At 40.9% G+C, this 288358-nt stretch overlaps 14 protein-coding genes, 4 long non-coding RNA genes and 1 pseudogene across 25 annotated transcripts; 11 read left to right on the top strand and 8 right to left on the bottom strand.

The window, feature by feature from the left end:
• Nucleotides 1–10523: 10523 nt before the first annotated feature.
• On the top strand, nucleotides 10524–17827 carry LOC145438790 (uncharacterized). The gene is made up of 8 exons (XM_080316138.1): nucleotides 10524–10913; nucleotides 10980–11096; nucleotides 13454–13669; nucleotides 14342–14553; nucleotides 15428–15546; nucleotides 15669–15827; nucleotides 16750–17036; nucleotides 17532–17827. The coding sequence occupies exons 2-8, from the start codon at nucleotides 11014–11016 to the stop codon at nucleotides 17740–17742; spliced, it is 1287 nt and encodes a 428-aa protein (XP_080172264.1). The 5' UTR covers nucleotides 10524–10913; nucleotides 10980–11013; the 3' UTR covers nucleotides 17743–17827.
• Nucleotides 17828–26510: 8683 nt separating this feature from the next.
• LOC145439655 (uncharacterized) lies at nucleotides 26511–33884 on the top strand. Its single transcript, XM_080317179.1, has 7 exons — nucleotides 26511–26783; nucleotides 27537–27752; nucleotides 27881–28077; nucleotides 28413–28558; nucleotides 28807–28965; nucleotides 30625–30911; nucleotides 31957–33884. The coding sequence occupies exons 1-7, from the start codon at nucleotides 26701–26703 to the stop codon at nucleotides 32198–32200; spliced, it is 1332 nt and encodes a 443-aa protein (XP_080173305.1). The 5' UTR covers nucleotides 26511–26700; the 3' UTR covers nucleotides 32201–33884.
• A 2029-nt stretch (nucleotides 33885–35913) lies between these two features.
• On the bottom strand, nucleotides 35914–42182 carry LOC145439659 (GDP-fucose protein O-fucosyltransferase 2-like). The gene is made up of 7 exons (XM_080317185.1): nucleotides 41872–42182; nucleotides 40992–41205; nucleotides 40316–40491; nucleotides 39095–39329; nucleotides 37763–37903; nucleotides 36598–36761; nucleotides 35914–36287 (listed from the first exon to the last, which is right to left on the bottom strand). Exons 1-7 carry the CDS (start codon nucleotides 42042–42044, stop codon nucleotides 36107–36109), a joined length of 1284 nt encoding a protein of 427 aa, XP_080173311.1. The 5' UTR covers nucleotides 42045–42182; the 3' UTR covers nucleotides 35914–36106.
• Nucleotides 42183–57013: 14831 nt separating this feature from the next.
• On the top strand, nucleotides 57014–63698 carry LOC145438789 (uncharacterized). The gene is made up of 4 exons (XM_080316137.1): nucleotides 57014–57577; nucleotides 57952–58037; nucleotides 61230–61366; nucleotides 62965–63698. The coding sequence occupies exons 1-4, from the start codon at nucleotides 57121–57123 to the stop codon at nucleotides 63443–63445; spliced, it is 1161 nt and encodes a 386-aa protein (XP_080172263.1). The 5' UTR covers nucleotides 57014–57120; the 3' UTR covers nucleotides 63446–63698.
• Nucleotides 63699–64410: 712 nt separating this feature from the next.
• Nucleotides 64411–73470, bottom strand: LOC145438787 (putative ATP-dependent RNA helicase DDX10). Its single transcript, XM_080316135.1, has 16 exons — nucleotides 73321–73470; nucleotides 72569–72760; nucleotides 72320–72430; nucleotides 72073–72241; nucleotides 71285–71399; nucleotides 70958–71043; nucleotides 70781–70896; nucleotides 70557–70719; nucleotides 69666–69832; nucleotides 69492–69599; nucleotides 67974–68123; nucleotides 67770–67913; nucleotides 67116–67241; nucleotides 66629–66692; nucleotides 65391–65551; nucleotides 64411–64741 (listed from the first exon to the last, which is right to left on the bottom strand). The coding sequence occupies exons 1-16, from the start codon at nucleotides 73468–73470 to the stop codon at nucleotides 64484–64486; spliced, it is 2280 nt and encodes a 759-aa protein (XP_080172261.1). The 3' UTR covers nucleotides 64411–64483.
• A 74-nt stretch (nucleotides 73471–73544) lies between these two features.
• On the bottom strand, nucleotides 73545–75813 carry LOC145438788 (kelch domain-containing protein 4-like). Its single transcript, XM_080316136.1, has one exon. It carries the CDS (start codon nucleotides 75811–75813, stop codon nucleotides 74158–74160), a length of 1656 nt encoding a protein of 551 aa, XP_080172262.1. The 3' UTR covers nucleotides 73545–74157.
• Nucleotides 75814–88784: 12971 nt separating this feature from the next.
• LOC145438783 (ubiquitin carboxyl-terminal hydrolase 16-like) lies at nucleotides 88785–91348 on the bottom strand. Its single transcript, XM_080316130.1, has one exon. The coding sequence runs from the start codon at nucleotides 91346–91348 to the stop codon at nucleotides 89000–89002; it is 2349 nt and encodes a 782-aa protein (XP_080172256.1). The 3' UTR covers nucleotides 88785–88999.
• On the bottom strand, nucleotides 91269–92599 carry LOC145438785 (histone deacetylase complex subunit SAP18-like). The gene has a single exon (XM_080316134.1). The coding sequence runs from the start codon at nucleotides 92440–92442 to the stop codon at nucleotides 91969–91971; it is 474 nt and encodes a 157-aa protein (XP_080172260.1). The 5' UTR covers nucleotides 92443–92599; the 3' UTR covers nucleotides 91269–91968.
• A 94-nt stretch (nucleotides 92600–92693) lies between these two features.
• Nucleotides 92694–93796, top strand: LOC145438786 (uncharacterized). Its single transcript, XR_013915029.1, has 2 exons — nucleotides 92694–92783; nucleotides 92844–93796. It is a non-coding gene; the product is annotated as an uncharacterized LOC145438786 (long non-coding RNA).
• A 1319-nt stretch (nucleotides 93797–95115) lies between these two features.
• Nucleotides 95116–115014, top strand: LOC145438784 (uncharacterized). Its single transcript, XM_080316131.1, has 11 exons — nucleotides 95116–95747; nucleotides 98283–98512; nucleotides 101259–101337; nucleotides 101803–101918; nucleotides 102163–102300; nucleotides 102361–102485; nucleotides 104404–104534; nucleotides 106273–106471; nucleotides 107718–107839; nucleotides 109171–109375; nucleotides 112231–115014. Exons 1-11 carry the CDS (start codon nucleotides 95524–95526, stop codon nucleotides 112681–112683), a joined length of 2022 nt encoding a protein of 673 aa, XP_080172257.1. The 5' UTR covers nucleotides 95116–95523; the 3' UTR covers nucleotides 112684–115014.
• Nucleotides 115015–124554: 9540 nt separating this feature from the next.
• On the bottom strand, nucleotides 124555–270093 carry LOC145439663 (uncharacterized). 2 transcript variants are annotated; one of them, XM_080317192.1, is made up of 2 exons: nucleotides 270081–270093; nucleotides 124555–125864 (listed from the first exon to the last, which is right to left on the bottom strand). In XM_080317192.1, exon 2 carries the CDS (start codon nucleotides 125829–125831, stop codon nucleotides 124893–124895), a length of 939 nt encoding a protein of 312 aa, XP_080173318.1. In that variant the 5' UTR covers nucleotides 125832–125864; nucleotides 270081–270093; the 3' UTR covers nucleotides 124555–124892. The 2 variants fall into 2 exon arrangements, with proteins under 2 accessions (XP_080173318.1, XP_080173317.1); XM_080317191.1 differs by lacking the exon at nucleotides 270081–270093 and adding an exon at nucleotides 127118–127165.
• Nucleotides 127816–137498, top strand: LOC145439650 (cell division cycle 7-related protein kinase-like). Its single transcript, XM_080317171.1, has 12 exons — nucleotides 127816–128051; nucleotides 128315–128428; nucleotides 128647–128736; nucleotides 129015–129159; nucleotides 129594–129687; nucleotides 130018–130160; nucleotides 131099–131370; nucleotides 132328–132670; nucleotides 132974–133053; nucleotides 135289–135438; nucleotides 136311–136409; nucleotides 137202–137498. Exons 1-12 carry the CDS (start codon nucleotides 127883–127885, stop codon nucleotides 137438–137440), a joined length of 1938 nt encoding a protein of 645 aa, XP_080173297.1. The 5' UTR covers nucleotides 127816–127882; the 3' UTR covers nucleotides 137441–137498.
• LOC145439932 (uncharacterized) lies at nucleotides 140511–145584 on the top strand (annotated as a pseudogene).
• Nucleotides 154509–161343, top strand: LOC145438781 (NXPE family member 3-like). Of its 2 annotated transcripts, XM_080316129.1 has the most exons (3): nucleotides 154509–157512; nucleotides 161024–161131; nucleotides 161202–161327. In XM_080316129.1, exons 1-2 carry the CDS (start codon nucleotides 156830–156832, stop codon nucleotides 161082–161084), a joined length of 744 nt encoding a protein of 247 aa, XP_080172255.1. In that variant the 5' UTR covers nucleotides 154509–156829; the 3' UTR covers nucleotides 161085–161131; nucleotides 161202–161327. The 2 variants fall into 2 exon arrangements, with proteins under 2 accessions (XP_080172255.1, XP_080172254.1); XM_080316128.1 differs by having other exon boundaries at nucleotides 161024–161343.
• LOC145438779 (uncharacterized) lies at nucleotides 205185–213492 on the top strand. Of its 5 annotated transcripts, XM_080316123.1 has the most exons (4): nucleotides 205185–205653; nucleotides 206199–206364; nucleotides 208281–208391; nucleotides 208883–213492. In XM_080316123.1, exon 4 carries the CDS (start codon nucleotides 209167–209169, stop codon nucleotides 210454–210456), a length of 1290 nt encoding a protein of 429 aa, XP_080172249.1. In that variant the 5' UTR covers nucleotides 205185–205653; nucleotides 206199–206364; nucleotides 208281–208391; nucleotides 208883–209166; the 3' UTR covers nucleotides 210457–213492. The 5 variants fall into 5 exon arrangements, with proteins under 5 accessions (XP_080172249.1, XP_080172251.1, XP_080172250.1 ...); XM_080316125.1 differs by having other exon boundaries at nucleotides 205185–206338; XM_080316124.1 differs by lacking the exons at nucleotides 205185–205653; nucleotides 206199–206364 and adding an exon at nucleotides 206424–207153.
• LOC145438778 (uncharacterized) lies at nucleotides 226436–227487 on the bottom strand. The gene is made up of 2 exons (XR_013915027.1): nucleotides 226713–227487; nucleotides 226436–226651 (listed from the first exon to the last, which is right to left on the bottom strand). It is a non-coding gene; the product is annotated as an uncharacterized LOC145438778 (long non-coding RNA).
• LOC145439656 (beta-1,4-galactosyltransferase 3-like) lies at nucleotides 247273–257014 on the bottom strand. 2 transcript variants are annotated; one of them, XM_080317180.1, is made up of 5 exons: nucleotides 256471–257014; nucleotides 254730–254894; nucleotides 251314–251490; nucleotides 247620–247770; nucleotides 247273–247471 (listed from the first exon to the last, which is right to left on the bottom strand). In XM_080317180.1, exons 1-5 carry the CDS (start codon nucleotides 256982–256984, stop codon nucleotides 247327–247329), a joined length of 1152 nt encoding a protein of 383 aa, XP_080173306.1. In that variant the 5' UTR covers nucleotides 256985–257014; the 3' UTR covers nucleotides 247273–247326. The 2 variants fall into 2 exon arrangements, with proteins under 2 accessions (XP_080173306.1, XP_080173307.1); XM_080317181.1 differs by lacking the exon at nucleotides 254730–254894.
• LOC145439676 (uncharacterized) lies at nucleotides 254175–256263 on the top strand. Its single transcript, XR_013915315.1, has 3 exons — nucleotides 254175–254655; nucleotides 254716–254765; nucleotides 255538–256263. It is a non-coding gene; the product is annotated as an uncharacterized LOC145439676 (long non-coding RNA).
• Nucleotides 270094–271471: 1378 nt separating the features above from the next.
• Nucleotides 271472–272303, top strand: LOC145438777 (uncharacterized). The gene is made up of 2 exons (XR_013915026.1): nucleotides 271472–271591; nucleotides 272066–272303. It is a non-coding gene; the product is annotated as an uncharacterized LOC145438777 (long non-coding RNA).
• Nucleotides 272304–288358: the final 16055 nt, after the last annotated feature.

The following is a 288358-nucleotide window of genomic DNA, read 5'->3' as shown; positions in this document are numbered from 1 at the left end:
CCGTCAAAGGGATCTATTTAATGCGGATGAAAATCTTAGGGTCGAGGCCAAAAAGTCGAGTACTTAAATCTGGTTTTATAATAAACTGTGGATTAATCAACCCGGGTAGTAAAGGATATCCAGCAAATAGAGATGTAGCTCAATGACTCTGTATTTTCCTGGGGCCCCGATTTTCCTGTTGTCTCCGCTCATGCATTTTCTTACCTCATGTTGCCGGAACACGCGCGACCCATGCTGCATTTAGGCCATAATGTACCCACCGTGAATGATTCGGAATTTCAAGTTATGAATATCAATAACTTCGGTCCTATTGGTTCGTATTGAGTCAAATTTGTTGTGCATCGTTTTTTCATACAACCTAACAATTTCATGGGATATCCAGTAAAATGTGAAAAAAAGTTCTATTTATTGGTATTAGATGAATCCAAAATTCTTCTTCTCTCATCGCAATGCCTCTATAGCAGCGGTTCCCAACCTGTGGTACGCGCAGGTCTTCCAGGTGGTAAGTGAGTAGGTTCTGTTTTTTTCGACCGAAGGGAGTTATTACTTCAGGTGCGGTTGATTTTGAGTTTTTTGAAACCGTCGCCATCGTCGTGGGTAGGGGCAATCCCACCAATGACGGCCTACGGCAGTGGTCGGGAACCTTTATTGTCCGAAGAGCCATATTGGCCCTATTTTTTCCGCTTTACCTGACAAAGAGCCATACATGTCAATCAGCTGTTACGGCACAATTGAAAATTTCTGACGTCATGGTAGCATTAATTCGAACTCACTACACGGGTTTCGTCGTGTGCGCCACATTTTCTCTGTAAAAACTCGTCCTAATCATGCTGGTTGCCTTACTTGAGAAAGCGAAACTTTAGTTACGAGAACGTAGGTTCGTCGTGATGTTTGTTTTAAATGCGAGAACCCATGATCACTTGCGTAGGTGGAGCCAAACATGGTCACTGCAGCAATCTCTATAGGCCTACCCACTCTAAGCCGTTAGCGAAAATTTTGAAACCTTCAATTTGGTATTTTCTATTGATGTTCATGAATGAATATAATTTGAAAATTTTTCTCCCATATTCACGCAATTTGCATTTTATTGTTCGGAAATGAAGAGCGAAACGAGAAGAGAGGCACAGACGGTCCAGACCTCACCATTGATAAGGCAATTAATCGTAAATAGCTTAGAATTTATTATAACTGATATTAACCCAATGTAACTCTCGCACTGATTCCGAAAATCTAAATACTGATCGACTTCTCAATTCTCAAAATATTCGGCGGCCTATTTTATCGCCGGTAGAGCTATACTTGCCAATCAAGAACGCGGATAGCTATGGCGTTGTTTTTAATTCGAGTTTGTAACGTTTGTAACGGCAGTGCATTTCGCGTAGTAGATCAGGAAGACCAGATGTATTTGAAAACTGCGTTGTCATATTGGTGCTATTCTCTTTGATCAATCAACGTATCGCGCAATCCAAGATTTCGAGTCGGGTAGCGGGGCAGGCTACATCGAATTCGCGAGTTGTATTGGTCGCCGGCGCGACTTAAATTTGAGGATTTTGAAAATAGATTGAGCCCCTAAACCGGAAGACGGCTTTTCCGTTACCTCTCAAAGACATGTTTATACTGTCACGGAAATAATTATTTTGGTCGTGATGAAAATTTACTAACAAGTCGCTGCAATATTGATCAATTCAGTACAAAAATAAACATTTGGCAAAGAGCCATATCTTATACCCAAAAGAGCCATATATGGCTCGCGAGCCATAGGTTCCCGACCACTGGCCTACGGGAAGAGATCTAGTCGTAAAGCATTGGGATTCATACCTTACCAAATTCCGTTTTAATATATTTGACCACAAGAACTCCAAATGGGTTCACTAATGAAATCATATACTGCGCCTTAAAATGGGCAGTTTATTTTCTGTTCAGCTCAACACGGTGGAAATATTTTTTGACCGCCTTCGGCGCGCGTAACGTATGTAGGTGGTACGCGAGCACTGCATAAAACCTCGAAGTAGCTAGTACAATTTGATAAAAAGTCATTTTTGAACATCCCTTCTGAACAATTCTCGTTTTGGGTGGGAAATTAACTCAGACCAACACATCAATCAATACCGGTATTAGAGATTGCTTTTATTCCATCTCCGTGTCACCCGTTACTACACGGACCAATTCACACACGCGTGACGTTTGCTGAAGTTTATGAATAGCGAAATATCTCATGCACCGAAGCTGCACGTACCGTTTCGCATTCTCCCGGTGGATGTTTTATGATCGATTGGTTCCGTATATTTTGCTGAAGGGACATTTTGCGGTTACGTTCCTTCCAGCGGCATACCGTAGGATTTTCGGGAACATATAATTGTAATAAGTGAATTACGCTTAGTTATTCAGTTGAACTGATATCATCAAGACTACACAAACACAGTTACAATGACCTGCAGTTAAAATGGTTTTTAAACATATGCGTCAGCAAACCCCGCAATAAGCATGTGCTTTTCATACAGCGAAGGGCATGTTTTCTTTCGAATAGGTTTGGAGAAATGGGCGACAGCAATGATTCGACAATAAAATTTCGGCTCTCTAGACGTTTACATTCACGTAAGAAAAAGATCAACCAAATCCTTATATCCGACCGAGTTATGTTTGAGCTGGATTATTTCTGCTATTATTGACCAGTTTTCTGTGGATTGGGTTCTTGTAGTGAGTTAAACGATCTCTCGTTATTGTTTTTGTTATTGTTATAAACAACAAGGCAAGCAAAGGCAGTGAAGGCAATACATGAGGGCAACATTTTGTCAAAATTAAGTTTTCTAAGGTAAAAAAATATCAAAATTGTGATTTTTAGGTCAACAAAAATCGCCCTAATAATGAGGAATACCCCGCTTTGAATGGTCCTATATTTTATTCACCGAATGAACGGTTTTCGAATTCACGATAGAGCCCACTCAGCACCTAAATTGCATAACGGAAGCCAGGTAATCATTGCCTCACATGCAGAGATAATGGAAAGCTGCGTAAGTACAATTCACTCTGATCCGACCTCGCACTTTTTCCGATACGTAGCCTATACATACCGCTCTGCCCATATTCGATGACTTCGCCAATTCGTGTAGATAAAAATACTTCGATGCAGTGAGGTACAGGGTTAAAAATATTTGAAGTCGCTTCCCTTCGCGTAAACAATGAATAAGCACAGTATCAAAATTCGTTATGGTAATGCTGCGGAGAACTGTCACCACGGACTCCACGGAGTACAAAATAAGGCCGCGGTCTGCCTTATTTTCCATTTATACCGGTGTGTCCGTTTCTCGACATTCTAACGCGCCGCAATATAAACCGCGATATCTTCGTTCTAACCATTGCTGATTATTTTAGTAGATTCCTGTTGCTGATACGATTCCATGTGTGAACGCGAACGTGAACCTATGACATCATGTGACGTCATATTGCTAATTCAACCCTACATTTCAGTGTACAGTACACGATACCTTGCGACGACTCAGGCCATATTACACCACAATGCCGAAGTATATGCTGACTTTTAAAACATCACAAAATATATAGATCGGAGTAACCAAAGATGTTATATGAACTGGAAAAAAAGTAACATTTGAAAAAGGTTCACAGTGCAGAACCTACCAAGGTTCGTTTGTGAACGTGAACCTGTAAATTTCTGAGAGTCACACACAGAACGTGAACGTGAACCTCACTTTCACACCATCCCTATTAACGAGCATAAAAACATGTTGCATAATTTTATACCTGCACGGCAACGTGAGCGTCTTACTTGTTTGTTTGTTTGTTTGTGGTATTAATGGTGTTTGTCGACTATACTATGGGGATTTACACCAGGCAAATTTTCTATATTTTTATTCCGTAGATGCCGACTTGTAGCACGGCCAACTTCTAGGCTTTTTATAAGACACCGCTTACACGAATGAGGTGGCGAGGAGGGGCCTAGATAAACGCAAGCATCTTATGATCACACCGATTCTAGGCAGTTGCTGTTCATTTCTATGTATATAGGTATTGTTGTCCACGTCCAGAAAAGTCCATAGGCGGTGGGTCAGGCGCCTTAACGGACCATAGGCGGATTTTGAGTTGGGCTTCAGAGCTATTTTGAATAATTACGTTGTAGGATTAAAGCTCTGCGGTTATTCCAACAAAATATTTCCATATCGCCAAAATTATTCTACTTCGAGATGTTTGACTGATTCTCGTCAACAGTAAGCGTCAATAAATGCTGTGAGCTTAATTCGAAATGCTAAAAAGATATCGACTATGCTATATGTAGCTATAACTAGTAACCCAGCTCATGAATGTCATATATAGAGCTTGATACAGACATATATTATAGTTATGTTCTGTTGCGCAAGATATTTTCTGAGTTCCGAAGAATTACTCTAATGATATTTTCGGCAGCATCACCGTACCGGGCGGAATGAGTGAATTTACCTTGAGCAGGTAAAATAAATGTCACCTCGGATCTGATGAAATGCTATCAACGACTTACTACAATCCTACGACAAGACATTCTCCCCAGTAATATCGGTATAAATCATGTTAACGAATGGCAACAAGCACATTTTGATTAGGGACTGCCACCGAGACCGATACAATACGTTATTATGCAGACAGCAGAGGCGTGGAAATGAAGGCAAAATAATACGCTTTCCAATACTAAACTCTTTTTGAAAATGACAAATAATATAATAGCGGAAATTGAAAACAAGCAATCCAGATTAGTGCCGATTTCGTCTAGCGGGTTCGAGAATGTAAGGTTAATATCTATCAATCTTACTAAAGATACACATTACACGTATTTGTTCACTGTACTGTAGTGTAAAATTAGGCTTATTCAGCAACAATTTTTTTTTCGGATACCGGGATTCACTGATCAAATAGGTTTTTCAAAAAACACTACACACCAAATTTGGCTCATTTCCTAAAAGTAGAAGCCGACGCAGAGTCAATTAAAATTCAATAGTCATTATGGAAGAAAATTAAAATATTATTTTTCAACTTTTACTGTAAACCTCATAAAATTGTTGAGTTGTCTACGAAAACGATGTAAAGCAAATTTGACGCAATTCCAACCCGCAGAAGCGAAGTTATTTGAGTTTTTCGTTACTAATTCTTGGTTTTCCCACCGTCAATGTCATTTTGCAAATTGAAAACTTTCAAGTGCAATGACTTCGCTTGCACCGGTTGGAATTGAGCAATAAATGTATTGCATCGTTCTTTTAGGCAACTTGAAAATTTTATGGGGTTGACTATAAAATTTGGAATTTTTTATGATAAATTTAAAAAATTTAATTCGCTCTGCGTCGGCTTTTACTGGTTGGAATCGAACAAATTTGGTGTGCAGTGTTTTGTTTAGGAAACCTCACAATTTAATCATTGGATACCCAGGATCCGGGAAAAAGTTGAGCAGCCCTACTGTACAATGTACAGTGTACAGTACTGTACATACATAAATGCACTCATAAGGAATTACGATCTCAGTGGAGACTAACGTAAACGGACAGACTATACGGGGCCATCTGACATCATTGCGTTTTGGAAAACTGCTGTACTTTTTCCCTGGACTATTGTACCAGAATCTTTCAAAGGCTCGCAACATCCCTAGTAGGGGACATCAATGCCCTTTAATGAATCTGGTATACATATGAAAGCCAAACAGGTATAACCCAAGACCAACACAGCAGTAATGAAATGTTCCACGTGTCATATCAGCTTATATGTAGTTCAATTGTCACAATTATTTCAAAAAGACATACTTCTTTGTTTAGTTTGAGCAGAACTTGGTGAACCACGTGATATTTCTACGCGAAAAAGTGGATCACGGCTATAAAGAGGCTGCGAATCACTGGGTATAGTTAGTTTTTCAAAAGCTATGTGCAGGCAGCGTCGAATTCTACGAAAGAAATATCCGCCAAATACATCGCATCGCAGACACGCGCGTGCATGATCTGATCACCAGTCACATCAACCAACATATTTCTAGTTCCATTCTTTCTGGGAGAATGTTTCACTTACTTCCAGGAATCCGTTTCTATGAATGGATCTTGTAAATGTCCGTCTATATCAGTGGTTCCCAACCTTTATCGACTCATCGCCCCCTTTTGAAGCTCCACACCGATCATCGCCCCCCAAATATTGGAAACCGAAAAATAGCACTTCGTCAGCCCCCCCCCCCCAAAAAAAAAACGTAGGTCTTTGGCCCCATAGGGTGATAAACCAAACCCCAGGCCCCCCTCAGCCGGTGGGCTTTTTGTCGCTACGTACCCTATTTCATGTACTGAGTCACCGTATTTCGTCTGAACGCGCGAATCGCGACAAATTTATATAATTCATGTTTGAATCGGTCAATATGGTCGATGTGGTATGTTGGAAAAGGTAGGAACCCTAAATAATAATTACACATCTTCGGGCGGAATCGTTGTTATATTGACTTCTTTACATGATGCTATTTCGAGACCTTCTATATCTGCTATGTCAGAAGATATGGAAATCATCAAAAAGTATCAAACTAAAAGACACACATGATTTCACATTGGTATTTCTTTACTGGAAAATAATTTTTTCCTTGCGGGATGGCATTTGTCCTGTAGGGTTAAGGTCGCCAAGACAGGAACATTCTACGCCAGCCATTGAGGCGCTTATGGACAATTAAACATATATTTATATATATCGAAGTTTTCGGTCAGCACAAGGGCATTCCTTTTCGGCCAAGGTCATCTCACTGCTGATCGTTCTGGCACACTTCTCGGAGTCACATGTTACATGGCCTCTAACTTCATATGTCTTGGTGCGTCGTGGCGCAATATTTGCCGACGCCGAAGTCTCCCATTTCCATAAATCATGCGTATTTTTGTTGGGTGACGGGGACCCCAACATCAAGATACATGAAAATATTAAATCGCGACCAGCGCGAAAAATTTTTCAAAAAGTCGCATGAATTTAAAAAAAAATACTCTATCAATCATGTTAATTCACGAAATAATTTTGGGCTTCCTTCGATTTCGGGCCCCCACCCCCAATTGGGGGGCTTGGAGTGCGTTAGTTACGGTCCCGACTCCAATATAGCCGCTTTAACGAGCCATTATCTCCCCCTTCGTTGTTTTCGCCCCCTATCGCCCCCTTCGTCCGTTTTCGCCCCCCTATCGCCCCCTTCGTTATTTTCGCCCCCCTAGACTGCCAAATCAGCCCCTGGGGTGCGATATCGCCCACGTTGGAAACCACTGGTCTATATCAATGCTAAGAAAACGAATATTATATATGTGTTAACTGCCTTTGAGAGCTTTGGAAAACCGCAAATAGGAGTTCTTTTTCCCATCAGATAAGAGTACATATGTTGAGTTCTACTTGTAACAAACATTTGTAGTTTGTATGTGTGAACAGCACTTTCCCATTAGGATAATCTTCAAGTCTGGAGTCGCAATAAATGCAATCAGAATCAGATTACATTGCCCGCAAACTTGTGCTTATTATACATGAAAGAAAAGCTGCCATATCAAGTGGCATATCTCCCGTTTCTTTAATGATTGGCATTTGCAGTTTCTTTCTATAAATGGCACTTATCAATTTCCGCCAATCGATGCTAAAATAATGGCTATCACTTATTCTATGTCTAAGCCTCGCAAGGCACTTCTGAAAACCTGAAAACTCGCTTAAAAGGGGGTATATCGTGCGCTCTATTCTCGACAGATATTTATAAACGGTTTATGTGAATAGCACTTGCCCATATGACTAACCAATTTCAAAATATTGGGTTCCGTGTTGAAATCCGCCATACCAACATTCGAAGGCAACGTACATTCCACACAAACTTGTGCATATGCAAATAGCCAACATGCATGAAGAGCTGCCACATGTATGTATCATATACGTACGCATCATCAACTGCGAACGGATTAATGCACCATGCCAATTCACATGTCACGTATCTCACGTTGTAGGAATGATAAGCAATTTTATTCATTTACAATTTGTTTCTATGAATAGCCAATGGCGTAGCCAGGGGGTAAAGGCGCTGTCGACTTACATAACGACATTACATTGACCTTATAATTTTATCACCTCACTTTGCAATGTTACATAACGAGCACCAGCTACATCCAGTTCATAGATTACGTTGTAAAATGTAAGGAATCATTCGCTCTTAGGCGCGTTTGATGGCGTTTATTCGACGTGCCAGTACTATTGAGGGCTACCTGCCTACCTCTGTGCGTGTTTCTGGACATCAATCTTTATCGCTATACCTCGTAGGCGATTACATATTTTTCTTGAACCATGCGTGTAGTTGTATAGTAGGCCTATACAGTGGTTCTCAACCGGGGGTATGCGAGGCATTTTCAGGGGGTCCGCGAAGCCTCTAAATTTACAACATAGTTGATAACGTACTTTGTATTTTCAAGTTAGGAAAATCACGTGGCAGTTTCGCTTCATTACTATAGTAAAACTACCTAACTCACATCGACAGAATGGCCGTGTGCGATGAAATATCCTGCGGTATAGACCCATTTCAATTGATATAGTGCCAATAGACTACTGATACAAATATTTTGCTGTTTAGAGATGTTTTGTTGGAAATTGTGGAAAAATGAAAAAGTTAAATTAGTAAGGTCTAATCACGGTGACATCGAAATATTTACAAAAATCCATTCTTTCCTGTGATATACATAATCATTTTTCCATAACTTCAAGATGAGCTGCCTACGTAAAAATGACCCTTGAACAGGCTTGACGGTATACGCTCGTTAAAAAAATTCTTTGTCAATTTTGGTGCCATATTTATTGCGATTGCCATCATACCCAACTGTGTCGTCGGAAGCGTTACACGTTATTATTACATTCGCCACCACCTGTCTTTGTGGAAATGGATTTTCGGCACTCGTTCATATCAAATCGATAGCGCGAATTTTCAAGACACGACCACGTATTTCTAGAAATGCAGTTGCAGAATTCGCTTTGAAATAAGAAAGGTCAACTTAATTTCTATAAATAAATAGTATGATGTTATTTTCAAGAAAAGTCGTTTTGTTGCGGTTTATCACTGGCTTACTGTTATCAGTTGCACAGGACAGATGATGATTGCGCGATAATTGAGCTAAATTTTAACTAAAACTTCGGTGGTCCGCGGGGGTCCGTGACGGTCCAAAAGGGGTCCGCGAAGACAAAAAGGTTGAGAACCACTGGTATAGTAGGTGCACTAAGGACAGTCGCAACACACTATAGCAATTAGTTTGGTTATTGTTTGGCCACTTGTCACATTAACGCACATTGAATGTTGCCCCTAGAAGTATGCAAAGTATGCTGACCGATACAAGATTTAGAAATCTAATACCCGTCAAATAAAACATGATAAATGTATAGCAAATCATTCGAACTCTGCGGTTGCTGACATAAACAGTATCCAAGATGTTCTTTGGAGTTGTTTATGGCGGCACGGCACGGAGTATCTGTATTGCATGTGCATTGCAGAGGAGCTGTTGTGCTGTTTTTGTTGCTGCTGCTGATTATGTTTGTTTGGCGTATTACAACGCAAGTTGTTTTGTTCGCCATATCCAAGTATTCTTTTTAATGCCTATACGGGTAGGGCATCGGAGTGTTACGCCACGAAAAGCAATATACCTTACGGCTGGATTTCGGCTTGATAGTTTTTATACCCTCATGGTCCTTCACAGTTGAGAAGCGGACTGAAATCGCCATTTGGCCATTCTCTAATCAAAATTCGAATCCGCCCTCGAACGCACGCTCATATCATGTTACTGTGGGACGCGGCGAAAAAGAAAATCGGTGTGGGCGATTAATCGTAGGCACCAAAGTTACGCAACGAATGAATTTTGACGTAACAAACAAGAGAAGTCAATTCGAATATATGTGTCGCGCTCAAGTTCGAAGAAGCAAAAAATGAAGTCCTAAATACTTTTCCATGTAATTGTAATATTGTAATATCGCACGTTTCATAATCTTCGTTTGTTTATGATATTCACATTCTTAGCGTGTTTAGAGTAAATAGGTGCACGACTGATTCTGACTGCTGCTCTCCCTCGATATGTAACCAGGGTGCTGTGTCCGTTGAGAATCGCTTCATACGCTAATACAGCGCAACGTTATTTTGTACGTTGGCTTTAATTGCTGTAGGTTGTCGGGGTCGTTCAGGAATTGAGAAATGTCTTGTCACTCATAATTTATATATAGTAGGTCACTCTCCAGTTCGCGGCTTAGAAGCAAAGTATTTTGGTCGTTATATTTAATACTAAGCCTTATTGAGATCTCCTAACACGAAAAACACTTAATTAAAACATTTTCCGCGTACGGTTCAACGACCTATTTCATTCGCGCAGAAATGACGCTGTGCAAAATCAATGGTACAGGAATGCGGAAAACTCTACTTATCGTTAACGCTCGATTTAATGCTGCCTCAAGCAATTACACGAGTTTGAGATCCTTGGTGTATGTGAAAAAAGAAAAAAAAAGACCTTGCTTCGTAATGCGTATATACTTATATATAATGTTTTCTCGTGGTCAATTTCATTTTCATTAAATGCAAGTCGTTCAGGTTTAAATTTCGAAAAACCGGGGGCACCACGTTTATTGAAACGGTAACTGATGCCTTTGAACTGGTCAAAAAAAGTTGCAGATAAGCTGGCGATAGACATGAAGGCATAATATAATAATTACTTTAACGATTATCACTTCAATTCACAAAACTAATACCCGAATGAAAATCGAATTCATATGAGGCGATATTGACAATTTACATTCGCGATTGACTTTTGCCTTTAAGCTCAGATTTTTGTACAGCAGTCGATTTCATCAGATAACCATATTAGTTACCGCGGGCCGTCAGCAAATATTCACCGTGCACGGATCGAATTCAACTGCAGCGATATCCCGAACTTTTGCTGGTAAGAACGAAGAATCCGTAGGGGTAATTTTAAAGACAAAGAAAATTGCAATGGTGTTCCATTTAGGACAATTTTCTGTGTACTGTCGCATACTAATAAAATGGCGAAATTCGGTAACAAGACTCGACTTATCTCGATGATGATTGTAACAGCGTTATTCTTCCTGGCGGAAATCATCACTGGGTAAGCAGAGAAATAGGATACATATCATGCACATATAACGTATATTATGGGTAAGTAATGGACGACTCATCTGCATTTCGAGTTTAACCCTTCTATTTCTTGTGTTGCGATTTTATGACTGAAGATGTCCGTATATCTTCATGAAGATTTAATATATTACTATGTTTTACTCTGCTTTCTACATATAGATATAGCGGTAGAGAGTTTATTCGGTTTTAACTTATTACATAGAGTAGAAGTTTGGCTGGATTAATATATTTATGCCCCGATAATCCTCAATCCATCTCGTTTCTTTCTTTGCGTCTGATCTCCTCGTTTGGGAGTATTTCATCAACAAGCTCTTATAGGTTTCGGATCAATACAAATGGGACGTCTGTATATACTTGCTTTGTACAATGTAGAGTTGGAAATTATAGAAAATGTTCATCATTTCCAAATTACATCGGAATTAGAATTACTACATTCGCCAATCCTTGGAAATTGAATTAAATTCAGAATTAGTAAAATACACTGGTTTTATTCTTGTGAAATCAGAATTCATTGTCATAAGCATGAGAATGGCAAATATCTGTACACGAAGCATGGCTCGTTTCGCACTATACAGCTTTTCTGTAGCATTTTAAAGAAAACCAGGAATTAGATTAGAATTACAGATTACCAGTATTTCGCTCCAATTAGTCTGCTCAGACAATAACAATTATCTAGTTGTCCAAGTCTACTGCAACGTGTATGGCATGCGATCATGGATATCGTTTCGTTTAGTGGACATACCCGTACATATAACAGTCTCAAATTCTTTATATGTGTAGTCATGTTCTCTGTCATGTATATCTTTCGCAGTTCTTTGTAGCATATGCATTTTGATACCCGTATTCAATTTCGCTTTCTCCTATTCGGGTTTAGTCATTATAAGGGCAAATTTTTGTTGCACTAAAATCGTGAGAAAGTTGCACTAAACTTTAACAAAAGTTGCAGTAAAGGTTGCATTTATAATTTTTTAGAATTATTAGGGTGTGAGCTACTCCAAAGGTTCCGTCTCGCGTGGGCGTCCATCATATGGGGCAGGAGCTCAAATTTAAACGAAAGTGAATGAATCAAGCGATCTATAGGTCTAGCACTGTCATGCTTGGCTGGAATTGTTGAACTTATAGGTTGCAAGCCAGGGCTGTAATGACTCGAGTCATGACTCGACTCGAGTCACGATTTCCTGATGGCTCGACTTGACTCGAGTCATTTCTCAAAACACGGAAAAGACTCGACTCGACTCGAGTCAATCTGTATATTGACTCGACTTGGACTCGAGTCATTGCGCATGACTCGAACCAAGTCATATGACTTGAAATTCAGACAACCAAAACCGACATTTTATTGAAATTTCGATGAATAGTAGAACAACCACACTATTGGGATTACGTCCATTGGTACTGGTACTTGAAAATGCGACCAGAAACTGCTAAAAGTGAGAAAAATTAGTAGATTATTAATGCAAACCATTCGATATCACCAAACAAAGTTATAGAAAGTGGAATTAACAAGACTTGACTGGAAACTGATCAGTCAAAACAATGACTTGGACTCGGACTCGAGTCATAATACCATGACTCGGACTCGACCCTCTGCTCGCTGACTTGGACTTGGACTTGGACTTGACTCGGTGGTGAATTGAAAATGACTTGACTTGACTCGAGTCAAAACTATAAAAGTGTGATTGACTTGTGACTCGGAGCCTTGTGACTTGGTTACAACCCTGTTGCAAGCCATTGCGTCATAGATTACATTAAGATGCAGCCGGGGCCTACGATAAAAGTTATCGTAGGCCCCGATGCAGCTAATCAATCACATATAGCTCATTGTTAAGCAAATTAAAAATAGAACTAGAAATAGTTTATATAATGTTTTTTTAAATCACTCCTTTGCATTTTGTACAATACTTGATAAAAGTTGCAGTAAAAAGAAACATTAAAAATAAAAAAAAGCTGCAATATAAAATTTCTTCAAACAGCTCAAAATATCATAGCCTACTGCACAAATTCTGAGTACTTAGGAAGCTCCCGGAAGCTGTAAAAAAGTCGCAAACGTTGCAAAAACTTGCCATATAGTAATTATTGTAATAAGTCGGGCCATTATTATTATTATTATTATACTACAAAACTCGTCATGACAAGTCGTTATCATTGCTCGTGTTTAGGTATCTGCCGACATTCGTGGTCACCGTCATCTGTTTACGGTAATCGGTCAAAGCTTTTACGTAGATTAAGAATTTGAATATCTGTATGCAATTACGTCCTCAACTAATCGGCTCAAATGAAATGGCGAAACTCGTCATGACAATGCGATATATCGTTGCTCGTGTTCAGGTATTTCACCACATCGATGGCGTTGGTAGCGGACAGCTTTCACATGCTCTCGGACGTGCTCAGTATTGTAATCGGGTTTCTAGCCCTTCATTATTCCGAAAAGAAAAGTAAACGGAATACGTACAACTGGGCAAGAGCGGAAGTTCTCGGTGCCATGGCGAACGCCGTGTTCTTATTGGCGCTGGTATTTACCATCGTCGTAGGAGCCATGCAAAGGTAAAGTGAGGCCTGACAACAAAAGCCGAACTAAAACATTTTACATGGTTAATTTGAGTCTATTGATTCATGACGATGCCAAAATAGCTGAAAATAAAATCCGACAAATTGCCCAAAACAACTCTATGGTACATATATATACTATTTATAACTATATGCCTTCTCAAAGCGCTCACGCCTCACTCGCAGTGAACGCCAGAACAGTACGAGGACCTCTGATATATCTGAATTTAGGCTGCGCAACGTGTAGATATGAGTCAGCAAACGTTTTGGTGAAGTTTAATCAACATTTTCCGCGTTTGCGTTGGACCTGGGTTGGCCGTTGGCCTACAATCTGAGCATACGATCTAATTAAAAACGATAGTTGAGTAATACACCTGGTAGGCTATACATCAGTATGCAACGTCTGAACATGTGACTCTATAACCCAATCCCCATCCATAACCGCAACCCACATGCTTAAGCCTTGTGTACTGAAATGTCGCATGCTATTGCTTACATGCCCAGTTGCCCACCCTTCATTGAAGATATACCATGCGGAATGTTATATATTATCCTGCATGTGGAATATAAATCAGTCAAATAACGACATGCTACACTCCAAACCTGCAAACGAGTTTGTCTTTCCATTGCCCCTGTCTTTCGATGAGACATTCGCTTTGCATCTTGCAGAATTATCGTCATCGAGGAGGTTACCCAGCCACTTTTGATTCTCGGAGTCGGCGGGGCAGGATTGGCAATCAATATTTTTGGGTTGATCATATTCGGCGGCCATGCGCACGGGCACAGTCATCATCATGGCCACGATCACAACGATCATGATTCCGATGATTTTCACCCACAGGATAAATTATCAGATGCTGTGGACACGAAAAATCCCGACGGTCAGTATAGCGATTAAGCAGAACTTTATCCATATCATTTAAATAATATTTCCGTGATGACTCTTGGAAGAACAAATCGTATGGTATTCCATTGTCCGTCTATTGCCGCTGCCATTGCCGTTTGGCGGAAAAAGTATATCATTAACGTTTCCACATAGGCCATTTCTATCATATCTATTTCGCAAGTCAATAGGCTTATTTTACCAGAGTACATCCTTTCCAAAATCTCTAAATATCCTTTCTAGTCCTCAATACTCCATAATTACATATATTGATTCCACCCGTATAAAACTTCCATTTAGTTCTTACCAGTCATATATAGGGTTGCATTTACAACAAATGGTTGTTTAAAGCAGTGTGTTAAATAAGGACCTTTTAAAAAAATTGTGCTTTCAAGTTGCAAAATTATTCCATAATTTTGTAAATACTTTCCAAAAACATGTTGTATAAGCCTACGGACAATTACCACCCGATGTAGCCGACGTATACGATATGGAATGGTTGGACTTGGAACCCTCAAAATAATCGGTTCAACAGCCTTAGTACGTAGGTCGTAGATATTTCGTCAAAGGAGCTATATTCACCATATATTTTCAATTGTCAATGTCAATCCACTATGACGCCACAACTAAATATTCGTGACGTCTTGGCTTAAAAAAAGAACAAAATAAAAAAAATTAAAAAACATTTTTTAAATTAGGGCCTTGTTTTAAACATGTTTGTTTTAAATTGATTTTTGTTTTAAATGCAACCCTAGTCATATAAAATCGTATTCGTGTATATATTATACAATTTCTACGCTTCATTCAAACGTTGATGAAGAGGTATCTCACTCTCTCGATAAGCATCCGAAATAATTGTGGTACATTTTCAGCCACTCACAAGCACTCACCATCGCAGATGAACATGCAAGCCGTGTTTCTTCACGTATTGGGAGATGCTCTCGGCTCGGTCGTGGTGATAATCAGCGCATTAGTGATATATTTTGTAGAGGTTTGCATTTAGATCAGATTTAACCTATAAGGTATCATATACGACAGTATTTACAATGCGATCAAGTGCTCTGGTTAGTATCGATTTGCCAGTTTATGTATTATAGAATTTGCTTATTTTAGGATGAGTGGAGATTTTATGTTGACCCTGTCATGAGCTTGGTGATATCAGTTATAATATTGTGCACTACTATACCGCTGCTACGCCGGGCGTCGAAGATTTTACTCCAAGATCCTCCGCCAAATGTGGACATTCCTCAGCTAAAAGAGCAAATATCTCAGGTATGAGTTGCTCTCAGTGTGAGCGGTAGTGTCATTGTACTTGTAAACTGGTAGATAGAATTGGAGAGTTAGGATGAAGGTATTGATCCACCTGCAGGTGAAAAGCTTCATAAATGATCACGTCATCTTACCAATTTTCCGTAATGATCCAAATGAAATTGATACCGGAGTGCCAATCAGGGATGAACATAGATTTGGATTCAGATTTACGATTATGGTGGAACTGGAAATCGATTTTTACTTGGACGCGGAATTATTAGTGATTGCTAACTTTCATGTGATATTGGAATGGATTTCGACACGAAATTTGAAGCGTCTCTCCGAAGATGAAATCCGTTACAGGTTTCATTGTCGGTGGAGTCATTTTTCATCTGACCATGCTACTCTATCATGAGCATTATGTGTTACGGCAAGACTTATCGATAAAATTCAATATCGGACTATAAACATACAATGATACAATACAATTACAATGACTTTATTTTATTCACTTATAGTTTCTAATTTTTCCACGATGCTATGAGTTCTTGTTCGTTGTGGTCTTTTCGTTTGTTTTTTACTACATATTTTTGTTTAAGTAATCTAAAGTTTTGAGTGTAACGACTTCTGTAGTAAGATGCTCACGGTCTGAGTGATGACTCTGTTGTAGCGTCCCGTCTGTACCTTGCTTGTCTGCATATAAAATTTCACCAAATTGCATTTTGCTATATGTTATTGATTTGCAATGTTGATAAATAAAGATTCTCTCTCTCCTTCATATCAATCATTGCTGCCTGTATATCGACAAATTGCACGAACCGCGAAATAAATTCTTGCCCCAGTATGCTTGATCAAACTTCTTAAACTGCAAGAAGCAAGTCCAATAATATGCACTAAGAAACGTTGTTACATTTCATCAAATTGAAGCGTGATCGACTTTCAGGTACCCGGAGTGATCAGCTGTCACGACCTCCACGTTTGGCAACTGTCCGGAAATTGCACTATAGCAACGGTCCACGTCGTTCTATTCCGCGACAGCGATTTCACTGAGATCGCCAAACAGTTCAAGAAGATCTTTCACAAAGTCGACATCCATTCCACCACGATACAGCCGGAGATATCTGTCGCTCTGTCAGAAAATAATTATTCGGCGAATGACGAAAGTCATAGTCTAGTATCTAAAAGTTCCAGACAGGAGCACCGAGACTTCAATACAGTAATGTCTTCCGGGTGAGTAAGCATCAGGAAAACACTCTCCAGTGGGAGCTATTGTAAAGATCGGAGCTAATAATGTTCGGAAACGTCTGTCGTGCGTAACCCTATAGCTACTAGCTAGTATTAACTAACACCCGACGGCCTGGGATAACTTAAGTTAAGTTATCGTAGGTCCCGGGTGATCCTGTTCCCATGACATCACTACCGAGATGTTCAACTATATAACTGAAATAAAGGTGCAGAAAGGAGGTGAGAGGTGCCTTCACCATCCTATCCACCGAAGATATTATGTGGTTCATTATAGTGTCATATCTGTCCACTAGGATCAGATTAGGCAATTATCATTTATAGATATTAAATTTTGTCATTTTGTTTTATTTTTCGTGACGTCGGCGAGCCACTACCGGCACTTCCTCGGTTAAAGGAGTTTTGTGTTACCCATTGGAAATGGTTTAATGGGTTCCCGCATGTGAATGTATTTCAAGTCGATATGATTATGTATTTATTCAGAGCATCTGAAACAAATGAGTCGGATGCCCAATGCCTGCTGCAATGCCTCTCCGAAGACTGCTTCCCGAGAATGTGCTGCGACGGAGTGAAAAATAAGAAGTCCATTTCAGACAACAAGCCAGAACCTTATGCGGAATGCAATGATAATGAAGGTTATTGCGAAACAGAAATGCCGAATTCGGAGCTCAAGAACGTCACAATTCAAACCTGACGAAACGGTTGGACGATGAACGAAACTATACATTAACTTATATTATATTATATAAATTTTCTTATTATGAATGCTATTGAGCAAGCGTGTTCTCGAACTGACGACGACTCCAGGCATTTGTACACAGGCTATACAACAAGATACACAATCAATATTAACGTATCAATTTGATAGTTAGTCCACCTGTAGATAACTCCAGCATTGAGTAGGACTGTTGGTAGTTTTGAGTATGATTAATATCGTTTTACGAAATCAATGAATGCACGAGATGATTCATATTTGGATTAGCTAAAGTTGCATTGCGACATAGTCCTGCCCTCGTACCATGGTGTGTGTCACCGCGATGACAAAAATCCCAATGGAAGGCGGGTCCTGTTCTGACGGTTCCTATTATATTAATATTAGTAGTAGTATATCGTAGAAATTTATTGCCGCTATCCCCCAACGTCTCATGTGCTACGACCTGTAATGCGATCCGTTACAAAAGACCTTGGAAATTATTTGAGCATGCACAAACGATATTAGTTGAAGGAATCTATGAGATCACGGGCTCGGCGACAAGGGCTAATCGTGCAGCAAAACTACGGGATTGTGCGTTGTGAATTGAACATGGCGATTAAGGCAGGATTGTGACGGTTATTGACAGCTATGCGAAAAGCAAAGAGCTGTAATCGCTGTGTAAATTTAACGGCACATAAGCTTGACGCAGTAATTGGTTCATGCAGCGTTTCTGAATACCGCGCCGAGAAGCAAAATTTTGAATTCGCTGAAGCAGGTTTCGCTGTAGCAACAATTGGCATATGGTAACCAATGTCCATTGTCCTACTCGGCATGCCCACCGCTCCATGTTACATTTAGGTCAATATTGCATTTATCCCTATCGAAGAGTTAATATTTTACGTAATGCGGCCTTGTATTCATTGGGATCTGGCCAATATTGGCGCAGTGCACTATGAGTGGATGCACAATTCATATGACATCACATTGTTCTACGCAAGTAGGCACACATGAATGCCGTCTAACCTCACAAGAGATTCGTGCATGCGAGGAGCGCGCACGTACATACCGAACAATAAATCAATAAATTTTGATTTGAAAGCGGGAAGTTGGCCGTAATCATTACGAAGGCTGTTTAAATTGTGTTGCATCACCTCCACGCGAGCTCTGCTTATGTAGATGTAGAATGAATGTTATATTATAGGAATAGATAGAGATAATGTGATATAACAAGGTGGTGTAAACCGAATCCAGCAGGCACCCCATTCACAATGGCCTCACTCCTTCAAGAGGCTGTGAATATCCCGAAACAATACAATGTTTCGCCTGGCATATGCAAGTTTATTTGCTCAGTTTGCCGTGAGTCGCAATAAAAGCCTGTTCCGATTGCCGATGGTGTCACTTTGGATCTGGTACATAACAGACGAGCGTCTGTTTGAAAAATATCAAGAAATATTGTGTTGTGAATCTAGTTGAGTGCATTCACACAAATTATATACAGGCCAGAGCAATAATAGGTGTAGGAGTGTTGTATGTATGGTATGTTTGACAGCTTGACTATGGATCAGTGATGAGTGATATAACGATTGGAACGGGTAGCACATTGTAGTAGGTAGCTGCTTTATCTGTATCAGGCAAGCTGATGGCTTTGAAGGCAGTCAAGCAGCTAAGTGTCACATTAGACATATTGCACAAATTATTTTGCTCGCACTACAACGTGTCTATGGCGTCAATGGATTGGTCGAATTGCGTCCTCTCCAGCTTTTCAGGTTGCGCCACTAAATAGATGCTTGCCACCAGCCGAAGGACGTTCATAGATCGATGTAAAGTTTGGAGCTATTTAATTGCTAGCAGTCCCAAAAGCGTCCTTGGTAATTCTATTAACGCCCAGGGTTCTCACTGTGACTTGGTATTGTGTTATGATAATTTCATGTTAACAAATGCACTTTCTCGTTGTCTCTTCCACACGATGCATAGCAAAATCGCCGAGGCATTGTGAAAAGTCAGTGTTTCACCATCCACAAAATTGGCAAAACACAGATGATACATATTATTATAGTCCTGTAGAATTTGCGCTCAACCTAGAAAAAATTCTTATAAAGACGTATTATATACCGTTGGAAAGATAATTTTATCAGCTTTTCAATGATGGGTTTTGTCATTTTTTTTACCTTGGGGAAAAAAGTTATGACCAAAAACGTTCCAGGGGGTAAAGCACTATTTTGCCTGACATTAAAATACAATTATAAACTAAAACACGACACCTTCGTAACCGAATACAACACCATAACTTGGAATATCACTCTCAGTAAAGCAAACTAACAATCGAACAGCAAAAAAATGAAACATAACTTTATTAAGAGGTATTTATCATAAGTTAAGGGGGCAAAAATTGACCGAGACGGAGATAAAACTGATTTACGAATTTTGAAAAAAAAAATAGCGGCAAAAATTTTAATGATTGATTTAGGCTAATTTATGGTTGCTGACTCCGATTCTGTACTTAATTTCTCGGTCACGTCAGATTTTTCCGTATTAATTTTTCTCATTTTCATAAATTAATCAAATTTCAGCTTTCGATAGTCACATCACGGTAAGCATACAATAGCAACAGATCAAATATTGGTATTGAAATCATCTATCATGAAGCCTGGGTTGTTGTAATACACAATGAGTGAGTTTTTCGGTGAACTTGAATACAGTGGATCTCTATCATCGTCCAATCAGAAGCTCTTTTCGACCCATACATTTACACTGGTGAACAAATACCAAATACCATACTTGAATAGAGGCAGATATGTTTTTAAATGGTATCGAGGCTTTTTGATTGTGTTTTGCAATATTAAACGCCAGTTCTAAAAAGCTTTACATTTTCGGCGGTTTCTGATTTGCCGTAATATTTTTACTACGAACTTGAGCAGTGGTTCTCAACCTTTTTGTATTCGCGGACCCCTTTTGGACCCCCCCGCCCCCCAAGTTTTAGTTCAAATTGAGCTCAAATATCGTACAATCGTCATCTGTCTTGTGCAACTGATAACTGTATGCTAGTGATAAACAGCAACAGAATTACTTTTCTTGAAAATAACAGCATTCTATTTATGTAGAAATTGGGTTGACTTTTATTATTTCAAAGCTAATTATTCAACTGCATTCATTTTTTGAAATACGTGGCCGTGTCTTTAAAATCTGCACCTTCGATTTCATATCAACGAGTGCTGAAAATCCATTTAGACAAAGAAAGACGGTGACGAATGTAATAATAAGGCATTACGGTTCCGACGACACATTTGGGTATGATCGCAACAATGATGACACCAAAATTGACAAACATTTTTTTTTATTGAACATATAACGTCAAGCCTGTTAATTTATATCTAGCAGCTCATCTTGAAGTTATTAGTGAAATGGTTATGTAGGCCTATATCACAGGAGAAAACGGATTTTTGCGAACATTTCAAAGTCTCCGTGATTGACTTTACGTATCAAACCATTTATTTTTTACACAATGCCCAGCAAAACACCTCTATACAGTCGAATATTTGTATCAGTGGGCTATTGGCAATTTAGCAACTAAAATGAGTCCACACAGGATATTCAATCTCAGACAGCCATCCTGTTGATATGAGTTCTACTGTAATGAAGCAAAACTGCCTCGTGATTTTCCTAATTTGAAAAATATAAATTAGCTTATCAACCATTTTGTAAATTCGCTTCGCTTCGTGAACCCCCTGGAAATGCTTCACGGACCTCCAGGGGTCAGGGGTCCGCGGACCCCTGGTTGAGAACCACTGAACTATAGTTTGTAGTGATTGGCGTTGCTACTCAAGTAGCACAAGTAACTCCCTATATTTTCTACTCAATTAACAGTATAAGTAGTAATTTTTAGGACACGTGAAAACTACTTCAAGTGGCAGAAATATCTAAGTATATTTGGTCGGGGGGAGGTGGTCGCATACTTTCGACAGTTAGTCGGAGGTGGCTACATACGAAATCGCAACATGTATCTTCTCGGGCAACGCAAAATGTTTATAATGACACAATGCCCATTGGTAGAACATTCGAAAATATATTCAGTTACCGCGCTTTAGGACTGTTAAGTCTACTACATTCATGAAATCATTTGAAGCCAACATCGTCGCGAAGCGGAGCTTTGTTTGGAATACATTCGTGTTAAAATTAATAATGTGGGCAGATATCTCCATGACATTCCCAGTTGATTTACTAGACACACAAAGCACTAAAACAAAACCCAATGCAATTAATTTCCCGTATTGCCAATCACAAATGGGAATTCGGATTGCGTACATCTGGTTCGAAGCACATGCACAAGCACAATTATTTATACATCACTTATCGACAATTTATGCAACTCTTTTCAAATTTTTTCGCGCTGGTCGCGATTTCATGTTGCCAAATTTTTGATTATTGAGTACCCTTCCCCCACGAAAAAAGCATGGTTTATAGAAAATAAAAAATAGGCATTTTGGCGTCGACCATTACCACGCCGCGATGCTCGAAAACATACGAAGTATTTGCCAATATGGTACTCTGAAAAGTGTGCCAATAGATCGCCTGCGATAAAACCTTAGCCGAAAAGGATTGCCCTTATGTCGACCGGGAACTTCGAAATAAATATAAGCCTATCTAATTTTCCATAGCTGCCTAGATGGCTCGTGTCTAATTATTCTATCGTGGCAATCTGAACCCAACAGGTCAAATAACATTTCTCAGAGAGAAATTATTTGCCAGAGAAGAAATACGAATTTTCGATAAAGCCTCCACAAACGTTTCTTGGATCTCGCATGGTTTCTCAATAAATTACGGCATGGTGTGTGGATGTACTGTAGGTCTTATGGCCATTTTCTTAATTTTTCTGAAAAGTAGTGATCAGCGTTTCACAATTCAGTTTCAAAGCATGACCAATTATAGTGTCTAAAGTAGGGTTTCATTTAAAACAGACGGTGTTTTGAAACACTTTTTTTTAACATATTTTAAACGAAAACCTTATTAAAAAACAAAATTGTATTTTTTTTAAAGTTATAAAATCATGCCATAATTGTGAATTGTGTAAATACTTTCCAAAAACATGTTGTATGAGCACACGGACAATTACCACCAAATTTAGCCGACGTATATCGTTGGGATGGTTGAAACCAATGTTCCCTCTAATTTTTCAAGAGTCTGCGCAAACACGCCAACTCACTGCGCAGGCCCTCGGACAACAGTGCGCAACCACCCTCCAATAGGGTGATAAACCTGACTACTGGGGGGCTTCGCCCCCCAGACCCCCCTAGGCCTCTAGACTTTTTCCGGTACTTATCATCTATATTGGGTGCCCAATTGACAGTACCGTCCCTAAACGCGTGAAGCGCGAAAAAATTATTCAATTAATGATTGCATCGGCCAATATGATCGGGAATTCCCTATATATTGCTATCAATAATGCTCACATAATCAGATTTCCCGGTAGAGCTGATCCAGTGAGGTGTGTTGGAATAGATTGGCCCTCTAAATAATAATAAAACATCTTCGAGCGTACCCGTTGATATAATGACTTCGTTACATGATGCTATTTCCTGACCCCCTATCTGCTATGTCAAAAGATATTGAAATCGCCAAAACGTACTAAAGTAAAAGACGTACACGATTTCAAATTGATATTTCTTAACTGGAAAGTAATGTCCCCTCAATATGGCATTTGTCTTGTTGTGGGACTCGGATCGCCAGGACAGGAACATTCGGCACCAGCCATTTAGGCGACTATGGACATGGACAATTACACAGATATTCGTATCAATTGTATATATCGAAGTTTTTGGTCAGCTCCGGGGCAGTCTTTTTCGCCCAAGGTTTTCTCGCTGCTGATAGTTCTGGCGCACTTCTTGGAGTCGCATGTTACATAGCCTTTAACTTCATATGTCTTGGCGCGTCATGGTGCGGTAATCGCCGACACCCAACTGCCCATTTTTATAAATCATGCGTAATTTTTGTTGGGAAAGGGTACCGAATAATCAGATATCTGACAATAATAAAACGCGCGTAGCGCGAAAAAAAATTCCTGAAAAATTCCAAAAAAATACATCATGATTTATGTTAATTCTCGAAATAATTTTGGACCCCCTTCGAGGTCGGCCCCTCCAATTGGGTGGTTTGGGGTGCGAAAGTTACGGTCCTGAGTAAATCTTACGCAATGTTCATGCCACGCGGAGAAGACTATTCGTTAGTTTCTCGCAGATTAACTTCGAGCTAGCCCATTGTTATTTATACCTTTGTTAAACCATGTTATTTCGCCATTCCCAGAATACAATGCGCTATTGAAATGATATCAGTATCGCTCACGCGTACGAGGCCATACTAAAAAAATATTGTCCGTGAGTCCCACGTGATTGTGAATTCTCATTTCTTCACGGAGCGCAATAGTTACCTTTGCAGGGCGCACTTGTACCTCGGTTCCAGACTTCAGTGATAACAATGGCCCTGGCAATGTTCCATCTTAATTTTCACGAATCTGCGCGCCTGCGTGGTCCGTTGGACAACAGTGCGCAACAACTATAAAAAAAAACATAATTTCTAATTTCTTGTGCGCAGCGTAGATTTTCTGTGCGCAGACACCGTTTCAGCACTGCGCATTTGCGCACGTGCGCAGCTTAGAGGGAACATTGGTTGGAACCCTGAAAAATAGTCGGTTCAACAGTGGTAGTACAGATATTTTGTCAAACGGGCTATATTTACCCTATATTTTCAATGGTCAATTTATATCCATTATGACGTCACAATTTAATATTCATGACGTCATGGCTTAAAAACAAAAAATTAATGAAAAACATGTTTAAAATTAGGGCCTTGTTTTAAGTATGTTTATTTTTAATTGATTTTTGTTTTAAATGCAACCCTAGTCTAAAGAGTGTGTGGTACTATCACTCGAATGACACAGTGAATCTCCAGTACGATAGCCTTTTCTACACTTAACACAAACTGCTGGTTTCTTTTTTGACTAAGCACTATCTAAAAAACAAGCAAGGTAAATGAAACAGACTATAGTAAGTAAACAATAACATAATGAAGTTATAACGGACAACAACAGCTCTACTTGCGCCCCCCCCCATCCCCTGTCTTGCTCACTCTTACTCCCTGAAACAGATATATAATTCTATTTTATTTTCATATATTCATTTTGCATATATATCCTGCTTTATATCCTGCTTTTCTGTTGATAATTCATTACTTTCTTGCACTTTGTTCATATTTTTATATTAATTTTTTCCCTAATTTCAATTTTTACCCCTTGGCACGTTTTTGGTCATAACTTTTTTCCCAAAAGTAAAAAAAGTGACAAAACCTATCATTGAAAAGCTGGTAAAATTATCTTTCCAACAGTATATAATACGTCTTTATAAGATTTTTTTCTAGGTTGAGCCATTTTTAGACCAAATTCTACAGGACTATAGTCACTCGCATCCATTTTCAGCTACGCCCTCAGCCAACTCCCTTACTCTACTAAGTCCAAACGCGGTCTCCAGCCGTACCACGCTCAACATAATTTCTAGACGGCAAATACAGAATATTCTGGAAACCTCAGGTTTCCACACAAGGTATACAAAGCTGAACATAGTAGGTAAAAATGAAGTTATGACGAACAACGACAGCTCAACTGGCCCCCCTCCCCCAACGCCCCCCCTCCCCGTCTTGCTCACTCTTTATCCCTGAAACAGATATATCATTCTACTGTCATTTTCATTGATAGCTTCTGCATCTATATCCTGCTCTTCTGTTGATAATTCATTACTTTCTAGCCTTTTGTTCATGTTTATGTCAATTTTTTCCCTAATTTCAATTTCTACCCCTTCGCACGTTTTTGGTCATAACTTTTTTCCCTCAACGTAAAAAAATGACAAAACCTATCATTGAAAAGCTGATAAAATTACCTTTCCAACGGTATATCATACGTCTTTATAAGAAATAACAGAATGAAGTTATAACGAACAACGACAGCTCTACTGGTGCCCCCCTCCCCCAACGTCCCCCCCACCCCGTCTTGCTCACTCTTTCTCCCCGAAACAGATATATCATTCTACTGTTATTTTCATTTATAGCTTCTGCATCTATATCCTGCTCTTCTGTTGATAATTCATTAGTTTGTAGCCTTTTGTTCATATGTTTATGTCAATTTTTTCCCTAATTTCAATTTCTACCCCTTCGCACGTTTTTGGTCATAACTTTTTTTCCCCAAAGTGAAAAAAATGACAAAACCTATCATTGAAAAGCTGATAAAATTACCTTTCCAACGGTATATCATACGTCTTTATAAGAATTTTTTCTAGGTTGACCCATTTTTAGACCAAATTCTACAGTACTATTACTGGCATTGCTATTTGTCTGCCGCTGTCAGACCCTATTTACTTTGCAAGTTCATACAGTTTGGTGTATCAATGAAGCTATGAGAGGTTTGGTGCCATTTTGCTCTCTAGATACTATTGTATATGCCTGTATATGTGTAATCCAGTTTGATCCAATACGCATGGGACTGGCTGGTACAAAATTTCATAATTCTCACGCACTAATAGCTTTTACTGTTCACCGGAATTCTTTCTGCGTCATCGTATTATTCTGTAATTGTAATTTCCTTGTAATATATTAGATTACACGACAAATGAGTAGTCGATGAATGATTTATAGAGCTTGCGTGTTAGTTTTAAAAGTAGGAAGAGGATTTCATGCTCTAGCAAGATATGGTTTCCGAAAATATCCCGGCATTCTGGCCCTTGATATTGTATCAAATCCGCAGTGGATCTGAAAAGCAAACTAATACCTTATTCTTGAATGCATTTCAGATTTGAGTAATGTAAACCGAAGACGCGTTTGTATGAAGTCAATTCGTTAATATTGGAATCGGGACGCGAGTGCGTCTATTTTGGGTTTTAGGCAACTTTCTAACCTGGTCGGACGTCCAAGTCATCAGTGATGGCGAAGCTTAGCAAAAAGGCACGGTTCATCGCTATGTTGACTGTGACGTTCTTGTTTTTTGTCGCTGAAATCTTAACGGGGTAAGTTCGAAGTTTTCGTTGTGTTTCAAGCTAAACCCTGATCATAGATTCTCGCACATTTGGCTCCAGGCTATCCGACAGCTATTTCGGGAGCTAATCAGCAAAGTTGACTTTTTTTCAAGTCAACCAACTGATAACGTGAAAGAAAAACTGTATTTCGGTGTTGAGCCAAAAAGTTGACGGCGTGCGGAAAATTTACCATTTTTTCAGGATTTTCCTCCGTTATTGCAAGTCTGAAAATTTTTGAAAAAGTGTCCTATTTTTAGATTTCCAAAAGGAACTAAGCCTATCGTATACAAGACATTGTACAAATGTACATACATACAGGACTTTACTTTAAGGTCTAGGCTCAGTGCTCTCAAAACTATACCGCCTCACGTCATTAAAAATGAGTTCGTCCTCATTTAAGGCGATCTTAGCTGACTTACTACTAAAAAAATATTAATAGGATGAATTATTATCCATCATCAAGTCACCCAATGCTTTTTATTCCCATCAGACATAATGCTATTTTACTTTGATAACTCGTTAACTTGTTACGCGAGTGTATTGCTTAATCTGCTGTGCCCGGCGTCGAATATTCACTTGCATGGGTGAAGTAACTCTGATATGTCATTGAACAAAACCTTATCGAATATCTGTAAAACATTTCTTATTTCAAAAATATCCTAAATTCAAGCTACGTTTAGAAAATGGGAATAACTTCAACTAACAAATATCTTTGGAGAACGTTATCGAACAAAACTTTTGCAGATATTTGACCAACTCCATGTCATTGGTCGCGGACAGTTTCCACATGCTTTCAGACGTGCTCAGCATTTTCATCGGTTACCTTGCAGTTCATTATTCCGATAAAAAGAGCGACAGAAATACCTACGACTGGGCAAGGGCGGGAGTGCTCGGGGCCATGGCGAACGCCGTGTTTCTCATGGCCCTGGTATTCACCATCGTTCTGAACGCAATTCAGAGGTAATAAATTACTCTTCGAATGCGGTTTTACTATTGTGAAAGACTTGGGAATTAGTTTGCTACATCTTCGTGTAATGTAAATCCCATGTTGTTCAAAAGAATTTGAATATTTTATGGCTTTCTCACAGGTTAATCATTGTAGAGCCGATTACGAAGCCGTTGGTAATACTCGGGGTCGGTGTTGCTGGATTAGTGGTAAATATTTTTGGACTGTTTCTTTTTGGTGGGCATGCCCACGGTCATGATCATCACGGACACCAACATGGTCATTCGCACGACGAGCATCGGCAGCCAGATGGGAAGATTGCTGATAACAAGGAAAACGGTGAGCTTTAGAATTTAGCGAAACGTCGATAATTATTACCTGAAACCTGTAACATCAACGAATTTCCGAAGTTTTCAAGCATATATATTCTTTTTTCTTATTTTAGTGCTAATTATTGTACAATCGTAGTTCGAACTCCGAATTACGTGTATGGCACCACGGTGGCTATCATTGGATCAACGGAGTTGAGACATAGGCCTACCTCGAAAAATGGACCATACATAGTCTTTTCAATAGGATGGTATCATATATTTAATCGCAGTTTCACTCATACATTCGTTGCGTACTGCAGAAAATGCTTTGTTGCAACGTATTGATTACCTCAATTTCGCCAGGAGAGCATGTGTCTACCTTGAGTCAACACAACACCCGGGCAGATGCTTCTCATCTTAACATGCAAGCCGTGTTTCTTCATGTATTGGGAGACGCGCTCGGTTCTGTAGTTGTGATTATTAGTGCCTTGGTACTATATTTCGTTGAGGTTAGTTCACCTGAAATCGTAACTATAGACAAAATGATATTTTACTAGCCTTAGCGGTATGACTTTATTCTCGTACAGGCACAAGCTGTATGATGTCCTGTCGGTGTGACTCAGGTACTTAATTTCATTATGGCGCCGCATCTTACAATTCAATTCATCGAGATAAACAAGTTGAGAAGCTCAAATAAGGAAGACCTTTGTAACGAATTCTTAACCAAATTCCATCACTTGGTTATCGTAAATTACAGGACGATTGGCGGTATTACGTTGACCCCGTGATGAGTCTCGTAACATCTGGAATAATATCCTGGTGTACAATACCGTTGTTGCGTCGTACTGCAATGATTTTATTGCAAAATCCACCTACGAATGTCGACGTCGAAAAAGTGAGGGAAAGAGTCGCACAAGTAAGTAATGCTTTACGGTCCTACCCCATATATGTAGCCTATTCTAAAAGGCAACATCATTTGAGTGAGTGAGTAGGCAAAAGTACCTGAGTAATTGAAAGCAATAATTCGTTACCTACTATACAGAAGACCAAGATCTTATGATATCAGATGTGATCAAAGTAGTCATCGTTAGTGCTTGAGTAGACGTAAGAGTCACGTCAGAAATTTCTACATAAGTACGAGTATGAAGAAGCGATTTCCAAGTAAGTATAAAGAATGGCATTCTTCTAGGCCAGGGGTCTCAAATACGCGGCCCGCGAGAACCTTTTGTGAGTCCCGAGTCAAAATTTTGTATTTCTAGGTATTGACAATATTTAAGTCCCACATGTCTTTTTTTATATTTGAAGACTTGAAGTTCTCTCTAAAATTGCTACAAAAACCTGAAACTACACATCAAATATGACCCGTAAAAGACTTTGAATACCCCTATTATGGATGCTGCAGCCCACGGCGTCATCAAAAACTAGGAAATTGGCCCACGACCACATTTGAGTTTGATACCCCTTTTCTAGGCCTTGTTTTACCTATAAAACTGATAAGGGACGATTTTTTTAGACGTAAAAACGGAAGATTTTTTGATCTTAAAAATCAAAATTGTCACATTTTTGACTTTCAAAAAGTTAATTCTGACCTTACTGTTAACTAAAGTATGCAAATTAGGTGTTTTTCCACATGATGGTATAATTTTACTACTTATCTTCATTTCCAATTGGAACTGCGGTTCCTTATGAAGTAGTTTGGCCTGAAAAAACTTTTTTGACTCAAAAACTGACAAAGCTTTACACGGAAAAACTTTATCTTAACGAAATCTGGCCGTACGAAGAATTTCCCAGTTACTTCACGTATTATGGTAGAAATAATTGAAAATTTGTTGTAGTGCAACGAAAGATACTTTCCTACATTCTTGGGTAGCTTGCCGAGAATGGATAAAGAACGTTTAACAGCACCAATTGTTGGCTGACGACACTGAAGTTGTGCGTGCATTGCTGGTGACACATCGTGTCGCTTCATTCTGGCAATGGTGTCTACATCACAATTTTCTATCGTTTCATGCGTTTCTTGATGTAAGATCCATGCAATGCCCACGCAGTCTTGCTTCAGTTAGGATATTGCGGTACGTTGAGCATAACACCATGTCAACCTGTTTGTTTCATTTCAATGTTTGTGGTTCACAAGGAGCAGACAATGGACCATCTACAACGGTAGGCCTATAAAGTAGGCTACAAGCTGTAAAATGTCGAATGATAAGTTCATCGACAGTGCAAAATCTACGATACAAACGAAAAGCAGGTTGCAAAGAAATTTTGACTTGGTAAACAATTTTGACATTTTTTACCCAACCCTACAATTTTGACAAAATTTTGACTTTTTTTGACATGTCACAAAAATAATCGCCCTACTGATGAGTTGAAATGGATATATAGCGAACTTGAGAAGTGCAAGCAGGCCAAACCTACTTGAGTGCTCTGAAAAGGTAGACGCAGCATACATCGTTACTGACCACCTCTGTATAATATGTGGCGGAGCATGTAGGGGTTTCTTCGATATGTGGTATGGTAAATATACGAAAACGCTGTTGAGACACATCCATGAATTCCATATCTTGTTATTGTTCAGGTGCCTGGAGTGATAAGTATTCACGACCTTCATGTGTGGCAGCTTTCCGGAGACTGCGCAATAGCCACAGTTCACATCGTGCTACGGCACGACTGCTGCTTCACCGCAGTCGCCCAGGAGCTGAAAAAGATATTCCACGAAGTCGACGTTCATTCGACCACGATACAACCAGAATTTATCGGCGCTTCCGGTGAACAAGTTTCAACATTAACCGCCACGAGTTCTACATATCGACCAAGTCCTGCGCAGGATATCGATCTGAGCTTTTCGCCTTGCTCAGACTTAGGGTAAGAATGCTGATATTCGAAGGATCGTTACTGCACGCCTCATGTATAGATCGATGTTAACGTTAATACCTTTTTGATTTTCCGTCGAACTATAAAAACGACTCCCACGAGTATGACCTCCATTAGCGTTTCACTGAAAGTCCTGTTAGTTCACTGATGTCAAATATTTGTTCATGAATGTTAGCAGCCATCAGCCTCTCAATAGGCATACCTAATGTATTTGTCAAATGCGTTACCATTTAACGATCATGCTCCTGTTCGTAATAGCATGCACGAGTTTCAGAGAGTTACACCAGGCGACCTTAGCCTATTCCACGTATTTGTGAAGTTTACGAGAATGGTATAACCGACTGGTTCGGAACATGTTCTCCCCCACAACTAACCATACTTTTCTCCACGCCTTATACTCCAACCCAATCTGAAAGAAGACTATGGATTAGAAGCAAATGTGATCACGTGCATGGCATATATGTCATATGTAACACTTCGGTTGACACTATGTCCTTGCGACATAAAATCCATTCTTTGGGGTTCAATTCCAGCGAATGAATAACTTCAATTCTCCTTGAACAATAAGTAATCGACATGCTCTAGTTTCCTGGGCACGTTGCATGGGCCTTAGCGCCAACAGGTGTTTGAGAATGCAACTTCCCAAAAAAGAGGATTCAAAGAAATATCTAATTAGGGCATGAGGAGTCTGATTTCCTCTCTATCGCGTGGATGTTAAATCAGTCGCTCAGCCATTGCGTCCAACTGCGCAACAGACCTTTGAAACTTAGGTACTATTGGTTAGGTACTGCCACTGTATTATAAAATGTCGTACAGAACTGATAGTATGTGGCAAGAAAGAAGTTATTGTACACAATTCGATAACTTTTATATACCACCTGACACAGAGTATAATAAAGGCCTAGAATACACATTGGACTATAAAGGTCATCGGTCATCGGTGACGTCGGGCCGCTAATAATTACGCCGTTACATGATCAACAAAACAACTGGGGCAGTTCATTACAGCTGAGTTTCCGCATTCGTTTCCCTTCAGAATTCACGAAGAAACGGACTCCGATACGAAATGTTTGCTTCAATGCCCTTCGCGAGATTGCGTCTCAAAGATGTGCTGCGATGGCGTCAAAAAGAAAAGCATTGCATCAAACAAGCAAAGGAAGTCAGCAAAATCGTACGACAATCCAGGCTACAGTCAGTCTGACAACAACAATCGCGATATTGCCATTTTGGGAGTCAGAGACACCAACCACGAAGAATGCACAGGAGATGAACGGATTTGATGTAGTAATAATATCCTGATCCAATTCCGGATCTGAGATAAACATCCGAATCCATATCCAGTTGGATTTAAATTCTTTGTAATCGCGGAAAATTCAGGATTATACCGAATTCCACCTAAGAATCTAGTTCAGAGGTTTCACAAAAGAATCCTGAATAAGAATCGGACCAAACTTGTCAAATGTGCCTTATCGAGTACGAATGCGCATTCCGTACACACTTGTGTTTTTTGTTGCGGCCCATCTTCGCCATCAACCTGAAAAGCGGAGTTATTGCCGTCGAAAAATTTGGATTTGAATAAAATAGTATTTACGGTGAGCACAACTATAATAAATAAACAAAGAATCGGTCACCGTAAATACTATTTTATTCAAATCCAAATTTTTCGACGGCAATAACTCCGCTTCCACTGGTTGGAATTGAACCAAATTTGGTGAGCATCGTTTCTATAGACAGCCTAACACTTTCATGGGGTGAACAGAAAATTTTCAAATTTTTTATTATTCATTTTTATATAATAAATAGAAACTTTCTTCTACTGTAGCAAAGCGGTTACTGGCTGGAATTGAACCAAATTTTGTGTGTAGGCTTAAATTAGGTAACCTAACAATTTTATCATGTAGCCAGTACGATTTGAGAAAAAATGATCATTTTTGAAGAGCCCTAATGAACATGGATTGCCATTTGCAAGTTTGGGTAGAAATGTGCAGGACAACACGAGCCTCCATTCATTTATTTGCCACTGTATCGCGAGCTCGGAGTATTCTCCCAGCATCGTGCTTACGCGCTGACAATCCAACCAGCACAGTCGCTCCATACATTTCAGAAAGAACCGCGCAATACCGTCGCATTTACCACATATAAGCGGCAAGCTAAATTACTGCAGTATTAACATAGCACAGAAAAGTTTACACCACACACGACTTAATTATAGAGCGTCCCGCTAGGAGTCACAGAGAAACAAGATTGACGACGAGAATGAAATAATCATATCGCGCTTTACGCCACAGCACCAATGGGTTGCGGGCTCGAGACCGACTACGCCCAGCGCAGCAACGCTTAACTTCAACAGCCTCCTGACCAGAGATGGTCAGTAACGAAGTACTTCTACTTTTTGGAAGTACTCAAGTAGTTTTCCACTACTTCTGGTACTTACTCAAGTAGATCTGATTTTCTCCGATTCTACTTCGTAATATTTTGTGATCTACTTACTTACTTTTCGCTATTTTCAGTTTGTCAAGTAGAAGTAGGTAAACCCCCAATACGAGAGATAGCCTGAGGAATTTCGGGGCTGTTTCCACGGAGTACCAACATTTAATATTCATAGAAGTCAAGTAAATCCCAAAAAATTTTGTTGCGCTTCGCGAACAGTAGTTATGGAATGACAAATACGCTTTCACGAAAGTATCAGTGAATATAATTTAGGTACAGGATTGCTTGGTTCCGCTCACACCGCATTGTCGCCCATATCAAATATTACATCGCAGTAAAGATGCCCCACCATACCGTTTGAAACTACCGTTTCGCAACCTAGCAATTTCCTATCATTTCTTAATCTAGCAGTCATGACGTGTCCTGCTAATCTGGATAATCCGGCTATTTTGAACGCTACACTGTTTTAGCAGATCACTTTTGAAGTTTTATGGACAAAAGACCTGAAATATATTTTCCACTTCTTAGAAGTGGTATTTGTATTTCACTTTCAATTCCGAGTATCATATACTTTGAGTTCTAATTACTTTCAGTTCTTTTGTCTGCAGAACATACATGTTGGCGCATAAAAACAAATGCAAGAATGCCTCTATTTTCGGAAAAAAAAACTAAAATAAAAATAACTTTTACGATCCACAATATTTGTTATTAACGTCCACCAATCTCGCAAAGTGTTGAAACCGTATCCGACACAGCTTCTCCATATTGCTCTTCGCCTAAACTTGGGGCGTTATAATATGGTGCGGTGCCATGGCATGATATTCTCTAGAACGGGGTCTTCTAGTAACCAAAGGGTTGGTATCGCATTTTCAAATCAATACTATAATTTGCATCCCATGATGCGAAAGAATGCTTATTCTGTCGAAAATTGATACCGCCTGGGATGCATCTATGCGAATCAAGCTCTCTGCACCTTTCGCATAGCTCAATTTGCAGCTTTTGACAGTCCATGCGAACGAATCGAGACTGTTTTCAAAACTACTTACTTACTTGAGTAGATTTAAAGTCAGTCAATTCTACTTCTACTTCAAGCAGGGCTTTGGAACCGGAGCCGGAGCCCGGAGCCGGAGCCCCGGAGCCGTGCATTTTCACCGGAGCTGGAGCCGGAGCCGGAGCTCTACATAAAATTCAGCCGGAGCCGGAGCTGGAGCTAGTTGTTTGAGGAGTAGCTCCGGCTCCGACCTATTTCATAAGATGCTATATATATGCGACAACCACATCTGCTGATTTATCATAGTTGAACAGCAGGCCTGAATTTTAATGCTGTGCACAGCAATGGCATATAGTAAAGTGCGTTCTACTGCAACTATGATGTTGTCGACAATTGACAAGTATTCAGTATGAAGTCACAAGCCGGCACGGCGGCACCTATAATGTCTTCGTTGCTACATCGGATGTTACTGACGGCTGAGAGACTCTAGATTACTATAGATAACTAACCTATGAGTAGATTAGTAATCTATATAGACCAGGAATGGCCAACCTCTTCGGCTAAAGGGGCAAATGCAATTGACGACCGATTGCGCGGTCCACTAGTCGCGCTAAGCGGGGAAGATTTTCTAAGTTTATAAATAAACTAGGTGAGTATTGCGGGTCTATTGTATACCACCCGCTAGGCTCAGTTTGCAAGGACACGACTATTCGGCGTCTGGACACATCGATATCGAAGGTCTCCGATAATATGCGACAATCATTTCGTGCCTACATTTCACCGTCGACGACTTTTATGCGAGCGCAAACGCGAAAAGACTTTCTCCCGTAATTGCGAATACAGTTGGACTCAATCGGGTAAATTAGGCGTTTTTTTTCATTTTCAGTAGTGGGTAGGCTACCAAGCAAGAAATCGTGTGACAATTAAACACGCGAAGCGTGAAGAAAAATTTCGCTACTATTTTAGTTTATTGTAATATACGACGATTTACTGAAAATGTGACCGGACCCTGGATCTGCCAATGCGTCGGAACTGATATTTTAGTCATCAACATCCCAAGTGTCGCAGCCAGAATTGTAATTTTTGGTTGGCATTGCAAGTTCACAATCTGAGCAATTCATTTTCGATAATATAATAGGAAATTACCTCGCGGGCCACGCAAAACCCTCTCGTGGGCCACATTTGGCCCGCGGGTTGGCCATCCCTGATATAGACAAGACCATTCGATAATTTCAGAGCCGGAGCCGGAGCAGTGGTAATAATGCGGCTCCGGAGCTGGAGCCGGAGCTAATGTATGATAGAAGAGAGCTCCGGAGCCGGAGCTGGAGCAGTTTAAATAAACGGCTGCTCCAAAGCCCTGACTTCAAGTAGTTTTAGGTGACTTATGGAAGCAGTACTTCCACTCGTACTTGAGTAGATTTTTTTGTCGCGACTTCTACTTCTACTAGAGTAGCTTTCTTGACTACTTTGGCCACCTCTGCTCCTGACCAATATTGCGTACAGCACGCCGTCCAGCGAGCGTGCCGTTTTGAGCTAAAAACACACCTGCACAGTGCACACCAATACGCAGTATTTGTGGAAAGGCTATATTTAGCAAATGCAAATAATCTCTGTAGCATATAAAGGCGAAGGCAATGTTTCCGTTTTTTACCAGACAACTGCAATACTAAAATTAGTGTGCGAAGTACTTGAGAATAGAACTACTTTCCCGACGACAATTTCCTACCGTACCTAAAACTGATACGCTGTGTGTATCCTACAACATTCATTGCCAGATTTCGCGATCACTCTCCCAGGATATCTTCCATCGGCTGGGCTGCTCGCAATCGTCCTCCTCGCCCTGGCCACATATCCTGTTGAAGGTCACGTCTCTCTCGAAGCCCATTATTTCTCTCTCCTCTTGAATGCGGAAAGAAAAAGTGGATTCCTTGGTCCCGATGAAATACCTGAACAACAGGCCGGATAAGAATGTCCAAGTTTTGCCAATTCAGTAATTTTGTTCTATTCTACTTTTTAAAAACTTTGTAGCTATAATTCGAATTCCAAATTTGTAAAATCTGAAAATGTTTTAATTGTCTTACGCTAGAGCCAGACTGAGTGGTTTACTGAAGGTCATGAAACATGGCACGCTCCCGTCACAAGAAATTATATACTGGCCCGGTCAGCAAACCACCAATAGATCTGAATCCAGCCCGCCAACAGAATCAAGATTGACATGATGGGCACAGAAAAATCATTATTCTATTCTAAACTTACTTAGCGTGTGAGCATATGATTTGATCGACAATAGCGACTCCTCCTTTCTTCAATTTCTTCTCCATTTCTTCAGACGGTTCGTACATGACTATTTCAGGCACGAGTCTCTTGAGTTCCTTCTTTTCTTCCTCTGTGCCATCCGAGGCTACGAATATTGTCTTTGCCTACATATTTTCAAGCAAATTGTGACCGCTGGTCACCAAAGTCTACCGCTAGAAAGCAAGGTCATGCAAGTAACAAGATACCGACGCTAGCGTTTCAGAGACCGTACTGACATTACAAGTGGCCCAGTTCATTGAGCATACATGGAGAAGCATCTATATCAGTGGTTCCCTACCATTTTCAACTCATCGCCCCCTTATCCGGTTCGACATATATTTATCAGTTCACAAACAACTCCATGTCTGTAATTAGGGCCGACACAAAAAACTACTCTGGAACTTTGAAAAGCTCCGTAATCAAACAACTGTATATAATTGAATAGTATATTCATATTGAAATGAACCCGAATATTTTCGGCTGACACTCGTCAGCGGTAATCGTCAGCAACTAGTAGAGAATTGGAAAGAACATTGTATATCAACAATCGTATCGCAAAACATGACGTCACCAGCATCAAATGTCAAATACGAGATAGTTCAATGCACTATTTTTAGATGAAACACGAACTCTTTCTGTTGACATAACCTTGTCTGGTGTATTTCTAGAAAAGTCGACTCCTAGGCACAAAAATGAAAGTGTGAAGGGCCCATTCCGAGTACGCGAAATCTGTCGTCTCGATAATTTTACCTACAGGTGGGATTACCCAACAAGTGTTTGCCAATTGCAAAATTTATGGCCTTTGATCGGTCAGCATCAATCTTGAGCGGATCAGTCAAGGGTGAGCTTTTCACCGAGCGTGATGCACGTGTTCTAATAAATCTAGGGACATGCTGATTTATGCGTTCCTGCAAGCACTTCGACGCTCTTCCCACGTAGCCACAATCACAGTGACACTAAAATTCGTAAACTATACTGCTCTGTTGAAGTGCAGGACGTCCAGGGTTCATTCCAATATGAACACACTATTCAATTGTATATTGAAGTTCTGTACGTTCAGGAAACTGTACACTGTACAATTGTATATATATATATTATATTGGTTTGTGGCGCATAAATCACCCACCTCGTACTTCACCATCAGTTCTTTGAGTTTCTTTGCAGTCATTTCGATGGTGGGCACCGCATCTTTTCTCGCATACAAGAAGTCTTTCCTTCTCATATGGGCGCCGATATATGGACCTCCCTTTGCCGTACCGGGCTCAATCTAAAATTTATGACAAAATAGATCTTGAGTGGATTGAAAATCAAAATCAGTGAGCTGGTTTTATGATAGAAGATGATAGTCCCTTTTTGCGCTGAGACATGTCGGGGGGAGGGTTGTCACCAAGTCACAAGGCTCCGAGTCACAAGTCCATCTCTTTGACTCGAGTCAAGTCCGAGTCCAAGTCAGCAAGAAGAGCGTCAAGTCCGAGTCATGGTATTATGACTCGAGTCCTAATCCAAGTCATTGTGTTGACTGCTCGGCTTCCAGTTAAAGTCTTGGTGAACCCACTTTTTATAACTATAACTCTGTCTGGCGATATCGAACGGTTCGCATTTACTATATACTAATTTTCCTCACTTTTTGCAGTTTCTGGTCGCATTTTCAAGTACCAGTACCAATGGACGAAATCCCGATAATGTGGTTGCTTTACTATTCTTCGAAGTTGCAATGAAATGTCAGTCTTGGCCATCTGAGTCTCGAGTCGTATGACTTGTTTCGAGTCGAGTCATTTCCGTGTTGTGAGAAAATGACTCGAGTCAAGTCGAGTCATCAGAAAATCGTGACTGGAATCGGACTCAAGTCGAGTCATTACACTGTGTCAGAGTTATGCAGATTTGGTCTGTGCCGAAGTGCTTCCGGTTTTTCAAGATACCCAAGTGCTTGCGGACTGCACAGCATGTTTCACAAGTTACGGCCAACAGAGATTTCGAGGCTTCCACAGTCACAGCAAGAACGCAGTATTGACACTATATTTCGCACTGAAAAAATATTACGTTTCCCGGCATTTGAGCATGCGACACAATGAAAAAAGACAGTAGAGCATACGACACTTAAGCATGTGACTTTATGTCTTCGAAACACACCCTAACGCCAAACCCTAGCCTTGATATCAACCGTTGCACAATCCCTAACTCAAATCCAACCTTAACCTGAACCTAAAAGAGAACCCTAACCCAAATTTCAACCCATGCTAAACTGTCACATGCTGATACGTCCAGTTATGTCCACAGACCAAAATATTTTATTCTTGGTGTGATAGCTTATGTTTTCATTACTCGAAAAGAAATCAACTCTGGACTAAAATCATCGCAATTGATACTCGAACAACATCGCGCCCAGCCGTACATCGCGATTTTCATCAGATGAAGTGATGTGATTTCAAACACGTTGAAAAATTTAGGTGACGGTTACCTTTGGCGTCCGCCAGTCAGTGGGTCTGTGCGTGTTGTCTTTTTCGTCATCGGAATCCAAGTATTTGGAACGGAACCGTGCGGCCTCCTCTTTGAGCTGCGTCGAGAACACCATACTTCTGCGGGAGTCCCAGTAATCCTTTCCGCCAAAGATGTCGTGCATAACAGATTCGCCTCGGTCCAGAAATACAGACTGGGCGGTTGTGTTTTCGCCGCTGAGCGGTTTAATTAATATCCTAAAACAAAAATATATCTATTCATATTCAAATAATTCCAAATATTTTTGACTGACACGTTCGTCAGGGGTAATCGTCAGAAACTAGTAGAGATTTCAAAAGGACTTTGTTTATCCACAATCGCATCACTAAACATGACGTCAGTGATATAAAAAGATTGAATAATCGTGAAGAACAGATGGCTTCAAAGGCTCAACGTACAAATATTAATGCGTGAAAGTGGCAACTAAGAAGCCACCCAGGACACAAGCATCTGCAATCTCTACGAATGGAATGAGATGGCTGATCATTGATCAAACATGAGGTTAACAAGTTTCAGACAGTGTGATTTGGAAATAACTAGGCAGTGCATACAAGACAAACACTAGTTTTTCACTCAGGCCTTGCCCACACTGTCCAGAATTGAACAGCTGAGAGTACCCTAATCTAACCAATGGTATCAAATACAGCCAGAGGAGGTCACGGCAGCTAGGTCGACTACTCAAGTAGAAGTAGATAATGAAAGGCCTCCAAAGTACACAAGAATTTTCAAAAGTGGATTTGGCCAAGGGGCCGCATAATTTTAGCATGTAATCAAAAAAGGGACACTTTCGAACTTGTAAGAATTTTGCGACTAACGCAAAATGGCTATGCTACTACAAATAGGTTAAAATGTTCAAAGAGATAGGCTATGCAGATTCCGCAGCAGACGGGCATTTTGACATGGTTCTTATGAAAATTTTGGTCGTAAAAGTAATGCAAACTCATCCTATCACTACTTTCTACTATTCAAAAATCAAAGTGATAAAAGTAGGTAGTTTTGCATAATAGAAGCAATTTAAAATGTAACCATTCCAGTACAGTAGTGGAGGTGGGCAAAACCTACTTCAATAATCGCAGAAGGTAGAAGCACTTACTGACAAATTCTTAATACATGAATAGCCTACACAGACCCATACGCATCACAAACTTAACGAGAATTTATACAATGAATATATTTCAATTACTTTGCCGAGCCCAGAACTGACACGCATTTGAACTTGTTTGCATAGGTTTCATGATATCCCCAAAACCATCCGCGAATTTTTCCTTTATCGTCAGACTCGTAAACAGGTGGGTCATTGCATTCTTCTTCGCGAACGGTTTCGACGAATTTGTTATCTTTGAAAGCATCGGATGGCCTCTGAATACATAGAAATCAAACAATCTTATTCAACAACAGCAATGGCATTCATAAAATAACGAGACAAAATTTGACGCAAAGATTTGTTTGTAGGTTAGGCCTATACCGAAATCACGATTAGATGTATAGCTCGATCCGTTTTATCATGATGATAATCATTTCAAAATTGAGAGAATATGGTTCATGCCACTGCAAGGCCAGGGATCACTCAAACATCGGAGGTGAAAGTGGTGCAGAAAATTATTTGAGCATTTTGTCTCGGTCCTAGGCCTATATATAAAATGACAGTCAAACTTAACTATCTGCACAATCAGCAGTACGTGCATTATATTTTCGACAACCTGATGAATGGTACTGAATAGAACCGTTTGAGACACCAATACTTGTATCAGTTATGATGGAATGGTATCGTAAGCTTACAATATTCACATCATAGCATTGTCGGAAATACAGTCGCTAACAGTATTCTTCGTCTGTAACACAACATTTGATAACTCTACCTGTAAATACCAGATTTCTTCCACTTTTGGCTCACCGATCTCTTCCACATATTCTTCAAATTCCATAACAGGGATATGATAATTCAAGCTCTCGATATCGAAGAAATGTTGCCAAGCGATTTTGCTTTGCTCGTGTTCTCGTTCTTGCCAATGATAGCGAATACGGCCCCACGGAGGAAGCACTAAAACCCAATCTTGTTCCTCATTTTCCCTTCTGAAAATGATAAATGAAGAAGGCATCAATTATGCTCCAAATTAGGGCATTGCTTCATTTGATCATTTGCTACTATCGTTTACTTTCTTTTTATTTTCCTTTTTTAACCAACATTTTTTACAGCCAGACTGTATCGAGTCAGTAAAGTATACCTGTTTGATGCTGGTGTGGCCAGACTAGTTGACCTTCACGGTCGTATTAATCATTCCTATCTCATACCGAATACTGTGCATGCATATTTTCCGTACAACCAGCATTGCCATCTGTTTTTTATGTATTTTGGTTGGATGCCCCACTGAAATCTCGGTACGTTTTGCCTGATATATCAGGTGAGCAGCGATGATTCTCCAAGTTAAAGTAATTTAATAAAAAATATAACGTAGTTTCAGAACAGGACACCGATTCCATACAGGGTTGGATGAAAATAAAGACTCTCTCTCTCTCAGTGACCACACTTCAAGGATATTAAGACAGATTTTTACCAGAGCACGACCAACGACTCAACTCCCCTTAACAAGTAGCTTAAGGCAGCGACAGGTAACCTAACCCTAACCATGAAGCTAAACGCCTAAACCTAACCATTGGTCAATAAACAACGTCGGGGAGCGACCAAAGAAGTGTCAATTCTGCTACGTCGTAAAACTGGAAGTGCGTTTGATTACCAACCTTAAATTCTTCACGAGATTTGACATTCTAATATAGACATCTCTTCTCAAGTTGAAGCCTTCTCCTGGATTGCAATCATACAGCAAATATCGCCTCTTGGTGCGTGCAGATTCGTCACTTTCAGCAGCCGCACAACAGTAGAAAATGAGGGTGAAGGCGATGCACGCACGCATATTTCAGATGTTACAGATCCCTAGATCCTAGTCGCAGAAATGTATACTGAAATTATGGACACGTATCGCTATTCCTGCTGCATCTTCAAGTCATCGTAGCCCGAAGGCAAGACCGGAAAACGCGCGATCTGTCAGCCAGCAGTGAAATGTACACGCTTCAATAGGTGCGTTTGTAAATAATAAAATCAGCTGCTCTTCTTGCCTTTGAGCATCTGATATGACGAACGGCCGAGCTTTGACTGTGGGGCATGTGACTTAATAACCCCGAAACACCAATTCTAAATCCAAAATTCACCTCAACTTTGATCTTAGGATACACCGAATTCAGCATGAGCGATGAGGATTTTTGTCTAGACTCCGATCCTTGACGTTATGCACTCTTCAGTCTCCATCAACATGTCCTGCGCGTCATAAGCTCCTATGTCTATAACATCAGAGTGTCGTCAGCGTGTTATTAAAAGAAGAACCCAGGCTTTCATGTAGCGTCTAAGGCAGAGTAGCTAACCTTTCCGTCAAAAGGGCCACATGAGATTTACGAACCTTTGCGCGGGTCACATATTGATGACCTTATTTTAGTCGTCCGATAGGAGAGAGAGAGAGAGAGTCTTTATTTTCATCCAACCAAAATACATAACACACAGCAGTGATGGTGGTACAGAAAATATGCATGCATAGTATTCGGTATTAGATAGGAATGATCGATAAGACCGTGTAGGTCATCTAGTCTGATCACGCCAGCACCAAACAAACAGTCTGGCTGTAAAAAATGTTAGTTAACCGAATGGCAACGGCTGCAATTTTCGAAAAATTTTACTTCAATTTTCAAAATCGAAAATCTGTGCCTTAATGGGATTGGAGCCCGGTAAACAAGGTAGCGTTCGATTCAGAATTTCAACGCGGATCCGATTGCGCCACTCAAATCATTTCGAGCTCTGTGTCTGGCCACTTATATCAACTAGAGCAAGCCGTGAAAACGTTGGTTGGAAACAGAAATGCTAAATTGCGGACCTTATGAACCTTAGTATAGGTATTCGACGACCATACAGTCTGGTGTATTGTATATGCTCAGAATTCATCGTTCTAGAGAGCCCTGAGTCGACGGTCTACGTCTACTCGTCTAGCAGGCGCTAATTTCTAATCAACACAATGCCGACCGTTTTAGTCAGCTCGCGGCAGACCGCAGAGAGAGTGAGTCATGGCGCGTCATTCGCGCGCGTATGGTAACTTCGAGGGCTTATAACTCTAACTGTTGTGACCCTATATCAGACATGGGGTAATCGCGATTAGTAATCGTAATCGATTACGACGATTACAGCATTTTGAAGTAATCGTAATCGCAATCGATTACATTCGAAAAAAATCCGAAGTAATCGTAATCGTAATCGACTACTTCCCATATCTAATCGATTTTTTTGTGAGAGAACGATTACTTTTTGTTTGTACAAGGACTATGACATAAACTGAATATTCGTGAACAAGAATGAGATAATATACCACGTTGGCGATAGCACAAACGTCTGTTTTCAAACGCCACTGACTCATTATTACGTCAGAAGTATTAGCTCCGCTCGTCATTGCGTAAGAAGTATCCGCACATAGTAAACAGACATGCGATGGACATTGTAGTGTGATTGTAACACCTCCCGTGGTGTATATCAGGTTATCAATACACTACAGAAGCCGCTACCTCGCAGCAGGATATTGATCACCACTCTGCCTATAGTTTCAAATAGTAACTTATGTGATGTTTGGTTGTGCTTAGTTAAACGGTGTTTACCATTGCTGCTTGGCGAGCAGGAGGCCTACGTACGCACGTGCACCGGACGAAGATTCGGAATTTTGTACTCGTCGAATAAAACATTGCAGTTTCCACAACGAAGCATTACAAATAAACAGCTGCTGATATACATCATAACCGAGCCGTGCTTAGCCGTTTCTCGTAACAGTAGCTCGCTGTATATGTATTAAGTTGAAGGCAGAATTTTTATGTTAACTATATCTTACTCTCATATAACTACTTGAAACGGGCGTCAATTGTTATTTCACAGTTCGTTACTTAGCATTTGGACCTGCCGCCATAACCATCCGCTTATATAGCCTGACATGTTAGCGTGGGTTGTAGCTAGAATCAGCAATTCAGCCAAAACAGCAATTCTTCTGACCAACCGTTGGTCAATTTTCAAAACTGAATTTCGTCAATAATATTGGTAATTGCATTATATTACTATTCATTTATAACCTCTCTGAGCCCCGAGTGTCAGATTTACCTGTAAAGCTGGGACACGTAATTCATATTCATAGCATCTGGTATGTTGTTATAATTACTGTATGTTGTTAATTCGCGACCTCCAGTCCGTTGTATAATCAAAAGATATTGTACGTGCCCAAACGTAGCAGGCCAAGGTATTTCTTTGGTATCACATCCCGTGGAGTTGCGTGTTGGCCGAAACTGCATATGTCTTTTGGTGTGTTGTGGGATCGTGGCGCGGTAATGACCGGCTCCGAAATGCCTGTTCCCATAAAATAGCCTATGTATGTTTTTTCTTGAGGGGAAGAGGTATGCATTTCAAACCCAGCTATCTACCGGAGCAGGGGTCACAAACTGTTTTGAAACAAAAAGCTACTTCTTGTGTAGTGTGTACTGATTATTGCGACGACCGACGGGTTACCACGTACTCCCGTCGTTTATCCGTGTTCAGTTGGACGAGACTTACCGGGGGCCCCCCCTATAAGTATATATCCGTAACTTATGGGGGGCTTCGCTCCCCAGACCCCCCTTTCGCATCTGTTATTATTATCTATCTATCAAGGTTTGGCCAGGTGCTGGATTCGGTCATGTTTATTTTTTCATGTGTGCAAGGATAGACTACATTAAAACCAAGTAATTCTACCGCATGCAGAGACGTGATGATTATCGGGATACGGGACTTTTCTAACAAATGCAGAGATTTGATGATGATTGACACATCTGTACGGAATCCTATTCTTGCTTTACACGGATTTCCATGCTTATTCGTTATTATCCTTGAAAAAAGCGCATAATCCAAATAGAGGAGCCCTTCGACCAGGAGGGGGCCCCCCGGCGACCGCCCACCTCGCCCACCCTAAAAGCCACCACTACTACAGCGACCGCGGGCGACTCATTTGGTCCGCATTGGTGACCCCTGTACTAGAGACATTTGAATCTCAAAGCTCGAAGAACATTTTCAAGAATTAATTAAATTCTCGAAAATACTCTATAATTTATGTTGGTTTACGAAATACTTTTGAGTCTCCTTCGAGCACGCTCCCCACCCTATTAAGGAATTTGGGTTGCGGCAGGTAAAGACCTGGCAATAATGCAAATCGTTGGATGCGATAAATCATCCACTATAAAGTTGGGCAATTGGTATATTATGACGTAATAAGCAAATGACGCATGATGTATGAAGAAAGTTGATATCTCATTAAGCCTTTTCATCGCAATCCTTGTATTGTCTTCCACTATATCATTTAAGACTACAGTCCTAAGCAAAACAAATGTAATCGTGAGTAATCGTGATTACTTTTCCAATGTAATCGTAATCGTAATCGACTACCTCCTGATTTTGCTGTAATCGTAATCGTAATCGTAATCGCGTGATTCCAAAGTAATCATAATCGCAATCGATTACATTCATAAAGTAATCACCCCATGTCTGCCCTATATTAGTCATTTTAGTGTTCGTAGACGGATATTTACAGTCCTTACCATAATGATTTACTGCAAATGCTTATCATTACTACAACGTAAGATATATATCGATGTACGACAGCTCTTTGTATACCCAGACGCACGCTTTTGCGTAGGTATAATCGCTGAGTAATATTGTATGTATTCCGAATTATACTTTACCATTAGCCGTTATTTAGAATCATATAGACCAGTGCTTTTCAACCTGTGTGACGGTTCGCACTTGTGCGAATGAAAAAAATTACAGTGCGAATGACGAAGGTGGTGCGAACAGTGCGAATGAAAATCCGGATCAAGTGCGAATGAAAATCGTGAATAATTGTTAGCTTTTCTGACGTGGAATAATTACAATAAACCTAATAGGAAATTTAAGATCAGTGTAGGCTGACACATTATAGCGACACGCCGCTCATCGTGGCTCTAACAAGCCGTAGTGACTTAATATCAGACATGGGGTAATCGCGATTAGTAATCGTAATCGATTACGACGATTACAGCATTTTCAAGTAATCGTAATCGCAATCGATTACATTCGAAAAAGTTCCGAAGTAATCGTAATCGTAATCGACTACTTCGCGTATTTAATCGATTTCTTTGTGAAAGAACGATTACTTTTTATTTGTACGACGACTGTGACATGAACTGAACATTCGTTAACAAGCAAGAGATATTATACCAGTTATTGAGTCACAAACGTCTGATTTTTAAATGCCATTGCTCATTATTACGTCAGAAGTAGCCTATTAGCTTTGGTCGTCTTTGCGTAAGAAGTATCCACATTCCACACTTATAGTAAATAGATATTCGATTTACATTAGTGTGATTGTAAAACACCCACCGTTCAGTATATCGGGTCATCAATACATTTCAGACGCCACTACCTCGCTGCAGGATAATTAATCACCTCTCTGCCTTATAGTTTAAAATAGCAACTTTTGTATTGATGTTTGGTTATGCTTAGTTAAACGCAATTTGACCGTTGCTGCTTGGCGAGCAGTAGGCCTATGTGCTGGTACGAACGTACACCAGACAAAGGTTTGAAATTTTGTACTCGTCAAATAAAATATTACGGTTTCCACAACGAAGCATTAAAAATCAACAGCTGCTGATATATATCATAACCGCGCCGTTTTTTGCCGTTTCTCGTAATGACAGCTTGCATTACATTATCTGTATTAAGTTGAAGGCAGAATTTTATTTTCACCTTCTCTTATTTTCATATTATTCTACTCAAAACGGGCGTCAATTGCTATTTCACAATTCTTTACTGAAGATTTGGACCTGCCGCCATAGCCATCGGCTTATATACCATGTTAGCGTGGGTTGTAGCTAGAATCAGGATCAAAACAGCAAAATCGTCCTCCACTCCAAACGTTGGTCTTGGGCCCCCAAAGGGTAGTCAATTTTCAACTTGAAGATTTAATTTCGTCAATAACATTGTTAATTGCATTATATTGCATTATTAATCCTCTCTCAGCCCCCGATGGTCAGACTTACCTGAAGAGCAGGGGGCGCGTAATCCATAATTATAACATCTGGTATATTGCAATAATTACTGTAGTGCATGTTGTTAATTCGTGACCTCCGGTCTGTTATATAGTCAAAAGATATTGTAGTGCCCCACACTTAGCAGACTAAAAGAAAAACTTTCGTGAGACGCACACACAAATTGTCATGTCTAATGCTCTGTGGGTGCCTGCGTGGCATTTGCATCGTGGGCTCAGATTGGAAGGACCGGACTGTTAGCCACGCCCACCCAGCGCGGCTATTGACAATGGACACATACCCCAAATTTCGGCCAACGTCTTTCTTTGATAGCACTCTTCGTAGAGTCGCATGTTGGCCGAAACTGCATATGTCTTTTGGTGTGTCGGGGCGCGGTATTGACTGGCACCAAAATGCCTATTACTATGAGTTATGCATCCTTTATTTCTTGAGGGGAGACGTTTGCATTTCGAAATCAAGCTATCTAGAGACATTTAAATGGCAAAGCTCAAAGAGAATTTTCAAGTTAATGAAATCTGTCGAGAATACTCTATAATTTATTTTGGTTCACGAAATACTTTCGAGTCCCCTCCGAGCACGCTCCCCACCCTATCGGGGAATTTGGGGTGCAGCAGTTATGGACCTGGCAGGAGTGCAAATCATTGGGTGCGATAAATCGTCCTTTATAAAATGGGCAATATGTACATTATGACGTAACAAGCAAATGTCGCATCTGTTTTAAAGAAATATGTTATCTCATTAGGCATTTTCAGCGCAATCCATGTATTGTCTTCCAATATAACTACTGAGATGCAAAATAAATGTAATCGTGAGTAATCGTGATTACTTTTCCAATGTAATCGTAATCGTAATCGACTACTTCCTGATTTTGCTGTAATCGTAATCGTAATCGTAATCGCGTGATTCCGAAGTAATCGTAATCGCAATCGATTACATCCATGAAGTAATCACCCCATGTCTGCTTAATATTCCCGTACTCTAATTATTACGTAACCAAAAGCCTGGTTTGAAGCTGGTGTAGTGGCAGTAAAGAGATCTCTATAGTGGCAGACATGCAGTATATCAGCCCGTCTGAGCCTGCGGCAGGCTGAAAAAATGACGTCAAATTGACTTTCTGCTTTCTTTCGCTAAACAATCATCATATTTTCGTAATAACTGGTCGATTTGCGCGAGGCACGAGGATAGTCGTAAATACCATCATTACACACTCACATTTGAATGTTACTGTATCGCAAATTTTTACCGCTTCAAGGGTTATTAAAGTATGGACCGCAAAGAGTATAATTTTGGGTCGACACGGTGCCAGAGCTATCTGTCAATATATATGTAATATTTATTGAATTTATCATGAGAATTTACCGTTATTAAACTGTCATGAATTCTCAAGCTAGATTGAGCTAAAGAGTAGAACACACAGTATCGTGAGTTTATTTGCTCTTCTTATAAACTTGCGAGACACAAGTTGGAGCAACGTATCATCAGGTAGCGAGCTCTAATGTGCCTACTCTCCTTGATCGTTTCGCACCTTATGTTCCAAAGAAATAAAGCAAAAGCCTCAACACAATCATGTGAGTTTTTCATCCTTTCGACAAACTGGAGCCTCGCGAGACCTTTGTGTCAGCTCTCAAATAGGATTTCTTCCAGCAAGCATTTTTCTCTCGCGAAAAATACGCTTTATCTTGGATAGGAGTGCAGAACAGATTTAAAGATCTGCCCATCCAAGCACTAGTAGACGTTTTTGTACAAATACCCAGCAACATTGTTTAGCCGAGAAGGGTTTTAGTGAAATAATTGGAAGCAAAGCGAGCGAGAAAAGTTGACTTTTTATTGAGACTCTTGATAGCGTAGCCACTAGCCAGTTTGTTGCACATCCGAACAAAATGTTGTTAAGTAGGCCTATATTCATCTACTTTTTTGTATAACAATTTTCGATTAGTTTGTGCGAATGAAATTTATTTCACAAAAAAAGTGCGAACGGAGCAAAAAAAGGTTGAAAAGCACTGATATAGACAACAACAATTCACAGACACAATCTATGAAGGTGTATGCCTATTAGAACACGATATATTTCACGTTATGTGACGGGTATTCAGCCATGTGCTTGAGGCTGGTACGGTAGTCTGACGGAATTCGCTTCCCGGTTTTCAAATGAAACCTTGAGCGGTATAGAACTAACTAGTATCGTTGCTTTAGCACAATATAAACAGAAACTGACAATCGCTATTCATAGCAACAAACTACAGCTGGTTATGACGAATAAAACCAACTAAACGACAGTGTATATGGCGGGTACGAGGAACGCGCGTGTCTGCGAAATGATGCTTCGGCGGATATTTTTGTCACGCGGCCTATCACATAGCTTTTGATCAGCTTAGATGTAACTAATATCAGATATGAAGATATGTGTGGACTTGTATGGACACTAGCTATTGACATAATGAAACAACTATGCCCGAAGGCGGCTAGAACGAAACATACAGAACGTTATCTGATTGTGTTCAATGACGCGCGAATAGCCGACACAGCATTTTGCAACATAATTATCCACGGTGTTTGATATACGATTTTGACGTCTTCGATATAATAAATATCAAATAACAAGGTATCAATGAACTTGTACGAACAATATCTATTCACAGAAATGAACAACAACGACCTAGCACAGTGGTTCCCAACCGGGGAGGAATTCCCCCCTTGGGAGGAATTTTGCAATTTTTAGGGAGGAATTCCACTTCAGAATTGGATTTCCTAAATTGTTCATGTCCGAACTGTCATGTAGTCAACCAGTTATATCCGAACGTATGCTCCTTATGTTTTTTTTGTTTGCTGAAAGTATGTTCGAATGCTATTTGAAATCTATTTTTCACATACAAATCCCCCCCCACATTTTTTTTAAATTAGTTCAGATGTGCTGCAGTTCGCAAGATAATTTTGTAGGCCAGCGACGGCCTCTCAAATCAAATATATCCTAAGCGAGCAATGTCGTGCCGTATCTATCACAACAAGGCCTCTAGTGAAAGTATTTATCTTATATTTTCAAGTCAACATTTTCAGACAATGACAAAATATTCCAACGTCATCGATTCAAGGCAAAGAGATCTCTAGCCTTGCTTTATTTTTAGTGAACAGCTACCCGATCGAAAAATGACATGGTAAACTTGGTGCAATGTGGCCGAAACGTAATGGGTGTCCTAAATTTCAATGAGCTCCAGCAGGGAATCTGATCACGTGTATGTTATATATCAAGGCTGTAACCAAATCACGAGGCTCTGAGTCACAAGTCAATCTCACTTTCATAGTTTTTACTCGAGTCAAGTCGAGTCATTTTCAATTCACCACTGAGTCAAGTCCGAGTCCAAGTCACCGAGCAGAGGGTCGAGTCCGAGTCATGGTATTATTTCTCGAGTCCGAGTCCAAGTCACACTCCAGTCAACACTGTTTGGTGATATTGAATGATTTTGGTTTATGATATACTAATTTTTCTCACTTTGAGCAGTTTCTTGTCGCATTGTCAAATGCCAGGATCAATAGACGAAATTCCAATAGGGTGGTCACTTTGCTGTTCTTCGAAATTACAATGAAATGTCGGTCTTGGCCGTCTTATAGTCTCAAATCATATGTCTTGGTTCGAGTCATGAACAATGACTCTAGTCCAAGTCGAGTCAATACCCAGATTGTCTCGAGTCGAGTCGAGACGCTTCCGTATTTTGAGAAAATGACTCGAGTCAAGTCGAGTCATCAGAAAATGGTGACTCGAGTCAGACTCTAGTCTGGTCAACCGTCCTATATGTGAAAGTACCAATATCATTGGCCAAATGCATATGCAAACTTGAGAAAAAAATCGCGGAACCAGTAAATTTATGCATAGTGATTTTTCACAACAGTTATATTAGCGATTGGTGCATGGTAAGCCGAAAACACAAATGGAAGTGTGGGGGTCTGTTGAGTCAAGCCTTCCAGAATTTGTTTGATTGGGACCAAGACCATTGCTTTTGGAGGTCTACAAAGTGTTATTACAGCACTGCTAGAAACAAATACTCGGTACCGCCCGTCTTATTCTCTCAGTCAACAGGTGTTTGCGTGGTAAAAATGACCTTTTTTAATCATCGGGCAGATTTATCCTAAGGGGGGAATTTTGGCTTAAATTTCGGCCAAGGGAGGCACGAGATGAAAAAGGTTGGGAACCACTGACCTAGCACGATTAATATGTAATATATCGTGGTTTCAATTACGGCACCCTTCTCTCGTACCGGCATGTCGAAAAATAGACACGCCGGTGCGAAACGGTTAATATGGGAAAAATTAAACGATGGTAGTAGTCACATTCGATAATGGTAGCAAATGATCAATGAAGCAATGTCTGGGCGAGGTAGGGCAACAGTCTTAGTAGTATAACGACAAGAGGTGATCAAGTAGGTCTTTTTTGAATCTATTATGAGGCAATTCACGGATATGTGGTGGTAATGCATTCCAGATGATAGGTCCCGAGTAGTCGATAGATCTCTAGTTAGGTTGCTATTGGGCGGGGTAAGTAGATATTTCCTTTTGACGAGGATCTCGTGTAATGGGAATCGACATTTTTGCAGGTATGAAAAAGTCATCAAACACACGAGGCAAACTATTGGAAAAATATTTATGAATGACTTTTGATCGAAGTGATATAGTTCGTCAACTCGCAAAATTCAATGCTTACGGTAGTAAGGCGATAATTTGGTACGTAAAGGTACAGATGAGATCAGCCATATCGCACGGTTTGGCAGGGTTCGAATTCTGCACAAAAATGTTGTGCATGCATTTCCCCATACTACACGATTCCATATTGCAGGTGAGAGTGGAAAAAAGAGAAGTAGATGGTTAGTAGTAGGCTATTGATCTGGAAACCAAAGATTGCAGACGGGTCATTATTCCCACACACCGAGCTAGTTTTGATATTGTGGATTCAATATGCTGCTTCCAAGACATTTTGGCATCAATGGTGACGCCAAGCGAACCGAATTAGGTAACGTTGAAAACAAGATTTATATACGCTTTAAAATTGATAGCAATTATGTCATGAAAACTATGTGTACAACTGTGCAGTGTGCAATGTGCATTGTGCATTCATGTCCTGGTCGCGCAGAGCGCAAATTTTCTCAAAGTTAATGAATGAATTCGATCAATTAACATGTTACTTGCATATTGGGGGTCGCCTCTGTATGCCTGGGCTCATTTGGCAAGGGCAGGATTATTCGGCATTTGGACATAGCGATATCGAAGGTTTCGGTGAACATGTCTCTATCATTTTGTGCAAATGTTGTATTGCCGACGATCTCGCTGCGAGCGCACAAGCGAAGTCGCACGTTATCTCCTACTTGCGAATATAGTTAGTCTCAATTCTATACATTACTACACGCATCTATAATTTTCAGGAGGGAATCCAATATTAGATGCAAGAAATCGAGTGACAATAAATCATGCGAAGTGTTAAGAAAAATTTCAAGTCAAATAAATCAGCCACGAAATATTTTACTTAATGGTCATTGGTCATATACCAGTACGACGAACTTACGCGTAAGCTCTACTCTCGCACGCTGCGCATGAGCACACACGTATGTAATAACGTACACATACACTGTAACGTCACTAAATTTTACGTTTAAGCAAGTAGTCGGAAATCTCGGCAGACTGGGGCCGCGGGCCGCATTATAATGTAAGACGGTAAACTGTCCGCGGGCAGGACAAAATCCCGTCGCGGGTCGTATGTCGCCCGCCCCTGTCATATACGAAGATCTGCGATTACTGTGACTGCATGGCTCCTGGTTACGCCAATGCGTCGGAACTGTTGTTTTAGACATCATCAAATGTCGCGGTCAGGCTAATCAAATTTTGGTTGGCCTTTCAATTTTACCTGATGTTAAAACTAATTTCGAGAATTACCTCGCGGGTCACACAAAACCTTCTCGCGGGTCACTTTTGGCCCGTGCGCCGCGAGTTGACTGCCCCCGGTCTAAGGTATTTGGAATTTTTCGTGTTGGAAACGGACTGGCCAGCGATGTTAACGGTTAGGTTTTTTCCTGTCAATTAAAAGTGACCTGAATTGTGTGTCCGTTTCCACCAGCTATCAATATTATCATAGTATACAGGGATACCATGTCATAGTCATAGAGGCCTACTATGTTTGCTTATCCAGTGATATAAAATTTGAGGTGGAGTCAGTCTCCAAAGTAGAGACAGCTCGTCACTTTTTTCCATGCCTATAACAATCGGGCGCAGTCTGTCGTGATATTTTGTGATAGGCCCTTGTAGAGAAGTGGTAACCACTTATTTATCTGTGATGCAGTGCTCAGACTCGAGCCATCACTTTTGACTAAATCTAGCTCGATAGTTGGTTGGATTGACTTTTGCCACCCTGATAGCGACAGGTATCTTGCTCATCATGCATTATTATTATTATTTTCTTTATTCACAGTAAGAAACTGGTCAATACACACATAATCCGGGGAGCAACCTGCACCCAAAGGAAAATGGCGAGATTGGAGTAAATTTTTTTAAATTTCAGTAATGCAGTCAAATTGTTATTCCTATGCAATACATGAAGTCTAAGTCAGATTACAGAATTGCAATAGATGAAGAATTGGCAAGGGTTACAGAGCAGAGGTAGAGATGATTGAAAATGAAGAATTCGAAATTACAGAAATGATGCTGTGATTCACTAGTATAATTTTAGTCCAGCGGTGCATTCAACGCCTTCCAAAGAATATGCACAGTGCCCAATAACGTGATCTTTTGGATCATGTCGAATCGAATGTTACCCGGAATCTGTCGGATATTATTATTAATTTTGAAAATGGGACATTGTGGCGCTTGTCACCTTATCGGTCTGGTGCGCCACGACAGAAATGTAATATTACCTGTCGCAAATCGTGAACCTAAAAATAATTGCTCAAATCAAAACATTGCTGGCCAGGACGAACTCGACGAGAGGCGAGAGAAGTTCTGGTCGTACGAGAAGGTTATATGTGGTGAACGGTTGCCCGACATATGAGCATGCGACACAATGGAAAACGACAGTTCAGCATGGAACACATCAGCATGCGTCACTTCAGCATGTGACTGTAAAACCCAAAAACTTACCCTAACCCGAAACATAGCCTAACCTAACCTAACCTAGCCTAACCTAACCTAAACCCTAACCCTAACCCAACCATAAACCTAACCTAACCTACCCCTAACCCGTAATTTAACCCACATGCTCATGTGTCGCATGCCAAATTGTCGCTTGCCGAAGTGTCGCATGCTGTAATGTCGCATGCTCATATGTCCACGGACCGTGGTGAACTCAACTTTCAAGTTCAAGCAGAAATCAATCAGATATGCTCGGTGCCAATCGTATTTTGGGCATGCGAGGAGGAAGTCATGCATAATAATTATATTTATGGTCATCACGTCGTGGTCGTTTTGATCTAATAGGCGTTCTAAAATATATTATTGTAAATCAGGCCTGGGCAAAATGCGGCCCGTGGGCCACACGTTGCCCGCGAAGCCATTCTGTGCGGCCCGCGAAAGGTTGCTTCGAATTCATTACATTAAACCTGCCATTGGAATGTTGATGCGTGGACTAAAATCATAGGCTGTAACAGGGATATCTATATATTCCTGGGCTGTATCAACTAACCAGCAAATTCGTTTATTTTGAAGCTTGCACATTACTATGCCACGATTACGCTGCCTACGTAATCCAGATTAAAAATAAAAGCAATATGGCAAAGTATAAGTAGCGATTAAATTCACAAGAAATCACTCGTTTACATCAAGTTTAGGTCAAACCTACTTTGTTGCCATTGTCACATTACGCATTATACGGTACCTGTTTCAAATCGTTACGTAGTGAGGCGTTTCCAAATCCCTAATTCGCAAAACATGTCAATTAGTGCTTGCGATTACTATATGGCTTATTATATCTATCACCTATAAAGGATGAACATGGATGCAATAAAGCGAAAGCCGGAAGCTGAAATTCGCAATGACGCAAAGAGAAGAAAGAACTCGAAGAAAGAGTCAGAGCAGACATCGATATAAGCGAGAAGCAAGCATACAAAAACACATACTCCGGCCCACACTGGAAATCCACCACAGTGGCAATGAGTGGCATATAAGAGCGCAAAATGCGAAATATGGAGATTCAAAGACATATGGACAATATCAATCAATACGCAACGGCCGAAGAAATAAACGATCTCAAGGAAACAATAAAAACGAAAGTTAAATCAAAGATCAAAAAACTGTGATGAAAAAACGACATACCGAACCGACGCGCGCGAATAGTAATACCAAATATACATACAGAATCGCAATAAAAATATAGGCTATATACCGACAACAGTCTACCGCTTAAGATAAGATACATACATATCTTACAAGCACTTATGTATTTCTCTTTTCATGCTATGTTACTTTTCGATAATACTGCACTTTGAAATAAAAGCACCAAAGGAAATTCAAACAAGGTTAAGAGCACTAAATATTCGTATACTGGACTTAGGGCTAAACCCGTCCTTTTAGTTTTGCTTGGCATGCCGCCGAGAATCAGGATTTTAATTGCAACAAAAACACTAAACACTCAGTCAAGGGAGGGCGGATTTCAGAAAAACTGCAAGCTTCGCTCGACATCAAGGCTATTTCAGCTGCACATTGCTCGGAATTGAGCGAGCAAGACAATATGCTCTGTACTATCATATACACATCTCAGTGCAGTGGTTCTCGAACTTGGGGGCATTAAAGCATTCGAAGGGAGGCGCGAGGCCGAAGTTATTGTTATAAGTTATTGTTTTCGCGCTCGGCGCGATTCACCGCACAGCTTGTAGCATAGTTATTGCTCTTTGTATTGTTCGACTTCGAGGCGTGCCTAAAAAAGTTTGAGAACCACTGTTTCAGTGCCGTAATATGGGAACGTGGATAGGCGTTTAAATAGAGTTATAATGTATCATGTTTAACATTGTTTCGAATCATTTTATCATCATTTTAATTAACTGCCATTTTCTCATTACCTAACATCAATACATTAACTGACCAGCATGTATTAACAATGTAATTTAGAAATAAAATTAAAAGACGCTGGAGAATATCGCTAAATTTTTTAATTCGGCCCGCCAACCTATTTCCTACATCTCATTTGTCCCGCGAAGGAAAATAATTGCCCACCCCTGCTGCAAATGTAGATATGAATGTAAAGGAAATCGTTTTGTGTCGACATGATTCGTCTCGACCTTCCTTTCAGTTGGAAGATTCGTCTGAGTTGAGAGTGAGGTGGAATCACGATTTTCATTCTAGCGCAGACATAAAACATGTGACATTTATAAGCATATCGATATCATGAATAACTTATGTTGATAGTATCTGCAATAAGACTAATAGGGTACCTCGTGGAAAAGACGCGTGTATATATGGCAGCCGATCTATAGTTACAGTAATTTCATGATATAGCTCAGTGGTCGGCAACCTCTAAAATTAGCATTGACATTTTGATAATAGCATCACCATATAGTTTAATTTTGACAGGATGTAGCAACCTAACGGCCCTACTCTAAAACACGCGCAAGCGGGCTGCAAACTCGGGGATATCTAGATATCCCTGTTCGAACTAACAAAAAAGTACCAGGCCTTTTTCGGTAATAAATTGGATACAGTTCGTATGCCGACCGAAGAAAATATTATGCCGACCCCAATTGAGGTTGCGACCCAAGGGTTGCCGACCACTGATAGCCTACTGTATAAATCTTAATGTGCAAATTTTGGAGTGAGCAACCAATATCGTCCAAGATTCGCATATATATGCCACAAATAATTTTTAATTTGATGACAGGGTGTCCTTTCTAGGATATGAATTCAACAAGACTACTCGGCCCTAACAAACGAGTACGGCTCGCAAAATTCATCCTTGTGATGTTAGGTATTATGTTGTGGCTCTTCAATGACTTTCGAAAATCAGTCAACAATGCGGCGATTGAAGATACCAAGGGTTTGTCATATATGGGGGACGTCGTCAAACACGCCCGTAGGCGGGCCAAATGCATCCATCCCCCAGGGGCCAAACATTACATTGTTTGCAAAAGGATTCCATTAACTAACATTGTCTGCGGTGAAAGGCAGCACCGAAGCGATAAGTTGGACGGCGTGGAGAATGGATATCGAATACCGAATATAGTGCACTTTGTTTGGTTTGGAGAGGTGTTAAATATATCAAGCTTTTTACATTTTCTAGCTCTGAGATCTGCTGCAAACATTCAACGACCTACCTCCATATACTTACATTACAATGCAAAGGAAATCGTAAACAGTGAGTATACTATACACTCCAATGCATATCAGAGTTAGCCTATATCCGTCCATTTTGCTGGTGAACCGATTCTCGTCGTATTTTAGCCGAATTTTAATTACGAGTGTAGTCTACCAAGGGACAGATTTCACTATATACACGATTTGGCAACGATTTTACGGTCCCTATCTGAGAACGTGTATTGCATGACATTACTGTGTGTATTGTAAACTAATTCATTTTCGACGAGGGTGTAAAAATAATCAATAATCATGTCTAACCAATAATTTATGCGTAGCGATAAAGGAATATTTCTGGTGAGTCTATTATCTATATTTTGTTGATCACGGTGAATTTTCACTATCCAGTGGAACAGCAATTCATCTACTTTGCAGGTCCTCTCTTTAAAAGAATACAAGATGAAATTCCTTGCTTGCGACTTAACGAGTACAAAGCACCAGATAACGTATTTGGTTCGAAAGTAATATGCCCTTCAGCCTGTACAGCAGAGGTGTCAAACACACGGCCCGCGGAGCAATTCTGAGTAGATTGAAAAATGTGTGTATTATCCCGCACATTTCTCACGAATATTGAGATTTTTAGTGAGAAATACTTCTATAAAATACTGCCTCAAGACAAGACATGTCGAGTATGTGTATAGGCCATATCATAACTTCCCGACTGCGGTGTTGTGGTTTCCAGTAATCCACACCTAATTCCGAAAAAGCAAGAAAGTACGAATTCATTTCACTGATCAAATACTAATTATTCACAGAAGTGAAAACGCCAATCCGGAGCCCTTATGCCAGTTACATGGAAAATATAATATAAGGTTTACAGAATTGAGGGAAACTGGAATTGCGATATAATGATATGAAGCAAACTAAAACGTTCGCGTTTACAGTTAAAGCTTTTGCATTCCTCACTACGCATGCGCAGGGTTGATGCCAATATACTAGGGATGGTGTGAACCTCTGAAAGGTTCAGGTTCGTGTGATCGCGAACCTTTTTGAAAGGTTCTGTGTGAACACGAACGTGAACCTCATGACGTCACGTGACGTCATATTGCTAATTCGTACCTTATCTGTCAATGAAGTGATAGCCTATATCAAGGGTCGGCAACCTACGGCCCGCGGGCCGGATCCGGCCCGCCAAGCGAAATCGTCCGGCCCGCGACGAAATAATTAGTTATCACAAGAATACGGCCCGCCGTTCCGTAATGAGTTCCAATCTGCAGTGCAGCACTACAGCACTGCTGGGTAAGAGTGCGACATTGTTACGATGTAAGTATCCTACGTCGTATTGGTCTATTGCTACGCCATAAAACTGATGCGAAGGCTGTTGATTAGTAGCCTATCTCGTACTAAAATAGGAGATGGAGAATGTGGCCTATGTAGTGTAGAGTAGACTAGACCAGTGCTTATAAAGCGTGTGTATCGCCCAACCATAGGTATACCATACTTTTTAAGGTGTTGCCACTCTGATAGGGTGCGACATTAAAGGTGCGGTTTCTCTGCTTCAAAAACGCTTGGAACATTTCAGACGCAATGACAAAATCTCACACATTCCGTTTCATATGAGATAACCAGCCTCCGTAGGTTAGTCATCTGCAGTTTAATTCACCAGAAGACATTGTACGCCAAGACATCAAGCCTGATTAGTGTTTTGGACACAATGGGGAAAGCTGATTTTGTCTCACAAACTTGATCACCGACAGTTGACCTACCCCATATATTACTAGAAGCAGAGAATCAATATGGCGATGTCCTGTATATCTGCCATCTGCACATTAAGTCGAGCCGCTATCCTTGCACGAGTGTATGAACTGAGAAACGAAATAGCAACTTTCCTTGAAAATACAAACATCGCCGACTCATGTGCGTACGCATGTGAAAAATAGTTTAAAACAATTGAATTCACGAAGAGCAAGCAAGCTAAGATCACGTATTCTAATGCCCATTTAGAATGTGGTTGATTGTTGCTTCATCTGACTTATTAGAAGTTGAAATTCTTTCACAAAGCATGCTGCGCCAAGTGTCACATTTATGCTGCGTTGTTGAAGTGTAAATACATGTGTTTTGCCCTTTTTGTGATTTGTATGATTGAGATTGCAGCAATGTAGGGTACTAAACCGACGTGAGCGTTAAATATAGTATCAGGAAAAATTCCGGCCCGCCAAAAGGTTGTGCACTCGGAATTTGGCCCGCGACTAGCAAAAGGTTGCCGACCCCTGGCCTATATTAATGTACACGATACCTATAGCGACGACTCGGGCCACATCATGTCACAATGCAGAAGTACATGTTGGCGTCTTCAACGTCACTAAATGTATCAACTGAGGCAATCAAAGGATATAATACTCCTATAAAATCAATATCTTCCGTCGCTTTGCCAACAATGTCGACGAGGACTTACCAGCGAATATAAGCTTACGCCTTAACGGTCTAGGCTAGACCGGACAATGTATTCGGCGTCTGAGTATCGCTACATTGATATTGAGCAGAGTGTAAAACTGGTTTCTATACTTGCTACCGATATTACCCCATTAACAAGTTTTACAGCAAATAGTACATTGAACGCTCTCTCATTCGAAATTTCATGCCGGTGACGTCATATTTTGTGATACGATTGTTGATATACAATGTTCTTTCCAATTCTCTACTAGTTGCTGACGATTACCCCTGACGAGTGTCAGCCGAAAATATTCGGGTTCATTTCAATATGAATATACTATTTAATAGTTTTACAGCAGTAGCCAACCCCTCAATCACAAGGATTTGGTTTTCGTGATGTAGTAAAGATATGAGGTCCAGATTTCCCCGTACTCCTGCTAGCTTTTTTGCATCAGAAAACGATATCAATCTCATTGATTGGTTGAATAAGCATCATTCGCTGACTACGTATTTCGCTCGTGATGTTGTGTTATTGCAGGTCAAACTCACAGCAGAGAGAGACTAAATATTCACAAACGGAAAGCTGAATATTTCGAGCAAACATTAGTAACAAAGCAAGTATAGCCTAAAACTTTTGAGATTGTCAAGGTGCATGCTCGTTTATAGTGTTGATTTTTATTGCTGCCAGCGCCATGCATAGAGTGGCCCGCAGTTGAAATGCAATTAATATGAACCAAAGATGTTATAATGAAGTGAAAATTGTGATATATGAAAAAGGTTCACAGTGCAGAACCTACCAAGGTTCTGTTGTGAACGCGAACCTCTAAATTTCCGAGGTTCACACACAGAACGCGAACGTGAACCTCACGTTCACACCATCCCTACAATATACCACTAAAACAAAGGGAGCATAGAAATATGCCAACTTTTATCATCGTTGGAGCCATTGTTTTATCGGTTTATAACTGTATTCAGCCGCATAATCATTGTACTATTGCCAATTGCACTGTTTGCGAATAAAGGTGCAGCTAGAACAGAACCCCTACCATCCGTAATATATAATGTAATATACTATTGTAGATATAGGCTGGTTAATGAAGCATTCAAATCAAAACAAGAGCATGGAATTAGAGGTATTCTGAGATTAAGGAATTTTGGTGTGGCCCGCAATCGATCTGAAGTGTTGAATCCGGCCTCTGACGTCAGTTGAGTTTGACACCCTAGCTGTGCAGTGTACAGGTTGCCGCCGAACCTAAATTACATGAACCTTTCGTATACAGATAAACGACGACCTTTTCAAATCCGACGTTGCAAGAATACAGATTTTGCAGAAATACGGTGGCGTATACCTGGACCTTGATGTAATAACCCTAAAACCTCTGGAAACGCTCCGAGTACATCCAGTAGCGTTGGGAAGGTAACGAAGTAAACGAACACTGGAGAAACTTCGGACAATGCCATATTCGACCGCGTATTGTTCAGCTGTAGCGCGATTATGAGCATACCCAGTTATAAAATTAACCCTAAATATAGTCAAAGTGGTCATCGTTGGTAGGCTATTCAAGTAGAAGTAGAAGTAGAAGTAATGTCGTAGATATGTATTAAAGTGCAAGTAGTTATATATCTCTGTATGTAAATAGGTAAGTAATCTATAGACATGTAGTTCTGTATAAAAATTGAAAACTATCAATACCACCGCGATCACTGGTCGTTTGATCACCCAGCTGCTTATCCGTGATTTTGACATCTTTCAATCAATCACGGTCACTGGTCAGTAATGAAGTACTTCTAGTTTTCTGAAGTACTCAAGTAGTTTATCGCTACTTGGGTACTTACTCAAGTAGATCTAATTTCCCGCAACTTCTACTACATAATATTTTGTGATCTACCTACTTACTTTTCGCTATTTTCAGTCTGTCAAGTAGAAGTAGTTCAATCCTTCTATCATAAAGATGGCATGAGTAATTCCGGGGCTGTTTTCACGGAGTATCAACATTTAATCTTCTTAAACGTTGAATAAAGCCCATAATTTTCGTCGCGCATAGCGCACCGTAGACTAATATGATTTCACGAACGTATGGGAGAATATAATTTAGGTAGCGGTTTGCGTGGTTTCGCCGCTGTCGCCCATATAAAATATTTCATCACAGTAAATATGGCCCATCACAGCGTTTGAAAGTACCATTTCGCATTCTAGCATTTATCTACCATATCTTGATCTAGCAGCCCATGCCGTGTCCTAACCTAGAAAAGTGGACTCTGACTTTTTCTTAGCTTTACATCTGTTTTAGCAGACCACTGTTGAAACTGTCTGGACAAAAGACATGAAATATATTTTCCGCTTTTTAGAAGTAATATGTATATTTCTATTTCAATTCCCAGTATCATACTTTGAGTTCTAATCAGTTTCAGTTCGTTTTACTAATCGCACAAAGTGTTAACAACATATCCAACACCACTTCCCCGTGTTGCTCTTTGACCAAACTACGGGCCTTAAAATATGGCGGAGGGCGCCATACGATGATATTTTCTAAATCGGCGTGTTCGAGTAAACAGAGGATTTGTATCGCATTCCGATATCAATGCCATCATTTTCATCCTATGATGCGGACGAATGCTTATGCTGTCGAAAATTTAACTCTCCTGGGATGCATCAATATGAATCAAGCTCTGCACCTTTCGCATAGCTCAATTTGCAGCTTTTGACAATCCATACGAACGAATTACGACCGTTTTTACAACTACTTACTTACTTGAGTAGATTTAAAGTCAGGCAATTTCAGTTCTGCATCAAGTAGTTTTAGACCGCTTTTAAAAGGACTACTTCTATTCGTATACTTGCATCGATTTTTGCGTCGCTACTTATACTTCTGCTTGAGTAACTTTCTTGACTACTTTGACCACCTCTGGCAAAATGGAACTACCATTTGCCATAAATATGCGTTCATCGCTTATTTAGATATTTGAATCAACTCAAAACCATTTTAATATGTCATTTATGCAATTTGCTTTTAGATCACGTCCGGACAAGGTTAGCAATGGGATCATCTTGAGCGAACCGAACTCGACATTTTTAGATCTGTGGTTGCACACATACAAGTCGTACGATCCGAATGGTCGTAGAAGCCTGGCATTCTGGGGCCTCAACGTCCCGTACAGGTTATCCCGTCAACGTGAGAAAGAAGGGATCGTGCATGTGGACGAGATACTGATGAATAGGCCCAACCCTTATGAGGACTCCTTAGACGCCACAACGATCGGCCACTACGACCTTAGTCGTAATTACTTCTTACACGTACATCCAAGAGCAGTAGACAACACCGAGATTGACGTAAATATATCGTTTTGGACGGAAGACAAGTTACGAACCTTGGACTCTACCTTCGGACACGCCGCGAGGGTGGCGCTGTTTGGCTCTTCGGATCTTGTGTACAAACGCTTTGAGTTCTTTCGTGAGCCGTTCGCAAAGCAGAAGGTTTCGGAGCTGGGAGTTTAGAGTAGAACAACTCACAGCCATCGAAACATTTTGAGTTTAAAAATCATGTCCTTTACCAGCAGGGCGTGATGACACAGTATGGGAATTATACTGGGAATTTCCATATTCCATACTCGCCTCTCTCGTTCTATACCTGAGTTAAAATTTCCCATACCACGGCAGCATTCTTCCCTGCGGTGTTTGATACATCTCCCATACTTTCACAGTTGCCTAATATCTCAAATACAATTCTACGTTTGACGTGTGGAAATTATCCCGTGTTTACATTCTAATCAGGTTGGAAGGACTTATCCGCCCTAATGCATCAATTCCACCCTTCATGTCGCTGTGTCATATATGTCAGCGATGTAGGTGTCCTAATTATCCAAATACAAACGGGATTCTTTGGGAGTCGCAACGGTGCGAGATGAGCTTTTGCCATACGCAACAAGCGCGTGAACGCACCGCTAGCAGTGATATGATCGACAGAATTACATAAATAAAGCTATTGTCACATTAGAATATCTATACGAGAATACAATATCGCTACATTCCTCAAGTATGTCGCAGTAGCGTATCAAACGTCCATGCATTGGCTAATAGACTGTATAGTGTATACTCACTGCCTACAACACAACAGCCCACCCTAGTGGTATGATATCTTCCGTCAAAGACGACCACGCTTAACAGGGTTACAATGCGTGTGTAGGAAGCCGAGCATTCTTTGGGCGGTGTCACACTACAGTGACTACACTAAAACAGTGGTTTTCGAAGTCAACGTGGTCGCGACCCAATTTTTCTATTCGAAAATAAATCGTTCCGCTACCCACCTCTCAATTTGACAAGCTAAACCTGACACTGACAGCCTATCTAGGCCGCTGGGTATTAACGTAAATGCAGAACTGTCGAAACTTCGCTACTCCAAGTTGTAAACCACCGCACTAAAACCTGCTTATCAACATCACATTATCTGACAAATCCGACAATTACAAACCTCGCATCGTTTATATTCCCGCGCAGAAATCAACAAAAACACGCTACCACAAAACCGGGATCGCGTCACCGCCGCAACAAATACAAAGCCAGTTTCTCGTCGTCTTTCAGCGTGGCGCCGTCATCTTCCACGAGATCGGAAAATGTTTCAGGCTCAGCGTCTTGCTGATTGCTGGAAAACTTCATTCGCTTGGCGTCCATTTCGTGATCGGATTCGTCGGTGTCTTTAATCGAGCTGTCGCGAGATTTGACGTCTTCCTCTTGGTCGCTGTCGTTATCGTTTCCGAGATAAGCGACCACTTCGTCTTCCTCTTGATTAGAGCGCTGTTACAATAGACAGAATTATAGTACAATCACGTAACTGTTCTATAGCCATGGATGTTCGTTTCAAGGCACTCATGAAGATATGGCGCCGTCCGAACAGTAGCCTACGTAAGTCAGCCGATTGTACGGACGAGTGCATCGCGAAATTATGTTGTCACATTAGGTAAATCCGATTGAATTGACAGCTCTCGAAATCACGTTACAGGGGGCACTGCACTCTAAAAATGATGTGGTCTCAAATGGAAGGGCAAAACGAAATAAAAATTTTGTCCGCAGCCGTTTCCTTCAGAACGCTACCGCAATGGAGCTGCAATTTATTGAAATGTCGATAGCAACTACACGCTCCAGCAGTCACGCAGAGATGGAACTTTATATCGTTGTCAGCCGATGTTATGAAGGAAATATGTCGTACACGCCAAGGTGGTTTAGATACCGCGCTCAACGGAAGATGTTCAGTCAGGAGATTTATGTCAAAATCGAGCCTAGTGTATTCTATTTCTTCAGGACATAGGGCGTGCACGACATATTTATATCTACGAGGTAAAAGCGTCACGATCGTAAACTCGAGCGTCGCGGCCTTAGATCTCCCAACTTTCACTTTAGTGCCACAATGAAAAAGGTAAAGAACCAAAGCTGTCACAGTACTTACCCCCTCCTTGACGGCTTGGTTCTTCCGGCGAGCCTCCTTCTCTTTCCAGCGGTTCTCCTGATGCCTTTGCTTGATCTTTGATTTTTCCCTATTTCGATCCACTCGATCTCGCTCTTTCATTTCGGCTTTGGCCTGTTCTATATCGAGTCCGGACCCGCCGTCTGCGGAGAAAGGGGGCATTCACTGCAGAGTTCTCGTCTGGCCGAGAATACTGGCGACAGGATGGTTGACAGTGACACCCCTTGTTTAATCATTTAAATCATGTCCCGCGTTATTTCAAATTCGAATCACCGTGTTACCAGGTTTGCTCTTGGCAAGAGTGTGCCGAAAAAGTTCTAATACCTTTAGGGTTATCATACATCCTCATTTAGGATTTGTACTCCTTTTAAAAGAAATAGAAAATGTCCTTCTTTATAACTTCGACAGCCAGGAGATATTACAGTCATAACTAAAAACGTCATAAACAATGCGAAATATAGATTTCGACGGCCAAGATGACTTACAAAATACGTTAGAGCGAGTCATTCGTAAGTCGATTTGTGAATATGGCCCGAGTCAAAATAACAGTATTTCCAGCATTTTATAACCAATTTTATAAGTTTTGCGAATGGTAAAGTGTCCTCTCTTCCGTATCTAAAAATATGGTAACCCTTAGTACCATAATATAATTCAAGCCTATATATGAAGATGAAGTTATTGTTTGTTGTTTGCGTATGATATATGTTACACCGAAATGTTTAAATAATCAAGCTACACATGATATTAGAAAACACAGTAATCCCAACGTTCAAACGCCGTTTACTAATTAATTCGCAATTGTAAAATTCAGAAATCAATTTACATATTGCTCAAGAAATGCGTTAATGCAATCGCAACAATAGGAAATATCATGTACATCAATTTTGAACACAGCAGACCAAGCGTTTTCAACCAATGAAGAGAATTAAACATGCTTCTACATTTTAATTTGCATTCAAAACATGTAACGCATGTTCCATTCTACCCACTGATCGGTCAATGCGTGTTAGCGTAAAACATCTGCTACCACTCTGTACCGCGATAGGGAAGGCCAGACGAATATATTAAATCGCATATTTCTCAATTCATATCAATTCTTGTGTATACCTAACGCGAACGCCACAATACAAGACAATAATTAGACTACACATGAAACGTAACACAGAGAGAAAAAAACAAACTACTGAAAAGGACATTCTGAATTGACAAATCGACCATACCTTTTGGTTCCACGAGACCTTCCTCGTATTGCTTTGGATCGACGGGAGGCCACGCCTCGGCAAGCTACAAATGAGTAAAAGCAATTCAGCACAAGTACCGCTAAATTGCATCATGCATAGTGCAGGCGGCATGAGTTTAGCGATCTCGCATTACATATCTCAACTCAGACAATTCCTGACAATGTCAATCACTGCACGAACACCATCACAACAAAATACTTGCGGGATGTACAGTGAAGGTTCTCAACCTCTCTTCCATCCATATGAAGCAAACCGCTATCGAATTATTAATTTGCCAGCAACATTTTCTTTGTGGTCGCAAAAAGATTCGTATTTGAACTTTTCAAGCAATTATTGCCGTGTCTTTGTCATAATAGGTGGTGCTCTAACCTTAATACTCAACTTGGAACCGAATCACCCCGACACTCGATTTTGCTAAGTCCTTTATAAAACAGCCAGTTCCACAGAGGCAGAACTCATCACCGACCTGTCCCTCTTCGTCGAACATGATCTTCTGGTTGTAAACGTACTGCTTTTTCAGCAGTTTCTTGATGGCGCGCACTTTCGACACTGGTCCGTCTTTCGTTTCTTTCGTCGTCTTCTTTTCGATCGACTGCAAATCAAAAGCATCGGTGTAGCTTTGTTGAAAAAATATAATGAAAGCGTTGTTAACCGGAGAACAACGGAGAAAGGCTTGGTGCCTAGAACTGGCATTGAAAGCGCCCTGCGGACATACGAGCATGTATGCGACAGTGGAGTATATGGGTTAAAGGTGGGATTGGGGTTCGATTTAGGGGGTTGGGTAGTTTTTGAGTGATAAAGTCACAGGCTAAACTAACGTTATTTACTGTGTCGCATGCTCAGATGTCAGGCGATATTTCGAACCATACTAGAAACGATATTTATATAGAAACAAAGGTGATTAAACACCAGATCAGAACCTGCTAGACCACGCTGAATAAATGACAAAATTCTAGTAAAATTGAACACGTTTCAACAACGGTTAACATTTTAACATCGAATACCTCCGAGTATATAATCCCTTGAGGCAAAAGATCTCGACCATATTCCTATGGCACAGTACATCTGTGCGGACCGCGAAAGATACTTTGTGTCTCCGCCACAACTGCAGCCCACAAACCTGGTCATCTGTGTTCTCCTCTTCTACATTGAACACATCTCTGCTCTTAACGGAGAACATATCGCCGACGTCCGCCGACGTGTCTGTTTCGAACGTCCCGAAATCACCTTTTGCCTCCGTTTCATCGGATTCACTTTGTTTGACCTGTTAAATCACAACGGACTCGCGAATAATTCCGGAAAAGCCGTGTTTCAAGACGCGAACCTTGCTTTTCTTATGCCGGTCCAGGAATCTTATCCTCGGCATCACGGCCAGACCGAGAGAGGCGGAATATTCGGGCAGCGGCAGCGATTGAACGGAAAACACGGACTTGTTCTTCATCAGGAAAACCGATCTCGCGTAAGACACAAAACACTGTGAATAAAACACAGTGCCAATATTTCATCTGAGTATTTCATCAGAGTGAAAAAGTGTGAATAGACGCAGCGTTAGAGCTGGGCAAAATCGAGTACGAGACTGACTCGATTACACGTACTCATTGCAAAGTCATACCGGTAGAAGCGAGCTGGAAAGTCCAAGTGTGTACCTTTTAGTAACCAAAAGGAAGATGATGCCAGTTACAGGCAATCAAAAATAATTTTGCACTTCATTAAACGATCAGTTCATCGCGCAATATATTACTGGTAGGATTGGGCAAAATCGAATACCTGAGTGATTCGATCCTGAATGGAGTGTTAGACTTCGAGTAGAATATCACTAATGATGTCACACTGGGTCTTAACCAAGTCGCTAGGCTCCGAGTCACAAGTCAATCTCACTTTACTAGTCTTGACTCGAGACAAGTCGAGTCATTTCCAGTTCACCACCGAGTCAAGTCCGAGTCCAATTCAGCGAGCAGCGGGTCGAGTCCGAGTCACGGTATTGTGACTCGAGTCCGAGTCCAAGTCAATGTGTTGACTGCTCAGTTTCCAGTCAAAGTCTTGTTAAACCCAATTTTTATAATGCTCATTGTTTAGGGATATCGAATGGTTCGCATTTATAATACTCTAATTTTCCTCACTTTTAGCAGTTTCTGGTCGCATTTTAAAGTACCAGTACCAATATACGTAGTCCCAATAGTGTGGTTACTTTACTGTTCTTTGAAATCACAATGAGAGTTCGGTCTTAGCCGTCTGAGTCTCGAGTCATATGACTCGGTTCGATATGCTCAAGACTCAAGTCTAAGTCGAGTCAATACACAGATTGACTCGAGTTGAGTCATTTCCGTCTTTTGAGAAAATGACTCGAGTCATGACTTGAGTCATTACAACCCTGATGTCACAGTTCACAAGAATATGAATAATGCGGAAAATTCAAATAGTACATGTAAATAATGCTAGTTCTATATCACATTTAAAGACTATGTCTGCTATTTTTTCGGCGATGCCCATTTCATTTCTCTTTTCGAAAATGCTGTGGATTGATCACGACATCACAGATGTGATTTGTACATGTTTCGTAAGCTACGATATGACCAATATAGTCTACACTTTACAGCCTCTCAGATTACTCGACACGAATCATTGTGCCCAGCCTTAATCACCGGTAACTTATTGGCAGACGTCCCTGCATTAGGTAGCTCTGCACCCATTTGAAAATTTGATTTCTGCACGGCGAGACGTCCCGGAAAACGCTAGAGACTCCACGAAAAAATTTAGAAAATCTTCATGCTACAGGTAATGATCATTGATCACCGGCAACGCGAGTTACTAACGAAGTCATGTCCGTAAGTCGACAACTCACCCTTTGAGCACGCTGCTTCAACTCGTGATCGGCGGCGCAGAAAGACTCGAGCCGCGAACTTATATCCGTGATTTTGTCCGTGTTAATCTCGGTTTTCGACACGGGGATCTGAAACGAAAACTTTCCGCTGACAAACCAGTGTCGCGATCCGAACAGGGTGTCATGAAGTCCGACCTTTTTCTCCGACATCTGTTTCAACATCCCTTCCTTCTCCGACTCCATCAGAAACAGCAGAGCGTGGCCCTGCCCGTGATATCTGGCGGTGCGTCCGGCCCTGTGAATGTAAGTCTCGGCGTCTTCCGGGCAATCAACTTGAACCACCCAATCCACTGCGGGGAAATCTAGGATGGAACAGACACTGTTCTAGCGTCTGGTATCCAGTGAGGTCTTGGTACTGACAAAACCAGGGTTAGAGGGAGGTTTTTTTATTTTACATAGAGGTGCATTTGATAATAATAGACGGTTTTTTCGTGGTATGTTGTATTTTGCAGGGATGAAGTTATTGAATAAACTGAACCGGAGATGTGAAGGGACCGTTACGTTATCGAATCGGCACCCCCTTTTTTCCTCTCCAGACAGATATCAGTTTTATGATCGAGTCTTTGGTCCGACCAGGACAGGGATGGAACTCATGACCTACAGATAAAGAAGCTGGACACTTGAATATTACGGTACCTAGTGAAGGAGAAATAACACAAGGTTGAGAACCGGCGTACCGAGCGATGGTATTTAACGCAGTTGAACCTTCCAGGCATTTATTATAATAGAACTAGTGCATAAATTGAATATAAAGGAGAGTTCCGGAGAGATCAAGCGCTTCTCTAGTTATTGTTTTCAGAGAGATCAAGCGCTTTCCGAATACGCATTCCAATCCAATCTGATGAGATATCCCGGCGAGAAAAAGCAAGATTTTTATAAATTTTATCACGTAAAATTCAATTTTGCGTCAATATCAATTTGATTCAGTCATGCCAAACAAACAGCATGGATACCCTAAATCGGAGACATGAACTATTGCGCATTCATTCTACAGGCAGAAACAGCATCTACGAAATTGGCACGTACCCAAGCCCCTCGCCGCGATATCGGTGCAGAACATCAATGCAAACGTCTTCCGGCAAAACTCGTCGTACACGGCCATCCGTCGTATCTGATTCATTTTGCCCTGCAGCATCAGCAACGGAACACCGGGCCGGAGCTTACAAAACGCGGCAAACACATATTGCACCTGAAGACAAGCCAAACATTAAGCTACGCTTCGATTTCCCTATCGCCACAGCGCCGTGTACCTGTTTACATGACGTCAAAAACACCAGAGTTTTGGTCTTTAGATGTGTTTTGATGAAAGAGTATAAAATGTTCAATTTGTCGCCCAGCTTGCAGATAACATAATTTTGGTTGAGGCCTGGAGAAGAGAAAAGTTGAATCGACAGGAATTAGGATCAGGCAATCACCCTTTTACCCACCGGATGGCGTGCTACTTTTAGACTTTTCATGTACAGCAACGTAGGCCGGATCTTTCAAACTCAAACGTGCCAAGTCTTTCACGGATCTGACAAATACAATAACCATGAGAGTACCAACTTGCACTATCTCGCAGATTGTTTTCGTATCATTTATAAGAGCTTTCACAAAAATCGTTGCGACTTGTGAGTCAGTCGAAACATTTGCCGAAGCTATGCTGCCTGGACAAAAGGCTATGAATAATAGAATTATGAATATGCTTATATGCAATAAAACAGGGCCTGCATCTCGGCCTGCATGCATAATGATACCGAAACCTCAAAGCTTACTTGGTTTGCGTGGCAGAGAACAGCAAAGTCTGCTTCTCACGAGGCAAGTTGTTGAGTATCGCATTCAACGTTACTTTAAATCCCATGTCCAATATCCTGTCGGCTTCGTCAAGAACTGTAAGGAAACAAAACTAGATAGGCCTAGGCGATACAGAAAACGTAGACGATCGAACAGGCCGATTGGCATAGATATTCGTCCCACGAGCAGACTAGACTTGTTTACGGTATTCAAGCATCGCCCGAATAGCAATAAAATTCCTATACAGTGCACGTCATGCTAGATTTGCTTGGACCATCTTCAGTGACAGCACAGTCAGCATGGAAGTCGGCTGTCCTTCGATTGGCAAAAGGGTTTATCAAGCATCAGCTTCTATTTAACAATGTGGTAGGCCCGCAATTACATCCGGGCCTACAGTAGGCTACAGTACTTTCATGGTCTCTGTGCACAGAAAATCTAAGTTGCGCACAAAAAATCTGAAGTGATGAGCTTTTTTTAGTCGTTACGCACCGTTTCCCAAGGGTCTGCGCAGTGAGTTGGTGAGTGTGCGCAGACCCATCAAAAATTAGAGGGAACATTGGCTACAATCCATTATGACCTATCCTTACCATTTGACCTGAAAATTTCAAAAATACATCCTTTTCGCGGCCACGAGGAAAATAAATGCCATCGAAATTAAATTTGTTTTCAACTATCTTCGTTTCTCTACCTAGTCGGCTTTAATCATTACCACTGATACCGGTACTTGGTTGGCTGCGACCCACCCTGTGAGCAAATCAGTGAAAATTACCTAGTATTTGCAAGGTGGACGCGTCGAAATCAGCAGTCCGGTCCATATGTTGCAGCAGTCTGCCGGGCGTGCAGATCAGAATGTTTGTTCTCGCCATTCTGGAGGCCTCCCGTTTCACGTCCTTTCCTCCGATCACGAGACCCGCAGAAAAATCGTGGAACTGACCAATCTAGATCAAGCATTTCGCAATCGCCAACGAATTACAAAATATCAGGCGATAACCGGCGGCAGGTTCGAAGTAACACACCTTTTTCAGCACTTCAAACGTTTGATACGCCAGCTCTCTCGTGGGAGAGATAATCATCGCTCCGGGCCCGGAAATCGAGCTCCATTTTTCACGATAAAGACACTCCAACACCTGCGAAAGTCGGACAAAAAGCTCACAACTAGGGTTGGACACAAATATTCTAGTACCAAAACACAAATCAAGTATCTATTTTAATGAAACCATGCTATCCAGAGCAACAGGAGTGACTAATGCCCGAGATTTACGTACTGGGATGAGAAAAGCCAACGTCTTTCCGGAACCCGTCTTCGCCGCCCCCAAGACATCCCTCCCTTGAATGGCCGGGGTGAAAGAGGCCTGCTGTATGGTGGTAGGCTTCGCGTATCCGGCCTGTTCCAGTCCCTTCTTCGTATTTTCCGACAAGGGGTAATCCGCGAAAGAGTCTGCTTTCGCAGCGTCAAACTGAAAACAGCCGTTGAGATCGTCAAGAACAACACGTAAATTTCAAGCGGCTAGTATCTGACCAATTTACTTCAGCCACAGGAAGGTGCGTTATGATTAACATCAAAATTTTTTGTGCCTTAAATTGTCATGAAGTGAGTTTTTATTATCTTACCAACTCAAAGCAGAGGTCCTGACATAAGCTTGGACACTGAGAAAAATAATGAAAAAAAATACTGCCAGCATTTCAATTCCAAAAATACATTCGAAGAGATTCTTAGAGGTACAGAACTTCAATATGCAATTGCATAACATATTCATAACGAAGCATCCGGGTTTGTTTCTACATGAATATAATATTCAATTCACTAAATAGATCTGATAAAAGCTGTCCAGAATAATGCTTCAGCTAAATTATGACATTTGGGCCAACAGTAATTCGATCAAATAAATGCAGGCTATTGACCCCAGTGTAATGTTTCCGGAATCTGCAACACATTGAAATGAAGTGGCATCAAACGAGTGAAGAGAGCGCAGAACGATGACCATAACATAATAAAGAAATACAATAATCACGCCACCTCGCTGTATTGCGATATCACATCGCTAATCTGCTTCTCTCTCGCCACCCACTTGCGCTTCTTGGCGAACACATTTTCCCTTTTCCCCTTTTGCGGCCGGTTCTTCTTTTTGTCCTTCCACCTTTCGAAACTGGCAATTTCGTCTCCCATATCGCACAGTAAGTGCTACAAATTTCTGCCAGAGACTACCCTACTCAAGTCCCAAGCTATAAAGCACCGAAAGATCTAAAATCGGACAAGAAAGGTTAGAAGGGACAGTTGCTTTCAACAGGTCCGGCAGTAAAAAGCAGTATTGCAACATGGCACATACCTTTCACTATAACGGGTGTACTATCTTTTTGAGAAGTGGGTCAATTACCCTTGTGAAACCCTTGACCCCACATAGACATTCTAGCAGTTGCAACGCCAACCATCAGGAATTGATAGGCCTAACAGTGATGATGAGACTTCTCAATAAAATTCTACATTGGACCATGCATGGTATTGGTACCGTGTATAACTACCATAACACTCGTCATCTTCCCAGATAGGCCATGAGTAGGTGCGGGCAAAGGTGCTGACTTTTCATTCAGCTTAGTGACCAGGGGTTCTCAAACTACATTTCATGAACCCTTTAGCGATCCACAACTACTTTTAAGATGCCAATGAAAGGCTGTATCTAATGTCGTTCACTAATGCGGTAACTACAACCGTCTAGTGTCTATAGACTATGCAAGCTCTATGGACCAGCTAAAACAGTGTCTTTGCCTACTGTACTACTGGGGCATGGCCCATAATTTGAAAACCTCTGAGAATGCGATAGATGATATCCTGAATCAAAGCCCACAAAACCCACAATCACGAGTCCGTCTTTTCCTTCTCCATTTTACGTTTCATCTCCTTCTTTTCAAGCTTATAGTTTGCGCGAGCCATATCCTCCGCGGCTTCCCGTATCTTATCGGCGGGCGTGTCTTCGTCCGCTGCGTCGCTCATCAATTCCAACCAGTGTTCCGAAGAGCGCGCCCAATAACAGTCAAAACTTTCATGTAGGACAACATTTGGGTGCTGCTTCGAGTCACACTCTTCATCTTCAGCCCCGCAGGCTTCATCTGCTTTACCCTCTTCGTCCGAAGACGACGAGTCTGACTCTTGCCAGTCTTTGCTTGTGTCGTCAGACTCAAAAACCTGATTCCACGTAGTCGGATTTTTCAAGTTCAAACTCCACAAGTCGTTGAGGGTGACTTGCTTGTCATCCTCCTCGAAAGCGCCCCCGTAGAGATACAGGTAACCCCCTTTCGCGACAATCAACGGATTCATTCTACCGCACGGGACCCACACAAGATTCTTCTCTTTATCTGCGGTTTCGGGAATTTCGCTTTCCTCGCAATCGTTTTCCGGGGCATTTTCTTCATCCCCATTGCCCGCAACAGCATCCACCTTGTCTTTTTTGCCCGGTTTGCCGGTCCTACCCTGTCTCAACTTGAACGGAAACCAACGAAACGAAGATAGATCCAAACAATGCATCGTGTTGTAGAACACGCTATTGATTTCATCATCTTCATCTTCATCGAAAACGCCTCCGAACATAACGGCTCGATTACCTCCAATTGGGGTTATTCCGTACGACGACCTGCTCGACGGTTTCTCGCCACTTTCTTTCACTTTTCCCCACTTCCATTTTATTACGGGGCCTTCTTTAGGTAAAGTTTCCGGCTCCAATAAAAACATATCATCGTGAGCGGTGCCTTTATCTACGTCTTTCTTCAATTTTACTTTCGAGTAACCGCCCAAAATCAGCACGCCGGTACTGGTGGGTAGTAAATGACAGGCTGACCGCGGACTTGGTCCGTTACCATTTGGAGTTAACTTACTCCATTGGTACGCAGTCAAATCGAAACTGTGCAGATCGTTAAAATAAACGAAATTCGTAGAGCTTTCGTGGAATCCGCCAAAAACTAAGAACTGTTTCTTAAATCCGATCATTCGATGACCACTGCGAGCTGACGGGCCTCCAGGAGCGTTGACTTGTTCCCACGTCTTACTCTTAAAACCGAGCACCCATAGATCTTTGTAGTGATAGAACTTACTGTGTGTCGGCGACGCAAATTCCCCACCGAAAACCCACATCTGTCCACCGTCTCTAGCGAGGGTGATAGCCTGATGAGCACACCTTCTCGGAGGTGGGTTCGGTACAAATTGCTGGGTCCACTCGTTTTTCTTGATGGAATACGCGAACAAATCGTTGTAGACATAAGTTTTGTGGCCTGTGTCGTATTCTCCACCAAAGAACAAGAGTTCGTCTTTTTCTGGATGCACGCTGACGGTGAGGTTACAGCGCGGCGATGGTTTAGTGCATTTTTCTTCGTAGAACTCTGTTTTCTTTTTGTCCATCTGCTTGAATTCCGCGATCATCGCTTCGAGGTCTTCCATTCCCTCTTCCTTCTTCGACTTTTTTGCCATTTTCTGTGCGGTCTTTTCGGCGCCTCGGCCTTTTTTGTTTTTCTTCTTAACCATGATCGACGAGGAAGCTATAGGTAGTTATAACAATAACTTGCTGCGCTGAAAAAGAAACGATAAGTCCATACACCACAATCGTTGAACACATCTATAAACTATCTGCCATAATATCATATCAGTTGATAGTAATTTAGACGGTGAGCCTATTACGAAGAGGTTCATTTTTTGAAGTCATAAATGTAGACTATCCCATTACATTGTGAAGCGTCATCTAAATTAAATCTAGAACCATTTTATTGGCTGCATTGACGTATAAAGAAGCCAAAGCCAAGCAATTAAAGTTGAAGCGTGAATTCAGATTATTAATACGCGTCATCCAAGATATATCTAAGACCCAGAAGTTTAGCATTAGCTCGCATCATGCCATAATTATCCAAGATCAAAACTCACTATTATAACACCTAGGATGACGAACACAAAGTATACTGTGACAGGTACGTCTTGTACATCCACGACTACCAGATTAGGAGCAATCATGCCGAAGCTGAGACATTTGAAACCAAACATTGACACTTAACAAAACACAGTAAGAGCAACCTGCACATAGAGTCGTACATTCTACCGAGGTTGGGTGGTCAAACAGAACCTGTCAAGCACCATTTTATGGATTACTTTTCATATAAATTTGAATATGAACTACTGTATATTCCATACAGCTCAGTCGGATGAAATTTATTGACTGCTAGAGATTGACTGGCGATACTGGTTTATCGTTTTCAACTTTTGTACAATGGTTAGCGCATGCTTCACTTTTTAATGTTTGCCAAATAGACTTTACATATGCTATAGCTTTTTTCCTTCTTCATAAAAGAATGTTTATGCGGCAACTCCGAAAACAATTTTAGTCCTTCCGCATGATCGCATTTCACCATCAAGTCTACCAACGCAAGACGAAAATCCGGTGTGCTCTTGGCTCTTTTCGAGAACAGGTAATTAACAAGAACATCGCAAATAGCTTTAAATTGGAATATACAATCTTCGTCCGCTTTATCCACGAGATTAGCGGCGCACCGCAACCACGGCACATATTCCTTATGGTTTTGGACAGGGTTGTCATAGACGCTGAAGATTAGAGGCATTACGTGTGGCCAGCCCCGCCTTTGACACATGTTAGTCAGTTCTTTGAAAACTTGAATGTTAACGGGCATGATGCGTCCCAATAATCCAGCGGCATTTTCCACGAACGGTTCGACCGCGGGTTGCTTACTCATGCACAAAATGTACGTGTAGAAGAATTTTATGGAAAGGTTAGCACTGTGACGGCAACCGGTTTGGAAGACCTTTTTAGCAAGGTCAAGATTATTTGACATGTTCGCCACGAACATGGCTTTCACGAAGCCGGCGGAATCATCTACCTTTTTGTTTTCATGCGCATCGATCCTATTTAGCAGCGCAAACATCAACGATGGTTTAGCTGGAAACTTTGCAGCAGTTACACGTAAGGCTTCGACGAGCACTTCGAGTTCTGTATTTGTAGAGCACTGATTCGCTTCATTGATGTACCTACTCAATAACTCAGCAATGCTGCTGGTATCAAGTTGGCTGGCTTTTTGATAAGGGAAAAAAGCGAATATACAGGTCGCAGACGGATAGTACTCTTCAGAACCACACATTTCCATTAATTTTGATTTCAGGTGACTTTCCTCGAATGCTACAGATGACAGCACTCTGGAAACAGATTTTGAATCTAATTTGTGGCCGTCTTCCAAGAGTCTTTGAAACCAAATCTCAGACTCTGCGATCTTTCCTTTCATTGCAAAACAGCAGATTACCGAAAGCAGCATAGACTTTGACAGTGGCGTGCTCAGTTGTATAATTCCATTGAAAGCCTGTGTTTCTTCAGCATCAAGCGGGCGAATAAGTTTGTTGACTTTAAAACAGGCGTACGCAAGAATTTTTTCCCTATATTCCATTGGAAATTCATGGTTATTGCCGACCAATTTCTGATAAAAGCTGTGAAGTTTTTGTAGGGTATTTAATGAAAACATGTCATCAATTCCTTCCGACATATCTTCTGTTTCACCTTTGGTATCATCCGTGGAAGCAAGTTCAATGTAATCCATGTGTGCTTTGGCCTCCCCACCCCAGACCATTCCCTTAGCTAGCAATTCTGATGTATCCGTGATAAGCTCGACAGACTCTTTCGCTCGTTTTATAACTTGAAAAGACTGCATTTTCGCGGTAACTGTCGGCGGCGCATGGTCCAATGCCTCCAATGGATGTACGGAATTAGTTGTCCAATCTATAGGGACCGCGTCCTTCAAAGCTTCTAGAACGGCGTGTTTGGGAATGATTTTCCTTTTTGGGACATCAATTCCACGTTGGTCGGACCAGGCGCGTAGCTTGGCCCCGTCCGATACAGCGTGCGTACCAGCGTGACATGTCGTAATGCATACCACACTGCCACGAAAGATTAAGGGAGAAACTGACCTCAAACTTCCTATTCCGGCACACATGCCGGCAAGATTCATCGCATGAGCCGCAAATTCTGTCAAAAACAGTTTCCAGTTTCCACATGACTTTCATATGGTAAGGAAACACAGTCACTCGACCATGACGGGTTTTATTTACGCTATCTCAACCACTGAAGGCTTGTTTTTGTGTTGCCTTAGTTATCAATAGTGGAACGGCAATACGGAATTCTTTGTTGGGGTGCTGCCTGCAAGGCACTGCAAAAACTTCAACATCGGATCATCCGTATCATTGCCAAAGCCCCACGGGGGCCTGGATGTGAAACTCATAAATCGCATCTCAAAAGATTTGGTGTTACCGACAAGATAGCGTAGTGGTGAAGCGTCCGGCTCGATTCCCGGCCGGGTCTCACCAAAGACCTGATTATAGTAACACTGGTATCCATGACTTCCCTGCTTGGCGCTCATGCATTACTGGGATAGCATGGAGGGGTGGTGCATGACTTAGAAAGCCGTAAAGGCTATATCTGCACTTCCTTGTCCAATGTCCAGCGGCATATGCACATCATGCACTCATGGTATGCATATGCACAGATCGTGTGCATGCGTATCATCAGTCGGCGTATATGCCGCAAAAAAACATCAAGGACAAAAATAAACTACGTCCTTTCATTTCCTTTCCTTCTAAACTTAGAAGATACGAGGAAGCTAGAAATTGCCAAGTTGATGTATATCAGTTCCATTCAGTGTTGGGATCAAATCACTACCTTCGAGTCACGAGTCATTTCGAGTCATTGCACATTTTGACTCGAGTAGAGTCAAGTCAATCGATTTTCAAAGGTGCAAATTACAAATCGATATGATACAATTCGAGCCTGGGCCAATGGTTGAGGACTATACAAACCAATGATATATATATCATTGATACAAACTATATTCGAATTCAATTTCAATAAAACAAGAGATTTGGTAAAAGTAAAAACAACATAAATTACTTTACTTTACTAGTTTTACGACAACGTTAGCTGTAAGCCTCGATCACTTCGTTTGCGGCCAATTTATTTGTGAGAGAACAATGAAGGCTCTGTAAAACGCACGATTATTAAATCATTGGTCGCTCTCACGGGTTACACTAGCGTTTCGCGAACAATCTGAAACATATGCAAGATACAGTAATTTTTATCGACACCGATTCTACGTGATGACTTGAAATTGACTCGAGTCATCCCAACACTGGTTCCATTGCGGTCAATGTCCCCCAATTTAAATTTCAACGACTACTTCACCTCGGAGACAAAACGCACAAGTATAGCACACGCGCATCGACGAAGAACAACTACCATATGATTAGGACTGCTGAATACAAGAAAACGCACTGCTCTATCAAGTATGCCGGACCCCAATTGTGGAACAGCATCTCGCCGGCTATCCGACAGTCATCGAGCATGTCCACATTCAAGTCGAAATACAAGCAATTTCTTCTAAATGAATACCAGGCAGTCTTTAGGATTACCGGACCACGACCTAACATCGACCTCGCCCTCCGCCACATGCCACCAGGGAAGTAACAGCACTTCGTCAGTCCCCCCCCCCCCCCCCAAAAAAAAAAAAAAAAAAACGTTGGTCTTAGGCCCCCCTATTGGGTGATAAAATGAGCGTCTGGCTTTATGATGTTTACCGTTACTTATCTTCTCGATTGGTGTCCATTGGGCGAGTAGGCTTATCTCGCCTAAACGCGCGAAGCGCGAGAAATTTCTATAATTCATGACTGATCGGTCACGGGAATTGCATATATGTTGCTATCAATTTTTATCCTCTCTCTGCTCACGTAATCTGATTTACCGGTAGAGCTGAGCGAGGCGTGTGTTTGAAAAGGTGAAGGACCCCTTAATAATAATTGAACATCTCCGGGTCAATACCCGTTGGCAGGGACGAAACGGCACTTCGTCAGCCTTCCCACCCCCAAAAAAACTAGAGTCTTGGACTCCCATTGAGTGATAAACCGACCCCCCATCGGTTCTATACCAATACCGAGAAAACCATTACCGAGAATGGACATTACCGAGAATGTCATTACCGATAATGGACATTAGCGAGAATGGACATTACCGAGAATGGTCATTACCGAGAATGGTCATTACCGAGAATGGACATTACCGAGAATGGCCAATGTCAAGAATATAGCTTACTGGGACTGACGTTGCCGCGAAATTTGTACCTGAGCATCGATACCGAATGTGGCAACGCCGTGATGCACTCACACGACCTGTGAATATGCATAACATGCCCGCATTGCATATATTGCATTCTCGGTAATCTCCATTCTCGGTGGTGTCCATTCTCGGTAATGACCATTCTCTGTGGTGTCCATTCTCTGTAATGTCCATTCTCGGTGGTGATCATTCTCGGTAATGGCATTCTCGGTAATGGTTTTCTCGGTATTGACCGGACCCCCCCCCCCCCCATCACGTTGTTCGCCTTTGCCACGAAATTATAGGCGTATCGATTAGTGAGCCAGCGCGAAGCTCGAAAATTTTCGACAATCATATTAAGATCGGGAATTGCATATTCATTGCTATCAATTTCTTGTCCTCTCTGCTCACGTAATCAGATTTATTACCGGTATAGCTGAGTGAGGTGTCTTGAAACTGTAGAGCCCGTAAATAATAATTGAACATCTTCGGGTGGGCGGACCCGTTGGCATGACTGCGTTATGTTATTTCGTGACCTCCTGTCTGTTTATATCAAAAAAATGTAGAATTGCCCAAACCAGAGGTGGTCAAAGTAGTCAAGAAAGCTGCACAAGTAGAAGTAGAAGTAGCGACGAAAAAATCTACTCAAGTATGAGTAGAAGTACTTCTTCCATAAGCAAACCAACACTACTTGAAGTAAAAGTAGAATTTACTGACTTTAAATCTACTCAAGTAAGTAAGTAGTTGTGAAAAAGACCGTGATTCGTTCGCATGGATTGTTAAAAGCTGCAAATTGAGCTATGCGAAAGGTGCAGCCTGCAGAGTTTGATTAATATTGATGCATACCCGGATGTATCCAATTTTCGACAGCATAAGCATTCGTATGCCTTATCGGATAAAAATGATGGTATTGATAAGGAAATGCGATAGGCTACTAATCCTCTGCATACTCGAACAGGCCGTTTTAGAAATTGTCATGATATGGCAACCTCCCCCATTTTATAAGGCCCCTAGTTTAGTCGAAGAGCAATGCAGAAAAGTTGTATCGAATACGGTGTAAACACTTTACGTGATTAGTAAACGTTGGTAAAAAATATGCCGGATCGTAAAAATGCCATATTGTTTAGCTATACACTTGCTTGTATCCTTCAACATGTATGTTCTCCATACAAAAGAACTGATACTAAATTGAACTCAAAGTATGATTCGAAAATGAAATATAAATACTATATAAAAGCGGAAAATGTATTTCATGTCTTTAGTCCAGAAAGTTTCAAAGGTGGTATGCTAAAACACGTCTAAAGTTAACAAAGTCAGAGTCCACTTTTCCATATTAGTACACGCCATGACTGCTAGATTACGATAATTTAAGTAAATGCTAGATTGCGAAACATCAGTTTCACACACGATGGGCCATATGTACCAGTGTTGGGATGACTCGAGTCAAGACTTGACTTGAGTCTGACTCGAGTCACTTTTTCGTATGACTTGACTTGACTCGAGTCACTTTGCTAAAATGACTTGACTTGACTTGACTCGGCGTATCAGAAATGTGGATTGACTCGTGACTCGGAGCAAAATTCTCGAGTCAATTTCAAGTCATCAAGTAATCGGTGTCGATAAAAATCACTGTATCTTGCATATGTTCGGATTGTTCGCGCAACGCTGGTGTAACCCGTGAGAGCGACCAATCATTCAATGATCGTACGTTTTACTGAGCCTCCGTTGTTCTCTCACAAATATATTGATCGCAAACGCAGTGATCGAAGCTTACAGTCTACGCTGTCGTAAACTATAGTATAGTAAAGTATAATTTAACAGCAAAATGCCTATTGCTGTTCTGCGTTCTTAACTTGACCAAACCTCTTGTTTTGTTGAAATTGAATTCGAAAATAGTTTACATAGTCCTCAACCATTGGCGCAGGGTCGAATTGATTTTATGCAAATAAAACTGCCATTTCGTGTGTTTTGCTACCCCCCATACCCCTCCCCGGAAATATCACATCCCATGTACCCCAACAGCGGCTCCACCAACACCACACCCTATCAAAACCACCCAATAGGAGATATCGTCATCCTAGAAATGAGAAAATTATCAGGGTCACCATAAACTAAAATGTACGGTAGGTAATTGGGAACATAAATATTGAAAATATCATAATTACGATGATTGGCAAATTTCTAAAAATGGACAAACCCAGAACATGAAAAATTATTGAGAAATAAATATGACTGAAAATATGAGTTCAATTTCGTCACGCTCCAAATAACACCCTAAAGAATATAAACCCAAGGATCATTTAGATATAAAAAGAATGGTGCAGGCGTATAAGATTTGAGATCTTAAGTTCAGCCATCCAGGATTCAAATAGGCACGCACTATATTTCTTCTTTTCTTATTTTTGGTTATTATGCTTTATCATGCACTTTGAAATAAAATCACTAAAGAAAAAAATTGTATCATATCAATATGCAAAATGGTAATGTATTGCATCTTATCAATTCGTTTCTCTATTTTGGCTGGTAACTATAAACTGAGGCTATGCAATTACTTACGTAGTTTATCAGTTCTACTTGTATGTGAGCGATACAGCGCCTTACTTGCGTGTATATTCAACTCTATATTCATTCATCGGTTCAAAATCAATGACCACTCAATCTGTATTTCAGACAGCTAGCAAAATACAATGACGTGATCACCCCTCATACCTCGAAAAGGCAATTTGACTTGAATTGTGACTTGACTCGTGACTTGACTTGACTTGACTTGACTCGACTTGACTCGAGTCACCTCCAAAAATCGACTGACTTGACTTGACTCGAGTCACCTTCGAAAATCGATTGACTTGACTTGACTCGAGTCAAAATGTGCAATGACTCGAAATGACTCGTGACTCGAAGGTAGTGACTTGATCCCAACACTGATATGTACTGTGATGAACTATGTCATATGGGCGACAATGCGATGGGAAAGGAACCACGCAACCCGCTTCCTAAATTATATTCACCGATACTTTCGTGAAAACATGTTTGTCATTCCATAACTAATGTGCGCGAAGCGCAACGAAAGTTCTGGGATTTATTCGAATTTTATGAAAATTAAATGTTGGTAGGAGAGACCGGGGACAATTGTAACACTTTTCGGATTTTCTAACATTACGTGTTTTACTCATGGAAATTTCGTTTTCAAAGTTTTATATAAAGAAGCCAACAACTCAATAGTTAGTATAGAAACTAAAATGGAACTCAATCAACAATCAATCATGGAAATTTTGGGTCGCGAAAATCGCCGCTCAAATGTTACAATCGATCCGTACCCAGGGGCGATTGTACCACCCATGCGAGGCAATTATAACAGTGTTATTTATAATAAAAACAAACGAATTGAACAACGAAAACGGGAGCACTAATTGTAAGATTGCATTAAACCAAAGAAGGATTAGTTTAAACGCTTCCACGCTACGCCCCGTCGCATTTTGGCATCTGAATACAGTATCACCATTTGTGCCTCCTTCATGAGCTCAAAGTGTACGAGAAGCACATTCATTCCATCATCTCCCTACACATATTCGGCCTCTTCTACCAAGGTGCTGTTGTTCAGCGTGCACAATGAGTTGGGCATTTGGTCACCTGCAAATGTGCGAAGCCGACCTGGCCAAAATATCTTGGTTGAATGGGCCGATGCTAGTGTAGAAAAACGAGGACAGACCATTGTGTGGCGTCAAAGCTTATGGCATTCTTCGGTTCTGTACAAAATTAAAATAAATTGCTCACACCAAATGACAAAATGTAAGTGGGCCATGCTCAAAGTCAGGGGATGATGAGGATTCAGTCATGGGCAAGTTCTTAAGTGAATGTCGACATACCGAAGTCGATCAAAATGAGAAAGGGTAGTAGAATCACGGAAATGACCGAACCTTAAGATTCACATCACTACTCTTAGGCCTCTATGGTCTTTGCGACAAATGATCATGTTAGAATTGGTATGGCAATGTAGTATCTGTTCTGGTATTGAACTTATGACTGTTGCAAGAGTGATCTTCAGTAGATAAATGGGTATACCAAAATATGAACAAAGATATTCAGCATTGAAAAGACATTTTAACGGGGCAAAAGTAACAGCAGGGTTGGAACCAGTGGTGGCCCTACGAACGGGGGGGGGGGGGGGGGGGCTGGGCGAGACTTATCGGGGGGGCCCTATAAGTATCTATCCGATAATTGACACATCTGTGCGGAATCATATTCTTGCTTGGTGCACGGATTTCCATGTGTATTCGTCATTCTCCTTGAAAAAAGCGCAAAATCCGAATAGGGGGGGGGGCTTCGACCAGGGGGGGCGGGCGACCGCCCACCTCGCCCACCCCAAAAGTCACCACTGGTTGTAACCAATAAGTCATAAGGCTTCGAGTCACAAGTCAATATAACTTTTATAGTTTTGACTCGAGTCAAGTCGAGTCATTTTCAAATCACCACCGAGTCAAGTCCGATTCCAAGTCAGCGATCAGAGGGTCGAGTCCGAGCCATGGTATTATGACTCGTCGAGTCCGAGTCTTAATCATTGTGTTAACTGCTCAGTTTCCAGTTAAAGTCTTAATTGTTAAAGCCACTCTTATAACTCTGTTTGGTGATATCGAATGGTTCGCATTTATAATATACTAATTTTCCTCACTTTTAACAGTTTCTGGTCGCATTTTCACGTACCAGTACCAATACACGTAATCCCAATACTGTGGTTACTTTACTATTCTTCGAAATTACAATGAAATGTCGGTCTTGGCCGGCTGAATCTTGAGTCATATGACTTGGTTCGAGTCATGCGCAAAGACTCGAGTCCAAGTCGAGTCAATACACAAATTGACTCCAGTCGAGTCATCATTTCCGTATTTTGAGAAAATGACTCGCGTCAAGTCGAGTCATCAAAAAATCGTGACTCGAGTCTGATTCGAGTCGAGTCATGACTCGAGTCATTACAACCCTGAATTATACCGAGGTTTTGCGTCGTACCTCAACGTAACTCCAGGTATGTTAGGATAGATAACTACCGCATGCGCACTCAAAATATCAAGGCGATATCTCCATCCTACCAGCGGCGAGGTCGATTGTTACATTTGCCTCTAGTTACATTTGTCCCCGGTCTCCCTTACTCCGTGAAAGAGCCCCGAAATTTCTCAGGCTATCCCTCTTATTGGGAGATTAAACTACTTCTACTTGACAAACTCAAAATAGCGAAAAGTAAGTAAGTACATCACAAAATATTGCGAAGTAGAAGTAGAAGTAGCGAAAATCAGATCTACTTGAGTAAGTACCAGAAGTAGAGGAAAACTACTTGAGTACTTTGAAAAAGTAGAAGTACTTCGTTACTGACCACCTCTGGCCCAAACGTACTAAACTAAAAGATCACACGGTCTCAAATTGGTATTTCTTCACTGTCATATAATTTTTCCCTGCGGAGTGGTATTTGTCTTGTCGGCGCCATTCATTTAGGCGCCTATGGACCATTTAATCTATAAGTATTTGTATATATAACGAAGTTTTTGGTCAGCATAAGGGCAGTTCTATTCGGCCAAGGTTTTCACTCTACCGATCGTTTTGGCACACTTCCCGGAGTCGCATGTTGCATGGCCTAAAACTTTACATGTGTTGGACTGTTGGTGCATCGTGGCGCCGTAATGGTCAACGCTGATATGCCTATTTCTATAAATCTTGCGTATTTTTTCTTGGGGGAAGAGTAGGCCTACCCAATAATCAAGATATTGGGCAAATTGAAATCGCGCCTAGCGGGAAAATTATTTGAAAAAGTTGCATAAATTTTCAAAAACTACTCTATGATTTATGCGAATTCACAAATTTTTTTTTTTTGGGGTGCGGCAGTTACGGCCCCGCATGTCACCTCATTTTTTCGCTTACGTATTATATTCTCTGCATTACTTTTCATTCAGTGTGCAATGTGCATGCCGCTTATTTAGTACGCCTAGGCTAAGGTGGGTGTCTGATCTTAAAGGCTACTCCAAGTTGTTTCGACACCTTCCTATCTTTTCATTGTATCGCAGTGTTGTGATGTTTTGAAACGATAAAAATATTAATTAATGTTTGCGAGTGCGCATCTTTTTTTCTATCCTTTATTTGATAACGTTTTTAGAGGAATCAGTTCGTCCTTCAACTGTCCTTATTTGTATTTCGTGTTTCTACTAATTGATTTGTACGATTTTGATTGTTTGATCACTCTTTGATTATATTTTCGCTAGTGTATAAATTCCCCTCGTTACCGTTGTCCCGGTCTCCATACCATCGAGCAACGGACGAGCGAGCACTATTGCGAATCACCACTATCTTGTATTAGCATCTTTGTATTCTCAAAGCAAATCTGAAGTTCTCATTGTGTATTATTCGATTTGAGTTGCTTGATTCGTTTTGAATACAAGATTGATACGCAAGGTTAGCGAGTCCAAGACCAGATTCAGCTGAGCAGACAGGATTCGACGCCTGCTAAATCGGCACTCATTTACATCGGAGTGTCGCGTCGAAACAATTTAATAACCTGATTGGACATCTCACCGGCTATCCGGCAGTCGTCGAGCATGTCCGCATTCAAGTCGAAATACAAGCAATTTCTTCTAAATCAATACTAGTCAGCTTTCATTATGTCGCTTCCTCGCTTGCCTTTTATATCCTCTGCTTTAATTTTCATTCAGTGTGCATGGCTCTTCTCTATTTCGCCTAGGCCAGTGGTTCCCAACGTGGGCGATATCGCCCCCCAGGGGGCGATTTGGCAGCCTAGGGGGGCGAAAATGACGAAGGGGGCGATAGGGGGGCGAAAATGGACAAAGGGGGCGAAAATAGCAAAGAGGCGATGACGCGTTAAAACGGTTAAATTGGAGTAAAGTCGGAGAAAAGACCTTTTTTTTAGTCAACCAACGGAAATTCAATCGCAAAAGTGTAGAATTCGACAGCGAGCCGAAAAGTTGACCTTTTTTTTAGTCAATTAACCTGCCGATGATTACAGATTGTGTAATCGGTTCACAAAATCTGGGGGACGATGATCGGCGTTGAGCTTGAAAAGGGGGTGATGAGTCGAAAAAGGTTGGGAACCACTGGCCTAGGCCAAGGTGGGTGTCTGACTAAGACTACTCCAAGTTGCCGCCCTATTTCTTGTCGCTTTCTTTTTCTATACTATCTTCTTTACTTTCATTCAGTGTGCATGCCTCCTCTTTACATCGCCTAGGCCAAGGTGGGTGTCAGATTCCATAGACTACTCCTTGTCGCTTCGACATCTTCCTGTATTTTCATTGTATCGCATTTTTTGTGGTGTATTGAACTGATAAAATTGCTAATAAACCAATGATGATGATGATGACCTTCCTATCTTTTCATTGTATCGCGGTTTTGTAGTGTTCTGAAAAGATGAAAAAATTAATATACTGATACTGTATATTGGAGATAAAATATACTCTGGTTTCCGTTGGGATGATTACTAGTCTACGGTTTTTCTGTACCGAATTTATTTTTTGACGAACTGCTTACTTTGGATTTTGTAAAGTAGTAGTTTTGGGATGTGTTTATAATTTATATCACTTCATTTTCGGTCAAATTGTCATGGCGAAATAGAACTTGTATCATGGTGACAGAATATATTTCGGAAATTGTCAATTTGTTTTTTGGTTTATTTTTACATATTCAATCTGTTTGTTATTAATGTTCTGGTTTACGATGAAATAAAATCCCTCTCTCTTTCTGTGTCATTTTGCCCTAGTCACAAGACCGCCGCCACCGATCAACTGATGAAATTTTTTTTTTAACCACATGGATGAGTACTCTTCAAGCTTTCTTTTTCACTTCCACCTGAAGTTATTTTGACAGGTGTTGAAAACCACTACTACTTTAGTATAATATTATGCTGTTACTTCGCCTTGATTACGGAAACCACATCTGCCTACAATTTTTTTGTCATTCTGCCTTCACTCAAACTCTGGGGGGCTAAAATAAAGCGAAAATCCTATAGACTATAATCTACTACCCTGTTGAAAACGTCATGAATGCCCACCTTATATTACCACTCATCCTGATTTAGGTGGTATCATATCGATTCGCAGACCAACGTCCCACCGTAGCGAAATAATATGGTAAGCCAATACGTAAGCCTACAATACACTGAACTACACAAGTATCAGTAACATGAAATCTACTTCTGCGACGACATATATATTAATTTTTTGCCTGATCCACTTTACATATCCTCAAGCCTCTCTGATCTACCTCTCTGACTACAAAGAAATGACCATTTACTTGACATATCGATCTTGGTCTATCTGTTGATTGTAGTACAACATCCCTCCACTACAATCAATCAAATTTGATGGATACGGTATACCTTGATAAGACTTGTGTTTTTTCCAGTTTGAAGTAAGCCATGATGCGAAATTACACAAATTTGAAAGATAAATGTTATGTTGATCATAAGGCACACTTTGCATACACCACGCCGTGTTACGAAAATCAAGAACAATCACACATGACCAATAAGCAAAGATAAATACTGAAATTATTTCATCCAAGTGCACCAATCAAAACTACTGATAGGAATTACTGTTGCACACGCTCGTAGAATATTAAATACGCATTGCAATTCAAGGCTTTTTGCAAAGTACTCTTAGCGACGGAAGTGTCGCTGATATGATACCATTGTCCACTGGATTGCTCTTCATCTTCACCAGACTGAGAATTACCAGTCTGAGGTCTGAAATACCTGTTCTCAGGCCGAACGCAAACGTAGGCCGTGTAATGACCGCGCGACATGCTGCCGTAGTGCTCGACAATACCGTACAACCTGTACCATATTTCACCGCTATCGTCTGCAAAGTTCCTCGCTTCGTTAGAGCAGAATGGAGACAAGTCCAGGTTTTCCGGTATCACAACACGTTTGCTCAATTTTCTCAAGTTAGATCCAGATTGCTGGAACCGCTTCAACTGTAAGGTCATTATCAGCGGAGGAGTCTCGATGAGCATTTGCTTGCTCGCGTTGCAATAGACGGTTTTGGATTTCGAACCACCTTGCCGTTTGGTACATTCTTCGCATCCAAACTTGTTACTCCCAGTCAACATTTCTGCCATCGTGAATTTGTGAAGGCACGTTAAAATAGAACACTCGCTTTTATCCGGTTCATATCTTCCCGATAAGGAGCTCGGCAGTTTCTTACAAAATCCCGTGAATCTGACTTCCGGCCGCTTGACGGGGGTTTCAAACAACGTCGGTTTCGTAGCAGAATTGGTGTCGCTGTCCGATTTCTCGTCATTCCCACTAGACGGGGATGTGTCGTTTCCATTTTGAACCTTATTTTCAGTGTCATTCCTTGAACTATCAGGATTAGTAACATCGGATTGAATCGGTTTTCCGCCCAGCAAAAGCTCCGTCTCGATTTTGTCATGTTGTTCTGTCGATTCTTTGTCGAGATTGCCTTCTTTGTCATTGTTACATTCAACACTCTGCAACATGTGAGAGATTATTTCCTTGACAGCGGTTTCAATCTCACTTTCTGACTCTTCCACGGTATCGTTTGATACAATCGATAAATTCTCAATACCACGACACAAGTCCTTGCCATGAGAATCTGTCGTATGTTCCGTGTTTACGTCACCGTTTTTGAAACGAGTCTCTTGATTGGTACGAATCGCACTACCTGTTTGATTGGTACGAATCGCACTACCTGTATGTTCCGAACACGCCATATCACCGCCACCATTCTGAATCGGTGGCTGGTCATCTGGCTTTTGAAGATTGTCATTAGCCGGTTCCTCGGAAACACTACGTTGCTTTTTTCGTTTATTCTTGTTCTTTCTTTCCTGGTTCCTCACTTTCTTCTTAGCATGCTTACTCGCGGACGTAGATTTGAAACTAGTCACTTGTATCTCGGAATCTGTAGACGCGCCGTCGCTACCCGTGTCTTCTCCCTTGATCGAGTTATTATCCTTCTTATTTGATTTGTTTTTCGATGATTTCTTCGAAGACTGCGCGTTAGAGTGATGCAGCGAATGCGTCTCGGCGATGGGAAGAGGAATGTCCAAAAAATCCTCATGAACTTGCGTTATTCGTCCACACTCGTCGCACAGAACTGAACTTACTGTCACGCCGCGAAATAAAACGTCAACCACCGTCGGCGTTTTACAAGCGATTCGCCCGTAGGTTTTCACTTTTTCTTTCAAATCTTCATCAACAGCATCTGCTTTTTTGCCTAGAAGTCCAAATTTAGATAGTATAGCTTGCTTGCGCCTGCGAATCTCTTCCGATTTCATCCCGTCTAGCAAACACTGGAATAGTTCTTGGCTGTCTTGTTGCTGGTAGGTTCTGAACCGCGGCGCGACGGTACAGATTTGATTGAACAACAACTTAGGAGACTCGACACGCGTTCTGCTTCTGTTCGAACTACTCGAAGTGTTCTCGGCCATCGTGATTAAAAAGTTCATCAAGCTAGCCGACAGTTTGGGCAGCGACGGAAGCTGAAATGTAATCGGTTCGATATTTTCGTCCTGGAAAGTGATGCTGGTCATCTTTGCTGATTTGGTGAGTACGTGCAGCAATCCGGACGTGCGGCATAAATTCTGCATCACTGAATTGAAGAAACAGGTGTTTCCCAAATTACTGAGCCCTTTCGGAGGGGAGGTCAACGGATCCATATCCTGAAGAACGTCGCGTTTTATATTTATGACGTCGGATTCATGTTTGTCTTCATTTTCGCTGGACAGGTTTTGTTTCTTGCCTTTTGATGAGTTTCTACCGGCTTTTTTTGTGATATTATCCTGGTTTCTTTGTTTTGGAGTACGTTTTTTGGCCATACCGGTATTACCGAAATGTAACTGTAAAAAGCGTAAGAAGCATTGAGTTAACGAAACCGTCTGCGATGTGGTAGAAATGATGATTGAAATCGATGTTATCATACCATGAGCTGATGCGACGATTAAATCTTAGCAAAAATTTGAAAGTAGAGCCCACAAGCAGTACTTATTCAATACTTACACGATAAAAAACCGTAATCAAAAATTGAGAGAGGCATTCCACAAAAATTCCAAGGCATACGCGAATGAAAATATTTTGCAATTAATTGTATATTCATCTTGAAAGAGACTCGAATATTTTCGGCTGACGATGATCAATGCGATTGTTGATAGACTATACAATCTTCTTTCCAATTCTCTAGTACTTGCTGATGTGTCAGTCGAAAATATTTGGATTCATTTCAATATGAATACACTATTCGATAGCATATCGAAGAAGCCCTTCGAAAATATTTTGATCATCGCAAAAACTTTTTTCAAAAGATTCAATGTATATATCCTGGAGAAATGGCAACCAAAACAATCGACAGATAATCACGTTCAAGATATACACATCTCACAGCAGCATCACAAGAACAACTGACGATTTTTCCATATGCCGTCGATGTAGACAAGAAATTGATACAACCACATTTCCTAGCAAAGCGTTAATGCAAGTTGCAAACCCAAGTACATCAGTAGATGTCAACCATACGGTTATAAATTTTAGCAAAACAGGAGACTTATCTCCATGAATCTCGGCGACCCGCATCCCGCGGCATGGATATGGCAATGTCCATGAAATCTCCGATCTCAAACTTTTGATCCCTCAACGTGACTTGGTCATCCGGTCCTTTGCATCCAGCCATGGTACGTCCGATATCCTTGAAACGATGTCTGCCGCTTCTGTCCATGTAAACAGTGGCGAATTCAAATTTAGTTCCTTTTCTTCTCGCGTCTGGGTTAACTTCTTTCACGAGACTAGTTAGCTCGCGGAGTGTCGCGTCCATCCATGTGTAGATTTGCAATTCGTTGTTCGGCACACCGCCTCGGGCATAGTCGCTCAACTGATTGTGTCGGTTATTCGATGTGAAAACACGCAACAGCAGGGGACAGGTCTTCTCCCGATCGACGGGAGGTTTGGGCGGTTGCTTCTCCTCGGCAGGGGCGTCTTGCGCGACGCTTTTCAGCCTCTCTTCCACAGACGCTTGGGGCATGATGTATTGATTATAGTTCTTGCAATGTTACCAATTGGGATTTAAGGCAAAGCGTTATTCGTCAATCAAGCAGACTCAGACTGAAGAAAACAACACAAGTTTAGAAATCCAGGATAGAAGTACAAAGTGAATCATGAAGCTATATGTAGGCAACATGTACATCGTACAATGATGCGCACTAGAGACTAACATTGAAGAAGGAACAGTGACATCGGGCAATAGGCTGATGAGGTGGATGCCAGTTCAAGAGACAGATATACCCTAACTGGTCGTTTCGGCATCTCCCTATCTGTTCATTACATTGCATTGCGTCTTATCGTATTGCACATTGTGTGCTCCTTGTCCATATGAAAATTGGATAATTGAATAGTATATTCATATTGAAGTTCTGTACCTCAAAGAAGCTGTTGAAAATCGGATAGTATATTCATATTGAGATGAGCCCGAATATTTTCGGCTGACACTCGTCAGGGGTCCGTGGATATACGCAGTTCACGGATGTATCACTCTCTCAGTCTCCCACGTTGTTCTGGTGCTCAGGTATCAAGTCTGGAGTGTTTTCGGGGTGTGTTCAAGTTTGTTAAGTAATCAGGTATCGCGCTGCAGGTGAACCTCCAACGCTTAGGCCAGTGTGGAATCGGTGGCAACGGCACGCACAACGTCACGCGAGCATTTATATCTGATCACGCCGATTAATGAATTATGCTGACGTCACAAAGCGATACTAGAGTCCAAATCCATAATAAGGCGCTTGCGCTTTACAATGAACGCAAGTATAAGCGTGGCATTTGCGCAACAGCGAATATACGGCGTAACCCTAATCCGGCATATACCAGGTTTATTTTAGCTCATTGTGTCGTTTAATAAGTAATTCAGTATTGAACCGGAGTGAAAATTATTTCCGTCACGCGGATGAAATTCTCCAATCACGCGAGAAATTCGTTTGTCACGCACAACATGTTGTCGAAAACAACCACCGATTCCAGTCTGGCGCTTAGGTATCGGAATTCTGAAGTCGACCTTGGACGGACTCGAACCCGCATCCATTGGTATTGAATCCGCAGTTATACCACTGCGCTATCTCGCCCAACAATTATATTGGTGAACAGCAAATAAATTATATAGTAGCCAATTATTCCACTACATCAATATTGATGTCAACTAATTTGAGAACAGCTGCGTAAACTCAACATTATCTGTCCGAAAATTCGCATCTTCGTGACGCACGTCCAAAGTAGCCATGAATTGAATAATTACGACATTGAGGTGTTATTTCTTCAATTAATGGACAAGCGTTCAACTTGATGTATTTGGGAATTGAGATACGAAATCTCGTTCTTCACATTCGCTTCCTTTTCGCTCCTTCATCAAGGATCACAGATCAACTTTCGCCGATCGGGATCTGCGTTCCAAATGTTGGAAGCAACCCCCACCGGTAAAAATCGGCGACAAGTAAACTCAAGACATGATACCTCGTGAACACACCGCAGACACGCCTAAACATATTACCTGCGTGACACCTGCGTGATACCCGATTATTAGACAAACTTGAACACACCCCAAATACACTCCAGACATGATGCCTGAGATACCAAGACAAGATGCAGAGTGAGACCTGCGTGATCTGCGTATATCCACAGGGCCGTAATCGTCAGCAACTAGAACATTGTGTATCAACAAATCAACAATCATATCACAAAATATGATGTCACCATCACCAGCCTGAAATGAGATCTGAAATAGGAAAGCCTGCAATGTATTATTTCAAGATGGTGCACGAACTCTTTTTGTATAGAGTATAGAAAAAGCTTGTGCTGACTGCTGGCCTGCTGCATGACGTATTTTGATAAAGGTCGACTTCCCAAGGCACACCTGTACGGAATAGGTGTCCTGTGCTTACACTACGTTCCATTTTTTCAATTAATTTTCATCAAATTACTTTACTTCAACTTGGAGAATCATCGCAGCTCACCTGATATATCAGGAAAAACGCACAGAGATTTCAGCATAGGCCTGATTGGAATCGCTGGCCTTTTTGCCTGATATATCAGGTGAGCATGAGCAGCGATGATTTTCCAAGGTAAAGTAATTTGATAAAAAATAATTACAAAATAAAGCACAGTGTGAGCACAGGACACCGATTCCATGCACATGACACCGATTCCAAACATGAGCATAGGGAAGGCCACGCAGATGAAAGTGTACATCAGATCAGACAAGCTTTGTGTGCCTTGGAGTCGGCCTTTACCAAAATACATCAGCCCTAGCTTTGTCTACAAAAGGAGTTCTTGTACCATCTTAAAATAGAACATTGAACGCTCTCCTCTTTGAGATCTCATTTCATAGCTGGCGACGTCATATTTTGTGTCTATAAAGTCTATATTCAAAACTTAAAAGCTTATATACAAATCATCGATTTCTAATTTCGTTCAGGGTGCAGCTAGAACGAAAATGGACCCCCAATTATCAATCTGGTACTAACGTAATACAAATTTAGCAATAAATCCGATCCACTTTGCGCCAGACTCGCGAAAAAGCGCTCAATAATGCTCCGTTGGCAAAATGAGCAGCAGATATGCAATATGCATATGGCGCCTCGCTTTTGCTAATGGTCAGGTGGGCACACTACGATATCGACGATATCGCAGGTATCGCCGATAATGCAGATACGGCATGCGGAGATATTGAGATATGGCCAGAAATCAAGTACACTTCGCAGCTATTCGTAATAGAGTTTAATCCGGCAGATTAGTGTGCATATATCGGTTTTAAGATAAGTCTCAGTCCTTATTTTCGTGCACAAGGTGCTTTGGCGATTATTCTCATAGCCATATATATGCATGGCTCACTATTTTGTGTTTTTTGAGTGCATAACATTATCATTATACCTGAATAAGCCGTTTGATACTGTGATGAATAATTTTTTTTCCAGGACGTTTTATCACTGAGCTCTCTCCACCTCAACACTTAGCTGCATATACCTTCACGCATGAGCAGAACTGGACTCGTGCTACTCAGCTCAATGCACCTGGTCGAAAGTTCAGGATAGTTCGTTTATGTAGCTTGGCTGTGCCTTTCGGCATGTCATTTGGAAGTGGTTCTCGCTGTGCTGTTCCTGGATGTCCCTGGTATGGCAGGAAAGCGAAAAGTGTAGGCGTGCAGCGGTCGTTTTTCATCATTCGTCGGCCCGATCTGGCAAAAAATCAGGTTGAAAGAAAACACAGGCAGTCGCTTCATGATTTTATTCTTCGCTTGCGAGGTCATGACGAGGAGGATACCATCAGAATGCAACTCTGGAAAGAAAGGTATGTAAAATATATAGGGAAATTTCTTTTCAGTTTGCATATGTTTATTTATTTATGAAACACTTGTGAATCCTAATCTTAGGATACCCTAACCCACCTCCAACCCTACTATCCCCCAACCCTAATCTTGGGATACCTTCAACCCTAATATCCCCCACCTCCAACCCTAATATCCCCCCACCTCCCTGATTGGAATCGCTGGCCTTTTTGCCTGATATATCAGGTGAGCAGCGACGATTTTCCAACTTGAAGTAATTTAATAAAAAATAATTAAAAAATTAAATATAGTGTGAGCACAGGACACTGATTCCAAACAGGCCTACCTCCATCGCTAATCTTAGGAGACCCTAGCCCACCTCCAACTCTAATATCCCCCAACCGGCCAACCCTAATCTTGTGATACCCCAACTTTGACCCTAACCCACCTCCAACCCCAATATCCCCCCTTCAACCCTTATCCCTCACCTCCAACCCTAACCTTGGGAAACCCTAAACCCAACTTTGACCCTAGCCATCTCCCAACTCTGATATCGGTCTCTATAAAAGCAAAAACAATTTATTTTGACGTTTATAAATTTTGACGTGCTCATGTGAAACATTCATTGGTGATCATGGTGAACATTGTTCGATGTCTACCTATACCTACTATCGAAGAAGTGCCGAAAATTACATGTAGGCTACATGAATAGTTTTATTGTACATATGGATTCGAATATTTCTACACTAAATCAACATCATAATGCAGCAGTAATCGTTGGGATAACAGAAATCAAATGACCTAAAGCGACATGCTCCAGGGTTGGTTCGATTTGTTTGAAATAAGGTCAATTTTGTTTGAAATAAGGTCAGTCTCATGTTTGAAATAAGGTCAGTCGCTGTATTCACTAGGTACCGGTATAAGGTCAGTTGCAGTATACTGCGATTAGGACATGGTGTCTGGGGTGTGTTTGAGCTGTGTTGGCACTCAGACATCGTGTCTGGGGCGTGTTCGACATCATGTCTGGGACTGGGTTACCACTGGGACATTACATCATGCCTCGGATATGTTGGTACGCTGCCACTGACCTTATAGTGAATATAGCGACTCACCTTATTTCAAACATGACTATCCTCAATTTAAACACGAGACTGACGTTATTTCAAACAAAACTGACCTTATTTCAAACAAATCGAACCAACCCTCCTCGCGACATGGGTGTTTTATGTTTTGTAACATAGGCTAGCTCGCAAGCATTTGTGTTTTGTAGATCACGGTCTATACTTAGTTATCTCCCTATGCCCCACCATTATAATATACCTTGTAATGTAACTTGTAAAGTTGGGGGTTGTAACCAAATTATATTGCTCCGAGTCACAAGTCAATCTCACTTTAATCGTTTTGACTCTAGTCGATTCGAGTCATTTTCAACTCACAACCGGGTCAAGTCTGAGTCCAAGTCAGCGACCAGATGGTAGAGTCCGAGTCATGGTATTAGGACTGAGGTCCAAGGCATTGCGTTGCCTGCTCAGTTTTGAGTTCAGTTTTCTTACGTACGCTTTTTATAAGACTGTTTGGTGATGTCCAATATAGGCTACTAATTTTCCTCAATTTCAACAGTTACTGATCGCATTTTCAAGTAGGCCTGCTATTACCAATAAACGAAATACCAATAGTGTAGTTACTTCACTACGGTATTTATCCGAATTAAATGAAATGTCGGTCTTGGCCGTCTAAGTCTCTTGTCATCGACATATTTTGATAAAATGACTCGATTCAAGTCAACAGAAAATCGGGACTCGAGTCATTACTAGGGCTGGGCAAAATCGAGCACTTGAGTGATTCGATTCTGAATCACGTATTACGCTTCGAGTCGAGTATTCGAGTATCACTGGTTATGACGTCACAACAGAACGTACTGTGTCAAGGTTCAAATATGTACCTTTTACGCCAGCACAAGGAGCATAATGCCTGTTATCCGTCACATTAAAAATACTTTGGTATTTTTTCGACCATACCAACTTCATTGCACTTCTTGACAATGTTGTGGTATGATTATGACTTAGGAAATGTGTTATTTCCAGTAACGTTCGTAGCTTTTGTACTATGTCTCGTATTCTGCGACACGGCCAATTAAGTTTTTAATGCTTCCTCCGAGGAAAATAGTATCAAAATTATAATTCTCGTTAGTAAATTAACTCTCATTTGCGAGGAGCGCATAATTTCAGTACTCGAAAAATATGTATTTTACTACTCGACTCGAATCATTAAAATTAATACTCGATTCAGATTCGAGTACTCGAATCATTGTGCCCAGCCCTAGTCATTACGACCCTGATGGACGTGTTTTGGGACGCATGATATCTGCTGGAGTAAATGTGCGTTCGCTCTCCCCTCGAAACAGCCTTTCTTTAGCCCATTAAATCAGTGAGAAATCAATGAATATTTACGTAAATCAGTTAAGTTCATGAACTTGGGCTGGATTTATATAGATACTACTGGTACGGTAATTGTTGTGAAGCGTTTCTTAACATATTTTTCTATTCATTTACTTGCAGTGCAATGATATGCGATTGTCATTTTCACATGAGTGACCTCATCCTCTTACCCGGTCGGCAATTCCCAAAGCTCAGAGTCGGTGCCGTTCCATTTCATAACGTGGAGAAAACCCGCGATATATATTCGGTGATTTTAAATTGTGAACGGCTGAAGATCAAACCGAAGCTATATCACTCCCGTCGTTTTGAAATATGGAAGTCCGTGGACAAGTTGTCTGCTCAAGCAAAGGGTTTGTAGCACGTTTCTTCAATTGTTTTGTGATTATAATGATGTGCCTGCTAGTTGTGGATAATAATACTTCAGAAGGAACAGTCCGGCGAGACTCTACTCCAGTACAAGCAGAATTGGTGGGGAAATTAGGATCTGATTTGTTTAAAAATATATAGGCTACCGGTGGGCGGTGGCGAAGACATGGGGGTTCGGGCAAATCGGGCTGTACGAAAATACCTTTTTTTCGGATTCTAGGGATTCAATGAATGAGTTGTTAGGGTTAGGTTGCCTAAAAAACGCTGTGCTCCAAGTTTAGCTCCATTCCAAGAGAGCCAATTGAAATTTTTGAATTAATTATAAAATATTAAAATAAAATTTTTCAAATTTTACCGTCCCGCTCATAAAATCGTTCTGTTCAGTGGTCTAAAAGGATGATGCATACATTAACAACTTTTACTCAATTCCAACCTGTAAAAGGAATGTTATTGCAGTTGACATTATAAATAAATTTGAAAAAATAGCTTGACCAGGGGCAAAACCCATAATTATTACCATAATTTTCCGAATATAGTGCGCCCCCATGTATAATACGCAGGGTTGTAACCAAGTCACATGGCTCCGAGTCACAAGTCAATCTCAGTTTTATAGTTTTAACTCGAGTCAAGTCGAGTCATTTCAATTCACCACCAAGTCCGAGTCCAAGTCAGCGAGCAGAGGGTCGAGTCCGAGTCATGGAATTATGACTCGAGTCCGAGTCCAAGTCATTGTATAGACTGCTCAGTTTCCAGTTAAAGTCCTGGTAAGCTCACTTTTTATAACTCTGTTTGGTGATATCGGATGTTTCGCATTTATAATATACCAATTTTCCTCACTTTTAGCAGTTTCTGGTTGCATATTCAAGTACCAGTACCAACAGACGAAATCTTAATAGTGTGTTGGCTTCGGAATTACAATGAAATGTCGGTTTTGGCCGTCTGAGTCTCGAGTCAATGACTTGGTTCGAGTCATGCGCAATGACTCGAGTCCAAGTCGAGTCAATACACAGATTGACTCGAGTCGAGTCATTTCCGTATTTTGAAAAAATGACTCGAGTCAAGTCGAGTCATCAAAAAACCGTGACTCGAGTCGGACTCGAGTCGAGTCATGACTCGAGTCATTACAACCCTGATAATACGCACTCTTAAAATGACGTGTATATTTTGGGAAAAAGCCTGTACCCATGTTCTTTGCGATGTCATTGTCGAACAATCGTGACATAATGATCGCTAATCATAATACAATTAACGGCATTGTCTCTAAACGAGTGTAGATAGTAGCCAAAGCCTGTGAGGTCGGCGACGCGATAGCTCAGGCTAGCGACACACGACATCTTGCGGACGTGGCCTATTACAATTACAGATGCGATTGCTCAGGCCAACGGCTATGTCGGGCGCACCAGTCCTGTTGGAGATGCGACTGATTACGCAAGCGAATATATCTTGCGCACATGGCCTCTTGTGTAATGTGTATGCGATTGTTGAGGCCACTCGTTGACGCGATGAATCAACAAGGTTTGCCGCGCACGCTTGTAGCAATCAGCGACCTAATTTCGCTCGCGTACAGACGGCAAACCAACTCGGCAAGATCGCGTGTTTTGCAGACGACTCTCGTTAATTAGAAACACGCTTTTTGTTAATTGGCAACAGGCTTCGCTATTTGGCAGCGCGTTACACTCTATAATACAAATTACGGGGCCCAATGGCTAGAGGTGATGCGCGATTTAAACAAACATGAAGAAAGGTGTGATTTCAAGTTTTTGATCGAGGGATTTTTTTTTATAATACGCACCCCCCTATTTTAGGGCAAAAAATCGGTAAAATTTTGCGCATTATACATGGAAAATTACGTTAATTGTAATCTTGTATAACTTGATTTCTATAGGTAGGAATTGTATCCATAGACAACTGAATAATTTCATGAGGTTTACAGTAGGCTACTATTTAAAAAATAAATAGTAGCTTACCGTAATTTTCCGAATATAGTGTGCCCCCATGTATAATACGCACCCTTAAAATGGTGTGTAAATTATGGGAAAAAGCCCGTAGGCTACCCATGTATAGTACGCAGTACGCACCCTGCATTCGCATTTCGCAGTACATGAATAGTTATTTTTTAGTGTTCGATGTGATTCTGTTCTGTGATGTCACTGTTGAACATTTGAACAATCATGACATAATGATCGCTAATCATTATACACTCAACTGCATTGTCTCCTAAAGATAATAGATAGCAGCCGTCAAAGCCTGCGAGGCCCGCTACCCGATAGTTCAGGCCAGCGACATCTTGCGCACGAGGCCTATTACAGATGCGATTCCTCAGGCCAACAATTATGTCGTGCGCACTAGGCCTGTTGGAGATGCGACTAGTGTTTAGGCCAGCGATTACGTCTTGCGCACATGGCGTGTTGTATATGCAATTGCTCAGGCCTGTGATTGACGCGATAAATTTGCGAGGACTTAATGACTTAATTTTGCTCGCTTACGAACGCAATCCAACTCAGCAGGAGATCGATGGCTGTTGTGCTAAATGGCGATACGCTTCTTGCTGGCAGCTTAGCAGCGCGTAACACTGATAATACGAATTACTGGATACGATGGCTGAATGTGATGCGCGATAAAAACGACCTGAATCTTTATAATCACCATTCATGATAATAGATTTAGCCCCCACATTTAGTCATCAATAACGTGCGCACCAGATTCATCAATATGTAACCTATGTTTCAGGAAACTGGGTATTTTATGAAAAGGAAGACGTGCTGGTTATGGAGCTGAATCAACCTACTGAAATTGTGCCAGAAATACGGTATAACTATTAATATGTACGATACCCAGGGTCAGGGATGTAATGACTCGAGTCATTTTTTAAATGCATACAGTGACTCTACTCCTGTCAATTTGTGTATTGACTCAAGTTCTACTCAAGTCATTGTGCATGACTCAAGACTACGACTTCCGAGACAGACATTCCATTGTAACTTCGAAGAATAGTAAAGTGACCATTTTATTGATGTTTCGTCGGCCAGTCCTGACTTTTATATGGACTCTGCATGGTTATTCTACCAGATCACCAGAATCTGACCATCTATGTCAGTGGTTCTCAAACTTTTTTAGCTTGAAAACTGAAGGATTGGGAGTGGTCTGAAATCTTTTCCACTTCAGTGAGTACTGGAAAGAGAAAAAAAACTAACAAGGTCCCCTATTAGTGCTTTGTTATTGATAACCTCAGAGCTCGGACTAATAACAGATAAATATGTTTGATAAAATTCAGACTAAAGTTTGATGAGCAAGGTTGGATGTGCCATGCGTCTTTCTATGGCTGGGCGGTTCCAGTTGATCAGCTGTGCATCACGAGCTTACGTATCCGGCCGCTGGATGAGTTTCTAAGTGAGTTTTTAGTCGTAAATACGCGTGTCTGCCACCGATGCTTATCAAGCAATATATGCTCGAGCCTTGTAGATGTCGTAAACCTGTGTATATTTAATTCATGGTAAAGTACCTATCGGTGAGTGTTTCAATCGTAAGTCAGCGCAATTGCAATTTGTAACTAGTACCGCACTAAATGTATCGCATATTAGCCTCGTATTCGTATATCCGTTGATGACTACTTTGCGATACCTTCCATTCACAGGGGATTATGAACGGATTAAAATCTGTGAAGGCTTGTCAACGTTACAGCTGGGATGCGTACTTCATCCTATCCCAGAATGGCGCGGGGACAGGGTGGCAACGAAACAAATCTTCAGATCGGCACGGTGTTTCACCATAGGTACGTCGTTCATTCCGTCTGGATTTTGTCTCTTTCAAATAAGTCGTCTTCGATTGAAAGCCGCATATCGCCAGGGATCCGCAATATGCTGCGTTGAATGCGCAAAGTGGGAAGCTCCTCCAGGATCGAATGGCGATCCAACAACAGTTAACGGTACCGCTCAAGCAGTTGCCAAAGCAAGTCAGGTAATAATGAGAAGTATATATCTAATATATGTAATACGGCCATTTCATCCGGCCCGCGAAGCTATTTTGAAAAATGGCTGTTTTATCCAGCACATTTCTTACAAATTATGTTGAGATTTTTTGCATGAAGTATTATAATCAATAGGGCTGTTCAAAAAAAAAACTTTTCCTTCAGATTTCACTGGCTACTTGATAAAATTGTTAGGATGGTGAAAAAAAAAACGCTGCACGCCAACTTTGACTCCATTCCAACCAGTAGAAGCGAAGTTATTGCAGTAGAAAAATTTCTAATTCCATGATTTTTTAATAAATAGAGAAAGAGTTGGTCGCCGTAAATACTATTTTATTCAAATCAAAATTTTTCTACTGCAATAACTTTGCTTCTTGTGGTTGGAATGGAGCCAAATTTGGTGTGCATCATTTCTACTGACAGCCTAACAATTTTATGGGGTCGGCAGAAAAATTATATAAAAATTTTATTTTTTTGATTTTTAATGATAAATTCAAAACTTTGAACTGCACGAATGTTGTTTCTACTGGTGGGAATGGCGCCAAAGTTGGTGTGCAGCGTTTTTTTTTTAACCAACCTTACAATTTTATCAAGTAGCCAGTGAAATCTGAAGGAAAAGTTTTTTTTTTTGCACAACCCTAATAATCAAATAATCCCTCAAGATAGCAAATGTCGAGTATGTTTGTTCAATCGTTCATAGGTCACATTATGACCCTCCGGCAGAGGTTTTGTGGGTACACTCTAGTCGCCATCAGCAAGGAAAAGCCATCATTTACGTACAATTCCGGGAAAGCAAAAATGCGCACTCAATTCCGAGTTTTACGGAAAAATGGACCGAAAAGTATTCACAGAAGTGAAACCGCCATAGTGAGAAACCTGCATTTGCAGGTTACATGGAGGATATAATTGTTACACAAAAATATAATTCAAATATCTGTGGACGCACTCGGAATTTCGCTTATGACTTAACAGAACGGAGAAGCTTGAATCGCGATATAATATTAATGAACCAGCTTCAATATATATCTCTGGTATTCCCCATAACGCTCGCATATGAGGTATATCGTCCTTGAAGCTACTGTTTTTGCAGTTTGTATCACCGCATTTAACCGAGTCCCGTAATCTCAATTTTGCTACTTCCATTGTTTGCTATTAAAGGTGTTGCTAGAGTAGAACCCTGTGATTCGTTATTATGTAATATATTATTGTGTAGGCTTAATAATTGAGTATTCAAGAAAAAATGAAGGATATGGAATTTCAATCGTTTCAATGGTCCGGCCCGCGAGCAATTTGAGTTTGACACCCCTGGCCTATATCGTTGTTGTGGATTCAACGTAGGTTGTTCATTTTACACATTTAGGCCGTTGTTAGCTTTGAAACAATGTGACGAACACGGTCAAGTCATGGCCATTCTATCAATTTGAAAAATGGATCCCGAAAATTTGAAAAATGGTCTTAAGCTATTTGATACCGAATATATGTAGTTTCCAGAATCTAGTGGCTCGATATTATTCATGTTCCTTGTAAAATATTATCGGTAAAACTAGGCCTATAACATTCCGCTAGTGACAAGAATATTGTTTCCTGTTTTTACTGACCATACTCGCAAAATGATCTTCCTGCTCTACGAAGATTTTGGGTGAGCTGTTATCTCACCAAAATCAGATTTCATAGTTTTCATATTACGACATTGACTGCAATCTCAGAGACTTGGTGCTTATATGCAGGCCTACGTAGACATAAAATCTGCTCTCTCTCGTTGCGCCTTGTAACTATCTGAAAATGTGTTCGAAATTGTGGCGTGTTGAACTGGGGAACGATGCAAACAGGGCACACTACGCAATATTTCTCAAAGATTTTGGAAGTTTTAATAATTACTGAAACATGACTATCTACTTTTCTTTCCAGCCGACCTATACTTGTTCTGCAATCGGATGTAGCAAGACTTCTAGGAATGACGACTGCAGTAGAAGTGACAGCGACGGTAGCTCAGATGAAGAGAGCGCTCTAAAAAGAACAGTCCCGAGATATTTTCACCCGTAAGAGTATTAGTATCAGATTTTAATAACTAGATAATTGTGATGCCGGTAATGTGATTCAAATCTAATTTGTGAAATATTTCTAGGTTCTAATTCTTTTTCTAATCTAGTTTCTGATTTTCCTGAACATGCTCCAGGGAAACTGTATAGTGCGAAACGAGCCGAGCTTGGTGAAAAAATACTGTAGCTACAATTCTGATCTTGAAAAAGGCTGGAAATTTTCTATTCGTCCAACTCTGCCTGTGTTGATGCAGCCGTGAATATGTGAATGCATTGGATGGAAAATATGTAGCGTTCGATGGACTATATTGCGACGATTGCCTTGCAGGGTGCTGAAAACTGCTGAAACGGCAGGCCTACCACTTGAGTAAGAACTTCGAGTAGGCGAACCTACTTGAGTACTCTGAAGAAGTAGAAGTGCTGTTTTACTCCATATTTGGTAATGAGCAGGCCCGGGCAAAATCGAGTGCCGGTACCTAGGTGATTCCATTCTGAGGCAAGATTCTGGGTATTAATGATTACGCGTTTGGAAAACCTTGAAAGCAGACATACAGGGTTGTAACCAAGTCACAAGGCTCCGAGTCAATCCCACAAGTCAATCCCACTTTGATAGTTTTGAATCGAGTCATGTCCGAGTCCAAGTCATTGTGTTTATTGCTCAGTTTCCTGTTAAAGTCTTGTTGAATCCACTTTTTGTAACTCTGTTTGGTGATATCGAATGGTTCGCATTTATAATACGCGAATTTCCCTCGCTTTTAACAGTTTCTGGCCGCATTTTCAAGTACCAGTGCCAATGGACGAAATCCAAATAGTGCGGTTACTTTACTGTTCTTCGAAGTTTCAATGAAATGCCGGTCATTGCCATCTGAGTCTCGAGTCATATGACCCGGTTCGAGTCGTGCGCTATTACTCGAGTCCAAGTCGAGTCATCTGAAAATCGCTAGCCGAGTCATGACTCGAGTCATTACGACCCTGCAGACGTATATATGTGCCTTCCATTCGACTACATATGAAATATCGCCAGTGCAACTTCATTTGTCTGCAATTATTATGACATAACGCATTGTGACAAAGCCAAGGGTTGAAGATTTGCCAAAAGATTTGCACAAGTATCGAAACGACAGTTCTTTAGCTGCATGAAATGTTAAGATTGAGTACTTGACAAGGATTGAATTGCACTGTTCAACTCTAATCATTAGGGCAAGTTTTTGTTGCAGTTAAATCCGCGAAAAGTTGCATTTATTTTTTCACAAAAGTTGCACTAAAAGACCACATTTTGCTCGGTTGACTAAAAAATAAAGGTAAACTTCCCGGCTCAGCCCCCGAAATACCCGTAAGAGCGTTTCTTCAGTGCTGATTTACGGTATTTCGGTCGAATTTGGCCGTGTATTTCACCAAAATCAAAAATTCATTCATGAAAAATCGAAAAAGTTGCACAATGTTGCAAAAAGTTGCATGAACAAAAAATGGACAAAAGTTGCAAAATGTTGCACTATAAGATTCCTTCAAACAGCTTAAAACAGCATTCTACGTATCTTACGAGTATTTAGGAAGCTGCCGGAAGCTGTAAAAAAAAGTTCCAAAAGTTGCAAAAACTTGCCCTACTAATCGTTAAAGTCAATCATCGAGTCACTGTGCCGAGACCTGTTGCCCGTGAGCCCCTGAGCCGTGGTTTCGTATAGTAGTGTTTTCTCGAAACTTCAAGAGCCTGAGTCACGTGTGCGGATCTCGTCGTCAGGTTTCCGAGAGACCCCGCCACCAGGTCGCTGTGGTTGTCGCAAATGCGCAGAACGAACTGGCAACCCGGCCTATCGGACCGGATATGCTCGGACCATTTCCAGGAGTTTCACATCATCAGAAAGAGCAATTCCGGCAAGATTTCCAGAAGCGGGCTCCCCAGCAGATTCAAAGTAATGAACGGAGGAGGTATCGATAAGGTGTGTAGCCGATGTTCGGAATTTCAGGAACGGTTGTTCAGATGTTTTAAGTATATTGGATTTGTATATTGTAACGTGTCAACGAAAGGAGTTTGTGTACCATCTAAAAATAGTACCTTGAACGCTCTCTTATGCGAAATTTCACGCTGGTGAAGTCGTATTTTGTTATACGACTGTTTATACACAATTTTCTTTGCCAGTTGTTGACGATTACCCCCGACGAGTGTCGGGTTCATTTCAATATGAATATACTATTCAATTGTACATTGAAGTTCGGTACGGCACCTCCAAGAAGCTCTCCAAATATTTTGTAATAATGAAAGCCATGTGAGATTGATATTAGTCGCACCTAGGCCTATTTTCTCTGTTATGAGCACTTTGTACCAGTGTTGGGATGACTCGAGTCAACTTTTTCTTATAACTTGACTTGATTCACTTTGCTAAAATGAGTTGACTTGACTCGACGTTTCAGAAATGTGAATTGACTCGTGACTCGGAGCTAATTTGATAGGTCAATTTCAAGTCATCGACAAATCGATGCCGACTGAATCTCTGCATCTTGCGTACGTTCGGATTGTGTCACCTATTAGAGCAACCAGTCATTCAATGATTGTGCGTTTTCATTCAGTCTTCATTATTAGACTGCAAACGAAGTCATCAGAGCTTGCAGCTTGCGTTGTAGTAGGCTTATAGTAAAGTAGTCTAGCAGCAATGTTTATCTGATCTGTAGATAGACTACTCGTGCAGTGCTCATGTTAATGTATTTCAAACAGCTAACAAAATGCAAAGACTTTAAATTGTGCCTCAAATTTTGAAAATTCAATTTGTCTGGGATTGACTTGTGACTTGACTTGTGACTTGCCTTGACTTGACTCGAGTAACCTACAAAAATCGAGTGACCTGACTTCACTCGAAGCTAATTGCGCAATGACTCGACTGTAGTAACTTGTTCCCAGCACTGCTTCATAGCCGTAGGAATAGTTGTTTCTATCAGTTTTTATTATGATCCGTTAGTGATGTATTAAATCGAAATTGATTGCTGTCTAAAATCAATCATGTGGAATCTTGTCTTGGAAATTGCTGCTTCTACTTGCGATCAAGTGAAAATTCACGGTGTTTCTCTCACTTCAACTCGAGAATTAACACTGACTGCTAATATAGAATTAACCTAGTGATCAATATGCTATGGATATTCCTGTTCGCACCGTTCCCATTCGGGATATTTCCATGTGCGTTTATTCCGCAGGTATGCTGCGCCTACGGTTGCAATAAAAGGTTTTCGGGGACTATGAAGGAACGTAGCGACAGCGAAGGTAGCTCGGACGAAGAAAGCGAAGAGAAACGAAAGCACCCACGGTCTTTCCACAGGTAACGTTTTATCGGTGTTAATCTCAAAGTTTGCGGTTTTCACAAGCTGAAATTGCAGTCTCAGTTCTGGGGATCGTTCAAGGTCTCGTGGGTAAAGCTGGGCAAAATCAAGCGCCTCACTGATTTGATTCTGAAACGAGTATTGCACTTTCTGTCGAGTATTCGAACAGCACTCATCAGGACGTCACGACAGTATTAAATGATGTGAAAAGTTCAAATATGTGCCTTTTATTCGACCACAAAGAATATAATGCCCATTATATATCACAGACGTTCTCAACCTTTTTGTCTTCGTTGACCCCTTTTGAACCGTCACGGACCCCCGTGGACCCCCAAGTCTTGGTTCAAATTGACCCCTATTATGCAACCATCATCAATATAATCCCCATCATATATCACAGTGGTTCTCAGCCTTTTTGTCTTCGCGGACCCCTTTTGAACCGTCACGGACCCCCGTGGACCCCCAAGTCTTAGTTAAAATTGACCCCTATTATCCTGCAACCATCATCTGTCTTGTGCAAATATTAACTGTAGGATAGAGGCTAGTGATGAAAAACGGCAAAATTGTAGCTGCATTTCTTGAAATTCACGGCCTTGTGTCGAAAAGAATGAGTGCCGAAAATCCGTTTCCGCACTTATAGGTGGCGGCGAATGTAATAATAACTCATAACGATTCCGACGACACCTTTGGCTATGATCGCAACATACATGGACCAATATAACGTTTAGCGTAGTCATTTCTATCTAGCAGCTCGTCTTGAAGTTTTCTGGAATAGCAGTCATGTACATCAAAAGAGAAAATGGATCTGTGCAAACAATTTTTTTCCAAAATCCCAACACAACATTCCTAAACAGCAATATGTTGGTACAAGTAGGCTGTTGGCAATTTGGCACTCAGACGGCCATTCTGTTCATGTGAGTCCTTGAGTTTTGGCAGTTATGAAGCGAAAGTGCTTCGTGATTTCTCCGATTTAAATAAAAATGAAAATCAGGTCGTCGACCATTTTGCAAATTTGGAGGTTTCGCGGACCCCCTGACAATGCTTCACGGACCCCAGGTCGAGAAACGCGTAGCTTGGCAATACTTAGTTTGTATGTCGTTGGGTTTCAGGGCTTCTTCGGTGGGAAATGATATCGTAAGTATAATGGCCGTTGATAAATTACCACTTAAAAGATAAAGACCTGAATAATTTTAGTACTCTATTCAGATTTGTGTACTTGAACCGTTTAGGGTCAATCCTAGTTACTGTTACTATAGCTTGAGCACCGAAGCTGACTGCTTTGACTAGCCTCTGACGATGATTGAGTCGAAATCTTGAATGTTTCGTTCAGATTTCCTGCCGAACCGATGATGAAACGACTTTGGGTTAGGAACATCGGGAGGGGAGGCTGGTATCCCACCGACCGTAGCCGGATCTGTTCGGACCATTTCAAGGAAAGAGATATTTATCGCGGCAGCACATACGTTTCACTGCGGTTATGTGCGGTTCCTGTACGGTTCAAGCGCAAAGCTGTTGTTTCACGGCCCTTGGAAGAGGTTCGCTTTATTTGCGCTTTATTTAGGAGCGGTGGGGAAAGTTCAAATATGTACTTTTTATGTAAGTTTGACATGTCATTAGGCTAATCGGCGGGTTTTTCCCATAAATTTCGCTTCAAGTTTCAAAACTGCAAGAAAAATCTGAGAGAGTGTCAGACTACGTATTTAGGGTGAGAAGCTCTACCATGTATTGATAGTATCGATCGAATTAGTTAAGCAAAAGCGGTCACTCGTGGCTTGTTTGAAAGAAGGCATGTCTGTCGCAGTGAAGAGCACGTACTTATTCGCGCTAGGTAGGCTGCACGCTGTCGACTCTAAGGAATTAACCGAGACATGTACATTTTTACAACAAAGTTATCTTGTCTTCTTTATCTTACTTGATGGTTTCGCATACCACTGAGGTCGTGTTTTATAGTTTTGTTAAGTGAAGCAAACTTTTCTCGGAAATAAGTATCGAAACTATAATTCTTGCCGATAAATCAACTCTTAGTGGTCAGGAGCGTGTAATTTTTGTACTCAAATAAATTGTCACTCACTAACCCGACTTGAATCGTTACGATTACTACTGCATTTGGATTATAATTCTCGAATCATTCTGCACAGCAAGCTGAAATATGTGTCTACCGTAAATGGCGTAACGCCACGGGTCGATCGCTGCTCCGATCTGTAGTTTTATAGTTGCAGTTTTAACATTGACCTTTCATGACCCCCCCTAAAACTCGGCCATGGAACCCAGGTTAGGAAACATTGGTTTATACCAGGCTTACCAACTCGTGTGCCGCATGTAGATCACAAAGATATCTAACGGACAAAAACATGTTATGGAAGCGGTGTCTTGAGCAGGGTTGTAACCAGAGGTGGTCAGTAACGAAGTACTTCTACTTTTTCGAAGTACTCAAGTAGTTTTCCTCTACTTCTGGTACTTACTCAAGTAGATCTGATTTTCGCTACTTCTACTTCTACTTCGTAATATTTTGTGATCTACTTACTTACTTTTCGCTATTTTCAGTTTGTCAAGTAGAAGTAGTTCAATTTTCCAATCAGGAAGATAGCCTGAGGAATTTCGGGGCTGTTTTCACGGAGTATCAACATTTAATTTGCATAAAAGTTTAGTAAAGCCCAGAATTTTCGTCGCGCGCAGTGCGGGATACGGAGTGACCAGTATGATTTTACGAGAGTATCGGTGAATATAATTTAGGTGGTTGGCGTGGTTCCGTTCACACCACATTGTCGCCCTTCGTCAATATCCAATAGTTCATCACAGTATATATGGCTCAGCATAACGCTTGAAACTTATGTTTCGCAATCTAGCATTTATTACTTGTCATATCGTAATCTACCATGTCCATTTCCATGGCGTGTCCAAATCTGGAAAAGTGGACTCTGAATTTATTTTAGTTTTAGAGCTGTTTTAGCATACCACCTTTGAAACTTTCTGGACTAAAAACATGAAATACATGTTCTACTTTTAGAAGTAGTATTTATATTTAGATTTCAATTCCCAGTATCATATACTTTGAGTTATAATTATTATCAGTTCTTTTGTCTGGATAACAGACATGTTGAATTATAAAAGCAAGTGTAGTAATGCCTTTAATTTCTGGAAATAAAGCTACACAATATGGCATTTTTACGGTCCACCATAGTTTTTATTAACGTTCACTAATCTCGCAAAGTGTTTACACCGTATCCTATACAACTTCTCCGTATTGCTCTTCGACTAAACTACGGGCCTTATAATATGGGGAATGGCGCCATACCATGCTATTTTCTAAAACGTGCTGTTCGAGAAAACAGAGGATTAGCATCGCATTTCCATATCAATACTATCATTTTCATCCTATGATGTGGACGAATACTTATGCTATCGAAAATTGGATACCTGTTGGTATGCATCAATATGAATCAAGCTTGTCACCTATCGCAAAGCTCAATTTGCACCTTTTTACAATCCATGTGAACGAATTAGGATCGTTTTCATAACTACTTACTTACTTGAGTACTTTTAAAGTCAGTCAATTCTACTTCTACTTCAAGTAGTTTCAGGTTGCTAATGGAAGAAGTACTTCTACTCGTACTTGAGTATATTTTTTCGTCGGTACTCCTACTTCTACTTGAGTAGATTTCTTGACTACTTTGACCACCTCTGGTTGTAACCAAGTCACAAGTCATTGAAGTCAATCTCACTTTTAGAGTTTTGACTCGAGTCAAGTCGGGTCATTTTCAACTCATCACCAAGTCAAGTCCAAGTCATCGAGCGGAGGTTCGAGTCCGAGTGATGGTAATATGACTCGAGTCCAAGTCATTGTGTTGACTGCTCAGTTTCCAGTAAAAGTCTTCTTAAATCCACTTTTATAACTCTATTTGGTGATATCGAATGGTTCGCATTTAAAATATACTAATTTTCCTCACTTTTAACAGTTTCTGGTCACATTTTAAAGTACCAGTACCAATAGACGAAAACCCAATATGGTGGTTACTTTACTGTTTTTCGAAATTACAATGTATTGTCGGTCTTGGCCGTCTCAGTCTCGAGTCATATCACTTGGTTCGAGTCCAAGTCGAGTCAATACACAGATTGACTCGAGTCGAGTCATTTCTGTATTTTGAGAAAATGACTCAAGTCAAGTCGAGCCATCAGAAAATCGTGACTCGAGTCGAGTCATGACTCGAGTCATTACAACCCTGGTATTGAGTAATGCAGGAGTATCGTAGAACCTTGTCTTTCGATGTTGCTATGTTTTGGCCGGTGGTGTATACCAAGCTGGAAAATTGACCAATTTTGTGTTGGTTACCCTTGGTTTACGCGATTGCGGCATCTGGTGTTGAATGATGATACATTTGCGGTGTTTCAGGATAAGCAAATACCCGGTACGGAAATGGAATCGGTGGAAATCACAGTCTTCAGTTTGCCCTCAGAAAAACCGCAAGAAACCGAATGTTCCCCCCACGACACGTCTGCCGATAACGCGCCAGACGAAGAACGTTCACCTCACCGCACATCTCCCAAAAACACGCAGGATGCAGAATGTTCCGGTGAAATCACTGCCGACCAACGAGAGTACTGCGAAGCCATATCCCGAGACCACACTTACGTGTATCCTGCGTGTACCGAAACATCGCGTAAAAAACACAGCTCGTTGGCGATTCGTTTGCACAGCGTTCGTAAATCTCTCAGGGCCGCGAAGGCGCAGAACGTAGAGCTGAAGCGTACGTGCCGCAGACTGAAGAAGGCCATCAACGAATACTGCAGCGCGGAGAGCGACACGCCAGAGGAATGCGCTGCTAGGCAAATGCTAACAGATTGAGCGATTGATTTTTGTCTGCTACTTGATGCTTGCCGCCGATTTTGCCGCGATGAGACGCTGCGCGTAGCTGAGCACTACTTTTGAAATGACCATTGTGCCGCTAATATTCAGTTGCAATTCAATAACTCTTATCATCAGTGTTGCGGCCAATTAGTGAGAAGCGTGTTGTCAATTAGCGAGATCTGTTTGTGCACAATGTAACGCGCCGCGGTCTCCCGCTGAGATGATCGCGAAAACAGGTCATTGATTGCCGCGCGATCGTCGTTGGCCTGATTTGTCTCGTCTCCATCAAGCTGGTTCCGCTGGCTTGAAAAATCGCATCTGTTATAGGCCCAGTGCGCACTGTATCATCGCTGGCATGCACAATCGCATCTGCATTGGCCCGGCGCGCACGATATCCTCGCTGGCCTACACAATCGCATCTGCAATAAGTCTGCCACGAAAAATATGATCGCTGGCCTAGCTATCGCGTCTCGGCCCAAGCATGCTTTAGCTCCTATCTCTCGTTAGCTTGGAGACAATGCTGATTAGCGATTGTGATTAAAGAGTAACATCGCGAAACTGTATGACATCGAATGTCCGTGAACGTATGCATTGCGTGCGTACATGCGTAACTGATTTCTGCTAATACTTGAACACAACCATCAGAAGATATGTGTTAAGGCTTGAGTTATACAAGATGAGAGAGGTTTGAACCACCTGAAATCGGTGCCATTATAAAACAGATTCCATAACAACTCGGACATGTTGACTTGCGCGCAAGTAGTCGCCGAGGTTACGCAATACGCGTATTAATTGTTCACTAGAGATCAGGGACTCGCTAATTGACAGCACTTGCGGACTCGTTGTCAATCTTGTCATACGCCTGAGCTCATCACTACGTGAAGATTGTATAATCGGCATTTCACGCACAGACATAACCCGAATGAATTGATGCTATATTAGTAAATTCGAAAAAAATAGACCCCCCGTTATTTTTCGGCTGGCTTCGCGCCTGGCTGTGACCACCTCTGAGTACGGCATATTGTGGCGTCATCACAGTAATAATGACTTGTTCAAATAGTTGTTTTTGTGGCCATTAGGAACATGATGTCGGTTGCGATCATTCAAAATAATTCGTGTTACTGAATCAAAGCAATTTCGCACGCAATGCGACCATTGTGAGGGTCGATCACGACAGAATATTCGTAGCCTTGTACGAGATGTTTGCCGATGTCGAGTTACGGTCAACCGAGATTTCCAGGGTCTGACGGTGGGAACTAAGTATCGAAACTGTATTTGTCACTGATAAAATATCACTCTTAGCGTGAGGGTGCATAATATTTGCACCGAGAAAATAAATCAACCCGAATCATTACAATGGCCTAACTAGCCTAGGGTTACCATACGTCCACTTTTAAGAGAATTTATCCACTTTTTTGAAAATAAAGGTTAGAATTCGACTGAGATATAGGAAATCAGTACTAAATTAACGTCCGGGTGGGTATTTCGAGTTGAGCCGGGAAGTTTACCTTTTTTTCTAGTCAACCAACCACAAAGTCTGGAAAAATTTACGATTATTCCGGATTTTACTCCAGTATTGTAGGTCTGAAAATTTTGAAAAACTATCCTCTTCCGATTTCCAGAATATGTTAACCCTAAACTTGCCCAGACGTAATTCTATAGAATTCGAATCGCCATGTAAGCTTAACACATCCACTGCTATATAGCTCAACTCTGGCATCGTGTTGTTGTAATGGAGCTCAGCGTGTCCTCGTTGTCACGTTGTACGCCCTCGAAATGTATGGTTCGGCTTGAAAAAGACGGCTGCGTCGACTGTAACGATATTTACAATACTGATGTCGTCGGCGGCTTGTCTTGTATTGGTCGCGTAATCGAAAAATTCGCCGGAGTATCGATATTTCTTTGCATTTTGTGGCGATGCCACGGGTCGATTCAACGAACCTGCGTAGTTTTGTGCACCTCGTTTTGGATGCCCATTTACGAACAATCGAGGTTTCGAGGCTCTCTTGGTTTGCATTATCGAAACTATATTTTTCGTTGGTAAAACAACCCATTATTGCGAAGATGTATATTTCCGTTACTCGAGATCATGCTTCTGGTCCAAGTCGCTTCAATCATCATGATCATAATAGATGCTCGATTCGTGTTCGAAGAGGCAACTCGTTTATTGCACGTGCTCATGCTAGGTGCTAATTACGGTGAGGAATGCGAAGAGCGCGCATTCGTGCTTGTCATAAACAATCATATTTTTCGGCTTTTTGATGCCCACGATGTTCATTGTTCAAGTTACATTTCCTTAGTACTTCAATAAAAGTTGCACGAGAAAAAGATGTGTCGCAGTGACTGACAACTTTGAGCTTACTAAGCTCAGTTCAATGGCAATTATTCGGCGTCTAGCCTGCGAAAGCCGTTATTTACGGAAGGAAGGCGTATAATTGGGATGAAGTTTGTGTCGCGTCTAGCGAGAAAGTAAAAAGGCCAAGACCAAAGGACTACGTACGTACTGTAACCCAGAGGTGGTCAAATTAGTCAAGAAAGCTGCTTAGTTGAAGTAGAAGTGGAGACGCAAAAACTCTACTTAAGTACGAGTAGAAGTAGTCCTTTTAAAAGCAGCCTAAAACTACTGGAAGTAGAGTTGACTGACTTCAAATTTACTCAAGTAAGCAAGTAGTTGTGAAAACGATCGTAATTCGTTCTCATGAACTGTCAAAAGTTGGAAAGTGAGTTTTGCGAAAGGTGCAGCTGCAGAGCTGGATTCATATTGATGCTTCCCAAGAGGCATACATTTTCTACAGCATAAGCATTCGACCGCGTTATGGGATGAAAATGATAGCATTGATACGGGAAGGCGATACTTATCCTCTGTTTACTCGAACATCCCGATTTAGAAAATATGGTATGGCGCCCTCCCCCATCAAGGCCCGTAGTTTGGTCGAAGTGCAACACGGAGAAGTGGTGTCGGATACGGTGATAACACCTTGCGTGATTTATAAACGTTTATAAAAGATATGTCTGATCGTAAAAATGCCACTTAGTGTATCTTTATTCTCGGAAAGTAGAGGCATTGCTACAAACGGTGTTTTAAAACATGCTTTAAACAAAGGCCTTTACAAAAATTCTGTTTTTTAAGTTGTAAAATTTTGGCATAATTGTGTAAATACTTTCCAAATAACATATTTTATGAGCCTATGGACAATTACCACCCGATTTAGCCGACGTATATCGATATGGGATGGTTGGAACCCTCAAAATAGCCGGCTCAACAGTTATAGTATGGTACAGATATTTCGTCAAAGGAGCTATATTTACCCTATATTTTCAGTTGTCAATGTCAGTCCGTTATGACGTCACCATCAAATATTCACGTCGTCATGGCTCAAAAAACAAAACAAAAACATGTTTTACATGGTTGCCAGTAAACTCGCCCCAAAGTAAATTCGGCCCAGGCAAATTCGGCCCACCGAGAATATTGTATTGAAATGTATTACCAACCGTTAACATGAATTAATTACATAATTATACTATTATTAAGTGATTTGGATGCCAGGGTATGCGTAGATCGCGTAATCACGGGAGATGGCGCGGATATTCACGGGGACCGAATTTACTAACGGCCGAATTCACCGGTCAATTCACTGGTTACTCGGTCAATTCTGCCCTCGGAGAATTTTTTATAAAAATGTATTACCAACTATTAATGTGAATTAATTTCATAATTATATTATTATCAAGTGATTCGGAGAACAGGGTATGCGTATAAATATATATATGTATATATATATGCCGATGTTTACGGGGCCGAATTTACCGACAGCCGAATTCAATCGGTATATTCGGCCCTCGGAGAACATTGTGTGAAATTGTATTACGAACTAATAATGTGTATTATATTACATAATTATATTATTATCAAGTGATTTGGAGGTTAGGGGTTAGGTTTAGGGTTAGGATTAGCGTTAGGGTTAGGATTAGAGTTGGGATTAGGGTTAGGATTAGGGTTAGGTTAGGATTAGGGTTAGGGTTAGGGTTAGGTTAGCTTAGGATTAGGGTTAGGTTAGGATTAGGGTTAGGTTAGGATTAGGGTTAGGGTAAGGGTTCAGGTTAGATAATGGTATTGTAACTGTTATTGTTACTCTGGCCGAATTCACCGACGGCCGAATTTACCTTGGGCCGAATTTACCTTGGGCCGAGTTTACTGGCAATCGTTTTACATTATAGGGCCTTGTTTTAAATGCAACCCCTAATTGCTACACTTGCCTTTATACTTCAACATGTTTGTTCTCCGGACAAAAGAACTGAAACTAATTAGAACTCAAAGTATGATACTAGGATTTGAAAGGGAAATATAAAGACGGCATCTAAAAAGCGAAAAATATATTTCATGTCTTTTGTCCAGAAATTTTCAACAGTGGTCTGCTGAAAAAGGTGTAAAGCTAAGAAAAAGTCATTGTCCACTCTTCCAGTAAGGACACGCCATGGGCTGCTAGATTACAATATGATGGGTTTTAATAATATATTCATGGCAGAAATATAATAAAACCCGAAGCTTTTCGAGCTGACACTCTTCATGCGAAATCGTCAGCAAATGGAGAATTTCAAAAACACGCATCTATAGCAGGGGTGGGCAAACTTTTGAGCTCGCAGGCCGCATTCAACATCTGAATCCATTCGCGGGCCGCACTATATAAAATTGGGATCATAAACCAAAACGCAATGTTGCTGGTATTTGATTATATAGTGAGGACATGGAGATAATATATATGCTTATTTGAAGCAAACCAAACATTGATATGATGATATCGTACACGCGCCAGAAACAATGGCGAGATTTCATAGGCTGGTCGACCTCAATAACCAATTTGTCAAAACTATAGAGATGAAAGTCTGTCGTCCCGACTCTTAGAACAGGATTGAAATTTAAATCTGTGAGCAGTGATCAGTTCATAGATTTAGCCTACTAATTCCGCTTTGGGTTCAGTTCCAAGACGCACAATGCTGACAGCATCATAACCATGTTAGCTTCAAACACGCTTCTACTATAGGGTTGCCATACGTCCGGAATTTCCCGGACATGTCCGGAATTTCACTGTTCAAACTAACGTCCGGGAGGAATTTCTAAAATATGTCAAATGTCCGGAATTTTGAAGACTTGACGTAATATTTTTTGGGAATATTTATGCTGATGCATGATATTTTTCTTCGCGCTGCGCGCGATTTACTGTCGCATTTATTGATTTTAATATGGAGACTACCACCCGCGCAAAAACTGCAATAAAATATAAATAAAAACAACCTTCATGTACTGGAATAAGCCTGATTGTAATCGCAATTATAGGAGAACGGTATATTCCTAGAGATCGTTAAGGCCGTTCAAATGCTTTATTCAAAGATAGTGGTTCCAAACGTGGGGGTCGTTTGCCTTGATTCTGGGGTTTGCGAATATGTTGAACGTAATCAGCTTCCAAAATAGCCCTTGAGTAAGTCTGAACAAAGGTGCTGACTTCTTTTAGTTATAAGCTCGTCGAATTTTGATCTGGGCCACGGAACATTTTCAAATTGGAGATGGAGTCGCGATCATAAAAAGGTTGGAAACCACTGGATGTGGGGTGTTTATAAAGCTCCGTGGTGAGCACCGGCATAAGGCTGCTGAACAATCTTATCGGTAGGACATGAACATGACTTAACGATGTGCAATTACGCTCCCTATATTTTCGAACTCATTATCCTCCACCAGTTTTATCGCTAACTCTGATCCTGTTGGCGGGGAGTAGTAGCCTATCTAATCGTTGGGTTATAATTTTCATCTGAACAAGTCACACACAATGTACAATGCGATAAGACAGAATGCGATGTAATGAACGGATAGGAGGAAGGATATCAAACGACACGCAGTTGCGATCCTTTTTAGACTGACATCCACCTCGGCCTGGAGTGCCCGATCTAACAGATATTTTCGATGTTGATCTTTTAAAGCCACGGCCCCTTTCTAGTTCTTTCCATTCCTTGTGAGTGCTTTCTTTAGTCGGGTCTTTTTCTGGGCTTTTTTATCGCCGTAAGAACGGCGACGGCGGGGAAAGAGGGGCCCAGATGAGCCTCCGACAGGAATCGAACCGGTGCCGCCCGATTCGTGGGCGCTTATCGTTAACACACACAGCAACATACTACTGAACCTTGTGTGAGGTCATAACTCAATTTGAAATCCACCAGGGGGCGCTAAAGAGTGTCCGCAATTTGGGTTGCTGAAATATGGTAACCCTATTCTACTATATGTGTAGATTTCGCGCCCCCTTATCGTCATCATCATCATCATTGGTTTATTAGCAATTTTATCAGTTCAATACACCACAAAAATGCGATACAATGAAAAGAAAGGAAGATGTCGAAGCGACTAGGAGTTGTCTATGGAATCAGACACCCACCTTGGCCTAGGCGATGTAAAGAGGAGGCATGCACACTGAATGAAAGTAAGAAAGATAGTATAGAAACAGGAAGCGACAAGAAATAGGGCGGCGTGTCATGGGAGCGAGATCGATAGGTCAGTCGTGGTCCGGTAATCTTGAGGATGGACTGTATTTATTTAGTAGTAGGGGAGATGTGGTACCGATGGATCACTGGGACCGAAAATACTTCGAAAATTCTCTATGATAATTCCATGATTACACTCCGTGAACTTGTCTACAATTGCATGCTGGCAAAATCTTTCCTCACATACAAAAAAAAATCGTCTTGCGCGAGCTATGGGGTCTCTCACAGATGTTTTTTGTTTTGGGGGGTGTAAAGTAAATTTAGATCGACATATACGTTTTTCTTTGTAACCTTCAACACGAACAAAGCAGCAATCATTTTTATTGTGAAGTCTAGGGCTTGTATCAGGCTATATATTGGCACCTATTATTTTTTCAGTACTTTCCTTGAGTGGAATTTTTTTCGATTCATGTATAAAATTCGTAGGGTGGGGACCGATGATACAATAGCCAAATCAAGCAAAATAATCAAGCAGACTAATCATGAAACAAATGAAACATGCCTACGTACAGACGATCTTTATGTAATAATTGCATATGATGTTTTATCGCTATAACGAGGTATTTGGAAGTCACACTGTCGATTTTCGGGCAATATGTATGTACCCTAAAATTCATAAGTCCGAGCCTAATTCGAAACGTGATTTTATGACAACATTTGAGTTAATATCTATTCTATTTTTTGACGGTTGCGATCAAACATTCTTCTTTGGCTTCCTGTAGCTTAGATTATAATACTGAGCAAGAAAAGTTGTCACATCTGAGTTTTTTAGGGAATATGTGTCATAGGTCCTCGGATCGTGTGCCATTGGACCCACCGGGTGGGGACCGATGACACGTTCCAGCAACAAATTTTGAACGTCCATAAATATTTTTTGAAAAGATGGATATTCATGTATATGTACGCGATAAGTAGAGCTTGTATCAAATTGCTGAGCCAGCAAAAGATCTGCTGTTTTCGGCTGAACATTTTGGGGCCAGCGATCATTTTCCAATTTTTGATCCATCGGTACCACATCTCCCCTAATTGCTTGTATTTCGACTTGAATGTGGACATGCTCGTCGACTGCCGGATGGCCGGCGGGATACTGTTCCACTCATCAGGTCCGGCATATTTGATAGAGCGATGATCTTTTCGGCCGATCATATGATATTTGGACGACGTGGACGCGCGTGTGTTGTACTTGTGCGCGCTTTTTATTCAGAGGTTAAGATGTCATTGAAATATTCGGGGCAACGACCGCAGTGAAACTGATACATAAACTTGGCGATTTCTAGTTTCCGCATATCTTCTATGTTTAGGACGCCGAATCTCTTCAGCAGCGACTTATTGGATGTGGAGCCAGGCCCCTTTGGGGCCCTAGCTATGATTCGGAGTACTTTATGCTGTAGTTTCTGCCGTGGCTTGAGTGCAGTTTTACTGGCAGCCCTTCAACAGAGGATGCCATAATGTAACTTCGATTGGATTAAGGATTTAAAGAGTATCAGAAGAACCCATGCTGGCATGAAGCGCCCAAGGCTGTAGGACAGGCCGCACTTCGGAGATAATTTAGTTTCTTCTAGGGACTGAATATAACTCTTCCAGGACATGTTCGAGTCCAGTAAAACCCCGAGATATTTGGCATTATCTGTGTTGGGAACGGGCTGACCAGCGATATTAACGGTTAGGTTATTTTTTGAATTTACTGTCAGCAATTGGGATTTCGATGCGTTTATGCAAAGGTTGTTCTGGGCAGTCCACTCATGGACTTTAGGCATTTGGTCACCAGTCAGGGCATCCAGCTCTGCCGCGAAGATGCGGAAGAGAGGAGGTGAGTATCATCATCGTCACATCACAAAACGCAACCAGGATGCTATAGCAAACCTAACGGATAGTTTGGTGGCATGGGAGGTTACGACTATTGATCAGAGATTTTTAAATATGAAATTCATACTAAATACAGAGCAATAATTATGAATTGGAAGTAAATCTCGCGAAGCGCGAAAAAAAAATTCAGTTGAGCTCAGCTTCGCGATCCCCTTCAGATGCTTTCATGACCCCGAGGGGCACGCGTCCCCCAGGTTGAGAACCACTTCCTTGGAATTATCATGGTGAAATATACTAAGAAAAAGTTTAATCAAGTCGAATCCCTGCATTAATTCGATTTTTAGTACGCATTTTATCAATATTTTTAATAAGTTTCTTTAAACTCTCGCGGGCCGCACAGAACGGTGTTGCGGGCCGCATGCGGCCCGCGGGCCGTAGTTTGCCCACCCCTGATCTATAGCTACATTGCATACAACCAATTATGACGTCACAAAAACAAACAACATGGAATACAGGTAAATGCAAGATCCCGAATTGGTAGTTTCAAACGCTATGATGGGCCATATATAATGTGATGAAATATTTCATTGGCGACAATGCGATGCGAACGGAACCACACACCTCGCTACCTAAATTATACTCACCAATACGTTCGCGATATCATAATAGTCTACTGTGCGCGAAGCGCGACGAAAATTCCGGGCTTTACTCAACTTTTATGAAAATTAAATGTTGATACTCCGTGAAAACGGGCCAAAATTCCTCAGGCTATCTTTCTGATTGGAGGACTAAACTACTTCTACATGACAAACTGAAAATAGCGAAAAGTAACTATGTATATCACAAAATATTACGAAGTAGAAGTAACAGGAAACTACTTGAGTACTTCAAAAAAGTTGTACTTCGTTACTGACAACATCTGCGGTGACCCAACCTCAAACTTCACCCTAGCGTACGGATCGTGGTTTTTGTGGGTCCGGATCCAATCTTGTTTGATAAAATGGAATCACGACAACGCAACTGCTCCCCGCAACACGTAAAGACGTGCTACCCGCACTTCAGCAAAGCAATGTAATTTACGAATTTAAGTGCCACTGTGATTGTGGCTACGTGGGAAGAACGTCAAAGCGCTTGCAGGAACGCATAAATCAGCATGTCCCTAGATTCATTAGAACACGCTCGATGAAAAGCTCACCCTTAACTCACCCGCTCAAGATTGATGCGGACCAATCAAAGGCCATAAATTCTGCAATTGGCAAACACTTGTTGGATAATCCCGCCTGTGCGAAAAATTATCGAGACGACAGATTTCGCATACTCGGAAAGGGTCGCTCACACTTTCATTTGTGCGCCTTGGAGTCGACTTTTATCAAAATACACCAGCCAAGGCTGTGTCAACAAAAAGAGTTCGTGTATCATCTAAAAATAGTACACTGAACGCTCTCGTATTCGACATTTCGTGCTGGTGACGTCATATTTTGTGTTACGATTGTTGATATACGCTGTTCTTTCGAATTCTCTACTAGTTGCTGACGATTACCCCTGACGAGTGTCAGCCGAAAATATTCGGGTTCATTTTAATATGAATATACTATTCAATTGTATATTGAAGTTCTGTACCTCAAAGAAGCTGTTAAAATGGAATCCCATTCCTCTTTCCCGCCTTACATATTAAAATTCGGTGTCCCAAAAAATCTTGCTCAACTTAAACAATCGACAGTGCCGTTTATTTAGTCTACAAAATTGTTGTGCAGCCTAATACAAAAACAGTAAGTCTGAGTATCTGCAAAGCATTGAAGTAACCAAACGGAAAGTCACATTCATGGTCTATGCCAATGGTTCCCAACCGGTGAGGAATTACCCACTGGTGGGGAAATAGACGCATTTGTTAAACATTATATATACAGGATAGTCCACATATTTACGGTGGCACATACGCGATTACCGTTACCACATAACTGCTCTTTAAAGTATGTGTATCGGAAATGATAAGCTATTGTGTGATATTAAAAAAACTCATTTTTCAACTCTGGATAGCCAAATGATGGCGTCACAAACGCATCCAGCACGACCAGTATGATATGAAATAGCGCTTTCGCTTAATTTTGAGGGTTACCGGTATCGGTTCATATAATACATTGCAGTTATAAGTAGGGTTGGGACTTCGGGATCAAATTTGAAATCCCGGGATCGGGATTTCCCGGGATTTTCGCTGCTAAATCCCGGGATTTCCCGGGATTAGCAAAGTAGTAAAATACACATACAAGCTACACATTAAACATTTATTCCTTGTAATATTGACGCAAAGACATGCTCCCGTGGATACGAACGGAACCCAGCGATCGAAGGCCAATCGGATGATAGCGTTTAAATAGGCCTACATGTGCAGCCTGTTTAGTGTTAAAGTTGAAACGTCCAAAGTGATCGAATAACGTGCATTATTCCGTTTCATCGCTATAAGCTCTTCTTCCACACACTTGCGGATTTTTTGGCTTTGCCCGATGACCAAGTCCCGAACCCATTTGCGGCATCTCGGCAAGTCATAGCCGTCATCCTTTAAGTTACGGTGAATTCACTCACTTTGAGCAATTTGATTAAATGTTAGCCAGTCAACAGCTGGTAACTGGCAAAGAAGTTTATCGAGGCGGGGCTCATGCGATTTATAAAAGGAATCGATCTTCCTCATCTTCATTTTGGCTAATCTTGCTTTGACGTTTAAGATTGAGTCATGTATGATTTAATTACTATCTATCATGTGTACCCTAACCCTGAAGATTTCAAAACGTCTTGACACAAGTTGCATTTGGCTTTTTCTGTAGATTTACGAAACAAAATTTTTGCCACACATCTGATTTTCTCTACGCACTGACATCTTCGAAATTCGCTGTTATTCCGGCCTGTATTTCACCTCCACAGCACCGTGTTTGAACGCTCCGATATACTCAGTTACACTGCTACGATCCGTAGACTACAACGGAAGTGTTTGTGTAGGCCATTGGTAGGCCATAGTTCGCTTTAATATCACATAATTGTGAATTGTTTACGACAATAAGCCGAGTTTGTTACACAGATTCATTACCTTTACTACCAAAATACGAGATATGGCACTACGTAAGCCTTGGTAGATGCTGTTTACAAATCCCGGGATCGGGATTGCTTCAAATCTCGGGATCCTGGGATCGGAATTTCTCTGGGTCCCAACGCTAGTTATAAGCGATAGTCTTGCGTACTGGTGTGGTTGTGTGTCTTGTGTACTCAAACAAGCAAATAGCTGCTCTGTAATGACACAAGTTAAAAGGGAATACGACGATGGTTTTGGGTAGTGAAATGAAGACTCGGAATAAATCTGAAGTGGAGAATGAAGACAACAAGGTTGGGAACCACCTGTCTATACTGAAATCGAGAGTCTTGACCGGATCCGGACCCAGTCCTGTTTTTGAACAACATCACGGAATTCTTTCCAGGTAGTGTTGAAAATCCCGATTCTACGCCATCTCTACCCCGCGACACACGAAACCGCCAATACACACGACCTGCTAAGACCAGCCATTACCAAGTTTTATTATCAAAACATATGAATGACGCAAAACATGTGTAGCCGTTAGCTCAATCACACTATCTCACCCGCACTTTGCTTCAAGGACTTCGCACTTTCGAAGCACATTTACGAAGCTAGATAAATACCAGAGTCGACAAGGCTTAGGTGGAGATCACAGCACGTTACACATCGAGCAATAGCGATTTAAATATCGAAAAACACAGTGTCAAATAAACACGTTCTCAACTCAAAAAAAGAATGCACAATAAGCGTTGCGCCAGGCCGACGGCTTCGTGAAATTGCACCGGCAGAACGAAAACAACCCCTCAGCGAGAAATTAGAATGAAATCGACAAAGGCGAGACCATCTGACAAGAATCGCCGGCCATTTGGCGTGCTGGTTGATAGGCTATTATGCTCGGGTCGTCGGGTACAGCTGTGTTGATCGAATGATGTGTGTGGTATCCCAACTCTGCTAGCGATACGCGTGGGTCACAGTAAGGCGCTGACATGGGTGCTGGAGTCCTTGACTCCGGGACAGAATATCTCCGATTGCGATCCGGATAAACCGGAGTCGGTGAGCAGCTTGAGTTTAGTTGCGGCGTTTTAGCTGTCACGTAGCTCTGGACGTTCGGTATCTCGTTACGTACATGAGATTTCCTCCATAAGCTAAGCTTGCTCATTTGGTTGTTCAAGCTATTTGGATCTGGGATAAATCCGGCCGGGCCTTGTAGCGGGTGCATCATAAGAAATGGCGGTGGGTGGAAAGGAGAATCGGGTGGTATTATTGGTCCAGGATTTTGCATGCCTCTCGGGCCATGGAAGCCGTTGTGCATTGGAGGAGGAGGGTAAAATATCGGTTCTTGTGGCGAGTATTGATCATCACTTCTGCTACCAGTAAATTGGCGACGTCGGTATTGCGCTAACGGTCCGCTATCATTAGGTCCGTTCCACTCGGGTATAGGCATGGGTGGCCCAGGCGGGGCAATATACTCATCAAATCTGAAAACCGACGGCCGCGTATCAGACATAGCATGCTGCATGCGACGTTTATCCTCTCCCACATATCGCTGCTGTGGCGGTGAGGTACGAATAGTAGTTCCGATCGTGACTCCGGGTATCTCCGGTAAATCCGACGGCACGCGTCTAGAGTGAAATGACTCGCGGCATTGGAGCAGGAATTTCCTATCGTACACGAACTTTACAATAGCGGTATTGCCCGGCGAATTTGTGCTAGCGGTGGCCTCGCTGACGTGCGAGGTGGACGAGCTGTCCATGGCGGCGAAGTTCTAATGTTAGTCTAAAATTACCTGGGGATATAAACAGTAATGCGCATTATTATTCAATAATCACAACGTATATTCACGAGATCTGGCATATTGGCTCAACCTTTCGACGCATAACTCCATCAAGTACGCCGGACCACGACTGTGGAACGATCTTTCGATGGCAATGCGACAGTCATGGAGCATGTCGTCCACATTCAGGCCAAAATACAAGCAGATTCAACTGGATCAATACGAGATTACCGGACCACCACTTGATATATCGACCTCGCCATCTGATTGCTCTTTCAGTCAGCATGCATGCCTCCATTTGACATCGTATAGGCCTAGGCTGGCGCCTGATTTTAAAGACCACGCCACGTCGTTTCGACACCTTCCCCTATTTCATTATATCGCAATCTCATGACGTTTTTGACAGGACAAAATCATCAACAATAAACTCTTACTCAACAACTAGGAATCCGATTTACTCGACATCAAGATAGACATCGCAAACTTCGCCTGAGCTTCTGCAGTAGCATATGATGGCTAGACAACAGAGATGGTGAAATCTTCAAACTCCGTCGAATGAACGCAGGGCCGTCGCGCGAAGTCTTAACAATTATCACAAGCAGCAATTGATTATGCGGTTAACCACAGCGCGAGCCTCATTATTGTAAGGCGCGCTTAACATCGCTGTGCTAGAGTGTACAATTGCAAACAAGGTAACTAATACATAATAATTCTAATTTACCTAACGGCAGCACCTTGTAAATCCTTACGAGATTATTGGATCACTATACCACTGGGGAAATTGTGTACATGCAATTAAAGCACGTGGCGTCCATATTCCTGCGGTATGTGTTCAAGCCGACCGAGACAACGTTATGCTACACTAAATACAGCATATGATACAACAGCAAAAGGTTTAGGATGGATAGAAGTAGGCTCGGCCCATTTGGCATAAGCCTAAAACCCGATACCGTATGAAATGGTCACAGTATTCACGGACATATATGGGGGTCAAGTAAAAATTCTTTTACATTGAGTTCTGTATATCGAAATTGATTGCGCGGCGCTCTACGTGGTGTTTTACTGATCTAAGGTAACAATTCGCACTTGGCTTACAACGGTGTAGCAACGCATTTCTTTGTAATATTTTCACAAACACATCGGACTTCGTTGGTCTAACGAAGATAAACATAACCGGAACATACTCTCATATTCGTTATACTACACAACGTAAAAAGAATAGAATGCAGGCTGTTAGAAATTCGGTCAGTCCAGAGTTAGCTTACCAGTACTTCCGGCGGATTCTGGGAAATAGAGATACGAAACTTGGCCTTGACAACCGGGTTTCAAACCGCACTCAACCGTATCAATACAAAAAACTGTTTGTTTATGCTCTGCGTAATCTACTAGTTTCGCGCTGTGTGAGTTCCCGTGTGAGGCGTCTCAGATGACATTAAAATTAAAATAAAATACAGAACAGTCCATTATTTTTTATAGTACGAATCTTTCACTGCCTTCATCACCTTTTGGATAGCACTGCTCAACCAAGCGTTTCATCTACGAGAGGGCAGTGTTCCTTTAAAGATGATTATTTTGTTGGTTTGTTTATGTTGAGTCTCCAACGGCACCAAATTTAAATTTCTGCATTGACCAGCTGGCCCCCGTAGTTGATGTTCTTCACCGACTGAATCTATTCGAAAGCAGTTTTTCTGAAGAATACGATCATCATAGCAAAACAGCACCGTTTCAGTTATGAATATGTAGGTTCCAGTGACATGGTCTCTTGGCACTTGTTCAGTACATTGCCACTATATTGTGGCATATAGCGCCGGCGTTTAGTTGTTTTCAGATTAGTGAGCTATATACTTTAAATAATATGAGTAATCTTAGAGTGTGCCGTGAGAGTAACGTGACTAGGTTTATTATTTTCACTATATTGCGTTGGATAAAATGAAATGTCTTCTTCAACATCAAATTCTTCGTCCTCTATAATTCTGAATGATAATATCATTGACAGTATAATTTTAAATAAATTTTATTTGTACCTATTGATGAGGATGACATCCATTTCTAACCTTGCGGAACAACTCAGCAATTGTGATAACTATGCCAAAAAGATCAGACTATCTTCATGCAATCAGACGAATCAGGACAAACCCACTTCCTTGAAATGCATGGATGTTTTGAAAGTTTTGCGGGCAGCAGATACTTCTCACGACGGTATGGCTTCTACCTATATCTATATCGTAGATGTTATTTAAATAATTATCCAATTAGTCAATTGAGAGTCTCCATTGATGACAGTTTATAAGCCCAGAATACCGTATGAATAACTGGATATGACTTGAGCAATATAGACCCATCGCCCATCTGCTTGCTGTAGCCTATATAGCAACCACAGAAATTGATGCTCCCATTACATCAATTATCCCCACCTGTTGGACAGTATGAATTCTATCATGTTATTATATTCTATTCTCCAGGAACACCAAGCCGCTGTAGGCATGGTCGGATGGCGCTGCGAAACAGAACAAACATAGACGAGTCAAAACACAGCCTTCAAACTTCAGAAACCAAAATCGACAAACTTTACAGAGGTATGTTGTAACAGAAAATTTCTACTAGGAATATCTCGATTGATTTGCGACCTGCAATCTCTGTTTTGATGCCCAATGTTCCTGCAGTCTATAACTTATCTTTTCTCGTTATTTGGTACAAGTTGTGTATATTCACGTCATTCTAAATATCAACGGCTATACCATGAAGGGAAATTCTATAATCCGATTGCAGAATAATGATAAGAGAAATCTTTTAGATGCAAGTAATCCTGGAACTGTGAAAGAGATGCTTGCTCGGGTTCCGGAAATCGAAAAACTCTTCACTGTCAAGCGAAGGATAGGATATGGTTAGTAATCTCTATTTACGAACTACCCGCTATAACTGCTGCCACACAAAACAAGTTTCAATGAATAGCAGAGCCTATTTAAAATTGTTGTTATGTACCTTACCTTGTAGTCCAGTTAGTATGATATTACATCTCACCAAAGCCATTTTAAGCCTTTTGTAATTCATTTTCTCCAAGTAATTTTCTGGATCCTTTGACAGGCAGCTTGTATTAGTACTTTGGTGGATTATATCACCACTACAACGACTATTTCTAAACGATCGAGCTTATTTTTATAGGTACCTTCAGCAGTGTTTTTCTTGCCACCTCCAACCATCTTGATGTCGAGGAGACGAAGAGAAATTACGCATTGAAGCACATCTATTCGTCGTCTACGAGTGCGAAGAGAATTCTCTTTGAAACAAAGTGCTTGCGCGAGATAGGGTTAGTACGAATAGTACCGGTACCATTTTCATTAATGATTTTGTAATGAGCATACAAACGGTTATCAACCTTTGCGTTACGGAATGATTTTTCATGGCATCATCTCCAGGACTGAGAGATATAACAGATTTCGATGCGATTCTGCTACCGAGTCTATGAGTTGCATCTCAATAGAGTTCCAAATTGCAATTATGGTTCAGTTTGCTACCCCAAAAATTAGAGTTTGCAGACTCGGCATTTACCGGGAATGTCTAATTTTATACATCTGGTGACAGCGGTATTTGTTTTGAATTAGTTGCCTCATGAAAGTACGTATTTTTTAATGAAATGACGTTTCTGCTCTATCGTGAAAAGAGTTTTTAATCAAGTAGGCTATTCTAGTTCGTATGTTGAGAATAATAGTCATGAATTATAGAGATGTATTTCATTTTTAGGCGATGCAACAATGTTGTCGGACTTGAACGTATTATCAACAACGGCTCCGAACATGTTCTGGTCATGCCTTATTACAAACACGACCGTTTCCATGTGAGTTTGCCTGTTTAATTTGACTTGGACTGTAGACTTTATGTTGATTAGTTTGCTTTTTCATGAATATGATTTGCCCGTGATTCATAATGCTAGCCTGGCTACTTGCTAACACCAGACTTGGGATGTTGTGCCTACATAGCTGAGGCAATCTTCCTTTAAAATCAGTCGTTGATGAACCAGTTAGTGTACTTGATATAATTATTTTGTTGTTTTTGAATTACGGTAGTAAATTTTCTTTAAGTTCGCCAAAAATGTCCATCTCAAGAGTACTCAAGTTTTAGGTCCTACAGCGGGGCATACTTTCCAACTTCATATCTTGCTCTCTAGGTGTTAATCAAGAACCTTTCATTCAACGAAGTCCGCGAATACATGAAAAATCTTCTGCTGGCGCTGCGGCGCGTCCACAAGTTCAACGTCATACATCGCGACGTAAAGCCCAGCAACTTTCTGTATGACAGCGATACAAAGCGGTAAGCATATTCGGATCGATACCAGTGTGCTTGTTCGATGCCATTCAAATCCTGTCCCCACGTTAAATTCAGATAATAAAAAAAACAGAGTTTTCGCCAAACCCGGGCATTGCACGGCCAAATGCGGGCCGCGACTCGATTCTGAGCGTCTAGCGAAAAGTTCCTTGGAATTTAGGCCATAAATCCATTAATGGTAGTGTGTGGACAAAAACAACTGTATAATGTGATCCGGAAATGCGTTAATTTGAAGCCTAGCTTATTTATGTACCGTGGTTAGGCTACTTGACCTACGCACGTCGTGTAAGTCATCCAGGTGCGAAAGAAAGCCAATATAGCAAATTATGCCGTAACAATTCAAATCTCCTTTGTTGTCAGGTCTGTGATTTAAACTGTTGCGTCTTACGTTTCCAAATACTTACTTACACGGCAATTGAATATTTTGCTGAAGGCGGACATTTCAACAAGATTTGCAGCACTAAACATTTGTTTAGTGAAGTCAGACGTGAACTGGTTTTCTACTTTATGGCCGGTACCGAGCAGGTCTCCGTGTTTAAGGAATATAATTTGAGTCGGCGGTATGAGAAAAATCATGCGGCGAATGCATTTGCTCGGCCGAGCGGACCTGCTAACAAAGCTGACAAAACAGTAATGCTATTTTACCAAACCGCATAGAGCTAGCTAGGCAGCTTAATATTAACACATCTATACAACGTGTGTAAACAATGGAATTCACTGAACAACTTAGAAATAAAACTGCACGATGCAGAACGTAATCTAAACTTTTGTCTCGGTCCGCTAACGTATATTCTGCTTCACATTTAGCCCGCCGGGTAAAATAACTGCCCACCCCTGCTTTTAGCTGTGCACCCGTCGTAAATTTTTCAGTATTTTGACCGATTCAATGCAAAGATCAAAACGCGAAAGAATTTTTTCCGCAGATGCGCTCTGATCGACTTTGGCCTGGCGCAAAACGCTCACTACTACCTGCCCTCGCAAAAGCCGTCAGCCCCCTCGCAGCCAAAGACCGCAACGCGCTCCCCGTCCGCCGGCAACATCGCCGCAAATCCCAAAGGTCTCTCCACGAGATCCGTGCACAACAGAAATTCTCTGATGGTCGCCATGGCGATCACCAAAAAAAACGTCGAGTCAAGAAAGCGTCTGCAAGATTGTGCGTCAGACGCGGAGGCAGATTCGGGAACGCCGGTTAAATGTGAGCGAACGGTCTAGCAATAGTTATTCATTTATTTTAGTCATTTTTTCCTTTATAAGGAGCACACAAAAGTCTTCAAGTTGATAAATTGTGCAGTATCGCAATGAATGTAATCTAGAAATCAATATACAAGTTTAATGTTGCCAGTGACATTGTATGTATTGATTTTGATAATATAATTATTTAATATATTTATTCAATTCAATTTCTTGATAAGGGACACACAAAGTCTTTGAGTTAATAAATTATTCAGCAATCAATGCAATCCTGGAAGCGATATTCAAGTGTAACACTGCCGGCCACCTATTCATCAATTTGTTTAATTTATGTTATTTGTTTTACTTCATAACTTTTTTCTCAAACTCGATTTTGCCCAACCCGACAGCGAGCGTTTGAACGAACACGAGTTTAAAAATTTTGAATATATTATAAAATAATTTTGAATTTTTTTTTGCAAATTCACTGCCGACCCCATGAAATTGTTACGATGTCCAAAAGAACGATGCTTCACAATTTTTGATCGCAATTTCATGGGGTTGAGAGTAAATTTTGAATTCATTCCAAACGGTAATCGCGGATTTCGTACAGTTTGAAAAATTTGAATTTACCCAAAAATGCAAAAAAAAAATTCAAATTTTTCTGCCAACCCCATGAAATTGTTGCGCTGTCTTCAAAAACAATGCAAAACAAATTTGACTCAATTCCAACCCGCAGAAGCGGAGTTATTTGAGTTTTACGACGATTACCCGCCGACCAAGGATAATCCCAGAATTTTCAAAGAAAAACTCAAATAACTCAGCTTCTGCGTCGTTTTAAGGCAACCCAAAGATTTAATCACCTAGCCAGCAAGATTCAGGTAAAAAAGTTTTTTTGAACAGCCCTAGTGTTAGAACAGTCTTCTTCCTTAATATATTACACTGAAATTATTTAACATTTTATTCTTGTGGCCGATTGCAGATCGGAAACTAACCGGGACAGACGCAGGCCTCGTGAGCCCGGAGGGTGCGCGGAACATCAACTACTCCGGGACCCCGCGTCCTCCGACGCAGCCGCGCCGGGGTCTCGGCATTTTACGACCACCTATCTTCAAGACTGGCAGGTCTGTCCAATCTCCTCTCAGCGCCAGCAGTGAGGTCGCTCTGACGTCGCCGTTGGGGGGCGGTTCCACTGGCGGGCACCTGCCCACGAGGACGATGGGCGATGTTTTTCCCGATATCAAGAGGAAGTTGAAGGGGATGACTCTGGCTTCGAACGAAAACGGGAATTTGCGGCAGGGAAAGTGTAGGATTTGTTTGGCGAAGTGAGATACCATTTGGATATTGTTTTGGGACATTTGAGTCTTTGTACGTTTGAGTCGAGTCAAGTCACTCGATTTTTAGAGGTAGTCACAACTCGCAAGTCATATTGAATCATTGCCCTTTTTGACTTGGTTGAAGTGACTCGAGACGATCCAAGTCACTCGGATTATGGAGGTAACTCGAGTCAATCAAGTCGACATAAATTTTCAAAGTGCGAGGCATATGCTTCCTTCAACTACTTGTTTGCAGTAGGCAGTTTGAAGTAACGCTTTCGATGTTTTGTATTACGACTCTTCATGTTCCAGTAAGAAGATGGTTCCCCGAGCTGGTACGTCCGGTTTCCGTGCTCCCGAGGTCTTGATTCAATGCCCTCATCAGACTACAGGTGGGTAAAAATCGATCGTTTGTGCCGAATTTCGGTAACCCAAGTAGCTAGTACAGCGCGTTCTGGTATTGCAATACTAGGGTTAGGCCTACGATACGTCCCCCCTTTTCAAGTAATGTCCTCCTTTCGCTCAAACGTCCACCCTTTTTGTAATTTGTCCTCCTTTTTAGCTTAATATGGCAAAAACCGGCCACGAATTGTGCGAAATGTGGGCTGAATTGACGACACAGTTTATTTCAATTTTTAGTCCACCCAGTAACGTAAGCTGTATAAATACTAGGGATGGTGTGAACGTGAGGTTCACGTTCGCGTTCTGTGTGTGAACCTCGGAAATTTTGAGGTTCGCGTTCACAACAGAACCTTGGTAGGTTCTGCACTGTGAACATTTTTCTTACATTACAATTTTAACTTCATTATAACATCTTTGGTTCACATTTATTGCATTTCAACTGCGAACCACTCTATGCATGGCACTGGCAGCAAAAACAATCAACACTAAACGAGCAATTCGAGCATGCACCTTGACAATCTCAAAAATTTTACTTGCCTTGTTACAAAATTTTGCTCGAAAAATCCAGCTTTCCGTTTGTGAATACACTACATGTAGTCAGCGAATGATGCTCATTCAACCAATCAGTGAGATTGATATCGTTTTATGATGTAAAAATCTAGAAGGCGTACGGCTCAATCTTGACTTCATATGTTTACTGCATCATAATAAGCAAATCCGTGCAATTAGGGTGTTGGCTACTGCTGTATAACTTCTTAATGGGGTAATATCGGTAGCAAGTATAGAAACCTGTTTTGCACTCTGCTCAATATCCGTGTATATTGTCCGGTCTGGCCAAGACCGTTTAGGCGTAAGCTAGTATTCCCTGGCAAGTCCTCATCGAAATTGTTGGCAAAGCGACAGAAGTTATTGAATTTATGGCATTATAATATCATTTGATTGCCTCAGTTGATATATTTAGCGACGTTTAAAACGTCAATACATACTTCGGCATTGTGGCATTATGTGACACGAGTCGTCGCTAGGTATTGTGTACATTACTACAGGCTATCACTTCATTGAAATATAGGGTTGAAATTAGCAATATGGCGTCACATGACGTCACGAGGTTCACGTTCGCGTTCACACAGAACCTTTCAAAAAGGTTCGCGTTCACACGAACCTGAACCTTTCAGAGGTTCACACCATCCCTAATAAATACGCAGTCTGACCCTCTCAGACTGGGTGTTTATGGTGAAACGGTCTACCATGTATTGATAGTATCGATCGAATTAGTTGAGCAAAAGCGGTCACTCATGGTTTGTTTGAAAGAAGGTATCTCTGTCGCAGTGAATAGCACGTACTAATTCGCACTTGGTAAGCTAGACGCTGTCGACCACAAGGAATTGACCAAGACATGTACATTTTTACAACAAGGTTATCTCGTCTTCATGATTATATACATTCTCGGTCGCCCTGCTCTCGTCCAGCTTCATGGCGTAGTTGGTTATGCGTTGAAATTCTGAGTCCAATGATATTATACTAGTTGGTTTCGCATCCCACCAAGGTCGTGTTTTACAGTTTTGAAAAGTGAAGCAAAATTTTTCGGGAATAGGCTACTTGCCAGTGTCAGCCAGTTAATACTGCCCATAAATCACCTCTCATGACGCATAAAACAAAAAACTGGTTTCACCTGTTTTCATAAAATTGCGAGGACAGTATGCCGCACTGAATTTTGACTTTGTCGGGTAAAGAATTCGGTAGATCGGCCATATTACGACGTAGGCCATAACGGTCACTACTATACGCAGGGGGTTAAAAGTTCTGAAAGCAGGCTTATCTTTGCTACATGCTGATGTTATCCTGCTATCTGTTCATTACAGCGCATTGTGTCATGTATATCCCATTGTACATTACGTGAGTGTGTTGGGCAGATGAAAATATAATCTGACGCTTATTGATATTGATACTGTGGTGTGAAGAAATTGTCGAAACTATAATTCTTAGCAACAAGGGCAATATAAATTTGGTATTTAAAAAAGCTGGTTCGCAATGTTTTACTCAAATCATTGCCATCAAGTATCAATACACGATTCTGATTCAAGTGTTCAATTTCTTATGCCCATCCTTAACGTCACCAGTACTCTGCGCAATATTATTCGAACGGCACCGAATCTTGATATGCCAATCCACAGATGTGTTGATTCGCAGCTCAGCAATGTAAGACGCGTCTTCTCCATTTTCAGCTATCGACGTCTGGTCGGTCGGCGTCATGTTTCTCTCGATGCTGTCCGGCCGTTATCCCTTCTTCAAACCCGTGGACGATCTGGAATCCCTCGCGCAGTTGGTGGCGCTATTCGGCACCGACAAGCTGAAACAGGTGGCTCGGACTTGCGGTGAGTGGCAAGCTGTGTGCTGCACGCTTTTCTTCGTATATTTTCGTGACTCCAACACAGTACAGCTACAAAATTTTCAGCCTTTCCACATTAGATTAAAATTAGAATTGCTGAATTCTCAAAGACTTGGAGAGTGATTAGAATTCCAAATTAGGAAGAATTACAGTTCTTATCAAATCAGAGATCAGTCTCGTAAGCATGAGAATGGCAAATGTCCAAATGTTCTACTGTACCTCGTTCAGGAAACTAGAAAAGTAGAGTCTGTTAAAATTAGATCATAGAAACCTTTTCCAAATTTGATTTGAATTGGATTATCGACATTTTTCTTTAAAATCACACTACTCGAATTATCTATATCACTTTTACCATTCCTTGTGTTACGGTGGTAACGGAATGAATTACGGTACCACAACATATCCATGAATTGCCTTATAATAGGTTAAAAAAAGACCTACTTAATGACCTCTTGTCGTTATATTAACACTGTTGTCCTACCTTGCCCAGACATTGCTTCATTGATCATTTGCTACCATGGTTTACTTTTTCTTTTTTATTTTCATTTTTGAAAGTAATATTTTTTACAGCCAAACTGTATAGAGTCAAGTGTACCTGTTTGATCCTGGTGGGATCGGACTAGTTGACCTTCACTGTCGTATCGATCATTCCTATGCGATACCGAATACTGTGTGTGCATAATGCATATGTTCTGTACCACCATCATTGCCGTCTGTATTTTGGTTGGATGAAAACTATTTGTAGTACCATGCCATTACGCATTTCAGTGACGTGCGACGTCGAGTTGCAAGGACGGAAGCATACCTCAGCAAAAATTCATGTCGGCGTTTAGGCTGATAACCTTCTTTGCTCTTTAGGGAAAAAACTATCTGCTCCATACTATTGCACGGGACACGACCTCCGATCTGTCGTCGAACATTTCAGGCTGGAGGCGGTCAAGCAGTCCAGAAATGAAGGTGAATAAACTCTGCGTGTGTCGCGACTTTACCGGTGTTCTGAATGTTAGAGACGGCACGCTTTTTGCCACGGTCTGGGCGATTTTCGTAATTATGTTGGTCACGCTGATATCGCAACAGTATGCATGATTGGAAACTTCAGATATGTACCTTATATGCGATAACAAGGACTATATCGCCAGTTCTATGTCACATTGAAGTATATTTGGTATTTTTCGACCATACCAGATTTGGCTCGATTCAAACCAGTAACAGACAACGCAGAGCCAATTGAAATTTCGGAAATTAATATCAAGAAATAATATAAAAAAATTCTTAATTCCAACCTGTAGAAGCGAAATTATTGCAGCTGAAAGTTTTCAATTTGCAAGAATAGCGTTGACGGTGGTAAAACCCTGAATTATGAATGAAAAACTCAAATAACTTTGCTTCTATGGCTTGGAATTGCGTCAAATTTGTGTCGCATCGACAACTCGACAATTTCACAAGGTTTCACAGTAAAATGTGAAAAAAATCAATAAATTTCAATTGTGTCGTCTTCTGGTGGTAGGAATTCAGCCAAATTTGGCTTGCAGTGTTTTGAAGACAACCTGACAAAAAGTTATTTTTTGCGCTTAATCTTATTGTATGGGGTGGCTGCCATAAATGTTTCATGGGGTGACTGCGCCACCTTGGAACTCGGCGCCTATGCTTATCAGAATTTCATATACCTCAATTCAATAACCAAATTCCATTTTTATTTGTGTTATTGATTTGTACGGGTGACAAATAAAGATACTCTCTCTCGCACAGGTTTTGTAAAACCTGCCGTTGCCACCGCGGCGCAGCGCGACCAATCGGACGTCTCCAACCCGCAGAGCTCAAAGCCAACTCGCAAACCCGCCGTCTCGCAGCTGTACTCGCATAGGTATCCTACTGAGGAGATTCCCGATTCCGCGTATCACCTACTCGGTCGGCTGTTGGACGTTGACCCGCTCACGAGAATCACGGCCAAAGACGCGCTTAACCATCCGTTCTTTGTGGATTTTTAGTGTTTTCGCTTTCTTGTTGTTCCAATTTTTTTCGATTCAATACATTTTTACCTTTTTTCGTGCTTGTTTGATGTGAGGGGCTGCCGCAGGGTTGTAACCAAGTCACAACGTTCTGAGTCGCGAGATCTCAAGGTTTATAGTTTTTACCAGACCTGGGTAAAATGCCGCCCGCATCACGATTGTGAATGGCCCTCGAAACGTAGTCTGGGATTTAGAACATTAAATCTAGTTATGAACGCCAATGTATGAACTACAACAATAGGCTATCAAAACGGAGCAGGAAATGTGTTAAGTCTGCCTGTTCATGTGTGTAGAGTGTGTGCTGTACGTACACAGTACAGTGATTACGCAGCCCACGTAGAGGTCGTATAATCCGGACCCAAAATAATGCAAATATAGCAAAGTATGCCGCGACGGTTTTCAGATAGTTCAAAATTTGTTTTTTGCCAGTGGTACAGTGCGAATTACTCGGTCTATGCTTTAAATTGACATGAGATTCCATAATATGCAGAACAAATCCGCCAGTATTGCAGCATATAATACGTTCATGTTGCCAAATTTATTCCACTCGAAGCTTTTCGACTGGCTCTCATCAGGAGGGAACGCCAGTAAAGGAGGTGAACCTAGTTCGAAATATAGAAGGAATTTTGTCGTTGTGACTTAATACTGACAAGTACAGTACACAGAGTAGTGCGGAGCATGGACCAGAGCCGGATTGGATATCCGGCCGGATATTTTTAATTTTGGCCGGATCAGTACTTTTTCTGATACGGTCGAAGCCGGATCAGTACTTTTTTGATAAGCCAGAATCTTTTTGGATAAGCATGACGTTTGAAACTAAATAACTACCAACAAAACAATTTGCAGGTAACCGCCAAGCCAGTGCGAAAAGAAACTAGCCATTGGACGCTCTCGTATTTGACATTTCATGCTGGTGACGTCATATTTTGTAATACGATTGTTGATACACAATGTTCTTTCCAATTCTCTACTAGTTGCTGACGATTACCCCTGATGAGTGTCAGCCGAAAATATACGGGTTCATTTCAATATGAATATACCATTTAATTATATACAGTTGTTCGATTACGGAGCTCGGCAACTGCTAACTTAAAAAACACAACTTTTTTTAAAGCATTTATTTAAAACACCGTTTGTTTTAAATGCAACCCTAACCACGATAGTGTTTGACCATAGTGTCCTATATGGTGTCGACACAAGCAAATCTCACGGCTCAGTGAAATTGTATCACGTCACAATTTCCGTTTGGCTACAGGCAATTTGACGGTCAATTTTGACCGGCTTGCCGAGCATTAAATTTGGTAAAACTGGTATCAATCGAAAGCTGACTCTGCACTGATTACGAAAATAGACATTTTATTCCGCTCGCGGCCCTGGAACCCCCACAATCAGCCTCGAATTTTTCATTGTTGTGGAGATTGGCATTGAGACGCAACAATGCTGTCTGGCGAAACGAGAGATTGGCATTGGGACGCAACAATGCTGTCTAGCGAAACGAAAGAGTTACTCTCTCGTTACTCTCTCGTTTCGCCAGACAGCATTGTTGCGTCCCAATGCCAATCTCCATAACAATGAAAAATTCGAGGCTGATTGTGGGAGTTCCAAGGCCACGAGCGGAATAAAATTTATATTTTCGTCATCAGTGCAAAGTCAGCTTTCGATTGATACCCGTTTTACCAAATTTGATGCTCGGCAAGCTGGTCAAAAATGTCCGTCAAATTGCCTGTAGCCAAATGGAAATTGTGACGTGATACGACGTGACGTGATTACTGAGCCGTGAGATTTGCTTGTGTCGACACCATATAGCAGGGGTCGGGAACCTTTTCGTCAGTAGAGCCATATTGGACCGATATTTTCCATTTTAACTCCCAAAGAGCCATACATGTCAATCAATTGTTACGTCACAATTGAAAAGTCGTGACGTCAAAGTAGCACTAATTCGAAATTACTATAACATGGGATTCATTGTGTGCGCCATCTCGTCAGATATACGAGATCGCAGGTTCGTCTTGATCAGGGGTGTTCAACCTTTTTGCTATTCACGGTCGCATCTTGATTACTAGCGTACGGCCGCACTCCAGGGTACGGGCGTAATGGCTAACCTGGTCGCCAAATATCAATGTTAAATAGACTATATTGTGAACTGCGCATCGCAGGCAGCCCGTGTGGCTTCTGTGCCATCACAGTTTTGTAGAAGCAGAACGCCCCAGCAAGCTTTTACGGGTCGAAATCGCTAATATTTGGGACATGAAAAGTTACCGGAAATATAGTCGTCTAGTTGCGGCGAGCGCGAAACATTTTTCGTCTTCACGAATGAATTTTGTCTTTACTCCCAAGATCACACAATTTGCCTATTTATTGTTCGAAAATAAAGCGCAAAAAGAGAGATAAAATGAATAGGTGAGGTGGAGTCAGGCCAAGCGTCACCTGTGATACCGTGATACTGTGATACTGTGAATTCATCGTAATTAGCCTCTAATTTATTATTACCGAGATTAATCGAATGTAAATGCCGTACTATAATTCCGAAAATCAAAATATTGATCGACGTTGCGCTATACGCGTACATTTGAACGGCAGTACTACAAAGCTACCAATCAAGAACGTGGGTAGCTCTGGCGTTGTTTGTAATTTGAATTTGTAATTGTGATTGTCACTCCCACGCTTGCATTGTCATACGGGCGTCACCATGTCTGTTATTCTATTAGATCAATCAACGTATCGTGCAATCCAAGATTTCAAAGCGGGTTCATCGAATTAGCAATTGATATTGGGTGTGACAGCAACTTAAATTTGAACATTTTGAAATGGGGGGTCCGAGCCCTTAACCCTGAATACGTCACTGTCTTGGCCTCTCAAGGACATGTTTATGCTGCCACGAGAATAATGATTCTGACTATGATGAAAATTTACGAACAAGTTGCTGCAATCTTGTTTAATTAGGAAAAAAAATCAAAACTTGGTAAAGAGCCATATCTTATACCCAAAAGAGCCAAATATGGCTCGCGAGCCATAGGTTCCCGACCACTGATAGGACACTATGGTTTGACAGTAATCTCGAACTTGGCTTGAACTAATGTAACTTCTCGGCATTAAGTGTATACAATATCCTCATCAGACTTCGACAGAATTGATCGATCTGCATTCCATGCAACCGCATTTCGAGGGAGGCCGGTTCGTCGAAAACTACAGAACTACAGATATCTACACCAATAATTTGCCAGAGCGATACGAAAAAACGCTATTAGGACTTTTGGAACGCACATTTACTATTTGTTAGAGTTATTTATTAATGTATGTGCTTGACCCGTTTTACTGTGCTACAAGTGTAGGGAGGAAGTAAGCCTATGAACACATGTGCATTATACACAGTTTGGGGGCTATTTCTGACGGGTGAATTTTGAGGTCCCGTTTTCCATGAATGCCTTCGTTGAAAAGATTCCCCCTTCGCGATACCTGGACCCTGCGGTATTTGCAGATACCTCAGACGCTGCTCTAACCGATTCCACTGTCAGTTAACGACCGTGAGCCATCCTGGGATCTTCATTAAACTGAAATTCCCCGAAAACCATATTTCTCGGGGTTCCACACGGCTGATCTCCAAGATTGCATCCGAGAGTTGAAATACCAAGTACATTGGTAAGGTTGACAGGTTTCCAGAAAATCATCAACATTGGTCCGGCCTGGTTGTAGTACTTTTTATAATGACATAATCGCAGAGTCTGAAACCAAGCAGCATAGGCTACTTTTCTTAGAAACCCACCCCCCATGCATACATACTCAATGTGTTTATGACTTTGGACGAAAATCGGTGAAAGTGTAACGAGGTTATATGTAAACTTGGCAGAACGGCGATTTCTCAAGTTTTCACCGATTGAACTCAGATGAGTTGTGGCATTTCTACACAGGAGCGCAACTGACTATATTCGTCATAGATCATGTCACCGGAGAACTCACAAGAACAAATCTAGGGCGACCGAGAGAGCTTTCTTCATGGTCATTAAAAGAGGTGGGTTCAAATACTGTCGGGTCTGGATAAGATTTGATCAGATAAAATTTAATTCCTGCTTTGATTATATTTATCGCAGGCAAACTCAAAATGCCCATTGAACTATTTTCTGCTGCCTCTAATCTTACTGATCTGTGCTCGAGATAACCGAACCATGATGTGACATAGGCCTACGTGTTTCGCTTACCGATACGTGCCACTACATTTTAATCGCTTTTCCTTACTATAGAGAGAGAGAGAGAGAGAGAGAGAGAGAGAGAGTCTTTATTTTCATCGAACCAAAATACATAACAAACGGCAGTGATGGTGGTACAGAAAATATGCGTGCACAGTATTCGGTATTAGATAGGAATGATCGATAAGACCGTGAAGGTCATCTAGTCTGATCACACCAGCATCAAACAGGTACACTTGACTCAGAACAGTCTGGCTGTAAAAAAATGTTTAGTTACGAAAGGAAAATAGAAAAAAAATTAAACAATGGTAGCAAATGATCAATGAAGCAATGCCTGGGCGAGGTAGGGCAACAGTGTTAGTGTAACGACAAGAGGTGATCAAGTAGGGCTTTTTTGAATCTATTATAAGGCAATTCACGGATATGTGATGGTAATGCATTCCAGATGATAGGTCCCGAGTAGTCGATAGATCTCTTAGTTAGGTTGCTATTGGGTTGGGGTAAGTAGACGTTTCCTTTAGACGAAGATCTCGTGTAATGGGAATGGACATGTTTAGCAGGTATGAAAAAGTCATCAAACACAGGAGGGAGACTATTGGAAAAATATTTGTGAACAACTTTTGATACTTCGAAGCGATACAGTTCATCAACTCGCAAAATTCGATGCTTACGGTAGTAAGGCGATAAATTGGTACGTAAAGGTACAGATGAGATCAGCCGTATCGCACGGTTTTGCAGGGTTCAAATTCTGCACAAAAATGTTGTACAATGTACATGCATTTCCCCATACTACGATTCCATATTGCAGATGCGAGTGGAAAAGAGAGAAGTAGATGGTTCGTAGTACTGATCTGGAAACCAAAGATTGGAGACGGGTCATTATTCCCACACACCGAGCTAGTTTTGATATTGTGCATTCAATATGCTGCTATATTTCCATCTGTTACATTTTATTTAGTGTTCACTATGCACGCCTCTTATTTACATGTTCTAGGACACCTTTAAATATGATTGCAAATTATATATGGCACCAAATTTGAGAAAGAGCATTTTAATGAACGTATAACGTCTAGCCTAGTCATTTTTATTTATAGCAGTTCATCTTGAAGTTATTCTGGAATAGCGGTTATTAGGGATGGTGTGAACGTGAGGTTCACGTTCGCGTTCTGTGTGTGAACCTCGGAAATTTTGAGGTTCGCGTTCACAACAGAACCTTACTAGAGGTTCTGCATTGTGAACCTTTTTCATATATTGCAATTTTCACTTCATTATAACATCTTTGGTTCAAATTTATTGCATTTCAACTGCGGGCCACTCTATGCATGGCGCTGGCAGCATAAACAATCAACACTTAACGAGCATATGCACCTTGACAATCTCAAAAATTTTACTTGCATTGTTACAAAAGTTTGCTCGAAATATCCAGCTCTTTGCTGTGAGCTTGACCCGCAATCACATAACATCAAGAGCGAAGTACACTGCATGTAGTCAGCGAATGATGCTTATTAAACCAATCAATGAGATTGATATCGTTTTCTGATGTAAAAATCTAGCAGGCGTACGGGGTCAATCTTGATTGAACTGTATCATGAAAACCAAATCCCAAATCCGTGCGATTGGGGTGTTGCCTACTGTTGTATAACTGGATAGTGTGGTAATATCGGTAGCAAGTATAGAAACCCGTTTTACACTCTGCTCAATATCCATGTAGCAGAGATGAGCGGATTTGAAATTTCTATGTCCTAATCCAATCCAAATCCGAGCCTTCAAATCCAAATCCAAAACCTAATTCATAACTTTTTCATATTTAAGTCCATGTCCAATCCTAATCCGATTCCAACTGGAAATTCAGAAAAAATACTAATTTATGCAATGGAGGGATTCGAAAATTTTCTTTCACAGCCAACGATTCACTTGATTCAAGATAACTTAGTAACCATAAGTACATTAATAACTGATCTGAATAAAGTTTGTCGCCATTCGCCACACGACATTTCAATCTCCCAGAAAATAGGTCAATCCAATCCAAATCCTAATCCGTTCTGAAAAAAATGTCTAATCCAAATCCAATCCAAATCCGACAAAATTTCGCAAATCCTGTTTTTTCAAAACCTAATCCTAATCCATGCTCATCTCTGCCATGTAGCAATACTCAGACGCTGAACACATTGTTCGGTCTGGCCGAGACCGTCAAGGCGTAAGCTTGTATTCTCTGACAAGTCCTCGTCGAAATTGCTGATAAAGCGACGGAAGATCTTGATTTTATGGGATTATTATATCATTTGATTGCCTCATTTGATACATTTGGCGACTTTTAAAACGCCAATATGTACTTCAGCACTGTGCCATTATGTGGCCCGAGTCATCGCTAGGTATCGTGCACAGTACATATATTGTACAATACATTATTGTATGCAATTACTTAATTGAAATAAAGGGTTGAAATTAGAAATATGACGTCACGTGACGTCATGAGGTTCACGTTCGCGTTCACACAGAACCTTTCGAAAAGATTCGCGTTCACACGAACCTGAACCATTCAGAGGTTCACACCATCCCTAGCGGTGATGTCTATCACAGGAGAAAATGGCTCAGATGATTATGTTTAAGTGAGTCCTGAAGTTTTAGCAGTTGTGAAGCGAAACTACCTCGTGATTTCTCTAATTAAAAAAATCCAATTTAGGTTATCGGCCATTTCGCAAATTTTGTGGTTTCGAGGACCCCTGGTTGAGAACCACTGATATCTATATATCATAAGCGTTGGTTTAAAAAACATAGCATCTGCGATACAATAACTTGTAATTACTTGTAATCAGCATACACATAATTTCCATTATCATTCATACTGGAATCCAACCATACACAGTAACAAACTGCAGTAAACCGATATGCATACATTCACATCAAGAGTCCATACGCTGGTCGCTGGTATCACGTCTTGAAATCTAAATCACTCGGACGCTGTCATGTGTCTGATGTGTTCGTACATAAACTGTGTGAGAGTGACATCAAATCTGACTTACCCCAAACAGAGCAACATAGACAGCATTATCACATGATGCATTATTGAAATTCTTTACTGTTAGCGTAGTATTACTATTTAATCATTCTGTGTCACTGTCTTTTAGAAAAACTCGGCCGGTCGAAATAGTCATCGCTAAAACTCAGTAGAAGTAGGTCGGTAAAAAAGAAAGTATTCTAGGCCAAGTTTTGACTGAAGAAAACAACTGTCATGTATACAAGTAGAAATGGTCCAAATCCATAACCATTTGAATGAGTAAGTAATGCAAGATGGAAAAACTTGCTTGAGAGCCCTAGAAAAGTTGTTGCTGACCACCACATGCGCGCAAGGCGTACGGCTCTCACTAATTTTCGTTTATATTGATAGTGTAAGTGTAAGTGTAAGCTCTCCAATTTGTGATGTCATGTATTGCTCGCAAATCGCGAAATACCGATACGTCTTTCTCAGACTCCTTCGTCTGTCGACATGCTGCCTGGCTTTGCGTATTCACATTTAGGGGATTACTATGCAGCGAGGTTGCGGTTTCCAAAAAAAGAAAGATATAGTCCCCTTGGCGTAACCGTTGTGCCAGGGCTCGAATTCGAAGATTTCAAAATGAGCAAACGAGAAGATTTGGTGGAGAAGTTTCCACAGCATCGAAAACTCATTGAATCTCTCACCATCGAATAAGGATGTCGAAAAGAATCAGTATCGCAGTGGAATGAAGAATCGACATTAGAGTGCGTGACATGAATGTTTGCGTATTTATAGTGTTTTCTTGTTTCTTCCGAGAATAATAAGCCTGAAGCAGCTCTATCTCGTTGTTTGTGAAAATAAATTAAACGCTCGATGGTGTGATCTTATCTCCTTGTTGCAAGGGGAGTGAACAATCTTAAAATATTGGAAAGCAGTAGCAACATTCCGATCATCAAGGAAAGGTTCGATCTAAAACAGCGAAGAATACTCTCAAGTTAACGTAAGAGATAGCGTAGTTGTTGATACCATAGTTGACAATTTTAGTTCGGACCGGTAAGCTACTGTCGTACTGATTACGAAAGTGTATAGGTTATTTATCGGTAATGCTATATCTGGTAGTCATAATTCAATAAAAACCGGTATTATAAGAAAGCGTATCCTTAACCGATTCCGAATATACAAACACCTGGGGGGACATTACAAAACAATGCGGTAAATCAGAATCTCCGCCAGCGGTAACGAGCTCTCTCGAATGCGATTACCGCATAATGTCGTTATAGTGGAGTTCTAAGATTTCTTCCTCATTCCGATCAGAATTGAAAAATAAAGCTTGGGACCGCATTATCGTCAGTCTGTAAAAATGACAGGCTAAGCTAATTGTTGGGTCGATGACGCAATTGACCGACTCAAAATCTACCAGATCACAAGTGAAATTCTCTATAGTGCCGATCATTTTGCCTCATTCTGTGCAAGCGGAGCCTGGATGTGTGAAGGTTCTTGTCACTGTAGCAGACTTGACAAAATGGATAATTTTTGTTCAATAAATAATGAAATAAATTATCACGAAATGCCAATAATCTAATTCCAATTTAATTTGTGAAATTTCTCCGTGCTATAATTTTAATTCTATTATATTTTCTGGTTTTCCTGAAAATGCTGCTGCAGTATCGTATAGTGCAGGGGTGGGCAATTATTTTTACAGGCGGGCCAAATGAGAAGCAAATAATAATAGGTTGACTAGCCGAGCCGAAATTTTAAACTATATTCCGTGGCGTATTTTATTTCTAAATAGACTACAGTGAATTACGTTGTTAACACAAGCTGCTAAATGGAAGTGTTAAAATTAGGCTATGAGAAAGTGAGGGTCAATTTACAAACACATAGTATTTGTTCATTCAGTGTCATTAATAAAAACAATGCGAAACATGAAAGATTCTTAACTCATTCAAATCGCATTATCCACAGATCCTTTTTTTCTACGGAGACGTCAAATGTATTTGGGATGTTACAAAGCTGGCTTTGGTACCGAGCTGTGTGTAGCTTGGTATTTAGCCATGCTGTTTTGAGAGCTTCGCTTGCAGATACCGTAAAATCCGCTCTCTCGGTCAGCCGATGAGTGTCTGTATATTACACCAATTTTTTCCTATGATGCCGATTCAAAATATATCTCTGAACACGGTGACGTGCTCACCACAAACTAGAATGACGGGTTTCCCTTTGACTAAGTGAACAGGTATTTCGAGCTCCAAATCTTCTTAAAATGTCCATATTCGGCCTCCACCTATATTCAACGTTCTGTTCAACGTTATTATGTGACCGCAACTAACGTGCACTGGTTGACTTGTTTCACGAAATAGGGATTTGGAAACGTATCGCGTAACAATTTGCTACAGTGGTTATATATTCTGAATCTGGATTACTCGAATAGCGGACGTATAAGGGTACGTAATTGCGGCACATAAACAAACAGGCTTCATAGTGAACGAATGTCCAGTTCCTTTCACAAGGCGTATGATTTTAGTCTGCGGATTAACATTCAGAAGTAGGTTTTATGTTCTAAATTCCAGGTAACTTTTCGCGGGCCCCTCGAAATCGCATCGCTGGCAGGACATTGCCCAGGTATGACCCAGAACATTGACCCTCAACATTTCGTATAGCGATTCGACATATTATCTGAGGAAACCGTGACGAATGCAATATAATGACAAAACAATTTTCAAACTTGCACGATCACAGATCCTAGACTACAGTGTGGTTGCTGTTGTCGACGATATCGCAGGACGCATACTATATCTAGAGTGGCATTTAAAACAAACATGTCCAAAACATGGCGCTTGTTTAAAACATGTTTTTTTATTGTTTATTGTGCTTTTTTTGCCGTGATGTCGCGAATCCTTATTTGTGACGTCACAATGGATGAACATTGACAATTGGAAATATAGAGTGAAAATGGCTCCAATGATGAAAAAGGCTTCCAATCCTTTCATAAACGGACCAAAAATATCTTTAACCAGGACTAGACCTTCATGCTGCATTTTTACGGTTGGGGGTCATCATCATCAGAGCACCCATTCCGTACCAATGATCCATATTAGTGTTTCTTAGACGGTGGGGCGGGGGCGGGTCGTGGAAGCATCTGAGGGGGGCGCGTAACCACATGAGAGAAATGGTATTTCTTTAGCTAGGAATGAGCAGAGGTGGTCAAAGTAGTCAATAAATCTACTCAAGTAGAAGTAAAAGTAGCGACGAAAAAATCTACTCAAGTACGAGTAGAAGTACTTCTTCCATAAGCAACCTAAAACTTCTTGAATTAGAAATAGAATTGACTGACTTTGAAAGTACTCAAGTAAGTAAATAGTTGTGAAAACGTTCCTAATTCGTTCACATGGATTGTAAAAAGGTGCAAATTGAGCTATGCGATTGGTGACGAGCTTGATTCATATTGATGCATACCAGCAGGTATCCAATTTTCGATAGCATAAGCATTCGTCCACATAATGGGATGAAAATGATAGTATTGACATGTAAATGCGATACTAATCCTCCGTTTTCTCGAACACCACGTTTTAGAAAATAGCATGGTATGGCGCCATTCCCCATATTATAAGGCCCGTAGTTTAGTCGAAGAGCAATAAGGAGATGTTGTATAGGATACGATGTAAACACTTTGCGCGATTAGTGAACGTTAATAAAAAATATGGTGGACCGTAAAAATGCCATATTGTGTTGCTTTATTTCCAGAAAATAAAGGCATTACTACACTTGCTTTTATACTTCAACATGTATGTTATCCAGACAAAAGAACTGATATTAATTAATACTCAAAGTATATGATACTGGGAATTGAAAGTGAAATGTAAAAACTACTTCTAAAAGCAGAACATGTATTTCATGTTAATAGTCCTGAAAGTTTCAAAGGTGGCATGCTAAAACAGCTCTAAAACTAAAAAAAAAGTCAGAGTCCACTTTTCCACATTTGGACACGCCATGGACGATATGACAAGTAAATGCTAGATTGCGAAACATCAGTTTCAAACGTTATGATGAGCCATATATACTGTGATGAATTATTTCATATGGGCGAAGGGCGACAATGTGGTGTGAACGGAACCACGCCAACCCTCTACCTAAATTATATTCAGCGATACTTTCGTGAAATTATACTTGTCACCCCGTATCCACTGCGCGCGAAGCGCGACGAAAATTCTGGGCTTTGCTAAACTTTTATGAAAATTAAATGTTGATAGTCCGTGAAAACAGCCCTCAAATTCCTCAGGCTATCTTCCTGATTGGAAGATTGAACTACTTCTACTTGACAAACTGGTAATAGCGAGAAGTAAGTAGATCACAAAATATTACGAAGTAGAAGTAGAAGTAGCGAAAATCAGATCTCCTTGAGTAAGTACCAGAAGTAGAGGAAAACTACTTGGGTACTTCGAAAAAGTAGAAGTACTTCGTTACTGACCAGCTCCGGGAATGATTTTAGATTGTCCTGAAGCTTCATAGTTTCAAAAACTGCAGTTCGTTTCACACTTTTTGTAAAACATTGCGTACGCAAATCGGATGGCGAGGATAAGCCTGGATAAACCTCCAACACCTGAAAACGAATTCTGGAGTTCACCTCTGTCGGATTCGTACACGCAACCCCTTGTTGTTGCAGTGATGCAACTTACCACTATAGACTGTACGCTACTGGCCAGTTAGGGTATACTCCAAGGGCGGCGAGCTATATTGCTATATCAGAGGGTGTCGCGAGGTCGAAAAGATTGAGAACCTCTGCGATGGCGGATCGAATGTCCAATTCCGCCGCCCATGCGAGGGTCAATCAGCATCAGTAGACAGAACCACAGCGGTATTCATTATGTTATCAGAGAGTACCATACTTAATGAGGTTATAATGCGTGTTGGAGGCCGACATTGTGGTAACATTGCTCTTAGAAGCTATATCGTTGCTTACTAAAATGAAGCATATGTCAAAATCGATATAACGTGATGTGAACCCAACATAAATATTCATGAACTACTACATTTTTAAAATGCACTAGCCTACTTTAAAACTCCTCTTGGTAGTTTGCGGAAAGGTAGTTACGACAAGCGATAGCAACGCTGAAACGCGACGGCGATCACTGATCTGATATCCTTCGTTTTTACATTATACCGATTAGAATAATTAGGATCGATGTCATTTTCCTTGTTAGCGCATAGCACAACATTGTTGTCTTCAAAAACAACTTGACCAGGGTGGGTGCGTCCGAGTCACAATTTGAGATGTGATCAGATACCTGCCGGTAACTACATTCCGAGGCATGCGATCGATTTGACAAATCATCAGTAGATTATTGTCATGATTCTCGCGAAACTTTCAAAGTATGGATGTTTGGAAATTATTTCTATGCCACACTTGGAAATTTCCATACCATATCATGCCTTGCCATATTCTCATTAATTTATCCTGGCAAAGCGTGAGACACCGAAGACGGTTTTAGCTTTCGTTATGAGAACAGCTTATCTGCCTCGCCCCTCCCTCTAGTGTCATAGCGTTGCGGTATGATTCAATGATACTTCGAGAGATAAATAGAGGGCAGTTATTTTCATCCAATCGAAATACAAAACAAGCAGACGGCAATAATTTTCATTCAATCGAAATACAAAACAAGCAGACGGCAATAATCACACATTACAATACACATTAACAGTATTCGGTATCGAGACCAATGAGGTTGACGTCGGAATCTCAACCTGCTGGATGGTTTATATACGATATTCGCTCCTCGACACCAACCTATTCGTCGCGGCCGAGGCAACACATTCAACAAGAGCTACACATACACAAACGCACATCATTATTTCAGGAAAGCCTTGAACAAAATTGGGCTAAATCAGCATTTCAGAAACAGTATAAAAATATCGGGCTGATGTAAAATTACCGTTGATCTCGAAAAATCGTGCGAAGTTTATTGAAGAGGTTAAAACATAAATTTCCGCCAGAACACAACAACAACGCAACCCTAATCAACCCATCCAACCCACGATCGGTGACTAGAGCTCGCACTTTCGACAAGACCTCGGTCAATTTCAATAACTGGTCATAGTCGTTGTCGCCGATACCCACCAGCTTGACAAACCGTTTCAAGTCGGCAATGAAGACGTCGACCGACTCCAATTCATTAAAGACTCTCATCTTGAATTCGTCATACTGGGTAAAGGCACGTAGCAAAGCCTTTTCGATACTAGATTCATCGCTCTTTTCAGTCTCATTCAATTGGTCGTAAACGGCAAGAAACATTCGGCTTAAGGCAGCCAAATTCTTGAGTTTTAGCAAATCTCTTGCCAGTTGCGCTCGCTTGATCCAGATTGGGATATCACTTGCTCCACCATGCCGTGCAAGCTCATCCGTCACCTCGAAACTGGTCATTATTGATAATGGGCCGTGATAGCTTATGCGAAGCTTATTGCAAAGATTAGGATTAAAACACGCAAGACCGCAACAACAAAGACGGACGACCTCTCTCTATGCAGTCACACGCCATATGCGGACACGTTGCACCGCATATGTCCACCAACCTTAAATTAATCAATCAATCACTCTCACGTGCGTTACTCAGCGGTCGAGCCGTCGAGGTAACGCAGTAAACAAGAGCTACACAAACGCACGGCGCTACATTACGAACGCTTAGAACAGTGGTCGGGAACCTTTTTTGTCCGAAGAGCCATATTGGCCCGATTTTATCCATCTCAACTCCCAAAGAGCCATGCATGCCAATCAACTGTTATGTCTCAATTGAAAATTCATGGTTCATGATAGCACTTATTCGAACTCACTACATGAGATTCCGCGTGTGCGCCATATTTTCTCTGTAAAATCTGGTATTTATCAGTGTTGGGATCAAGTCACTACCTTCGAGTCACGAGACATTTCGAGTCATTGCACATTTTGACTCGAGTCAAATCAAGTCAATCGATTTTCGAAGGTGACTCGAGTGAAGTTGAGTCACGTCAAGTCACGAGTCAAGTCACAATTCAAGTCAAGTTTCATTTTCGAAGTATGAGGCATGATTACGTCATTGTATTTTGCTGACTGTCTGAAATAAAGATTGAGTGATCATTGATTCTGAACCAATGAACAAATATAGAGTTAAATATATACGCAAGAAGGCGCTGTATCGCTCACATATACGTAGGACTGCTAAACTACGTAAGTAATTGCATAGTCTTAGTTTATAGTTACCAGCCAAAATACAAAATAGAAAAACGAATTGATAAGATGCAATACATTACCCACTTACAAATTGACATGATACAATTCGAGCCTGCGCCAATGGTTGATGACTATAAACTATATTCGAATTCAGTTTCAATAAAACAAGAGGTTTGGTTAAGGTAAGAACAGAGAACAGAAATAGACATTTTGCTACTTTACTATACTAGTTTACGACGTAAGCTATAAGCTTCGACCACTTCGTTTGCGGTCAATTAATTTGTGAAGGAACAATAGAGGCACAGTGAAACGCACGATCGTTGGATGATTAGTAGCTCTCACGGGTTACACGAGCGTTTCGCGAGCAATCCGACCATATGTAAGATACAATGATTTTTATCGACACCGATTACTTGATGACCTGAAATTGACTCGTGAATTTTGCTCCGAGTCACGAGTCAATCCACCTTTTTGATGCGCCGGGTCAAGTCAAGTCAAGTCATTTTAGCAAAGTGACTCGAGTCAAGTCAAGTCATACGAAAAAGGTGACTCGAGCCTGACTCGAGTCATCCCAACACTGGTATTTATTGTTCGGAAATAAAGGTCGAAACGAGAGGTATAGAACAGACGGGCCAAGCCTCACCCTTGATAACGGAATTCATAAGTAGCTGTCACACTGATTACGAAAATCTTATACTTAACGACTTCTCAAAGTATTCGGCGGTAACATAACGTTGCGCTACACGCCTACATTTTATCGCCGGTACTACACAGAGCTATACTTACTGATCAAAAACGAGGATAGTTATGACGTTGTTTGTAATTCGAGTTCGTAATTGTCACATTCACAACAGTTCATTTCGCGACGTAGATCAGGAAGACAATGCGATTTGAAATGGGCGGGGCCGTGTCTGCTATGCTCTTTGATTAATCAACGTATCGCACAATTCCAGATTCCGAGTCGGGTACATAGAATTCGCGAGTGATATTGGTCGCCGGCGTGACAGTAACTTAAATTTGATGATTTTCAAAAGAGGGAGTCCGAGCCCCTAAACCAGAAGACGACAATGTCTTTACCTCCCAAAAAAATGTTTATACTGCCACGAGAATAATTATTTTGGTGCTGAATAATTATTTTCGTGCTGAAAATTTACCAACAAGTCGTTGCAATAATGATGAATTCCGTACAAAAATAAATATTTGGCAAATAGCCATATCTTATACCCAAAAGAGCCATAGGTTTCCCACCACCACTGCTATATGTGATTCATCGTGTTGAGCCTCATTTTCTCTGTAAAATCTCGTACTAATCATGCTGGTATAAACTTATTCGAGCATGCGAACTTTGAGGTTACGAGAACGTAGCTTCGTAGTGATACTCCTTTTAAATGCGAGAACCCATGATCACATGCGTAAGTGGAGCCAAACATGGTCACTATCCAGCAGTACATAGTATACTAAATACCCAATGTACGGTGTGTTACATCAGTGACGTGGGTCAGGGGATACAAGTGAGGCAGTTCGTCACTTGTCGCCACGAAAATGGTGAAACCTTCAATTGCTATTGGTATTTTCTATCGATGTTAATGAATGACTGAATTTTGAACATTTTCCTCCCTAAATTAGGCGATTTGCATATTTATCGCCTGAAAATAAAGCCAGAAACGAGAGGGTATGCACAGACGAGCCAAGCTTCGCCGTTGATACTGCAATTCATCGTAAATAGCTTACAATTTATATTACCTGATGTTCATTGAATGTATGATGTAACTGTCGCACTGATTCCGAAAATCTAAATACTGCCCGACTTCTCAATTCTCGAAGTGGTTGGCGGGAACATATAACGTTGCGCCATGCGCCTGCATTTTATCGCCGGTACCACAAAGTTACTGACTAGTTACCACTCAAGAACGTGGATAGATATGGCGTTGTTTGTAATTCGAGTTTGTAATTGTGAATGTCACTTATTTCACGGCAGTTCATTTCGCGCCGTAGATCAGGAAGACTGTGCGTATTAATTTGATAACTTCGTTGTCATATGGGCGTCGGCAAGTCTGCTATTCTCTTTCATCAATCAACGTATCGCGCAATCCACGATTTCCAGTCGGGTACATCGAATTCGCGAGTGATATTGGTCGCAGGCGCGACAGTAACTTAAATTTAGGGCTTTGGAAAAAGGGGGTCCGAGCCCCTAACCCAGAAGACGGCAATTGTCTTTACCTCTATAAAGACATGTTTATACGGTCACGAGAGTAATTATTCTGGTCGTGATGAAAATTTACTAACAAGTTGCTGCGATATTGATCAATTCAGTTAAAAATGAAATATTTGGCAAAGAGCCATGTCTTATGCCAAAAAGAGCCATATATGGCTCGCGAGCCATAGGTTCCCGACCGCTGGCCTAGAAAATAACGGGCTCTGTCGACAGTTCAGGAATAGCATAAAGAGACTATCGTCCTGGTGTAAAATCACCGTTGATATCGAAACACCATGAATACAACAAACAATAACAACAAACCTGCCCCTATAAATCTTTCGCGTGAAATTACAATAGACTAGTTGACGGACGCGATTTCATTGTATTGTGAGGCACAAGTCGTTAGTGATAGAAACAACAAATACCAATTGTCGCACACCCCTTCGCTTCGCTCAAGTCACACCGCTTCTGTCGCTATTTCCTGTCACTCTCCTCACTCGGCATTGTCACCGGTGGGTTGAAAACGATTTCTCCGTCATTTATATTTAAACTTCAGAGAACTATTCCGTGCTGAAAGGATTTCTCTCGCAGGAAGGAAACGTATTCACCAAGAATACTGGTAAGATAGGAGTGAATTAGGAAAGATTAGTCATTAATGGTTGTCAGTTATCACACACCGACTTGCGATTTTCTGTGCGGTTAAACTTGCAATTGCGACATAAGTTGAGGTAGCCTGTAGTTTCGTCCCCGGCCATGAATATTGTTCTTCAAAAAGTCTCGCACTGGTGACCGCTGAACTAATCCGCAAAAGAGCTATACTCGAGAGCAGAGTGACATTGCGAAGAATCGGACTGGCTAAACCCGGGGTGGTTTATTCTTTCTACGGAAAAAAATCGAGGTATGCGGATGGCGTGCTTGATAACGTGAAAAGAGTGTACCCTATATATCTGGGGTCGAAGATATGGATGTACGGTACATTGTACATGTACACCGATAATACCGTGGACCCTGAAATGGCAAACGAACTCAGCTCGTACTACGTTAAATTTCTAAATTTGTGAACATGACGGGTGACACCATTGACAATCGGATGTCATGGCAATTTCTTATCGCCACCGAACCCGCCTAGTATTTTACGGCATTGGACGTCGACTATCGCATGCTCGCGAGAGGACGGGCGGCCACAGAAGAAGAGCTGGAATCCGGCAGGAATTCGAACCATTCCAAGGATTCCATCAACGGTGGGATGTGGAGCGGTTACGGCAATTCCGTTCCAAACACGAAACAACTCATTGCGGACTTTGAGTTTGTTTGTTTTATTGACACATATAATTCGCGCTTTCAACAACTTGGTCATTTGCGCCCGCACAGTAAATTTCATAATGTCTTTTTGTCCGCTTTGAGTTTTTTTCCGGCTCATTCGCTGCCTCCTTTCAAGAGTTCGGCTCTCTCTTCGTCTGAGCTTTTCAATGCGCTGTATTACAGCGGGATCGGCGATGAGACAATGGACATTTATTTGGCGAATTACACTAAAATATGGAGTGGAGACGGAAAAGATCAGAAATATAGTGAAAACGTTCAATGAATATTATCATTTATCTAATGATCCTCATCAATGACAAGAGGATCGATGGCGTGTGCTACGATTGCTAGTTTTGTTCATTATCTTGGAATTGAAGATAGTTTTCTTGTTTGGTAGGGCCGTGCATCGGCGACATGATTATAGGAATACAACTGTAAACCTCATTAGTCATTACGTGATAGTCACAACATAATCTTTCTCGACTTACCAATTCCGAATTTCACGCAGTGAGACGATACAACGAAACGGCGTCCATCCCCTTTGATTATTGTAATTTCAAACAAAAGAGTCAAAGAGAGATTGTTCAACCGTTAATTTTCGGAATGTACATACGACGGTGGAGTTTCACTGACAGGATGATTTCATGACAGAAGCTAGTTTTGAAATTAGGTTTTGTTTTCAGAATAATCGATAAATCCTTTCGCGGATCCGTCATCCACCCTTCTTCATTAATCCATTTCTTTCTCTATTTGCTGTTGACCCACGTAGTGCAGATAAGAAGTCAGCCACCAAACAGAGTGCCAGGACCAGAACTACAGCTGGGTATGGTCGTGTTAGTGTGTCATTACCATAACTCTTTTCGAAACAGTCCAAGCTTTTGGAGCTGTCACAAAACTGACCGAAGCGGTCAGTGTTTAGGTTTAGCCTCACTGCTACAATAATTATCTTATTTCATGCTAACCTGTTCAAGTAATGTCGCAAAGCCAGTGTGCAGCAGGCTTAAGCAGTTCTTCAAGATTATGCAATACTTACTTTTAAATTTTGAGTTTTGTCGAATATACGTAGTATAGTTTTATGATAGCATTATATCGTTTTAATCAGTGACAACGCCTGGGGATTAGCGCACCTTTATTATAGTTGAATATATATATAAATATACATTCCCTGCATCTATTCGTAGCAACAGTATAGTCATCGTAATGTTAGTCGCGGATATAATCTTCAAAATCTGAATGTGGTCGCTATTGACGTTGTTGTTTTGTAATATAGTATGAAATCCGCCGAAAGTTTGAAATTTCTGGCGGAACAGCTGATGATCGTTTTATTATCTCAACATAAAGTTTTCGTCTCGCTGTTTTCAGACATTTTTACCGAGCCTTAGATAAATGCTGTGATGCAGAGCCTGTGACAAATATCGATGCAGGCGGCGCGTGGGGAATAACAATATCAATCTAGAATTAGTTGAATGCAATTTTCCACAGAAGCGTTGATGGCTCATCCGCTAAAACGATGAAAATCATTGAGACATTGCAGCAGAAAACAACTGGTATTAGAGATAGACATGCTTTTAAAATACTAGGATTCTCCATAGCCGTCATTACTGTCTTCACAATACTGTGCTGGGCGGAATCGTTATCTGTATCTCTGCTGACTGCACCGCAAAAACCAGTGCCCAGATTTCGCATGGGTGGGATTCGTAAATCCATTTTTGATTCCAGATGGATTCAATTATTTCCTCATCTCAAAGCCATGGTTAAAGTCGTGACAGATGGGAATCAATTGTCCATCACCAGTGCAGGGAAGTCGTCCATTACATTCCTTAACGCAGGCCAGCTTTCAGTAGGCGGAACCATGAAGGCTGTGATAGTCTCCCGCAACGACGCAGGGCAAAGAAAAACGTACGGTGGTGACTTTTACTACGTCATCCTCCGTCGCCCGGGATCAGACAGCGATGGCGTGACATGTGAAGTAACGGATAATATGAACGGTAGTTATGATGTGTCCTGCATTATGCCGTGGAGTGGCACGGCTTTAGCGGAAGCCGTACTGGTTCATTCGAGTGAATCAATTTATCAGTTAATGAAAAGATATTCATCTGAGAAAGAATTTGGAATTCACCAGAAAACAACGATGCTCAATTCAAAGAACCAGACCGAGACGACGGCTTGTTCCGTCGGGTTTCCTGACAAAAGGCATGAAAAATTAATTAAATTATCTGCAAACTGACACTTCTCGTAGCTATTAGATTGTGCATTACTTGAATTAGTTAGCAATGACAACGTCTGTCGACATTGATAGGCCTACGCGAGACCTGCTCTCGGGTATGGAGCATAGGGCTCTTCAAAAATGACTTTTCTTCTCAAATCGTACTGGCTACTTGATAAAATTGTTAGGTTACCTAATTTAAGCCTACATACAAAATTTGGTTCAATTCCAGCAAGTAACCGCTTTGCTACAGGAGAAGAAAGTTTTTATTTATTATTTAAAAATAAATAATAAAAAATTTGAAAATTTTCTGTTCACCCCATGAAAGTGTTAGGCTGTCTATAGAAACGATCCTCACCAAATTTGGTTCAATTCCAACCAGTGGAAGCGGAGTTATTCCCGTCGAAAAATTTGTATTTGAATAAAATAGTATTTACGGTGAGCACAACTATAATAAATCAACAAAGAATCGGTCACCGTAAATCAGTGGTTCCCAACCTGTGGTACGCGTACCACTAGTGGTACGCGAAGGTCTTCCAGGTGGTACGCGAGTCGATTCTGTCTTTTTCGATCGAAAGGAGTTATTAGTTCAGGTTAAGAACCGCTAAAACAATGGCATTACCGGCGATACAAGTAAACATATTTAAGTGTTCCCTTTGTTTCAGTCCAGGGGTGGCCAACCTGCGGCCGTAAGAGGGAATTTGTGAGGCCGTAGACACGCAATTCAATTATAGTATGTGTTGGCGGCCGTCGACTTGCAACTCGAATTCACGAATTGACTCCCGATTTCTTGAAAGATTTTAATTAATCTTGAAATTTTCTTTGGGCTGCGCGTGATTCAATGCGATTACATTTTTCGATTTTAATATAGTAGCACCGGTCCGTGGACATGAGCATGCGACATTACAGCATGCGACACTTCGGCATGCGACAATTTGGCATGCGACACATGAGCATGTGGGTTAAATTACGGGTTAGGGGTAGGTTAGGTTAGGTTTATGGTTGGGTTAGGGTTAGGGTTTAGGTTAGGTTAGGCTAGGTTAGGTTAGGTTAGGCTATGTTTCTGGTTAGGGTAAGTTTTTGGGTTATACAGTCACATGCTGAAGTGACGCATGCTGATGTGTGCCATGCTGAACTGTCGTTTTCCATTGTGTCGCATGCTCATATGTCGGGCAACCAGTAGCACCCTTTGCAATCAGAGCCCCACAATACAGATGCGAACATCAGTGGAAAATGATGCGACTTACATGGAAATATCAGCTCGGAATCGTGTGCTCGTCACTATACTAAAAATCCTGATGGGAGGTCAAGAAATAACAGCATGCTACAAAGTGACTAATACCAATTGGCCCACCCGAAGATGAATCATAATTTATAACTTGCTTTAAATTTTCGTAAACACCCTTACATCAACTCTATACCAGTGAATCTGATCACACGGGATGAGAAAGGATAAATGTTTGAGGGTAATATGTAAATAAACTACTAATATAAATGACGAAATTCATTGGTGAATATGAATTTTTTCGCGCTTCGCGCGACTATGCGAACTTCCTTCCTTAACATTACCAGTGACCACTCGCGATTTTGGTGCACATAGTAAGCCTATCATTAAATAAATTAGTCCGGAGTTCACCAGAAATGGACATAAACACTTTAACCCGGGTATTTGGCGTCCAGCAGCTCGTTCATTACGACTATGCCCCGGAATGCGGACGTAGGTTACACAGGTAGTCGAAATGCGGCCGTGAATGGCAAAAAGGTTGGCCACCCCTGCTTTAGTCATAATCTGGCGTTAGCCCTGCGTATGCGTTGTGATGAACACAAGATATTTAAATGTCAACGCGGACGTTGTAATTTGGTTTATTACTGTGGATGTGATGGATAATATAATCTTTTTTCAATGTACTCAGAATTGCTATGCGGGCCGGATGAAATCGTCTGGCGGGACGTATAGTTGACATCCCTGGCCTAGTTCAATAGAGTGTGTTAATACACCTCGCATAGGTCAAATTCGTGATTATGACGTCATAAGTGGTGGAAACGCGAGTAACTTTATAGGTGGTACGCGAGCACTGCATAAAACCTCAAAATGGTACGTGGGTGGAATAAGGTTGGGAACCACTGCCGTAAATACTATTTTATTCAAATCCAAATTTTTCGACGGCAATAACTCCGCTTCCACTGGTTGGAATTGAACCAAATTTGGTGAGCATCGTTTCTATAGACAGCCTAACACTTACATGAGGTGAATAGAAAATTTTCAAATTTTTTATTATTTATTTTTATATAATAAACAGAAACTTTCTTCTCCTGTAGCAAAGCGGTTACTGGCTGGAATTGAACCAAATTTGGTGTGTAGGCTTAAATTAGGTAACCTAACAATTTTATCAAGTAGCCAGTACGATTTGAGAAAAAAAGTCATTTTTGAAGAGCCCTAATGGAGCATGCATCTGTAGGTTTTCATTATAGCAGTAACGTGCGGTGAGGTGAGGTACTGACCGTTTTATAGTCACATTTACAAATGATAGCAGACCCAAATAGCCATTAGCGTCTTGTTTCTTATCATATTAGCACTCTTCACACGCCGTCTGCGCCGGAAGGTGCATGTATCATCAATTGAAGCTACAGGTATATGGATGGAAAATACATGACAGAAATATCACCAAGGGAATGTACCTGTGAATTGCTCTATCACAGGTTAGCCTTGGCCAGTCTCTGCCTCACCTGTCTATCACCTCTCATTTCCCTCGATATTTTTGAACAATAAATAAGTAAATTCCGTGATTTTGCATGTTAAAATGTTTCAAAATTAGTCATTCGTGAGCATTGATGGAAACATACATAATTATTGGTGTTATAATGATTGAAAGTGTAACAATTTCTTATAACTAATTCAGACGACAGGTCAGGCACTGCCTCACTTTCCTCCCCTGACCGCACGTCACTATTTCTTCCGAATTTCCAGTCACCCGCTAAGGGCGTGCATTTCTTACGAACTGCTGCCGATTACGATGAACTATAGAGGTTCGTTTCTATGCCCAAATGTCATTCTCATGGCATTACAGTTCACAGCATACCTAAATATATGATTAGAAAAGCAACTTTATGACATGAGATAATGCGCATAATGTAACAGCATGCGATATAAGATATAGAGATATATTGATAGCCCGTGCAAGGCACGGATGTTGCTGGTTATTAGGTTACAGGAATCCATGTTAGGACTTTCCCTATATTTTCTTACAGAGAGTTACAATTATGAGATGCTGGTAGGTCTATCAAATGCTGACTGAACATAACGTGGGTAAAGGCTGCCCTGTGACCACATATTTCAAGAGCATAATAGTTGTCAATTGCGTATTCACTAACATAATTTATGCAATAGGACAGCGTTGACCATTGCAACACAGCAGACATTACCTATAGACTGGAAAATATGTCCTTTGTTCTTTCTGGATCCGCCTCTTGTTACAAATAATGTTCTGTTCCTTTCAGACCGCATGAAATATGTGACTACACGAATCCTATACCCACGGGGAGAAACGTACTTGTCTAATAACGCCTTCGGGCGAATGCCCAAAAACTATACTGTATCAGAAAAAGGTGATTGAGCGTCAACCCCCCGAAACACGTGATGATCGACTGTATTGCAACAAGGATAATTGCTTGAAAGAGATATCTGGATCGGGAAGCAAAATCACAATTCCGCAATCAAAGAAAGTAGAAGCAGCCAGTAGTCTCATCGCTGGTAACTTATCAATCATTAGCCTGGACCCCATGGTTCCATCAGGTTGGTTACAAGGCGGGAAGTGGCATTCATTTAAAACCGATCAAGCGTTTGGCCACAACATCAAGACGTTGAAAACTTGTTTGACCAATAGAAGACTTCATTTTTTTGGCGACTCCACCGCTAGAAATTTATATAAATATTTGATACAAAGTCTCAGAATGAAAGACCGCGGACTTGATAATACAGTGGTTTGGTCCCGGGGACGGGACGCAATTTCTGTAGCTCTGAACATGACAATCCAGTACAAATCGCATGGTCCGCCTCTTAACAATCCCGGACCAGAAGACTCTCATCCATATATGAGTGACTCGCTCGACGCTATTCGTGTGGGAGGCAATGGCACGATTGTCGTCTTTACAATAGGGTACCATTTTCATTATTTCGATCCCGATGTCTACTTGCGGCGATTGGAAACTATAAAGAAGGCAGTAATTTCTCTGGTGACACGTCTACCGGGGGCCATGGTTATCGTCAAGGGTCTTCATTACCATTGGCAAGAGAAATTTCGCAGGTCACCCTGGCTTACGTACAGGTTTCTGGCTATGTTGCGACACGAGTTCCAGGGTGTTCGAGGGGTATTTTACGTGGAGCATTGGGATTATACGCTCCTTCGAAACAATGCCGGCGTACATCCGAATCATGCAATTTTTCTGGGAACGTTTGATATATTGATGACGCATTTATGTTTGCTGTAGCGCATGGTGGGTTCCCAAAATAGGGGTTGCGACCCCAGTGCAATTGCCTATTCTCTGGCGTCGCGGAGACGGAAATTAAATACCAATGACTATTACAAGGTCAATAAAGCGAATGCTATCCGTGGCTCATTTCTGAATATTTTAGTTCATTGTTCAAATTCGAAGAAAATTCGACTTCTGAATGCGATGCAAACCCGGCAATCAAGGTGTCAGATGAGTCGAAGCGTCCTTTTAAAGCGCCACCTACTATGGCGTAAGGTTGGTGCCTGGCCATTATAGTATGGAGTCTAGCCATTATAGTATGAAGTCTAAAGTGTTGGGAGCATAGAAAACAACATGACGGTATTTTTCCTTTCTAAAAAATTACAAGTGACCCATAGTGCTATGCGTTAACACTATATTAATAATAGACATGACACACGCGAACGGCGCGGTCGAATAAGTTACAGATCGTTATATATATTTCGCGTGTCGCAATACTTTGTCGCGTGACTCAATACTTGTCTACTTCGATTGGATATAGATATAGATCGTTACAAAAGAGTTAAATGCGTTGGTTTGGGCGAAGATGCTGACCAGTTCTTAGTGATCAGCACGCCACGGAAGATTTTCAAACCGAAATTTGGGGTCGTGATCATAAAAAGGTTTGGTTTCGCGTGTCGGTACAGATTGTGATCACAAACATCGAGACGGAAATTTTGTGTTGATAGATGACCTCGCATATTTTAGATGGTTTACCTTTAATTATGCATTGATCAATCCATTCATTCAATTATTGCAATTAGGATTTAAAATCTGCAACTTGTAGAGGCGGTCAGTAACGAAATACTTTCACGGAGTACTCAAGTAGATTTTTACTTTCTTGTACTATACTTACTCAGGCAGGCCTAGTTGTGTTGAACAACAACTTTCACCTTTATCTCCATTACAGTAATGTTATTTATCCTTTCCTATTCCTTTTCTATTGGACGCATTTTCGTCATGTCTCTACAATCGCTGCCTCTACTTGAGCAGAAACGCTGATAATTTTGATATCCCCTGGTTACTTGTAACAACTCACAACTCATACGACGGGCTATCATATCATGCTGGTTTGCGCCAATGAATGTATGATTATTTCTTCTTTTGAAATGCTTGTACGAATTAAGACGAGGATTCAGGCAGACCTTGACCCAGCGCGGACCATTTTTGTCATATATGGAACGGGCAATTAACCTGACATTTCTGGCTATATGTGTTTGCATAGGTGTATAGCTGTGTATACGTATGTGTGGATTTGTGGATCGTGTCAGTTGCATGGAGTGTATTACTTGTGTTGCGCATGAAAGAGGTTATGGAAGGTATTATACCGATAACACCTTGGCTGGGTTGATCACCATCTGTAGGGCATGCCCAGCGTTTGACAGTGACTATATGTGCTGCTACGATTCTGTTGGAAACTATATATGTTGAGTGAAGGACAAAATAAGAGTAAATCAATACTTTAAAACGGGGTTCTCAGAACTTTTTTTAGCTGCTTCGAATTATGTGCATGCATGTCGCATAACGGGTAGGCAATTCAAAGACAAGACATAGAAAGAGCTGCGTATCTACACTTTCAAACATCATTTCATTGAGACGAGTAAATCTATTCTTGTTAGTGTTTTGGAAAAGCACACCCGTAAATTATGCCATAAACTATAGTCTGCATATCATTTTATAATGTAAAAGCCAGTGGTTCTTGACCTTCACAAACCCACGGAACACTTACGCCAATCTGCAAGCCTGCGGAGCCCCAAATTAAAAAAACAAACAAACTAAAATTCACCACAATGCTGGTCTAACTACACATCTAATACATTACCGTGGATTGCTGTTGCACTAAATGAACTGTGCATCGACAGAGTGTTGAAAGAACCGAACCGTTAAAACAATTTTACACACAACAAACACATTATAATTAATAATTATACTTATATTGCAAAACGATGTGATTTCTACTGTTCCCTTTCAGATACCAGTTCAGAAAGGCGAGACTTCGCTTTAGAAAGTGTCATCGTATTGTTCGGTCGAAACTAGACAGCGTGATACCAATTGCATAATTAGAAACGAGCTTATAAAGATTGGAAAACTGTCATGCGGTATACCAAATATAGCAGCCCTGGAACATATTAAACAAACATGAATTCACTATTAATCAACGCATTGCGAGTGATTGAATTGAGGCCTGACATGAATAACTACATTACGCCCAGCACCGTTGATTCCAAAAATATATTGAAGTTGAAGAAAGTGAAATTAGCGCAGCCAGTGAGATCATTCACTCATGACAAACCAATGATACGTCTGTGAGTGGTTAACACCTTACACCATGTTTAGAAGGAAATGGATGATACGCCCCTAATGCGACCGTGGATAGGGTACCTGTAATTACATGTGATCGAATCGCCATGACGTGAAACATTCTATTCGATTACAACCATTGATCTATGCCCTCTTAGCGACCATACCATAGTTAATTTCCACATTCTGGTATCGTACATTACTCTACCGGTTCGATGGCGATAACTCAATGTAACAACTATTCTGCTTTACATAGGATAAGATTCTCTTGCATCATAAAGGTATTTGCGGTTTTCTTAATTTATTTAAAACAGCTCCGACGAGTCAACATCAGCTCGACTATGTGTATAGTAAAAAGTGTTTTAATGCTAAGTTCCGAAGGCTAACTGGGTTTGTAAAAATTTGCGCGTCAACTGTAATTCACATCCCCTACAAACCCATTGTTTTTGTCTCGCTTCGTTGGAAAAGGGTGATCCTCCCCAAATTTGTGTAAGGAATACGAGTCGTGTACCCAAACCGACTTTTTCACGATCGGCCACACTTTCGCCGTCAAGAATTGAATGTCTACCATGTATTGATCGCTTCCCTCAAAGTCCGCGATAAGTTGTCTCATGTTTGGAATAGAATTGCCGTGACCACCCCACATCCCGCCATTCATGGGATCCCTGGCATGATTCGGGTGATCCCGCATCACGTGGAATGTCCTACCGGATTTCAGCCATTCTTCTGTGGCCGCCAAACCTCTTGGGAGCATGCGATAGTCGATGTCCAGTATCGTGAAGTACTTGACGGGTTCGGTGGCGATTAGAAATCGCCATGACATCCGATTGTCAATAGGGTCACCCGTCATGTTCACAAATTTAACGTTGTACGAGCAAAGCTCGTTTGCGATTTCAGGGTTCACGGTATTATCAATGTACATCCATATCTTCCACCCTGGATATACAGTGAACACCCTTTTCACGTTGTCAAGAGCGCCATCCACATATCTGGACTTGTTTCCGTAGAAAGAATAAACCAGCGCGGGTCGAACCCACGCACAATTTGCAATGCTACTATGCGTTAGGCTGAATTTCGTCGAAAAGTGCTCTTGTGGATTAGTGCAGCGGTCGAAGTAAAATTCGATACCGCGCCTAATCCAAATTGGAAAATCACACAGACGGAAACCGTACGGGACCTCGTTATCTCCGCAGTAATTCTGATCTTGGTTGGTTTGTCCGATCTTCATAACCAGCGATTTTGCCGGGAAAATACTAGAAATATTTTCTTTCTTCAATATTTGATTCCACTCGAATCGATCGACCAGATCCTGGTAGCGAGAAAGTACTATTTTCGCAAATTTTTTTTCTAGCGCAATACCGGTTTTACCGGAGACAATGCCTACGCATACCCCGCCCGTCTTGATGTCACAATCTTTTTCGGAACTGTGAAGGGTAGCCGAATGATACAGGGACAGGAATTGCCGATTGTTTTTCCGCAAGTGTTCGATTAAAAATTCTTCCCAACTCGACATGAATATCATCTCGCTGTCCACAAGGAATAGTATTTCGTAACTGCTTTCTGTAAATATCTTCAATACATATCTCATTTGTGATATTTCCTCGGGTAGTATTCTTATTTCCCTTCCGTACCACGTACTCAGCGATTTGAGTGTGTAGGTGTTATTGCGCTGCGGGGCAACAAAAATATCCAAGTCCGGAATTTCGTGATATTTTCGTATCACAGACGCGGTGAAGCTGGTATATCCGATTCGATCATTGAGCACGATGGCCAACATGATATTTCCTGAAATGGCCCTCGTTTTCTCCGACTCCGACTCAAGTACACATGCGTTCACGTCGTGAGCGGACGATATCACGCACGACCGTAAAACGGCAAATCTTTGAACGACGAGGAAGATCACAATAAAGAATGAAACTAACATCATCTCCTTCGTCTTTAGGACTTTTATAACGAATTCCATATTGACTGATAATAACCTGCTAACATAAATGGTACAAATTCAGATAAGCCTATACATCTCTTCAAATGTTGAAAGTAAAATGCCGTGTCAGGTACAATTTCTTTGCAATTCAACTTGCATTGAAAGTTCTTACCGTGTTGACAGCACAAAAATGATCTACCACAACCGAAAGACCGAAGCATACACCCGATGCATTCCTACAATCGTTATAATAGACACATTACGGAGAAGCGATTGTGTTTCAAGTAAAGTGTAGCAGTGTAACTCTAGATGCCGGTGGTTCCCAACCTTTTCCCACCCACATACCATTCCGAGGTTTTATGCATTGCTTGCGTACCACCTACATAAGTTACGCGCGCCGAAAGCGGTCAAAAATGTTTCCACCATTAATTACGTCATAGTCACGTATTTGACCAATGCGAGGTGTAATAACAAATTCCATTACACTAGGGATTATCAGCCAGAGTTGATGGGATGCATGGAATCGTTTTTTCACCACCAGTTTCAAGAAGAACAACATACTTAAATAACAACAAACAACAAAAGTCAATTTATTTAATGTGATGGCTACAAGTCAGTTTCGTTTCTTCGACTTGATGGTCATCAAGGACGAAAATCCTTGCTCGCACTCCCACCTAAAAGGGAAATTAGCAGCAGGGGAATAGCGTGGGAAGCTAGCTTAGGGTACGAGGAGGCCATGCTGAGCCAGAAGTTTATTGGAGATCAATCGTTGTGTTTCGTCTTTGCTGGCTGGACATCTTGCATATCTATGAGCTCCTCTTCTCCCCAGTCCCGACATGCAGGTAGGCTGGATCAACAGAGAATGGATCGGTCATGTAGGCACAACATGTCCCACTCGGAAAGTAATGCCTCAAGTCAGCATTGAGCAGTGAGAGACAATCGATGATTTCACGGGAAACTTCATCATTGGGCGTGCTGTCAAGGATTTAAACATTCCGTATTGCTTGCTCTTCACGTTCTTCTCCCAGAATCTACTCGCGTACCACCTGGAAGAATTTCGCGTACCTTGTAGTGGTGCGCGTATCACAGGTTAGCAACCACTGCTATATGCTTTTAACTCAACTACAAAGCGTAATGTCCGAGGCGTAATGTCCGGCACAAATATAAGATATATTAGAATAGTGGTTCTTAACCTTGCCTCCAGCTCCCCCCACGGGGCGCTGGCGATTTTGAAGGGGGCGGAAACGCTCGGGGGGCGATATGGGGGCGCTGGGCTGAGGGGGGCGATATGGGGGGCGCTGGAGAAAAATGGCTTCGCGGTTGATGATGTGGTGGTAGGACATATCCTTAATGAGTATTCAGAGCAAATTAACGCCGAAAACTTCGTTATATATAGCCTACAAAAGACATATAGGTTTAATTGTCCATGGGCGCCTAAATGACTGGCACTGAATGTTCCTGTCTTGGCAATCTGAACCTCAAAAGACGAATTCCATCTGGCAGGGAAAAATTATATGCCAGTAAAGAAATACCAAGTTGAAATCGTAGGCGTCTTTTAGTTTAGTACGAATGGGCGACCGTGATATATAGAACTTGATATCCCTGTTGGGCGATTCTATATTTTTTGATATAGCAGACAGGAGGTCACGAAATAACATCATGCAACGAAGTCATACCAACGGGTCCGCCCGCCCGAATATATTTAATTATTAGTTACGGGCACTACAGTTTCCAAGACACATCACAATGTTCCCATCACGTTTTGACGAGTCTGCGCACACTCAACAATTAACTGTGCAGACCCTTGGACAACAGTGCGTAACGACTAAAAAATGTCATAACTTCGGATTTGTAGTGCGCAACGTATATTTTCTGTGCGCAGAGACCGTGTCAGCACAGCGCACGTGCGCAGCTTAGAGGGAACATTGCACCTCACTCAGCTCTACTGGTAAATCTGGTAACGTGAGCAGAGATGACAAGAAATTGATAGCAATATATATGCAATTCCCGATCTTATTGACCGATTTTATCATGAATTATCGAAAATTTTCGCGCTTCGCCCTGGCTCGCTAAACAGTACAGCTAATTTCGTGGCAAAAGCGAACAACGTGATGGGGGGCGGTCGGTTTATCACCCTACGGGAGCCGAAGACCCAAGTTTTTTCGGGGTGCCTAACGAAGTGCCGTTTCGTTCCTGCCAACGGGAATACGCCCGAAAACGTATAATTAATATTGAGGGGTCCTATCTTTTCAATCACACATCACTCAGCTCTATCGGTAAATCTGTTTACGTGAGCAGAGAGAGGATAAAAATTGATCAATATACATGCAATTCCCGATCATATCGACCAATTCAATCATTAATTATTGAAATTTTTCGCTCTTCGCGCGTCTAGGCGAGAATAGCTGGCTCAGTAAATGTACACCGAATGTAGATGACCAGTATCAGCAAATAGCGGATAGCCGAACGGGGGTCTGGGGGCGAAGCCCCCCGGAAGTTTTTTTTTTATCGCCCGATGGGAGGCCCAACACCAATGTTTTATTTTTAGGGGGGGTGACGAAGTGCTGTTACGGCCCTGGCAAAGAATTAATTGTACCCACGGGCACGCCCGAATATGTTTAATTATTAATCAAGTGTCCTTTATTTTCCAATACAACAGCTCACTCAGCGCCACTGGTAAATCTGATTACGTGGGTTGAGAGGATAAAAAGTTTATAGCGACTTAAATATGTAATAACTACTTATTCATTCATGCATTATAGAAAATTATGGTACCTAGGGCGACCAGGCCACACAAACTTTGCTGACCATCGAAATCACGCTGCGGGGTTCTTGGAACCGAAGCCCTCATAAGTTTGTTTTATCACGCTATAGGTGCGCAAGGCAATCGTTTTTAGGGGGGTTGACGAAGTGCTGTTGCGGCCCTCCCTCTTACTCATTGCCTTTATTACATTCTTTACAATATGAGGTTGGGGGGCGCTGGAGCTCGATAAATTTTGAAAGGGGGCGCTGGAGGAAAAAAGGTTAAGAACCACTGTATTAGAACAACAGGTCCTGCCATTCCTGAATGCGTGGTCATCAGCTAGCCAAAATCATTTCACTTCTGGTCGGGGCGTCTGGACTTTCCTATCATCACGGCGTCTTATGCTAAAGCGAGGTAACGGTGCGTCTCCACTTGGGCTGTAAAGATGTTTGAAATCATGCTTATAGACAGGGCATGGTATGGTATGGTATGGTATGGAAGTATGGTATGGTATGGATCGATATTTTGGTATGGAATATGGAACAATGCAAGTATGGTATGGAATGGAAGATTTTAATCTATGGTATGGAACGACATTTCCATACTTCCATACTTTGGTGTTTTATACATTTTATCGTGATCTGTGCAAGCTTCATGAAGCGTACGTTGTTCGTTGTTTACGGAATACGATCGCTTTTGTTATGTGTTTACGTGAACTATTGAACGCTGTGTAAGAACAAATACACGCTTGTGCAATGGTTTTAGGCGCACTTGGAATGACATGATTTTGTGATGTAATAAAGACAACAGTAATGTTGATCCGATATTCTCTCGAGTCTAGCGACGCGACGTCTCCGATCATAGTCTATCATGTGACGCAATAATTGGTAATGTAGGCTACTCCAAGTACCTCATTCCTTGAGTGACGACAGCTTACAAGCAATCATGATGCAACGAACTAATGCTCAATGTGATTGATAATTACATTTCTTCTGAAACATTGTCCGCACATATATACTATTTACATACCGAGATATCTTATTGGTCATATTTCAAACGATCTCGCATTAGGATTATAGATCAGGGAGTGGGGTAGATATAGTTTGGAATTCTCGCCACGCTAACCCCAACCAAATACTGTACTAATAATCACGCAGATCGCTGCAGTATTGATCGCCTGCAGCTGGGATATTTTATGGTTGCGCCTATATTATAAATTATTTTGCGAGTATTTACTTCAAACTTGCATGTGCCTCATGCCAATGTACCGGAAATGCGATGATATCCATATGGAACAGGGGCGGGCAACTTCTCCAGTCGGCGGGCCGGAAATAGGAAAATTAGGTACTTGGCGGGCCGGATTGCTGAATGGATAAATTATTCGCCCATATATACAAGGAATAAATCGTATTTAATGAATGTATTTTAACGACAGCAATGTCACTTCAAAGCCATTTCTCGCCGATAATGACTAATGTTGATTTGAGAATAGCATTGTCATACAGGCGCCGCCGTGTCTGCTTCTCTCTGATCAACAAACTCACGGTGCAATCCTTAATTAAGATTTCAAAGCGTTTGATAAACCCGGTACCCAAAATTTACCAATAATCAATTCAGCACATCGCAAATGCCGATAATGCAAGTCTTCTCGCTTCGACGAACTTACGCGTAAGAACCACTCTCGCACGCTGCACAATGCGCACATCTATATATTAACATACAGTCACTAAAACGTGACGTTTAGGCAAGTAGGGGGAAATCTCGGCAGACTAGGGCCGCGGGCCACATTATTATGTAAGACGGGAAACTGTCCGCGGGCCGGAAAAAATCTTGTTGCGGGCCGCATCCGGCCCGCGGGCCGTATGTTGCCAGTCCCTTTTATGGACAGTCCTAGATAACAATCTGCTATCTCATTTTGCTCGCGGAAGCTGTAGAGTAGACGTACACGGCACCTCACCACCGTGAACTAAACCTCACCAAAACAGACTCTATTACCAGGAATTAGATTCGCTAGTTTAAGCAATAATGACATCCGAAATATCAATAATATAGGTGCTATAAAAGGTACTGTACTTATGATATTGAAGTATTTGAAAGTATGGAATATGTATCAAGTATGGTATGGAACAATGTTGGTATGGTATGGAAAATTGCAAGTATGGTATGGAGAGAGTAAGGCAAGTATGGAGTATGGAAAATTCTCGTTCCATACCATACCATACCATGCCCTGCTTATAGATGTCGAAGTAGCGCGGAGCAGTTTCTTCAAGTGCTGCTGACCATTTGGGAAGATCCCAGCTCGGTAATCCTATATTACTCCGTGGAACATTCTTCGTCGGCAACTCGAGACAATGGTTTGGCGTTTCGTAATGACGAATCAGTTGATAGCTTGGTAATTATTCAGCTTATCTTGAGAAATGCGGAAAAGTGGCTTACCTCCATTATCACTGAATGAATGAATTCTGCTTCAAAGGTTCTATTTTCCTGTTCATACTTTCTTTCCTTGCAATTATCGCTCAACGACGATTTCCTGGCCAAACTCTGCGGTTATTGCTAGCCTTTACTATACAAATGGAAGAGAAGTATTCCTAATTGTCAGACCAGAAACTACTGTAGCGACCCCGTTACGGCGTATACTCGAAGCAATAACGGGAACGCGGGTGTGTTCGCGGGCTCGGGACCTAGTCTCTTTGCGACTGCCACCTGCTCATAAGACACTTACAATATAGGGCGAGGACTGACAACACCACAAGTCTATGCGGTTATAATAAAACTGTATATTAGTACGTACAAGAAACTCATAACAGCGATGCTCACGGATACATATAACAGAACCCAGACGATCTATAAAACTTCTATACGACGCATACATTTGCATAGTGTACAGCGAACTGTAACGAAACTCAACGACAACCCCACGCACACATACCCACCCATCAGCCTAAACCTATCCTGCAGCAGCTTTGCTATTTACAAGCGAGTACGAACTACCAACGGGGCAACATCACTCCCGAGATGCTCGTGTAGCACCGTCAGTGACTAGGCCGTGCCCCAGCCAACTATCCGCGCAGACATTCCGACCAGTACATCCAACTCAAGCCTGCAAATACAAGGCCAACTATCTATTACTTCACGCCCTAACTGCCTAATACTACCACTACTTACGCTGCTGCTCCCGAATACTAATACTTCACGCTACCAAACACAGAGACATACTCATACTCAACTCACTCGCATCTATCTTCAGCCACGCTCTCTGCTAACTCTCTACTCAACTAATGCAACACGCGGTCTCCAGCCATATCATATAATAGTTTCCATAATCAAGTTGATTGTTGACCACAATGATTAGTTAGTCGCTAATACGCGATATGCCGCATCGATTTGTAATCAAGCTAAATCTCTCCAGCAAAATGGGGAAACGCATGTGCAATTGTGCATTGTGCAATAATTGAAGAGTCGCAATCAAAGACCACAGTTTGCCCAGGCTCTATTACAATCAACTGTGTGCTAACTACTAGGAAGTAATAGACTATACCATGGTCTCGAAATACGGAATGATACAGAATCTGTAATATGGTGATTTATTGATTTCCGATCGGATTCTTGCGTCATCTGAGTACTAAGATTACGTCCGGATACCGGATAAGACGGCTATGAGTTTGGTTAGCCTCAATTTTGTATAAACGTCTTCCATGCGACTAGATCAGGGGTGGGGGCAATTATTATAAATCATCATACATCTTCGCGTGGGCCGATTGTTAATACTTACATTGTTGCATGCTGTTATTCGGCAGTCAATCGGTAAATTATATTTGGGTGTCGACGGCCGCCAACAACACATACTAATTGAATTTTGTGTCGACGGCCGCATAAATTTCCTTCTACGGCCGCAGGTTGGCCAGTGGCCACCCCAGATCCAGATCTATAAAGCAATAATCCTAACCCTAAATCAGAGTTTGTGGCAGTGTTGGGATGACTCGAGTCATGACTTGACTCGAGTCAGACTCGAGTCAACTTTTTCAAATGACTTGACTTGACTCGAGTCACTTTGCAAAAATGACTTGACTTGACTTGACTCGGCGCTTCAAAAATGTGGATTGACTCGTGACTCGGAGCAAAATTTACGAGTCAATTTCAAGTCATCAAGTAAACGGTGTCGACTAAATCAATCTATACTGTGCATGTTCATTTTATTCACGATACGCCATTGTAACTTGTGAGAGCAACCAGTCATTCACTGATTGTACGTTTCGCTGATCCTGCATTGTTACATCACACATACACTGACCGCATACGAAATGATCACAGCTTGCCTTGTCGTAATAGCAGATTAATTTAATAGAAACGTATCGCTGTTTATTGGACGGCTCTGTCCTTACATTGCACGGCGCTCACCTTTACCAACCCTCTTGTATGATTAAATCTAACAAATATATTTTATGTATTTATATCCTCAACGGTGTGTATAGATGGCTGGTGTATTGTACGATATTAATTTCTTTCATCTTCTCGAGGCCTCGTATTCGATCCTCTATTTTTGCTGATAATAACAGAATGTATAGCATGTCGCTCAGAGTTGTCAAACTCAACTGACGTCGCGGATCGAATTCAAATATACAGATCACTCGCGGGCCGCACCAGTCAGATGATTCCTAAATATTACTAACCCTAAACTCAGTATATGCACTTTTTCGCATTCTCGGAATGGGTGTCAATGTCAGCGATTTTCTCCTGACGATAACTACAATCACAACTCCGCTGTCGGGTTGTTATAATGTGGCCTATGAACGTACTCGAAATTTGCTCTCTTGGAGGAATATTTATTGGTGGTATTTCTTACTGCAAATTCGATATATGTGTTGGATAAAATCACGCAATTTTCACCATATACTCAGAATTACTTCGCGGGCCCAATGAAATCATTTGGCGGGTCGTACGTTTGACACCCCTGATGTATAGCTATACAGTTACTTACGTATTTTATTAGCAGTTCTACGTGTGCGTGAGAGATACAACGCATTTTTGCATGTATAGTTAACTTTATATTCGTTATTGGATTCAAGATAAATGACCAATTGATCTCTTTAACATAGCAAGTAAAATATAATGAATTTGAATGATCACTCATACTCCGAAAATTCAATTTGACTCGAATTGTGACTTGACTCGTGACTTGACTTGACTTGACTCGAGTCACCTCCAAAAAACGAGTGACTTGACTTGACTCGAGTCACCTTTGAAAATCGATTGACTTGACTTGACTCGAGTCAAAATGTGCAATGACTCGAGATGACTCGTGACTCGAAGGTAGTGACTTGATCCCAACACTGGTTTGTGGTCCACAATTTGACCGCGGGTCATATCGGAATTGTACGCAATTACAACTACCTGAATGGGCGTAGAGAATAAGGCTAAGAAATAACTAACCTCAAGACAGGCTCTGTGAACAAAAATTGGAAAATTTCCGACGATGGCAGCTGTTAATGAATTATATTAAACTCTGATTCTGACTCTGACCGCGTGTAAGAAGATCTATTCCGAAGCAACACCCTATTGATATGGTATTAAAATATACGTATATATGAATAGAATCTGTACTTGGGAACGAACCACAGAGGCACATGACGAGCATAAAAAAGATTGCGAGGCTTATGTATATAGTCGCATTTGAGACAAGTTTGCATAACAATTGGAACGTCCGAAATCGAAACTGCTGCTATTTTCTGTAGCATTATAACTCTCAATTTCAAAGACCACCTACGCCCCGCAATAGTTGATGTATCTAGTCGTTCCCAGTATCTCAAACTTTCTAGCTAGACCACTATCAGCATCTGAGAGTTATGAACGCCTCGCGACACAAGCCTCACTGATGCATTAATTAATGTTAGGCTTCTACTGTTTTTCAAGCATGCATGGAAGAGATAAGTTACCGCAAACCGGTCTCAGTAGATTACGTCATAGCTCTCTGAGACATGAATTATTCAGTACCTAACATATTGATTCAGCACGATCGGTGTCACTGAAATGCCTGCCATGAAAATCTTTCAATGTGCAATTGTGCAATGCCTACAATCTACATCGTTGATCCTCAGTGTTACTTACTGTCAGCAACCTTCAGCGGTTCAGCATACAAAGCGCCATTTGAACCACCTCTGATCACATAGAACCAAACGAGAGCAGCACGTTCTTTTCCCTCCCTAAATGATGATCACGCAGATTCATTTTACTCATGCCAATACGGCATCACAGAAAATAGCGCAGACATCTTGTCTGTTAATACCGCGGAAACTTTGGTATTATACCAAAACAACATTAGAACTTGCACGATCGCATTTTGGCGGATGTGGTCGACGCAAACAGAAGACTGATGCAATGTCACGAGCAGACATGGGGTGATTACTTTAGGAATGTAATCGATTGCGATTACGATTGCTTCTGAATCACGCGATTGCGATTGCGATTACGATTACTATTACAGGAATATCACGAAGTAGTCGGTTACGATTACGATTACATTGAAAAAGTAATCATGATTGCTCACAATTACATTTATTTTGCTTAGAACTTATCCTTGAAGACACATTGGAGGGCAATATAACGAATGCGATGAGAATGCCAAATGAAAGAATGGTATTCTTTTTAAACTTGATGTCATTTGGTTGTTGCGTCACAATGTACCCATTGCTAAACGCTATGGCTGACGATTTCTCGCACCAAACTATTTGTATTCTAGTCAGCGCCGTAAATGCCGCTCGAAGAGGAGCCCGCCCAAAATCATCTAATTATATATTTCGTAAATCAACATAAATTATAGAGTATTTTTGCGAGATTTATTTTACTTGAATATATTCTTCGAGATTTAATATTGCTAAGTATCTTGATTCCAATATGCATACCACTTCCTCCAAGAAAAAAATATGCAAGATTCATAGAATTAGGCATTTCGGTACCGGCTATTACCGCGCAACAACACCTCACACGACGGTTTCCGTCAACATGATACTCCACGAACTGTGCCGCCACAGAAAGATTTTGGCCGAAACTTTCTATATAGATTTTGCATTGTTCATACCCGCATGGAATGGGCGCGAGGAATAGTCCCGTTTTCCCAATCTTAGCCCCGCAGTACAAATGCCACCCGAAGCATCCACAGAGAAAAATGGTGCGCCCATGAAGAAATGATAACTTATGCGAGCGTCTCATGAAATAAGTTTTTCTTTAGTTTAGTCTGCTACACGTTTGGGCGACTCCAATACCTTTTGACTATTAAGTTGCAGAGAAATGTCCCTAATTATTAACATACAGCAAAGGAAAAATAACAACGGACCCGCCCGAAGACGTTAATTATTAATTGAGTCCCCTAAATATTTGCAGGCACCCCCTTCCTCAGCTCTACCGGTAAATCTGACCAAGTGGGCAGAGACAGAATCGAAAATGGATAGTATTTATTCAATTAGCAGTGTTATTAACGAAATTCAGTCATATATCAGCAGTTTGAATGACCACAGTATGGGAGGGGTACAGAACCAACATTTGGAGGGAAGGGCTGACGGAGTGCTGTTTCGGTCCTGATTCTGGCTACACCCACACTAATCTGGTGTAGATGGCTGCAGTGGCATATCCAAATGCTGAGTAAAGAATTGTGAAATAGCCATGGTGCTCGTTTCAAGTAAAGCGTTTGTCTCAGTTGAACAAAGAACATAGCCTACGCATGCCTGCAATCCACTTAATATAGATATTGCGATCTGCCGTAACAAGTAACGTCAAAGAGCAAGTCGGTTATGATATAGATCTGCACTGTTGATTGTTATGCTTCAATGAGAAATCGTAATGTTTCATTTGACGAGTACAAAATTTCAAATCTTTGTCAGGTGTAGGCCTACAACGTACATAGGCCAACTCCTCGCCAAGCAGCAATGTTCAATCTTCATTTAACTAATTAAGCCTTTACCTATGTCTAACCAAACATCAATACAAGTTAGATTATCATCCTGTTGTGAAGTAGTTGCGTTTGAAGTGTATTGATAACCTGATATACAGTGTTGCCACTCTAGGTTCTTGGAAAACCACAAGATTATGTTGTGAAAAAACACTATAGATTGGCGAAACAAAACACTAGATTAGTAAATTGCAGGAGAAATTTGCCGTTGCCAAGTAATCATGATGACCAAGGGGCCAATCCACGGATAAGAAGTGCTCCACACATGAATTCGATACATGTATGATATACTGCATGATTATTGAACGAATATTAATGAAACGAATTGATGTACTGCATGATTATTTAACGAAGATTAATGAAACGAATTCAACAGAGTAAGAAAAAAATCAAATATTGTCGCTTTCGAATTGTACGGCATCATAAAATTATCTTTCGACTGTACACCATCCATCAAACACAAGTATATTTGGTGTAGGGGAGATGTGGTACCGATGGATCAAAAATTGGAAAATGATCGCTGGCCCCAAAATGTTCAGCCGAAAACAGCAGATCTTTGGCTGGCTCAGCACTTTGATACAAGCTCTACCTATCGCGCACATATACATGAATATCCGTCTTTTCAAAAAATATTTATGGACGTTTAAAATTTGTTGCTCGAACGTGTCATCGGTCCCCACCCGGTGGGTCCAATGGCACACGACCCGGGGACCCATGACACATATACCCTAAAAAACTCAGATGTGACAACTTGTCTTGCTCAGTATTATAATCTAAGCTACAGCAAGCCAAAGAAGAATTTTCGGTCGCAACCGTCAAAAAATAGATTAAATATTGACTCAAATGTTGTCATAAAATCACGTTTCGATTTAGGCTCGGACTTATAAATTTGCGGGTACATACATATTGCCCGAAAATCGACAGTGTGACTTCCAAAGACCTCGTTATAGCGATAAAACATCATATGCAATTATTACATAAAGATTTTCTGTACGTAGTCATGTTTCATTTGTTTCATGATTAGTATGCTTGATTACTTTGCTTGATTTGGCTATTGTATCATCGGTCCCCACCCTATTAATTTTGTACATGAATCGAAAAAAATTCCACTCAAGGAAAGTACTGAAAAAAATAATAGGTTCCATTATATAGCCTGATACAAACCCTAGACTTCACAATAAAAATGATTGCTGGTTTCTTCGTGTTGAAGGTTACAAAGAAAAATGTATATGTCGATCTAAATTTAGTTTACACCCCCCAAAACAAAAAAACATCTGTGAGAGACCCCATAGTTCGCGCACGTCGAATGTTTTTGTATGTGAGGAAAGATGTTGCCAGCATGCAATTATAGACAAGTTCACGGAGTGTAATCATAGAATTATCATAGAGAATTTTCAAAGTATTTTCGGTCCCAGTGATCCATCGGTACCACATCTCCCCTACTCATTTTGCGACTTTGCCGAAGCAGCCCATTCTCCCGGCAAATCTTGGATGAAGAAAAATCATCAAGTTCATCAAATAATATCACGGAGGGAAATTGCACAGCTAGAGGAATGATTGATTTTACTTTTCGTTGTGTTGATAAGGCTGTTAACGGATTCAATACACTCGAGTACGAAGGTATGCTGTCATCGGCAAATGAAAATCTGGCCCGAATCTACAGAGAGAGTTCAACAAGAAACGACAAAGCATCAGAGCGAAATCGCTCTTAACTTTTTCCGAGACTTTCGCCAATAAGTACGGATTCACAGCGCATCCAGTTACGTAATGATTGCTTGTTGAAAACAAACACATCCAGGCACACCAAATTGCCTTATTAGCGATAAATTTAGCGTATAATTCAGTAGTCTAATGTTAGAATATTCATTATTCGCAAAATTGCAGAAAAGCACTAGATTGGCAAAAATTTTCAAAATAAAACACTAAAACACTAGGGCGACCGAAAACACACTAGGAGTGGCACCACTGCTGATATACGGCATGCCGGTCATTCTTACATCACATTACTATATTATACATCGAATTTACTGCTTGTGGATAACTCGTTACGCAATGACAAGCAAATGTAATACTAGTGACGTGTAATGAGCAGTAGCGTTTGAATGTCCTATACGTCTCTGCTATCAATAACATGATAAAATAACGCACTATTCCTTGTTTACGAATGTTCAGTTGTCAGAATCCTTGTGCAAGTGAAAATTAATCGCTCTTTCACAAAGAAATCGATTAGATATGCGAAATAATTACGATTACCTCGGATTTTTTTCGAATGTAATCGATTGCACTTACGATTACTTGAAAACGCTGTAATCGTCGTAATCGATTACTATTACCAATCACGATTACCCCATGTCTATAGTCACGAGTAGGCTAAATCAAAGACGGAAGATATGCAAGTCTTAACATAAGCTTATCACACGTCAGTGTTATGCTGTTCCGCGCATATATTGAAATCCCATTTGTGTTCTGCATACTGGTATATTATTTTTTGGCGAAAGGGTACGGACGACAAAATGGTGTGGAAATCACGTAAGGGTGTCGATGGTGAACAATATCCTGCCACATCTCTCTTCATGAATGCAAAACAATATGCTCACAACCACATCATGCATGCAATTCGTAATGCGAATGTAAAGGATTGCCAATTACGAAGATATCAAAGCAATGCTGCAGTCGTTTTTAGGCCGCTATTACGACACGAAATTCCGTGTACCAATATCACTATTCCTCACTAGCTGATACCGCTTCAACGATGGTAATAGCATTCCATGTAGGAAGAATTAGCTGATATGAATGGGCATTGGGCATATAAACTTGACTTGCAATGGCCCAGTGACACTGTCAAGACCGAGACGATTGGAAAACGACGTGTGGCTTCCCACGAGATCAAGCTTTATGAGGAGATAGCAGTCCAGTAAGTACCGTGACTGACTAACTCCAGTATCGTTGTTGTTAATGTTATTCACGGTGCTTGTCGACTACAATGGTCATTACCGCCAGGCCGATTTTCTTTATTTTAATTCCGTAGTTGCCGACTTGCAGCGCGGCCCACTTCTAGGCTTATACGCGGATGATATGTTAGGGAGCAGCATAGATAAACTTCCAACACTTAGGTAGAAATTCCGTAGTCGACCCCGGTCTGACTCGAGCCTGCAATTCCCATTGATGTTCTAACTGTGGATGTTACCACTATACTCTATTTCGCCCCAATATCGATTCTTTAGTCGCTGAAAAGTGTTGTCAGCTATCGTGCGCAGCTCATAGTTCAAAATAGAATGAAAGTGATGATCACGATAATTTTGTTTGTTTCTTTTGTGGTAACTATGACCCTCGCCCATGATAGAGAGCACCGCGGTGTAAGCCTCTGCTAGTGTAAAGTTTTGAGAACGTGGTTGTTAGACTGTCTGCCCATATTACCTCGATATTGAATTCATGCGGCCCGCGAAAGTTGAAAAGTGGCCCGCGGCCCGTTTTGAGTTAGCGACCTCCGACTTATATCCTCCCAAGAAAATTTATTTTCTCATGCAGCGTGTAGTGACGAAACCGCGCGGATACAACATGCCATCTAGACTACGCGTTTGTGATTGCGAGTTTGTTGTGATGTAGGGATTGCGGACACTGCATGCGATCACATATGAGTCGCACGCAAAACACCCAACAAATTACTGATCTCTCGTTATACGTCACAATCAATTGAAAATGGAATATCGTACATAAGTTGCGCTTAATAATGCTAGTTAGTCGATCTTCCAACAGCATGAAAAAAGCCCGAAAATTTTCGTGAGAAAGAACAATATATAAAAAGCAATATTACGTCTTAAAATTATTATTTATGCGATATACATTCACTTTGCTGCTTTAAACCTACAAGTAGCCGAAGCAGATGCATGAAAAGCCGCGGGTTGTCAACCTCGGTTCTATAGACGTACTCCTGACAGGGAATTGTCATCCCCGACAGACAATAAGCCGGAGTGACGATCCATTGATCTCGGTTTAGATGCGTCACGATTGACTTGGCGTAGTGCAAAGTCCGATTGGCATATTTACAGAGGTGGTCAGTAACGGAGTACCTTTACTTTTTGGAAGTACTCAAGTAGTTTTCCTTTACTTCTGGTACTTGCTCAAGTAGATCTGATTTTCTCTACACTTCTACTTCGTAATATTTTGTGATCTACTAACTTACTTTTCGCTATTTTCAATTTGTCAATTAGAAGTAGTTTAATGACCCAATACGAAAGATAGCCTGAGGAATGTCGAGGCTGTTTTCACGGAGTACCTACGTTAAATATTCAAAACAGTCGGGTGAAGCCCAGAAATTTTGTTGCGCTTCGCGCGCAGTAGTTATGGAGTGATAAATATGTTTTCACAAAAGTATCAGTGAACATAATTTAGGTACCGGATTGCTTGGTTCAGCTCAAACCGCATTGTCGCCCATATCAAATATTTCATCACAGTAAATAGGCCCACCATAACGTTTGAAACTACCGTTTCGCGATCAAGCAATTACCTATAACATCGTAATCTAGCAGTCCATGAAGTGTCTTGCTAATCTGGAAAATTCCGCTTTTTTAACATTACACCTGTTTTAGCATATCACCTTTGAAACTTTATGGACAAAAGACATGAAATATATTTTTCGGTTTTTAGAAGTGGTATTTGTTTATTTGTTTGATCGCGGTATTCATGGTGTTTGTCGACTACAACCATCATTTACATCAGGGCGATGTTCTGCATTTTTGATTCCGTATCTGCCAACTTGTATCACGGCCCACTTCTAGACTTTTTGTAAGGCACCGCTTTCGCGAACGAGGTGGCGAGTAGTAGCCTAGAACAGCCCCCAAGACTTAGGTAAGAATTCTGAAGTCGACCTCGGTCGGACTGGAACCCGCAACCCATTGGTGTTGCAACAGTGGATTATACCACTGCGCTATCTCGCCGCAAATGGTATTTGTTTTTCACTTTCAATTCCGAGTATCATACTTTGAGTTCTAATTACTTTCATTTCTTTTGTCTGCAGAACATACATGTTGAAGCATAAAAGCAAGTGTAGCATAGAAGCATAAATGCCTCTATTTTCCGAAAATAAAGCTACACTATAATTATAAATTTCACGATCCACGATATTTGATATTAACGTACACCAGTCGCGCAAAATGTTGAAACCGTATCCGATGCAACTTCCCCGTATTGCTCTTCGCCTAAACTTGGGGCCTTATAATATGGAGTAGGGCGCCATGCCCTGATGTTCTCTAAAACGCCTTCTTTTAGTAAAAATGGGTTAGTATCGCATTTTCATATCAATACTATAGTCTACATCCCATGATGCGAAAGAATGCTTATTCTGTTGAAAATTGATACCTCCTGGGATAGCCTACATCAATACGAATCAAGCTGTCTGCACCTTCCGCACAGCTCAATTTCCAGCTTTCGACAGTTCGTGCGAACGAATTAAGACTGTTTTCCAAACTATTTACTTACTTGGGTAGATTTAAAGTCAGTCAATTCTACTTCTACTTCAAGTAGTTGTAGGTGGCTTATGGAAGAAGTACTTATAGGCTACTCTTACTTGAGTAGATTTTTTCGTCGCAACCTCTGCATATTTCACATGCAAACCCATAGACGATTTTCGAAATATAGGACGAATGGGAAAGGCTTTTGAATGTTGTGCGTAGTCTTTTGAAATTTTGCACATAAGTATCAATAATAATACCGATCCTGAAATAGACTTATTTCGCAATTCTGTGGTGTTTTTGAAATGATAAGACAATGTTTGCTGAAACTGGAGGAATTGACACTAATTGACAGGAAAATCATCTCTACATCAAATATGCCGTACCTGAGTTGTGGAACACTATCTTGCCGGCTATCCGACAGTCAATCAATCAATCATCAACGGACAGTCGCCGATCATGTCCACATTCAAGTCGAAATGCAAGCAATTTGTACTGGATAAATACTAGTCGCAGCCCTCAAATTTACAGAACCACGACCTGACATATCGATTTTGCCTTCCGTCACATGCCACCTCATTTTGTCGATTGTCCTTTTCTATTATCGTCTACTACTTTTGATTCTCTGTGCATTTCTCCTCTTTAAATCACCTAGGCCCAGGTTGGGTGTCTGATTTCAAAGACTACTCGTGGCTGCTTCGACACCTTACTATCTTTACATTGTATCGCAGTCTCGTGGTGTTTTGAAATGATGAAATTCTTACTTCAACTAATACACTGATATACAGTATACTCCGAAGCAGCGTTGGAAATGTCTCATACATTACATCATTCAATGGCCTCACACCATCCCTCCCTGTAAACGCGTTTCACCTATGATTGCACCACCGATTTCAACAGTTTAAACATGAGGCAAATATCGTGAAATTCGTTAGCAAAGTTTACGAGGAGATTGTATAGCCTTCCTTGCTCACAAATGTTCACAACAGCCCTCTCGTCGGGATACGTCTGAAACCACTACTATGCGACATCCCTTGACACGCGTTTCATTGCATTTGAATCCCGTAGGGAATGGATAATATATACCAGTATTTTAGCGGTAACTGTAGCGGTGGTTTTGTGATCTTTATGGCTTATCATTTTCGGCACTCTTGATATTCGCAGTGCACGTGCCTACATTTTTTTAGTCACGCTGTGACTATCGCCTGCTTCGTTTTGTAGTTGTTTTAGTTCGAGTTTCGCTTATCATATCTTATTGGTTTATCAATATCAGAGTTAAAAGCCGTCTCATTTTCAACTGAATTGCGAGAGAAGTTTATAATAGAGTCACAATCTGTGATTATAAGCAGAGCGAAGTTACCCAGTTCAAAAAGAAAAAGGAACTCAAAAGTGAGTGTTTTGCCGAAGCTAAAATTTGCCCGAAGAATGTCGCAGAATCACGACAGTATGGTCTCTCTCAGACCATTAACACAATTCACCAAATTAGTCCGATTGACATATATATATATATTCATGTAGAAATAATATAGGAAGATCTCGTTACCAAGAAATGAGTCGGCGTTGACGCTAAAGTATAGACATATTCTGGATTCTGTTAATCAGCTTGAAATTTGAACAGAAAAACTGGGATGCAGCGGGCCTAATGCGTTAATAGCATCACACATATTACGCATCTCTTCAAAATTGAATTCGCATCGATCCAACGTGAGACATAATCATATAAAGTAAGGTATACCATACACATTATACGAGTACCCTAAAGCAGAAGTGTGCAACCTTATTGACAAGTGGGCTTGATATAAATGATCGCAGTCAAATCGCGGGATGGATGTACGTACAATGTACATTGGATTTCACGTAGTAGCCAGCTGCCTGTAATCTAATAAGGAAATGTGAACCGTAAGTGAGACTTATCAATGAAAGTGGATATTGGCGCATGGCAATAATTAACAGCAGGTGGTAAACATCGCGCAAAGCAGTAAAATGTTCTAATTGTAAATAATAAATTATGCTAGCACCATTTATGTGCGAATGTTGCATGCGAATGTCGCCTCTTTGTTCAATTGAGGATGCATTGGAATCAGCATAAAAAAGTCTACAAAATGAGACAAAGTTGTTTTGGTCGATATAGTTGACCTTTAAAACGTACCAGAGTATAAGCTAAATATGAAAGCCATTTTACGGGCCACGCACCCTTCAAAAGTGATACTTTCTCGAGGCAGACTGGGACAGCTAGATAATTCTAGTTGTATAATTTCACTGAAATATATGCCCGTAATCTAATTTTCATCTAATTTTTGAAATGTTCCTATGCTCTAATTTTAATTCTAATCTAATTTATTGTTTTCCTGAAAATACTTCTTTGTCTGAGGCATTTTGCAGCGAGTTAACAAGAATACCCCTCTCGGGCAGGGAAATCCGGTGCCAACTGCCAAGTCACCATCGCCCTACGTCCTTACACCGTAGAGTCCTAGTAGTTATTGTGACGGATAAAAGCCTGCTAGCATAGTAGCTTTAATCTGCGAACCATATTCTAGGTCTTAAAACTTTACGTTAGTATAAGGCCGTGCTGACTAACATGGGCGATGCTCATGGTTACCACAAAAAAAGTAATATTTTATTAAGTAGCACAGATACAACAAGAAATATCATGATCCTAAATTTCATTTTATTTTGAACTATGAGCTGCACACGATACCCGACAACGCTTTCCAGCGACTAATGAATCGATATTGGGGCTAGCCAGAAATGTTTTTTTTTTTCTGAAAGACCAAAGTTCCTGAAGATCATGAAGATTGATCTTGTGGGATGTCCTATGCTGTTTTCTAAGCGTCCCGATCTTGACTGTGTCTGGGCCATTGCACGTCAAGGCAATATGCTTATTGATATCAGCTGAGATTCTCCATCGATGGAATGATATTGCCATCGCTGAAGCCGTTTCGGGGGCCCAGACGAATAGCTTATTTTGAAACAACAACAATGTCCGGCTGTGGTGCACTTGCAGCTACCGAATACACATGGAGACAGAATAGGATTGGTCACTACATTCATCTTGAATTATGCAAACATTTTAACATCACCACTCCGACAAAAAATTGGTACGATTACAGCCCAGCACCAGTGACAGAAAACGACCAGGTAAAAATTCTGTGGGATGTACCAGTTATAACTGACCGCGAAATCAGAAGCAACCGCCCGGATATGATCATCAAACTAAAAAAGAAAAGAGAATGCTTGTTCATTGAACTGGCTGTCCCAGCTGATCACAATATACAACAAAAAGAATCAGAAAAGCAGTCCAAATACGCAGACCTCAAAATGGAATGTGAGAAAATGTGGCGATGCAAAATAAACATTGTACCGATAGTCATTGGCGCTACAGGGGTCGTAAGCAAAAAACTCATGAGACATATCCGACAGATTCCGGGTAACGTTCGATTCGACATGATCCGAAAGATCACGTTATTGGGCACTCTGCATATTCTTCGGAAGGCGTTGAATGCACCACTGGACTAAAATTATACTAGTGAATCACAGCATCATTTCTGTAATTTCGATTCTTCATTTTCAATCATCTCTACCTCTGCTCTGTAACCCTTGCCAATTCTTCATCTACTGCAATTCTGTAATCTGACTTCTCCATGTATTGCATAGGAATAACAATTTGACTGCATTACTGAAATTTAAAAAAATTTAATCCAATCTCGCCATTTTCCTTTGGGTGCAGGTTGCTCCCCGGATTATGTGTGTATTGACCAGTTTCTTACTGTGAATAAAGAATATAATAATAATTTGAAACTGAAATCAATTTTAGCATTTCAAAATGCTTTAGTTCGCGTTCTTCCAAAATCACAAACCAGATCACCGGGCGCGATTGCGGTGACCCCTGGTATAGTACAAAACGAGCCAAGCTTGGTGTACAGACGTTAATCATTCACATGGTTATGGGAATGCACTGTGATGTGATACAAGCTCATTTTGCTGTATTTAGTTTTCGTTCACAATTTTATTCAATTTCCAAGATTTTGCTAATTCAGTAATTCTAATTCTAATCTAATTCGGAAAAACTGAAAATTTTCTAGTTGTCCAAGTCTGCCTCGAGGCCGGCGCAAATCTTCTCTATACGGCCCCATAGTCGTTGATATTAATATGCAATTGACAATATCCGTGGAAGCCATATAGTTGGTTTTTGTGAATGCCGCACAGCAAGATATGCAACCTGCGAGCGGGGTACGTACTATTCGACACCGCCACTGCGGTCACAGTCATTCCAGCGACAGGAAGCAACAGCAAAGTTTAGGTCAACTGGAAACATGGCAAGCCGTGAGAACATAGACGGCGCTGAAAGCTTGTCACAAAATGATCTAAGCATGTTGGCCGAAACCTTTGCTCTTAAGAAATGACTGGACCTGAATCGCCCTGTCTCCGCAATCCCGTGCTGCCCATTAGGGCTGCTCTAAATTAACTAAATTTATTTACATTGTGCTGACTATTCGAGAAAATTGCTATAGGTTGGCTAAAAACAAAACGCTGCACACGACATTCGGCTCAATTCCATCGTGCAGAAGCGAAGTTACAGTAGTTAGAATTTTTTAATTTATTGTGAAAAACGGAAAATAAAGTTTAAAATTTTACTGGCAACCAAATGAAATTGTTAGGTTGTCCATAAATAGGATGCACACAAAATTTGACTCAATTCCGCTCGATAGAAGCGAAATTATTGATGTTCAAAATTTCGAATATGAAATAATAGTATTTACGGTGGGTCGTTCTATAATAAATAATTAGAGAATTTTCCACTGTACATACTATTTTGTTCTCCAATAACTTCCCTTCTACTGATTGGAATTTAGTCAAATTTGTGAGGAATCGTGTTTTTAGTAGCCAGCCGAACAATTATATCGAATAGCCAGCAAAATTTTAACAAAAGAGTTATATTAAAAAACTCTACTGTCCAGCCCATACATAGAAACTCGAATTTGGGATTGTGCATATGTATATATGGCTCGTGCTCAAATTGGCGAGTGTCTAACAGTGAGTATCACGATCGCGAGACATTCAAAATATTTCGAGTTAACATATACCGTTGGCAATCATTGAGCAGTTCGACCGAGAATCGAAGATACGTCGCTCCCGCCGTTAGCATAAATAACACAGCTACGCAGCCGGATGGAGCGCTAAAATAACGGGATAATAGGTAAACATTTAATACTAATAAATAACAGTTCAATTATGACGTGGCAATTACCCTACCCTAGAGGTGGAAAAATAGGGCTCGCCGTCATATGCGCTAATTAATAAGCTATTGAAGCAGTTTGAGCGCTTTCAAGTCGCATATGTTTGTCTGCGTGCATTATTTTCAATGTTCAAATTTCCAAAATTCCATATAGATTAGCAGCACACCTGAGGATGTGTCGCGTCACACTGTTGTACTGCAACGTTCCTACAACGAGCTGCTATCGATGTAGTCTCGTTTAGCCTGGCATTTTTTCTGAACAAATTAGTATTCAAGGCATTCTATACTTTATGATTTAAAAATATACACTATACAGCCTTCATATCAATAAAATATTACACACAGCTAGCACTAGGCCTACTTCTAACGTGAATGGTATCATTGACCAATGTCTATCGTCGCCACCGATGTTTGGCAATTATATTTTAAAACAATATACCAAATCATAAGTAAAACGTTTTGTGGCAACGTATTCCTATAAGATGTTGAGGTCTATATGAGGTCTGTGAATGGAAATCTACAGTCACGAAAGTCCACTTTTCCCCTCCGGTTAAGAACAGGAAACAGCCTTTTTCTTGTTACGCACCAAACTTGATTTTAGAACATGAACTGCATTCCTGCCATATACGCTTTATTATATTATTTTATTTAACCAATAAAATTTTCCATATACCCGGAAGGAAATAACTTATGCGTGCAACACTCTGTGTATTCACACAATATATCTATAGGCGGTACGAGAAATCGGAACCTATTTCAGAGTGGCGTTGAGGTTGCGGGTTCGAGTCCGACCGAGGTCGACTACAGAATTCCTACTTAAGTGTTGGAGGTCTATCTAGGCTCGTCCTCGCCGTCATCGCAAGCGGTGTCTCAAAAAGGTGTAGAAGTGGGCCGTAAATACTAGTCGGCAGATACGGAATTAAAATAAAGACAACCGGCCTGGCGTAAATGACCAATGTAGTCGACAAACACCATGAATAACACAAACAAACAAACAAACAAACGAAACCTATTTCAAAATTCGTACTTTGGGTTTCGATCGAATATTTCACCGGACTTGATCAATCTAGAGCAGGGGTCTCAAACTCAAATGTGCTCGCGGCCCATACAATAGGGGTAGGGGTATATTCAATGTATAATTTCCAAGTAGGCCTTAGCTGACGGGTCTTTACAGACTGTCATTCCACAAATATCGTTAAAATGTAATGCAGCCCACTTTTGTACTAGTCACGCTTGGCACGAGAAAAATAACATTTTCTAATATTTGACTAAAATTACTTTTGTGCTGGGCATAATTTGTCAAAATAATGAGTTATGAAAACCATGCGAGCGGATAAATGCATTGTGACATCGCAAAAGCTGTCGCGTTATAATATTGCTGCTAGCGGATATGTGACGTGCCACAAATATAGGTAGAATATTTTAGAATTTGCCAAAGATTGATGTGATGCTAGAGCATTTGAACGGTGTAGCCTAATCCGGTTTTCTATTATAGTCCTGATACGTAGGTTATTGTTCATGTCATTGCCAAAGTCGAATTAAATCAGCGTTAGATTTGCATTCGATTGGAATAAATCAATAACAACAACTTGAAGATAATAATTATTGTATCAAAGTAATAGCAGTGTTTCCCGCGATGGTATGCTTTCAATAACATTTCTCGTACCCCCTGTCCATTTTCAACACAATTTCTGATGGTACCTATAAGGTAAAATCAAAAAGCATACTCGCATAGAACGCGCGTGGCACGAAGAATAATCTTCAGTTGAATAATTATCCCAGAAAATATTCCACTTGTTGCTGGTTTGCAAAATGACAGTTTGATAATTTGTTGCCTCCGTTGTCACGGCGTTTCGAGTCACAAGTCCTTCTGTGGCGAGATAGCGCAGTGGTATAATCCGCGGCTGCAACACCAATGGGTGCGGGTTTGAGTCCGACCGAGGTCGACTTTCGAATTACTATACCTGAGTGTTGGATGTTTACCTATAGGCTCCTCCTCGCCACCACATCCGCGTCAGCGGTGTCTTAAAGGGGCACTGCGCTCTAAAAATGATGTGGTCTCAAATTGAAGGTAAAAACGAACAAAAATTTTTGGCCGCGGCCATTTCCTTCAGATCGCCACCGTAATGGAGCTGCAATTTATTGAAATTTCTACAAGACCAGCTGCCGCGGCTGCTTAACCCATTACATGGCACGATATCTTCACTGTCGCACTTGCTCGACGCGATTAGGCAGTCACGCAGAGAACGAAATTTAGATAATTGTCAGCCCATGTTATGAAGGAAATGTGTCCAAGTTTCGTGACCTGCTGTGACCTGTGCGATGCCGCTAAGTAGGAATGATGCATCTCTATCGCCTATCATAAAGTTACCAAACAATACCTGAGAAAACGTCGTAGTAAAGATGCCATTACACCAAAGGTTCAACTGAAATTTTATGACTGCAAAACATCACAAGACTGCAATGCAATGAATGACAGGAAGATGCCGAAACGACTGCGTAGGAGTAGTCTTAAGATCAGACACCCACCTGGGCATATAGGCGATGTAGAGAGGAGGCATGCACACTGAATGAAATTAAAATATGATAATATAAAGTGGCAAGCGATAAAATCATGGGGCAAGTGAAGGAAGGCGAGATCGATATGTCAGGTCGTGGTCCGGTAAATGGCGAGGGTTGAATTTGATTCCACTCGCATTGAGCGACCATTTCAGGGTAGCGAGAAAGTATTGTTTTCGCAAACTCTTTTTCGAAGGCAATGCCGGTTTCACCGGATACACTGCCTTCGCATACTCCGCCGGTCTTGATGTCACAATCTTTTTCAGAACTGTGAAGATTAGGCGAATGATACAGCGACATGAGTTGACGGTTGTTTTTGGGCAAGTGGGTTGATAAAAACTCTCTCTACCTTGACATGAAAATCACCTCGCTGTCCACAAGTAATAGTATTTCATAGCTACTCTGAGTTGATAACTTCAATACATGGCTCACGCGTGATAATTGATGTGGTAGTATGATTACTTCTCTTCGGTACCACGCACTCAATGATTCGTAGGCGTAGGTGTCACTTCGTTGCTGGAAAACATATATATCCATATCCGGAAATTCGCGATATTGTCTTATCACAGAAGCGGCGAATCTGGTGCATCCGACTCGACCAATGACGGCGGTGACCAACATGATATCACTTCAACCTGCGTTCTGAGTCCTTGACACAATTTCTGAGTATGAAACGCCGCCAATGGATGTCGCACGATACGGCGGAAATACGAAAAAACTTTCGTCAACGAGGAAGATAACAATAAGGAATGAAACTAATATCACTTCCTTCCGCTTTAGGGAATTGATATTGAATTGCATCTTGACCAACATAAAGCTGCGAATATATTAAATATAAATATTACAAATTAAAGTAGTCAGCATGTATATCTATTTAGACATTCGAATCACCATGAATATCAAGACTACAGCAGCAACAATTACCATTAATAATTTGTGAAAACAATTAGAATGGTTCAAAAATAACTTTCTTCGGATCTTTGCGGCTATTAGCTAAATTGCTAGGTTGGCTGGAAAATGTTGCACACCAAATTTGACACAGTTCGGACTATAGTAGAAGTGAAGCTATCTGAGTTCGAAAGTTTTGAATTTATTATGAAATTTTAGTCTTCAAATTTTGCTGTTCACTCCGTCGAATTGTCAAGTCATCTAATAAAATGATACACTGCAAATTTGGATCAATGTTGTTGTTGTTTGTGGTATTCATGCTGTTTGTAGACCACTATGGTCATTTACTCCAGGCCAATTTTCTTCATTCTTATTCCGTATAGCTGCCGACTTGTAGTAAGGCAGATTTCTAGGCACGGGTGAGATAACAACTAGGATCCAAGATTTCAACTGTTAAAAGCGAAGCTTTTGGAGTTGAAAATCTTGGATTTGAACAAATGGTATCTATCGTTGGTAATCGGGTATTCGCAGAATTATTAATGACGCACTCGAATACCTTCCCTAGGCCAGAATTGAGTAAAATTAATTTTAGCATAGTGCTTATAGACAACTTAACAATTGCATGGGTTAGCCCAGGGGTTCTCAGCCTTTGCTTGGCCGTGGCCCATTTTCCGGTTTGAAACTGTTCTGTGGCCAACCTCTTAGCCTATAGAGGAAAAATATTGTCCAATGTGTGGGAATCGCTGGCGCTAATATGCCTATTTCTCTAAAACAAGGGTGTCAAACTCAGCTTGCGTCGCAAGCCAGATTTAATCCGTCTGATCGCTCGCGGGCCGGACCATTCATATGATTCAAGTTCCATACCCATGTTTTTTGCTTGAATACTCAATTATCAAGCCTACACAATAATATGATACATTTATAACAGATCATAGGATTGTACTCTAGCAACACCTTTAGTCGCGATAAATGGAATTAGCAAAATTAAAATGATGCCCGGTTAGGTACGGTTATATACACTGCTAAAGGAGTAGTTTTAAGGACCATATACATTGGTATATTGCTATATGATTGCTTTGTTTTAGTTGTAATCCAGCAATAGTCATGTGCATGCATTATCAGGAATACAAGAAATTTATTAAATCTGGTTCGTTACTATTATATCGCGATTCGGGGCTCTACGGAGACCGAGGAACTCTTAAGTCATAAGCGAAATATGAGTGCGTCCACAAATATTTGAATTATATTTTTGCGTAGCAATCAAATCTCCAAATATCCTGCATATACCGGTCTCTAACTATGGCTTATAACTTCTGTGAATAACTACTTTGTGGTCCATTTTTTCGGAATTCAGTGTAAATGGCGGCTCTTTTATGATGATGGCGACTAGAGTGAAACCACAACACCAATGTCGGATGGCAATATGTTATGTTGCCTATGAACAATAAACATACTCGACATTTGCTGTCTTGAGGGATTATTTGATGATAGCATTTCATACAATAAATCTCCACATTTGTCAGAAATGTGCTGGATACAGCCATTTTTCAGAATCGCTTCGGGGGCCGGACGAAATAACCCGCGGGCCGTATGTTTGACCCCCTGCTTTAAAATATGATGCACATTTTTCTTTCTTACTTATCATATTCACTATAGTCATATTCGCATTCTCACTTACTCTAAGCACTTGAATCGGACCAAGCGCGAGTCTAGTCAACACCGCACACGGAAAAATGACGGTAAATGGGGAGTCCAGCCTTGGCAACCCCATGCTACGCATTCTTGTCCAAGGGACCGCTCAGTAAATTGGTTGGTTTGCGCAGACTCGTGAAGTATTAAAGGGATAGTTGCTAAAAGGTATATGTACTATATACTTTAGTGACTTAGTGAACTACCTCATCATGATATACGGGCCAATATATCTTTCTGCTTCTTTCTGAATCACTGCATGTCTACCACAGAATACACTGTAACTGGATGCATTCCGTCATCGTGACGTATATTTGTAGTGCCAAGACAATATTCCCTATAGAAAAAACCCGAATTGTTAACCGAGAAAGGATGATTTAATGACTTTATCAGTGGTTTTCAACCTTTTTGTCTTCGCGAACCACCTTTGGACAGGTACGGACCCCACAGAGCCCTTCTAAACGTTTTAGTTTTAATTTCACTCAATTATCGTGCAACCTTCATTTGTCCTGTGCAAATATTAACTGTAAGCCGGCGATAAACATCAACAAAATGATTTTTCAATAAAATACATCATACTATTTATGTATAATTTGGGTAGAATTTTATTATTTCAAGAGAATTCTGTAGCTGCATTTTCTGAAATGCGCGGTCATATCTTGAAAATCTGCGTCCTAGATTTGATATGAACGAGTTTCGAAAGTCCATTTCCACAAAGATAGGCCGTGGTGAAATAACACGTAACGCTTCCGGCGACAATTTTGAGTAGTATCGCAACATTTATGGAACCAAAATAGCGAAACAGATTTTATTGAGCATATCAAGTCCAGTCTAATTATTTTTCTCTAGCATAGGGTTGCCCTACGTCCGGAATTTCACTGTTCAAACTGTCTGTTCAAACTACAGACAATGAATCTGAACTCATTTTGAAATCCGCTAGTGGGCGCTATAGAGTGAATGAATTTGAGCCAAAAATATGGTAATCCCAGTTTAGCAGCTCATGTTGAAGTTATTCTGGAACAGCGGTTGTATATCACAGGAGAAAATTAATTTCAGCGAACAAATTCACTCCAAAACCCCGACAAAGCATCGCTAAACAGCAATATGCCTGTATCTGTAGGCTATTGACGATTGGGCCATTAAAATGAGTTTACACAAATAGAATATTTAATATCGGGCGATCACTTTACCAGTGGTAAAGTGAAACTGCCTCGTGATTTCCTTAATTGAAGAATTCAACTTATGTTATCAACCGTTTTCCAAGTTTGAAGGTTTCGCGGTCACCCGTTTAAGAACCATTGCATTATAAGAAATTCCCTAACCGATCACCAAACCAACGCAAACTTTGGTGTTTACCCGGGCAGCCATCGAATTCAATTTTTAGTAATCAATAATGACTAATCTTTGTGCGAATTCGCTTCAATAGATTAGCACTCTTCTTGGTAAATAGCCTACATGTTCCCTTCTGTGAAAGAAACCATTTCAACGTAGCGGAGATTCAAAAGCTAAAATAAATAGAGATGGCGTTGTTTTCAACAGACCATTTACATCGCCAATTGTGAAAAAGATGAAGAGCAGTGACTGCAGTGAAGTTAGGTGTATGTGACGATAAGTACTAGATGGTTGGACAACAATGAAACGGAATCTGAAATATGGACGTTCGAGCGGGTCTTTCGGGTGATGCAATAACGACCATTTTCGACAGTATTTCCTGTAATGATTTTCATATTACCCGTTTTGTCACCTGGCATATAAATTTATTGATTTTTAACAAGTGTCCTTATGTCCGGATCTCAAAATATAGTTACCCTACTGTGCCTCACGTTCCTGGCGAGAGTTATACATGTTTGTCCTTGATGTTTTTGCGGCATATAAACCGACTCATGATACACTACAGACACATAGTCGGTGCCGGTGAATACCATGAGTGCATGATGTGCGTACTGCGTATGCGTATGCCGCTGGACAACAGGGTGTTTTATTGAACGTGTTTTCCAACTCATTTCGACTGAACAACCCGCCATGCTCAAAGCCAACTCGCAAAAACGCCACCTCGCGGCTGTACTCGCATCGCTATACACTAATGCTAATGAGATTCCCGATTCCGCGTGTCGGCTACTCGACCGACTGCTGGCCGTTAACCTGCTCACGTGAATGACCGCTAAAGACGCGCTTGACCATCGGTTCTTTGTGTATTTTCAGTGTTTCGCATTCTTTTTTCAATTTTAGCGATTCAATACTCTTCTGCCTCTGGAATCAACGCGTCTAGTCTGAGTGTTCACTTTTGGATTTTGAGTCAGGTTCAACACAATATGTCGAAATGCTTGAGTGATCTCAAAGACCTCCATTTCATAATATACTCATTTCTCACTCTCAACATGTTTATTCATATTCAAGTATCGGTTCTGATACACCCGATCAAGTCGTATAGAATGTATTGAGTCAAGTCAGCGGAATGACTCGCCCGGAGTCTTCTAGTCGATACACGAAGTTGGTATGCAGCAACATGTTTTGATTTGAACACAAACAGGAGCTCACACGGAAGTTCGAGAGTCATTTCCTAAGCAGGGCATGGTATGGTATGGTATGGAACGAGAATTTTCCATACTCCATACTTGCCTTACTCTCTCCATACCATACTTGCAATTTTCCATACCATGCCATCATTGTTCCATGCCATACTTGATACATATTCCATACTTTCAAATACTTCAATATCATAAGTATAGTACCATTTATAGCACCTATATTATTGATATTTCGGATGTCATAAACTGGCCATGGTGCGAATCTAATTCCTAGTAATAGTTTTACAGTCTGTTTGGGTGAGGTTTAGTTCACAGTGGTGAGGTGCCGTGTACCTCTACTTGACAGCTTTCGCGAGCAAAATGAGATAGTCAGCAGATTTCTAGGACTGTCCGTAAAAGGGACTGGGAACATCCGGCCCGCGGGCAACAATATTTTTTCCGGCCCGCGGACAGTTTCCCGCCTTACATAATAATGTGGCCCGCGGCCCCAGTCTGCCAAGATTCCCCCCTACTGGCCTAAACGTCAAATTTTAGTGACTGTATGTTATTATATAGGTGTGCGCACTGTGCAGCGTGCGAGAGTTGAGCTTACGCGTAAGTTCGTCGAAGCGAGGAGACTTGCATTATCGGCATTTACGATGTGCTGAACCCTAATAAATTGATTCTTGGTAAATTTTGGGTACCGGGATTATCAAACGCTTTGAAATCTTAATTAAGGATTGCACCGTGAGTTATTTGATCAGGGAGAAGCAGACACGGCGTCGCCTGTATGACAATGCTATTCTCAAATCAACATTGTATAGTCATTATCGGCGAGAAATGGCGTTGAAGTGACATTGCTGTCGATAAAATACATTCATTAAATACGATTTATTCCTTGTATACATGGGCGAATAATTTATCCATTCAGCAATCCGGCCCGCCAAGTACCTAATTTTCCTATTTCCGGCCCGCCGACTGGAGAAGTTGCCCGCCCCTGTTCCATAAGGATATCATTTCATTTCCGGTACATTGGCATGAGGCACATGCAAGTTTGAAGTAAATACTCGCAAAATAATTTATAATATAGGCGCAATACTGTAGCGATCTGCGTGTTTGTTATTAGTACAGTATTTGTTGGGGTTAGCGTGGCGAGAATTCCAAACTATATCTACCCTACTCCCTGATATATAATCCTAATGCGAGATCGTTTGAAATATGACCAATAAGATATCTCGGTATGTAAATAGTATAGATGTGCGGACAATGTTTCGGAAGAAATGTAATTATCAATCACATTGAGCATTTAGTTCGTTGCATCATGATTGCTTGTAAGCTGTCGTCACTCAAAGAATGAGGCAGTTGGAGTAGCCTACATTACCAATTATTGCGTCACATGATAGACTATGCTCGGAGACGTCGTGCCCAAAGAATATAGAAGGACAAGAAGTGCGAGGTCATTGTTGCGTCATGCGATTGTTGCGCAGCGGCATCCATTTTGGTCCTCAAAAACCAAAACAAACAACCTGAAGCTATATGCGTGCGGCTGTAGTTTTTGGCGCTGTTAACAGTGATATTTATGGAATTATGCTGGATTGCTTGTATATTTCACGACGAAACCAAGGTCAGTTAATATTCTTTCGTTGTCTACACGTTGTTCTTATTTCAAATATACCCGAACTACCGTACAGCAAGTACTTTGTGCTGCACCAAATTGCGCATCTCGCAATGCTTTGTAACGATTTCCAGCGGATGAAAAGAAGGCGGATATGGAAGATAAATTGCCAGCGGGATTAATACACGCCAACACAGGGTGTTCGACTTTGATTACCTGACCTAACCTATAACCTGTCATATCGACCTCGCCTACCGACATATGCTGCATTAATTTTTGTCGCTTGTTCCTCTTATGTTATCCTTTCTTAGATCCAGTGTGCATGACTCTTATTTACATGCTGTAGGCCAAGGTAGTTGTCTGATTAAAAGATTACTCCAAGTCGTTTCGGCACCCTTCCGTCTTTTCATTATATTCTACCGTAATCTTGTGGTGTAGTGATTCGATAAAAAGTGTGATGATGATATATCCGAATGTTGTGATTATAGGCAAATGCATACAGTTTATTATCGTTTTCAATCAGGGTAGTTGAAACTAAACTCTGATACGACGAAAAGAATGCAGAAGGTGATAGGAAGCTTTTTACCGATAGGATCAGATCGACGGTGGGAAACGGGAAGGACAGACAGTTGGCCTGTGGGTACAAATAGAGCGACGATCGACACCATCAACGAAAACCAGGTTTTCACCTGGAAACCTTGTAGAACCACAGTATAGAGATTTTTAGTCTTCGATCTTTAATAGTTATAACCGATCTTTAGATATGAATACCTGAGAATACCGTTTTATCGAGCGCTGTGTGAACTGGTGGTATTATAGGCTACGTTAATTAGCCGCTGGAATTCAGTACATTTGGTCCTGGATTTGATTGCAAAGATCTTGACATCTGACAAGCTAGCTTTCATGACAGGAACTACATTGTGTTCCTGGATGTAGCTGTCCCAAAGGTGATGAATTCGACTTCGGATTAAATTCGCTCGTTTGGTAGCCTACGTCAACTAAGACAGCCGACTGAACTTCATGCTTCACAAAGTAGACGCGATATAGTATAGCAATAGATGCTACTTGTATACATGGATTTCTAAATATCACGTGTAGGCTATGGTTGTTTCTCATATTTATTGTTCCTTCATCCGTACTGTTGCTGTTGCTTCATAGGCAAATGGCAAACCTACTCAAGTAGAAGTAAAAGTAGCGACGCCTAATTCGACTTAGTAGGCTACACGTAAAAATATAAAGTGCTTTTCGAAGCAGCCCAAAGTAGTTATGAATTGGCAAACATGGACAATTCCATTCGCGATGTATTTTTATAGAATAGTGTTGCTATACTTTTCCACCCCAGTGATGCGACTTCTTTCATAAACTGTGACATGGCCCCGCCCCCGTATTTCAAGGCCTGTAGATGATATGATGCGGAGCGAGGTATAGGATAATGAGATTTACTTGGTTAAGTACTGCAACTAGAGAAAAACTACTCAAGCACTTTGCAAAAGTAGGAAGGGCTTAGCTACCGAGTACCTCTTCATGTAGGGCGTAGGCCTATATAAACAGCCCTACTTTTTGAATTATGTATATTCTCGGCTTAGTGTTCGTTTCAAATACTTAGTAATGTTATAAATTGAACATTAATACTGGGACTTTACGAATAAACTGGTGGAAATCATTCAAAAAGTCAATTTTAGGAGAACCGACGAGAGCGTCTATAGGCAAATCGACGATAGATCGCTGCAGCTTCAGGACCAAAATGGCGGACGCCCTACGTAACAATCAAATGACGACACAATGACCTCGCACTTCTTGTCCTTCTACATTCTTTGGTCGTGCCTAGACTCGAGAGAATATCGGATCAACATTACTGTTGTCATTATTACATCACAAAATCATGTCATTCCAAGTGCTCCTAAAACCGTTGCATAAGCGCGTATTTGTTCCTACAGAGCGTTCAATAGTTCACGTTCACACATAGGAAAATCGATCGTATTCCGTAAACAACGAACAACGTACGCTTCATGAAGCTTGCACAGATCACGATAAAATGTATAAAACACCAAAGTATGGAAGTATGAAAATGTCGTTCCATACCATAGATTAAAATCTTCCATTCCATACCATACTTGCATTGTTCCATATTCCATACCAAAATATCGATCCATACCATTCTTCCATACCATACCATACCATACCATACCATACCATACCATACCATACCATACCATACCATACCATACCATACCATACCATACCATACCATGCCCTGTTCCTAAGCAACATCGTCAGATTGCTTATGATCTGTTGTTCTACGGGCTCAAATTCATTCGAAATGTAAACAACCTCTAAGGAGTCTAAAGGCTGGTCAGTGCGTGTTCAGGTTCACTGTTCAGTGTATTTTACTCAGGAATCGTGTTCATGTGATTTGCCCTGGAGGTCAGTTTTGGAGCCGCAGGTCTCACAAATCTCTATATTGTAGTACTATGAGAGGTTGTAGGTCATATGAATGGAATATATAGACGTTACAACAACGATTAAGCATTGCACTAATCTCGATATTCTTTGATTAGGTCGAAGTCGATGAGTAGGCCAACCGGTATTCTCAAGTGATGTCTGACAAGAAACCATAGCCTCAGAAATGTGAATAATATGAGTGATTTAGAATAATATTCTGTTGGAGGAGGGCGCATTTACCTATACAACAGAATCAATATGTAAAGGAAGGTTATCGATTCTGGTATTAATGTGCTGCGTAAAAAGGAGACTAACTACCCTGCATTGAGTATATCTGGTACGAAGAACTTTACGACAAGCAACAGGACGTTTCGCGTAAAGCAGTGCTTTTCAACCTTTTTGTGCTCCGTACGCAATTTTTTTGTAAAATAAATTTCATTCGCACAAACTAATCGAAAATTGTTATACAAAAAGTAGATGAAAATAGGCCTACTTAACAACATTTTGTTCAGATATGCAACAAATTGACTACTATGTTACTTAAGCTATCAAGTGTCTCGATAAGAAGGCAACATTTTTCGCTCGTTTTGCTTCCAATTATTTCACTAAAACCCTTCTCGGCCAAACAATGTTGTTGGGAATTTGTACAAAAACGTGTACTAGTGCTTGGATGGCCAGGTCTTAAAATCTGTTCTGCACTCCTATCCAAAATACAGCGTATTTTTCGCGAGTGAAAAATGCTTGCTGGCAGAAAACGTATTTGAGAGCTGACACAAAGGTCCCGCAAGGCTCCAATCTGTCGAAAGGATGAAAAACCCACATGATTGTGTTGAGGCTTTTGCTTTATTTCTTTGGAACATAAGGTGCAAAACGATCAAGGAGAGTAGGCACATTAGAGCTCGCTACCTGATGATACGTTGCTCCAACTTCTGTCTCGCAAGTTTATGAGAAGAACAAATAACTCATGATACAGTGTGTTATACTCTTTAGCTCAGTCGAACTTGGGAATTCATGACAGTTTAAAAACGGTAAAGCAGCTTTTAGACTACCACCAAAATCTGAGTTTTTGTGACATCTCACGACCCGAGCCTCACCCATGAAAAAGAATTTATTTTTAACATTACAGTTGTATGTTACGATTTTACGGGCATGTATGACATACAGAACGCACACACCACAATTCTACCCAACACAGCTCTACAAAACATGTCTGACGCACGCGATTTGAAATTAGGGCGAATTAAATTCCTCTGCGGATCGCAGTTGTACTAGTGTCAACTCAGATTGCAAGAACGGGACTATTCCGTGCAGACAACGGAACATATCCAATCCATCTCGAAAGGTTTGGTCATCCAACATCGGTAATTTGTAGACCGAGGTTTTGTCGCCGCTTATGTTTTTGGCACCGCATTTATCAGCGGTTTGTTCGCCGAAACTTGACGTCTTCATGTGCCCCGACGCAGAAGGGGTTGGCCTCGAAATAAATGAGTCTCATAGGCCTGAACTCGCTCGTTGCACACCCCTACACTAGTTCATCCCAACGGTCTTCGACCATGTTTTCCAAAAAAAAAAACAGTCGGACAAATCTTATCATGAATTCTCATGATAAAACCACATTTAATGCGTGTCTCGCTTATTGGCTACGATATGTAGAAACGATCGCAGGACTTTTTGCAATAAATTAAATAAATATTACGTACAAATTAACAGATAGCTCTGCCACCGAGTAGACCCAAAATTATACCCTTTGCGGTCCATACTGTAATAACCCTTGAAGGGGTAAAAATATGCGTTACAGTAACTTGCAAATGTGAGTCTGTAATGATGGTATTTACTAATATCCTGGTGCCTCGCGCAAATCGAACAGTTATTACGAAAATATGATGATTGTTTAGCGAAAGAAAGCAGAAAGTCAATTCGACGTCATTTTTTCAGCCTGTCCGGGGCTCAGACGGGCTGATGTACCATATGTCTGCCACTATATAGATTTTGTAGAGATCTCTATACTGCCACTACACCAGCTTCAAACCAGGCTTTTGGTTACGTAATAATTAGAGTGCGGGAATATTAATTCACTACGGCAGTGGTTCCCAACCGGGGGGGAATTCCCCCCTTGGGGGGAATTTTGATATTCTTAGTGGGGAATCTGGCTTAATTTTTTTAGGGGGAATCTGGCTTTTGCATTGTATCGGAAGATATACACTGGGTTCACAAGGTTTTCAGATTTTTATGGTATAGAACTGTTAAGTAGAAATTAGTTCTTAACAATTGTATGTTTCTTTGGCGTATTTCAAGCTAGGTGTATGTTCAAATGCCTTCCGTATATATTACACCCCCTGATAAAGTGAGACTCAAGAGACGATTTCGTTGGGTCCACGACAGCCTCTCGACCAAATTGCTACTAAGCAGGAAAACGTCAAGCCGACTTCAGCACAAGGCCGCTAGTGAAATTGTTTAACTTTTTAAGCCAACATATGTGCTAACGTGAAAAACATACCGTACCAATTCAACAATTCAACTCAAGTCCATAGCGAGCGGACTTGATTTATTTTTCGTCAGCCGCTACCCAACCGGTGAAAAACAGGTCAAATTTGACTGTACTTTACCAAAGTTTATTGCGGTCCGCATTCGCCATACTTCGGACATATCTGAATATGTCTGGCCATTAGTTGCTCAAGATAGCGTAATGGTGAAGCGTCCGGCTTCTTGATCGGTAGGTCGTGGGTTCGATCCCCGGCCGAGTCAGACCAAAGACCTGATTACAGCAACACTGGTATCCATGACTTCCCTGCTTGGCGCTCATGCACTACTGGGATAGCATGGAGGGGTGGTGCATGACTTAAAAAGCCGTAAAGGCTATATCTGCACTTCCTTGTCCAGCGGCATATGCAAACCATACGCTAATGGTACGTATATGCACAGATCGTATGTATGTGTATCATGAGTCGGTGTATATGCCGGAAAAAAACATCAAGGACAAAAATAAACTACGTCCTTTCCTTTTCTTTCAACAAGTGGTTGCGCGTTGAAAAGCATATTTTTTTAGTCACTGGCAACTTTTTCATAGGGGGGAATTTTAGCTCAAATATCGGCCAGGGGGGGCACGAGACGAAAAAGGTTGGGAACCACTGCACTACGGCTTGTGAGGGCTACGATGAGTGGTGCGTCGAGGCCTCTGCACACTGAGCTCGCGACCCGATAAAACGAGAGAATCGCGCCTGTCTGCGACGAGGCTATGCACACCGGAGTTGCCGGCAACTCGCAACATCACGTCTGCGACAGGGTTGCGCAACTCCGCGACAAAGTTGAAAATTTTGCGTCGCAACTACAAAAGTTACTCTGATCTTAAACTTCCTATTAGGTTCATTTGAATTATTCCACGTCAGAAAAGTTAACAATTAATCACTGTTTTCATTCGCACTCGATCCGGATTTTCATTCGCACTATTCGCACCACCTTCGTCATTCGCACTGCAATTTTTTTCATTGGCACGAGTGCGAACCGTCACACAGGTTGAAAAGCACTGGCGTAAAGTATTCCGTATTGTTAGCTATACTACTACAGATCACCAATTACTAAAATGCTAATTCCGAGTGAATTCAAGACATTTTTGCTAAGTGACTCGAGTCCTCTTAGTTTAGACAGTCCTTACCCACAAATATCGTGAAAATGGAAGAACGACTCATCACGGGGATGAGGAATTGAGCTACCGTTGCGATTTAGAGATACCCAAGTATAACAGAATCCACAGTATTAGATTGATGACCGCAATGAAAATCAACCCGTGAACCAACAAGAAATGTCTCGCGTATAGGCTACCACTGCTGGTGGTACGACTACTATATACTGAGAACCACTGTGCTCGGGAGCTTTGGCGACATGTTATCAAAATCGACATACACACAGATAAAACATACTGGGCATGAAAACTAATGAAAGTCAATTCTACCAAAGATAATTTTACTATTATTTGTTTTAGCCTAGTGCTATCACTTCCAAGCGTATGCGGAGAAAATGAACCGTGGGTACATGCTGATTCTTGTGCTATTTTCCAGATTACATCTCGCAGAAATATTTAGTCTGTGATGCACTCGTTTTCGCTGCAGTAATTGGGAATATTTTTTTTCTTGTTTGTTGTCGCATCACCGGTACGTCCCCGCATGCCCCCGTTGATCGGCAAAGAAGAAAGATTGGGGTGATCTCTCATGACATGAAATTTCTTTCCTGATTTTATCCATTCATCCACGGCGGCTTTGCCTCTGTGATGTAATCGAGAGTGGATATCCCGAACTGCATACATTTTCACAGGCTCGGATGCAATTAGATACCGCCAATATCTTCGATTTATGATGTTGCTACCTGTCATATTGACAAATAAAACATTGTTTTCGCATAGTAGCTCAGTGATGTGTATTGGGACTGTATTATCAATATACATCCAAATCTTCCATCCAGGATAGACACTGAACACACGTTTTGAGTTCTCTACTGCTCCACCCGTGTATCTTGGTTGAGTGCCGTATAGACTGTAGGAGATCGCAGGGCGTACCCACAACCGTTGCTCGTTATTTATTCGCACAAGGGACTGCCCAGGAGCATATAGTTCCTCGGGGTTAGTACAGCGATCAAAATAAAATTCGATTCCATCTCGTACCCATTGAGGAAGTTGGCATACTGGAAATCGATAAGCAACTTCGTTTTCTCCGCAGAATTTTTCATCCTGCCGCACTTGTCCAATTTTCATCACAAGAGATTTTTTCGGATAAAGAGCCAGTGCATCATTTTTTGCCGCTATCCTGTTCCACTCATATTTTTGTAATAAGTCCAAATATCGGGATACGATTGCTTTACCCATTTTCCTTGAGATAGCTATCCCGAGTGTACTGGATAGATTTCCTATACAAAGATCCCCGGTATCAAATGGACAGTCATTCGAATAATCATGCATATGAGCTGAGTGATACAGTGACAGTAAGGGTACATCAAGTTCAATCATTTGCTTGGTGATGAAATCAGCCCAGCCTTGGAGAAACACCATGTCGCTGTCGATTAAGAATAATATCTTGTATTCGGTTTCAAGGAACCTTTCAACGAGGAGTTTCATCAATCCAGTATCTGAATCTGATACGACGATGTTGATGTCTGGTCCATACCATTTCTGTAGCAAATGGTCACTGTGTTGGGCGATGTGGCGTACTATGTACAGATTTTCACTATGTATCTTGTGGTATTTTTTTATTACGGAGCCAGTGAAACTGGAGTATCCTTTTTCCTTCCTTAGTCGAACTCCAAGCATTATTAGATTTTGTGGTTGTCCATCTGAATGCATATTCATGGCTAAAAGTGCCTTTAAGATGCCTTTCCTGTTACAGCAGTAAGTTACAACAAGAGCTGCACATATCAGGCTCAACGTTCGGAATGCTCCCCCTGTTAGCATATCACATTTAGAGGACAACGATGTCTGAAAATGAAAGATTATCGATAGTGATCCAGCGGTCGGTAATGACTATAATACTACGCTATGCTGTGCGCGAGTCTGTAGTTTGGAGAAGCTCGTGATTATTACTTCCATTGGGGCTGGAAATCGAAGACAGGCATTACTTAAATTGTAATTGTTTCGGGTGCCACACTATAGAAACCTTGAATCAGACAGAAAAGCAGGATAATTTAACCGCACCCACGTCCGTCCGATTCTGAAACTTTGAGCCTAGGTCTACGCTATATACATTTATGCCTAAAATTTTGGTAGGTTTTTGTCCCAAAAATACATAGAGAGGAAGTATATACACTGTACTAAACACTCTCTACTACACACGCTTAGCAAAAAGATGTTTTCCACCCGTGTACCACCCCTGATATACGGAAATATACACTATTTTCGCTATGAAAGCTGCCCCTTGACCTGTACTGTCTTTAGTTTCAATGTTTTGCCGTTGTCACATTACCCATTACTGGGTCATCATTCGGTGCGCCAGATTGAATTGTATATACATTATGCAAGCCTCGTATAGTTCACTGCGCATGCGCAATCATTTTGAACAACGAAGTCTATCTTACTGTTTAACTTTTACGTTTCCTGTTATTTTGGCGATGCTGGTGGCCTTACATTATTAATAATATTATTTTCTTTATTCACAGTAGAACTGGTAAATACACACATAATCCGGGAGCAAACTGCCCCCAAAGAATAATGGCGAGATTGTAGTAAATTTTGAAATTTCACTAATACAGTCAAATTGTTATTCCTTTGCAGTAGCCTACATCCAGAGGTCAGGTTACAGAATTGCGGTAGATGAAGAATTGGCGAAGGTTGCAGAGCAGAGGTAGACATGATTGAACATGAAGCATCGAAGTTACAGAAATTAGGGTGTCATTCAGTCGCTGATGTATATAATTTTGGTCTAGTGGCCAGTAGTCAAGGCCTCTCGGAGAATATGTACTGTACACTGGCACAGTGCCCAACAAGGCGATCTTTTGGATGATGTCGAATCGAACGTTTCCTAGAATCTTCTGGATATGTGTCATGTTTTTTGTTTACGATCCATGTAGCGCCAACGACTATTGACTATGGATACAATGTTTATTCTGCATCGCCACATTTTCTCACATTTCATTTTGAGGTATCGAATTATTATAAATATTATAGATGGTTTCGGAATCAATGAGACAATATCATTCAATTGATACCAGGTATAAATTCCGGGCCCTGGTCTTCACGTAGTTGCAACATGCAATCTGCGACTCACGTACGAGAGGACTGGTTAGCCGAGAGCTCCACTACCGTTTCAACTAGTCCGCAACTAGCAGTTCATAAAGATCAGCATAGAAATACCATTTATCAATTAGCGTTTTCCATATTTCTATTTAGATATCCTGGCGGCTAATGAGGCATTACAATCTAAAATTGATTACTGAGCTGGCGTTCGTTATCTGAGCAGAATCCTCTTCACATCACGCCTCCGTTGTATACACTTCGAATATTACCGGTTGCTCATTCTACCTCCAATGGTTCGTGTGAAGTTACAATGAACACGGTGATTGATGCCATCTCTTTGTATTGTCTGGTATTTTTCTTTAGACAGCGTATCCACAAATGTCACCCTTCTGTGAGTTTCAGCCACACCTCTTTTAGTGTCTCGTACGTTTCATTGTAATTTTTCAAAACCGGCGATTCAGCCGACGAGTTGAAAACGATATCGTCGCCATTCATTTTAACTTTAGAAAACCCCGATGCTGGAGGGAGCATGTATGAACCAGGGATAGTGCATAGGCGAATTTAGAAATATCAGTCGGTATTGCTTATCAATATCATAGATCAATTGCGATTGTATGTACGGTTGAATGTCATAATTTAAGGTAATCTGGTACCAATTTCGTTATTACACTTAAATGACTTGAGACATTTTATGAAGGGGTTTTTGCAAATACATTGTTGACTGATGTGACATGCCCATCCTCTATGCAGCATAATCTTTGTTCATGGACACGGCTGCGGCTTTGCTGGTGTCTGCCTTGCCCCTGCTGTAGCCCTATGTCGAAACAATAAATATTCAATCTGCGTAATTTCGGGTCCAGACATATGTCCGCAACTAGCAGTTCATGAAGATCAGCATAGAAATACCATTAATCATTTAGCGTTCTCCATATTTCTATTTACATACCCTGACGGCTAATGAGGTATTACAATTTAAAATCAATTACTGAGCACGCGTTCGTTATCTGAGCAGCATCCTAACCATATCACCCCTCCGTTGTATACATTTCGAAAAATAGCGGTTTCTCATTCTACCTCCAATGGTTCGTGTGAAGTTACAATGAACACGGTGATTGATGCAATCTCTTTGTATTGTCTGGTATTTTTCTTTAGAGAGCGTATCCCCAATTGTCACCCTTCTCTGAGTTTTAGTCACACCTCTTTTAGTGTCTCGTATGTTTCATTGTAATTTTTCAAAACCGGCGATTCAACCGGCGAGTTGAAAACGTTATCGTCGCCATTCATTTTAACTTTAGAAAACCCCGATGCTGAAGGGAGAATGTATGAACCAGGGATGGTGCATGAGCGAATTTAGAAATGTCAGTCTGTATTGCTTATCAATATCATAGATCAATTGCGATTGTATGTACGGTTAAATGTCATAATTTAAGGTAATCTCGTAGGTCGGCATGAAATACCATCGTAGACAAATCACAGTTTGTATGGTAAACCACGTGCGTCGTTTTTATAAGGAAAGTTGCCGTAAGCTATGTATTCACCCGTATGATCAGGGCCGAAAGCGTAGACTTCGTATTGTACTTAAAATATTCCCCACTGTTAACTAGCTTTCTGGAATGGGATTTCACAGCAGCGCCGTTACGGGTTGTTATGGTATTCATGGTATTGTCCTTTGAACCTGGCCGATATTGTCTTGGGATGCCTTAACTTCAACCCTAATGTCCCCCTTACCCACCCACAACACGTAAAACTTCCATATATGAGAATGATAATTCGTATTAAATGCATTTATAATGCAAAATAGATCAAGGGCCGAATTTACCGAGGCCGAATTTACAGGGGGCCAAATATACCGAGGGCCGAATTTACTGGCAACCTACGGTACCATAGTCACAACGCAATTTGAAAATAAAGATACAAACACGAAAGAAAACAAAGTAATGACAAATTTGTAAGTTATAGAGAAAGTCATTTTGTCTGCATAGAATAGGTTTAGGCAATTAAATAATGATAGACTCCAATACTTTTGAATGAAACACAGATCTGACTTGCGCAATGGCAGTGAACATATTGTCATTATAGTGTTGTGAGCAGTGTGCACGGGCGAGTTTTTCACTAAATGTTGCCCTTTAGTGTACCGTTAACTCTTGAAATGAGGCACCCACAAAATCTTCGGGTTCAATAAATATTCTACTACAATGGATGTTTTATTGAAAGCTATGTATACAATACATATAGGAGCCTCCGGATGCGGCCGAATTCCTTACGTTGTTGCAGATGCGACCTCCTGGTATGTAGTAGCACGAATCCAGCTCTTCAAATCATCCTCAAACGTCAGTTTCCAGAATGGTAAGCCCATACGAGAGTTTTATAACTATAACCATAATTACCTACTTCCTTGAGTAATATCCAAGTAGGCGCATTTGAATTTATGAACTCGAAGTAGTTTTGGCCTGCTTAGAAAACCACTGCTTCTTTCGGTGGATAGAATTATACGTCACAACGTCTGCTTCTAGGATGTGAGTTGGATTTTCGACTAGTTTGACCACTTCTGCTTAATAATTCTCGATTCAATTAATACCTCGATTAGAATGGTCGAGTAAATTTATAGTGAAAGTTATACAAATGATGATGAGGATTTCAAGAAATCGCAAAACTTGTTGGAACGCCCGGGTTTCCACCAGTCACCTGCGTAACGTATGAGGCTTATGAGGATCTCAGAGTTGATTAACGCAGGGCATTTCAAGGGCACAAACTTCATGTACGTCGGACTATTCCATACCATATCTTACGTTCCGGTAAATTCAAATAAACTTACAGACCTCAAATTGTATTCACAGATCCTTATCAGACATGACGCAATACAATATGAAATTACCGAAGAGGATGGGAATATTATCGGTTTCATTTGTTATTGTCATATACCTCATCGTCTAAAGTCTCTTCCTTTCACGGATGTGTTCGACCACCTCTGATGGTGACCTGCTCGACTCGGTAATTGAGTTGGAGTCGGAGAAACAGAGAGCAAATACAGGAGATATCATGTTTGCCGTCTCCCTAACTAAACGAATAGGATACTCCAGATTCACCGCATCTGTAGTAAGAAGATATCACGAAATTCCAGATGTGGATATATAATATATATGTTTTCCCGCAGAATAAGAACACCTACACTTACGGTTTGCTGAATACATGGTACGGAAATGAAATAACAATACTACCAGAACAATTATCACAAATGAGACATATATTGGAGATATTTACAGACAGCAGCTACGAAATATTGTTCCTTGTGGACAGTGAGATGATATTCATGTCGAATTGGAGGGAATTCTTAGTCAAACACGTGCAGAAAAACAACCGTCAATTTCTGTCCTTATATCATTCGGCTACCCTTCACAGTTCCCAGAAAGATTGTGATATCAAGACAGACGAGGTATGCGAAGGCGCTGTGTCCGGCAAATTCGGCATTGCATTTAATAGAAAATTTGCGAAAATATTACTTTCTCGCAACCGGGAACTGGTCGATCGATTGGAATGGAATCAAATACTGAAAAAAGAGAATATCACTGGTATTTTCCCCGCAAAATCGCTGGCGATTAAAATAGGACAAAGAAACCAAGACGGAGAGTACTGTGGGGAGAATGAGGTCCCGTACGGTTTCCGTCTGTGTGACTTTCCAAATTGGATTAGGGACGGCATCGAATTTTACTTCGACCGCTGCACTGATCCGCAAGAGCGGTATTCTTTGGACTTGAGCCAAATGCATAGTATTGCAAATCGTACTTGGGTTCGACCCGCATTAATTTATTCTTTCTATGGAAACAAATTGAGATATGTGAATGGTGCGCTTGACAACGTGAAAAGGGTGTTCACGATATATCCAGGCTGGAAGGTATGGATGTATGTCCATAATACCGTGGACCCTAAAATCGCAAACGAGCTTTGCTCGTACAACGTCAAATTCGTAAATATGACGGGTACCTCTATCGGAAATCGTATGTCCAGTCGGTTCCTTATCGCCACCGAACCCGTCAAGTACTTCACGATACTAGACGTCGACTATCGTACGCTTGAAAGAGGACGATTGGCCACAGTAGAATGGCTGAAATCCGGCAGGAAATTTCATGTCATGCGGGATCAACCAAACCATTCTAAGGTTCCGATCAACGGTCAGATGTGGGGAGGTTACGGAAATTCTATTCCCAACATGAGACAACTCATCGCGGAATATAAGGGAAATGACGAATACATGGTGGACATCAATTTCCTGACGGCGAAGGTCTGGCCGATCATTAAAAAATCGGCTTGGGTGCACGTCGCGTATTCGATGCACATTTTTGGAGAGGACCATCCTTTTCCAACGAAGCGAGGAAAAAATAATGGATTTGTGGGCGATGTGAATTACGCTTGACAAATTTTGTGCAGTCAATTACCCTACAAAATGTAATATTATAACACATTCTACTTAGTTCATGTTGGTCTTAACTCACCAGGATTGCAAATGATGTGATGAAATTTAGCAAATTACACAAACGCTAAATTTTGATGAATCGCGTTTCTCCTAATACGATTCCATTAGTGGTGTTGGCTATGTAACACGAGGAATTGTTCGTTTTGTACATGAGCCATCACGCTCACCGGTGCCTTTTGTGGCACCATTGCCTTCTTGGTTTCAGCATAGTGTCCTATATGGTGTCGACACAAGCAAATCTCACGGCTCAGTGAAATTGTATCACGTCACAATTTCCATTTGGCTACAGGCAATTTGACGGTCATTTTTGACCGGCTTGCCAAGCATTAAATTTGGTATTACGGGTATCAATCGAAAGCTGACTCTGCACTGATTACGAAAATATAAATTATATTCCGCTCGCGGCCCTCGAACCCCCACAATGAGCCTCGAATTTTTCATTGGTATGGAGATTGGCATTGGAACGCAACAATGCTGTCTGGCGAAACGAGAGCCTTAGTCTGTCGTTACTCTCTCGTTTCGCCAGACAGCGTTGTTACGCAGGCATAACACCACGATTACGGTTACTAGTTCACTGTTCTGAAATACATATGCGTCGGTAATTCTATCGCCTGTTGTCCACAAAAACTCATTGCAAACTCTGGATAACCAAAATTGGGTTCACACACGAGAAGTTTATGTTGCAGTAAAAGGCAATTGTTCATGCCTACTGTCAGACGTTGCGATACAAAGTATAACCGAATTTTATTGAATGGAGCATTTTTCAGGGTTCAATAGAGGGATTTAAGTTTGTGGGATTTAAAGACCATCATAATCAAATGATGGGGGATGAAAGAAAAAAGGTTGGAAACCTCTGCCCTACACTATTAAAGAAAATAGTCTGTAGTACAATCCTTGCACCACTCCTGATATAAGGGTGTGAATCAGAGTTGGATCAATTGTAATTTCTAATTGAGCTGAATGTTTATTAATTACATTATTTCATGTAATTGCAATTGTAATTGTACTTGAAGCATTTCTATTTTGTGTAATTGTAATTGTAATTGTAATTTGATCAAATTTTGCTCCATTACAATCTCAATTACATTTTCAAGGAAACCTGACAATCACAACATAAAATGATCATTTAATCATTCATTTATTCGCCGCACCAGTGAAAATCCGGTACGAACCAGGATGACGACGAGGGGCCTTAAGGCCTTAGTAAACAGTCACGACATGTAATAATTAGCCTATTTACATCGGTGTTCTATGCGTGCTGCGTTATAACTAGATAATTGAGTCACGCTAAACTGTTTCTCATACTTCAGTAGCAACAGAGAAAACTTTGTAAATTACAATATAGGCTAAACCAGTGGTTCTCAAAGTGAGGGCGTGCCCCATAGGGCGGCGTGAAAGCATCTGAACGGGGCGCGACAGTCCAGTGAACTGAAATCCTTTCTGCGCTCGGCCTGATTCACCTCCGTTTTATGGTTATTTCTCGGTGTATAGTCTGAATTTCGTATTGGAGAATTCTCTCATCAACAGTCATAACCTTCCATACCATCAAACTATATGTAAGGATTGCTAACTTTCTGGTTTCATTGTGTGTTATGACGATAAGGGGGCACGAAATATTTACTGTCATGAAGGGGGCGTGTCTAAAAATGTTGGAGAATTTTCAAAAATGAATGAATAGCAAATAAACTCTTCTGAAACCTGTGCTGAACCATTTCCCACACCACGGTCAAAGTTTTCTTTAATCTCTGACCAGTACCGAGGCTTGTTGCAACAATAGCAAAAACAAAATTCAAGTTTCCAACCAAGTCTTCATCAAACTTGATCACGCATTTGTAGAGATGTATCCCAATCTTACCTCCAATCTTGACCAAATTCACTGGGGTCAGAAACTTTTCGCACCCTAATTTTCATCAAATGCAATCTAACAGTTTCCGAGCAAGTGAAAATGTAAATGCGAACCAAAATATTGTAATTCTTAGTTATCAGAAGGTTCTTTCCTTTTACAATTATTTTAATTTCACGCAACTTATCGGTATCATCCTTATCGCTGACGCCTTCCCAATTACATTTCATTATTCTTACTAGATGACATCACGGCCGTATCGCAACTCCGTCGTCAAAGCATCTCGATGGTGCAGGCAAAAAAGAATATCATATCTCTCATTGCACATTTAACACTCGACGAATAGAAAAAAAAAGGACTCAGCTCTGAGTAGCCTAATCGTTTGATTACATTCCATTGACTGTCCTGTAGCCTATTCGCTGTTAGTCACTCAAACCTGTGGTTCTTAACAGTCGCTTGAAACATTTTTCTGTGCTTGTATTTCCCAGTACTCATGATAAGGAATAGTTCGAATACGTTCAAGTTTTTGTTTAAATATAGGGTATTCTACATATCAGGAATTGAACATGAATAGCTTGAGATTGTTGCTAGTACGACGCTACGGTTGTCAAAGAACACCTATTTAATGAATCAATTACCTGTTTAAAAGTAATTTTAATTATAATTATAATTGTAATAAATTACATATTTAACAGTAATTGTAATTGTAATTTGATATTTTTAGCATTGAGTAATTGTAATGTAATTGAGACATGCAAAGAAGTAATTGTAATTGTAATTGTAATTGAATTAAAATATTGTAATTTCCAACTCTGGTGTGAATGTACAGCCATGACACAGGACACCAGTTCCTAACTCAGACTTATACCGCGGTATAAATCAAGTACAACATTTTAATCAAAATTATGGATGCACGTAGTAACGTTGGAAGGTAGGCACCACACGCGTATGACAGCGATATAATTCTGAGTAAAGTTCTGATTTTGTGTACCTCCCTTTCTGACCTTTGGGTGTGAATACAGACTCTTTTCTTTCAGAGTGTTGAGAGTTGACTATGGTTAACATTTTGCGACTAGTACCTTTATATGGGCGTGAACGTTAATTAGCCAAAAAATAAATTTTCAATCTGTAAACCAGTGGTTTATATTGACATGGCCTCAGCGGTAGGCCTCTATACATCGGAAGTGATTACAAGCAACGCAGGGTTGCGACTGAGCTGACAAGCATCTCGGCCAGCCATACTTTACATTGCAGAATATCCAATCAAAATATAATCTGTGGTCGTTGGCTAGGCAGTGACTGAACGTACGTTACAGTTTATATTTCTGATCGGCATACCGCACAGGGCTGGTGAGTGTATAAGATAATTTCAAAAATATTTACGATATTCATAGACTGAAAAAGCATCATAGCCAGACCTGTACAATAGGGTTGTTCAAAAAAAACTTTTTTTTCCAAATCTCACTCGCCTAATGACTAAATCGTCAGGTTGTCCAAAAAAACGATGCACACCAAATTTGACTCAATTCCAACCAGTAACGGCCGTGCAATCTTGAATTGAAATTTTTAAATTATTATTAAAAATAAAAAAATAAAAATTCTCAAATTTTTCTGTCAACCCCCTGAAATTGTTAAGCTGTCTTCAAAGACGTTGCAAAACAAATTTGAGTCAATTCCGACCAGTAGAAACGGAGTTATTGGAGTTTTTCGTTGAAATTTCTCGGATTATCCTTGATTGGTGGATAATCCGCGATTTATCAACGAAAAACTCACATAAACCCGCTTCTACTGGTCGGAATTGACTCAAATTTGTTTTGCAACGTCTTTGAAGACAGCTCAACAATTTCATGGGGTTGACAGAAAAATGGAGAATTTTTATTTTTTTATTTTTAATAATAATTTAAAAATTTCAATTCAAGATTGCACGGCCGTTACTGGTTGGAATTGAGTCAAATTTGGTGTGCATCGTTTTTTTGGACAACCTGACGATTTAGTCACTAGGCGAGTGAGATTTGGAAAAAAAGTTTTTTTTTGAACAACCCTACTGTACAAACTGCCCAGTTAGTCAGTTGAAGGTCAACTATCTCTCGGTTTTTGAGTAGTTCTAGTGTTCTAGTTCTAGCTCTAGGTGCGGATTTTGAAAATTGAGTAGTTCTAGTTTCAAATGTTTAAAATTCAGTTATTCTAGTTCTAGTTCTAGTTGCACATTAAAAAAATTAGTTGCCAAACAATTAAAAATCACGTGTCGTCGTTTGCGCGAATCTATAGATGCCGGCGTCCTGTTTGATGATGTTCGTGCAGCTCAGGAGCCAACACTATTACCAGCTACGTAGACTTCCGGTAGATTTGTTGGGTCTAAATCTCTCCATCTCATATCCTTTTGAAATGTCTATTCCGTGTCTGATATTTCTAATAAAACAAAAAGTAATGTGTTTCTCGGGGGAATGAAATTCAGTTCAGTACGGTTCTTAACATATATTGAATTGGCAACTCCGACCCCAGGGGTCGGCAATTATTTTTCTGAGAACATGATACAGTCGAAGTCGGGTAACTGCTTGTTTACGTCATAATCCCGACTCGAACTAATCCCTCTTATATCGACTATATTTTGAATCTTGATTACGCATACGACAAACATATGTTATACGTAACCACGGTTCATGAATAAACACTAGACAGACTTAAAAAAAACATATTTCCACTTCAATTTATACGGGCCCAGATTTCAATTAGTGCCTATTCAAATGCATTATTCAAAATCTGAAGCAACATTTCGTTGTCCGACTTTAGTCCGCAGGTCGTAAAATGCCGAGATGGGCCCTACGCTAATTTAATCTGCAGGACTTCGGGGAGACTCCGCATCTTCAATAAGTAACTCCAACAAAAATCCATTACATTACACAAATAATTACACATTTATTACATTACCTTTCCTTACATTGGGCACCCCGACACACCGGTCAAGAACCGCTGATCTAGTTTGCTGTCTGTTAGTTATAGTAGCGGATTTTTGAAGATCGTTAGTTTTGTGGTTCTAGTTACAGTTGCGGGTTTTGAAAAGTCAGTGTAGTTCTGATTTTAGTTTCAGTTGCGAATTTTAAAAGTGAGCATAGTTCTACTTCTAGTTCTAGTTACGGATTTTGAAAAGTTGGTGGTTCTTGTTCCAGTTATAGTTGCGAGTTTTGAAAATTGAGAATTTCTAGAACTATAGTTCCAGTTGCACTTTTCGAAAATCCATTAGTTTGTACAAGTATGATCGTTGTTATTACATTGACATATCGCAATAAAACGGTTCAAGCATTTACTATCCCATGTGCTGGAAATCGATCACGTCACGTTTGTCACGAGGAAAGAGGTGAATGGTTAAAATCGGATGGAACATATTTCACATGATGAGGGCACACACAAACAATTTTAGATTCCATATCCACAGTCGCACGGGGCCGATTTCCTCCTGAAAACTTTATTTGGCCAGTAAAAGAAAACGTCAACTAGCATATGACTGATGAATTTCTGGTGCGAAGATCGATCTAGTTCCACATGACATACGTGGTAGATTTGCTTAGCAACATACCATATCATCACTTTTCCACTATATAAGTTTTGCTTGTGTAATGAGTCAAATTAATGACAAGAAATATAGTACTATACATGGTATGGTAGGCTATAGATGAGATTTCAAAGTACTGTTGCAATCCCTTTTCAATATACTAACCAACCTTTAGTGATAAATATGGCCATTGGGCACTGATGCCATAAAATCTCAAGTTGTACTGCAGGGGCGGAAACCTTTATAGTGAATGGAGCCATATTCTCAATTGTAATTCCAACGGAGCTATATAATAATGGCAATGACCGGTCGTTAATATTGAAGATTCGTGACGTCAGGGTGACACGAAATCGAAGTGAGCCAGCTTTTCTATTGTGGTGTTAGGACATTCATATCAACCAAACGACGTAGTAATTGTAGTCGGACTTCGTGGTGTCGCGATGCTATCAGTAAGACATACCGCGACCAAACTATCACAAAGCCACTTTCCACTAAATAATAAACTATATGAATCAGATGCTTGTGCTCGCGTAATTGTGTTTTCGATAGTAATTCGAGGTATGATCAAGAAATTTAATCGAAGGTATACTAATTCACTACGTGAATATGGAATATATGTGTCTCTGAGAAGCTTGAGTTGGTTTCATGCTACAAATTATGTCAACGAAATTTAAAGGGTGCAGTGTAAATCATTATGTCATTTATCAGTAACCCAAAGACTAGTTTGCCAGGATAGCACATTCTACAGTTGTAAAAATATACATTTGATTTCGCGAAATCACCCTATACTTAAATACACTAGAAACGTTTCGAACATACTTATGTCAGTCGATGTACGTGTCATACCACTTACCCAAACATATAACACACGTTTTGATCGAATTTTATTTCTTTTGTGAGGAATAACTTTCGAATGAAGAGTCATTTGTCATTTATCAGCAATGAAGCGCTAGCCAGCCGGTCAGAAAATCCCTTTAGCGTTCATCTTCCACATAGTCGTCAAGTTATAGTATCGTAGCAATGAATGTGTTGTATAGCGTACAAGCACCGACACCACCACGAATGTCTGTTTTTCTTGAAAAACTATACAGCAGACAGTAGTCATTATGATCGGTTGCATATCGCCATTGTGGCTTATGGGTGCGGCGGCATGGTGCCGCGAAACTCGTGGTGGCATGGTGACCCTTTTGACCCCCCCTATCGCTCGCACGCAGCTATTGCGTCTTATGGACCCTCTCGCACAGTAACCCTTTTCGGTATAGGGATCGCTCGCACGCAGCTTAGAAAACCCGTGTTCGCACGACCACCGCTCGCTCGCATGCCGCTATTGTGTCTTGTGGTCGCATGGTAACCCTTTTCAGTATACGGATCGCTCGCACGCGGCTTCGAGAACTCGTGTTGACCGCCGGGTATGGCCATCTCTCGCGCGGTGTCTTATGGTTACGTTGGCATCAGACATGGGGTAATCGCGATTAGTAATCGTAATCGATTACGACGATTACACCGTTTTCAAGTAATCGCCATCGCAATCGATTACATTCGAAAAAATTCCGAAGTAATCGTAATCGTAATCGACTACTTCCCTTATTTAATCGATTTCTTTGTGAAAGAACGATTACCTTTTATTTGTAAAAGCTAGAACTGTGACATAAACTGAACATTCGTGAACACTGTACAAGGAAGAGATGTTATATCGGTTATTGAGAGCACAAACGTTTGATTTTCAAAGAGAATGTAAGAAAGTATATTTCGTTGTACTACAACAAATTTTAATTAACTCGACCATAATTCGTAGTGTAACTACTGGGCCAGATATCGTTAAAATCAAGTTTTTTCATGTCAAAATATGTCATCTTTCAGGTGAAAAACGCTTTTTCGTGAGGACGGACAGTCCCTACCAGAAATGAATATAAGTAGCACATATTTAACATTATGTGCGAAGACACTTAATTTGCGTATGTGAAGGCAAAATGTTGTCAAAATTAAGTGTTTTTAGGTCAAAATCCTCCGATTTTTAGGTAAAAAATCGCCCTAGTTATTACAGCTCACATAACTCAAATACGTGAGTATGACGTCATAAATGGTGAAAACATTTTGACCGCCAACGACGTGCGTACCTTATGTAGGTGGTACGCGAGCACTGCATAAAACCTCGAAGTGTTGCGTGGGTGGAAAAAGGTTGGGAACCATGTTTTGTTATATACTTCGGTCGGATGAAAGAAATAAAGACTCTCTCTCTCTCTCTCTCCCTCTCTTAAGCGGCGTCTGGAAATGGACCGTGCTCCAAGTCATCAGATGCGGAATCGTAATAACGAATATCGGACTAATGTAAATGGCCATTGCAGTACAAAAACACCATGAATGCCACAAACAACAGCGGACGAGAAAGCGCGTATACAATCAGCAATTCGTTTATTACATCGAACACAAAGAAGTTATGAGTAGCTTGCGTTGCTACGGTTGTTCACTGATTATGACAACAAATCGGGCTAGATTGCTGCTTTCCCGTTTAACGTTCGCAAAGCCTTTGCAGAAAGAATGAATTTCAATCTCATGCATACACAATAACTGTAGATAACTAACCTACGGATAGATATGTATAACGCAGAGCGAATGTTTGTAGTTGTATAATTGTATATCTGACTCCAAGATGTATTATTGACTCCAGAAGGTTGCGGTTACGATTCGCTGCGTGTTCCCTTGCGTTCGACGACCGGCGTAACCACGCCGTATGACCTTGTTGGCTGACGTACCACGAAACCTGTCTCTTGCACACGAATTCGATGGATCACACTGACGAATATATTTTGTTTCTGTCTCCACGACTTGTACTTTTATTGCCAATCACGTACGGCCCGAAATGCGATATATTTTTCACCCAATCAGCGGAATACTTATGAATGTATATCGACTTCCGAATCAGCTAATATTCATGAATGTTTGTCGACTTCCGAGTCAGCTAATAATCACCAATGCATGCATCAATGTCTCTACGTGGTATTACACGCATATTTCGAAATGCACCAAACATCGTACGATTTATTTCTCTTTTTATCTATAATTCACACGACAAATAGACGACTCACAAAGGTCTTATCAGGTCTCAGTTCAGGGAATTACGTAAGGTATACCAACTCCTTATGAACCATTATTAAAATGGCGTTATACCAATATATTTCGTTAAAAGTTCCCCCTTCCTACCAAAAGAACTTGGTGTAAAAAAAAAACGAATATATTGGTGAATATCTCATACCTAGGGTTATACAACATATGGACTGGGGCTAATCATAAAGACTGAAGCTAATCCTAGGGATTGGAGACAGGAAACGATTTTATATGCAGGGGAAAAAGTAAACTAATGAAACGAAATACCATCCAAGCGTGGCATTCGGACACCCTATTTTACATTACCATCTCGGAACGACTCGCAATATCATCGTTCCGTCCTACTGGCAACTGAACCTCAGATCAAAAATAGTTAGCGTTCTAACAAAACAAAGAAATAAAATACATAATTCAACCAGCACAAAAGCGTTACAACCGTGACATTACAGATCACTTCGCATGCAATAACAACAAATTAATGAAAATGTATAATAAAGAGCAACACAAACTAGAAAATGCAATGCAATTCACAGACGTAACCAGTCTAAACCAGTCTATATGCACTGACGAATACCATCTACGTGTATGCAAGGTCAACACCATATTTCCTTCAGCAATCATGCCTCAAGACTAGGGCTGGGCACAATGATTCGAGTACTCGAATCTGAATCGAGTATTAATTGTAATGATTCGAGTCGAGTAGTAAAAGACGATTTTTTAGAGTACTGAAATTGTACGCTCCTCGCAACTGAAAGTTAATGAACTAACGAGAATTATAGTTTTGATAATATTTTCCACTGAGGAAGCCTTGAAACCTTGATTTGCCGTGTCGTAGCATCATAGACATAGTACAAAGCTACGAACGTTACTGGAAATAACACATTTCCGAAGTCATGATCGTTCCACAACATTGTCAAGAAGTGCAATGAAGTCGGTATGGTCGAAAACATACCGAAGTATCGTGACGGGTAACAGGCATTATGTTCTTCGTTGTGACATAAAAGGTACATATTTAAACTTTTACATAGTACATTGTGTTGTGACGTCATAATGAGTGATACTCGAATACTCGACTCGACTCGAAGCATTTTACGTGATTCAGAATCGAATCACTCAGGTACTCGATTTTGCCCAGCCCTACTCAAGACCCACAGAACATGCTATTCACTGTCATCAATCGCTTCTTCTTCTACTTTCTCATTATTACTGTCAACCCGTCCAGCGGGAACAGCAACCATTCTTACCAAATCCATGTTGTCCGATCGCAACAACAGAGGGCTTATGGCAACTCAACGACAATTCTGCCGTGATCATCTCAAATATGACGCACAATTCCGTGAAGCATAACCGGCCTACACGAGCCTAATATTTTGATATCAGCATTTATTACTACAACACATACTTGAGCAACGGGCTTCGGTGACCCCATCCTTACGTTCTACGACAGGAGTCACAACATGATGCAGCAATCTTGCATTTACATAACATATCACTGTACTAAGCACAATTTTCATCACGCATATCTTTATTCTACGTGATTTAATGCAACACGTAATCATTCAAATGTCTTGGTCTAACAATTCGTCTCCCTCTCGACGTATATCTTGGACTTGACTCGTTGAGAGTTCTGCCTTCATTACATGTTTGGGTCTTAGATTTGGATTCATGTCCATTATTATCGCGATCGACATCAACAGGTAAGCATTCAGGGATACGCTCTCGGGACGCGCTACCAATACTACTCGGACAGTCGCTCTCGCTGCCATCACTACCAGACGAAATTACACACGCGTCACCCGGAGTTACCGCGGAGTTTAGTACCACTTTGTCCGCATCAACGGGCGGAAACTGCTGAACGAAATCATCAAACATGTCGTTATCTACATCAAATGGAGGAAAGTAACACACTTTCAGCTTGTCAATCGACACAGCCTTCTCCTTTCCCTTGATTAACAAGGTAAAGGCCTTCCCTGATTTCGATCTCTCGATTACCTTGTAAGGACCCACATACCAGAAATCAAAAGCGGTCTTTTTACCCCTCTCGTTTTTTACATAAACATGTGCACAAACCATGAGATCCGGCGGAACGTATGCATTGACATTCGTCCGGATGTTGGACTTACTGAAATTCAAGTTTTCGAAAAATTCCCGTACATCACACAGTACCTCCGCTTGACTATTCTTGAATTTATTGGGGTCATACTCAAAATAGGTTCCCGGCAACCGCACATTTTCCCCATACGTCATTTCCGCCGCGGAATAATCATATCCCTCTCGCACAGAGGCATTCAATGACAAAATCACAAAAGGCAATAGCCGATCCCAGGCCGCGGGATTATTAGCGCACCGCAAACCGCGCTTTATTCGCCGGATCCCCGTCTCGGAGATCGAATTCTGCTGTGGCGAAAGTGCCAACGAAAATGAGTGTTTACATTCAAGGACCGACATGAACTTTTCCCATTCATACGATGTAAACACTGAGCCACGGTCGGACCTTATAACCATGGGCGCTCCACGATCCTTCACAAAACCATTTATCAAAGCACGGATCACCGTGTCAGTATCTTGTCTTTTCATGGGGACTGCATCAGAGTTGGATCAATTACATTATTTCAGTTCAATTACAATTACAATTACAATTACTTTCATGCATGTTTCAATTACATTACAATTACAATTACTCCATGCTAAAAATATCAAATTACAATTACAATTACAATTACTCCTTGCATGCTTCAATTACATTACAATTACAATTACAATTGCTGCTGTTGAACATGTAATTGAATAATGATAAATTCAACCGTGCTCCTTGACAACCGTAGCGTCGTAATTAACAACAATTCAAGTATTCATGTTTCATTCATGATACGCAAATACCCGGTAATTAATAAAAGAAAAACGTTTTCGAACTATTCCAGTATGCAGTATGTCGTTGAAAAAAGTATTGGAATCATGCACGGGTTGGATTTGCGTATATAGTATATAATTAAAGAAATAATATTATTTTTATCGAGGGACGTAGGAATTAGGATGAGGGGTGAAAACAAAACCGTGCTTTGTCAGATAAGACGTTATATAATATCCAGTGGTCTGGTTAGTTAGCCAGACGAAGTAACGATGCAGCATCGTGATCTGAAATCGTATTGTAGATTGCCAACCCACGGATAGATGCGCAAGATGTGAGTCACGGATGAATGCACCGACAAACGTACTGCAGAGCCGGCTAAAAGCAGCAAACTTTGTAGTCCTAGAGCTGGCGATTCAGGCGTCCAAATTTGATACATCTGGTCTTTATCGTAAGCTATTGATGCACTAATTCCGAAAATACAAATTAAAATCTCGTCAGGGCAATGTAACTGCTCCAAAATAGCCGTTTAAGGCCGACTGTTCTGAAAAGTGAGAGCGCCGCAGCAGCATGACCACAACAATGACCAATTACTCCCAGCGATTGTTCAGAACAATGCCGATTCCCAGACTTTCACGACTATTTTGGGATGGTACCATTGCCTGGAAATATACTTTTATTGCGGAATCAGTGCGACACTAGCTTTCGATTAGGACCATACATATCAAATTTCGACGCTTGGATCGTTAGCTATGGGACTATCAATTCTGCTGCTTTTAGCCGACTCAGCAGTTCGCTTCTCGGCGTATTCAATCGTGAGTCACGTGTTGCGAATCCATCCGATGGTTAGTAATCTAATAATTGTATACAATGGCAGCCGAGGCCAGCATAGCGGTAAAAATAAAAAACTTAACCCGCAAGGGCGCAGTCAAGGGCTTCCGCGAATGGATCCACCAAATTCCTTGTCGACATTTAAAGAGAATGCATTATAAGTCAATTATTTTATGTTGTGCTTGTCAGGTCTCAATAGCAATTTAATGTAATATAAATTGTAATTGAGCAAACTTTTTGTCAAATTACAATTACAATTACAATTACACAAAATAAAAATGCTTCAATTACAATTACATTACAATTACATTGAAATATGTAATTAATTACATTCAATTACATTACAAATTACAATTGATCCAACTCTGGACTGCATTAGTGTAATTTGTTACACGATCAACGATGATAAGAAAATATCGATTACCATCTTCCGTTTCACGAAGCGGACCCGCGATATCAATTGAAATGTCAGCATTGCGATGACTACGTCGCGGTACGTGTTTTAATGCGAAGCGTACATGACGAATAATTTTGCTTTTGTTACACATCGGACGTGCCCTCACTGATTCTCGTAACCACCTGTCCATGTCGGGGAAAACGTAATGCCGTTTGGCCAATGCCAACGTCGCGCGCATTCCGGGGTGCGAAAGAGAATGTACATGTTCAAACAATTCTCGTCTCATATGACGTGGAACCCAAACTCGTGGAATTACAGACGACTTCTGGGATCTACCGACAACTTCAACACTCTTAACTTCAAACCAGTCTCAGCCAAATTGCTCTTTCGGAATTCTATTAATTCCTTATCTCGCAACTGTTCCGCTGCAATACGCTTGATAAAATCAGGCTTCAAACCCTCTGGTACGACAAATTCATTTATCTCAACACGGGACAAACAATCGGAAACGGAGTTGAAAATACCGCGGATACATGTAGTTTTGTTCACAAAGTAATTAATGTACTCAAGATACCGAAACATAGCTGGGTCAGCACATTCCTTCGGATTGATAATCATCTTAGCCAACACCTGACTGTCCGTGACAAGGCTCACTGACCTGCCCATGCAACAATCTCGAAAATGCTGCAGAGCCATGTATACAGCGTACGTCTCTCTCTTCACAGCTGACCATTTTCGCTGAGACTCAGTTAAACTCTTGCTGAAGAAAGCCAGCGGTACAAATCTCCCATTCTGGTACTCATTGATTACTGCGCCCAACGCAACTTGACTTGCATCTGTCACAAGCTGTATAGGTCCTTTGAATGTCGGAAAAGCCAATCTCGCTGCATCTATCAAAGCTGATTTGATCTGCTCAAATGCATTCTGCGCCACACTGGACCATTTGAGCTTACTCCGAGCATTTGTTCCTTTTAATAAATCATACAACGGCTGCATAATTGATGAGCAATTCTTGATGCTTCTCGAATAATAGTTGATCATGCCGATCATCCTTCTCACCTCACGAATAGTCTTTGGCACTGGAAATTTCCCAATCGCCTCAACTCGTCTGGGATCTAGTCTGATGCCATCCTTGTCGATCAAAAACCCCAAAAAGCGAACTGACTCTGCTCCGAACTTACACTTCTCAATAGACAACGAAAGGGACTCACTCTTTAGTTTCTCAAAAATTACTCGCAACGTCTCCAAATGAGACTTCTCGTCAGGCGTCGCTACCACAATATCGTCACAATACAGAAAAGTATTAGGAATGTCCCCAAGCAACTCGTAAGCCAGCTTACACCATTGATCCCCACTGGACCGAAAACCGAACGGACACACATTGTACTGAAGTTTACCGATTTCCTTCGCATAAAACGCTGTCAAATGGCGGTCTGACTCCGCCACTCCGCCACCTCAATGTTTTGGTACGCGCTTGCTATGTCCAGAGTGGAAAATACCTTGGCCCCTGCCATTTGTGTACGCATCGACGCAATAATCGGTAATGGATAACACTGAGGAGCCACATGCGAATTCAAATAACGATAATCGATGCACAACCGCACACCGGGAGGTTTACCCTCAACGTGACTCTGTTTTGGAACACACACGATCGGCGAGCAAAAATCCGAATCCGATTTTGAAATTACACCGCGCTGCAACATATCTTTAATTTGCCGCCGAACTTCTAACAAATACTGGGTTGGGATCGAACGTGGCTTCGGAGATTTTAGATAACCGAACGTTTTTATTCGCATGACATGTTTCATTTCGCGCCGTTTAACAGGTTACCGGACCAAGATCTCCGGAAACTCTTTAAGTAACTCAGCGTATGGTGTGCGTTCACTCGCGTCGATATGCGCGACAAGACACGAAAATTTGTTTTGAGACAATTTTATTACAGTACTGCGGTCACGAGTCGCGAGTTCATCCAATTCTGGATCTAAAAGCAACCTATGCTTTTTCATGAAATTCCAGCCCAATATTGACTTCGACACTCCGGTTATTACAAAAGGACATTCAAGTGGTTCATTATCACCAAACTGCAACATCAAAGTCTTAGTGCCATACGCATTAATCACGGAACCATTTGCTCCCCGAAATTGCCATTTCGGCGTATAGTTCCGAATCACATGTTCACTAGCTGGTAAATTAGAAATCATGGACCCACTTTCACTCAAGAAATTCAAACCATTTAATTTATCAAACGCATAAGCCAGATACTCGAAATCAAAAGAATTAATACTTGGACCACTTGGGTAGAAACCACTGCCATGTAGTCATGAACTACGATCAAAACGTTTACGTTTACGATAGGCTGAAAAGCCCCGATCACCATATCGGTGATGATTCTGGCATACCCAATCGGTATTACTGCCACCTCTTGGACCAACGTTGCCGCCCCGATAATATCGCGTACCTCTGCGGATTGACTCAGCCCTATTCTGCGTCATGGGAGAATGGTTCAAAGAGTTATTGCTATCATCACTTGGTTGCACTTTAACATCATCCAATTTCAATTCCGCCATTTGCTTCTCCATCCTAGCAAGTTGCTTACTTATCGACTCGATTAACTGCGTATCTTCCTCAGCTCTAACCGCGCGCTGCTTTTCCGGTTTTGCCACACTTACTTCATTAGTTTGAATGGAGTAATTACCCGAATTTGACCCCCCACATAGCGCAACCGCGCGCTGACACATTGTATCAAAATCATCTCTATAATGTCCACGTAATGCGAAAGCGATGTCGGGCCTGCAGTACTGCAAGAACATGTGGCGCTTGAACCCCGCCATATGCGGTGAATTATCGGCACCCGCTCACTCATTAATCTGCGATCGCAAATCTCTGGGATCCATACCCACAACTGCCTCGGCATAAAAGTTTTTCAACTTCCGATTAATCGGAACATCAAAACGGTCCAACAGAACCTTTTTAAGCAAGTCGTAGCAATTAGGATCATGTGGGCCAGGAATACTTCCATCGATAGCGGCGAAGTGTGCGTCATTCAAGTTCCTCAACAAAATGAGATATTTAGGTTTTTGCGACCGTACATTCTCGCCCTCGAGCTGATGTTCTAATAATCTGAAATGCAGCGCCGGTTCCTGCTTGTTAAAATGTCGATTGATAGTGATCTCGCTAGAGGTGAATCTATCCAGAGGTTCGTTGTCACTACTTTTCACTTTCATTTATGACAGTGAATAGCAATTGCTCATGCGAGAATTGAAAATGATTACCTTTTCGTTGCCCGTACACGCAAATGTCGTACCGCACACAGACGAATATTCCGGCAGGAACGCCAACTCAGACTTTACCTCGAAATAATGGCTATATCACTGAAAAACAAAATTACAATGAACAATACGGAATTCACACAAACTTACTAGCAATTTCTAATTATAATTAACCTGTTCAACGGACATGAAAACTTCCCAAACAACACAATTTTACCACATAGCTCGATACTCTGACATGACTAAACAATTAATTCCACAATTGACACAGTTCCATTCAACAACGCCGTCACTGAAATTGAAATAAATGCAAAACCCTGTCCGGGAAAGCTACTTAACTTCAAATATGTTACAATCCTTCGTCTCTTCTGAGTAGGCGCTGTTCGTTGTCGTTTCTTCTGCGAGAACGTCGCTATGACTTTTGATGTATGTCCTCGTCACTGATTGCTGATTGATCCTTCTCATCGTCGTGCAAGGCGAATTTTTATATTGATTGTCTTCGGTCGGCCGGTCGGTCTTGATTAATTGAACGTCGGAGGTCAACATATAACGCAGAGCGAATGTTTGTAGTTGTATAATTGTATATCTGACTCCAAGATGTATTATTGACTCCAGAAGGTTGCGGTTACGATTCGCTGCGTGTTCCCTTGCGTTCGACGACCGGCGTAACCACGCCGTACGACCTTGTTGGCTGACGTACCACGAAGCCTGTCTCTTGCACACGAATTTGATGGATCACACTGACGAATATATTTTGTTTCTGTCTCCACGACTTGTACTTTTATTGCCAATCACGTACGGCCCAAAATGCGATATATTTTTCACCCAATCAGCGGAATACTTATGAAGGTATATCGACTTTCGAATCAGCTAATAATCATGAATGTTTGTCGACTTCCGAGTCAGCTAATAATCACCAATGCATGCATCAATGTCTCTACGTGGTATTACACGTATATCTCGAAATGCACCAAACATCGTACGATTTATTTATCTTTTTATCTATAATTCACACGACAAATAGACGACTCACAAAGGTCTTATCAGGTCTCAGTTCAGGGAATTACGTAAGGTTTACCAACTCCTTATTAACCATTATTAAAATGGCGTTATACCAATATATTTCGTTAAAATATGCAACACCCGTCGTCACGCTTGCTTGCTCAGAGGAAATCACAGCTCAGAAATATGAAAGCAACATAATTTCTACTCCCACAGCTGACGACACTTATCGCTCAAGGTAAATAAAGTTGATCTTATTAGAAAGCTACTGTCGCGTTGATTCTCAATATATATATTGCAATTTTATCAAGGCAATGAAACCACCCCGAAATAGCCTTCAAATCGAAAAACCGGCATTGTTCTAAACCAGTGCTCTTAAACCTTTTTCGACGTGGTACACCCTTTTAACGTTTGCTCAAAACTCGTTCACCCCTGTTCATTAGAGGTCTTCAAAAATGACTTTTTTTCTCTAATCGTACTGGCTACTTGATAAAATTGTCAGGTTACCTAACTTAAGCTTACACAAAAAATCTGGTTCAATTCCAACCGGTAGCCGCATTGCTACGGGAGAGGAAAGTTTCTATTTATTATATAAAATAAATACCGAAAAATTTGAAATTTTTTTGTTCCCCATGAAAGTATTAGGTTGTCTATGAAAACGATGTTCTTCAAATTTGGTTCGATTCCAACCAGTAGAAGCGGAGTTATTGCCGTCAAAAAATTTGGATTTGAATAAAATAGTATTTGGTCACAGAGTCTATTCGCAGTCAGTTAAGCCGCCCGCCACGCAAATTGGAATTTATTTCGTGTCACCCCAAAAACAGCATGACATTACGAACGATAATCAACCTAAATGTAACAGTATTGGGGAAAGAATAGGTAAAGTTACTGCTGCAGAAGCGCAGCGATGATAGCAGGCGCACCAGCCTACTACGTATCAGACCTGCCCCACACCACACACAGTCGATAGTAGCACTTGGGCTGCAAGAAATGTCAGTAACCTCATATCGCATGCCGCTATACACAGTGTATTTTTCGCTAATTTGCATCACTGATAACAAAATACTAAATTGTAAATGTATGGCGAAATATTGGAGATAAAATCGGCATTTTAAAACAAAAGGGTTTCGATTTCAACATGGAAGCTGTTTCGACCCTGGCTGGCTACGTCACTTCATTTATGTGCATCGCGGTATTTATTAAGGTCGGTTGGAAGTACCGCGGTATTTATTAACGTCGGTTAGAAGTACCGATTCAAGAAGTCTGAGCTATCGCGGAGGTTCCCTCAAAAATCACTAAAAGACAAGTGACTAGCTGAACACATGTTTGTTAACTGCATACTTTCTAACACCAAACGGAACCATTGGTCCATTGCCGACGGCTAAATGAATAGGAGGAATGACATCACAATCACGCGGTGTACATTATTATACTTGAGATAACATCGCACCATACTGCTCAGTAACCTGTGCGTCAACCTGTACTGGCCCATGAACCTGCCTTTGTGACAGCTAGCCATCGGCTCATTGTAATTCGGATCTGGTGCACCCCTGTACACCCCATCCGAGCGGTACACCCTTTGCAAATTCTGGTACACCCTAGGGTGTACGACAACCCCGGTTGAAGAGCACTGTTCTAAACGATCGCAGCGACGCAGCACACTGACCATAACAATGACCCTTGAGTAGTTGCGATTGGGTCGATTATCAGATTTGAGATGCTTTTCGAGGGGGTGCCATTGCCCTAGTCCAGTGGTTCCCAACCTTTTTCCACCCACGTACCATTTTGAGGTTTTATGCAGTGCTCGCGTACCACCTATTGTTACGTTTCCAACATTTATGACGTCATAATCACGTATTTGACCTATGCGAGGTGTATTAACAAATTCTATTAAACTACGCCAGGGATGTCAAACATACGGCCCGCGACACGATTTTATCCGGCCCGCATAGCAATTCTGAGTACATTGAAAATAGATTATATTATCCATCACATCCACAGTAATGAACCAAATTACAAAGTCCGCGTTGAAAGTTAAATATCTTGTATTCATCACAACGCACACGCAGTGATAACGCCAGATTATGACTAAAGCAGGGGTGGCCAACCTTTTTGCCATTCACGGCCGCATTTCGACTCCTCGCGTAGCCTACGACCGCATTGCAAGACATAGTTGTAATGCACGAGCTGGACGCACCAAAATCGCGAGTGGTCACTGGTAATGTTAAGGAAGGAAGCGCTAAAAAAAAACAGATTCTCCACTGAATTTCGTCATTGATATTAGTAGTTTTACATATTACCATAAAAAATTTATCCTTTCTCATCCCGTGTGATCAGATTCACTGGTATAGAGTTGAGGTAGGGGTGTTTTCGAAAATTTAACGCAAGTTTTAAATTATGATGCATCTTCGGGTGTGCCAATTGGTATTAGTCATTTTGTAGCAAGCTGTTATTTCTTGACCTCCCATCAGGATTGTTAGTATAGTGAGGAGCACACAATTCCGAGCTGATATTTCCATGTGAGGCGCATCATTTTCCATCGATGTTCGCATCTGTATTGTGGGGCTCTGATTGTAAAGGGTGCTACTATATTAAAATCGAAAAATGTAGTCGCATTGAATCGCGCGCAGCGCGAAGAAAATTTCAAGAATAATTAAAATCTTTCAAGAAATCGGGAGTCAATTCGTAAATTTGAATTGCATGTCGACGTCCGCCAACACATACTAATTGAATTGCGTGTCTACGGCCGCACAAATTCCCTCTTACGGCCGCAGGTTGGCCACCCCTAGACCAAAGCAAAGGGAACACTGAAATATGTCTACTTGTATCGCCGGTAATGCTTTGGTATTTAACCGGACAAACATCGTAATTTCGCCAATTTCATTGCTCGCAAATAATGGTGTTGCGACTCGCTAGAATGAAACCCCTACGATCCATGCTTGATAATAAAGTATTCCTGCGAGAAGCAATGGCACGAGGCAATATTTTGTAATCCGTTGACTGGTCCGGCCCGCGAGCGATTTCATGAATTCGATCCGGCCCGCGATGCAATTTGAGTTTGACACCCCTGAACTAGACATTATCACCCAGGGTTGATGGGATGTATGGTATTGTTTTTTCACCACCAGTCACAAGAAGAACAACATAATGAAATAACAAAACACATTCAAAGGTCAATTTATTTAAATGCGATGGCTGCATTTGTTTATTTTCCACTAGCTTGTCGATGCGTGGTATGGTATACGTTTGCTTACAGCGCATCCAAAGTCATGTATGGGCGCAACAAGTCGGTTTCGTTTCTTCGACTTAATAGTCATCAGGGATGAAAATCCTTGCTCGCATTCCCATTTATAAGGGAAAATTAGCAACTGGGGAATAGCACGAGACGACGGCTTCAGAAAACTCAAAATCTACCCCACCTGAACTAATAACTCCCTTCGGTCGAAAAAAAAACAGAATCTACTCGCGTACCACCCGGAAGACCTTCGCGTACCACTAGTGCCACTATACCACTATACCCCATTTCCGTATTCGCACTATCCATCAATGATATACTATATACATCAAAGGCCCCCCTTTCAACACGTCAGTATGCATAAGTACCCTTTACCTACATTTTAGTTTTCTGAGTCCGATTCTAATGTCGGGCATAGCCTCCCCCTAACTTCTTATTAGCCTTGTATTGCTATCTCGACTTCCCTCCTTCTTCCGTAGATACCCAAGTGTTCTGATATTGACCATGCCAATGTTGGGGTTTATATACAGTTTTCATGGCGTGTAATAATCTATTATTCTACGATTTGTGTATGGGGGGAAGCTATTTTAAGGTATTTTTCGGGGTACACTGAATAATTAATCACTTACGGACAGCCGGCCAAGGACCATTAATGGATTTATGCCATAAAATCAGGTTACATCAGAATTTTTTAACAGTTAGTGACGTCAAACAGCACTCTGAAAATGCTCTTAACAGAATTAATGTGGTTTTCCCACTGAGATGTCACTCTCTAATGGTTTTTCTTGACATTAAGTAACATTAAATCCCCTTAGCAGCCGTTAATGTTGTTTTTGCACTCTCTGAGTCTTAATGCACTTTGCGCATTAGATACTGTGTGTTCGCCATTTTGTGGTCTTTATGCCCGTGACATTGCTGCACTGTCAGTCCGCAAATGGTCAGTCTCACAGAGTCTGCTACATCACTGCCATACGTATGATCGATTTGCACAATGTGTGACCTATTTTTCATATTCATCGCACTTTAGCGGCCCGGGGTGCTACAACCCAATTACTGAGACTACATGACTAGTATCGCATCGTCAAGTAGCATGTACACTGTACAGTTGTACACGATGCTGCTGCCGTCGCGTTCTGGGTCAATGTAGACCTAACACATCCATAAACAGTTCGCCGCAAACAGATTTGTAGTATAATCCTGCTGCATCGGTATGATCGATCTTCTATCTCAATTGTCGACCGCCGTCGCTGAGTGCGCAATAAGTTGTTATAAGTTGCTTCAGTTACTGCTTGATTTGAATTTCCCGATTACCGTGGTGCACAAGGCCATAAATTGCGATAAGCACCACTCATGATTGCAATGATAGTCATAATAATTATAATAACCATCATGATGATCAGAAACTTCCTTTTCTATTATACTATGAGTTGCGCACGATACATAACAAAGACAACGCTTTTTCAGCGAATATTAGAGCGATATCGGGCCCAGCTAAACACGTCATTAAGCGAGAAGTATCTCATCCCAGAGGTCTAACATGTCACCTTGAAATCTGCGTTCTTGTACTGTTCGGGTAGGCCTATCTTACGAAACGGGAGTGATACTGCGGAGCGGCCGCAGATATTGGAATTACATACCTTTGTGTAATTATTATGATCTTCTTACAAACTGCATATGACGGTTTCGTTTTGGCGGTGGATCGATTTGCCGACTTTTCTCCTATACAGGAGTGGAGCCGCTTTAGGATGTATATTGGCTTAAAATTTCCACGCTAGGCCGGAGATAATCGTCTGGCGGACCGGTGAACTGGCGGGCCGGCAGGAATGTCGTCGCGTACCGGCGGTTGAGAACCACTGCCATATGCCATAGGGGATCAATTGTATAAGCGCGGGCTCCCAACTGGATGTTCCGTATACCCTAATGTGTACGAAGACTTTTAGAGGGTGTGCCATGCTCGCATCATATATGGTCTGACGACTAAGCAAGTTTACGCTTCGGGACGGACCTATACCAGATTCACGATGTTATAAAATGTTACATTTCAACTGTAACAAGCTTTTAATGCACATTCCCCATTCTGCTGCGGTAACTAATTACCTCACCTAACAGATGTCAATGATCCTGGTCCCTTAGGAGTAGAGTATGGGAAAAAATAACATCTGTTCGGACCACGACATCTGTCCACCAATACCCTTGCGGAAACCGCAATGATGGCTCAGACATGGCAGAATTTTTGTATGACTAAATCAAAGACTATTAATTAAACAGGAAACCAGTTCACCTTGGAGCATGTTCATTAATATGCCAAGATTATGCTGTCCACGTACTTGGCACGCGTAATTAAGACTCAAAATAACGGCAATGTATTTGGCGAAGTTTGAGCAGCCTTGGAGTCACAAGAATTCACTCTTTCCATATAGTTCAGTTTAAACCTTCTGGTTGTCATTGTAACATTACGCATTGTAAGAATGGTTTTCAATTTGAGAAGGGATATGTTTCCAAATCGGTCATCAAGTGGATCAGTTCTCGTTCACAAACAATGTCATGATAAGCATAAGGTTTGTAATGGGCATGGAGCAGGTCTCAGAGCTCAATGAATATAATTTGGGTCGGCATTATGATAACAAATCATGCAGTGAATACATACCCGCGGCTGATGCGCACCTGCTACCGAAGCTTAGCAAAAGAGCAAGGCTACTTTACCAAGCCACACAGAGCTGGGGACGCAGCCCAATATTTAAGTATCCACTTCGCGACATGTGTTAACAATATAATTCTGTTTTCAATTTAGAGATGAAACTGCACGCCGCGGACCATAGTCTGGACTTTTGTTACGGCCCACCAACGTTTTTTGCCGCTTTTGATTTGGCCCGCGATGGAAAATAATTGCCCACACCCGGTCTAGCGTAAGGTTCTGGCTACTTTCTCAAGCCCCACTATATCAATACGTTTATGCGCAAACAACAGAATCTGCACACAATACGGCGATTTGCCAGGGAAATATAGTTATTGCATCCGCTAAAACGACGGCCCTGACAAAAGATACAAGGCAGTGATTTTTTTCCTAGATCGTAATATAGTTTTAGACAATCGCAACATGCTTTGTGATGAACACTGAAGGTTCAAATGCAAGCGATCCAGGAGTATTACAGAAGCATGACCACATAAATATCGCTGTATACTATTATGATATCCATGTGGTCCGCCGTAGCTCTTTGTTAATGATTTATCTTTTATACTAGAGCGAAACCGCTTTATCGCTGTTGGATTATGTTACTTCGATCTCGAATTCTAGCCACGAATATGCTCAACATATTGCTATCTTTAAGGGGTATTTTGGATTCAAGATATCAGTATTTTTTAAAAACCTACGTCGAATTGTGTAAACATTTTATAATGCTCAAACTTGTTTCACGCATTGGAATAAATCATTCTGCGGATCGCATGTCTGACGCTTCTACGCGTTTTTCAAGCGTCTGGATCACTGAAATTCAAGCCTCATTCCATTGATGGAATAATCTCGCCCTCGTAGAAATCTATTTTGGGCATTATTGACTTATGTTATTGGGCGCAGGCGAGTAGTTTGCATTTATACAAACTTATACATATCAGATCCTAGGCCCCATGTGGTTTTAGTGCGCATGATACCATGGTATGGTGCAACATGAGTCGTATTTGGCGTAAAGGCGTAATAATTCCCCTGTTTGTGGATATGCACTGTATCAAGTTATTAACCGAGCTTGATTCTTCTCTTGTTGTACTATTATATGGGCCGGTAATAATCGTAGAATTAATATCCCCGGCAATTTGGGAATTATATAATTCGTACTCCGCGTAAAAGTCTCAAATACAACGAAAATCTCGATCATCATCGAGAGTAGTATATTCATTAATTATTTAGAGCGATCCGATAGTAGCAAGCGAAAAATAACAGCCCATCCTGCAACGCATTTTGAGGAATTCGGATATTACAGCTTTGCAGCACGACGAAGCTTACGATCGTCACCACGAACGGAATATTCATCAATTATTTATAACGATCGCCACGAGCAAACTAAAAAACAAAAGATTATCGACACGCGATTATTGCTTGCGTGACTTCTTGTGCTAAATTACCCCAATATTTTCAAGTCTAGCCGTTATTCTAGAATTTGCACAAGTTGGTGAGCAATATTCGTATTGGCCGATAAATTCCACCGGCTCATTTTGTTCACACTCATAATTATTCTCCCACTGCGGTCACTGCCCCGAACACTTCAATGACCCCTTCACCTCGGAATCAAAAGCGCACAAGCACAACACACGCGCGTCCGCACGCCGCCCAAACATCACATGATCGACCGAAAAGATCATCGCTCCATCAAACATGCCGGACCTGACGTGCGGAATAGCATCCCGCCGGCCATCCGACAGCCGACGAGCATGCCCGCACCCAAGTCGAAACACACGCATTCGCCACTAAATAAACACCAGTCCAGGTGCCGGCAACCTTTCGTATGCAGCATGCCAAAATATCAGACAATGTAAAATATTACCAACTTGCGTGCCAACCATTTTATTTTGTCATATTCAATGTTTCAAGTAAGGAATCACACGGACCACCTATCTGCAGCTGGTAACGGCATTGGTTACGCCAGTGATTCTTACAGTATTGGCCGTGAAAGGTATAAATTTTGGTCCTTACCGCACTAGACCTACCGTCTAATGTACGTAATATGTGCATTGTGCAATTGTGCATCCTTTAAATTTAGTCGCGTAATGGTCAATCTTCAGTGGTTACCTTGATCGTTTCCAAGGCTACTGTGTTCGGTACCATAGCCAATAAGCGACAGGCCGATCAAAGATGTTATGAAGAGATGGCCTGATGATAAAAAAATGTCTCTACGCCTATACCATGCAAGTTGGTTTGATGTTACTATTGGTCTGACACTAGATTTGTCTGTAAAGCTTCAAAGATCGCGGTATAGCGGTAAAGGTTGTCTTTGCTCCAGACATATGAGAATTGCTTACACGTATCAGGTGAAACGAAAATAACATATCCTTTCGTGAGACCAACCCAATTTAAAATTCGCATTTCGGCACGGGACTCATTATTTGTGTGGATCTCATATGGGACGTGCGGCTCAAGCTCCGCGTCGGTCATTTCGGCCAGGGACTTATAGAACTCTATATACCCCTGATTTCGGTGCCTGGACATATCAATGTCGAAAGTTTAGGCCAACATGCGGTGGTTATTATATTTCGATGCTTTATCGCCGCCAATCATTTGGCAACGCATACAGTACACGCAGCAGTCGCATTTTGCCCGAAACGTGCGTATCTTAACGTGAAAATGCCAAGCGCAAAAATCCTGGTTCATATAAACTATTCGCGGTCCCACAGGCTGCACAGTGCACCCTCGCTGATTAAAGCATCAAAACAGTTTCATACGATCTTAGGTTGCCGTATATATTTTCGTGGGTTTCGCAAAATCAAGTAACTATACGTCATGGTAAATCGCGAGAAGCGCAAAAAATGTTATCTTTTCATTGTATCACATTTCCGCGGAGCATTGAACCGACAAAAATTGCTAATAAATCAATGATGATGATTATTATATTCACCGCTGACCTCCTGCGAAATGAAATTATTGTGCCCCACATTCTCACATTATTACGCACTAATATCACTCGCAAATATTGTGCGGAGAAAGCGGACTTATGCTTGCGATAACAATGCACGCACACAAATATTATTATTATTAAAATCAGACTTAGTATGACGGTTATAAATTTGTTCGCCTTACCTTATATCATCTCTCCATTATCAAATGTGCGCGCAAACGATCGGTATAATTAATTTCACCGTTGTCTTCCATAATATGAGGCAGTTCAGTGTAATGTGAAGCCGCTGGAATGGCCCGGGTTTTTATCCCCACAATCATTAGCTCGCCAGAAGTGTCTCCCGTCGAAATCCCTGCACGCAAGGCGGCACTTACCTGAGGTAGATAGCCTGTGATCTTTTGCATTGTCCCGGGTGCTTTGTAATTACTTAACCTAGTTTTTGTGAGGCAATAGCTCGTTTCAGTTTGGCTGATTGACGCCCCTTGTGAGAAGAGGTATGCGATTATCTCGTTCGTGATTGGTCAAAATTCAAAGCCGCCCCATATAAACTTCTTTTGACAGCTTATTACCAATGCACCTTCTCTCCTATTCCGGGCTTTAAACTTATCTGTTCCGTATATAGTACAAATAATCTTGAGCCCCGGCCAAATCGCGGCCCACGTGCAACACAAATCAAAACATACTGCATCACATCACATCTCAAATTCCGTGTTCCCCACTGATACCGGCATTATTCTGGGCGTTTAGTATACTTGACCCGAAATATTTGCTTATGACATCACAATCATGCGGTGTGCAGTATTACACTTGAGATAACATCGCACCATATTGCTCATTAACCTGTGCGTCAACCTGTACTGACCCATAAAACTGCCTTTGTGATAGCTAGCCATCGGCTCATTGTAATTCGGATCTGGTACACCCCTGTACACCCCATCCGAGTGGTACACCCTTTGCAAATTCCGGTACACCCTAGGGTGTAGTCAACCCCGGTTGAAGAGCACTGCCCTAGAGTTTACCCTAATGCAATCCGATCATAGGCTATGAGCTATCATCGTCGATGTATTCAAGAATGTGTTGTGCCTGCATATTATGTAAGGTCGTTACCATTACTTGGATGTGTCAAATGTATTTCCAACTTAGTGGATAATCCAGGATTAGTGCGCATAATAAGCCATCTGTCACATCCCAAGATAAATGCTTAAAGCGAGATCGTCAAAATGTCAAATTGTCAAATATCAAACCATTCCTCAGTAAAATATTTACTTCATTTCATGACAGTGTCCCTTCAATTTTCTCATTCTGATCATCAAGTTATCTATTGTTTGAATAGGCTACAGCTCGGAAATGCTATAGTTGAGAATTGTACAACTTGTCTTTTCAACTTGCACAATAGCGTATCCGAACAGTTGAGAATTTAGTAAATAAGGACATGGGGCCAAATTTCGAAAGCGAGTGGAACAGGTTTGCGCTAACGGATATTTTTGTTAGTAAAAGGCAGTCGGTAAATCGATTGTTCCCCACAGCAACCTAATACGTTTTCACACAATCTATAATTTATGTTGATTTACAATATAATGTTGGGCCCCCGTCGAGCTCGCCGCTTCCGCTATTGGGAGGTTTGGAGTGCGCCATTTTCGGCCATGTTGTATAAATTATGCAACAATATAGTTAACTCAAATTTTTAAATAAATCATGTCACACTTTGGACTGGACATCATGTTATCTGTTTCTATATCAGTCAGTGTGAAGCCCGGCATTGAATGCTATCAACTAGTGCGTTGTACTCTGGTATGTAACTTGACCCCTCGTTCTCAAATTGTCCCCCCCCCATGAGGGGCGTGAAAATATCTGAAATAGGCGCGAAGCCGTCTGTGAGAACGGATTTTATTGATCTTAAAATAAGTTTAATATGTGCAGAAAAATAGGTTTCAACAACTGCAATTTCCAAAATATATCACGATGTTAAATGTCATAATTGCGTCGTACCATCCATAAACCGATGATAGATTTTGATTGAAACCGATCACCGACAGGAAAAGGGCTCTAAATTAAGGTTAACTGATGAATTCGCGTAACTGCTAGCTGATGCTATTATGGCATGTCGGCCAAGGAACTGTGTGGGGGCGCAGAACGACACAAAGGTCCTGATAAATAAGACATAATAAGGTTATGTCATATGCCATGTATAATATACCTTTTGAACCTAAGAAACAGAGATTTAGATCGAAGTGACTTCCAACTTCGGAGTAGCCGCTCTACTGAGTATACTCAGTTAGGGTACATTCTGGATAATGCCACTCTGGAGAAGCTCATTTTAAGGCTACATAAAAGCACTCAATGAATTGTTCTTCTGCCGAACACCTGCGACCCGTAGAGAAAAATTGTTAGTCCCCTGATAAAGTTTTACGTTGTAATTGCACGCGGTCTGCGCCATTGGTTATTGATTTACGTTTGAGCTAGACTCAGGTGGGGTAATAGAAGGGATTGGAAACCAAAATCGCAAAAATATCTGTATCAATGGTGAACACAATTTTTGTTGACTTCGATCAGACAATTGATCTTGACTAACATTTGGGCTCTGAATTTAAAAATTATTTCCGTTTTTCTCGACCACATCAAGTTTTTAGGTTATGAACCCCCACATTGTCTCATAACCAACATAAAATTACTACTTTGAATATTTTGATTTATTGTATAAAACTTTTAAAAACCCCGAGCAGCCGATAGTAAATCAATAGACTTCAAATAAACATTTGCATTACTTTATTTGGTTGATTTAAACTGATATTGATTCTGCATGACAAATAAAGTGCGAGTTTCAGGGTACAAATTTATGCTAATAACTCATAATTCTGTGGATCGTCTCGTTTGATACTGGATCAATAGTGAGCTAACATATGAAAGTTTCAATCTACTCTGGTATCTTACCTCAAACATCTTCAGATATTGTGGGACACTTTCTCCTTGCCATCGTTGACTATGCCCTGGGTTTCCAGGAAATTACATCGATATTTTACCTTTTTTATTGTCTTCTGTCCGACTTAAAGATATGAAAGTGGCACATGTGTATCAGGGTTACATGTGCAATGTGCATTGTGCATCCTTATTGTCTGGCCAATAAGAAACACAATATTCCAAAGCTGACAGATATGATCCAATCGTGCTTGTGATATTGCAACCATTCAACATTTCTGTATTATTCACGAAGACCAACTGAGTGTGCAATTGTTACTGACCCTACGACTGTTGCCACTTTGCAGAATCCTTTTTGAGCTACCAATAGATATTTGCCATTCACTGGAGTGGTAAATCGGGATTCCTAACTTCTCCAGCAACCCATGGTAACAAGATCATACCAATGCCAGTATCACGGCAATACACAAAGCTACCGAAAGTAGCCCTATGATGAAAACGCGGTCTCTCATGATCGAAAGTGAGATATCTTCTCTCTCTTGCCAAATAATCTTTTATCGATTCACAAGGATGCTGAAAATTCCGAATATTTCTATTCCAGGTCCCGAAGCCCATGTATGATCATTTAACTTGTGTTGATGGACTACTCTACGTTATGAATCATGTTCGATTTCAAAATCTTCATTATTAGGCCTACTATCCCTAAGATCTTCCTTCATCTTGATCCAAATTATCGAGCGTAGAGGAGTTTCAAGTTGCACGGGATAAGCTGAATGTAGCATTGGACGTATATAGCTGATAGTAAATGTAATGTTTATTTTTCTTGCCATATCCTGCAGTTTGCATCAAATATGTGTCCGAAATATCCTCGGATGATTGCATCCTATAATCAAAAATCGGTGAAAGCATCGGCCTAGATCGATACCAGTACCTTCGTCAATTCGTGAAAATTTGCTTATTTTGGGCATATGTCGTAGCGCAAAAACTTAATGTGATAGAAGAAAACCAGCGGCATTTTCGGAATCAGCGCGCCAAGTTCCAACTCAAAGTCAACAAATTTTTCGTTCAAAATTTTTGACAAGTATATTCTACGAACTACAGTCAACTGAAAATGCTGCTCATACACCACTGTACTTTCGTGCAGCCTGGTGGGTTTTGTGGTGGAGGTGATTTTGCAGCGTTACACTTACAATTTCAATCTTTAGCTGTCCAGCATCTAGGCTCAATAGATTTCATTCCACGGGACAGCAGCAACGACCACAGAAGTTATAAACATGGTACTAAACTGCGTTGAGTGTAAGAGAATCAAGCTGTGTCAAAAGATACAATACGTAATGTGCATACAGATATCGAATATCTGCCCGTGCTTCACGGCTATCTGCTACCTAATGGTAATATTGTTTACTCAATTGGCATTGTCCTATGGACGTCGATCTACCATAACGGCACCCTTCTCCCGATATTTCAAGAAGACCGTGTATGGCAATGGTTCCTAACCTTTTTCGGCTCGTGGACCCCTTGTCCAATATTTGAGCCGAAATTCCCCCCCTAAGAAAAAGTTGTCCGGTTACAAAAAAGGTGCTTTTTAACGCACGGCCATTTGTTGACTGAGCAATATATGCCAAAACGTATTCAGATATGGCCCAACTATGTTGAATGCGGACCGCATTACACTTTCGTGAAGTACCGCTGACAACTTCCATATCATCCCATCTTTGGTTTAAGTGCTTTTTCAAGGATTATAGCAAATAAACGTGGAAATCCGAGTACCAATCAAAAAGATGGTTCCGTACAGATGGGTCAATCATCAAATCTCTGCATTTGTTAGAAAAGTTCCATAACCCGATAATCAAACCTTGACGTGGTGTGTTGGCTTATTACTAATGTAACGGAATAAATGTGGTCTATTAGCCTGTTGTATCGCTGCTTCATTATTTCACGCTACATTGCATCAGACATGGGGTAATCGCGATTAGTAATCGTAATCGATTACGACGATTACAGCATTTTGAAGTAATCGTAATCGCAATCGATTACATTCGAAAAAAATCCGAAGTAATCGTAATCGTAATCGACTACTTCCCATATCTAATCGATTTCTTTGTGAAAGAACGATTACTTTTTGTTTTTACAAGGACTATGACATAAACTGAATATTCGTGAACAAGAATGAGATCATATACCACGTTAGCGATAGCACAAACGTCTGATTTTCAAACGCCACTACTCATTATAACGTCAGAAGTATTAGCTCCGCTCGTCATTGCGTAAGAAGTATCCACACATAGTAAACAGACATGCGATGGACATTGTAGTGTGATTGTTAGAACACCCCCGTGGTGTATATCAGGTTATCAATACACTACAGAAGCCCCTACCTCGCAGCAGGATATTGATCACCACTCTGCCTATAGTTTCAAATAGTAACTTCATCATCATTGGTTTATGTATTGATGTTTGGTTGTGCCCAGTGAAACGCAGTTTCAACGTTTGGCTTGGCTTGGCGAGCAGTAGGCCTACGTACGCACGTACAACTGACAAAAATTCGGAGTTTTGTACTCGTCGAATGAAACATTGCAGTTTCCACAACGAAGCATTACAAATAAACAGCTGCTAGTGCTGATATATATCATAACCGAGCCGTGCTTAGCCGTTTCTCGTAACAGCAGCTCGTAGTATCTGTATTAAGTTAAAGGCAGAATTTTTATGTTCACTATATCTTATTCTCATATAACTACTTGAAACGGGCGCCAATCGTTATTTCACAGTTCGTTACTCAACATTTGGACCTGCCGCCATAACCATCCGCTTATATAGCCTGACATGTTAGCTTGGGTTGTAGCTAGAGTCAGAACCAACAGCAATTCGTCCCCCAGTCCAACCGTTGGTCAATTTTCAAAACTGAATTTCGTCAATAATATTGGTCATTGAATTTGATTACTATTTATTTTTAACCTCTCTCAGCCCCGAGTGTCAGATTTACCTGTAGAGCTAGGGCACGTAATTCATAATTATAGCATCTGGTATGTTGTTATAATTACTTTATTGTATGTTGTTAATTCGTGACCTCCAGTCTGTTGATTAATCAACAGATATTGTACTCGCCCAAACATAGCAGACTAAAAGAATATCTTTCGTGAGACACACACGCAAATTGTCATGGCTTTATTCCTATGTGGATGCGCCGGGTGGCATTTGCATTGTGGGCTCATATTGGAAGGACAGGACTATTATTAGTCACGCCCACCTAATGCGGCTATTGACAATGGACGAATACCTTAAGTTTCGACCAAGGTATTTCTTTGGTATCACATCCCGTGGAGTTGCGTGTTGGCTGAAACTGCATATGCCTTTCGGTGTGTTGTGGGATCGTGGCGCGGTAATGACCGGCTCCTAAATGCCTGCTCCCATAAAATAGCCTATGCATGTTTTTTTTTAGGGGGAGAGGTATGCATTTCAAACCCAGCTATCTACTGGAGCAGGGGTCACCAACCGTTTTGAAACAAAAAGCTACTTCTTGTGTAGTGTGTACTGATTATTCCGACGACCGACGGGTTACCACTTACTCCCGTCGTTTATCCGTGCTCAGTTGGATTTCTTCACTTAAAAGGAAAACAATCAGAGCACTGGGCCGGGTTTCCGCCCCTTACCAAGAACATAAAACGCTCACTCGCCGGGACTCACACCAGCTCCTCCGGGCTCATTCGAGTTGAGCCGCCGCGTGGGCGAAGACGGGCAATGCCCCGAGCGACTGCGTTCGTATGTTCCGTGGGGTTGGCCGACCCATGTTCAACTGCTGCTCATATGAAACCAGCTTCAACTTTCAAATCTTTCATTTGAATATTTGCTACAGCGACCGCGGGCGACTCATTTGGTCCGCGTTGGTGACCCCTGTACTAGAGACATTTGAATCGCGAAGCTCGAAGAACATTTTCAAGAATTAATTGAATTCTCGAAAATACTCTATAATTTATGTTGATTTACGAAATACTTTTGAGTCCCCCTCGAGCACGCTCCCCACCCTATTAAGGAATTTGGGGTGCGGCAGGTAAAGACCTGGCAATAATGCAAATCGTTGGGTGCGATAAATCATCCCAATAAAGTTGGGCAATTGGTATATTATGACGTAATAAGCAAATGACGCATGATGTATGAAGAGAGTTGATATCTCATTAAGCCTTTTCGTCGCAATCCTTGTGTATTGTCTTCCAATATATCATTTAAGATCACAGTCCTAAGAAGCAAAAGAAATGTAATCGTGAGGAATCGTGATTACTTTTCGAATGTAATCGTAATCGTAATCGACTACTTCGTGATTTTGCTGTAATCGTAATCGTAATCGTAATCGCGTGATTCTGAAGTAATCGTAATCGCAATCGATTACATTCATGAAGTAATCACCCCATGTCTGCATTGCATACATCTTCAACATGAAGACATGAGATATATTTAACCGGGTCACTTATTTTATAATTTTACAATGTATATTAAAAGAAGGCCCAGGAGCTACAACAATTCAACATTGAAGCCTACTTCAATGCAGTGTTACAGTGTCATACACGTGAGTGACGTAGGCCTAATTCCGGTCCATATGGCGCATCAATTTAAGTTGGTAATAATAAAAGCGAGGGGTGTCTGTAGGTGAAGTTCCTCAAAAGCTGCGATTACATACTTATAGGTCCCCCTGGAAGTCTCGCCCAGGACCCCCAATCGTAGGGTCACCACTGTTTGTTATCAAAAATTTATCTTAATCAAAAGAAATTAGGTAATTACTTTCCGTTGTGGTGAAATTACTCTAGATTTGACCTGTTTTTTACTGGTCGGGCTGCTCGGGCAGCTCCTAATTACAAATAAATCATAAATCACCAAATTCGCTTTTGCGATAGCCTTGAGCTCAATCAATGAATTTCGTGTTTTTCACGTTAGCAGAGATGTTGGCTTGAAAAAGGTAAACATTTTCTCCAACGGCCTTTTTGTGCTGAATTCTCCCGGACTTTTCCCTGCTCGGTAGCAATTTGGTCGAGAGGCTGTCGCGGGCCCAACGACATCGTCTCACGCGCCTCACTTTTTCAAGGGAGGGGGGGGGATTGTAGAGGCATATAAATATATATCTAGCTAATAATCCGCCAAAAGATACCTTCAAAGAACTAGTTTCATACTTGCAGTTCTAACATAAAAGTCGAAAAATGTTGCGAACCAAGTGTATCTTGCGTTACAACGCTAATTACAAATTCCCTCAAAAGTTTCGAAATTACCCCCAAGGGAGGAATTCCCCCCCGGTTGGGTAACACTGGTGTATGGCATTATTCCGTCATGTCGCCTTTATAGGCAGCACGCCAGATCCGCAGTCTTCGATATCTTGTGATTTGATTACATATTGGTACATTACTCATTGTAATTGCGAGGATATTCGATATCATCATTTTATGTGTTTATATATATGTACTGTCATTTGTGAGTTACAGGTTAGCGTGATTTATACAAGAATAGCTAAATCAATCAATCCATATATATATAAATAAAAGCTCACTGGTAAGCGGTGCTATTCGGTCTGTTTTCAGAACAGGCTCGCGGGCTACTCATCTGATCCTCGTGGGCTACCGGGGGCTCGCAAACACCGCGTTGGTGACCCCTGGTCTACCGTGATGATAGGAAAAATAGGACTTGCATTGCCGGAAGATACTTCACGGTGAACATTATTTTCTTTATGGTTCACTCGCCACTTGGACTGCTTTGGAGCGCACGTGTGTTCATTTACGTGAGCGACGTGGTGAAAGGGTTGCCAGTAAATTCGGCCGGAAAATTCAGCCCTCGGTCACTTCGGTCCTCGGTAAATTCCGCCCTTGATCTATTTTACATTTTAAATGCATTTAATACGAATTATTAGTCTCAAATAGGGATATTTTACGTTCCGTGGGTGGGTAGGGGATACATAATGGTTGGAGGTGGGTTAGGGTTCATGTTGGGGTTAAGGTATCCCAAGATTAGGGTTGGGGTTGATGGATATTAGGGTTGGTTAGGTTTAGGGCTAAGGTATCCAAAGATTAGGGTTGGGGGTGATGGGTATTAGGGTTGGGAGGGGAGAGATTAGGGTTGGGGAGGGAAGATATTAGGGTTGGACATTAGGGTTAGGGTTAAGGTATTACAATATTAGTGTTGGGGGTGATGGGTATTAGGGTTGGGAGGAGGAGATTAGGGTTGTGGGCGGGGATATATTAGGGTTAGAGTTACGGTTAAGGTATCCCAAGATTAGGGTTAGGTTTAGGGTCACCATCCTCCAACCCTAATATTCCACCTACCGATCCCTAATACCCCTCTCCCAACCTAAAGATACAATAACATTACCGATCCCTAACCGCAACCCGCCGTAACCCTAACCCCTAGCATTGTCTCGTAACGTGATCTAATCACGACGTGACTGCGTGATTTACGCATGCCCTGACCTCAAAATCACTTGATAATAATGTAATTATGTAATTAATTCACCATATAGTTGCCTAGTTGGTAATACATTTTTACACAAAATTTTCCGAGGGCCGAATTCAACGATTGCATTCGGTCCTAGATAAATTCGGCCCCGCAAATATCCGCGTTATCTTTCGTGTCTGCGTGATATACCTTACCTGACCTCCAAATCACTTGATAATAATGTAATTATGTAATTAATTCACCATAATAGTTGGTAATACATTCTTATACAAAATTATCCGAGGGTCGAATTTACCCAATTTGGCCCCGTAAATATCCGCACTATCTCCCGGGATTACGCGATCTACGCATACCCTGACCTCCAAATAACTTGAAAATAGTATAGCTATGTACGGCCGAATTTCCGAGGGTCGAATTTAATGGCGGCCGAATTTACTGGCAACCGGTGAGAGTAGCCAGCTTGTTTTGTTGTTGTTGGTCTGTTCATTTATTGTTTATTTACTGGAGTATTACCAGGATATTACCAGCAATTTTTCAACGGTATTTTAATGAGATATTCGTCCATTTGGAGTTCCAAGTCTTACTTGGAGACGACAGATACCATACTGAGATACTCATACTAATCATGATCGAGCGTGTCAGGGGCAATTGTAACTCTTTGTTATTTTGCCCCGTTACAATATCTTTTCAATGCTGAATATCTTTGTTCATATGTTGGTATAACCATTTATCTGCTACAGATGAATCTTGCAACAGCCAGAAGTTCAATACCAGAACAGATACTACTTTTCCATACCAATATTAACATGATCATCTGTCGGAACGGCCATAAAGAATTGGTGATGTGAATCTTAGGGTTCGGTTATTTCCGTGATCATTTTACCACCCTTTCTCATGTTAACGACTTTTGGTGTGTCGACCTTCAATGACCACTTAAGAACTTGCCCATGACTGAATCCTCGTCTAGTGGCTTTGAGCATGGCCCACTTACATTTTGTCATGTGGTGTGAGCAACATATTTTAATTTTGTGCAAAACAGAAGAATGCCATTAGCTTTGACGCCACACAATGTCGTGTCCTCGTTTTGCTACACTATCACCGGCCCATTCAACCAAGATATTTTGGCCAGATCGGTTTCGCACCTTCGTAGGTGACCGAATGCCCAAACCCACTATGCACGCTAAACAACAGCACCTTGGCAGAAGATGCCGAATATGTGCAGAGATGATGAAATGAATGTGTTTCTCGTATACACTTGGAGCTCATTAAGAAGGCACGAAGGGGGATACTGTATTCAGATGCCAAAAATGCGATGGGGCGTTCAAACTTCTCTTAATTTAGTTTAATGCAATAATACAATTTGCGCTCACGTTTTCGTTCTTAATTTCGTTTGTTTTTACTTATAAATACCAGTGTTATAATTGCCCCGCATGGGTTGTACAATTGCCCCTGCGACCCAATAGTTCCATGAGTGATTGTTGATCGAGTTCCATTTTAATTTTTATATCAACTATCGAGTTGTTGGCTACTTCATATAAAACTTTGGTAAGAAATTTCCAGGAGAAAAACACGTAATGTTGTAGTAAATACAAAAAGTGTTAGAATTGTCCCCTGTCTCCCCTACACAATTTCAAATTGTTCCGCATCTAATAATATACTTTATATATTAGGGAATGGGTCACTAATCCGGTAAACGCTGATAATCACCATCATATTGCCAAGCACCTATAGCTTCACATAGCATATTTATTTTAACAAAGATTTCTCACAATCTATCATATATCAATAATGTCCCTCCCACGGCATCTTGCTGAAACAGTTATTCTCCGATGTACGCATGAATCTCATCATTCTCCTCGACGGAAAACCTACGTTTGCTGTAATATTTGTATACATGCGGTTTTTGTCATGCGACAAAATCTCGTACCTGTAATGAACAAATGTGCAATGTGAGCAATGTGCAATAAACGATTATTTTTATAGTCATCATCACTATTTCCGGTCAAACTATGAGTATGAATATGAACCACAGGAATCGTCAAAGTGTAAATATCCGAAAGGGTAAGAATAAATACCGGAGGGTGTTGTATCCTTCCAGGTACATCCGCGCAGCTGCATGTCTAATAAGAAGATGCCTTGCAGAATTTTCTTCATTCTGGCTTTCGTGCTCATGCGCTATCATACGAAACGAACACTTTCGGCCATAAGGATTGGAGACTTCATATCCTTCGAAAATAATATTCGCTTATAATAATCAGCGTTGGTGTGTTTCCATTTCAGATTGAATAAATTGTCTCGCCCCGGTAGCATAGCAGACTGTCCCAATGTCATCGATTTCAGGATGTCATCACTCCTTTATTTCCGATATAGTGGCTTGGAATACCAACAAATGTTATTGGTCGTGGAGCAAAAGGCCGTCAGGCAATAAGCGCCATTATTTATGTTTAATAAACAACAACAACAACCAACCAACAAATTACCTAGTATTGAAATGTCATTGACCACAAGATTCCACTATGGCGTGGAAGGAATACTGCATGCGTACTTGAATTTTAGAATATATTTCATAATCCATTCAGGGCAAAAGGATTGAGGTGTTTTGTGGCGCTGCAGCATCCCAAAAACTTTTTTGGTAGCCTTTACTCAACTGCTGTAGAATGCGACCGAGGACGGCTCTCGATCATCACCTAACGATTAGACATTCATCCAAACTCTTGCTCGCTATACCCGATCCGATAATCTGTGTCATAAGATTTGTCGACAGTTCCAGATTCGTACGTAATAATATTGGCGTAGTGCAAAATGCCAGAGCATTGATGTCCAAACGTTGTGAATACTAAATACTAACGTATGTATCAGGCATATATATTCTATTCCACACTGCCCTATGTGACAGTTCTAGTAGCGCTGCCCAGTGTTGTGTTGCCCTGCTTTACGTATGATGCCTCGGCCGCAATTATGATTTAGGGATGGTGTGAACGTTTAGTTCACGTTTATGTTCGGTAGGATCTGCCCTGTTGTGCTCTTTTTTGAAATATTATAATTTTACAGTCATCTCAACATATTTGATCACATTGCCGTGCATATCTCAACAAGTCAACATCCTATTAGTCGCTGCATCGATTAAGACATATATTCTTGAATTATGGGTCGCGACCGCATCAGAGCCTTTACAAATTCCATTTAATTGCAGCTACATTGCGGTGTCTTTCTGAAAAAAATGACTATGGCCAAAAATTTCTTTCGATCTGCGCTTCAATTTGAGACCACATCATTTCTAGAGCGCAGTGCCCCTTTAATACAGTTGAACTCAAACTGGGGGGGGGGGGGGGCGTGAAAGCATCTGAAGGAGGACGCGAAGCTATGCGGTCAGCTGAAATTGCTTTTCGCGCTTTGCTCTGTATATAGTCCCAATTTCAAATTGAAGAATTCTCACATCAATAGTCATACCCTTCCATGCCATTCTATACGTTGGGATTGCTAGCATTTTGGTGGCATTTTGTGATTTGACCATAAGGGGGGGGGGGGGTGAAGTTCATCACTATCATAAAGGGGGGCGTGCCTAAAAAAAGTTTGAGATCCACTGGTTGAATATGTATCAGTATCAGTCTGTTAATATTTTCATCATTTCAAAACACCACAAAACTGCGATATAATGAAAGATAGGGAGGTGTCGAAACGACTTGGAGTAGTATTTGAAATCAGACACCCTCCTGGCCTATGCGATGAAAAGTATGTAAGTAAATATGCGATATTTGCTGAATTTCTTGCAACAAAAATTTATCCGCACTCCCAGTGCATTGTGTTGCATACTGTGACGGGGCGCCATCTACGACGACTGATGACGTCACGCCTAGAGACAATGCGTTCGCGAGAGATAACCGCAGCTTCTGGAATATTTTGTCTGTGTGGTGCACGCATTCTTATTGTCGTCAATATAACTGCTACGGTATCTGTCTGGCTGTGCTGTGAACTGATTTACACTTGAAGAGTAAAGAACCAGTAGCGACACCGTTGCAATGCTACAGCCAATATTCGACACGCCCACAATAGTGATTACGTACGAACATGACTCCATTAGAATGTAGAATTCCGTGCCTTCAATTTCGAAGACACCAACTACGCCAGCTTATTCAACTCCACCGGTCCTATATCTGATGACATTAGCTGGGATAGGACTCAAATGGTCAATATTTAGGCAAGCAATATATATGTCTTACGTTCGTACTTGGGCTTGGGCTTAACTATATTCCGGCTCGTTCGTGAATGGCGTGATAAAGAACTTCGTCTACAACGGAAAGACCGTGTGTGTGCGTGTTGCGTGTGCGCTAGTGATGAGCATCGGGGCGGAGTCGGAGTGGATTCGGAGCGGAGCTTTGCCGATTTTGTGACAGTTGGAGCGGTGTCGGAGTTTACTACAGATATTTTTTCGGATAATTTCGGAGTATTGTAACTTTTGTCTCCGATATCTTTGGATAGCTCTGACCAGAATACACTCTTGATTGTGGTTTGATTTCAAACCAAATCATAGACAGATGACACCTTGCAAAGTTGTAATGGCGGGTAACACACAAAAGTGTTTGTCAAGTGCATAAAAATCAGCCATGTGCACTGCAATTGGGGACTGGAGAGTAGTAATTTAGTAAAACACATTACCAAGTGTACCATGCTTGCCACTGTTTCGGATACTTAACGAGATTCATAGGAGATCTCGGAGTCTGGGATTGAACTCTTCGGAGTCGGAGGGAGTTTTCCTCCGACACTAAAGTTGTCGGAGGGATTCGGAGTCTCGAAAAGCACTATCCGCTCATCACTGGTGTGCGCGCGTATGTGTTTGTGAATCACACGTATAGAAATGCGCGTAAATGCTTGATTTTGTAAAATGTATCGCAAGTTTTAATGATGCAGGGAGCCCTGAGCTTAGAAATTAATTCCCTGCAACGAGTTAATGAATAGAAAAATGTAGGAAACCGTTGCTGTTATACGACTAGAGTCCAATACAGCGCAGATTCGTGCATCAGTAATAGTATGGATGCCCGTAAGCAGACTGACATGAGAAATTTCAATATGTCGAAACTGCGGTCGCAGTCATTAAAACTCAGATTTGGGTCGCGCCCTAATGGCTGAAAAACCACTGAATTAAGGTGATAGGAAAAAAGGAAATTCCACGAAAATCCAAGATACACCAGAGTCTAGAGAACAAAACTTAACATATCACGCTATTCCGGCAAATAAGAAATTAACACACTTCCGTTACAGTATTATCTTCTTGGCTTGGAACGGCAGAAAGCGAGGTCACGTGCCCATCTTCCCACGCAGTGTCGGACTTGACTATGCTGGATACAGCGGCGAGGTATACGTAGGTCTGATGGCGCGGAATTGTTTTTATGAAATCCAAGGATTCGCTATGTCCGGATGAGGGGCCATTGTGGTTCAAAAGCGAACACCATGAGATTGAGTGGAAATTTACAAAAACGGTATAAGATAGAAGCTATACGATCAGGATGAAAAATTTCGCCGTATAGTTGTCATAAGTGATATTATGTAGGCTACTGTCATAAGTGATATCAATTGAATGACACCAACCGTGCTCTTGTTTAGCAAAATCTTAGCTATCTAGCTCTGAGGTTCGTGGACCGATGAATCGAACCGAGTATTAGCAACATCAATGCGTTACGCGTAAGTGTTCAAAGATGGCGTTAGCGACACAAAATAGTAATAGGACATTATACGGAATCTACGTTATATTATAAATCACCGGCTGCGTACCTTTACTTTTCACTCTAAAGTACATGTCATCATCTTCTCCTCCCCATCCCCAATAGAGATTCGATAATCCGTTAATATTTTGAAACTGAGTAGCATGAAGCATGGAAACGCCCCCGAAATTTTCCACTGGCGGCAGTGGAACTTTTTTCCACGGCCAGAAGAATTGAAGTGGCGTTTCTATCAAATATATCTAGTATAGTTCAAACTTGAACATTCCTGTTCATATTTAGCGGAGTATAGGGTAAAATGACAGACAATAACAGACTGTTAAAAAACTCTGGAAGTTGAAGTAGGACCACGTCCTCTCGGTGACTTCACAATTTTCATTCTCGAATTAAGCAAAACGAAACAGTAATAAATAACTAGAGCTGGGCTTAATGATTCGAGTATCCAATCTGAATCTATGGTATTATTATTATTAATTCGAGTCGAGTAGTTACCGATGGTGATATTTTCGAACAGTGAAATTACACGCTACTTGTCATTGGGAGTTAATTTATCAACGAAAATTATAGTTTCGATACTATTTTCGATCGTGAAAGCCTTAAACCCGGATTTGTCTTGTCATATCGTAGCATACTAAATATGTAGTTCAAAGCTGGAAACACCATATATGAGAAGCAGGGTTGCAATGACTCGAGTCACGATTTTCTGATGACTCGACTTGACTCGAGTCATTTTCTTAAAATACGGTCTCGAGTCAATCTGTGTATTGACTCAACTTAGACTCGAGTCCTTGTGCATGACTCGAACCAAGTCATGGGACTCGAAACTCAGACGGCCCAGACCGACATTTAATTGTAATTTCCACATTAGTAAACTAGTAAAGTAACCACACTATTGGGATTATGTTTATTGGTCCTGGTACTTGAAAATGCGAGCAGAAACTGCTAAAGGTGGATAAAACTAGTATACTATATACGCGAACCATTCGATATCACCAAACAGAGTTGTATAAAGTGGATTCAACAGACTTTAAATCGAAACTGATCAGTCAACACAATGGCTTGGACTCGGACTCGAGCCATAATACCATGACTCGGACATGACCCTCTGCTCGCTTACTTGGACTCGGACTCGACTCGGTGGTGAATTGAAAATGACTCGACTTGGCTCGAGTCAAAACTATAAACGTGAGATTCACTTGTGACTCGGAGCCTTGTGACTTGGTTACAACCCTGATGAGAATTAAGTGATCAACCTGCGACATTGTCTCAAAGTGCCATAGCTGTAGAACCGGCATTTTATACTTTGTGGTCTCATATAAGGGACATATTTGAACTTTCCTCATATTCATTCTGCTATGGCTTCATAATGAGCGATAGCCAAAAGAATAATCTACTCGACTATAATAGCCAATTCAGAATCAAATCACTCAGGTAGCCTACTCTATTTTGCCCAACAGTGGCAGTTGCTGGTTTTGCCATGTTGTGGCCCCCTCATGTCACCCCATATGACCATTCAGAGTAGACTTGCAATACTTGTCATCTGCGGGCTATAAATGTTTCAATACAATCTAGTTGAAAGATGTACAGTAGGGTTGTTCAAAAATAACTTTTTTTCAAATTGCACTCGCCTAGTGATAAAATTGTCAGGTTGCCTGCAAAACGCTACTCATTTTTCAGGGGTCTGTAGGAACCGCAGTAAACCTCACCCCGTAACAATGTGACAGTATACTGTGGTTTTACACCACAGCACGGCGTCACAGCACCTTTAATAGGGTCCTTTGTGTCATTGGACATAAAGCACCCATTTCGGTTGCCTTCTTCGTTTCTACTTTTTTTACTTTTAAGGTACAATCGGCTGACACAGGCACAGCTTTGAGAGGGGCGTCTGTGGCCACTGATCCCTCCGCCACCGTGGCTGTGCCTTGGATAACTGGTGCTCAAAGAGCATCGCAGCTCCCTGGGTCGGTCTATGAAGGCCGTCGGCCATACTCGTCCTAGGTTCATGAGACAGTGATTGGAGAATTGAAGGTTGCACCGCAAGGGCTTCGTATCTCCAAGTACTTCATAAAAGATGCTTACCGTAATACAATCAAATACTCCACAACATTCACTCGCAACATTCCCAACTTTCAACTGAAGCTAGTGTTAGGTCAGTATGGAGTGAGAATGAGGTTATGTGAGTATGTCCGGCAGGTGTCGAGTCTTAGAACACACTCTATTGCGCAACTGCACTATGCGGCCTGTACGTTGTACGGTACGTTTGATTCATTTCCCGACAGCATTCGCAGAGATTTACAAATGATTAGTCAGGCTAAATCTATGTTAGGTAAAACTGGATTACTATGCTATATACAGATGGGTATTGCTGAGAGCTATGCCAGACATTCACTGCCACTGTATTGTGTAGTATCTTGACGTGGAATCTGGAATGAGAGGAAGTACTTTTACGGTGACTACCTCCCTCACACGCATGCTGTCTTTTGTGTTTATATGAGTTTCCTGGTTGTTTCAAAAGTATTTACACTGTTCTGACCACGTTATATCATTTAAAAACTTGAAAAAAAACGTTCTCTAAAAAAACTTATTTTTGGATGTTTTCAAATCTTATATTTGGTGAATCTCCAAAAAAACAATATCCAAAAATAAACAGGCCTGGGCATGCCTGAAACACGATATCTGGTCATATTGAAGTGTCGAAATTTTCCACCGTAAATACTATATATTCAAAAATGGTCGAAATTTTAATTCAAGATTGCACTACCTTTAGTGGTCGGAATTAACCCAGAATTGGTGTATAGCGTTTTTTAGGCAACCTGACAATTTTATCATCAAGCGAGTGAAATTTGGAAATAAAAGGTATTTTTGAACAACCCTAATGCAGAATGGTCCATTCTCCGGTACTATTTCCTGCACCCAGGACTGAGGAATATATCTATCTACCCAAAACCAGTTTATGCCAATCTCAAAACGATCTAAAAAGCGTGGCTTCTGGTTTCATACTGCAAGTTAAAACGATGTCAGTAAAGAATTTTCGCGATTAATTGCATTTCTCCATTGGATTCATTGTATTGTTTGAAGAGGCGAGTAAATTACGAATGAGTGGTCGCTTGAAATGAATAATGTTTAAATGAAGCTTAGTTAAGGATGACATAGAATCATAGACACAGAGGGATATGATATTATTTTTTTGCCTGCACCATCGAGATGCTTCGACGACGGAGTTGCGATACGGCCGTTTTTTTCTCCTCCATGCTATCCGTTATTGCTGATGATAGCTGCGGATGCCGAATTTCGAGTCTTCGGTGTAACCCGGCCGGGGATCGAACCCACGACCTACCGATCGAGAAGCCGGACGCATAACCATTACACTATCTCGCGATGGAGGGCAAATCTGGTATAATATGTTCTTTTGATGAGATGGGTAGAGTTGGTATCAAAAAAATAATGAATTCAGGAAAAAATCCTCACTTTTATACTCGTGACAACGGGCTGTATAATTGAGCGGTGAGTATCCGAATTTCCGTATGTACTTGGATATTTGTCTTGGATTTCGCTCTGCACACCAATATAAACATCTGTCGTCCTCTAGCAATAAATCGACATCATGAAAGACGAAACAGTCGTATGAATCATCTGCAATGCAATTGAAGACCTATTTATATAGCCAACTACTTAGTAAATCCAATTAATTATTTCTGTATAGAGCAGGGGTCGGCTACCTATATGTCTCGCGAGCCATATATGACTCTTTTGTTGCTGAAATACAGCTCTTCGATAAATTTACAATTAGCAACTATCAATATTGCTGCAAGTTTTTGATAAATTTTCATACCAGCCGGGATAATTATTCTTATGGCGAGACAATGCTTTGTGGGATTAAAGTAGAGTGATTTATGGGCTCAGAAACCTCTTTTCCAAATCCAGAAATTCATGCCCAATATTTGCCGCTGATATAATTGATTATTATAGAAAAGCAGACATATTGACACCTGTATGACAATTGACAATGCAGTTTTTGAATCCATATCGTCTTCCTGGTCATCAGCGCAAAACGGACTCCCTTGGAAGTGACACTACTAATTACAAATTCAAATTACTAACATAGACAGTATACATCCACATTCTAGTTTATTAGGTAGCGTGCTCTCACTGCCAATTAAATCTCGGCTTGTTAGGCAACGTTATGTCACCGACGAATATTTTGAGAAATGAGCAGTTAACCAAATGATATCAGTCAACAATATTCTCGATCCTTGAAGTTAGTATCTCGGTTTAGAGGTACTGATTGAACAGTACACAATTGCCAGTGCAACAATTGAGGCATGGACCCCGTCAGAGATACTCCACGGAGTCGTTGGAAAGTCACTTAACTGGTAAGTTTGTTACTGAGGAAGAAACGATGGATTCACATCTTTACTGTTGTTTGCAATTGTTGGTTTTGCGTTCAAGTGTTCATCGTAATTGCCTGAAGTTTGAAAAAAACACCATATGGATTTTACGGAAAATTTGCGAAAGGCTTCGGACCCTGTAGTTAAGCTTAATTGTCCCATGCTCAACTGTCGTTTATCATTGTGTCGCATGCTAAAACATAGGAACATACGGCTTGATTAGCATGACGTTATAACATCACATTCGTCATCAGTGTATAATAATTCAGAATTTATCGTCTATAGAGGCTACACGACGAAGATCATGTAATGAACTTCTATTTCATGAATCTTCAATTGTGACGTAAAAAATCTATTAAAATGCTTGTATGGCTCTTTCAAAATTATAATTGAAGTTATTAGGTACATATGGCTCCAAACGTTACCGACCTTTGGTATGAAGAGTAATTACCGTGTTGACGTTCGGACGAATGTATCAACGAACTTGCTACAACTCTTCTATAAGATTACTGTGATTGGCGTCCAAAAGATCAGTTAAATGTCTGAATAATAATTGCAGAAGTCGACGTACCACTGAATTTGACTTCATTAAATCGCCTGCCACGCACATCAATAGCATGATCATGTTCATATGCCCACAAAATAAACGGATCAGAGTTCGAAAATCTTCAGAATTCGCGGAGTCATTTTGGTGTGCTTCCCACCAACTAAAACCAATCGGTAGCATCAAACTATGTTTCATAACACTCAAGTTAGGGGATACCAACTGTCAAATCAGAAGCCAATTCCCGATACAAACGTTATGTAGCATATGTGTTTACCTTTTTTCGCTTCAGCAACACCGACATTCAATAGTTTCGCCCTGTTGAATAATCCTCCTTCCACCTGTGTTATTACAAACACTTTGTATGCAATTTCTTGTCGTTGCCATATCGGATGCATGTGCCCAAGCAAAATTTTGAGGTGGGCTTCTCTCCTACGAAGAGGAATGATGATAGCAACTTTGTGTCGGGGTGAGCATATAACAGGAGCGTATTTTCCGCCAATAGAAACATCTCGATTTGCATTTGCAATTTCATCCCATGAATGATCGGAAAAATTCCGTATGATTTTCAGGTTTCCTCTGAGTTTAGAGGGGTGCGCAGCACACGACTGGGGATAAGGGTTCGACTCGGAAGATACGATTTCCGTTTTATTATCCGTACATGCGACAGGACCGTCTGATAATATCCCGTATGAAATAAGTCCAAAGCAGGCTATTGTAAAGATTAGTTGATAGCGGGTATCCAATATATGACGCACCAGCATCGTGCAGAAACTATTCATATATACCATATCCGAAACCTGCAGAATGTAGAGCAACTCGTCAGCCTGTCGGAGAGAGAGAGAGAGAGAGAGAGAGAGAGAGAGAGAGAGAGAGAGAGAGAGAGAGAGAGAGGGAGAGAGAGAGAGAGAGCAATACCACAGGTAACGCCTCATATAGCCACTCGTCAACGTCATCGCATCGTCACTAATGCAGGGCACAACGATTAGAGTAGCCTACCAGAATCCAAGTAATTTATTTTTTCTAGTACAGAGATTATACACGCCTTTTGAAAAAGAATCATTATATTGGTGGTAATTATTTTTTCTACACTATTTTCCTAAACCTTTGAGGCCTCGAAACTTCCAATGTAGCGGTCAGCAACCTCTTTGCAACTAAGAGCCACTTCTTGGGTACTGATTGAAGCGACAGGCTACAATTTACTCCCGCCGTTTACCCGTATCATACTGAATTTCCGCTTTCATGTACATAGCACTGGGCAGGAATCACATTGCGGTAAGACTTCTAAGAGAGTCTTTTCAATGAAAACATCTTGTTTTAACTAGCTAGCCACTAAGAGCTTTTGAAAAATCATCAGAGGTGGTCAAAGTAGTCAAGAAATCTACTCAAGTAGAAGTAGAAGTAGCGACGAAAAAATATACTCAAGTACGAGTAGAAGTACTTCTTCCATAAGCCACCTAAAACTACTTGAAGTAGAAGTCGAATTGACTGAATTTAAAAGTACTCAAAGTAAGTAAGTAGTTATGAAAATGATCCTAATTCGTTCACATGGATTGTAATAAGGTGCAAATTGAGCTATATGCGATAGGTGACGGGCATGATTCATATTGATGCATACCAGCAAGTATCCAATTTTCGATAGCATAAGTATTCGTCTACATCTTGGAACGAAAATGATAGTATTGGTAAGGAACTGCGATGCTAATCCTCTGTTTTCTCGAACAGCACGTTTTAGAAAATAGCATGGTGTGGCGCCATTCCCCATATTATAAGGCCCGTAGTTTAGTCGAAGAGCAATACGGAGAAGTTGTATAGGATGCGGTGTGAACACTTGGCGCGATTAGTAAACGTTAATAAAAAATATGGTGGACCGTAAAAATGCCATATTGTATAGCTTTATTTCCAGAAATTAAAGGAATAACTACACTTGCTTTTATACTTCAACATGTATGTTATCCAGACAAAAGAACTGATAATAATTATAACTCAAAGTATATGATACTGGGAATTGAAAGTGAAATATAAATGCTACTTCTAAAAGCAGAACATGTATTTCATGTTTTTAGTCCAGAAAGTTTCAAAGGTGGTATGCTAAAACAGCTCTAAAACTGAAAAAAATTCAGAGTCCACTTTCCAGATTTGTACACGCCATGGACATGCTAGATTACGATATGAAAAGTAAATGCTAGATTGCGAAACATCAGTTTCAAGCGTTATGATGAGCCATATATACTGTAATGAATTATCTGATATGGAAGAAGGGCGACATTGTGGCGTGAACGGAACCACGCCAACCCTCTACCTAAATTATATTCACCGACACTTTCGTAAAATCATACTGGTCACTCCGTATCCAGCACTGCGCACGAAGCGCGACGAAAATTCTGGGCTTTACTAAACTTTAATGAAAATTAAATGTTGAAACACTGTAAAAACAGCCCCGAAATTCTTCAGGCTATCTTCCTGATTGGAAGATTGAACTAATTCTACTTGACAAACTGAAAATAGCGAAAAGTAAGTAAGTAAATTACAAAATATTACGAAGTAGAAGTAGCACAAATCAGATCTACTTGAGTAAGTACCAGAAGTAGAGGAAAACTACTTGAGTACTTCGAAAAAGTAGACGTACTTCGTTGCTGGCCACCTCTGGAAGTCATATGAATTGATTCGCACCATGCTTGTATAAATTGTACGTCAGTCAACTCAAATTTTAAAATTAATCATGTCATACTTTAGACTGGACATCACGTGATCTGTTTCTATATCAGTCAGTGAGAAGCCTGGCATTACATGCTTTAACTAGTGCGCTGTACTCTGGTATGTAACACGACACTTCAGCTTTGAGTGAGTGTTCCAGATGTGCATTAGTGAGGCGTGTTTTTTTTTTTTTAAATTCATGGCCGAAAAGGCTGATTCACAACGATAAGTCAAACGAAACACGCTGCAGCGTTCATAGCTACTGCGCACACACCACTACTTTTTCGTGTCAACGAGGTCCCAAAATTTTGCTGCAGCCGGTGGGATTTGAGCTGGAGGTCATTTTACAGTGTTACAATTTCAATCTCCAACTGTTCAGCATCCAGACATGACAGATTTCATTACACCAGACAGCAGCAACGATTACAAAAAGTTAGAAACATGGTACTAAACTGCGTTGAGTGCAAGAGAACAAGCAGTGTCAAAAGATGCAAAACGTAATGGGCATACAGATTTTTAAAATCCGTTAGCACTTCACGGGAATCACGGCTATCTGCTACTGAATAGTAATGTTGTTTACTGCTTTGGCATTATCCTGGACTTTGAGCTACCATAACGGAACCTCCCGCCGTTTCAAGAAGACCGTGGATGGCATTCCGTCATGTCGTCTAGGCAGTGCACCGCATCCTCAGTCTTCGATGTCTTGTGATTCTATTAATGTTGGTATATTGCAAATTGTGATTAAGCATATTTTATATCATCATTTTTAAGTGTTTATATATATATGTATTGTCATTTGTAAGTTACATGTTAGTTTGATTTAAACAAGAATGCCTAACTCAATTAATCAATCTATATATTTAATAGCTCACTGGTATTAATCTGTCGAATATTGGTAAATTCTGCTATATATTTTGAGAACAGGCTCGCTGGCTACTCATCTGGTCCTCGCGGGCGACCTGGGGCCCGCGGGCACCGCATTGGTGACCCCTGTATACATATATATCTAATCTATATATCTAATGGAATCAACATATGACATCGAAAACATACGGCGAGGAGATACGCATGTTTGCTGGGACAGTATTGCGGTCAACTCGCTGAATTATCGCGGGGCGTATGTCATGGTTGTGGTTACCAATATAAAAATATATATTTTGATAGAGTAACTGACACTTCTTTATCTTATGAAAGGTGCATATTGAATTTTTGATCCTGTGCCTATACAGAATGATCATCTCTATTATCTCGGAATATTTCCTTACTATATCTACAGCAATCACTGACTTTTGTGTCTGATAACAGTCAGTCGAAAAGCGTACAGTGAAGTAAATTTCGGATATCGCGATTGTTTCCAAATTGAACTCTGCATTTCTTTCTCATGTTTGATGTCATAGTTAGGGATTCTCGAAACCGAATCAGTCATATACTCTCCATACCTTCCACCACGTCATCTCATATCACACCGAGAACTTTTATCTCTAGATCATACGTAAATGCAACCTGGTTGTGACCTACGTGCATTCTTTACACCCATTTCTGTCGTTAGAATTCGTGTGCAGAGCCTACGTGTGAGCCGTAAGCAAACTCTGGCTCGCGCGACAAATTATTGTACTGCTTGGCATAATTATGCTAGGATCGCATCGCTGTGTCTGGTTCCACTTCAAGATCTTGCGCCCTGCAACCCTACACTTTTACTCCCGACCTTTGCCCATGGTGAATGCTGGTATATCGAGGTCTCGGTAATATTCTTATCGAAAATAACTCTCCTTCTGCAAGATAACTGATAACCTCCACTTTGGTAAGGTACTTAATGGTAAATGTCACCACTACATGGTATACTACATGTGAATACGACAGTTGTACGACTATACTGGAACAAGCAACATGATACCTGCTCGGCTCGGCTCGTTTCTTTTGTTGTTTCGCGCTCTTTTATAAATTGTAACGACTGCTTGCGCTCTCGAATCCAGCTCGGTCTATTGTCTCCTATTCAACCAGTGTTCAAGTAAATTATACTTTACGTATTGTAAACTTACTCTTGCTATCTTGAAGATGGAAAGAACAGTCTTTTGATATTCGGACAATGCGACTAATATGGTTGTGCTCCGCTATGCCCATTTGGGAAACCACTAAAATAGGAAAAATGTCGCGCATTAATCGTGACTGATCAATTCAATATATGGCTATGCCCGTTCATTTACGATACTGCTAAAACGTTCATATGTGGCTCTGAGCGTATACGTATCGACTGTTAATGTTTTTTGGTATTCATGGTGTGTCGACTACATCGGTCACTGCACACCAGACTGATATTATACTTCGCGATTCTTGCACTTCGACTTTTAACACGGTCAACTTTCATGCATGGGCAAGGCGTTTTTAAGACACCGCTTACGGGGATCGGATGGCAAGGAGGACCCATGATCAGAGTTTTTCAAACCGAAATAATGTTCGATGGACGCGAGCACATGCGTTTTTCTGGCACTGTGAAAATGTCCTGTATGAGCAACATTAGAAATGAAGTATATATCGAGAGTAAAGTTTAAGCTCATCAAATGAAGCGTATGGTAAGGCCTAATACAACCATACTTTTATATAGCCGTGTAACACGTTAACCGCCTCATCTACATAATCCGTGGTGACTTTTTGTTTCTCTATACTCTCGCGGTGATGAGAGTTACTACGTAGCTCAGAGATGTCAAACTCAAATCGCTCGCAGGCCGGACCAGGCACATTATTCCAAAATGTTACCTCAAAATCATTGCCCGTGCTTGCTTGAATACTTGAATACTCAATGAATGAATGCCCGTGCTTGCTTGAACACTTGAATACTCAATGATACAGCCTATGGATCATTTGGTTCTATTCTATCAACACCTTCATTCGTAAACAATGGAATTGACGAAATGACGATATTTGGTCGATTGAATTATAGATAACTAACCTACGGATAGATACGCAACACCCGTCGTCACTCTCTCTTGCCTGGAGAATATTACTGCTCAGCAATCTTAACGCAGCATAATCGCTAGTTCCATAACTGACGACCTGAGCGCTCAAATTAAATAGAGTTGATCTTATTTAAAAGCTACTGTCGCGTTAATTCTGAAAACATACATTAAAAGTTCAGTAAGGGAATGGAACCAGCTCGAAACAAAGTCTGAAAATCGGCATTTTTGCTAACGCGACGCAGCGACGCAGCACAATGACCATAACAATGGCTCTTGCATGGTTGCGATTGTTTACAACAATGCAGATTTTCAGACTTTGAGGTGTATTTTGGGTGGGATCCGCTGCCCTGATCAGATTTCAATGTATATTTTCGAAATCAGTGTGACAGTACCTTTCAAATAAGATCAACTTTATTTAATTTGAGCGCTCAGGTCATCAGCTATGGGATTAGCAATTATGCTGCGTTCAGATTGCTGAGCATTAATCCCCTCCGGGCAAGCAAGCGTGACGATGGGTGTTGCGTATCTATCGGTAGGATAGTTATCTATATTTGAATACAGCTATATTGCTAATACACTGGCTTTAACGATGATATACGTTGGCATATTGGTATGATGGCTTTTAGTCGTAATCTGGCAATATTCTTGTGTATGTGTTGTGAGGAATACACGAGATTTAACTGTGAACGCAGACACTGAAATTTGATTCAATATTATTATCTCGCGATACGGATTTCTGGAAGTCGAGGAGCTGCTAAGTCATTAGCCAAAATGAAGTGCGACCACAAATATTATGAATGTATTTTTGTGTGACAATTATATTATATATGTAGCCTGCATATATACGGTTTCTCAATGGGGTTTTCACTTCTGCGTGAATAACTACGTTTAGGTTCATTTTCAATAAATCTCTGAACTCAGTGTGCACTTGCTCCCTTCTCGAAATTACGTGTCAATGGCAGCGACTTGTCGCTGATGGTCATTATAATAGTATACCACAGTGAAACCGTATCACCAATGCCGGATGGTTATAATGTAGCCTATGAACAATGAAAATACTCAACATTATCTGCCTCGAAGATTATTTCATGAAAGTAATCTCAACATTTGTCAAAAATGTGCTGGATAATACATCCATTTATCAGAATTGCTTCGCGGGCCGGATGAAATCGTCTGGCGGGCCGTTTGTTTGACACCCCCGACGTAGCCTATATTGTGAGATCTCAAATTTGTTCTATCGAAACCAGTATCATCTGCTTATTATGAAGGCTATTGCAGTATTCCGTTTGTTGGAGAGGTTATACAATGATAGGCTACAGTTTTTAGAACTTGTCTTGTATGGGAAAGTCGCATCGAGTAGTTTCGAAAAATGCCTGTAGATTCTTTTGCTCTCCCTCTCCGCTTACAGTTGTGACTGACAGTTTTTCCTACGTGTTCAATAAGAACAAATCTCTTAACAGAGTTACCGTTGGACACAATTTACGCATTCAAACACCATTGCAGTAACACACTTACTCGCGGAGCAGCGTCAAGCTCATCGATCGCAGTGAAATGATATTTGCCAGTGTGAATACATATTGTGTAGTGATTTGTCTACAGCAGTGGTTCCCAAGCGGTGGGGAATTCCCCACTGGTGGGGAATTCAATGGTTTCTGGTGGGGAATAGACGCATTTCTTCAAAATTATATACAGGACAGTCTACATATTCACGGAGACACATGCGCAATTGCCGTTACCAGTTAACTACTCTGGAATGCAGCCTATGTATCGAAAATTATATTGCGTGTTGTTCACAAAACCTCATTTTTAACTCTGGATTGCCAATGATGGCGTCACAAACGCATCCAGCACGACTAGTTTGACGTGAAATAACGCTTTCGAGAAATTTTGAAGCGTTATTGGTATCGGTTCAAAATACGTTTTATGTTGCAGTTGTAGGAGATTGTCTTGCGTACTGGTGTGGTTGTGTGTCTTGTGTAGTCAAACCAGCAAATAGCTGCTTTGTGAAGATAAAAGTACTCGGTAGTGGGGAACAGGACCGTAACTGCCGCACCCCAAACCCCCCAATTGGTGGGGGAGCTCGAAGGGGCCCAAAATTATTTCGTGAATCAACATAAATTAAAATATTTCTAAAAATTTATTCCACTTTTTCAAAAAATATTCGTGCTGCTTGCGCGATTTAATATTACCGAATATCTGAATTTATAAAACCTAGAATTTATAAAAATGTAGACTTCGGCGTCGGCCATTACTGTGCCACGACGCACAAAAGCATATGAAGTTATAGGCCATGTAACATGCAACTCCGAGAAGTGTACCAGAACGATCAGTAGCAAGAAGACCATGGCGGATAAGGAATGTCCTTGTGGTGACCAAAAACTTCGATATATATACAATATACATATATTTTTAATTGGCTAGATGGCTGGCGCCGAATGTTCCTGTCCTGGCGACCTGAACCCCTCTGGACAAATGCCACACCGCGAGGGAAAATAATTTGTCAGTAAAGCTATACCAATTTGAAATCGTGTGTGCCTTTTAGTTTTGACAATTTCCATATCTTTTGACATAGCAGAGGAGGTCACGAAATAGCATAATGTAACGAAGTCAATATACCAACGGGTCTACCCGAAGATGTTCAATTCTTATTTAGGGGTCCTACCTTTTCCAATACACCTCACTCAGCTCTAACTGTAAATCTGATTACGTGAGTAGAGAGGGGATAAAAACTGATAGCAAAATATATGTAATTCATAATTATATTGGCCGATACAAACACGAATCAAATAAAATTTTCGCGCTTGGCGCGTTTAGTCGAAGTAAGGCGAAGCACTAAACAGCAGACCCAATGTAGCTATAAGTTGCAGGAGGAAAGCGCACAGGCTCAGCGGGGCTGAGGAATTCTGGGGGCCCAAGACCAACGTTTTTTTTTGCGGAGCTGACTGAGTGCTGTTACGGTCCTGGTGGGGAATGAAAGGCTCGGAATAAATCTGAAGTGGGGAATGAAGACAAAAAGGTTAGGAACCACTGGTCTACAGCATCATTTCTAAGCGGTACGCCATACATGCGGATAATATTATGAACATAGAAGCTATGCAGAAACTAGAAATCGCCAAGTTTATGTATCAGTTTCACTGTGGTCATTGCCCCGAATATTTCAATGACTCCTTTACCTCGGAATCAAAAGCGCACAAGTACAACAAAGGCGGGTCTACGCCGTCCAAATATCATATTGTATTGTATTGATGAAATAAGACAGTGGTGCTTGGAGCCTTCTGAGGCTTTGTGCTCAACGACAATGGCACAATGGCAATTCAACAGTTCAATGCATTTTTTCTTGTTTTGGCGACTTCTCTTGCTACCACGATTCAGTCTCCTTTTCGTCCACACTCATTCATTCATCGGATCTTTGTTGCCGACTTTCCAGCTCGGCTTACCGTACTTTCTGGGCTTTTCAAGTCACTACAATCGCAGCGAGGTCGGCGATGAGGAGCCTAGATAATACTCCGACATATAGTAACTGGATAGAGCTGAGCCTCGAACCAACAACCATTGGTGTCGTGACGGTGTCGCTTAGCACACTGCGCCACTCACTTCCCTCCAAATATCATATGATCGAACGAAAAGATCCTCGCTCTATCAAATATGCCGGACCTGGCGCTTCGAGCAGTATCCCGCCGGCCACCCTACAGTCGACGAGATGTCCACATTCAAGTCGAAATAGCGTTGACTGTGGGAAAACCAGGAATTATGAATGAAAAACTCAAATAACTTCCACGCTTCTACGGCTTGGAATTGCGTCAAATTTGGGTCGCATCGTTTTCGCATACAACTCGACAATTTCGCGAGGTTTCACAGTAACATGTGAAAAAAATCAATAAATTTCAACTGTGTCGGCTTCTACTGGTAGGGATTGAGTCAAATTTGGCTTGCAGTGTTTTGAAGACAACCTAACGAAAAGTTATTTTCGAACAGCACAAGTGCGTATAGCTTTGTACTACATGTTTCGTATGCTGCGAGGCAACCAATTAATGTTTCAGGGTCCACGGTGGAGAATAGTCTCGAAACTATAATTGTTATTGTTAAATTACCTCTTTGGGGCAAGGGTAGTGTAATTGCAGTACTCATTTCATGGGGTTGTCGGTAAAATGTAAGTTTTTTTTACAATATTATTATAAATTTGGATAATTTTAACTCAAAAGCTTCGCTTCTGCAGTTTGAAATTGAGCCAAATTTAGTGTGCAGCCAACCTATCGACTTTATCGAATGGCCGGTAACATTTGAAGAAAAATGTTTGTCGTGAATGGCCCTAATGTCACTCTTTTACCACTGCATTGTGTTCTTGAATAGCACATTCATATTGGAATGAACCCAAATATTTTCGGCTGACACTCGTCAGGGGTAATCGTCAGCAACTAGTAGATAATTCAAAAGAACATTGTATATCAACAATCGTATGGCAAATACGATCTTCTTTTGAATTCTATACTAAAAATAATCGGGTTTATTTCAATATGAATACACTATTCCTGGGGCCGGCAACCTTTTGTGGGCAGCGAGCCAACATGAGTAGTGAGGAGAACCGCTTTTGTTACCGCCCCTCAGGCTATTTAGAATGTAAACACTCTCATAATATAATTAACGTCGGACTATGCCCGGTCCATGCTTCCGATAAATAAATAACATTCATTATACGTTAGATGATATACTTACCTTAGATATTCTATTATGTGTATTTAGGACTAATGCGACTACTTCGAAAATGCGTACTGAGCTGTTTTTGGGAATATGAATTCTCGCTTATTCTTATGTGAATTTTCGCGGATCAATAATTAATTAATGTTCATTTATTTTGAAGAAAGAGCATAATATATCAGTAATAGCGTTAACGTCACAATCAGATAATACTCATCAACGTTAAACTATTGCCGCGGTTTTATGATGATTGCGTTAGATGATTAAATTCCGAAACTTCATAATAACTTACTTTTTGGATATAAATAACATTCAGATTACACATAAATTTCGAAAACTATGATGTCAATAGAATACTATATTTGCCAGATATTCACAGATAACACTCATCAACGTTGAACTAGGCGCGGGGTTTTATGATGATATATCAAAATTCTACACATCATCACTAATTAATTAATTAATATAAAATGCGATTTTGAGCGCAGACAGATCGCGGTTTCGATTCGCAGTTACGGAGCAAAAGTCGATATTGCTTTGTGATGATTTTGATGTTGTTCCATACCGATTGGGAAGATAGCACACCTAATTTCGTAACTAACTACATAATCCCTAGTAACGTAGCAAGACGCATAATGGAATTTACGCAAAATCGGTATTGCTCTGCGATAAATTTGATCACTATGTTTTGATAATGACTTGGTTCCGAGAAATGATACTTTTCCTTGATATTCTATCATCTGTATTTATGACTAATGCGACATCACTATGTTTTTCCGACAGGTCCGATTTGAACACACTAATTTTGCGTGTCACACCACAAACCGCGCAAGCCTTCAAAGTTGATAAGTAAACAAGTATTTGCACTCCATCAGAATACTAAAGTAGCTTTTCGCGTATATGAACCTAATACTAAAGTGTTTATGATTTCAGATTGCTTCAACTTCATGACATTTTCAGTATTAAACAGAAATATAGACCTAGAATACTAACTTTTATTCGTAAATAGCTACTTCTACTTTAATTTAATGAATTTATCTGAGATCATTGCTTTACTTAATCCCTCCAAAATGTGCATTATACAAGTATGTCACCATCGAAACCCTCTGGCTATAACTATCTGGCCTGGCAGTATAATTGCAGCAAATACTCTGGTACTAATTTTAAAGTAGCTTAGGTATCTAAATGAGCTCTGAGTCGCTGTTATCTCGCATCTGACCATGGAGTTAACACCGCTATTACCTTCGCTCACTGATGAAAAAGATGAAAGCCATTAAAGAAAGCAGATTTGTATGAAAACTCGTTAAATAGAAGTAAAAGTAGCCTAGAAACATGACTACTTACTGAAAAATCGTTACGTAGAAGTGGCGTTAGTCTACGAACATAACCACTTACTTACTTTGAAATCTCAACTTGTACTTGTATTCGTACTTTACCTTTCAACGTCGTTTCTGTATAATGGATACTAATTTTATTAAAAATAAAAAAAGCGCGAAAAATTACATTTTATCCCGGAACGTAGCAAGAAAAATCGTATAAATTTTGTAAAGTAGATAGAAAACTACACTATTCCGATGCAGTAAAGACTCTTACACTCTGGAGTTGTGCAGTATATACTAATTTTACATTGCGGAGTATTCCATAAACGTTAATCCAGTTATCCTCCTTCTATTTTCAATCACGATCCGCTTATTATTCCAGGCTTCGAACCCCACACCCAGTACGTTTTATGGGGATTAATATTTTTAGAATAAATATAGCGTATCGAGACTTCGTGAAACTTACTTGGAAATAGTTATTTCTACCTAATTTAATAGATTTCTCAGATATCGTAGCAACGGAGCTGGGTTGAGCGAGTGGTTATGGCGTTGGACTTAAGTTTCAATGAACAATTGTTCTAAGTTACTCATGTATTCAACACAACCTAAACGCAAAGTGCACGAATTTCCATATTGATCAAATACCACAAACTTTGCTGGCTTTCAGAGTTAGTGACTAAGCGCGTAACAGAATTTACCTAATAAAGTCAGTACTCCTAAAATTTTGTTTGTAAAGTATAGCTTTTTGGCGTTGGACTTAAGTTCCAATGAACAAGTGTTCACATAGGTTCGAATCCCACACCCACTACGTTTTACGAGAATTAATATTTTTAGATTCAAAGTTAGCGTATTGAGTACTTTTCCTGCCTTTTTCAGCGCATTAGAGACGTTTACACTTTGGATTTCGTGAGCTTTACTTGAAATTTATAAATTAACGTAAAAGTAGTCATTTCCGAGTAAGTAAAACGTTCGTATTGTAGGTTCATTTCTGCTTAATACTATAATGATCATGGAGTTGAAGCAGTCCAATATCGAAAACACTCGAAAGTATTTGTTGCATATAGCTAAAAACCTAATTGAGTATTTTGAAGAAGTACAAGTAGCACAGTTTGTGGTATTTCTATGACATCGAAATTTAGCTAACCAGAACTTATACTTGAGTACTCCGAAATGTACAAGTACTTTACCTTTACCTTTACACGACGTTTCTGTAAAATGAATACTGATTTTATTAAAAAATGAAAAAGCACGGAAAATTACATTTTATCCCAAACCATCAGAATACTCAAGTAGCTTATCGCGTAGATGGACCTAATACTAAAGTGTTTATGATTTCAGTTCGCTTCAACTTCATGACATTTTCAGTATTAAACAGAAGTATAGGCCTAGAATGCTAACTTTCTTCGTAAATTGCTACTTCTGCCTTAATTTAACTGATTTATCTGAGATCATTGCTTTACTTAATCTCTTCAAAATGTGCATTATACTAGTATGTCACCATCGAATCCCCCTGGCTATAACTATCCGATAGTATAATTGAGGCAAATACTCGAGTACTAATTTTAAAGTAGCTCAGGTATCTAAATGAGCTCCGAGTCGCTGTTATCTCGCATCGAACCATGGAGTTAACACCGGTACTACCTTCGCTCACTGATGAAAAAGATGAAATTATACTCAAGTATAGGTTTTGCTTTGGTAGCACAGAATACTGAAGTAGCTTATCGCGCATATGTACCTAATACTAAAGTGTTTATGATTTCAGATCGCTTCAACTTCATGACATTTTCAGTATTAAACAGAAGTATAGACCTAGAATGCTAACTTTCTTCGTAAATAGCTACTTCTAGCTTAATTTAATGGATTTATCTTAGATCATTGCTTTACTTAATCTCTCCAAAATGTGCATTATACAAGTACGTCACCATCGAATCCCTCTGGCTATAACTATCTGGCAGTATAATTGCGGCAAATACTCGAGTACTAATTTTAAAGTAGCTTAGGTATCGAAATGAGCTCTAGGACATTGTGATTATGCAGCAAACAAAATTTCATCACACATTTCATGATGGAACAACTTTAAAACTAACGCAGTCGAATACCGACTTTTACGCATATCTGTTTTGCGTGAAAAGCATATACTTATACATAGTCAATTTCAATAGCAGAATTACCATGCTAAACATTGAATTCCCACCTTGAAAGTTGGTACGCGGTTACAGGACATTATAACAACCATACCAAATTACGTCACACATTTCATGATGGAGCAACTTTAAAATTAACGCGACTCTACATCAACTTTTTGCGTACATCTGTTTTGCGGGAGCGTGCAGCACGTAACCATAGATAGTCAACCTTACTAACGGAATTACCATGCTTAACATTGAATCCCAACTCGAAACTTGATACGTAGTTGTAGGACATTATGGCAATGCACCACACTGTAAAAAATCTGGTAGATTTACTGGGAAATCTCTGTAAATTTTACCACGAATTACAGGTCGCAGCCAATTACTGTGCGTAGCTTGTCATTTTACATTTTGATATGTAATATTACCTTAATATAGCTGTGAAGTAAGTTACCAGAATTTCTTCGCAAAATTACTGACAGTTACTTGTTACTGCAGTTTACCGGGCTATTGGCAAAATTGATTAGCTTCAAAATCGCTGCAGCCAATGTATACGTAGAACTGAATGTTACTGATATATCATTCTAGAGGTGATTTGACCTGATTGAACCTCGTTTGCGAGACTGGGGTCTGTCATACCGAAATTGTTGGCCCTAGTATCAATTTAAGCTTAGTAGGGTACAAGAAATAACTGACAATCGTAGCTAATGTGGTACACCGTAGCCATATTATATTATAAGGCAATGGCTGTACAGGTACGGCCAGTCTCGCTGGTTACATTCGTTGTCACGGATAAGGCTGATAAGTTAGAAAATTAGTTCAGGATGTATAATATTGCTCGGGGAAACTAGAAATATCAGCACCGCATGCTCACTGCTCAGCTGACCATTTGTTAATGGCGGACAAGGCGACCTGTAATAGGTTACATTAGGTGACTGTTTTTTCTGAGATTCGTAGTAAACAAGCAACGCACAACTGTGACATCACAAGCAGCGTCTGGTTAGGTAAGTACAGTAAGTAGTGAACAACACATGGAATATATATCAATTTATACGAAATTAGATGAAAAAAGGGACTATATGCAATGATAAATGTTTCTGTATGGAAAAAACGACCCAGATCAAACATTATAACGTAGCCAGTAAAAATTATTGGTGTCATGTGTCAGCGGATGAATACCATTTATTTCGAAATCGTTCGAGTGTCGTCCAGAGATGGCCACAGTCCGGTTCAGGAGCCGGAGCCGGAGCAGGACTTCATTGAATTTTTACCTGGCCGGACTGGATCCAGATTTTGAATTTGCGGTGATGGTCGGATTTTAGCCGGATTTTTTGCTGCAATATGATTAATTAGCATTGTTGTGGCAGGATTTTTTCGGATTCCAAGCTGGACCTTCAACAGCCGGACTCCGAATCTCACATTGCCAGCCGGATCCGGATAGATTCGGATCCCGAAATTTGGGAATCCGCCCATCTCTGGTGTCGTCTGGCCAGTGGCCATTAGTGAGATTTGAGCAAAGGGTGGAGCGAAGCTTGTGCTTGAAGAAAGTGGACACGATCGTTGAAGATTCCTAGGAATGCTGAATGGAATACGCATCTTAAAAGGTAATACAGTACTACATAGTATTTGTTACCGTGAATATCTGACGCTGCACACCAGCCCTCGATTACTTAGATTCCATGATTGATATATTTCATTCGCCGTATTCTCTGTTCTATTTTGGGATATTTGTCGACTTATATAGTGACCACATACTCCGCTGCGGAGGAGTTGAAACTGTTGGCTTGGTAATGTCATTTTCGGGCCATAGCATAGATATGTTTTCATCCACTGCTGGATTTGTTTGCCACACATGCCACCTTAAATTAGGAACCTTTTGCTTCAATACAGATAAAGTCATGAATCTCTGCTATGTCATGTAAAAGGCGGAGCCGTCATCACACAATGTGCCAGTACCGGTACTTCAAAACATGTTACATTTTTGTTAGCCTATTTGTCTTAGTCTTTATAATGTCATGTCCACTGTCCAGGTTAGGAACTTTGCTTTATATAGCGACTTACGCATGAATTCTTTTTAGTGGAACTGCAAGATACTACTTACACAGAAGGAATGAGAATGAGAAAAAGAAACAATTGGAAGTTTGGCCGGTGGTGGAATTAATTCACGTTTTCTTGAGACCACTCGTGTTACTGCATGTCTCCTAAAGAAGAATTAGACCTCCAGCAGCAATATTTTTCCATCGATAACCACTTAATCGTGATATCATAAATGAATATACAGTTTGTTCCAATGTCGTTTTGGGGATGTGAAGAAAATGTTGCGATATTTTTGCATCGGGTTGCTTTGCGATAGGTATGGATGTACGTGAATTTACAAACTGGCATGTAATCCTGATTTCCAGGGACAGCATGTAGGTAGTTAGGCGGTAAAATGACAGTCTCGATCGCAAATGTACAGGAGAACATGTAGATTAGATATACCGGAGCTGACTGTAACATTACAGTCTTGCGTGCAAAGTGAGATTACCGGACGAGTGTAAGTTAAATTTACATTGACTAACGGTAATGTTAGATTACCACGAAATGTCTGGCTACCGTGCTTCCAAACATTTCGCGGTAAATCGAGGTTTTTATTTTTTACAGTGTGTAATGTGAGACGATTTACTAAAAATGTGACTGGACCCTGGATCTGCCTATGCGTGGGAACTGATATTTTAGTCATCAACATCCCAAGTGTCGCGGCCAGACTAATCACATTTTTGGTTGGTCTTGCAAGTTCACAATCTGAGCAATTCAATTTCGATATTATAATGGGAAATTAGCTCGCGAGCTACTCTAAACCTTCTCGCGGGCCACATATGACCCGCAGGCCGCGGGTTGCCCGCCCCTGATATAGACAGACACCTTCGATAGTTTTCAGAGCCGGAGCCGGAGCTGTAGCCGGAGCAGTGGTAATAATGCGGCTCCGGAGCTGGAGCCGGAGCTAATGTATGATAGAAAAAAGCTCCGGAGCTGGAGCAATGCAAATTTGCGGCTGCTCCAAAGCCCTGGTTGAACGCATGAAGAAGTGATTTATTCTCTGGCGGATTTTCGACACTTGAACAGATGCACCAGTATTGAGATCCATTACACGGCGAAAGATTATTCTATTTAACTTGAACAACTTATTGACCGACACCGATGTTTTAGAATATGTTTTGTTTGTTTGTTTGTTTGTTTGTAGACGCATCTAGACCAGAGTCACGTTGCCGTGCTCACGATAATTCGTGAGCCAGATTTCCGTCACAGTCCGATTGATTGGGCGTGAAATCAGACGGTGCGTTATTCTATAGATAACTAACCTACCGTCACGCTTGCTTGCTCAGAGGCGATTACTGCTCAGCAATCTGAAAGCAACATAATTTCTAATCCCCTAACTGACGACCCGAACTCTCAAATTAAATCAGTTGTTCTTAACCTTGCCTCCAGCGCCCCCCAAGGAGCGCTGGTGATTTTAAAGGGGGCGGAAACGCTCACGGGGCAATATGGGGGGCGCTGAAGAAAAATGGCTTCGCAGTAGATGATGTGTTAGTAGGACCAGTACCGTAACTGCCGCACCCCAAACCCCTCATTGGGGGGGGGGGCCGAGCTCGAAGGGGGCACAAAATTAATTCGTGAATTAGCATAAATTATGGAGTATTTTTTGAAAATTTATGCAACTTTTTCAAAATTTTTTCGCGCTGCGCGCGATTTCACGCTGCCGATTATCTTGATTATCTGGTACTCTTCCTCCAAAAAAAAACACGCAAGATTTATGGAAATATACATATCGGCGTTGGCCATTACCGCGCCACGACGCACCAAGACATACATATCGATTTAGGACATATTTCATGCGACTCCAAGAAGTGTGCCAAAACGATCGGCAGCGCGAAAACTTTGGCCGAAAAGGACTGCCTTACGCTGTCCGAAAACTTCGTTATATATACAAAATACATATAGGTTTAATTGTCCATAGGCTTCTAAAGGACTGGCGCCAAATGTTCCTGTCTTGGTAATCTGAACCTCAGAAGACAAATACCATTCCGCAAGGAAAAATTATATGCCAGTGAAGAAATACCAATTTGAAATCGTCTGCGTCTTTTAGTTTAGTACGTTTGGGCTATTCCATATTTTTGATGTAGCAGACAGGAGGTCACGTCACGTCACATCATGCAACGAAGTCATACCAACGGGTCCGCCCGTCCAAAGATGTTTAATTATTATTTACGGGTTCTACAGTTTCCGGTAAATCTGATAACGTGAGCAGAGAGGACAAGAAACCGATAGCAATATATATGCAATTCCCGATCTTATAGGCTGCTTTTATCATGAATTATCGATAATTTTCGCGCTACGTGCTGGCTCCCTAGACAGTACGACTAATTTCGTGACAAAAGCGAACAACGTGATGGGGGAGGGGGCGGTTTATCACCCTATCGGAGCCAAAGAACCATTTTTCGGGGGGCTGACGAAGTGCTGTTTCATTCCTGCCAACTGGGTATACGAGCGATAATATGGCCCGATTCAATCATGAATAATTGAAATTTTTCGCGCAGGCGGTAATATATCTGACTCGCTAAACGGACACCCCATGTAGACGACAAGTAGCGGCAAAGATCGGATTGCCAAAGCGGGGTCTGGGGGGCGAAGCCTCCCAGAAGTTCGGTTTATCACCGTATGGGGGGACCAAGACCAACGTTTTGGAGGGGCCTGACGAAGTGCTGTTACGGCCCTGAGTTGGACATATCCTTAATGAGTATTCAAAACAAATTAACATTACACAAAACATGCCAAATCCCGAAATTTTGGGTCTCGCTAGGCGTCGATGTTTGCTACATCTGTTTTCATAAATGAAGTGGGTTATTATAATCCATGTGAAGCGAATTGTGCGTACTTTTAGATCGCCAATTACCTGTTAAAACACTGTTGTCACGCTTACTAGGGTTATTTTCAACAAAATGTTTCGAATTAGGTATTATATCCCGCAGCGCACAGCGTGTGAAAATCGAAGAAGGGGGCACTGTAGATCACTTTTGAGAGTGAGAGCCCCTTGTACATAAAATAAGTTCTGAAGTTTTGTGCACGAAATGAATAACTGAATATACTTGTAATTGAGAGCTACAAATTAAATCTTCAGAATATTCCTTCATCGTATCATAAAGGATGATGCTATCTAGTGTTGTGGTTCACAACCTCACATGAACGCTATATAATATGAGTTGCTTTGTTTGGAATACATTCATGTTAAAATTAATAACTGGGTACAGTACTAAATTCAATGTGAGAAGATATAAGCATCCCATTCTCAGTTGACTTACTTATAGTTACACAAAGCACTAAGACAAAATCCAATACCACCAATTTCCCCGTATTGCCAATCGCAGATGTGAATTCGGGATGGTTCGAACCACAGGGTATGAGACCGTACCCGATTGGTGCTATAACAACCTTGATTTGACCCTGAATATACCACACACAATGTTTAATTGTTTTATGATAGTCGTGTGATTGTCGAGCGCGATTAAAGCGCGAAATATTTCCACTACCAAAGTCCCAAAAAGACCGACTAGACTTTGACCTCTTACCAGGACCGAAACTGCTGCAACCCAAACCCGCAATCCGTGAGCTAGAAGGGTACCCTAAATTATTTCGGTGAATGAACATAATCTAAACATCATTTTTTGATGACTCCCCCATGGAAGAATACGGATAATTATAGAAAATAGAAATAGACATTTCAGCGTCTGCCATTACCACGCCACGATGAGGGAAGACATGTGAAGTTCCGGTCAATATGGGACTCTGAGAAGTGTGTCGAAAAGATCGTCAGCGAAAAAACCTTAGCCGAAGAGGATTATCCTTATATTGACCGTAAACTCCGATGTATATAAGTCTAATTGTCCATAGGTACTGAAATCGCTCGTGCCGAATATCATGTTGTCGTAATCTGCACCCCACAGGACAAATAACATTCATCGGAGGAAATTATTTGCCAGCGAAGAAATACCACTTTTGAATCGTGTGTTTACGTTAGTTTAATATGTTAATGCGTTCAATATCTTCTGACTATGAAGCGGACAAGAGGTAACAAAATAACAACATAAAACGAAGTAATTGTAGTCCAGTGATGAGCGGATAGTTCTTTTCGAGACTCCGAATCCCTCCGACAACTTTAGTGTCTGAGGAAAACTTCCTCCGACTCTGATGAGTTCAATCCCAGACTTGGAGATACTCCGATGAATCTCGTCAAGTATCCGAAACAGTGGCAAGCATGGTACACTTGGCAATGTGTTTTACTAAATTAATGTGATAATAAGGTTGGCCTCATAGTATTGTCTACTCACCAGTCCCCAATTGCAGTGCAGATGACTGATTTGTATGTACTTGGCAATCATTTTTGCATGTTTCCCGTCATATTACAACTTAAAAAGGTTTCAACTGTCTGTGTTTTGGTTTGTTATCATAATCAACAGTGTATTCTGGTCAGAGCTATCCAGAGATATCGGAGACAAAAGTTACAATACTCCGAAATTCACCGAAAAAATATCTGTAGTAAACTCTGACTCCGCTCCGACTGTCACAAAATCGGCAAAACTCCGCTCCGAATCCACTCCGACTCCGCTACAATGTTCATCACTAAATTGTACCAACGGGCACGCCCGAATTTGTTCAATTATTAATTGCGTGGCCTTCGTTTTCCAAGACAACAGCTCATCAGCGCTACATGGTAAATCTGATAAAGTGGGCAGAGAGGATAGAAAGTTTACAGCGACATGTAAATGCAATTACCATTTTTTCATTCATGCATTATAAAAACTTTTGGCGCCTAGGTCGACCAGGTTACACAGACTTTACTGACCATCGAAATCACGCGACGAGGTTAAGCTCCCAGAAGTTTGGTTTATCACGCTATGGGTGCACAAGACAATCTGTATTTGGAGGGGCTGATGAAGTGCTGTTACGGCCCTGCCTCTTACCCATTGTCTTTATTACATTTCTTACAATATGGGGTGGGGGGCGCTTGAGCACGATAATTTTTGAAAGGGGGCGCTGGAGGAAAAAAGGTTAAGAACCACTGGTCTACTTTAATTAGGGCTGGGCAAATTCGAGTACCTGAGTGATTCGATTCTGAATCACGTATTATGCTTCGAGTCGAGTCGAGTAATCGAGTATCACTCATTATGACGTCATAACATTATGTAAGATGTTCAAGCTCAAATATGTGTCTTTTAAGCCATGACAAAGAATATAATGTATGTTATGCATCACATTAAAGATACTTTGATTTTTTTCCGGCCATATCGATTTCCTTGCATATTGTGCCAATGTTGCGGGATGATCATGATTACGGAAATGCGTTATTTTCGGGAATTTTCCTTGCTTTGTACTATGTTCCGTCTGCTGCGATACGCCAATCAAGGTTTCAAGGCTTCCAGAGTGGAAAATAGTTACGAAAGTACAATTTTCGTTGATAAATTAACTTGCAGTGGTGTGGAGAGTATAATTTCAGTTTTCGAAAAAAATCACCTTTTACCACTCGACTCGAATCAATAAAATCCATACTCGATTCAGATTCGAGTACTCGAATCATTGTGCCCAACCCTAACTTTAATAGCTGTTGAGGTCAATCAAAGTGTTTAATCTGTGGTCGAGCAAAGTTGTCAACAACTTCTCTGAACTCTTGAGGCATGTCGGATGCAGAAATCTTACAAAAGACTGCACGTGAGTAGTTGGTATAATCGGTCGTGACCTGGCAGGGGTTCTTATGGGCCCGCTCGCACGGTGTCTCGAAACTCGTGCTGGCAGGGTGACCCTTTTGACCCCCCCTTCCGCTCGCACGGTGCCATTGTGTCTTATGGGGTCTCTCACAAGGTAACCCTTTTCGGTATAGGGATCGCTCACACGGTGCCTCGAAAACTCGTGTTGGCACATCGTACTTTTAGGTATACGCATCTCTCACACGGTGCCTCGAAAACTCGTGTTGGCAAGTCGTGCTTATGGGTATAGGCATCTCTCGCACGGTGTTGAATATGTATCAAGTATATTGATCACGTGATTGGTCCTTTGTTAATGTGCATATTCAACAAATATTATATATGACCGATTCGAGTTAATCCTAACGTTTACGGTGAGTGCGGTTTTAATATATCGTTATTCTTATGGCCGCGGCGACACGGTAACGTAGCTGATATAGACGCAACATGATAACGTTACAGGTATAGCGATCGCTCACACGGTTCTACATGAAGATGTCGTAGTTCAGGCGTGACAAATGACCGATCGTGTTATAACTCAAGTCTTTCCTCGCTGGCTATTGATTCCTACGTAACCTGAATAATACTTTCAGATCGGATTATTCGCACCTTCCCTACCGCTGTTTCGCACCTACAGTATAGTCTTCTGTTCACAGTCGCGACAAGAATCACAAGTATACACATTTATACATTCATTGTATTTATTACTCTGAAATCAAACTCTTCACAAAAGCACGCATAATCGTATCATTACCTTTTTTATCATCACTAAAATAATTCAAGTATTCCTTGAACCGTTGCTGACGGCGATTCGAATACCAACAAATTCTCACTTATTTCTGATCCAGTCCTAATCCTTTGCGAAGTTAACTCTTATTCAAAAAGGTGTGAAATAATTTTAAAATCCTACGACCGCTCACAGGATAACGCTTCAGACATAGCGATCCCTCGTGACTTGGTGTTACAGACATACCGATCGCTACAATGTAATATGTTGGTAGTTTGGGGCGGAACTGGATTTCACGAGTCTGATATAATAAGAATATTAACTATTAAGTAATAAGTACCGAATAACAGAACCGTCGCAGACGGTGACTTACATATCCAAAATTTGATACTTTCCGCGATGTTTCACGCCTCCGGAAAAGCGGTTGACTTTAGTTGCATGATACGAATCATGGGAATATTCAATCAATGTGTCAATTTGTCAACTTGAAATGAAACTCACTACACAAATCAAGTTGATTCGTATTTGAATGTGATGATCCGGTACAACTCTAATCCTTTGGGAAATCCATTTAACTCTATCAGTTGATTCGAACGTAACCTGAATATTACTGACTCCAACTTCAGCCGCATCGAATTATTCACACATTCCACGCCGCTGTTTTCACACCTATAGAATCAATACCAACTAGCTCAATGAGAATCAGGAATCACAACTCACAAGTATACACATACGATAATTGTATTTGATACTGAGAAATCAAACGCTTAACAAAAACACACATCTTATCACTCACCAACTCTAGCATCACCAAAACAAATTCAGGCATTGTTGATTGAAAATCCTAGAGGCCTTATTATAAAAAATGTTATAGTACCGCATCGGAATCCATTCGCAGGATGTACTAAAGGTAAATTCAGATAATCCAAAATGAAATATTAGGACTTTGACATAGTCTGAATTGAAATAGATTGACAAACATGACTACCAACTTTCACCCAGTCACATTTCTAAATTATACGCATATTGATTTGAAACAAGTAATGAAATATTACAACTTTATTCGCGATCGGACTTTCCGTTTAGCAAAGGTAGTTTCAGAAATACTATCACTATGACATCTCAACATTTTAACATCTTGCCATACACAAAAGAGTCAAATACGAAAACCTTGTCAAGTAAATCCGTTTGTAACGTACCATACCGGCTCAACAGTATCCGTATGAAAAGTAAACAAGATTACGCGAGTAATCGTTACAATCTAAAATCCATAGCAAGTTCGGTTTTAGGCATATACCGCCAACTCGTCTTTTTTTTCAACTGTAAATGTCGTTACTATTCTGCAAGACAAAGAAATTACTATGTGGTATATTTTGTAAGACAAAAGTAATTACTTCTCGGTGCCGGCGACTTGAGATTAACATAACATGTTTGAGTATACGAGAGTTGAAAGTCTGACCAACGTAACTGAGAATTCATTTCATACAATCGAACGCAGGCGTTATATTGAAAATTATCATGATGTAAATAAGGATTGACACATTGATTTGACATATGAGATTTTGTAATGGTCTATCACAGTGGTTCCCAACCTTTTTCGACTCATCGCCCCCTTTTCAAACTCCACACCGATCATCGCCCCCCAAATATTGGGAACCGAAAAATGGGCATACAGAATGAAATCACCGGCGAGATGACTAAGAAAAAAGGTAAACTTTACCGCTCGACCTCGAATTTACACTTTTCCAGCTAGATTTTGGTGAGTTGACTAACAAAAAAGGTTATTTCTCCGACTTTATTCCAAAAGGACCGTAACAGCACTTCGTCAGCCCCCCCCAATACGTTGGTCTTGTCCCCCATCTCCATAGGGCGATAAAGCAAACTTCTGCACCCCTCAGACCAACCCCCGATACCTCTTTACCGCTACTTCTCAGCACAAATTGTTAGACGGCTTACTTCGCGCGAAGCGCGAAAAATTTCTATAATCCATGATTGAGTCGGTCAATATGATCCAGAATTGCATGTATATTGCTGTCAATTTTCTATCCTCTTTCTGCTCATGTATTCAGATTTACCGGTAAAACTGAGTGAGGTGTCTTAGAAAATGTACGGCCCGTAAATAATAATTGAACATATTCGGGCGGACCCGTGGGTATAATGAGTTCGTTACGTAATGACATTTCGTGGCCTGCCTGCTATGTCAAAAGATATTCAAATCGCACATACATACGTACTAAACTAAACGACGCACACGATTTCAAATTGGTTTTTCTGCACTGGCAATTATTTTTTCTTTGCGAGATGGCATTTTTTGCGGGGTTCCGATTGCCAGGACAGGAGCATTTGACGCCAGCCATTTAGGCGCCTATGGACAATTAAATATATATGTATATGAGTATATCGTATATATATCGAAGTCGGTCAGCATAAAGACAGTCCTTTTCCGCCAAGGTTTTCTCGTTCTGGCACACTTTCCGGAGTCGCATGTTACATGGCCTGAAACTACATATGTCTTGGTGCGTCATGGTGTGTTAATGGCAGACGCCGAGATGCCCATTTCTATATCTCATGCGTATTATTTATCAGAGGAAGGGTATCCAATAAACAAGAAATATGCGACCACGAAATGGCGCGTAGCGCGAAAATTTCTTGAAAAAGTTGCCTAAATTTCCAAAATAAATAATGTTAATTCACGAAAAAATTGTGGGCCTCCTTCGAGCCCGAGCTCGGAGGAGGTTGGGTGTGGCAGTTACGGTCATGGACGCCAATATAGCCATTTCAACGCGCCATCGCCCCCCTATCGCCCCCTTCGTCCGTTTTCGCCCCCCTGTCGCCCCCTTGGCTATTTTCGCCCCCCTGGAGCGACAAATCGCCCCCTGGGGGGCGATATCGCCCACGTTGGGAACCACTGGTCTATCATGACCTAATTATTAAATTATTCACGGTAATTAGACGCGGTGTTGTGGTAAAGATTATTATGACAGCAACAAACTTTTCACTACTATGGTTATTAGCATATTGAGTTATAAAACTATACGTGTCTGAAATGTTCTTGATTGGAAAATTTTTCCGCTTTGGTATAAATCACTCTGCGTATCGTGGATATCAGAAAATATTTTACAAATGTAATTGTTTCCAGTTACCGAGACTAAAGATGAAACAACAATTTCGTTTGCTGGTTAGCAACCGGTGCAATACTTTATTGTCAGAATCTGCGCCAGTGAATTGAAACATACTCACCTTACACAGTACGAGTAAATCACTTTGGACTCCGGGCGGCGGCAATTAATCCGTGTTAAAGTCTGTTCACACTCTCTGTCGAATGCGTGAAATGTAAAACATTACGAGGTTACACTATAAAACTTTGATCAGCAGAGAAGCAATTTTGAATATCTTCACTGGTGCACCTTAGTCTACTACACTTGGGTAATATACAAAAACTCATAGCAGTAATAAAATCGAAATATGTCCTACACTGAAATCTACAAAAATCTGTTTGTATTGTCGTTCATAGTAGTGATACCGATTTGAACCGCCTGAAATAATTGTCATCATCTAACCAGACTACTAAAAGTCGTTGCGATCACAAAAACAATTTGCATGACGTTTGTTAAATGTGTCCTATGGTTGGGCGTACTAGAATTATTTGTAAAACACACACACGATCAGATAAATTAAAAATCTTCCTATTGTCATTCGTCAAAGTAAATGCCATCACAATACTCAGTCACTAAAAGACCTTACTTGTATGTGATTGAATCACCGACAATTAACTCGCTAAATCAAACCCTGAGAAATTCCACTCACTCATCGGATATGATCCGAGTTTAGTTAACACAATTTACGACAACGAGGTCGCCTCATCTTTCGTAAGACAACGAACCGACCAAGGCTTCAGGATATGTCCATGTCATAGCAATAAATCAGCTATTTCAACAACAGAGTACATATGTTTTCTAGTTACGGTGCTTACATCTTACACACAAATCAATCTACTTTGCTAGCGAAAAGTGCTGAGTCATCACATGGTTGTCCTCACAACAATACAACTAGAACATACTATGATTCGAAATGATCGTTATAGTTTGCACACCAACGGTACATCGTACAAGTAACAAGTCTTGAGTATCGAGTTATTGAAAAAAAACTTTAAAGTGTTTCTCCTGCACCAAGTCGTTATGTCGACGAAAGCGTATATTGTTATATCATGATCGATTTGCATTCGTTGGTCACAAAATGTCACTACTCTAAATAATTATTTTTCACTCAAACACAAAAGCATACTTGTCACCATTCGTTTTCATCAAGCACGAGTTCAAGAAACTTACTTACTTCGATACGAATTGTTATTTTTATGTTGTGTAAATAGGTAATAATTAATTTTAGTAGCACTATATCAACATCATCATGTTGTGCGAAGAGATTTACATGTGGTCTTGTGGTTTTAATCGAAGCACACAGCGTGGTCTAATGTAGAGTCATCTCTATTGTACAGCAACTCGGTAATCGAAATGCATGCATTAACATTTAAACAACGATCTTGGTTTGTCACGTGAAAAATATCTTTACTGTCCCGACACTCTGATACTCTGCACAAGATGTGTAAATCATTTTCATACTCGTAATATTACGCTAACGAGATACCGACGTCAAGCGAAAACGTTTAACAACATTGATGACACTGAACATACGATACCTACCCACGTAAAATATCATTTTCGTTTGGACAACTGACGCTTACCCGAGGAAAAAATATCAATATCACCTGGAGGTCAACCATTACCTGAGTAAAAATACCATTGTCCTTTGGAGATTTATCGTTTGCTCAGAGTAACAATACATTTTCACTTCGGGAGCTATCGTTTACCCAGAGTAACAATACATTTTCCCTTGGGGGTCTAGAGTTACCCGAGTAACAAAACCATTTTCACTTGGAAATATATTTTTTCCCTGTGCAACAAACCATTTTCACTAGGCGGTCCGTCGTTTACCTGAGTAAAAATATCACTTTCCTTTGGAGATCCAGCGTTTACCCAGAGTAACTATACATTTTTACTTTGGGTTCTACCCTTTCCTAGAGTAACAAACCCTTTTCGTTTGCAAATCTATTTTTTCCTACAGCAACAAACCATTTTCACTTGGAAAAATACTTTTACCTAGAGTAACTAATCATTTTCTTTTGGAAATATATTTTCTCCCTGGGCAACAACCCTTTTCGTTTGGAAAACTATCATTTACCTGAGTACCAATACCGTTTTCACTTGGAAATCGATCTTTTCCCTGAGTAACAATACCATTTTCATTTTGAAAACTGACAACCACACCCGACAATTTGATATTTTTGTATATTGTAACAACGGACAGCGACAAAATATACACCAACAACGACTCCGATACATTTGTGTAATCACATATCCGCTTGATCTGGTACATCCCATCAAAGTCATGGATTAGCCACACACACAATTACAATGCACTGCTTCGATATGTCCGCGATGTCCGGGTTCGTGTTTCGGATTTTCCAGAATCAATCTGTCTAAAGTTGTAATCCTCTCGACTTTGGTAACTGGATGATACATGGATGACAATCTTCGCGAAACGACCGAATGCGTGCTCCCCATCGTGCTAACGATTCCAGGTTACTTGTAAATAATTTTCTTGCTCACACTATACATATTATAGGTACAGGGATATGTAGTGCTAATCATTTTTTGGTATATCGCTCCAGTCAGTATGAAATTACAAATCCAATACAGGCCAGTTCATTACCGATCCCGGATATTCAACACAAAGCGATAACACAAAACCAATGACCAAATGTAATTAAACATGTAGATTCACAACCCGTGTTTTGTTTCCGTGAAAAATGACAATAAATATCAAATATACTTACGATTGTTCACCCCGACCAAGTATTCGCATAAATGGGATGTATGACATTACATACAATGTGTTGATGTACAAATGTTGTGAGTTTATGTGCACCTCGGTATGTCCCATAGACAACATCATTATACCCTCAAGGACTTCGTTATTGTATCGCGAGGCCAATAAAATAGATTTTGTATATTCAATCGGCGGCATAGACGACGGAATACTTGGAGAACCAATGCAAAATACAGACAAACAAACGGTCATATTTGTCCATCTTGGTTATTCACTCAACTACCATTGGTGTTAACGATACAGTGAACGGTACAGTACGCCACGCATATCAATAGAGTGATATATCCACATATAAATATGGGGACCGGCCACAATAATTGTACCGAGATTACCATCCGTTCACTGATTCACTCGATCGTTTTAGCAACTTGTAACATCACAAGATAGACACGACTCGAATTACTAATATTCACAATGTTTACGATAAGTGTCGTTCCTGATCGTTCACTAAGTCTATATGAATATTCGAAAAATCGGGTATCGCTACTCTCAACACTAGTGATTCGGTATAAGTTTGATATCGATTTGGTAATGTAACCCGAAATGATGTGTTTCTGCGGGATCTGTTACCCTTCTCAAGAAAGTGCTGTCTCTTTGCCACATGAAACAAATATTATCAACCGCACCTTGCGTGCATCGATTTGTCGGCGTCATACAATTATTGTGGCCGATCCCCATATTTATATGTGGATATATCACTCTATTGATATGCGTGGCGTACTGTACCGTTCCCTGTATCGTTAGCACCAATGGTAGTTGAGTGAATAACCAAGATGGACAAATATGACCGTTTGTTTGTCTGTATTTTGCATTGGATCTCCAAGTATTCCGTCGTCTATGCCACCGATTGAATATACAAAATCTATTTTATTGGCCTCGCGATACAATAACGAAGTCCTGGAGGCAATGTTCCCTCTAATTTTTCAAGAGTCTGCGCAGACACGCCAACTCACTGCGCATGCCTTCGGACAACAGTGCGCAACCACCCTCCAATAGAGTGATAAAACTAACTACTGGGGGGCTTCGCCACCCAGACCCCCCTACGGCTCTAGGCTTCTTCCGGTACTTATCATGTACTTTGGGTGACCCTTTAGTAGTAGCGTCCCGCGAAGGGCGAAAATATTTCTATAATTCATGATTGCATCGGCCAATATGATCGAGAATTGCATATATATTGCTATCAATTGTTATCCTCTCCCTGCTCACATAATCAGATTTACCGGTAGAGCTGATCCAGTGAGGTGTGTTGGTATAGATAGGCCCTCTAAATAATAATAAAACATCTTCGGGCGTACCCGTTGATATAATGACTTCGTAACATGATGCTATTTCGTGACCCCCTATCTGCTATGTCAAAAGATATTGAAATCGCCAAAACGTACTAAAGTAAAAGACGTACACGATTTCAAATTGTTATTTCTTAAATGGAAAATATTGTTAGGCGCCCATGGACATGGACAATTACACATATATTTGTATATATCGAAGTTTTCGGTCGGCACCGGGCAGTCTTTTTCGCCCAAGGCTTTCTCGCTGCTGATCGTTCTGGCGCACTTCTTGGATTCGCATGTTACATAGCCTTCAACTTCATATGTATTGGCGCGTCATGGTGCGGTAATGGCTGACGCCCAACTGCCCATTTCTATAAATCATGCTTAATTTTTGTTGAGAAAGGGTACCCCATAATCAGATATCTAACAATAATAAAATGCGCGTAGAGCGAAAAAAAATTCCAGAAAATTTCAAAAAATACACCATGATTTATGTTAATTCTCAAAATAATTTTGGACCCCCTTCGAGCTCGGCCGCTCCAATTGGGGGGTTTGGGGTGCGAAAGTTACGGTCCTGAGCAAGTCTTACGCAATGTTCAAGCCACGCGAATGAGACTATCATTCGTTAGTTTCTCGCAGATTAACTTCGATCTAGCCCATTGTTATTTATGACTTTGTTAAACCAGGTTATTTCGCCATTCCCAGAAAATAATGTGCTATTGAAATGATATCAGTATCGCTCACGTGTACGAGGCCATACTAAAAAAATATGTTCTGTGAGGCGCAGGTCATTGTGAACTCTAATTTCCTCACGGAACGCAATAGTTACCTTTGCGGGGCGCACTTGTAACTCGGTTTCAGACTTCAGTGATAACACTATTTGGCCCTGGCAATTTTCCATCTTAATTTTCACGAATCTGCGCGCTTGCGTGATCCATTGGACAACAGTGCGCAACAACTATGAAAAAAAAACATTTCTGATTTTTTGGGCGCAACGTAGATTGTCTGTGCGCAGAGACCATTTCAGCACTGCGCATTTGCGCACGTGCGCAGCTTAGAGGGAACATTGCCTGGAGGGTATAATGATGTTGTCTATGGGACATACCGAGGTGCACATCAACTCACAACATTTGTACATCGAGACATTGTATGTAATCTCATACATCCCATTTATGCGAATACTTGGTCGGGGTGAACAATCGTAAGTATATTTGATATTTATTGTCATTTTTCACGGAAACAAAACACGGGTTGTGAATCTACATGTTTAATTACATTTGGTCATTGGTTTTGTGTTATCGCTTTGTGTTGAATATCCGGGATCGGTAATGAACTGGCCTGTATTGGATTTGTAATTTCATACTGACTGGAGCGATATACCAAAAAACGATTAGCACTACATATCCCTGTACCTATAATATGTATAGTGTGAGCAAGAAAATTATTTACAAGTAACCTGGAATCGTTAGCACGATGGGGAGCACGCATTCGGTCGTTTCGCGAAGATTGTCATCCATGTATCATCCAGTTACCAAAGTCGAGAGGATTACAACTTTAGACAGATTGATTCTGGAAAATCCGAAACACGAACCCGGACATCGCGGACATATCGAAGCAGTGCATTGTAAGTGTGTGTGTGGCTAATCCATGACTTTGATGGGATGTACCAGAACAAGCGGATATGTGATTACACGAATGTATCGGAGTCGTTGTTGGTGTATATTTTGTCGCTGTCCGTTGTTACAATATACAAAAATATCAAATTGTCGGGTGTGGTTGTCAGTTTTCAAAACGAAAATGGTATTGTTACCCAGGGAAAAGATCGATTTCCAAGTGAAAACGGTATTGGTACTCAGGTAAATGATAGTTTTCCAAACGAAAAGGGTTGTTGCCCAGGGAGAAAATATATTTCCAAAAGAAAATGATTGGTTACTCTAGGTAAAAGTATTTTTCCAAGTGAAAATGGTTTGTTGCTGTAGGAAAAAATAGATTTGCAAACGAAAAGGGTTTGTTACTCTAGGAAAGGGTAGAACCCAAAGTGAAAATGTATTGTTACTCTGGGTAAACGCTAGATCTCAAGAGGAAAGTGATATTTTTACTCAGGTAAACGACGGACCGCCAAGTGAAAATGGTTTGTTGCTCAGGGAAAAAATATATTTCCAAGTGAAAATGGTTTTGTTACTCGGGTAACGCTAGACCCCCAAGGGAAAATGTATTGTTACTCTGGGTAAACGATAGCTCCCAAAGTGAAAATGGATTGTTACTCTGAGCAAACGATAAATCTCCAAAGGACAATGGTATTTTTACTCAGGTAATGGTTGACCTCCAGGTGATATTGATATTTTTTCCTCGGGTAAGCGTCAGTTGTCCAAACGAAAATGATATTTTTACGTGGGTAGGTATCGTATGTTCAGTGTCATTAATGTTGTTAAACGTTTTCGCTTGACGTCGGTATCTCGTTAGCGTAATATTACGAGTATGAAAATGATTTACACATCTTGTGCAGAGTATCATAGTGTCGGGACAGTAAATATATTTTTCGCGTGACGAACCAATATCGTTGTTTAAATGTTAATGCATGCATTCCGATTACCGAGTTGCTGTACAATAGAGATGACTCTACATTAGACCACGCTGTGTGCTTCGATTAAA

Source organism: Botryllus schlosseri, chromosome 5 (genome assembly GCF_051294905.1).
Source record: "Botryllus schlosseri isolate E-star chromosome 5, Bs_hap1, whole genome shotgun sequence".
In the NCBI taxonomy this organism is placed as follows: Eukaryota; Metazoa; Chordata; class Ascidiacea; order Stolidobranchia; family Styelidae; genus Botryllus; species Botryllus schlosseri.
The sequence above is the reverse complement of the archived record's forward strand: the minus strand, read 5'-3'. Positions and strand labels throughout refer to the sequence as shown.

Bases quoted from the DNA above. Each gene is read 5' to 3' on its own strand.
- LOC145438790 (XM_080316138.1), top strand. From the start codon at position 11,014: ATGGCGAAATTCGGTAACAAGACTCGACTTATCTCGATGATGATTGTA. The intron at 14,554-15,427 runs GTCAGTATAGCG...GTACATTTTCAG, and splicing joins GGACACGAAAAATCCCGACG to CCACTCACAAGCACTCACCA. The intron at 15,547-15,668 runs GTTTGCATTTAG...TGCTTATTTTAG, and splicing joins TAGTGATATATTTTGTAGAG to GATGAGTGGAGATTTTATGT.
- LOC145439655 (XM_080317179.1), top strand. From the start codon at position 26,701: ATGGCGAAGCTTAGCAAAAAGGCACGGTTCATCGCTATGTTGACTGTG. The intron at 28,966-30,624 runs GTAAGTAATGCT...GTTATTGTTCAG, and splicing joins TGAGGGAAAGAGTCGCACAA to GTGCCTGGAGTGATAAGTAT. The intron at 30,912-31,956 runs GTAAGAATGCTG...GTTTCCCTTCAG, and splicing joins TCGCCTTGCTCAGACTTAGG to AATTCACGAAGAAACGGACT.
- LOC145439659 (XM_080317185.1), bottom strand. From the start codon at position 42,044: ATGCGTGCGTGCATCGCCTTCACCCTCATTTTCTACTGTTGTGCGGCT. The intron at 39,330-40,315 runs GTAATTGAAATA...TTTTTGTTTTAG, and splicing joins TCAGTTCTGGGCTCGGCAAA to GATATTAATTAAACCGCTCA. The intron at 36,762-37,762 runs GTGGGTGATTTA...GAAAATATGTAG, and splicing joins AACTGATGGTGAAGTACGAG to GCAAAGACAATATTCGTAGC.
- LOC145438789 (XM_080316137.1), top strand. From the start codon at position 57,121: ATGAATTCAACAAGACTACTCGGCCCTAACAAACGAGTACGGCTCGCA. The intron at 57,578-57,951 runs GTGAGTATACTA...TCTACTTTGCAG, and splicing joins TGCAAAGGAAATCGTAAACA to GTCCTCTCTTTAAAAGAATA. The intron at 61,367-62,964 runs GTAACGAAGTAA...ATTTGCTTTTAG, and splicing joins CATCCAGTAGCGTTGGGAAG to ATCACGTCCGGACAAGGTTA.
- LOC145438787 (XM_080316135.1), bottom strand. From the start codon at position 73,470: ATGGGAGACGAAATTGCCAGTTTCGAAAGGTGGAAGGACAAAAAGAAG. The intron at 70,897-70,957 runs GTGGGTAAAAGG...TCTCTTCTCCAG, and splicing joins TAAAAGTAGCACGCCATCCG to GCCTCAACCAAAATTATGTT. The intron at 69,833-70,556 runs GTACGTGCCAAT...GTTCCATCCTAG, and splicing joins TATCGCGGCGAGGGGCTTGG to ATTTCCCCGCAGTGGATTGG.
- LOC145438788 (XM_080316136.1), bottom strand. From the start codon at position 75,813: ATGGTTAAGAAGAAAAACAAAAAAGGCCGAGGCGCCGAAAAGACCGCA.
- LOC145438783 (XM_080316130.1), bottom strand. From the start codon at position 91,348: ATGATAACATCGATTTCAATCATCATTTCTACCACATCGCAGACGGTT.
- LOC145438785 (XM_080316134.1), bottom strand. From the start codon at position 92,442: ATGCCCCAAGCGTCTGTGGAAGAGAGGCTGAAAAGCGTCGCGCAAGAC.
- LOC145438784 (XM_080316131.1), top strand. From the start codon at position 95,524: ATGTCATTTGGAAGTGGTTCTCGCTGTGCTGTTCCTGGATGTCCCTGG. The intron at 104,535-106,272 runs GTAAGAGTATTA...TCTCGTCGTCAG, and splicing joins GTCCCGAGATATTTTCACCC to GTTTCCGAGAGACCCCGCCA. The intron at 106,472-107,717 runs GTGTGTAGCCGA...TTTATTCCGCAG, and splicing joins ACGGAGGAGGTATCGATAAG to GTATGCTGCGCCTACGGTTG.
- LOC145439663 (XM_080317192.1), bottom strand. From the start codon at position 125,831: ATGGACAGCTCGTCCACCTCGCACGTCAGCGAGGCCACCGCTAGCACA.
- LOC145439650 (XM_080317171.1), top strand. From the start codon at position 127,883: ATGAGGATGACATCCATTTCTAACCTTGCGGAACAACTCAGCAATTGT. The intron at 132,671-132,973 runs GTGAGATACCAT...TTCATGTTCCAG, and splicing joins TGTAGGATTTGTTTGGCGAA to TAAGAAGATGGTTCCCCGAG. The intron at 135,439-136,310 runs GTGAGTGGCAAG...TTTGCTCTTTAG, and splicing joins ACAGGTGGCTCGGACTTGCG to GGAAAAAACTATCTGCTCCA.
- LOC145438781 (XM_080316128.1), top strand. From the start codon at position 156,830: ATGAAAATCATTGAGACATTGCAGCAGAAAACAACTGGTATTAGAGAT. The intron at 157,513-161,023 runs GCATGAAAAATT...TGTTCCTTTCAG, and splicing joins GTCGGGTTTCCTGACAAAAG to ACCGCATGAAATATGTGACT.
- LOC145438779 (XM_080316123.1), top strand. From the start codon at position 209,167: ATGTGGATATATAATATATATGTTTTCCCGCAGAATAAGAACACCTAC.
- LOC145439656 (XM_080317180.1), bottom strand. From the start codon at position 256,984: ATGGTATATATGAATAGTTTCTGCACGATGCTGGTGCGTCATATATTG. The intron at 254,895-256,470 runs GTAAACACATAT...ATTGCATTGCAG, and splicing joins TGTTGCTGAAGCGAAAAAAG to ATGATTCATACGACTGTTTC. The intron at 247,771-251,313 runs GTACGCAGCCGG...TTATTTTCGAAG, and splicing joins CTTTAGAGTGAAAAGTAAAG to GATATGAAGTCTCCAATCCT.